The 273,914-nt window shown below is 42.0% G+C and overlaps 5 protein-coding genes and 1 pseudogene across 10 annotated transcripts; 3 read left to right on the top strand and 3 right to left on the bottom strand.

Moving 5' to 3' along the window:
- Positions 1-3,042: 3,042 nt before the first annotated feature.
- rrh (retinal pigment epithelium-derived rhodopsin homolog) lies at positions 3,043-52,040 on the bottom strand. The gene is made up of 6 exons (XM_034195513.1): positions 51,855-52,040; positions 35,072-35,171; positions 27,550-27,703; positions 17,725-17,893; positions 8,899-9,077; positions 3,043-3,196 (listed from the first exon to the last, which is right to left on the bottom strand). Exons 1-6 carry the CDS (start codon positions 52,005-52,007, stop codon positions 3,091-3,093), a joined length of 861 nt encoding a protein of 286 aa, XP_034051404.1. The 5' UTR covers positions 52,008-52,040; the 3' UTR covers positions 3,043-3,090.
- Positions 52,041-83,855: 31,815 nt separating this feature from the next.
- On the bottom strand, positions 83,856-83,974 carry LOC117501231 (annotated as a pseudogene).
- Positions 83,975-85,152: 1,178 nt separating this feature from the next.
- fam241a (family with sequence similarity 241 member A) lies at positions 85,153-91,608 on the top strand. Of its 2 annotated transcripts, XM_034159775.1 has the most exons (3): positions 85,171-85,270; positions 88,643-88,693; positions 89,746-91,608. In XM_034159775.1, the coding sequence occupies exons 1-3, from the start codon at positions 85,193-85,195 to the stop codon at positions 90,025-90,027; spliced, it is 411 nt and encodes a 136-aa protein (XP_034015666.1). In that variant the 5' UTR covers positions 85,171-85,192; the 3' UTR covers positions 90,028-91,608. The 2 variants fall into 2 exon arrangements, with proteins under 2 accessions (XP_034015667.1, XP_034015666.1); XM_034159776.1 differs by lacking the exon at positions 88,643-88,693 and having other exon boundaries at positions 85,153-85,270.
- Positions 91,609-106,491: 14,883 nt separating this feature from the next.
- Positions 106,492-110,658, bottom strand: yipf6 (Yip1 domain family, member 6). The gene is made up of 2 exons (XM_034159555.1): positions 110,133-110,658; positions 106,492-107,185 (listed from the first exon to the last, which is right to left on the bottom strand). Exons 1-2 carry the CDS (start codon positions 110,463-110,465, stop codon positions 106,841-106,843), a joined length of 678 nt encoding a protein of 225 aa, XP_034015446.1. The 5' UTR covers positions 110,466-110,658; the 3' UTR covers positions 106,492-106,840.
- A 9,141-nt stretch (positions 110,659-119,799) lies between these two features.
- Positions 119,800-144,280, top strand: snapc1b (small nuclear RNA activating complex, polypeptide 1b). 3 transcript variants are annotated; one of them, XM_034159711.1, is made up of 10 exons: positions 119,800-119,964; positions 123,582-123,738; positions 124,179-124,319; positions 126,060-126,164; positions 126,313-126,477; positions 132,195-132,248; positions 140,082-140,144; positions 140,412-140,550; positions 140,737-140,808; positions 144,057-144,280. In XM_034159711.1, exons 1-10 carry the CDS (start codon positions 119,834-119,836, stop codon positions 144,062-144,064), a joined length of 1,035 nt encoding a protein of 344 aa, XP_034015602.1. In that variant the 5' UTR covers positions 119,800-119,833; the 3' UTR covers positions 144,065-144,280. The 3 variants fall into 3 exon arrangements, with proteins under 3 accessions (XP_034015602.1, XP_034015601.1, XP_034015600.1); XM_034159710.1 differs by lacking the exon at positions 144,057-144,280 and adding an exon at positions 142,787-143,073 and having other exon boundaries at positions 132,195-132,245; XM_034159709.1 differs by lacking the exon at positions 144,057-144,280 and adding an exon at positions 142,787-143,066.
- Positions 144,281-150,768: 6,488 nt separating this feature from the next.
- syt16 (synaptotagmin XVI) lies at positions 150,769-252,299 on the top strand. 3 transcript variants are annotated; one of them, XM_034159421.1, is made up of 7 exons: positions 150,769-150,969; positions 201,026-201,268; positions 215,779-216,009; positions 231,373-231,599; positions 246,241-246,702; positions 248,551-248,740; positions 251,931-252,299. In XM_034159421.1, the coding sequence occupies exons 1-7, from the start codon at positions 150,957-150,959 to the stop codon at positions 252,242-252,244; spliced, it is 1,680 nt and encodes a 559-aa protein (XP_034015312.1). In that variant the 5' UTR covers positions 150,769-150,956; the 3' UTR covers positions 252,245-252,299. The 3 variants fall into 3 exon arrangements, with proteins under 3 accessions (XP_034015312.1, XP_034015313.1, XP_034015314.1); XM_034159422.1 differs by having other exon boundaries at positions 201,095-201,268; positions 251,931-252,244; XM_034159423.1 differs by lacking the exon at positions 215,779-216,009 and having other exon boundaries at positions 251,931-252,244.
- The last annotated feature ends 21,615 nt before the right edge of the window (positions 252,300-273,914 follow it).

Here is a 273,914-nt window from a genome sequence, read left to right as displayed (position 1 = left end):
TAGTCCAATAATGTTTTTTAAAGTTATCTAAAAAGGTAATCTGAAAATGAAAACATTATCTTCGATAATTATCGGTTAATGGATTATCGGAACTGTGACCACCACTATATATATATATAATATGTATAGTGTAATCCAGGAAATCCTATGCTGAAAAGGGAGAGCGACATAACAGGTGAGTCCCCATGAACAAGTATTGCCGCTGTGTCAAACATGAATTTTGACTTATGCTTATTTTTATTGATCAAATCAGAGTAATCGGCCCTCTTTCTAGTCAGTAGTTTATGCTTATAGTCTAAAATGGCATCACGCCACGTAAGGTGGAATACTTCTAATTTGGAGCTGTGCCATTTCCATTCGAAAGCTCTAGCCTTCTGCCTAAGGTCACGTAAGTGACCCATGAACCAAGGCGACTGCGCACTGGGAGGGTGTGGTTTTAATAGAGGTGGTCCATCTCCCGCAGCCATGTTTCAGTCAGAAGCAAAAACTCCAGGTCCTTGGACAGAATATAATCGTTCAAGACAAAAGTCTTATTTGTAACGGAAAGGTGCATTTATCAGCACCATCCCAAAACTAAATGGTAAATAATTGGACTGCATTTATACAGTGCTTTTCCATCTGCATCAAATGGTCAAAGTGCTTTACAAATAATGCCTTACATTCTGCCATACAAGGCGCTCACTACACACCGGGAGCAATAGGGGATTTTCCAGTCAGGCTGGGATTTGAACCAAGGAGCTTCTGGTCTCAAGCCCAACGCCTTAACCACTAGACCATCACCTCCCCTAAACCCAGCCACTTAATGGTGGTTAAAGTAGCTGGAGCTGGGTTCACCTCAGAGGACAGCTGTGGGCAAGGTGTGCAGGACCCGCGGAGGCGATCCACTGCGCCCAGAGGTTCCCCGTGCCAGTGGGGGGGTCATCATAGCCACGGGAGAGTCAGGAAGATGGAGACAGCAAGTCTGCCCTTGATGATCCAGCAAGGAAAACTGGCCATACATCCACGCGTCTGGAGAAAACAGCTTGATCAGGAAAGAACGATGACATCTTTCCATGACTCCACGCTTCCAGAACAGCATCAGCCTCACCTGGACACCAGCTCTTCTCCTCTTCCTCCGTCTGCGTCCATGGGAGCTCCTGTAGCACTGACTGGCACTAGCATCGCCAGCTAACAGCACAAACGGAGACCACCGAAAGAGCACCTTGCCAAAAGACGAGAAAGAGGCCTCCTTTGTTGAATTCTTTGTGTCGGCCTGTAACTGTCTCCATGGAACCAGAAACTCAGTGTTGATAATTCTCAACTATAAAGCAACAAGTAGCGCACAACACAGTGCTCTTTATGATGGTATGTTTTAAATACTTTCACCTGGGATGAACATACCTGATGTTCACCTGACTGTTGGCACATCTCTTGTTCATTTTTGTTCATTTTCCCTCCACCCAGGTATCTTCTCTTATTCGTGTTTGAGATGGTCACAAACATTTGAAGGCACATAAGAGGCATGTTCCTGGGTATGGGTTTTCCCGCATTATACTAAGTTTGCCCCAAGAGATTTTTTTATTTTTATTATTTGTTTCTAATGTCTATTATCAATTATCAAATGATTACAATTGTGAAAATGAAAGGAGTGTGTGTTGGAATTTTACAAAACAGTATGTTTTTGTGAAGTAGTACATATCTGACATTTGTTAGAAACATTCCTTCAGTATTATCATCAAATTATCAGCAACTGCAACTGATAATTTGAGGAATGGTATATAACTATGTGAGTTCATCCTGCGGAGATAAAACCAGATGTAATACTTGTATTTTCTGCCATTGATTCACTGTTCTAACTTGTACCTTCCCCCCTTGCAAGAAGATATAAAATACACACCACCCCTGTCCTCAGATCCCTCCACTGGCTGCCCATCAAATACAGAATAGAGTGCAAACTCTGCCTCCTGACTTATCAGTGCATGCACGGAACCGCCCCTGCCTACCTCAGTGAACTCCTCACCCCACACACCACCTCAAGATCTCTCCGCTCCACCACCTCCTCACACTGCCTTCACCAACCCAGGACCAGACTCTCCACCATGGGAGACAGGGCCTTCCAGGCAGTGGCCCCTCGGCTCTGGAACTCCCTCCCAGAGACCCTGAGGGCCCCACAAAGTGTGGAGGCCTTTAAAAAAGGCCTAAAGACATTGTTATTTCAAAAGGCCTTTTAGATATCTTATCATTTGAAATGGTTTTTGAAATCTGTTTTAATTCTGTTTTTAAATCCTTGCTGTAGCACTTTGAGATTTCTTTGAAATGTAAGGTGCAATACAAATAAAATGTATTATTATTATTATTATAAATGTATTACAAAGGCATTTTCTGCATTTTTTAACTCATTTTTGATTTACAACCGTCACAGGCTAGATCACCAATTTTTCCACCACACCAAATTGGAAAATAATTGGCGCTTCAAGTACCACCATTATCACTGTCATTATAATACAACAGTACAGGAATTTTGAACTACATATATAGCTGACACAAGAGACAATTTTATTCCTAACATAAATATTTATTATTGACTGTCATTCACAGCGACAGCGGTACTTAACTGAAACACCCATCAACTGATAATATTAACAGCTATATTGCATTTAAACATTCAGAGCAAAGGGAGACATCAATTGTACTGAAAGAGTCCGTAGGTTAGGTTATTAATTGGAATAAGTGGGTATAGAAAATGAATTTAATGAATGAATTTGAGCCATTTAAAACTTTAAAAAGCAGATCAAGCAGAATTTTGCACCATATGCACCCTCAAGTATGTAGATTTGAATTCCAAGCATATAATAAAGCACAGTATTTGGTTGCTATTGAAATCTTGAGACAAATTCAGTGTGACAATGACATTGCAAGTGGGATTTACACAGTGAAAGATTAGAATGCATCATTGTTATTAAATATCTGAGGCAAATAAAATCATTATCATCATCATTGTGGAAGTCTGCTGATTTGTGAGGTTGGCAGAGCCATTTATGCTGATAAGGTTTATTTCTCCACAGTGTTTGTCAGGGTTTCATAATAACACAATGCTGATGCAGACTTCTGTCACTGGGTCAGAAGCTGTTGAGAGATCGTCATGGGCACCTGGGTGTCGACGGAAAAATGGTTTCTTGTTTGGCATAGGATCATTCCTGTGATGGCTCTTCTGAACCTAGAAGATGGTACATTTTATTCCACAAATAAAACAAAATGTCACAGTACAGGCATCATCATAATATTCCAATGAAGTTGGGACATTGTGTAAAATGTAAACAAAAACAGAATACAATAATTTGCAAATCCCTCTTCAACCTATATTCAATTGAATACACCACAAAGACAAGATATTTAATGTTCAAACTGATAAACATTGTTATTGTGCAAATATTTGCACAAAAACTATAAAAAAATATTTTCAAAAAAGCTGGGACAGTGGTATGTTTACCACTGTGTTACATCACCTTTCCTTCTAACAACACTCAAGCATTTGTGAACTGAGGACACTAATTGTTCAAGCTTTGTAGGTGGAATTCTTTCCCATTCTTGCTTGATGTATGACTTCAGTTGTTCAACAGTCCCGGGTCTCCATTGTTGTATTTTACGCTTCATAATGCGCCACACATTTTCAATGGGCGACAGGTCTGGACTGCAGGCAGGTCAGTCTAGTATCTGTACTCTTTTACTATGAAGCCACGTTGTTGTAACACATGCAGAATGTGGCTTGGTATTGTCTTCCTGAAATAAGCAGGGACATCCCTGAAAAAGACATTGCTTGGATGGCAGCATGTGTTGCTCCAAAACCTGGATGTACCTTTCAGCATTTATGGTGCCATCACAGATGTGTAAGTTGCCCATTCCATGACACTAAAACACCCCCATACCATCACAGACGCTGGCTTTTGAACTTAGCGCTGGTAACAATCTGAATGGTCTTTTTCTTCTTTTGTCTAGAGGACACAACGTCCATGATTTCAAACTTATTAACCATAATATGTTCCAACTTCCAACTCTACTTATCAAACCACAGCACACTTTTCCACTTTGTGTCTGTCCATTTTGAATGAGCTCGGGCCCAGAGAAGGTGGCGGCGTTTCTGGATGTTGTTGATGTGTGGCTTTCACTTTGCATGGTTGAATTTTAACTTGGACTTGTAGATGTAGCGACGAACTGCGTTAACTGATATTGGTTTTCTGAAGTGTTCCTGAGCCCATGCCGTAAGATACTTTACACAATGTCAGTTTTAATGCAGTGCCGCCTGAGGGATCGAAGGTCACTGGCATTCAGTGTTGGTTATTGGCCTTGCCACTTACACATAGAAAGATCACCAGATTCTCTGAATCTTCTGATTATATTATGGACTGTAGATTATGGAATCCCTAAATTCCTTGCAATTTAAGGTTGAGAAATATTGTTCTTAAACTGTTGGACTATTTTTCACGCAGTTGTTCACAAAGTGGTGATCCTCGCCCCATCTTTGCTTGTGAACGGCTGAGCCTTTTGGGGATGCTCCCTTTATACCCAATCATGACACTCACTTGTTTCCAATTAGGTGTTGTTTGAGCATTCATCAACTTTCCCAGTCTTTTGTTGACCCGTCCCAACTTTTTTGAAGTTTGTTGCAGGCATCCATTTCAAAATGAGCAAATATTTGAACAAAAAAACAAAGTCTATCAGTTGGAACATTAAATATCTTGTCTTTGTGGTGCATTCAATTGAATATAGGTTGAAGGGGATTTTTAAATCATTGTATTCTGTTTTTATTTACATTTTTTGCAACGTCCTAATGCATTTTAAATTTTTTAATAACAAAAAAACTGACATATTGATTTTAAAAAGTGGGTTCATGTTTGTGTGTGTCACAGCAGTGATTGTGAAGAAATTACCATTCAGGCAATGCAGGAAAGATATTAGAAGAGTCATCGCCATATCATGCTATGGGATGGCCACAGTTCTGCACATATCCAGTAACAGTGGCCTTGTTAACTGGACTCTGTTTATGACCGAGTCCAATTAACAAGAAAATCATTTGCAAGAAAATCCTCGTGTTCCCTGAATACAAGCTTACATCAGTTTTGACCATTTGCAAGGTCCTCTGATGCTAACGCAGCCATTGTTAGAGTCATTTTACGCATCACTTGCGCATGGTTTTATATACACCCATATAATTGCAAACACAGGGGTGTGTTAATTGCTCATCACTGTGTTGCTGATGTTCATTTCAGTCATGCAAGAAGTCAGGTCCTGGCTAACTCTGACCCAGGGACACAAAGTAATCATCAAAGGCTGAACCCTTAGGGTCTGGTGGAAGGAAGTCACCAGACCAAATGCTCTGGACCTCTCTGAATCTGCTAACTTCATCTAGTACATGGGTCCAGATCAGTCCAATGGCCTTAGCTGTCAGTGATGCAAAGTGGTTTAGTCTAAATTTGTCCAAAGTAATCTTTTAATGAATCCTTAACTCATGGCTAAATTCCATACATATTTTGTCCTTGTTCTTTCCTCCTTTCTCTTTGTTTTTCAGCCTCACGTCTCATCAAACCCCAGTAATAAAAACTATGAATTATTATCCATATTCATCAAAATCTCAGTCACCTCTTCATTAACTGTGTATATGTAAATAAATGTTCAAATTTACACCAGTTATCTTGTGTCCAGTTGAAGACAGATAATCAGTTGTATTCAGAACTTGTGACTTTGAAATTTAGACTGATCAATTTTGATACTATTTTCCCACATTGATGTGGATGGTGACCTGAGGTATTTAATTAAAATTAAGATTTAATAAAATATTCTGTTCATTTAAATATGCTACACCTGTCATTTTCTTTTTTAGTTTGCCATCACCAGCTCTACTGATTTCACCTGGCCCTGGCTACTTTGCTCCTGATCTCCCTTCAGATTATTCTGCCTCATCCTCATTTCATGCCTAAGAAGCTTGTGAGCATGCGAATATCAGCAAAACAGTCACTGTAAATAAACCTTTCAGCATTTTTATCCACCTGCTCATGCCACTGAGTCCACCTACTTGGCTCCTCAATCCTGCGTTCCTTATGTGCATTGGTGATGATTGATACATATTTACTGTACATGGTTCTTCCCAGAAATTGATAGTATAGCGGTGCTGTGGGCAACTATAACCTGAACCGGCGCACAACACTTCCACTCGGGGTCCTATCCGACCTTGTGTCCTAAAGCCCTAAGACAAAAATAAAAATCTTTTAGTACGGTTTCTGGTCTGATTGTGTGCTGAATTGTTGATTAGTTAAATTCATCTAAAATGTTTGTGTTTCATGGACACATTGTATGTTACAAATGTGCAATAAACTTATTTGAAAGAAAAAAGAATGTACAGAAAGACAATTTAAAATGTGGGCGATTCTAGACTTTTTTTTTTTTTTTTTTTTTTTACACATTTCCCTTGTATAATTTTCAATTTGAAAAGTTTGAATTCCTAAGTCACAGCATCACCAGGCAGGGGGGCATTCACTTCAAAATGTGAAAATCTCACCTTGTTCTTGTGATTCAGATTTTGGCACCCATCTATATTGTCAAAAAATAAAATAAAAATAGAAGAATAAAGGATTCAGCTTTCCTCCCCGAGTCAGCAGGTGCATTTCTGGAAAACATCTTATTACACTGCATTTTACTCTGCATTTGTCTGCATTTCTCAACATGTGATACACATTTTTGGTAAAGCAGAAACATCCCGACGGATGACAGACAATGAAACGAACAGTGCTTCATCCGATAACGAAGCTTCTGAGCTTTCAAATGAAAGTGAAGGTTCAGATTTAACAGAGGCTGTACAGAGAGACAGGAAGTGACACCCTTTACCCCAAAACTCTTCATTTTTTCAGAGTCTGTCAGATTTTGAATTCTAATATGTGGTGATGCTGCTGTTTGTGTCACTGGATGCTCTTTTAGTCCCACCATGAACCTGCACACAGAATGTCTCCTGGCGCTGTTTTTTACAGGCTGGACACGCACATTGATTTTTTTTTTTTTACATATTACAAAAATTCAGAATACATTATTTTCAGGAGATAATGGACTTTTTAGCTAACTGTGAGAGAACTTTGTGAGGAACACGGCAACACCGGCTGTCTATCGTGCGGGATCCATGCGTGGGGACTCCTTTGGTGAAGCAGACTTTGGAAATCGCAAGTGGATGACTGTTCAGGTTTTTTTTTCTTCTTCTTCTTCTCAGTGGAGCTGGTAATGTTTATTTTTATTTTACCTTGAGTGTCTTGATGTGAGACTGTTCTGTAACTGAGTTTTTGCACAGTGGAAAGCGGCTGTTTTTTACTGTGACTACATCAAAATGAACAGTTATCACTTAAAAACGAGTCATTATAACACGACATCACACTTATGTAAACTTTGTAATTAATCTCTGGTTCCGTTTTTAACATTTGCAGCATTCAAGTGCACGCTGAGACATTTTCCTCTAAGAAACACTTTCGGAAAACTTGGAACTGTTCTGATTTCAGTGTGACATGTCCTTATGAATGCGTGCTGCTATCCAACCCCAAAATATCAAAGTGTGTTTTGGTACCTGAAGAATTTCCAATTCAGTTCTGCTGTTTTCTTCACAAAAGCCTCCCTGTTCACTGTCACAGACCCTACAACGTTCTCAGCCTCTGATCTGAATGATCACACAGCAGACAGCGTTGATCGAGTCAGCTGTGCACCTGCCTCCGTACAATCGGCACCAAGCGTGCCTCCTCCCTAGACGGCCCGGCAATTGCCGTGCTCCGCACAGGCTGTGATCCCCGTCAAGTCGAAACAAAAAATGCAGAGATCATCCTCTGATCCTCTGATTTGTGTAACAGTTGCATTTTGTCATGGCTTGTGTCATCTTGATGTAAACAGAATAAAATAAAGAGCTTAAGTTGTTTATGTGAAACTTCCCACAAAAGTTTGTGCGCCATTAGATTCCCACCAAGTCTACCACTAAACATCATGAGATGACACTAAACTATAGGGGACTACACTTTTCAAATTGAAAATTATACAAGGGAAATGTGTAAAAAAAAAAATGGCATCATTATACTGCTAGATGGCAGTATAACGACACAGTGCCATTGTTCCATTGTCTGGGGAGAATCCCGATTGTATCAATCATTAGTTTAGCATCAGAATATTAAATTAGTTTGTACACGGAGTGCTTGCAGATGCCACTGCAATTCACAAAACCTCCTACATTAGTGGTACACAGTGGAAGATTTTCTAACAGACCGCCTGCTTTTACCACTCAATTATATAAGCATTTCTTACAGACCAGACATGACCCTCATTGCAACAGTAATTACAGTGACAACACCAGGGAGGTGTACATAGATAGACAGGTTTTGCTGTGTTGTTGGCAGTTCTAGTCACTCTGGAAGATTAAAACAACCTACCTTTTTCTCCATGATGCTTGTTGTTGGCAGCTTGTTTGATTATTAAACATACATTTTTTTTAAAAATATAACAGTTTTTTCTCTTTCACAGAGCAGCCAACAACAGTGCACAACCTTCACGATCATGTTCATAGTGTTGCACACTAACCAGGTACGTACATTATTATGGCACCATAGGTGCCTTTGCAATAGGGGTCATGTGACAGCCCAAAACATCTGTATCAGTTGGAGGTGCCCTGTGACAATGGTAGTGATATCATTCTCCCTTTAATGAGTTGGGTTACAATCAAAATGATTTTGAAGGCATTATTTAAAGGAAAAAAGCTTATATACTGTTACTTTGGCAGAGCACACTTGACTTAATGAGCAGTGGGTGGAGCAGAGAGAGTTGGAAAACATGCACGGTATGTGCCGTTCAGGAGCAGAGTTTGTGACGTGTTATAGATGATACTGTGAAAATAAAGAAACTTACTTTTTGTTGGCAATGACATAAATGCAGGGGTTGTAAAAAGTGGATGATTTGGCAAACAGTGGAGCAATTATTGCCATTGAAGCAGGAATCATCTTTGGGTCACTAAATGATGCCCAGAGACACACAACGGAGTAAGGAGACCAGGCCACCAGGAACATGAGAATCATCACGATGGACATCTACAAAGAAATGAAACTGCTTTCACATGAAGGTGAATCACCTTATATAAAGCATTTTAATATCATCTGTTATGTGCAGACGCAGGTTGAGGAGCGGACCAACGTCTGACCGAACCCAGCACTAAATAACCAGAAAGCGGTTCCACAAACAAAACAATTTTATTTCCCCTCAAGTGCAATAATTAGTGTACAACATAAATATTTGGTTTGTCTGGTGGAGTGAAAGACGGCGTGCTCTCCAGCGCCCAAAAGGATCGAAGCCTCGGCGCTTCTGGACTCAGATTCACCGCCAAACACCCCCCAGGTGGACACGACAAACTGACTTTGTGAAGGATGGAAAAGGTGAGGTAAGTCAACAGAGCTACAGCAAATATCTTTCAGAGGCACACACTATCAGCAACATATTCAGGTCTGTATTTAAGCTTTATGTAAATGAGCAGCTTCTCACAACAGGTGGAGGATCATCAGTCCGTACGCAACAGCAGTGAGAAGCAAACTGCACAATTCTCATCATTGTTCAAATATACTGCGTAACAAAATGCCAAATTACTATTAACGATCATTCAGACAATAATCACCTCTGATGTGTGCTGACAGCATGTGTCCCTCACCCGTCCTCCTTCACAGGCACGATGTGTCAAACCCTGGCGCGGTCCTCAGCGTCTCACAAACGAACGTCACAAGGTCGAATTCACGGCAATTCTGCTTGAACCACTCATGGCTTAAATGCAGAACGCCATCTCATTATCTGCTTCAGCTGAAAGTCTTTAAGTTTACATGTGAGCATCATCCACAGGTGCTGTGAGTCAGTAGGCCTGCACATGAACATCCTCCACAGGTGCAGCTAATAATGCTGATGAGGGTGAAGGACTCTTCTGCCAGCACCTTCTCCACAGACAAAAAACAGTTTGCATACCACCTGGAGAGCAAAGAAAAGAAAACAACACAAAAACATCCAGCCAAACCCCCCAACACAACAACAATCATCCACAAAGCCAGGATTTCTAAATCAAGGTGATGTCAGCAGCACCTAGAACACATCCTGGCTCAAAACTACACTGATGTCATCAAGACTTACTTATACTGTATAAACAGTGTGTGTTTAAATAATTACTATTATTATATGCAACACTACATGCGCTCTGATTGGCTGATTACCGGTCAGATAGTTTGCCAAACTGGTCCGCAATGTCTCCATCAGCAGCATATTTGCCCATCACTAGCATATTCGGGCAATAAATAATAATAAACAAATTATTAACCTCGCTTACTCAGTATGTATGGTGATATCAGACCTCTATGTTTTTTTCACGGACCTCACTCACGGTAGGTCCATACTGTCACCACCTCAGTCAAATATTTCTCCATACAGACCTCTCACTCAGTTATTAATCCATTAATAATCCTTTAACTAACAAAAAGAAGTTCCCATAATGTTATAAGAATTTTTGTCAAATGTTATGAGAATGGCAGCTGTAATGTTCTCAGAACATTTTTAAGGAAAGTTTCTTTTTGGTTCCCAGAACATTTGATAGTAACGTTAGCACAAACGTTTTGAGAACATCAGGCCAAACATTCTGCGAAGATTTGTAAGGAAAGTTTCTTTTTGGTTCCCAGAACCTTTGACAACAATGTTTGGGCTTGGACTATATAAGAGTAAAGTTAGTCCCTTCGACTGCTCACTGGTTTTCATTCAGGGTCTCCACAGCAGATCCAAGGTGGGTCTGCATGTGGATTTGACACAACTTTTACACCAGATGCCCTTCATTATGCAAGTCCACATTACATGGAGAAATGTGGTAGGGGTGGGATTTGAATTGGGAACCTTTCACACTGAAAACAAGTGCACTAAACACTTGGCCACCACTCCTGCTTATTTCTACAACCCCAATTCCAATGAAGTTGGGACGTTGTGTAAAATGTAAATAAAAACAGAATACAATGATTTGCAAGTCCTCTTCAACCTATATTCAATAAAATACACCACAAAGACAAGATATTTAGTCTTCAAACTAATAAACTTTATTGTTTTGTGCAAATATTTGCTCATTTTGAAATGGATGCCTGCAACACATTTCAAAAAAGCTTGGGCAAGTGGTATGTTTACCCAACCTGGTTTTTGTCACGGCAGCACAAATTCATTCCAATTCATTCCGTGATGGCTGCACAAAATTAAAAGTGAAGGGGGGGGAGTTGGGGTGGTTATGATTAGGGTGGGGGGAAAGAGTAAGATTAGGTTATGGTTAAGGTTAGGGTCGGGGGTAGGAGTAGGGTTAGGAATAGTGAGTTAAAAAACACCCCGTCACGAAAGTTTTACTCATTTCGTCACAGGAGCACAAAAAAAAAAAAAGACAGACTGGGCTGGTTTACCGCTGTGTTACATCGCCTTTCCTTCGAACAACACTCAATAAGCATTTGGGAACTGAGGACACTAATTGTTGAAGCTTTGTAGGTGGAATTCTTTCCCATTCTTGCTTGATGTAACCAGACATCAAGGTGCTTCAATGAAGAAACTGGGCTAAAATGAATTTGGGCCTTAGATCCAAATAATGGTAATTATATGTATCTGATCATGTAGTCATTCCATTTTTAAGAGAATGTAGTAAGACTGTTTATTGATTGCAGCATTGACTGAGCCAATGTATCTATTCCTGGCTAAATTACTAGGGAGGTAGTTCAATTCACTTTCAATGATCCTACAAATTTAATGATCCGTGAAAATTTAAACTGTTTTGATATGACACCTCAAATAGTTGTTTCCCCTCACACCTTGGTGCCTCAATTTGTCGGTATCCTTTCTCAGGTGAGTATGGAAGGATGATTAGCCCATGACGGGTAAGATCCCATCTTATACCCCAGGACAACCTAACGCAGGCACAGTCATGATTACCCTACCTTGTCTCTGTGGGAGTCTGACTCACTAAAACTGGCTATGAGGGCATGGCATCGGAATACTGCGGTGGGGTAAAAAGATGCTTGCTCAAATGCCTACATGTTTGGCAGTATATTGATTTGATTGGGGCATTCGATCGTTGTCAGGAATTGAATTATCATGTTGTGATTAATTGTTGACATCATTAAATCATGTCAATGGGAGGAGCTGTTAATAAATACCTTAGAAATATTATTGATTCCAAATGATCAAACCCATTCCTGCTAAGGTTACACCAGGAGCAATGACGGTCAGCAAGTTTGCAGGTCAATATGTTCTTGTTGGAAATCATATCTGCACAGTGACACACTTATTTTTAAAGTCTTTTTTATCTTCACAGAAAAATACAACTAAAAACGTTAGCATCTTGTTATCCTGAAAGACGTAACAGCAAGCAGGATTACCAGTCAGCCACCAACACAAGGTCTTGGTTTTTACATTTTTCAAGTTTGGTCCAAGTTAGCCACATTGCCAAAGCATGACATGACATTTTTTGATCACGTAAGCACACACGGGAGGACCACTTCTTTATTGTGAATGATGTTATCCCTCTGAAGTCGATTGACGCACCTCTGCGTCAAAAGTCACATGACCTAATAAACTGGACATAGCACACAATCTGCTCCACTCTGAGTGTCTGTTTAAATGCATATTGAAGCCCACTGAAGCGTGTTGTGTGTGCATTTTGTGAACAGGACTTTTCTTCCATGTCTCTCTGTCTGCACAGCAAACAAGTAAAAAAAGTAGACAAATTTTTCTTCATCGGTGTTGTCAAATATATTTCCTAATAAACAATGATCCCCAATCCACATACAATGGTTGCTGAGAGAAGAAAATTGTGGTTTCATGCAGAGCAAAAAGCAGACGGCAATCAGTTTTGAAAGTTGTGTGATATTTGCCATGCTTGGAGTGTGTTTTAGTGTGAGTGGTGAAGTGTTTTAGTGTGTATGGTATAGTTATTTTATTTATTTAGTGCGTCAAAATAATCAGGCATTTGGAAGAGCGCGTCAATTCTCTTTTTTTAACTGCATAAAGATGATCGAAGTGCGGCACGCATCATCAGAGGATGAATCAGACTGATCACACTCTGGTTCAGCCTCTGATAATGTATGCCGCATTTCGACTAGGGAGATCTTTGCACACAGTTCGGTGAATGAGAGCAGGTGGATTCACCAAACTGTGCGCACAGATCTCCGCAGTGGATTGGATCGTGTGCTTCTTGTTCCAGCTTCTCCAGGACTCTGCACTGCAGAACTCTGCTCCAGTGCCAAATCCTGAAACACAGAGTAGGCTCCAGGCATGGAGAACACAGGAGTTCAGGTAGAGAGACACCCCCCCCCCCCCACCACCACCAAAAGACCAAAACACCTTTTTCTATTGTTTTTTGTTTGTTTGTTTGTTTGTTTGTTTTATTTTGGCCACTAACACAGTCAGGACAGTCTGTGCCAACACCAATAAAAATGCTACAAAAACAAGGAATTGGGGAAAATACATGGAGGTGGAAAATTATTGAGGTGGAATATCTATAATTTTGGGGGTTTCTGATGTGCATTGGACAGGAATTGTTTGTCTGAGTGGCACAAATATAATTTGTGTGACATCTTATTGCATGTAAATAGCCACAGTGCACACCTGAAGCATTTCCTGCATTTTAGTGTGAACTGTCGTATATAACTTTGTTTATGCTACATTTTTACATATATTTTTGAAATTTACAATTCATATTTGCATTCTAAGTTATAAAAATGGTTTGCTAAACATATTTCTGGTTTTCACAGTAAAAAAGAAACCTAACTTTTCTTTTTTAGGGTGAATTTAGGAGTCACTGTTTTAATGCAGTATGTCAGAATGAAAGAAAACTGTAAAGTCACACAGATGAAATTGTCCTGAAAAAAAAAGGACAACAAACAAGGCAAGGTAAACAGTTTTTGTTTTTAAGTAAATTAGGAAGGTAAAACCAAAAGTCGTCAAAAATCAATCAATCAATCAATCAATCAATCAACATTTATTTATAAAGCGCTTTACAGCACCGACTGGTGTCCAAAGTGCTTAACATTAAAAACACAAATTTACAAAATAAAACACATATAAAATAAAATTTTAAAACAACACATAAAAAAAGAACATAAAAATAACAGAACATGTCACCTCCCCACTAAGTGTTAAAAGCCAGTTTAAATAAATAAGTCTTTAACTTAGATTTAAAAAGTGCTAGGTCAGGAATAGCACGTAACTCAAGAGGTAGCTCATTCCACAGTCTGGGGCCAGCTACCGCGAAAGCATGATCACCCCAGCGTTTATATCTTGACCTTGGAACATCTAAGTAAAGTTGGCCAGACGCCCTTAACGTCCTACTGTAGGTGCGCAAAGTTAAAATTTCAGACAAGTAGGGAGGTGCAAGGCCATAAATAGCTTTAAAAACAAACATTAAAATTTTAAAATCAATTCTAAAACGAACTGGAAGCCAGTGGAGTGAGTATAGGATGGGCGCAATATGCTCACGTCTAGAAGTGTTTGTCAAAAGACGAGCAGCAGCATTCTGCACCAACTGGAGACGCACAAGAGACGACTGATTAATGCCCGCATAAAGTGCATTACAATAATCAAGTCTGGAGCTAATGAAAGCATGAATGGCCGTCTCAAGATCACGTCTACTGAGAAAGTGCTTTATTTTAGCCAAGAGGCGAAGTTGGAAAAAACTAGCTTTGACAACAGAATTTATCTGTTGATCGAACCTCAAACAGCTGTCAAATATCACTCCCAAATTCTTGACAGCTGGTTTTACATAGTTAGCCAAAGCACCAAAATTTGGTGTTACCACATTTGGTATGCCAGTGCGCTCAAACACCATGATCTCAGTTTTACCATCATTCAGGTAAAGGAAGTTTCGGGACAGCCACTGCTTTACATCACAAATACAATTAAATAATGATGACAAAGCATCACTCCCATTCGTCCTCACAGGCAGATAGATTTGCAGATCATCTGCATAACAATGAAAGGACAAATTGTGCTGGGTTATAATTGACCCCAATGGCAGAATGTACAAAGAAAATAGAATCGGCCCAAGGACAGATCCCTGCGGCACTCCACAGCACAGAGGAGCAGTTGATGAGGAAAGGTCCCCAATCATGACAGAAAAGCTCCTTTCAGCCAAATATGATCTAAACCACTCAAGTGCAGTACCATGAATGCCAATAAAATGTTCCAACCGGGAAACAAGTACTGTGTGATCCACAGTATGAAAGGCTGCTGTGAGGTCCAACAGAACCAGCACAGCAGGATTCCCTGCATCCACCGACAGAGTAATATCATTATGAACTTTTAAAAGTGCTGACTCAGTGCTGTGTCGCGATCTAAACCCAGACTGGAATTTTTCAAGGATGAGATTGTCTTCTAAAAATGATTGTAACTGTAAAAAGACAACCTTTTCTAAAACCTTAGATAGAAATGGCAGATGAGACACAGGTCTAAAATTGGATAAAACTGATGAGTCCAGGTGAGGTTTTTTAAGAAGAGGTCGAACCACAGCATGTTTAAAAGCAGCTGGAACAGACCCTGATCTAAGACAAACATTAATAAAAGTTAGGAGACCCGCCCCAACAGTATTAAAAACCTCCTTCAGCACCTTAGCTGGAACAACATCAAAAGGACAACTTGTAGATTTTATGTGTTTTACAACATCAGCGAGAGATGCAAAAGAAATGGGCTCAAACTGTTCAAGCACAGCAGAATGTGCACGAGGAGCAGACAACTCAACATTACAGTTCTGATCAGCGTTCTGTCTGACTGATGAAACCTTATCAATAAAAAACTGAAGAAACTCCTCACAGGTTGTGGTTGTAGCGTCCAACAAAACAGAGGTGTGTGGATTTACAACTGAGTTTATAGTCTGAAATAACACACTGGGACGATGACAACTGCTCGAAATAATATGAGACAGATATTGTGCTTTTGCCTCCTTCACAGCCTTCTGATAGTCAGTGAGACTGTCCCTCAGAAAACCCAGAGACACCTGTAGTTTGTCCTTTTTCCATTTTCTCTCCGCCCGTCTGCAGCGTTGCCTGAGGGCACGGGTCGTGGCATTTAACCAGGGGTCGGATTTTGATTTCCTGGATTTGCAGCGCATCGGTGCAACAGAGTCCAAAATTACTGTGCATGTAGAGTGGAAAGAAGAGAGGATGTTATCTGGGAGTAATGGAGAAACCAGTCCATTCATGGCATAAAACTGAGAGTCCATGAAGGCAGCAGCAAAGTCCCCCGCTGTCGAGGAGGTGACCAAACGGCAGCGAGAGACAGGAACAAGTGGCTTACTAGCAGATGGAGGAGCAATAAATTCAAAAATAACAGGACAGTGATCTGAAATAGCAATGTCTGATATGTCCTTAAGTGAAACTGAGAGCCCAAAAGAAATAACCAGGTCCAAGGTGTGTCCAAGATTATGTGTTGGTCCATCCACAACTTGTGTTAGACCAAAAGAGTTCAGGAGGCTTTTAAAATCATCAGCCAGCTGATTAGAAGGACAACAGATATGAATATTAAAATCACCACAGACCAAAAATTTGTCATATTTTGGGATAAAATCTGCCAGAAACTCAGAAAACTCCTGAATAAAACCCTTATTAAATTTTGGTGGACGATAAACAACAGCACAGAGCACAGGACAGTCGAACTCCATCACAAACAACTGAAGTTCAAAAGTGGAGTAGACATTAGAAGATAAAAATCGGCATTTAAAACTGTCTTTAAAAATCGTGGCCACACCACCGCCTCGACCTGATGCTCGTGGGGAGCTGAAAAACGAGCAGCCGGGGGGGGAGGAGCTCAGAAAAGGCGCTATTTTCACCTGGTTTCAACCAGGTCTCCGTTAACAGGAGAAAGTCCAGATCACGACTGGAGAAAAAGTCATTCAAAATGAAAGTCTTACTTGTGAGTGACCTTGTGTTGACGAGTGCCACACGGACTGAGCGCACGTCAGTCTGCTGGGAGACACGACTGAGCGGGCGCAGGTTCTCCTGCACGCAGCCACGACTGCAGCTCCTCACAGGACGGCGACGCGGAAGTGGAGACCCGGCACCCCGGACAACCGGCCGGAGCCACCGATAGCGAAAAGTCAGGGAACCCCGCACGTCGTAGCCGTCATATGGTGTGAAGAATCCGGCTATGAATTGTCGTGGAGCATGTTTGCAGGAAACAGCCAGGCACACTCTGAGCCAAACACGGACTCCTCCTCTCTTCCCACGTCCTCTGCGACGCAGACGCCGAGGCAACACGCCAAGCGGCCGGCGTAGAAAGTCTGGTACGGATGCTAAGACAGGCGGCGGGGGCAGCCGCGTCCCTGGCCGTCCGCCCGAGCCAGGAACAGCGAAATTCTCCAGCGAAGCCCGAACACTGATAAGAGTCTGGCGATCATACACCAGGAGCGGTGACACATTCCATGCAACAAAGTGTAAAAACAATAAAAACGACACTAAAAGAAGCGAGTACCGACGGCAGGCCACATACAACGGCGCCATCTTGGAAAACAAAAATGCCCCAAAATAGCCAAGACTCCATAGGGTAATGGATGTCTATAAAAACCTTACTGTAAACTATGTTCAGGGCCTTTCTCAGATGGAGCTCCAATGAGATGCTGCATAACAAAGTTTAATTCAAAACTGATTCACTACATCAATGCCAAGTAAACAACTATTGAGTCAGTGATTCAATTTTTACCTTAGTGACATCCATCTGGTCTGACCATTCAGTGTTCATGCTGTCAAGAGATTTCCTGGTTTTGTACCTTCGCACAGTGACTGATACATTGTAGTAGCAGTAAAACATGACAGACAGAGGTAGTACAAAGTTCACAGCAATCACTGCCATAGTGTAAGAAATGAAGGACCTGTGAAAGACAAGCAGAATTTGTTATTCCAGTTGGTCTCAAAACAAATGTCATCTTTGATTTAATAGATGGACTACATAATGCATTATAACATCAGCACATATTTGAAAATAATGGGTAGTCTTAGTTTGCAGAGTTTCAGAAAGCATGAGAAAATATTGTTTGAGAATACTCAAGATTGCAATAAAACTTTAAGAAAAACAATGTAGATGATCACAGTTGTTACTGAAAACTCCCCACCCCCTGTCAAGCATAGTTTCCTTCATGTAAGACCAGTTCTCACATTCTTTCATATGTATTCTGGAAGGACACAGTCTATCACAATGACACACCAGTGTAAGATCAGTGTTGCCCATGAATGACATAATGTACAAGAACTGGACTGTCATCTGCAAAGACAATCAAAGCCTAACCATAGAATAGGCACAACACAACCTTGGAACTTCCAGGAAACGTCTTGGTGATGTGAAGATTTCCAAAATTTGTCACAGTTTACACATGAAAAAAGGAAATTCTAAACATCTTGAAAATCCTGCCAAAGTTAAAAACAGGCCCACAGCAACTGGACTATACTGGTTCAACACAGACATTCTGTGCGATGTATTGATAATTGTGTAATCATGACTTTCAAGATGGGGGAGCCATCCAGGTTAAGGAAGCATGTGTGTTCAGGAGAGGCAACCTTTTATTCTTTTTACTTTTTATGGTTTTGCTCTTATTATGTTTTTAATCTTTTAATCTATTTTGTGTTGTTTTTTTTTTTAATTATGTCATGTGACGTGCCTTGAGGTGACCTTGTTGTGATTTGGCGCTATGTAAATTAATGAATTTGAATTTCAACCTGCTGATGCTGTTGGAGGATGAAGAGAGAGAGGTCAACGTCTTTAAACTGAGTTTCACAACACAAGGGAGAACTGCCCCTAGCATGGCAGGGCTTGCTATGTATGATAAACTGCTGGAGATTCTGACAGCTCACTTCTGTCTAAAGCCCATGATCATCGCAAAAATATTCATCCATCCATCCATCCATTTTCTTCCGCTTAATCCGGAGTCGGGTCGCGGGGGCAGCAGCTCAAGCAAAGCCGCCCAGACCTCCCGATCCACACACACCTCCCCCAGCTCCTCCAAGGGAACCCCAAGGCGTTCCCAAGCCAGCCGAGAGATGTAGTCCCTCCAGCATGTCCTGGGTCTTCCCCGGGGCCTCCTCCCAATGGGACGTGCCCGGAACACCTCTCCAGCGAGGCGTCCAGGGGGCATCCGGAAAAGATGCCCGAGCCACCTCAACTGACTCCTTTCGACGTAGAGGAGCAGCGGCTCGACTCCGAGCTCCTCCCGAGTGACCAAGCTCCTCACCCTATCTCTAAGGGAGCACCCAGCCACCCTGCGGAGGAAACTCATCTCGGCCGCTTGTACCCGCGACCTTGTTCTTTCGGCCATGAGCCAAATCTCATGACCATAGGTGAGGATCGGAACGTAGATCGATCGGTAAATCGAGAGCTTTGCCCCCCTACTCAGCTCTCTCTTCACCACGACGGTCCGATACAGCGACCGCATCACTGCAGACGCTGCACCAATCCGTCTATCGATCTCACGCTCCATCCGTCCCTCACTTGTGAATAAGACCCCGAGATACTTAAACTCCTCCACTTGAGGCAAGGACACTCCACCGACCTGAAGAGGGCAAAGCACCTTTTTCCCGGTCGAGAACCATGGCCTCGGATTTGGAGGTGCTGATTTTCATCCCGGACGCCTCACACTCGGCTGCAAACCGCCCCAGTGCACGCTGAAGGTCCTGATTTGACGAAGCCAACAGAACCACATCGTCCGCAAACAGCAGAGATGAGATTCTGTGGTTCCCAAACCAGACCCCCTCTACACCCTGGCTGCGCCTAGAAATTCTGTCCATAAAAATAATGAACAGAACCGGTGACAAAAGGTAGGCCTGGCGGAGGCCAACATGCACTGGAAACAGGTTTGACTTACTACCGGCAATGCGAACCAAGCTCCTGCTGCAGTCGTACAGGGACCGGATAGCCCTTAGCAAAGGACCCCGGACCCCATACTCCCGGAGCACTCCCTACAGGGTGCCCCGAGGGACATGGTCGAACGCCTTCTCCAGATCCACAAAACACATGTGGACTGGTTGGGCGAACTCCCATGAACCCTCAAGCACCCGATGGAGCGTGTAGAGCTGGTCCACTGTGCTGCGACCAGGACGAAAACCACACTGCTCCTCCTGAATCCGAGGTTCGACCATCAGTCGAATTCTCCTCTCCAGTACTCTGGAATAGACCTTACCGGGGAGGTAAGGTCTTACCTATAGTTGGAACACACCCTCCGGTCCCCCGTCTTAAACAGAGGGACCACCACCCCGGTCTGCCAATCCAGAGGCACTGTCCCCGATTGCCACGCAATGTTGCAGAGGCATGTCAGCCAAGACAGTCCCACAACATCCAGAGACTTAAGGTACTCAGGACGGATTTCATCCACCCCAGGAGCCTTGCCACCGAGGAGCTTTCCAGGAGCAAAAATATTCTATTTTCAAAAATGTAACCACGACGAAGGGGAGAGCATGGCACAGTACGTGGTGTTTAAAAAAAGCTGTTAGAGTTATGTGAATTTGGTGCGGATTTGAAAGATGACCTGCAAGACAGACGGGTATTCAAGACTCAAGATTCAATTTATTATTACACCCTTGGGTAAATTTGGTTTACAGTGAGTGAGTCATCTCATTTTGTAAACACACAGAGCAACACAGAACAAAACAAAGTGACAGCAGTGCTAACGTTAAAAGAACAACAAGGATGGACCCAAGATTAAATAAAAAGCAAGATGAGTTAAAACATCAATAGATTAAAAAGTCTAAAAACATGTCATACCAAGCCAAGGGATAAAACATAAATAAATACATAAATAAGAACATTCATTAAAAACAAGGTAAAAGAAACTATACAAAAACTAAATACATAAGTTATATTGAAGTTTCTCTTCCTTGTTAACAGCACTGATGGCTGCTGGTTTTTGTCGTGTTTGGTTTTAAGGTTGGTACCCCAAACCTCCGACCTGAAGGGAGCAGCTGAAACTCACCATTAAGAGGGTGGGAGTTGTCTCTCAGAATTGAACCAGCTATCCTCTGTACCTGTTTAGAATACAGGGATTCTGGATGAAGCTGAGACTCTCCAATCACCTTGCGTGACCATTTCACGATTTGGTTTATACAATTTTTGTTTTTGAGAGACATGCTTCCAAACCATGGAACAAGACAAAAGGATGAAACTGATTCTATAAAAGCCCAATAAAACAAGGTCAGCATGGTCAATGTTAAAAGTGGACAGTTTTCAGACAATACAGGTGCTGGTGTCCCTTTTTGTCCACAGCATCACAGTGTGTCTCAAAGTTCAATTTGTCATCAATGACCGTTCCAAGATGTACAGTATATGTACGAGGTCTGTGAGAAAAATATCCGACCTTTTTATTTTATGCAAAAAATATATGGATTTGATTCATATGTTTTTACGTCAGCCAACCTTGAACCTTCGTGCCGTTTGTGAAACTAATTGCCCCTGGTGGGATGAATAAAGTTGTCTAAGTCTAAGTCTAAGCATGCGTGAGTTTTTCCACGCCTGTCGGTTGCGACATTCGCCTGTGAGCAGGCTTTGAGTGAGCACTGCTCCACCCCTCTCGTCGTTCTTTCATTGCAAGGAAATGGCGGAATAATTCGGGCTTTTTATCCATCAGAATTTTTTCAGAAACTGTTAGAGACAGGCAGCTGGAAACCATTCGAAAAATTTATCGGTGAAACTTTTACGGGCTTCACAGAGAATAAGGAGTGTTACTACAGCTTTAAGGACTGCCCACAATGGCGCACGGCTCGCCGCTCTCCGAGCCGCCATCGAGAGGCAGAAACCACCACATCATTTCTAAATGGATGGCTGTGTGGAGCTGGGACCGCCGTGTGCAATTTCTCTGGTTATCACAAGAGCTGGACATCAGCCATTTTCCAGCAGATTTCACTTTTAACAAGACATTTTGTCATGGAAAGCCGCGCAGAGGCTTCGTGCATCACGACCGATTTGCTGATGAAGCGAGACAAAGGAACACCTCTGTTTCGGAGTGTCAGAGGACAAGCCCAGCTCTCCACAATTTCTCTTATACTCACTCGACTGGTAAGCACTGAAAGCCGAGATAGGCATGTCCCAACTTGTCCTTTAACACTCCGAAACGGAGGTGTTCCTTTGTCTCGCTTCATCAGCGAATCGGTCGTGACGCACGAAGCCTCTGCGCGGCTTTCCATGACAAAATCTCCACACAGCGATCCGTTTAGAAATGATGTGGTGGTTTCTGCCTCTCGATGGTGGCTCGAAGCGTGGCAAGCCGTGCGCCATTGTGGACCATCCTTAAAGCTGTAGTAACACTTCTTATTCTCTGTGAAGCCCGTGAAATTTTCATTGAAAGCTAGATACATTTTTCGAATGGTTTCCAGTTGCCTGTCTCTAACAGTTTCTGAAAAAATTCTAATGGAAAAAAAAGCCCAAATCATTCCGCCATTTCCTCGCAATGAAAAAACGACATGAGGGGTGGACCAGTGCTCACTCAAAGCATGCCCACAGGCGAATGACGCAACCGACAGGCGTGGAAAAACTCACGCGTGCACACGAAGGTTCAAGCTTGGCTGACGTAAAAACATATGAATCAAATCCATATATTTTTTGCATAAAATAAAAAGGTCAGATACTTTTCTCACAGACCTCGTATATGTGTTGACACACTCCGCTGTCTGACCTTTTAAAACTGTTACCTCAAAAGTCAGTGATCATGTCTTTTGTTTTAGAAATGGTCATCTCAAGAAAAGACTTACCGCACCAGTCAAGGAAATCAGACTTACATCACACTTCAGCCACATGTTGAGTTCCATTCTGGTGTTGTCTTTGAGCCACTGTCTTTAACAGAGACTGACGGACGCCCCCCCCTCCCACCCATACCACCCCCCCTTGTGTTTCTGACCCTACCACGCCACCCACCCAGGCCTCCGCTCTGTCCCTACCCCCCCACCCCATCCCGGCCTCCACGCTGCTATTCCCGGGAGGCCGCATAAATGATCATCTCTCTCTTATGTTTTTGTTCATGATTGCTTTTGTCACAGCTTGTTGCTTTCGGTTCACTACACCTCAGCCACATGTTGAGTTCCTTTCTTTAGTTTAGTTTTGATCTTCTGTTTCTGATTGTTTCATGATTGTGTATGTCACTTGTTTGATTTGTCAGGTTTGTCACATTAGTCTTCGGTTGTTTTATTCATGTCAGTTCTGTTCTAGTTCCAGCCTTTGATTTTCTTGTTGCCTTCTTTTCTATTCATGGTCTAGTATTAATCTTTTCTTGTCACGATTCCATGCATCCTTTGTTCATTACTTCTTTTTGGCCTTGATATTTTAGTATTGCCTGTTTATGGTTATTAGTTGTTATTATATGTTGTCACTGCACTCCCTTGTCTACACTCATCTCTGTTCTCATGTATTCACACCCAGTTTCCTTTTGTGTCACTGTCTCCTGATCACTGCACCTGCACTTCCTCATCTCTGTTGGCCACACCCCATTTTGTCTGTTATCTCTTCACCCACTTGTCACTGCACCGTCTTGCCTCACAGAGTGTCTCTCATCTTCGTGCTCCTCCTGCCAGCTCACCACACCTGTTTCACATCACTGCCTAATTATCCTCTCTGCATTTAAACCCTTTGAGATCTGTGTTCTTTGCTTGTTTGTTGATGATACAATCTCCGTTCCAGGTCTCGTATCTGTGTTCCTAGCCGTAGTTCCTTGTTGCCGACCGTACCTGTTTTTCTCAACCTCGTCTTTTGTCTCAGCCCTTGTAACTCTGATTGCCGTGCTCTGACTTCAGTCTGTATTTTTGCAACGCCACTGTGTAACACCTGCCTGTACTTTTGCCTCACTGACTGTCTTTCTGTGTACCAGACCCTCTGCCAGAATTATCGATAAAGCCATTTATATCCTACCACCTGCTTGTGAGTCTGCATTGTGTCTCCTACCTCCTCCTGTACACAGCTCCTCTGAGAATTATGACAGTGCAATATCCACTGTCACTGAAATATCCTCAGTTTTGTACATACTTTTATCTCTTTTTTATATACAATCTCTCTTTCGTTACTACATTTTTTTTTCTTTTTTAATTTGGGCGCTGGACATACCTCTTCATTAGGTTCAATTTTATGCTTTTTTTTTTCTTCCCCAGACCTTCCTTTCAAGTCTGCGTGTGGGTTTACTCAGGCTTATATTTGCACTAAAAGGTTTGCATCTTGCCTTTAATTTTACTTGTTATAATGACAATAAAGTCAAATCTGTATCTGGACTTATACTGAGCATACACAGAGGGAAAGATGGACAGATAGACACAAGGCCTTTGCAATAGCCGATGGCCATATTTTGGCCTCAGGTAAAAACTGACAGTAGGATTGGGAATTGATTTAAGACCATCTGTAACCCAAAATGGTGTGACTACCGTTATCCTTAATTATAGCAGCCCATACCAGTCCATACCACTATCCTGCTGGTGTCTGACTTAAAAGAAACATTGGGGTTCACAATTTGGCTCAAGTCAGATTTGATCTGAATATGGATGGATTGTTTTTTTCTGACTCTGAACTGCACTATTTGGTTTAAGCACGATTCTTTTGTATTTGAGCCGGACTCACAGAGGTCTGAATACCAATTTGGCTTGAATCAGGCTACCTCTCTGATTCTGACATAATTCTTCTGGGTTCATGGGGTTAACATTCAAGTTACATGCAACAGCAATTCTGAAGTTAACTTTGCCCCAACTGTGTATTGTGGCTTGTTTGTCCTTAGTAGTAGATGGTGCTGGCCACAAAAGAATCCAGAGACAAGGAAACAAAAAACAAGTTGGGAAAAATGTATCGGAATCTGTATGTATTTGAGGACATCACTGCCACATCAGCAACATATGGTTATGAGAAGATGGCAAGCCATTGTTGTGACAAGATAAATAACCACAAGGCCAAGTACAAAAAGATCACAATGCTAGTAGTGGAAGAATATGACTCGAGTCAGATTGAGTTTGGACACGTGTATAGGGTGAGCTGTACAAGTATTTGAAAAACAGGTCTGAATACCATCTGAACAGAATGCAATCCAGACTGAATCTGAGAGAGATGGGTTGCCAGCCCCAAACAGTCTTTGTGGTGCTGCGTGTCCTATTCTGGTCCAGCCACAAGCCTTTCTGGCCCATCAAGTGTCACTCTCATTTCATCTGTCCATAAAACCTTTGAAAAATCTGTCTTCAGACTTTTCTTTGCTCAATCTTGATGTTTAAAGTTCTAAGAGTTGTTCAGTTGTGGTCGTGTTTCAGGTTTTCTTACCTTGCCTCTGTCTCTGAACTCTTAGTACTTTGTACTTCTGAATATTCCAGGTGGATTGGGAGGAGGCCCCGGGGAAGACCCAGGACACGCTGGAAGGATTACATCTCTCGGCTGGCTTAGGAACGCCTTGGGGTTCCCCCGGAGGAGCTGGGGGAGGTGTGTGTGGATCGGGAGGTCTGGGTGGCTTTGCTTGAGCTGCTGCCCCCGCGACCCGACTCCAGATAAAGCGGAAGAAAATGGATGGATGGATGGATGGAACATTCCAGGTGGCTCTGGAATATGGTGGCAATGGAAGATTATGGAGTCTTCCAAAGTCTCTTTAATTAGTTAATTCCTGTTTTTCTTCCTCACATGTTTCTTGAGACACCGTTGAGTATTTGCAACAAAATGTGTGATTGTTCTGTGATCACACCTTAATAGCTTAGCCATTAAAAGAATGTTCTGCTGAAAGGCATTTTACAACTTTCTTGGCTATTTAGTGTCTACTATCTCTGTTTTTATATCATTTTACCTGAAGTAAAACTCTCTCTCATTGTAAAATACACATCATCCGAGAATGATTAAGTCCAATATGCAATCAGGTTTATATGAGGTCTGTTAGAAAAGTATCCGACCTTTTTATTTTTTGCAAAAACCATATGGATTTGAATCACGTGTGATTGCATCAGCCAAGTTTGAACCTTCGTGCGCATGCGTGAGTTTTTTCACGCCTGTCGGTCGCGTCATTCACCTGTGAGCACTCTTTGAGTGAGCAGTGGTCCACCCCCCTCGTCAAATTTTTATTGCGAGTAAAATGTCTGAACGATTTGGAGCTTTGCTGCATCAAATTTTTTCCAGAAACTGTGAGAGACAGCCAGGTGGACACCATTCGGAAGATTCAGATGGCTTTCAGGGACGATTCTATGGGGATCACACAGATTAAGGAGTGTTACAGCCGGTTTAAAGACCGCCCACAGCGGCTGAGAGCACACCGCACTCCGAGCGGCGATCGACAGGCTGAAACGACCAGATCATTTCCAAAGTGAAGGCTGTGTTGATCCGGGACGTCGTCTGACTACCACAGAAATGGCAGAAGACGTGGACATCAGCACTTTTTCGGCACATTGAGACAGATGTGCGGATGAATTCATGCATCGGGACGGAGCCGCATGGCGCAAAGCAACGCCATGATGAAGCCTCACAGGACATGTTCTGGCATGTCCAGCTCATCCACAATTTCTCGGATAGTCACACGACTGAAAAGCCACCGAAAGCCATCTGAAAACCGTCCTGTGAGACCAACATGGAGGTACTTTTGTCCCGCGCCATTAGCGGCTCTGTGGCACATTCCTCCGCTCCACTTTCCATGACAAAAACTCCTGTAACAGCGGAATGTGCTGAAAAAGTGCTGATGTCCACGTCTTCTGCCATTTCTGTGGTAGTCCTGGATCAACACAGCCTTCACTTTGGAAATGATCTGGTCGTTTCAGCCTGTCAATCGTCGCACAGAGTGCGGTGCGCTCTCAGCCGCTGTGGGCAGTCTTTAAACCGGCTGTAACACTCCTTAATCTGTGTGATCCCCATAAAATCATCCCTGAAAGCCATCTGAATTTTCCGAATGGTGTCCACCTGGCTGTCTCTCACAGTTTCTGGAAAAATTTGATGCAGCAAAGCTACAAATCGTTCAGACATTTTACTCGTAATAAAAATCCGACGAGGGGGGTGGACCACTGCTCACTCAAAGCGTGCTCACAGGCGAATGACGCAACCAACAGGCGTGAAAAAACTCACGCATGCGCACGAAGGTTCAAGCTTGGCTGATGCAAGCGCACATCATTCAAATCCATATAGTTTTTGCAAAAAATAAAAAGGTCGGATAGTTTTCTAACAGACCTCGTATAACTTGGAGTTGGAAAATATGCATAAAAATGATGACAAAGTCAAAATAAAAACATTGTGCTCAAAGTGTAAGTTGACCACAAAATATCTTACGTTCTTACTGTCTGCAGTAAAATCAAAGTCAAATCAAGTGTAAAAATCAGTGTTTTTTCTTTTTTATTTTAATTTGCATTTCCTTACAATCTCAACTTGTTTGCTGATTAAGGGTTGTAGCATGACAGTCATCCTTTGCAAGACATCTTTGAGAGGACCCCAATGGGATTCAACATGGCACATTGAGACTACCCTGTTGTCTTTGTTGAACTCTAGCTCAGATTAATTTCTATTGTTTATTTATTGTGGTGTATGATATGTACATCTATTGAAAACTGAGAAATATGCACAACTCACCCATCATTTTGTCTCCAGTTAATGGTGCATATAGCTCCAGTTGGGTCAGGAGCATAGCTTGCCCAGCCCACTATTGGCATAGAGGACCAAAATACAGCATTAAGCCATGCTCCCATGATAAGAAGGTTGTATGTGCAGACTGTCATTTTCTGTCCTGTGGACAGAATAAAAGTGAAACTTTAAGTCTTGGCATGATAATACGCTGAAGAATCACAACAACAACGGGCATGTAAATGAAAAAATGTGCACAGATACTCTTTCGCCAGTTATTAATATATGTGAATGCATAGACCATGAGGTCATGAGCTTTTGCATGAAGCGAGATGTTCTCATGCAAAGGTCACCAGCAAAAAGACTCTGTCCGGTGACCATGTGTCTCTATAAACACTTATCAAGTGTCTCTAAACCTATTAGGCAGAAGACCTAGAGACATGCGTGTCACCACCAAGTGAATGCCTATAAGTTCAACACATTCACTGCATATACACTTCTGATGGCTGGGCCCATGATGACACTGAGAGTGTATCTATGTCTTGAAGAAAGACAATTGTAAGTCCAGACTTTTTTTAAGATTTCCTACTCTTCTTTCAGCTTCTCAAATGCTGCAATCAGGGTATCCACAACACCACAACACATACTTGAACCACACCAGTTTCCAAATGGAAAAGTCTGGGATTCTGTCCAAATCTACAAAGGACTCACAGTACCTGTGAACAGGCCAGCTGTGATGTCCATCTTGGGGATTCCAAGATGGACATTCCAAGCTGGAACTTAATGGGGATTTGAAACATTTTCATAGAAAAAGCAAGGTCAACTGAATCATATGAAGGACTGCCTATATCCACAGTTACATTCAATGAATACTCACGGTCAGTGATGCCGGTAACGCGTTACTCTAATCTAACCACTTTTTTTTGTAACGAGTAATCTAACGCGTTAATCTTTCCAAATGAGTAATCAGATTAAAGTTACTTCTCCAAGTCACTGTGCGTTACTATTATTTTTGCATTGTGGGTCGACAGCAGCATTAAACTTGGTCCGTGGGCAGGAGGTCGGGGTTCGGCTGAACTGCCCACTTTAGGCGAGCTGTGAGCTTTTCATCAGCTCCGACTCGTCCTCACCTCTTAAAGCGCGGTGAAAACAGCACACCTGCACTGAGCTTTACAAAGACATTTTTATGCTTTATTTTTCTCCTTTATTTAGAATTCTGAGCTGAGCCGCTCCGTATCGTCTTGTTAAAAACAGCTGATCCTCTGCGACGTGTCAACAACTAACACTATTTTCCACTCAAATGCACCTAAACTCTATGAGGACCACATGATGTGAAAACACAATAAAACTTTCTTACCTGTAAATCTGGTCCTGTTTTCTGCATAAATAAATGTTATCCATTCTTTGTGCTCAAACGCCAAAGCAGGGGCGAATCCAGATGGAATGGGGGCATGGGGCAAGGATGTGCCCCCCTCACAACACCCCTAGATTAAAGGTCCAGTTTTGAAGCCGTTTTTTTACTACAACTACTAATACTACTTAAAATAATAATAATTTTGACAAGTAAAATGTTTATAGAGAATTTAAATGTTAGAAAAATGTTAGAATTTAATAGTTACATTTACAAACAATGTAGGTTAGAAATTGCAAGTTTTACTGTTACAGTGCTGTCAACAGTTAAATATGAGGTCAAGAAAGATTATTTTACTTTTTATAAAACAAGTATTTATTTTCATTGAAGTCAAGAAAGGGTGACTATAAAGTGAGTTTTGGCAAAACAGGTATCATTGTCATGTTGAGGTGGCAGAGGGTTGTTGTCGGCAGCTGGGGAAAGTAACTAAAAAAGTAACTAGTAATCTAACTTAGTTACTTTTACAATTGAGTAATCAGTAAAGTAACTAAGTTACTTTTTCAAGGAGTAATCAGTAATTGGATTACTTTATCAAAGTAACTGTGGCAACACTGCTCACGGTCAGGACAAGGTCATCCCCTAAATCAGATTTGTGTTCACTATGTCCACTTCAGCCTCTGATACTTAGTTTTATTGATATTAGATCATTAGCTTCTAAATCATCTTTGAATAATCTTGTAATTGAAGAACATCAATTAGATATGATTAATTTGGGTGAAACTGAGTCACATTCCATTGTACATCTGCCATAACATGATACCTGTACTGATTACAAAAAATGTGATCAGGAGGACACAAAGAGAAGTGTGGTCACATTGTTTGTGATTATTTTCTAATCATTTTAGTGTCTTGTATGGATGCTAAATTTAAACTCCAATTCCTTGCTCAGGCAATGCTAAATATACAGTTATCATTTGACCATTGGTTTTGTTTCTTGCTATGTTGTATTGCTGTACAGGACCCTGGGTCACAGTCTAAATATTTAGATGATTATGCCCTTTTAGCAGATTTTGCAGGATCCTTCAAATTTGGTGACGGACACCAACTGAATCTTGATTGTTGGAGACTTAGACCATGTCCGCTGTGAAGTGTTGACTACAAAGGAAAATGGCACATGGTTGTACCAAAAAAACATCTCTGTCCATACTAAACCCTGTAAAACTATTCTCCATGTGTAGCAGTCTTTAGTACAGAACAAGCTATGAACCCATTGTAACTGCCACATTCATTTCTACCTGTATATATTTTTGTTGTTTTTTGGTTGAGCGCCACCAGAGGGCGCTGTGGCACAAAAGTAGGCTTTTGTATGCAGGTTAACTACTTTAGAAGAAGCGATCTGTAGAGAGATGGTAGCATGAGGAGGGGACATACATGCACACTAAGGTTTAAGAAGAAATAAGTAAACCAGAAAGAAGAAGAAACCGGAAGCTAATGCCTTTCTTGGTACTCAACCAACGAGGTGTTTGTCTGTTTTATTCTGTAGAAGTAGTTTTATTTGCCAAGTGTCTTTATATATCTTTAAGCTAATTATTGTTCTGTGTTTTAGTTTTCACGAGTCTATACCAGGGGTAGGCAACCTGTTCCAGAAAGAGCCATGAGGGTGCAGGTTTTCTTTGCAGCCACTGACTCCACCAGGTGATTTCACTGATTAACTGATTCCATCTGCTCAAAGTGATATTAATCAGTAAAATCACCTGGTGGAGTCAGTGGCTGCAAAGAAAACCTGCACCCTCATGGCTCTTTCTGGAACAGGTTGCCTACCCCTGGTCTATACCAAGATGGATTCAATAAATTCATCAGTTGAGAAAGCAACTTGTGTCTGATGGTACCTGGAGGATTTATTCTGATGTTGAACAAGCTAAAGTAGTATTGATCATGGCATCATGTCACATCCCAGAATGCCTCACTGTCTTAGTGATGTCTGTGTTTGAAGCTGTTTATGGACACTGTATTTCATGCTCATATGAGTCAGCTAATGGTGCAGGCATTTTTCATCACTATCATGATGACAGTTACAGCTCATCTTACATGTTTGGGTTTAGGACTGTATGTGATGCAGTACTTGACATTCTGCACATCTGAAAGGAACAATAGTAGCACAAAATGCAGCATAGTGTTTTAATACTTCACCGTAACAACTGCTTCTTAAAGGCTATGAAATATCACAAATTTAGAAGTATATAAATAACAAGAGCAATCACAGATTTCTGACGTCTGCCAATCCGGATCCAGATCACCTCCAAAATTCAGTGGCGTCTTCCATGACCTACTATGTATCTGTGGTGCAAATTGGTGAGAATCCATGCAGTAGTTTTGACATAATCCTTCAAAGGCTATATAAAGTGAAATCTTGATCTAGTATCTGGATCCAGATCCAGATCACTTCAAAATTTCAGTGGAGTCTTCCAATGCCCCAATATCTATCTATGGTACAAATTTGGTACTAAGCCATAAAGTACGTAGTTTTGACATAGTCCTTCAAAGTCTATATAAAGTGAAACTTCATCCAGAATCTGGATCACCTCCAAGATTTAATAGAGTCTTCCATGGCCTAATATGTATCTGTGGTGCAAATTTGGTGAGAATCTGCAAAGTAGTTTTGATGTAATCCTATTGAATCTTAATTTAATCCAGATCAAGATCACCTCCAAAAATTAATGTTTCATCAAAATCCATGCAGTAGTTTTAATGTAATCTTGCCAACAGTCAAACAGACGGACAGACAGACAAATAAATAAATGCCAATTATTTTATTACATCTTTGTTGGGTGTAATAATGATTAGTAATAAGTAGGAATATCACAATACATGTATTTTAATTGAACCATAATTATATATGACTGTTCAGTACACAGAACTGTACACAGAATACATGGCTCTGCATAGTGTGATTTTACAAGTGTATTTGTTTCCGTAGGTCACAAACATTTCAGCAAGCTATGACGCTCCTGTCTACAGATTGTATCCCTCCAGTCTCATGCCCTGTGCAGGAGGCATGGCCTGCCCCCTCAGCCTGCAGTCTGTGATTTCTAGAAGAGGGAACAGTGAACCGGCCATTGGAAGCAAGCGTCCACATTATTTCACCCACAAACTTAGGTAGCATGAATGGTTAATTTAACTTTGTCTTCTGAATTATAAACCTAAAACCAAAATCTTACAGATTCAAATTTGTGTTGAGACAATGTTCCCCATATGACATCACTCCACTGCAACACCACCACCTTATGACAAAAACTGCCATTTTATATGGATTACTGTCAAATTTCACGGATGAGATGGCTGCCAAATAGCAACACTGTGCACAGTGACTGAGATGCCATCATTTGAACAAATATCAAACAAACTTAAAATTGACAAAATATTGAAGGTCTGGCTCATTGTGTGACATAAAAACTGAGAAACAAACAAAAAAACAAACCAAACACTAAATCCACTGCACAGTAAATCTGTCCAACACAAATGTTATCCAATTTGTAAGCATTTAATGAAAAGGTTTTCCTTTACACCTAAACTTGCAGTGCTACATTGGAAGACAGCAGCTCCCTGTTACTCACAGATTAAACTTGTAACAAAACGTGATGTGTGAACCGAACCGTGACTTCTGCAACTTCGGCAACTTTGTGTGTTGTGGTGCTGTATAAATAAAATAAAAAAAATCGAATTGTTTTCCATCACACCCCTACTAATGTGGTCAACCCTTCACTGGAATAAAAAGGTTTACAAAATAGATGGGTGTTAGAATGATAACGTACAAAGAACAGCATAGCGTACCACTAACCCTCACCCTGCATTTTTAAGTGAAAAAGCAAACAAACATGGAAATCAATAAAACATTAAATTATGTTTTTGCCAAAAAAAAAATCATAACTTTTAAATAGTTATTGTAAATTATTCAATGATATTTAAGTCTAAATACACAGGAAAATATCCACTGCAGTGTCTTCTTCTTCTGTGTTGCTTCACATCAACAACACTTAAATGCTTCCCCCCACTGGCATTTGGTGTTACTGCACCATGTGCCAAAACAGTTTTATTGTCCACACACACACACACACACACACGAGCCTCCATCAATTTCTAGTTCATATGGAGGGCATTATTGAAAAGTGCCATTGTCTGTGGCAACATCACAGTTGGGAAATTGCATTGAAAATTATGTACTGTGATGTTTTCATTGTTTTGACATCTTCTATTGTCAGACAACAATCTTCATCCAAGAATTGTGTTATGTGATTTTCTCTTGAAGCAGCTTTCTGTGCTAGAGTGGAAGATCCTGGTCATCACAAAGTTATATTTGTTCAGCAATCACGGTTTCATTCATTGTAATGCAACTGGTCATTGGTCTGTTCATTATCATTGTTATTTTCTGTCAGATATGACGGGGACCTTCATCTTTATAGAAAATATTCATGTGGTGGAGAGCAGCATAATGTTCACCAGGAACACATGAACCAACCTGCCAGCCTTGGATTTAAAGTGGACATGAAAATGTAAATGAATCCACACACAGAGACCAATATTTGGAAACTGATTGACACAATTTAGTATATCGTTGTACATGGGCTGTCTTTCTTGGGTTACATTGGCCTGCATCTGTGTGCACTTTCTATTTATTACCAAATTCAAATTTATTAATTATATAGCACCAATTCACGATAAAATCGTCTCAAGGCGCTTCACACAAAAAACAATTAAAAAAGTTAAAACACAATAAAAAAAACCAACCATAAAAGAATACAAGAATAAAAACACTTCATAACACTAATGATAAAACAGAGAACACAAATGAGTCTTTAAACGTGACTTAAACATTTCCACAGTATCCGACTGCCGAATGTGTGCTGGGAGATCGTTCCACAGAGCTGGGGCACGGTAGGAGAAAGCTCTGTGACCGGCAGACTTTTTATTCACAATGGGAACACACAGAAGTCCTGCACCCTGAGAACGCAGGGCCCGAGCTGGTACATAAGGGCTTACCAGGTCAGCCAGATAGGGAGGTGCAAGTCCATGAACGATTTTATAAACTAATAACAGTACTTTAAAATCCGATCTTGCAGGAACAGGAAGCCAGTGCAGGGACGCCAAAACAGGTTTAATGTGGTCAAACTTTCTGCTATGTGTCAAGAGTCTGGCAGCAGCGCTTTGAACCAGTTGAAGACCCCTAATCCTGGACTGTGGTAAGTCAGAAACTACAGAATTACAATAGTCCAATCTAGAAGAGACAAATGCATGAATCAAAGTCTCAGCATCAGCCATAGACAGGATGGGACGAATCTTCGCTATATTTCGCAAATGGAAGAAAGCAGTCCTCGTAAGTCTCTAATGTGGAGATCAAAGGACAACGTAGGATCAAAAATTACTCCAAGGTTCCTCACTTTATCTGTATGATGCATAACACACGGACCTAAGCAAGTGCTAGCTGATCAGATTTATGCCGATACCTCGCTGGACCAAGAACCATAACTTCAGTCTTATCAGAATTTAAAAGTAGGAAGTTATTAGACATCCAACTTCTTACTGATGCAAGGCAGTGTTCCAAACATTTTCTGTGAGTGAGATTACCAGCAGTTATTGGCATGTACAAGTGAGTGTCATCAGCATAGCAATGAAAGGAAATCCCAAAGCGCCGCAGGATATTCCCAAGAGGTGCTACATAAAGGGAAAAGCAGGGGGCCTAAAACGGATCCCTGAGGAATTGTCATCATTTATGCATACCCTATACATATTAGCTCAATGGCACTTTATATATGACTTGCACGATTGGTCAGATGTTAAATTGTTTTGTATTTTTGGACTGGTGTTTTACTTGTGCAATGACAAAGTTGAATCTTTTCCATTGGTGCAGTCTTAGCACTACATCACAATGATAAAAATGCTGGGATACTATGAAGAATGAAAGGGGAAAAGAAACAGGAGCAGGAATGACAATCCAATCATGCAAAAATATTTGCACATTTTCAAACTACATGAGGATGGAGGTTCATGTGGTGTCAAAGTCACAATCCCACCATATGATGCACAAACAAGCCACTCATTCTCATCACTCACGGGAAAGGAAAACGTAAAATTTCAGCTTTGTCACTTTAGTTTTACACACACTGCAGAGCAGAGAATACATACCTGTATTTGGTCTGCAGATGGTGAGGTAGCGGTCGATGGCCACAACAGTCAGCAGACCGATACTGGCCATACCAAAGAATATGTTTAGAGCTGCATATATCTAGAGATAACAAAAGACAGGTTTTATTTTTATAAACAATGCTAGCAGTGTATGCAAGACACACCCGGGTGTAGGATTACTTAGACTTTTGAGATACACACCAAGCTGGAACATGGGAAAGTGTGAATATTCTGTAAAATGCACAACAAAACATATTGCAAACATGTCCATATACAGTGGGGTAAAAAAGTATTTAGTCAGTCCCTGATTGTGCAAGTTCTCCTACTTAGAAAGATGAGAGAGGTCTAATTTTCATCATAGGTACACTTCAACTATGAGAGACAAAATGAGAAAAAAAAAAAAAAAAATCCAGGAAATCACATTGTAGGATTTTAAAGAATTTATTTGTAAATTGTGGTGGAAAATAAGTATTTGGTCACCCACAAACAAGCAAGATTTCTGGCTCACACAGAGCTGTAACGTCTTCTTGAAGAAGTTCTTCTGTCCTCCACCTGTTACCTGTACTAATGGCATCTGTTGGATCTCATCTGTATAAAAGACACCTGCCCACAGCCTCAAACAGTCAGACGGAACCATGGCCAAGACCAAAGAGCTGTCGAAGGACACCAGGAAGACAATTGTAGATGTGCACCAGGCTGTGGTCTACAATAGTCAAGCAGGTTGGTGTGAATACATCAACTGTGGGAACAATTGTAAGAAAATGGAAGACATACAAGACCATTGATAATCTCCCTCAATATGGGACTCCATGCAAGATCTCATCCCGTGGGGTCAAAATGATCATGAGAACGGTGAACAAAAATCCCAGAACTACACGGAGGGACCTGATGAATGACCTGTAGAGAGCTGGGACCAAAGTAACAAAGGCGACACACTATGCAGAGAGGGACTCAAATCCTGCAGTGCCAGGCATGTCCCCCTGCTTAAGCCAGTACATGTCCAGGCCCATCTGAAGTTTGCCAGAGAGCATATGGATGATCCAGAAGAGAGAGAATTCAAAATTTACAATTCACCTAACATGCATGTCTTTGGAAGAGGGAGGAAGCCAGAGCACCTGGCAGGAACCCATGGGGGCAAGGAAGAAGATGCAAACTCCACATAGAAATGCCTCAGGTGGGAAGGAATCCCACAACCTTCTTGCTGTGAGGCAACAGTGCTAAGCCACCTTGCAGCCCTATATGTTTTTGATATTACATCCTTATTCCAAAATGGAGGAAATTATTTTTTCCTCAAACTTCTACACACAATACCCCATAATGACAAGGTGAAAACAGTTATGAGATTTTTCTAAATTTAATAAAAATTAAAAAATAAGAAATCTCATGTACAGTAAGGCAAATAATTATTTGATCCACTGACGATTTTGTACATTTTCCCACCTACTGGAGAGTTCTGTAATTTTGATTACAGGTATACTTCAAATGTGAGAAACAATATCTAAAAATAAATTCAGAAAATCACATTGTATGTTTTTTAGCATTTTATTGCATAAAATACAGTGGTGTGAAAAACTGTTTTCCCCTTTGAGCTTTTACATGTTAGAATTTTTTTATGACATCAAAAACAGAAAAAAATGTTGACAATTGAAGAAATTGTGTATCGTGCAAGTTTTGAATTTTGCAGCACCAGTTATACAATTTCATGATGAAGTAGGTAGAGAAGGTTTTTCTATTAAAAAAAAAAACAAGACTTGAAAGTTCAACTACAGTTTTCCAGGAGGCACATCGGAGATTCAAGCACATAATTGTTTATAGCACCCCTTGGGAACATATTGCAGCATTTTAGTGTTGCTTTTCATCGCTATGCTGATGACACTCAATTTTACATGCCGATAACTGCTGGAAAGCTTGTCCACATAAACTCTTTAGAAGACTGCCTTGCAGCAGTGACAAGTTGGATGTCTGGTAACTTTCTACTTTTGAACTCTGATAAGACTGAAATGATGGTTCGTGGTCCAGCAAGACATCGGCATCAATTTCATCAGCTAGCGCTTAGCCTAGGTTCGTGTGTCATACATCATAGTGACAAAGTGAGGAACCTTGGGGTAATTTTTGATCCTACGTTGTCCTTTGACCTCCACATTAGGGACATTATGAGGACTGCTTTCTTCCATCTAAGAAATATACAGTGAGGAAAATAAGTATGTGAACACCCAGCGGTTTTGCAAGTTCTCCCACTTAGAAATCATGGAGGGGTCTGAAATTTTCATCTTAGGTGCATGTCCACTGTGAGAGACATAATCTAAAAAAAAAAAAAAAATTTTGGAAATCAAAATGCATGTTTTTAATAATTTATTTGTATGTTACTGTTGCAAATAAGTATTTGAACACCTGCCAACCAGCAAGAATTCTGGCTCACACAGAAGCTCTTTAAGAAGCCCTCTTATTCTGCACTCTTTACCTGTATTAATTGCACCTGTTTGAACTTGTTACCTGTATAAAAGACACCTGTTTACACACTCAGTCACACTCCAATCTGTCCACAATATACAAGACCAAAGAGCTGTCTAAGGACACCAGGGACAAAACTGTAGACCTGCACACGGCTGGGATGGACTACAGGTCATCAGGCAAGCAGCTTGGTAGAAGACAACTGTTATGATTATTTATTAGAAAGTGGAAGAAACACAAGATGACTGTCAATCTCCCTCGGTCTGGGATTCCATGCAAGATCTTACTTTGTGGGGTAAGGATGATTCTGAGAAAGCTCAGAACTACACAGGAGGACCTGGTCAATGACCTGAAGAAAGCTGGGACCACAGTCACAAAGATTACATTAGTAAAACATGATGCTGTCATGGTTTAAAATCCTGCAGGGCAGCAAGGTCCCCCTGCTCAAGCCAGCACATGTCCAGACCCGTTTGAAGGTCACCAGTGAACATCTGGATGATCCAGAGGAGGCATGGGAGAAGGTCATGTGGTTAGATGAGACCAGAATAGAGCTTTTTGGAATCAACTCCACTTCCCATGTTTAGAGGATGAGAACAACCCCAAGAAAACCATCCCAACTGTGAAGCATGGGGGTGGAAACATCATACTCTGGAGGTGCCCTTCTGCAAAGGGGACAGGACGACTGCACCGTATTGAAGGGAGGATGGATGGGGTCATGTATTGTGAGATTTTGGCAAACAACCTCCTTCCCTCAGTAAGAGCATTGAAGATGGGTCATGGCTGGGTCTTCCAGCATGACAATGACCCAAAACACACAGCCAGGGCAACTAAGGAGGGGCTCCATAAGAAGCATGTCAAGGTCCTGGAGTGGCCTGGCCAGTCTCCAGACCTGAACTCAATAGAAAATCTTTGGAGGGAGCTTAAACGCCAAACCTGAAAGATCTAGAGAAGATCTGTATGGAAGAATGGACCAAAATCCCTGCTGCAGTGTGTGAAAACCTGGTGAAAATCTACAGGAAACGTTTGACCTCTGTAATTGCAAACAAAGGCTACTGTACCAAATATTAACATTGATTTTCACAGGTGTTCAAATACTTATTTGCAGCAGTAACATACAAATAAATTATTTTTAAAAAATCATACATTGTGATTTCCGGATTTTGTTTTATAGATTATGTCTCTCACAGTGGACAGGCACCTAAGATGAAAATTTCAGACCCCTCCATGATTTCTAAATGGGAGAACTTGCAAAACCGCAGGGTGTTCAAATACGTACTTATTTTCCTCACTGTAGCTAAGATTTGTCCCATCCTGTCTATGATGCTGAGACTGATTCATGCTTTTACTTCTTCCAGATTGGACTATTGTAATGCTTTGTTTTCTGGTTTACCGCAGTCAAGCATCAGGGGTCTTCAACTGGTTCGAAATGCTGCTGCCAGACTTCTGACACGAAGCAGGTTTGACCACATTATGCCGGTTCTGGCATCCCTTCACTGGCTTCCGGTCTCTTTGAGATCGGATTTTAAAGTGTTATTATTGGCCTATAAATTGTTCACGGACTGGCACCCCCCCGACCTGGCCGGCCTGGTTGAGCCCTATCTGCCAGCTCAGGCCCTGCATTCACAGGCTTGCTGTGCCACCCTAGGGTGAATAAAAAGTCAGCGGGTTACAGACCCTTTTCCCACCACGCCCCAGCTCTGTGGAATGATCTGCCTATGCAGATCCGACAATCAAACTCTGTGGAGACTTTTAAGGCTAGTCTGAAGACACACTTTTTTCTTTGTTTTATCGTTAGCATTTTATATGATTGTGTGTCTTCTTGTATTCCATTTATGTATTTTATTCCTTTTACTTATTTATGTTTTTTTTAATTTTTTATTATGTTTTTAAATATTTGTGAAGTGCCTTGTCATGATTTGGCGCTATATAAATTAATACATTTTGATTTGATTTGTTGATAGAAAATTCTTCTCTGTGCAACTCCACTATGAAGCCATGAGTGGTGACGCAAAATGCAAAACTTGCACTATGCACAATTTCTTCTGTCACAGCCACAGAAGTCCATAACTTCTTCAGGGTTGTCTGGGGGTCTTTGTGGCTTTCCTCTCTAATCTCCTTCTTATGCAGTCACTCAGTGTTTGAGAACTGTCTACTCCACACAGATTTACCATGGAGTACCATACTGTTTGTATTTCTTCACAATTCATGTAAATAAACTCCAAGACATAATCGGTGTCTTGGGAAAGTTCACATATCCATCCCCTGACCTGTTCGAAGAAAACTCGATGTAAAAGTGATGGTTTACATGTGCTATACTAAAGGAGGCACTTATTTATTCACACCAGCATTTTGTCTTTTAGACTTATTTCTTTTACGTCATAATTTATGATGTAGAGATTACTTTTCACCGTGAGTTTAAAGGTCATAATTGTAGAAATTTTAATATACAAAGACTGATTTTTTTGTTGTTTTGTTTTTTTGTTTTGTTTTTTTTGTTGTTTTTTGGGTTTTTTTGATGTCCTATAAAATTTCTAACATGTAAAAGCTCAAGGGGCAAAGACTTTTTCACACCACTGTAAGTATTTTATACAATAACAGTAAAAAAAAAAAAAAAAAGACCTTAATATTTGGTACAGAAACCTTTGTTTGCAATTACAGAGGTCAGACGTTTGTTGTAGTTCTTGGCCAAGTTTGCACACTGCAACAGGGATTTTGGTCCACTCCTCCATACACATCTTCTCCAGATCTTTCAGGTTTCACGTTTCAGCTCCCTCCAAAGATTTTCCATTGAGTTCAGGTCTGGAGACTGACTAGGCAACTCCAAGACCCTGAAATGCTTCTTATGGAGCCCCTCCTTGTTGCCCTGGCTGTGTGGTTTGGGTCATTGTCATGCTGGGAGGCACAGCCATGACCTATATTCAGTGCTGTTATTGAGGGAAGCAGGTTGTTTGCCAAAATCTCGATACATGACCCCATCCAGCCTCCCTTCAATACGGTGCAGTCGACCTCTCCTCTGTTGCAGAAAAGCATCCCCAAAAATGATGTTTCCACCCCCATGCTTCAACATTGGGATAGTGTTCTTGGGGTTGTTCTCATCTTCCAAACACAGTGAGTGGAGTTGATACCCAAAAGCTCTGTTTTGGGCTCATTTGACTACCTGACCTTGTTCCATGCCTTCTCTGGGTCAACCACAAATGTCGTTGGTGAACTTCAAATGGGCCTGGACATGTGCTGGCTTGAACAGGGGGACCTTGCGTGCCGTGCAGGATTTTAAACAATGACGGCATAGTGTGTTACTAAAGTAATCTTTGTGACTGTGGTCCCAGCTCTCTTCAGGTCATTCACAAGGGTGTCCCGTGTACTTCTCAGAATCATCCTTTCCCCACGAGGTGAGATCTTGCATGGAGCCTCAGATTGAGGAAGACTGATAGTCATCTTGTTTTTCTTCAATTTTCTAATAATTAGACCAACAGCAGTTGCCTTCTCACCAAGCTGCTTGCCTATTGTCCTGTAGCCTATCCCTGCCTTGTGGTGGTCTACAATTTCATCCTTGGTGTCCTGAGACATCTCTTTGGTCTTGGCCGTGGTGGATAGGTTGGAGTGTGATTGACTGAGTGTGTGGACAGGTGTCTTTTGTACAGGTAATGAGTTCAACAGGTGCAATTAATAAGGGTGCAGAATAGGAGTGTCATGCTTGGCCTCGGCTCGGAGTTTAGGTCTTAGATCTCTGCTTTATTTCTTCTGTTGTTTCTCGGTTTTGCTCTTCATATGTTTATACTTTATCATGTTAGTCTTAGTTTGGTTCTGTTTGTTGCATTGCCACCTTGTTTCTTTGTTGCTTTCTTTTTTCTTTAGCCATGGTTTTGTTCAGTCAGTCTGTGTTTTCATTATCATTAGTTTATCACTTGTTTATGTTGTTCGTCTTATTTGCGCTATCATCTGTTACGCTTTAGTATCGGGTTTTGTTTGCTGTTATCATGTAGTCTCTGTTTGGGTATACAGTGGAAATTCTGTACACCCGAAAACAAAAACCGAGCACTGTTGTTGATTACAACCATTTCAAATGCGGTGTTGACATCATAGACCAGAAATTACGCAACTACTCCGTGCGTGCAAGAACACAGATGACCCATGGATGTGTTTTTTAAAACCTGTTGGACATGGCTGCCACAAATGCACATGTTTTATACACAGCATGTACAGGATCAAAAGAAAGTCTGCAATTGTTCATGCTGGAGCTTACCGAGGAACTTCAAAACAGTTGCAGGAAATGGCACAAGGGGAAGAGTGCAAACAGCAGCCTTGTGAGATGAGAGTTTCTCAGAATAAAAAGACACAGTGCCAGTTGCACATACTCTGCAATAATAACAGAAGCACTGAATGTTGTGTGCACTGACGAAAATACACCTGTGGCAAATGTAGGAAAGACGCACCTTGGGATTGTGGAAACTGCAAGTTATGACAACTGTATGCTATATTTGTGTGCTTTGTATAGTAACAATTTTGTTTTCTTCCTGATGTTATACCTTCTGTTTATTATTCCAAGATGACATGTTTTTTTTTGGGGGGGGGGGGTTGCTAATCCCAGTTCTATGACCACTAATGCTTAGCCTAGGCTCGTGTGTCATACATCACACTGACAAAGTGAGGAACCTTGGGGTAATTTTTGATCCTACATTGTCCTTTGACCTCCACATTAGAAATATTACGAGGATTGCTTTCTTCCACCTGCGAAATATAGCGAGGATTTGTCCCATCCTGTCTATGGCTGATGCTGAGACCCTGATCCATGTGTTTATCTCTTCTAGATTGGACTACTGCAATGTTCTATTTTCTTGTTTACCACAGTCTAGTATTAGAGCTCTCCAATTGGTTCTAAATACTGCAGCCAGACTTTTGACACGAAGCAGAAAGTTTGACCACATTACACCCATTTTGGCATCTCTTCACTGGCTTCCTGTCCCAGTGAGATCAGATTTTAAGGTTCTGCTTCTAGTCTATAAAATTGTTCATGGACTGGCACTTCCCTACCTAGCTGACCTAATTAAACCTTACATACCAGCCCGGGCTTTGCTTTCTCTGGGTGCAGGAGTACTTTGTGTCCCTAGGGTAAATAAGAAGTCTGCAGGTCATAGAGCCTTTTCTCTTATCGTGCCCCTGTTCTGTGGAGACTTTCATGTCGAGACTTAAGATGCACTTAGTTTCCCTTTCGTATGACTAGGATACTGGTATCGTTTTGTTTTACGCTTTTTACTCTTAATTTTATTCGGAAATGGAGCATGCCACAGCCTCAACTTTACCTAAATTCTGGGTCTTTTAGTGAAGCTTAGGGCTAGTGGCCGGCGATCACCTTAGTATTTCTTCTGTTTTCTTGTTGTTTAATGCTGGCAAGTTATACAGTATTTCTTGTCTTTCTGATACCTGATTCTGTTTTTTTCTCTCTGTTTAAGGTGCAGCTCCATCCAGAGATGTGCTGGCCACCCTCCTGTCCTGTGCACCAACAGCATTTCCTGTATATTTGTTTATTTTGTTTTGTGAATTGTTCTGTAATTTATGTCTGTAGCATGGCCCAAACAGAGGGTCACCACTTTGAGTCTGGTTTGCTTGAGGTTTCTCCCTCAGAGGGAGTTTTTCCTTACCACTGTTACTCTGGGGGTTGGTAAGGTTTGACCTTACTTGTGTGAAGTGCCTTGTGGCAACTCTGTTGTGATTTGGCGCTATATAAATAAATGAAATCTAAAAAAAAAAAAAAAAAAACTGGCATTGTGAGCTTAGTACATTACATTGCTATTGTAATTGGTGTTTAGCCTATAACCAGATTACCATTCATGAAGGATTTTCAACAGAACTACTGCCCTTCTTAAAATGACAGGCAATTATTACCTCTGCCAAGGAGGTATGTTTTCGGTCGCGTTTGTTTGTTTGTCTGTCTGTCAGCAAGATAACACAAAAAGTTTTGAACGGATTTTGATGAAATTTTGTGGAGTGGTTGGAAATGACAAGAGGAATAAGTGATTAAATTTTAGTGGTGATCCGGATCACGATCCGGATCCCAATGCTAACACGTTAGCATGTCTATGGCATTTTCAATGTTAAAAGTTAGCATTAAGCAGTTGCAGCTGTCATCACGTTCAGGTGCATTTGTTTTCAAATTGTAATATTTCTTAAATTTATTTGTTTATATATTAATAATCTAATGATTATTATATACCATTTTAGAGAAAGAGACAAAAATAAATAGATCACTGTGCCAAGGAGGGAATCTCTTTAAGGTCAGTGACCCTATGGCCTTGTTTAGAGAAGTGTTTCATAAATGTTAAAAAAAATTCATATATTTGCAGTTTAGTTGAATAATAAATTGAATTTTGTCTCTTATTTGTTTTTGTCTATAAGCACATGCCATATCAATATCAGTGCTCAGATGACAGTAGCTTCTGGGAAAGGTGCAAGTTGCAATAAACTGTGATGCCAAGCGCTAAGGATACATGCTATCCAGTCACAGCAGATGAAACTTTTTTTACTACTGAGCAAACATCATTGTTAGACTTTTAGGTTCAATGATTCCATGGCGTGTAGATGTTATGGCGTCAGTGACCCCATGGCCTTGGCGGAGGTTTGCACTCTGAGTGCTTCTAGTTACAATAAGTGTTTTTTTTTATTACAAATAGAAAACGTATCTTGGATCAAATAATAAAAATAGGGTGAAACTTTGTTGGCTAAATAAAATATAAAATGAAAAATGGTTACTCTTACTACATGAAATAAGCTATGACCTCAATGAAATTTACTGCAAAATGAATAATGTTGCAGGGGCAGTGGAGGCAGACTCCAGCTGAAATAATACTTTTGCAGTCAGGCTCGATGAGACACGACAGAGGAATGTGGCCTATTGTTTCTGTGGAATGTGCCCAGACAGATTCACTTGAGCTGCATGTTAATTCCTCTCCAAATGTTAGCATATGGAGAGGAATTAACATGTTTTGCAAAGAGGAGGGTTCAGGCAGCACAAACAAAAATCTCTGGGCCTGCCAGTGTTAAAAAAAGACATGAAAGTTTAGCTACAACTAGCAAGAAGGTATATCTGCCATGCAAACCTTGATATGATGTTTTGGTGAAAGCAAATAATTGTCTATTCCACTTCATCACAAATCTGTATAACTGGGGATACAAAATGCAAAGCATGCACTATGCAAATTTTCTCCAATGCCCTATGTATAGGGCACTGCATATATATACACATATACAGTGCCCTACAAAAATATTGGAACACTTGGTATTTCACACATTTTAATTTGTTTATGCCTTTTCACATGCAAAATATACAAAACATAAAAATTTCTAACATGTGTGTGTGTGTGTGTGTGTGTATGAGCAAGAGACATAAATAAAGCCATACCGGCTCGGACGTTACCTGGGTTAACAAGGCCAGCGGAACCAGGACACATACAGACACTTGAATCTGCCCAAAGACATCTTTACAGAACCAAATGTTGGTTTCAAAAATTTGAATTTCTTTTCCTGTGTTATTATACTTAACCAAAAACAAAATTTACTTTCCAATTTAATATTTTATGTTTCTTTCATGTGATATTAAGAGTTTTTGGGTTAGGGTTAGCGTTATCTGTTGGTGTATGCTTTCATGCTATTTGTTGATTATCAATGAATTGACATGGTGTACACAGTGTTTTTGTGAAACCAAAATGCATCTCTTAATTAAAACTTGGTTCTTTCCTTTTTCCATCTCATATCCACAGGAATCATTGTCCATATTGTCAAATTCTGTCACGTGTTTGTGACCTGTAAATAAAATGTGCAAAATATTACACCATTTGCTTGTCTTGTGTACAGTTGAAGGCAGATATTTAAATCAATCATTCAGAACTTATGAGTTTCAAATCAAAGATATCAAGCTTAACATTATTTTATTCTGGCAGGTCGTGCCCCTTTCGAAGCATTTAACCCTCCTGTCACGTTCACTGCCCCTGCTTTTGTTTTATTTAACACTCTTTTTAGCTGTGAACAATGTCTGTGTAGTGGTTAACATGAATAGCTGCAGTGAAAATACAAACAGGCACTGAGAATGTATTCCAAAAGGAACATGTAATGTAAAAAACGAAATGGAAAACCAGAGACAAAACTCCCCAACATGAAATTGTGTGTGTGTGTGTGTGTGTGAATTCATGTACGAGTGGCATATGACACTTGTTTGACTCATTGTTTGAGCGATATACTCCTGCTAGAATCAACAGACCCATTCGGGCTCGGAGGTCTAATTCTTTCCAGATGTCCCGAAACTTCATTTTCGGGATTTGGATTATTGGAGTCGTTCTTGTATAACTGCCAACTTTTGGAATCATTAAATGCCTTTGCTTATTCCCTACTTGCCTGCGTTTTGGCAGCCTGCATCTTGGGGTCCGATCTTGTCTCCCTTAGATGTATCAACCGTAACAAATAGACTTGCATCAGACTGACCAGGTATGTAAGAAAGCTCACCAGCGCATGTGTTTTTATCGTAAACTCAGGCATTTCCATGTGGACAGCACTTTTATGAAGATTCTTTATTGCTGTTTAATTGAATCTGGTCTTACATTTTCTTTTATCTGCTGGTATGGGTTGTTAACATAAAAAAAAATCTGCATGGTATTGTGAATGAGTGTAGCAAAATTTGGGATGCTACCTTCAGTGACCATCCATATGTAAAAACAGAGCCATTAAGAAGGCTTGATTGAACCTGGTTGATTCCAGCACTCCTTGTACCCAGAGGTCATTCATAATGTTGGCTATCAAGATCATACTCACATACTCTTCTTAAAATCAAAACTATTAAAATTAACAGACATAGTAAAATTCCATACAGCATAGATCTTGTACAAGGCAAAAAAAAAAAAAATGACCTTTTACGTTATATCAGTTACAAGGGAAATACAATTTCAAAATGAAAAAAAATCCACATACACAAGAAACGATTCTGCATTTCATTCTGTGAGGTGAGACTGTGGAACAGTATGAATGAGGAGTTAAAGCAGTGTCCAAACATTCAACAGTTTAAAACAAAATATAAGGAATGTGTTTTCATGGGATACAGAGATGAAGTGTGAGAGTCACTAGGTGTTCACGGGAAACTGTTATTGATTATTTATTTCTATATTTGTTTATGGATTTATATATGTTCATTGTTAGTTGGGTCTATTTTTTTCTGGTGTGTTTTGTTGGGTTCCTTATGTCTGACTTTTTTTAAAAATTGTATTGTATCATTATTACTCTTAGTTGTTGCTATTATTATTATTATTATTAAGGAAACAGGGATTGATATGTAAATAATTATACAGGGAGAAGGGGTGGGATTAGATAAGTTTCGACTTCTCACTCCTTTTTGAAGTAACTTTAATTTTATGTTATGTTTTATTTTTTCTTTTGTTATGTTCAAAAGAAATCTTCAATTCAAGAGTTCAAACTGGTTCCTTCTGACCGTAGATTTGTGCCAAAGAGATGTAAGACCAACTTGTTATTTAAACACTATCACATGAGTGTTTTTAACTACGTCTATTTATTAAGTCCAGTGACCTTTCATGTCATATTTGTGAAGGCTTTTCGTATGTCTGTCCATCCGGCTGTCTGTGCTCAGCGTACGAGGTCTGTCAAAGTATAGGTCCTTTTTATTTTATTTCAAAAACTATATGGATTTCATTCATATGTTTTTACGTCAGACATGCATGAACCCTCGTGCACATGCGTGAGTTTTTCCACGCCTGTCGGTGACGTCATTCGCCTGTGAGCACTCCTTGTGGGAGGAATCGTCCAGCCCCTCGTCAGAATTCCTTTGTCTGAGAAGTTGCTGAGAGACTGGTGCTTTGTTTGATCAAAATTTTTTCTAAACCTGTGAGGCACATCGAAGTGGACACGGTTTGAAAAATTAAGCTGGTTTTCGGTGAAAGTTTTAACGGCTGATGAGAGATTTTGAGGTGATACTGTCACTTTAAGGACTTCCAACACAGCGGGACGTCGTGCAGCGCTCCCAGGCGCCGTCGTCAGCCTGTTTCAAGCTGAAAACCTCCACATTTCAGGCTCTATTGATCCAGGACGTCGTGAGAGAACAGAGAAGTTTCAGAAGAAGTCGGTTTCAGCATTTTATCCGGATATTCCACTGTTAAAGGAGATTTTTTTTAATGAAAGACGTGCAGACGGGTCCGCGCATCGGGACGCAGCCGGCGCGGTGCGGCGGCACAGGAAAAACACCTCCGTGTTGATAACCATTTGTAAAATCCAGGCGGCTTTTGATGGCTTTCAGTGGAGTGAGTATACGAGAAATTGTTTAACAGCTGGACATGTTCCAACTTGTCCTTAAGGCTTCCAACGGAGGTGTTTTTCCTGTGGCGGAGCATCGCAGCGGCTGTGTCCCAACGCGCGGACCCGTCTGCACGTCTTTCATTAAAAAAAATCTCCTTTAACAGTGGAATATCCGGATAAAATGCTGAAACCGACTTCTTCTGAAACTTCTCTGTTCTCTCACGACGTCCTGGATCAATAGAGCCTGAAATGTGGAGGTTTTCAGCTTGAAACAGGCTGACGACGGCGCCTGGGAGCGCTGCGCGACATCTCGCTCCGTGGGAAGTCCTTAAAGCGACAGTATCGCCTCAAAATCTTTCATCAGCTGTTAAAATTTTCACCGAAAACCAGCTTAATTTTTCGAACCGTGTCCACTTCGATGTGTCTCACAGGTTTAGAAAAAATTTTGATCAAACAAAGCGCCAGTCTCTCAGCAACTTCTCAGACAAAGGAATTCCGACGAGGGGCTGGACGACTCCTCCCACAAGGAGTGCTCACAGGCGAATGACGTCACAGACAGGCGTGGAAAAACTCACGCATGCGCACGAGGGTTCAAGCATGTCTGACGTAAAAACATATGAATGAAATCCATATAGTTTTGAAAAAAATAAAAAGGACCTATACTTTATTGACAGACCTCGTATTCCAGTACCGTTACTGTCAGGATCTGTCAAACTGACAAAGAACATTCTTGGGGGACAGGCATTGGACAAGTTCAAAGATGGGTAACCTTGATCTATTTGAGGAGGTATTTAAGAGGTTAAATAGTCACATTCTGTTTCAGTCTGTTCAGTTTTGTTTTCGAGTTGCAAACGTGACAGCCAATCAGAGCAGAGCTGCACCGTAACATAAGTGGCTGGTCTCTCCATAATCGATTAATTTTGTGTGCTTATATACACATACAGTGAGGCAAATAAGTATTTGATCCATTGTAAAAGTCTTCCCACCTACAAAGAATGGAGAGGGCTGTAATTTTTATTGTATGGACAGGTCAACTGTGAGAGACATAATCTAAAAAAAAAAAAAAAAAAAAAATCAGAAAACCTGTATAAATATAATTTTAGAGCAGAAATAAATATGTTTGCAGCCTGGAACCAAAAATGATCTTGGTCTCTATAGATAGTTTCTACCATCAAAACTGTACAGGGGTGACGTTTTTACAAATTTCTTAGTTTAAAATGTTTTAATGAATTTAATTCTGTATACCTGTGGGCATGGTTGCTTTGAGTGACACCAGCTGGGTCCTGCAAATCTTCTCACCTTCCAACCATAATGGAGTCACTCGCTGTTGTGTTGTTGCAATGTCTGTTTGGAGTAATTTATTAAAAACACCCAGAATTATATGGCTTGTTTTGTGAAATGTCCTAATGGATCATCTAAGACATCTCTCTTGCAAAAGTTACACTGAGTGAAACGCTTATCTTATTGTGTTGTTAATGTTGTATACTGATGATGTTAGCACTTTTAGCAGCTGTCAGTAGGTCCACTTAATGCACAATTGCTGAGGAAATACGCGGCTGATGAATTTTACTGTCTATTCTAAAGCATACCATTAGGAAAACCACCATGCAGTTTCCAACATATGAATTAATAAACGCATGAACCGAGATTAGCATGTTAGCTAGTGCTTCAGACTTGGGAGAGGGGGCATTTAAGGAATTTTTCATCACATACTGAGCCAGCCATGCTACACCCATTCATGCTTTAATGGGTTTATTGTGAATCAGTGTGGGTGGGGCTCTTAACATAGAGATGCCCAGAAAAGGGGGTAATTTCGGCTGTTCCGGTGTTCTGTTGAGATGAGCTGCCCTGTCAAATTGAAATCCTTGTAGCGCAAATTGACAGTTATGTGTGCTGAGTTGAGCTCCCCCATTGAGCTGAGTTCCTCACCATCTAACGACAATATTCTGCTTTAAAGACAGAGTGTACATGCAAGTTTTTATTTTTTTGAAATCAAAACAACACTTATTACTGTATTTTTATGTAAAGACAAAAGTTATGTGGGTATTCTTCTGTAGTGGAGATCATCTCCACCACTGACTATGTCCCTTCGAGCTGAGTTTGAGTTCCACCCCACACCTGTGCATGTGTAGCTTACCCACCGAAGAAATGTAGAAAACCCACGTAAGTTTTGTCTTAACATAAAAATACAGTAATGTGTCTTTTCAGTTTTAATAAAGTAAAGATTAGCATGTACACATGCTGTCTTTAAAGCCAAATATTGTCGTTAGATGACGGGAATCTCATCACAACAGGAAAATACAGAGTTGTGCGGTAAAGACAGGTAGATAAACTTGACGAGGGAGGTGTTCAAGTCTGGGGTAGAGAGAACTGTGCATGCATGCACAGACAAGGTTACACCTTACCCATGTGAAAAACCTTGGGGCAGCTTTGTTGTGATGTGGTGCCATATAAATAAAATTAATTGAATTGAATAGACTTTGTGACTGTTGTTTAGTACAAGATGCAGGGATGGCAGACTCAGGGGGCCATTGCTCTAGCTTAAATCACAGAGGTAGTCAAAAAAACTCATTAGTGACAAGTTGCCAGGGGGGTGACAACATTTGTCCTGCAATGTCATGGCTGACAGTGTTATACATTGTTGCATGGAAGTTGGGGGAAGTAACTCTGGCTTGGCAAACTGGTGGTGGTCCCTGTCTTTTCAAAAGGGAATCAGAGAGTGTGCTCCAATTACAGAGGATCACACTTCTCAGCCTCCCTGGGAAAGCCTATGCCAGGGTATTAGGAGGAACAATATGGTTCCCTCTTGGTCATGGAATGGTGACAAACTCTTTACCCTTGCATGGACATTAGAAGGGTGTTGGGAGTATGACCAACTAGCCTACATGTGTTTTGTGGACTGGGAAAAAGGTGTATGACCAGGTCCCTTGAGGTGTCCTGTGGGGGCCCTGCTGTAGTATGGGGTACAAGAACCCCTGCAATGCATGATCCAGTCTCTATGACCAAAGTAAGAGCTGTGCTGTAAGTGATGTTAATAGATGCGATTTCAAGGGGCAGTCGGGGACTGGAGGATGTCCAATTTGGTGAACTCAGAGTTGCATATCATCTTTGTGCAGATGATGTGATTCTGTTGGCTTCATCAGGCAGCAATCTCCAATGTACACTGAGCAGGATTAAGGCCAAATGTGAAACAACTGTGATGGGATTCAGTGCCTCCAAATCTGAGACCAAAAGTGGTTGCTCCAAGTGAAGGAGTCTATCTTGGGGTCATGTGTATGAGTGGGGGTACGTTGGAGATCAATAGATGGATTGAGGGGAATGATGTTTCACAGATGCTGCAGAGGTAGGTGAACCACAACACCAGCTGACCAGTTGATTTGCACTCCCAATTCTCACCAATGGTCATAAATTTTATGCAATGACCAAAAAAATAAGCTCATGGATACAAGCAGCAGAAATCAGATTCTGGGCCTAAGCTCCTGGACAGAGACACCTCAGGATCTCAGGGAGGAGTTACAGGACATGTTCAAGGAGAGGAAATGGTGTGTTGAGTTGCTTGGTCTGCTGCAATCACAACCCGGACACAAATAAATGGTAAGTAAATTAATTAATATATTTATTTTCTTCCTCCCTAGTTTTATGGTTTATGAATTCTTGATATAGTGTATTATTTTATTGCCGGCATATTGTAGCCTGTCTATGTCTGTTAGCACTGTGACAGACTGGTGGCTTGTCCAGGGTTTCCCCCTCCTCTTGCCCAATGGCCACTGTGATAGGCATGTGTGCATTAGCGTGTGAAGGTGCCTGCAATAAATTGATGGCCTCTCCAGCATGTAACCCCCTCTCACCTTCCATGACCCTTAACTGGAATAATCAGATTTAGAAAATGTGTGGATATTATATACAAAGGTGACACAGTTCTGTAATTATTTTCTTAATAAATAATACCAGTGCTCTGACCTGCACACAGCCAATGCCATTCCATGGGATTTTCATGTTAATGGAGACTGTAAAGGTGATAGTATGTGTTAAAAATTCCACCCACCTGGCAACCTGCATATCCAAATTTCCAGCTTCCATGAATGTCAGAGGCAGCAGACATGGGATAGCCAATACCAGCCACTCCAATATCAGTAAATGCCAGGTTGATTATGATGGAATTGGTTGCTGTGCGCAGCTCCTTAAATTTGACAAACATCAGCAGCACCAAAATGTTGCTAGCTAAACTGATGACACCTGTGAAAAAGAAAAGTAAGGTATAAGCATAATCTAAATATGGATATTTAAAACAAATAAACTGTTCAAGAAATAAATCCAAAACAATGATACTTCAGATGAAATAACTAATGCAGCCATAAAACTGCATAGACAGATTACGTAGCTCAGTATCCTGCTCATTCTCCTCTTCTCTGTTGTTTGTTCACATTTTTTTTTTTAAGATTCCACTCAATTGTGGAGATTCCACTCAATTGTGGATCAATGCTTGCCAGCTGGCTGTTCACCTGTGTGTTCTTCCAGTAAATGGAGCGGTTCTTGATGTCTGCTTGAGGAGGTACTTGTAGCCCTTCTGTCTTGCTCTGAACTGTTTTCCTTCACTCACCTGAGAGCAGAAGATCTTTTTGTGAAGTTGGGTGTCATTCATTTTAACAATGTCAACCACCGACCAAGGCTGGTTCTTGATGAAGACACACTAGATGCTTTGTAGTTTGGCTCCAGCTCGGATGCTGATGTTGGTACGGTAGTCCTCCAAACTGATGCAGAGGATACTCTCCAGGCAATGTTGGTGGAATTGTTCGAGGGTCTTCAGGTGGCAGCGGTAGGCAGTCCAGGTCTCTGATCTGTACAGCAGGGTTGGCATGACAGTGGATTTGAAGACAAGGAGTTTTGTCTCTTGTCAAAGGTCTCTGTTATTGAAAACATAGTTGCATAGCAGGCCAAAGGCACTTTGTGCACACTTGAGTTGGTGTTGGATCTCGTCACCGATGTCAGCATTTAATGACATGGAAAGTGGGCCATGTTCTCCAGGACCTGTTTATGCAGTTTCACAGCAGGGAGGTTTGGATTTACCATATTGGGTGGACGCGTGTACAGGCTCTGTGCCTTCTTCAGGTTGATGTGAAGACTAAGCTTGGTGTAGGCGTCATCAAGTGTTTCAAGGATTTTCTAAAGTCCTTTTTCGATAAAGGATGACACACTGCTGTTGTCGGCATACTAGAAGTCTAGGAGCAAAGTGATGTTGACTTTCGTCTTGCCTCTGTCTGCTAAGGTTGAAGAGCTTTCCATACATTCTGTACCTGCTGTCAATTAATGGTGGCACCTTGTCCTTGATCAAGTGGAGGATTGTTGCTACAAAGATGATGAAGAGTGTAGGGCAGCCCTGCTTTACTCTTGATTGAACATTGAAGGCTTCACTATTTGTGCCATTTACCAGAACATGTTATAATGGAGAAGCCTCAGGATCTTGATGATTTTCTCTGGCCAGCGTGTTTTGCTCAAACTTCCACAGACGTGCCCATGGCACGGTGCCAAATACCTTTGTCAAATAAGTTAAGGCAAGGTACAATGGTTGGTGTTCTCTACACTTTTCTTGCAAATGGTGCACAGTGAAGATAACATCTGTTGTACCGCTTGTTGGTCAGAAGCCACTCTAGATTTCAGGAAGGATGTACTATGCTTCTGGCCTCAGACGGTTCTTGGCAATCCATGCAAGAACTTTACCTACCGTATAGAGCAGGGAAATTCCACGACAGAATCAAAAGTCAGACTTGTCTCCTTTCCACTTGGAGATGGGGATAATGATTTAGTGTTTCAGGTCTGCAGGCATTTCTTCTTGAGTCCAGATTTTTGACCATGAGTTGATGCAGTCGGTGTTGAAGAAAGGAACCCCCTTCTTTAAATCCCTCAACAGGAGTAAATGCTGTCTTCCCTGGTTGATTTGTTGTTTTTCATGCCTTTAAGCATGACTAACATTTCTTCAGTAGGTGGGATTCGGCTGAGTTCTTCAGTGATGTCCTGTGTTAGTAAATGTCTGACCACTTCCATGATTGGGTTGTTCATCAAGAAGTCTTCAAAGTGTTCTTTCCACCAGGCACTGATACCATTTCTGTTCTTCAGCAGGAAAAGGCCATCCTTGCTTAGAAGAGGTGTTTGTCCTTGGGTGGAGGGGATATAGATTGCTTTGGTGGCATTGAAACAAGCTCTGGTGTCATTCCTGTCAGTGAGGGCTTGGATTTCAATAGCCTTGGTGATCAACCACTGATTTATGAGATTGCAAGTTTCACCTTGCAGAGTCACCTTACTTTAGTCAAGACTTTGCATTGCAAGGTCAGATCTTTCTGAAGGTCGAGGTCAGTTGTTTAATTGGCTGTTATGACAGTCTTCAGCTCGTTCCAATGCTTAGGAGATGTTATGGAGTACTTCATGAGGAGTTCTTTCATCAGCCACTGTTGAAACTCTGCTTTTGTTTCTGAGTCTTCAAGCTTGGTGATGTTGATGACAAGGTCATGTTTGTCGCACTTTGTGACAGCCAAGGCACCGATGATGTACTTGCATACACCGTTTCTCCTGATGGTTCTGTTCCAAAGCTGGTGGTCCTTTCAGACCCAGGATTTGAAGTCACCAAGGAAGATGATCTTGTCAGATGCCGGGATCACAAATAGAATCATGTTCAACCTGGCGGAGAAGGTTTGCTTCTGGTCATGGCCAGCGTCAAGTGTTCATACATAAGCACTGATGATGGCAGCATGGTGTTTGCTTACAAGTTTGAGACCAAGTGTCATCAGTCCTTCACTGGCACCCACTGGAAGTTCAGTCAGTTTTGGAAGGAGAGCGTTCTTGATGTGAAACCAAAGTCACAGATTTGTTGTTTCTCCTCAGGAAGCCCTTTCCAGTACAGAGTGTACCCCCCTTGCTGTCCTTTGCCTACACCTCTTGTGTCACTCATGGCGATGATGGTCAAGTTTCTGGAGTTCGCAAGAGATAAGAGCTGTTGGTCTTTGTGGTTTTTGTTGTCCATCAAAGTTATGTTCCGTATACCAAAGTTCATCACTGCTGTAGAGCTGGTGACCCTCTGGGTGTGGTAAATCAGACAGGTTAAATTGAAGTTGACTATGTTTAGGGGACCATTTCTAGCCACCCCTCTTTGTTCAGGCTGAGCAGAGCGGATCCTAAATAGAGCTGCTCAGTAGCAGATGCAGCTGCTGAAAATCCTCCTGCTTCTTCCAAGGTTCTGATGAATGAATTAGACATCTGTCGCATCCATGCTGGGAGTAGGCTTCGTCGAAGGTCACTCTTTGCTGATTGCTAAAAGAGTTGTGGCTGTGCAATGCAGCATGGAAAATTTACATCCAGGGCTGATATAGAGACACCTGTGTTTGCATTTGTTTAATGTGGGAATGCCGTTGCACTCTGAAAACAGTCCTTGACAGATCCTCAGCCTTGTCTCATGGCTGGGAAATCCATATTCATAGCTGTTAGGTGACAAAGCCATCATGTCCTCTGCCTGATCTGTCACTGAGGAATTCTTGTTTCACCAGAGCCCCCTTAGACATCTCCTGTTTTGAAGGCCCTTCATAGCTAATGTACTGGAACCATGGGCCACACAAAATCTAAAGTTTTGATCCTATCAACATCAAATTTGTTGTGCTTATGGCTTGAGTCACTGGGCTCTATTTGGTCAGATTTAAACCATGTTTTATTGTACATTTAACAGAATATTCACATTTGCTGGTCACTTTATTACTAATCACTGGGGAGCTGCTTACTTTTCCATTTCATGGCCAACCCATATAGTGGGCAGGGCAAATGAATTCTAAACATGTCCCAATCATAGGTTAAGTTGTTAGCTTTAGCTTGTTAGTGTGTTTATTACAGCATAATTTTGTGGAATTCGCTGTAGTTTTCATGAGTCCAGGTATTAAAAATTAATTGTTGGGTGTTTGTTTTAGTGTAGTCAACTAAGGTAAGATACCTGCTAACATACTGCTAATAGCCTTAAAGGACAATTTTATGTAGTTAGAAAGTGAAGTAACATGATTTAAGTGAAATGTTTGTCAATAAAAGCAAAGCTAATGACATTGGGAGCAGTTACAGTCAAAACGTAAGGAAGAGCTGATGAATATTCATATCTGTACTTGTATCAATGAGTACCAAAATGTATGTACTTGTACTAGGTATGAAAAAAAACTGGTATCGGTGCATCCTGAGTTTTCAAATTGCCTTTTTTTACAAATGAAAAAAATGACATATTTACAAATACAGATTTAATTGTAAAACCCACCACACATTTCAGTATATGGTTATACCATTCAACCAACCACTGACGGCAGGAAACTAATGTTCCCATAATGCATTGCAGCATGTATGTCTAAATGCTAAAACCTTCAAAATTAGTGCATTACTTTAAAACTAAAACATATAGCTGATATTTTCACTTTGTAAAATAACAGACATGACATTAATTTCAATAACTTGTCTGGAATTAGTTTGTTGAAAATTATAACCATAAGTCAAAACTTTCTGCCTGTGCATGACTCCAGTGATATGCCAGCGGGTCTGTATGGTGTGAAGAGAAATTAGCTTTTTATCTTCCCTCCTTTCTCTGTGGTCACCAGGTCTTTTTTGCTGAGAGAAGGCTGATCTGAGACAGAAGTGCTGTACACGTTATGTCAGTAGCTGCCAGTGCAGTGAATTCAATACTGAAAGTTATCCGTTTAGCTTTTATCTGTAACTTCCACTAAATTTTTAAGGATTTATTGGTTTAGCTTTTAAAAAGTTAACTTTTCAGTTAGCGGATTAACGGTTATGGAAGCTGACTTTTTGGTTAGCTGTGCCCACCACTGATAATTTCCATGTAATAAACAAATTAGTAACCTGGCTTGTTTGGTTAGTAGTCCTTTGTTATTATTGTAAAGAAAAATTAAAATAATTATTGCCAGTATTATTATTTTATTATTGCTTCTATTTTGTCATTTGATTTTTAACAATAGGCCGCAATAAGCCTGTTCAGCATCTCCGACTGATGGGAAGGCATCGGGACAAACAAATGTATGTGCTTGACGGCGGACGTGTAATCAAGGTAATATCCCTCACTACTGCGTGCAGTAAATGGCATTTCTCATCAAAAGTAAGCATAATAAATTTAATAAAAATAATAAAAAGCACTGACAACTGTGCACATGGGTTTGTCCTGATAGCCGCCGACCGGAAGCGCGTGCTGCGCATGCGTACTTGTAATGCTGAACAGGCTTATAGTGGGCCACAATGGAAATACGTGTATTCACTTTCCTGTGTCATCCATCTATTTTTGATGTATTTGGCGATCGTCATCCTTGACTCAAAACACATAAGCTTTAACAGTATCGACTTCGAAGAAGGCAGGTTTGGACCCCAAATGCAGGTAGTCAAAGCACAAGAGGTGAGGGTGAAAATACAGTAATTTATTGGACTCCAAAAGTATAGTGAACATCAAATCCAAAATCTCAAAAATAGGACAAACTCCATAAGACAAAACTGTTCATCAAATGTCATAAACCCAAAGTGACTGAGATGCAAAAGCAAACAGGAAGATAAGGAGCAACACAATGCGACTATCAAAAAGGGAGACAGTGAGGATGAAAATAAAACTCATCTGAGAGACAAAATCCAAACAGCTGTAAAGACTGACTAAGTGACAAACAAATAAGAATAAATCAACTGTCAACAAAGGATAGTTTGAATGACTTACAAACAGTTGCAGCTCAAAGGAGATTGGAAACAGGATGTGTGGAGGAAAACCTGGGTAAAACATTTAATCAGCTGCCAGTGAGGGAGTGAAGTGGAAAGACTTAAATCCCAACCATAACTAACCATAACGAGGGGCAGGTGTGAAGAACAACCAGAACAGACGAGGCACATGGGAGGAGAAAAATAAGTGTGCAACAATGAAAATAAATTGACAACCTGAGAAGAACAAAACAAAACCCAATCATAAAGCAGCAGGGAAAAGATAGACAAAATGCTGAGAAGAAAATCAAACACAATAATAATCTGACAAAACTCCACAATGTCAATGAGGGGGCAAAGATGGGGTGAGGATCACCACTTTGTGAACAACTGCATGAAAAAATAGTCCAACAGTTTAAGAACAATGTTTCTCAACATTCAGTTGCAAGGAATTGAGGGATCCCCTCATCTACAGTCCATAATATAATCAGAAGATTCAGAGAACCTGGAGCACTTTCTACACGTAAGCGGCAAGGCTGAAAACCAACATTGATTGCCCGTGACCTTCGATCCCTCAGGCGGCACTGCATTAAAAAACCAACATCATTGTGTTAAAACTCTACCATGCAAAGCGAAAGCCATACATCAACAACATCCAGAAACACAGCCTCCTTCTCTGGGCCCGAGCACATTTAAAATTGACAGATGCAAAACGGAAAAGTGTGCTGTGGTCGGATGAGTCCACATTTAAAATTGTTTTTGGAAATCATGGACATCGTGTCCTCTGGACAAAAGAGGAAAATGACCATCCACAATGTTATCAGCACAAAGTTCAAAAGCCAGCATCTGTGATGGTATGGGGGTGTGTTAGTGCCCATGGCATGAACATCTGTGATGGCACCATCAATGCTGAAAGGTACATCCAGGTTTTGGAGCAACACATGCTGCCATCCAAGCAACGTCTTTTTCAGGGACATCCCTGCTTTTGTCAGCAAGACAATGCCAAGCCACATTCTGCACCTGTTACAACAGCGTGGCTTCGTAGTAAAAGAGTGCAGGTACTAGACTGGCCTGCCTGCAGTCCAGACGTGTCGCCCATTGAAAATGAGTGGTGCATTAAGAAGCACAAAATACGACAAAGGAGACCCCGGACTGTTGAACAACTGAAGTTGTACATCAAGCAAGAATGGGAAAAAATTCCACCTACAAATCTTCAACAATTTGTGTCCTCAGTTCAGGGCCGCTGCTAAGGTTTTGGAGGCCCTAAGCATAACTGGTCAGGGAGGCCCACCCACCCCCATACAAGAGAACCCCCCCACACACACACACACACACACACACACACACACACACAAAAGTTCTACTCAAATATTACTATTTATTAAAGCGTTTAAATTTAGCGTTTAAAGCTACATCAAATCAGCAAAGCCAACGCAACCTAGCTTAAGCAGCACCACTGAACATTAAGTAATCAAAACAATTTAAACCTTTAACACGTACTTACCAGCAAGGGATGCACGGGCATCATCTTTTTGTTTCTTTTTCCTCCGTTTTTCAGCTCCAGACTCCTGCTGTCGCTTCATTGTTTAATTGTGGCATAGTGGCAACTTGTCATCTCATGTCAGAATCGAATGTGGGCGAGCAGTGCTACTTCAGTTAGGCACAGGGTTGCCAGATTGAGTGTTTTCCCATCCAGTTGGTTTGTTTAGGGTAAAAATATGGCACTAGACGAGTTTTTTGTATAGAATTGCCACACACATTTTAAAAATCAGTTCAAATTGTGCAGGATTTAGTGACTCCATGCATTTTTGAGCATTTATTGGACTGGAAATCGTCACATCTGGCAACCCTGGTTAGGCAACACAGCGAACAGAGAAAGAGGCAAACAGGGCTGTACCATTTCAGGGAATCGGGGCGGGGGTGGATGGGGGCTTTATATTAGGCAAAAAAAACTGTTAATTTGCCCCAATTAAGTAATGGGGTAGGGGCCGACACAATGTTTAAAGACAAAAACGATGGGCCTATTCATAAATAATTCATATTGATTTTGAAATGTAATAATCAGCGTTGCCACAGTTACTTTGATAAAGTAATCTAATTACTGATTACTCCTTGAAAAAGTAACTTAGTTACTTTACTGATTACTCAATTGTAAAAGTAACTAAGTTAGATTACTAGTTACTTTTTTAGTTACTTTCCCCAGCTGCCGACAACAACCCTCTGCCACCTCAACATGACAATGATACCTGTTTTGCCAAAACTCACTTTATAGTCACCCTTTCTTGACTTCAATGAAAATAAATACTTGTTTTATAAAAAGTAAAATAATCTTTCTTGACCTCATATTTAACTGTTGACAGCACTGTAACAGTAAAACTTGCAATTTCTAACCTACATTGTTTGTAAATGTAACTATTAAATTCTAACATTTTTCTAACATTTAAATTCTCTATAAACATTTTACTTGTCAAAATTATTATTATTATAAGTAGTATTAGTAGTTGTAGTAAAAAAAAACGGCTTCAAAACTGGACCTTTAATCTAGGGGTGCTGTGGGGGAGGGGGGCACATCCCTGCCCCACGCCCCCATTCCACCTGGATTCGCCCCTGCTTTGGCGTTTGAGCACAAAGAATGGATAACATTTATTTATGCAGAAAACATGACCAGATTTACATGTAAGAAAGTTTTTATTGTGTTTTCACATCATGTGGTCCTCAGAAAGAGAGTTTAGGTGCATTTGAGTGGAAAATAGTGTTAGTTGTTGACACGTCGCAGAGGATCAGCTGTTTTTAACGAGACGATATGGAGCATTTCAGCTCAGAATTCTAAATAAAGGAGAAAAATAAAGCATAAAAATGACTTTGAAAAGCTCAGTGCAGGTGTGCTGTTTTCACCGTGCTTTAAGAGGTGAGGACGAGTCGGAGCTGATGAAAAGCTCACAGCTCGCTTAAAGTGGGCAGTTCAGTCCACCCACAATGCAAAAATAATAGTAACGCACAGTGACTTGGAGAAGTACACTCAACAAAAATATAAACGCAACACTTTTGGTTTTGCTCCCATTTTGTGTTATGTGTCGGACGCAGCTCGGAGAACCGACCAGCGTTTGAAGGACCCAGTATGAAATAAGCAGAGCACGGTACAAAGGCTAACTGAATTTAATACATAACAGTGATGTGATACAAAACAACGGTCTGGCGTGGTGGTGATACGGTGCGCTCCCAGCAGCGCTAACGGTCCGGAGCCAGAAGCCGTTCGGACCCAAGGACCCCGCCGACACCCCCCAGGTGGCCGCAACAAACCGAGTCTGTGAAAGAAGGAACCATTATGTGAGTCCACACTCTACACACAGAGAGACCACTCAAAGGTGTACATAAATAGCAAACACTTCCTGGCTTAATTACTAATCAGCTTCCCAACCTGCAGGCATGGAACATCCAGTTCACAAAACTCCACTGCAGTGGAAGCCGATACATGACTAACGTACAGCTCAATATAATAAGGTGTGAGGGACACCACATTTACTGACTGTATAAACGTTAGTCACAAAATCTAACGTACCTCAGGAAGTGTGCTGACGAGCGTGAGACCTCACCCCCTCCTCTTTCACAGACCGTGCATCAAACCCTGGACGTTCTCTGCATCCACTGATGATGAGATGTCTCCCGAGATGACGATCTCACCCGTCTGGTCACAAGGTCGAGTCTCTGGCAAATACACACTGTACACTCCAGTCTTAAATGCCACCATGTTCCAATCCATATAGATGCACCACAGCTGTGAGTCCTGACGAGCCGCAGGTGATCAGGGTGAGGTCCTGATAACCTCAGCAACACAGCCACTCAGTCCCAAATGCAAGCCACCTGGAAGGAAAAACAAAAGACAGAAACAAAAAGGCAGCCAGGCCCCCCAGCCATACAACAGTACCCCACCCTCACGGGAAGCCTCCCGGCGACCACACAAACCTGGCCCAGGAGAAACACCCCCCTCCAGGGACCATGGCTGGAAACCGCATCTGCATTCGTCTTCCAACAGAATGGTTGATGTCTTCTCCTCTGGCTGCATCCTTGCCTTTGTTTCAGTCAGTCACTTAGCACAGGTGTGGCCAGGAGTTCTTAAACCTGTGCGGTCAGCCTTTATCCAACCATGTGCGGTCATTAGTCATAAAACAAAAAAGACAAACACAAACAACCAAACCACCCCCCCCCCCCCCCTCCCCAGGGGACCGTCCTATCAAACCCCGGGAAGAGGAGAAAAGAAAAACCCCAAACTTAAACTTACAAGTAAAAGCGCTAAAACACCCCCCCCCCCCCCCCCCAAACGACATGTAGGGACCAACACCCCCCAGAGGACTTCCCGCCAGCTCCAGGAGTAATAACCACAGCCGAGGTCCCTCTGGGATCCAACGTCACCCACGGGGACTCCCAGCGCCTCCCAGAGGACCACTCGTCAACCCCAGGAGACGCCTCCTCTCATGACCAACAGACCCAGCCCCGGCCGTCTATGGCTAGATGGACCCACAGCCCTTTCCCCCCCAGAGGACACCACAGTCAAACCCTGAGGGCGGAAACTGGGGGGAAAAACAAGAAGAGAGAAAAAAAAAAAACATACAAACAAAACAACCCCAACCTTACCCCCTTGGCGCAGTGGAAACTGGAAGCACGTCCAGTGTCACCAACCGTGACTATACCCCAGAAGCCAACCGGGAGGAGTGGAACAGCGGTTATGGCAAACGGCACAAAACGGCGCCACTCCTCCGACTTCTACACCAGCCACTAGCTGCGGGTATATCCCACTGCCCCAAACCTCAGCCACGCCGATGGCAGACGGCCAAAGGCGTGCTGAAGCCGGAGGTGGAACAGGGAATCAAAAAACACCCCCCCCCCCCCCCCAGGTGCAGAGGTTACCCGGGAAATGCCCAGTATAACCAAACTGCACCACTCCAGCAACGCCGACACTACGGCTCACCCGGCTGGAGCCAGAGGAGAAGAGAGGGAAGAAAAAGAAAATACCCCAACCCCCCCCCCCCCCCTCCCGGGTGCAGAGGCTACCTGGGAAATGCCCAGCACAACCAAACTGCACCCCTCCAGCAACGCCGACACTACGGCTCACCCGGCTGGAGTCAGAGGAGAAGAGAGGGCATAACAAAAACAAACAAAAAAAAAGAAAAAAAACCCAAGTACCACCCCATCACCCCCCAGGGGACCGTCCCATCAAACCCTGGGGAGGTGAAACAAAAAGAAATAAAAAGAAAGACTAACAGACCAACATACAGTTGTTTGGGTCCTTTTTTTTTTTTCTTCTTAGACAGGCTGCAGGGTCACAACCCCAGACACAAACAGTGGAAAAAAAAAATAAATCCCACACAAAAACCAACTCAAAAACCACCCACACGAAATGAACTAACACAAAACAAATCAGTGACGTATACCGTTAAGCTCAAACAAATCGAACACACCTGTTCTAACTTAAGAGCTTAACGGTAATGTGACTAAGTCACCAAAAGAGGGAGCCAAAGTGCTAAAAATGAAAAAAAACCCTTTGGTGACAGAAAACAAACGAGCTGCATCTCCGTGCGCAGCTGTGTGCAACACACAACCAAAATGTGCTCAACTAAATAACGCCGGAGCTGATACAACAGACGCAGTAGTTATCTTTATCCGGGGAAACGGGGCTACAACTGTAACACAGGAAGCTCAGCGACCCATGCCACAGAGCTCCGCCGTGCGCGTGCACCCATTACAGACACACTCTTGCAGCTCCTGTTTAAACCTCTTATCCGGTCGGAGCGTGACGAGAAGCCGTCGCCAGTCACACTCCACCACGACCCACGGATAAGGCACAAACACAGGAACACGGCTGCAAGAGAGCACAAATCAGTATTCAGTAATGGGTCTCAAACACGCACCATCCGGGCGGAGAGCACCCGCAACTGATCCGGATAACTACTGAACGTCTGCTGCCGCCTTCCCGGCGCGTTACCGTCTCTGCTACCGCTGGGTCCGTGATGTTTGGCCAGAGACTACTGTTATGTGTCGGACGCAGCTCGGAGAACCGACCAGCGTTTGAAGGACCCAGTATGAAATAAGCAGAGCACGGTACAAAGGCTAACTGAATTTAATACATAACAGTGATGTGATACAAAACAACAAAAGAGTGTGCGGTCTGGCGTGGTGGTGATACGGTGCGCTCCCAGCAGCGCTAACGGTCCGGAGCCAGAAGCCGTTCGGACCCAAGGACCCCGCCGACACCCCCCAGGTGGCCGCAACAAACCGAGTCTGTGAAAGAAGGAACCATTATGTGAGTCCACACTCTACACACAGAGAGACCACTCAAAGGTGTACGTAAACAGCAAACACTTCCTGGCTTAATTACTAATCAGCTTCCCAACCTGCAGGCATGGAACATCCAGTTCACAAAACTCCACTGCAGTGGAAGCCGATACATGACTAACGTACAGCTCAATATAATAAGGTGTGAGGGACACCACATTTACTGACTGTATAAACGTTAGTCACAAAATCTAACGTACCTCAGGAAGTGTGCTGACGAGCGTGAGACCTCACCCCCTCCTCTTTCACAGACCGTGCATCAAACCCTGGACGTTCTCTGCATCCACTGATGATGAGATGGCTCCCGAGACGACGATCTCACCCGTCTGGTCACAAGGTCGAGTCTCTGGCAAATACACACTGTACACTCCAGTCTTAAATGCCACCATGTTCCAATCCATATAGATGCACCACAGCTGTGAGTCCTGACGAGCCGCAGGTGATCAGGGTGAGGTCCTGATAACCTCAGCAACACAGCCACTCAGTCCCAAATGCAAGCCACCTGGAAGGAAAAACAAAAGACAGAAACAAAAAGGCAGCCAGGCCCCCCAGCCATACAACAATTTTGTATGAGATGAACTCAAAGATCTAAAACTTTTTCCACATACACAATATCACCATTTCCCTCAAATATTGTTCACAAACCAGTCTAAATCTGTGATAGTGAGCACTTCTCCTTTGCTGAGATAATCCATCCCACCTCACAGGTGTGCCATACCAAGATGCTGATTAGACACCATGATTAGTGCACAGGTGTGCCTTAGACTGTCCACAATAAAAGGCCACTCTGAAAGGTGCAGTTTTATCACACAGCACAATGCCACAGATGTCGCAAGATTTGAGGGAGAGTGCAATTGGCATGCTGACAGCAGGAATGTCAACCAGAGCTGTTGCTCGTGTATTGAATGTTCATTTCTCTACCATAAGCCGTCTCCAAAGGCGTTTCAGAGAATTTGGCAGTACATCCAACCAGCCTCACAACCGCAGACCACGTGTAACCACACCAGCCCAGGACCTCCACATCCAGCATGTTCACCTCCAAGATCGTCTGAGACCAGCCACTCGGACAGCTGCTGAAACAATCGGTTTGCATAACCAAAGAATTTCTGCACAAACTGTCAGAAACCGTCTCAGGGAAGCTCATCTGCATGCTCGTCGTCCTCATCGGGGTCTCGACCTGACTCCAGTTCGTCGTCGTAACAGACTTGAGTGGGCAAATGCTCACATTCGCTGGTGTTTGGCACGTTGGAGAGGTGTTCTCTTCACAGATGATGCGAAGGAGATGTGTTGCACTGCATGAGGCAGATGGTGGTCACACCAGATACTGACTGGTATCCCCCCCCAATAAAACAAAACTACACCTTTCAGAGTGGCCTTTTATTGTGGACAGTCTAAGGCACACCTGTGCACTAATCATGGTGTCTAATCGGCATCTTGATATGGCACACCTGTGAGGTGGGATGGATTATCTCAGCAAAGGAGAAGTGCTCACTATCACAGATTTCGACTGGTTTGTGAACAATATTTGAGGGAAATGGTGATATTGTGTATGTGGAAAAAGTTTTAGATCTTTGAGTTCATCTCATACAAAATGGGAGCAAAACCAAAAGTGTTGCGTTTATATTTTTGTTGAGTATATGTTGAAGAGGATTTGCAAATCATTGTATTCTGTTTTAATTTACATTTTACACAACGTCCCAGCTTCATCAGAATTGGGGTTGTATTTCTGTGTTTAAGTGCTTCATTTCTGGAGGTATGCTGGCTGTTTGAGTTTGCTGCAAGTTTTTATTAAAACACTTGCAGGTGGAGTCAGCTGGTTTCAGTTTAGTAAGGATCACGTGGATGAATTGTGTACCAGCAGCACTTTTATTTCACACTCTTTGAACACTGCGGCTTAAACAATGATGCGGCAAATTTAGGGATTTTTATAGGCTAATGTCAGCCCCATTTCCACCGAGTGGTTTGGGTCGGTGCTGCACGGTAATATACATATCTGTTGTGAAAGTGTTGGAACACGGACCCACAACAGGGGGCGCAATGAACGGACAATGGAGAAAGTAAATAACAAGATTTACTACTGAACAAGCAAGAGTAATACAACAAACACAATTTAGGGTCGAATCCGCTGGTGTCGTGTGGGCAGGCTCGAAGGTAGGAGACGTCCGTCTCAGTCGAACCGGAACCACCCAGATCTCCTCTGCCACCGAACCCTGGAAATACTGGAACCGCCAAGTCCCGACTTCCCAGGTGGCCACTGCCTCCGCTCGTCGGATCCGGTACTGCTGGCAGGAGAGAGCAACAACACACAGGAGTGGATGAACGCACCCAGTTACAGAGAGGGGAGAAGCCGCCTCCACCTCTTGACAAAGTTCAGCAGGAAGGTGAGTACTTATCCAAGGAATAAGGTTCTTAGTAGTCACCAGTCCTGAAAAACGGTTTTGACAGTCTTAGTTAATAATGCAAAGTATACCTGCAGAGAATACTACCTTGGTCTTAGGTGATATCTCGGCACTGAGGTGGAGACGCCGTCCTCCTGATATACCTCGGTGCTGAGTGGAAACAGCTGTGTTTGGTGATGGGTGACAGCTGTCACCCAGATTACTCCCATGATGCGGCAGCGCCCTCTGGTGCCTGGAGCCCGCACTCCAGGCAGGGCGCCCTCTGGTGGTGGTGGGCCAGCAGTACCTCCTCTTCAGCGGCCCACACAACAGGACCCCCCCCTCAACGGGCGCCTCCTGGCGCACAACCGGGCTTATCCGGATGGCGACGGTAGAAGTCGGCCAGGAGGGCCGGGTCCAGGATGAAGCCCTTCTTCACCCAGGAGCGCTCCTCGGGGCCGTACCCCTCCCAGTCCACCAGATACTGAAAACCCCGGCCCATCCGACGGACGTCAAGGAGCCGGCGGACAGTCCAAGCCGGTGCTCCGTCGATGATCCGGGCAGGAGGCGGTGCCGGACCCGGGGTGCAGAGGGGTGAGGTGCGAAGAGGCTTGATCCGGGAAACATGGAAAACTGGATGGATCCGCAGTGAGGCCGGAAGCTGGAGCCTCACTGCGGCGGGGTTGATGACTTTGAGGATTTTATATGGTCCGATGTATCGTTCTTGCAGTTTAGGAGAGGTAACCTGTAGGGGAATGTCCTTGGTGGATAACCAGACCTCCTGCCCAGGACGATACTTGGGAGCCGGGGCCCGTCGCCGGTCTGCATGTTTCTTCGCCCTCGTCTGGGCCTGCAACAAAGCAGAGCGGGCGGCCCGCCACACCCGACGGCACTTCCGTAGGTGGGCCTGGACCGAGGGCACACCGACCTCTCCCTCAATCACCGGAAACAAGGGGGGCTGATACCCCAAGCACGCCTCAAACGGGGAGAGGCCGGTGGCTGATGACACTTGGCTGTTGTGGGCGTACTCGATCCAGGCCAGATGGGTACTCCAGGCCGTCGGGTGCGCGGCTGTCACACAGCGAAGTGTCTGCTCCAGTTCTTGATTCGCCCGCTCTGCCTGCCCGTTGGTCTGGGGGTGGTACCCAGACGAGAGGCTGACCGTGGCCCCCAGTTCCCGGCAGAAACTCCTCCAGACATGTGAGGTGAACTGGGGACCGCGATCGGAGACGATGTCTGATGGTATGCCATGCAGACGGACGACGTGGTGGACCAGGAGGTCCGCTGTCTCCTGGGCCGTAGGGAGCTTTGGGAGGGCCACGAAGTGGGCCGCCTTGGAGAAACGGTCCACTATCGTGAAGATGACAGTGTTTCCCTGGGACGGCGGGAGACCCGTGACGAAGTCCAGGCCGATGTGGGACCAGGGGCGATGAGGCACGGGCAATGGCTGTAGTTGCCCTGAGGTTTTTCTATGATCTGCCTTGCCCCTGGCACAGGTGGTACAGGCCTGGATGTAGTCCCGGACGTCGGTCTCCAGGGATGCCCACCAGAAGCGTTGCCGGACGACTGCCACGGTCCTTCGCACCCCTGGGTGACAGGAGAGCTTAGAACCGTGACAGAAGTCCAGGACTGCAGCCCTAGCTTCTGGTGGGACGTATAGTCTGTTTTTTGGTCCGTTTCCGGGGTCCGGGACACGGGTCAGGGCCTCCCGGACGGTCTTCTCCACGTCCCAGGTGAGGGCGGCCACGATAGCGGACTCCGGGATGATGGGATCCGGGGGATCCGACGGTTCCGTTTTGACCTCATCTTCGTGCACCCGGGACAATGCATCCGATCTCTGATTCTTGGTCCCGGGGCGGTAGGTAATCCGGAAGTCAAAACGGCCAAAGAACAGTGACCAGCGGGCTTGCCTGGGGTTCAGACGCTTGGCGGTTCTGATGTACTCCAGGTTCCGATGGTCAGTGAAAACCGTGAATGGCACGGCTGTTCCCTCCAACAGATGTCTCCACTCTTCGAGGGCCTCTTTCACAGCAAGGAGTTCCCGATTGCCGACGTCATAATTCCGCTCAGCGGGGGTCAACCTGCGAGAAAAATAGGCACACGGGTGAAGGACCTTATCGGTCTTCCCGCTCTGGGAGAGCACCGCTCCTATCCCTGAGTCCGAGGCATCCACTTCAACCACCAACTGGCGGCTAGGATCGGGCTGCACCAGAACTGGTGCAGACGAGAAGCGCCGTTTCAACTCCTTGAACGCGGCCTCGCACCGGTCCGACCAGGTGAAGGGAACTTTTGGAGAGGTCAGGGCTGTCAGGGGGCTAACTACCTGACTGTAGCCCTTAATGAACCTCCTGTAGAAATTTGCAAAGCCGAGGAACTGTTGCAGCTTCCTACGGCTTGTAGGTTGGGGCCAATCTCTCACCGCCGCAACCTTGGCCGGGTCCGGGGCGACGGAGTTAGAGGAGATGATAAACCCCAGGAAGGACAAAGAAGTGCGGTGGAACTCACACTTCTCGCCCTTCACAAACAGCCGGTTCTCCAACAACCGCTGCAGAACCTGACGGACATGCCGGACATGAGTCTCAGGATCCGGGGAAAAGATGAGTATATCGTCCAGATATACGAAGACGAACCGGTGCAGGAAGTCCCGCAAGACATCGTTTACCAACGCTTGGAAAGTCGCGGGAGCGTTAGTGAGACCGAACGGCATGACCAGGTACTCAAAATGACCTAAGGGGGTGTTAAATGCCGTCTTCCATTCGTCTCCCTTCCGAATCCGAACCAAATGATACGCATTCCTAAGATCCAGCTTGGTGAACATTTTGGCTCCATGCAAGGGAGTGAACACTGAATCCAACAAGGGCAACGGGTATCGGTTGCGAACCGTGATCTCGTTCAACCCCCTGTAATCAATGCATGGACGAAGCCCGCCATCTTTTTTACCCACAAAAAAGAAACCTGCGCCCATCGGTGAGGTGGAATTCCGGATCAATCCGGCAGCTAATGAGTCCCGGATGTAGGTCTCCATTGATTCGCGTTCCGGCCGTGAGAGGTTGTACAGCCTACTGGACGGGAACTCACTGCCTGGAACCAAATCGATGGCACAATCATACGGGCGGTGGGGAGGAAGCGTGAGAGCCAGATCCTTGCTGAACACGTCAGCGAGGTCATGGTACTCCGCTGGCACCGCCTTCAGATTGGGCGGGACTCGGACCTCCTCTTTAGCTTGGGAGCCGGGAGGAACCGAGGAACCGAGACACTCCCGATGGCAGGTTTCGCTCCACTGAACCACTACCCCGGACGGCCAATCAATCCGGGGATTGTGTTTAAGCATCCATGGAAACCCTAAAACCACACGGGAGGTGGCCTTAGTCACGAAGAACTCGATCACCTCCCGGTGGTTACCTGACACCACCAGAGTTACTGGAGGTGTCTTGTGCGTAATTGGTGGGAGTAGGGAGCCATCTAGTGCCCGAACCTGCACAGGCGAGGTAAGAGCCACCAGAGGGAGCCCTATCTCCCTGGCCCATCTACTGTCAAGCAGATTCCCCTCAGAGCCCGTGTCCACCAGTGCTGGGGCCTTCAGGGTTGAATCCTCAAACAGGATCGTGACTGGGAGTCGTGTAGCAATGTGGGTGTGTCCCACGTGAATGTTTTGACCCACCCCTGGCCCAGTCTCTAGGGGCGGGCATTTGGCGTTTGACCGCTCGGGGCAGTCTCTCACATGGTGCTCTATTGAACCACAAACAAGACACGCTCCGTGGGTCCATCTCCTCTGTGCATCTGGTGCCCTAAATGTTGCCCTACTCGTGTCCCTAGCTTCGTCAGTAGGGGGAGCTGTGACCCCACGGAGCGCAGGGGCTGTGGAGCGTGGGGAAGGCGGTGCTCGATCGGAACCGGAAGGGAGAGGGACGACGCGTGCCTGGCCACGCCCTTCGCCTCGTTCCCGACGGCGTTCTTCTAACCGGTTGTCGAGTCGTATGACTAGATCGATGAGCCCGTCTAAGTCCCGCGGTTCGTCCTTCGCCACCAGATGCTCTTTTAGGACCAGTGACAGTCCGTTTACAAAGGCGGCGCGGAGGGCAGTGCTATTCCAGCCGGATCTCGCCGCCGCGATGCGGAAGGCGACTGCATAGGCAGCTGCGCTCCGACGCCCCTGTCTCATTGACAGTAGCGCGGTTGAAGCGGACTCTCCTCTGTTGGGATGGTCGAACACCGTTCTGAGCTCCCGTACAAACCCAACGTACGTATGAAGGAGCCGTGAGTTCTGCTCCCAGAGCGCTGTAGCCCAAGCGCGTGCCTCCCCGCGAAGCAGATTTATTACATAAGCTACTTTGCTAGCATCAGTCGCGTACATTACGGGACGCTGTGCGAAGACGAGCGAACACTGCATCAGAAAAGCCGCGCACGTCTCCACACAGCCTCCGTACGGTTCTGGAGGGCTTATGTATGCTTCTGGGGACGGAGGAAGGGACCGTTGAACGACCAGTGGAACGTCACTTTCACGCGCAGGGTCCTCGGGAGGGAGAGCCGCAGCGGCGCCCGAAGGGCGCGCCTCCACTTGTGCGGCGAGAGCCTCCACCCTGCGGTTTAGGAGAACGTATTGCTCGGTCATTGAATCGATCCGAGAGGTGAAAGCGGTGAGGATCCGCTGCAACTCGCCGATTACCCCTCCCGAAGCCTCCGCCGCGTCTTGGTCTTCCATTGGCCGTTCAACAGCCGGTTGACGCCCCTCGGGGTCCATGACGCTGGCCGAGATATCCTGTTGTGAAAGTGTTGGAACACGGACCCACAACAGGGGGCGCAATGAACGGACAATGGAGAAAGTAAATAACAAGATTTACTACTGAACAAGCAAGAGTAATACAACAAACACAATTTAGGGTCGAATCCGCTGGTGTCGTGTGGGCAGGCTCGAAGGTAGGAGACGTCCGTCTCAGTCGAACCGGAACCACCCAGATCTCCTCTGCCACCGAACCCTGGAAATACTGGAACCGCCAAGTCCCGACTTCCCAGGTGGCCACTGCCTCCGCTCGTCGGATCCGGTACTGCTGGCAGGAGAGAGCAACAACACACAGGAGTGGATGAACGCACCCAGTTACAGAGAGGGGAGAAGCCGCCTCCACCTCTTGACAAAGTTCAGCAGGAAGGTGAGTACTTATCCAAGGAATAAGGTTCTTAGTAGTCACCAGTCCTGAAAAACGGTTTTGACAGTCTTAGTTAATAATGCAAAGTATACCTGCAGAGAATACTACCTTGGTCTTAGGTGATATCTCGGCACTGAGGTGGAGACGCCGTCCTCCTGATATACCTCGGTGCTGAGTGGAAACAGCTGTGTTTGGTGATGGGTGACAGCTGTCACCCAGATTACTCCCATGATGCGGCAGCGCCCTCTGGTGCCTGGAGCCCGCACTCCAGGCAGGGCGCCCTCTGGTGGTGGTGGGCCAGCAGTACCTCCTCTTCAGCGGCCCACACAACACATATCAGAACGATTAAGTCTGGTTGGCAGAACCCTTTTGATTGGCAGGTGGAACACTTATATTGACGAGCACATGTGCACGGTGTCGTGCGTCATTTCCACTCCACACAGAGGCAAAACTGAGTAGTTTCACATTATTTTATTTTATTTTTTGTGACTCATTGGATAATTTCATTGCATGCAGCAGATGAGGTGCTGCAAGTCTTGTAACTTGTGGCACAGAGAGGCCCGGTGGAAGAAGAGGAGGCTGCGTTCACAGCAAAGACTCAAACTATCAGCCGCAGACAACATTAATGCATAACACCTGTGCCGGTGCTGTAACCTGGCACCAAACTGCAGTGTGACAAAGGAACTTTTCTTCAGCCAGAACTAAGAATTAAATTATTTTCAGATGTCATTTTCCAGAATCAGGCTTTATTTGAAAACTTTTTCATCAGTCTGTGAAGATGATCTCACTGAAACGGACAGGTAAGACTTTATTATTTATTCCTTGTGTGAGTAGTTTTAATATTTAATAATAACATGTTACACTACTAACGTACAGTACACTAATTGTATTCAAGAAGGAAACAAGATTTATTTTAAAAATAGTTGATATTTTCAGTCTGTTGCAGATGTTGTCATTTTTCAGATTTGAAATGTACGAGGTCTGTCAATAAAGTATAGGTCTTTTTTATTTCTTTCAAAAACTATATGGATTTCATTCATATGTTTTTACGTCAGACATGCTTGAACACTCGTGCGCATGCGTGAGTTTTTCCACGCCTGTCGGTGACGTCATTCGCCTGTGAGGATTCCTTGTGGGAGGAGTCGTCCAGCCCCTCGTCGGAATTCCTTTGTCTGAGAAGTTGCTGAGAGACTGGCACTTTGTTTGATCAAAATTTTTTCTAAACCTGTGAGACACATCGAAGTGGACACGGTTAGAAAAATTAAGCTGGTTTTCGGTGAAACTTTTAACGGCTGATGAGAGATTTTGAGGTGATACTGTCGCTTTAAGGACTTCCCACGGAGCGAGACGTCGTGCAGCGCTCTCAGGCGCCGTCGTCAGCCTGTTTCAAGCTGAAAACCTCCACATTTCAGGCTCTATTGATCCAGGACGTCGTGAGAGAACAGAGAAGTTTCAGAAGAAGTCGGTTTCAGCATTTTATCCGGATAATCCACTGTTAAAGGAGATTTTTTTTTAATGAAAGACGTGCGGATGGATTGCAGCGTCGGCTCGTAGCCGCCGCGACGCTCCGCCACAGGAAAAACACCTCCGTTGGAAGCCTTAAGGACAAGTTGGAACATGTCCAGCTGTTAAACAATTTCTCATATACTCACTCCACTGAAAGCCATCAAAAGCCGCCTGGATTTTACAAATGGTTATCAACACGGAGGTGTTTTTCCTGTGCCGCCGCACCGCGCCGGCTGCATCCCGACACGCGGACCCGTCCGCACGTCTTTCATTAAAAAAATCTCCTTTAACAGTGGAATATCCGAATAAAATGCTGAAACCGACTTGTTCTGAAACTTCTCTGTTCTCTCACGACGTCCTGGATCAATAGAGCCTGAAATGTGGAGGTTTTCAGCTTGAAACAGGCTGACGACGGCGCCTGGGACCGCTGTGCAACGTCTTGCACCGTGGGAAGTCCTTAAAGCGACAGTATCACCTCAAAATCTCTCATCAGCCGTTAAAATTTTCACTGAAAACCAACTTAATTTTTCGAACCGTGTCCACTTCGATGTGTCTCACAGGTTTAGAAAAAATTTTGATCAAACAAAGCGCCAGTCTCTCAGCAACTTCTCAGACAAAGGAATTCCGACAAGGGGCTGGACGACTCCTCCCACAAGGAGTGCTCACAGGCGAATGACGTCACCGACAGGCGTGGGAAAAACTCACGCATGCGCACGAGGGTTCAAGCATGTCTGACGTAAAAACATATGAATGAAATCCATATAGTTTTTGAAAAAAATAAAAAGGACCTATACTTCATTGACAGCCCTCGTATGTACCACTTTCGAAGAAAAAAAAAACACCTAAAAAACTTTTTTCTGATGTCAAGGATAGTAAAGCAAACTTAAAAAAATATATCAGTCGATTATGACCACAGATCTGGGGAAAAAAAAGTTATCATCTCCACCCACATGCCAAAATCACCTGCATTATTTATTTATTTAATTTTTATAATCACTATTCTATGTTCTGAATTCTGCCAATATCATCACTGTTGTCAGACTGAAGTTCTTCCTCCAAGGTTTCGTCTCCCTCATCGTGGTCTAAATAAGGCTCAAAACCATAAAGCCTTATCCCCACAGCTTCTTCAGAATCACCTTCACGCTGGACTCCACACAAGAAAATAAAAGTCGTTTGAAATCATCTCAACCTCTGCTGTGTTTGCAATTGATTTGGGCCTGAATCAGCTGGTCCTGTTCTCCCGATGACGTAGCAACAATATGGCCGTGGCTGAGGGCTGACATAGAACGCAGGCTTCAGGCAGCTGTTGTTACAATTTTTCTCAATTGCTAAGACATATTTCTCTAAAGCACTTCTTTTCCCTAATCTGTGAACACAAAAACCCAATTTCCAACCTACATTCACAAAACAAAAAATTTGTGCTCAAAACTGAACTATGTTGTCAAATTGTGCCCGAGTCAATACAAATTTAAAACACTGCTGAGCAGTCTCTAAACACTAGAAAATATAATGTTCAGGACATGAAGCTGTAGAAATAAATTCTTATTGTTCACTGTAGGCTAAATGTATGTTGCAAAAAAAAACAAACTGTGGATTTAGCACTTGGACATAGTAAAAAAAAGTACATAAAACAGATGTCCTGTGCATTTCAGGTTCTTTGTCATCGCTGACCACCTCAATCACCTCTCACATAAACTCCTCCTCTCACAAATGTGATCTATTTTGAGTTGTGTTCAACCGGTGATACCAGTGCTTTACAGTTTGTCTCAATTGCTAAAACACTAAACCCTATTGTCTGAACCAAATGCTCAGTTGCTTGAACCCACTGATTGAATCAGTCACTCTTTTGGCAAAACCATAAGCACTTTTCATCTGTTTAGACACAACTTGCAACACATTTTCATTGCGAATACTCACAGATGAGCTGGGACATGCAGCAGAGAGCTGTCCTTCACACACCCACAGATGATCCCAAAAACATGCACGCACATGCACACGCTGGATTCACCCACATTTTCACCCACACATGCAAGACATGGGGCAGGAGGAACAGAGGCGCATGAGACAGTATAGACCACACACTCATTTCCACACATACACTGGGGAGCACATGATGGAGAGAGGACAGGACAGGTGAACTGAAACATAAACTGATATGGGGACAATGAATTAATAAAAGAACACCCAAAAATAACCCAACCATATTAAACCCTAACATAAACCTACCAAGTGGCAAATGTCAGCTCTCCCCAGTTTGTCCATCATCAAAATTATACGCACGCATGCACAGCTTTGAGGCTCTTCTGCATTCTGCTGCAAGCAGGTGTTTGTATTTTTACTCACCCAAAAACAGAGATGGTGAAGGAAGACATCCATCGCACTACAGTTCTCACTAACAGTAACAGCAACATGAGAATTAATTAAAATGCCAAAACCAATGGAACTATGAAAACACAATAAATTAATAACACTACTAGTGTTAAACCAACATGAACCACAATAACAACATTTAAAACTCAAAACCTGGAACTCCCATGGTGCATTGCAGCATAATGCCCATTGTTCACTTTGTTAGATAATATCCCTAATTTTTAGAGCTATCAACTTTCCATTTTTGCAGCATTCATCCTTAACCCAAAATACATAAGCATACCAAACTGCAAATGTCAGCTCTACCCTGTTTCTCTGTGATCAAACCCATACAAATGCACGCATACGTGCACACAGAGGCCACTTGGTTACTATAATATAGATAAGTCAACGACAATGTATTGAAACATTGTAAAACCAGCATTACTATTGTGCTCAGAAAAGAATTTCATTGAATTCAAATACATTTGTTACCTGCTGTAATAAGATATCCAGCCACAATGTTGTGCTCCAGTTGTGTAAATGCACTTCTCACCACATTAGATGGAAGATAGCCTGAATTGTTGACTTCCAAAATAAACTCCATTTTCTGGTCTGTCTTAAAACAAAGACCAAAAAAAAAATTAAACAAACCAAAAATGAAATAAAATGAAAAAAAAATAGAATTGATATAAAAGATGAGATTAAAAACTGGGGAAAAAAAATCATTCAGGTAAACCACATTCAAAGAAATCTAGCAATGTTACTGATGAATATGTCTTGCATTACTAAATTTTACCCCCACATCAGATTTGTAAGGCACTTTTGAAGTCTCAGTAGATGTGGACGGCATAAGAGGATTATTTCACACAACTGTTTCTCTGTTAGCTTAGACATAACATGAGCAGCACAGAAAGGATTAACACTCACATGGAATTGCTTGCAAGTTGCTCAAAATACGAAAATCTTGCTGTGTGTGTGTGTGTGTGTGTGTGTGTGTGTGTGTGTGTGTGTGTGTGTGTGTGTGTGTGTGTGTGTGTGTGTGTGTGTGTGTGTGTGTGTGTGTGTGTGTGTGTGTGTGTGTGTGTGTGTGTGTGTGTGTGTGTGAAATTAAGACTTTTTTTATTTTACAACATGACCAATGTTTTGCCAGGTCTTCTATTTTAAATTGCTGTTGAGGTGTTTTTGTTGTTATTTAAAAATGTAATGAGATCAGTGTAAAATAACACAGTTGTCTGAAAACACCTAACGTGTTGTGTGGGCCGCTGAAGAGGAGGTACTGCTGGCCCACCACCACCAGATGGCGCCCTGCTTGGAGTGCGGGCTTCAAGCACGAGAGGGCGCCGGAGCCACTGGGAGTGACAGCTGTCACTCATCCTCAGCACCAGCTGTCACTCATTCATCATCATCACCATCACCATAAAGGCCGGACTGCAACTCCACCTCCTCGCCAAGAAATCAGCTACCATTCAGGTAATTTTCTCTGCTGACTCAAAACGTTGAGTAATAATCTGAACTTCTTTTGCAGACGTTATCCTGTGGTGTTTGCCTTATCTGTGGGATTGGCGTTTGGTGTGATCAGCGACGGCTTCGCTTCACACTCCAATCAGATAAGTGGTTAGACAGGAGCTGCACAAGTGTGTGATTGGAGGTGGAGGTTCTCCCTCCTTTACTGAACACTGACTGTGGGATTACTGAGTGTGCGAACTCACACTCATCTGGACTGTCTCTGTTCTCTGCCAGCAGTACCGGGTCTGACTGCTGAAGACAGCGGCCACCTGGGGCACAGGGCTTGGCGGCTCCGGTGTTCTTCAGCTCCATTGGTGGTGGAAGCTGTGTGGGGATCCAGCTCTTCTCTCGCCAGGCGTCTTCTATCGTCAAGCCTGCCCACACGTCACCTGGTGTATGATTGACAGTCCACCATATTGTTATTGTCTGTACGTCGTTGTGCGATTCACAACATTAAATTGTTACTTTTGGCTTATCCATTGTCCGTTCATTACCGCCCCCTGTTGTGGGTCCGTGTCACGACACTTTCACAACAGGATTTCTCAGCCAGCGTCATGGATCCCGAGGGGCGTCAACCATCGCTTGAACAGCCAATGGAAGAGCGAGGTGCACAGGCGCCAGCAGGAGGCGTGTTGAGTGAGCTGCAGCACATCTTAACCGCCTTTACCGCTCGGTTGGACTTAGTTACCGAGCAGAGCAGTGTTCTCAATCGTAGGATGGAGGCTCTCACCGCCCAGGTGGAAGCGCATGCTCAGGGCGCTGCTGCAGCACCTCCTCCTGCTGACCGTGTGCCAGAAACAGACATTCCGCTGGTCGTTCAACGAACCCCCCCACCGTCCCCTGAAGCATACATAAGCCCTCCGGAGCCGTACGGAGGCTGTCTGGAGACGTGCGTGGACTTCTTGATGCAGTGCTCGCTCGTCTTTTCACAGCGTCCCATCATGTATGCATCAGACGCTAGCCGGGTGGCTTACGTTATGAATTTGCTTCGAGGAGAGGCACGCGCCTGGGCTACGGCGCTTTGGGAGCAGAATTCACGGCTCCTAACGGTTTATACTGAGTTTGTGAGGGAGTTCCGACAGGTGTTCGACCACCCTCATAGAGGCGAGACCGCTTCAAGTGTGCTGCTGTCGATACGGCAGGGTCGTCGGAGCGCAGCGAAGTATGCAGTCGACTTCCGCATCGCGGCAGCGCGAGCCGGCTGGAATGCTGTTGCGCTCCGCGCCACCTTTGTAAACGGACTGTCTCTGGTCCTTAAGGAGCACCTGGTGGCGAAGGACGAGCCGCGGGATTTAGATGGGCTTATCGACCTGGTTATACGGTTAGACAACCGATTAACGGAACACCGACGGCAGCGAGACGAGGGGCGTGGTCAGGTACAAGCCGTCCCTCTTCCTCCCGGGTCTGAAAGGAAGCCGACTTCCCCACGCTCCACTGCCAGGGCTCTCCACGTGACAACAGCTCCCCCTGCTGACGTTGCTATGGAAACGAGCAGGGCCAAAAAACGATCAGATCAGAGACAAAGGAGGCTGATCCGTGGAGAGTGTTTTCTCTGCAGCTCTACCGAGCACACACAGAGAGAATGCCCCAAACGGTCAAAACAGCAGCACTCGTCCTTAGAGACTGGGCTAAGGGTGGGTCACAACACCCACGTGGGGAAACCCCGATGATCTGCACGAATCCCAGTCACGATCCTGAGTGGGGATCTAACCCTTCATGCCCCAGCACTGGTGGACACGGGGTCGGAGGGGAATCTGCTGGATAGCAGATGGGCAAAGGAGGTTGGGCTCCCTCTAGTGGCCTTACCGTCACCATTGTCAGTGCGGGCACTAGATGGCACCCTTCTTCCACTAATCACACACCAGACACAGCCAGTGACATTGGTGGTGTCTGGGAATCACAGGGAGGAGATTGTGTTTTATGTAACACCTTCTACCTCCCGAGTGATTTTGGGTTTTCCATGGGTGTTAAAACACAATCCCCAGATTGACTGGCCGTCTGGGGTTGTGGTTCAGTGGAGCGAAACCTGCCACCGGGAGTGTTTAGGATCCTCGGTTCCACCCGGTGTGACAGCTAAGGAGGAGGTTTTAGTCCCCCCCAATCTGGCGGCGGTGCTGGCTGAGTACCACGACCTTGCTGACGTCTTCAGCAAGGATCTGGCACTCACGCTGCCCCCACACCGTCCGTACAATTGTGCCATTGATTTGATACCGGGTGCTGAGTACCCGTCCAGCAGGCTGTACAACCTCTCACGTCCGGAACGCGAATCAATGGAGACCTACATCCGGGACTCGTTAGCTGCCGGGTTGATCCGGAACTCCGCCTCCCCGATGGGTGCTGGTTTCTTTTTTGTGGGCAAGAAGGACGGCGGACTCCGTCCATGCATTGATTACAGAGGGCTGAACGAGATCACGGTTCGCAACCGATACCCGTTACCTCTGTTGGATTCAGTGTTCACGCCCCTGCATGGAGCCCAAATTTTCACGAAATTGGATCTTAGGAATGCTTATCACCTGGTTCGGATCCAGGAGGGAGACGAGTGGAAGACGGCATTTAACACCCCGTTAGGTCACTTTGAGTACCTGGTCATGCCGTTCGGCCTCACCAATGCGCCCGCGACGTTCCAAGCATTGGTTAATGACATCTTGCGGGACTTCCTGCATCGGTTTGTCTTCGTATATCTAGACGATATACTCATCTTTTCTCCGGATCCTGAGACCCATGTCAAGCATGTACGTCAGGTCCTACAGCGGTTGTTGGAGAACTGGCTGTTTGTGAAGGGCGAGAAGTGTGAGTTCCACTGCACTTCTTTGTCCTTCTTGGGGTTCATAATCTCCTCCTACTCCATCGCCCCTGATCCGGCCAAGGTTGCGGCGGTGAGAGATTGGCCCCAACCAACAAACCGTAGGAAACTACAACAGTTCCTCGGTTTTGCAAATTTCTACCGGAGGTTCATCAAGGGCTACAGTCAGGTAGTTAGCCCCTTGACAGCCCTGACCTCCACAAAAGTCCCCTTCACCCGGTCGGATCGGTGCGAAGCCGCGTTTAGGGAGTTGAAGCGCCGGTTCTCGACTGCACCGGTTCTGGTGCAGCCCGATCCCAAGCGACAGTTTGTTGTTGAAGTGGATGCCTCTGACTCAGGGATAGGAGCCGTGCTATCCCAGAGCGGGGAGTCCGATAAGGTTCTCCATCCATGTGCCTACTTTTCCTGCAGGTTGACCCCAGCTGAACGGAACTATGACGTCGGCAATTGGGAACTTCTTGCGGTGAAGGAGGCTCTTGAGGAGTGGAGACACCTGTTGGAGGGAGCATCGGTACCATTTACGGTTTTCACGGACCATCGGAGCCTGGAGTACATCCGAACCGTGAAGCGTCTGAACCCCAGGCAAGCCCGCTGGTCGCTGTTCTTCGGGCGTTTTGACTTCCGGATCACCTACCGCCCCGGGACTAAGAACCAACAATCTGACGCCCTGTCCCGGGTGCATGAAGAGGAGGTCAAGACCGAGCTGTCAGACCCCCCTGAAACCATCATCCCCGAGTCCACTGTCGTGGCCCCCCTTACCTGGGACGTGGAGAAGACCGTCCGGGAGGCCCTGACACAGAGCCCGGACCCGGGGACAGGTCCGAAGGACAAACTGTACGTCCCACCAGAGGCCAGGGCTGCGGTCCTTGACTTCTGTCATGGTTCCAAGCTCTCCTGTCACCCAGGGGTGCGAAGGACCGTGGCAGTGGTCCGGCAGCGCTTCTGGTGGGCGTCTATGGAAGCCGACATCCGGGAGTATGTCCAGGCCTGCACCACCTGTGCCAGGGGCAAAGCCGACCATCACAAGGCCCAAGGCCTCCTCCAGCCTCTGCCTGTGCCTCGTCGCCCCTGGTCTCATATCGGCCTGGACTTTGTCACGGGCCTCCCGCCGTCCCAGGGCAACACCACCATCTTAACGATAGTGGACCGGTTCTCCAAGGCGGCCCACTTCGTGGCCCTCCCGAAGCTCCCGACGGCCCAGGAGACTGCAGACCTCCTGGTCCACCACGTCATGCGTCTGCATGGGATTCCAGCAGACATTGTCTCAGATCGTGGTCCTCAGTTCTCCTCCCAGGTCTGGAGGAGTTTCTGCAGGGAACTGGGGGCCACCGTCAGTCTCTCGTCTGGGTACCACCCCCAGACGAACGGGCAGGCAGAGCGGACGAACCAGGAACTGGAGCAGGCCCTCCGCTGCGTAACCTCTGCGCACCCGACGGCCTGGAGTGACCATCTGGCCTGGATCGAGTACGCTCATAATAGCTAAGTTTCATCTGCCACCGGCCTCTCCCCGTTTGAGGTGTGTTTGGGGTACCAGCCCCCATTGTTTCCGCTAGTGGAGGGAGAGGTCGGGTGCCCTCGATCCAGGCCCATCTGAGGAAGTGCCGTCGGGTGTGGCGTACCGCCCGCTCTGCCCTGCTCAGAGCCCGGACGAGGGCTAAGGCCCATGCAGACCGCCGGCGTTCCCCGGCAGGCGGTTTGGTTATCCACAAAGGACATACCTCTGCAAACGGAATCCCAAAAGCTGAAGGACAGATTTATAGGACCTTTCACCATCGTGAAGGTCCTCAGTCCAGCCGCAGTGAAGCTGGCAGCTTCAGCTTCACTGCGGATACATCCGGTATTCCATGTCTCCAGACTCAAACCCTGCCACACCTCTCCCCTCTGTGCCCCCGGACCGGCGCCGCCGCCTGCCCGGATCATCGACGGGGAGCCGGCTTGGACTGTGCGCCGACTCCTGGACGTTCGTCGAAAGGGCCGGGGGTTCCAGTATTTGATGGACTGGGAAGGATATGGACCCGAACCCTGGGTGAAGAGGAGCGTCATCCTGGACCCGGCCCTCCTGGCCGAATTCTACGCCCGGCACCCGGACAAGCCTGGTCGGGTGCCAGGAGGCGCCCGTTGAGGGGGGGGGTCCTGTTGTGTGGGCCGCTGAAGAGGAGGTACTTCTGGCCCACCACCACCAGATGGCGCCCTGCTTGGAGTGCGGGCTTCAAGCACGAGAGGGCGCCGGAGCCACTGGGAGTGACAGCTGTCACTCATCCTCAGCACCAGCTGTCACTCATTCATCATCATCACCATCACCATAAAGGCCGGACTGCAACTCCACCTCCTCGCCGAGAAATCAGCTACCATTCAGGTAATTTTCTCTGCTGACTCAAAACGTTGAGTAATAATCTGAACTTCTTTTGCAGACGTTATCCTGTGGTGTTTGCCTTATCTGTGAGATTGGCGTTTGGTGTGATCAGCGACGGCTTCGCTTCACACTCCAATCAGATAAGTGGTTAGACAGGAGCTGCACGAGTGTGTGATTGGAGGTGGAGGTTCTCCCTCCTTTACTGAACACTGACTGTGGGATTACTGAGTGTGCGAACTCACACTCATCTGGACTGTCTCTGTTTTCTGCCAGCAGTACCGGGTCTGACTGCTGAAGACAGCGGCCACCTGGGGCACAGGGCTTGGCGGCTCCGGTGTTCTTCAGCTCCGTTGGTGGTGGAAGCTGTGTGGGGATCCAGCTCTTCTCTCGCCAGGCGTCTTCTATCGTCGAGCCTGCCCACACGTCACCTGGTGTATGATTGACAGTCCACCATATTGTTATTGTCTGTACGTCGTTGTGCGATTCACAACATTAAATTGTTACTTTTGGCTTATCCATTGTCCGTTCATTACCGCCCCCTGTTGTGGGTCCGTGTCACGACACTTTCACAACATAACGTCTTGAAAGAGAGATGTCTTTCACAGAGAGGGTCAGTTATTTCTACTTGCTTGCATTTGCTGGAAGGTCTGTACCACATGGGAGCCCAGCTTAACTCTTTTGGCCTTTTTTTTTTTCTTTTTTTTTTTTCAAAATTTATGTCTGATTGTGTTTTTTTTTTTTTTGGTGCAAAATAATTAAATCAATGTTCTTGTTTCATACAGTTTTATTCAAGTTTGAACACCCTGGCAGAATTTTTGATTTATTGGCCATTTCTTTCAGAATATGAATGATGACACAAAAACTTTTATTTTTTTCACTCATGGTTAGTGGTTGTGTGAAGCCATTTATTGGCAAATAACTGTGTTTACTCTTTTTAAATCATAATGACAACAGAAACTAACCAAATGCCTCTGATCAAAAGTTTACATATGCTGGTGATTTTGGCCTGATAACATGCACTCAAGTTGACAGAAGCAAGTGTGAATCGCAACTTAAGGTAATCATCTTCAAGGATGATCTGTTTGTGTGTAATCAGTGTTTGTGTTTAAAAGGTCACTTAATTTCTGGGTTCCTGACAGACCATTATATCTTTCAGCCAGTGCTGCACTGACATTTCTGGTTTCTGAGTCATGGGCAAAGCAAAACAAGTGACCAGTGATCTGTGGGAAAAGGTAATTGAGATGTATAAAAAAAGAAATGGATATAAAGAGATATCAAGCACCAAAGAAAGTCAATCAGCAGTGTTCAAACTTGAATCAAGAAGTGGGAACAGGGACTATCATTGCTTCCATGATGTCCACTCACTGTGACCATCATGTCCTGAAAACCTTGCATGACCTGCCCTCAGGCCGTCGTTTTAGGGCTCCTATGAGGAGGACTAAAAGATTTCAGGTCTCGTTTATTCCTAGTGCAATTTTATTACTCAATGGCAATTAGCCTTTGATGTTGTTTATTTTGCACTACTATTGCTTATTTGCTCATCCACATATTGCATTTTTGCAATACTTTTTGTTTTTGGCATGGACTCTGGATTGAATATTTGACATTGTATGGGTATTGTTTTTATTGTTTTTATTTTATTTTATTATTATTATTATTATTAAGTTTTACTTTTATTACTAAGTTTAGTGATAAAGGTTACTTAGTTAGTTATTATTATTAAGTTTATTCCTTTGTTTCCTTCCTTGTTTGATTTTAGACTTTTAATTGGGTCTTATTTTCACTGTTGATATTATCTTTGTGTACCTTGTCCTTTGTGTGCTCCTGCTGCAACATTAATTTCCCTTTACGGGACAATAAAGAAATTCTGATTCTGATTCTGACACGTGGAAGTAGACATTTCGTCCGTCAGTCAAGACTAAACATCCACAGAATTACCACCTTTCTTCCCCCTAGGCAAAAAAAAAAGAAAAGGTTAAGGCACCTGGCATTCCAAGGCAGCCTCCCATTCACGTACTAAACAGGCCCAACTCTGATTAGCTTCAGAGATCAGATGAGATCAGGCGTATTCAAAGTGGTATGGCCTTAAGTATCGGTGGCACGAGGTAGTTGTGCTTTCATAGCTGCTGCAACAATGAATGTCGAGATTTTTGTTACATCTCTCTCTCTCTCTCTCTCTCTCTGCATATTTTGTTATTCAACCTTAAGTCACTTTCTTATGTGCAAAGGCAATGGAAATCTCATGTGGAACACAGTGCTAATGGTGACATCAGATGAGCACAACGTTTTCAGGACATGATGGTCACAGTGAGTGGACATCATGGAAGCAGTGATAGTCCCTGTTACCCTCAAATGTTTTGCATTATGCACAGAACTAGACATTTGGTCATTCAATAGTTAACATCCACAGAATTCTCACATTTCTTCCATCTCAGCAAAAAAAAAAAAAAAAAGCTTAAGGCACCTGGTATTCCGAGGCGGTCTCCCATCTACATACTAACCAGGCCCGGTTAGGAGTCCAAGGCATTTATTTTCAACAGCTAATAAAGTGACAAATCCAGGAAATAGTTATGGAAAAAAGGATGGACAAGGAGGAAGTCACTATTATTAGACTGACAATTGGGCATACATTCTTGAATAGTACTCTCTCTTCCTCTTCGGGAAAGACCAGGATCACCTGTGTTTGGAATGTCACTAGCCAGAGACAATGGAGCATGTCCTCATGTATTGTGAGAAATATTCCACGGAAAGGCAAGAACTTCTGTCAGAATTTGGAAGGATAGTTCTGATTATAGGTTCTCTGTGCAGTATTTTGGACATGGGGTCAAGTGGGAGGAAGAAGTTGTCTTTTTTTTCTTTCTTTTTTTTAATAGCTGAAAGACAGACTCTGGACTCATCAAGAGGATTTAATGCAACTTTAATGGACTGATGCAGCAGGTGGCAGTAATGCACCAAAAAAGATACCGGCTGCCGAGGAGGAGAAGCAGAAGAAGAAGAAGGAGGAGACTGAGAAGAAGAAGAAGAAGAAGAAGAAGAAGACAGACTCTGGACTCATCAAGAGGATTTAATGCAACTTTAATGGACTGATACAGCAGGTGGCAGTAATGCACCAAAAAAGATACCGGCGGCCGAGGAGGAGAAGCAGAAGAAGAAGAAGGAGGAGACTAAGAAGAAGAAGAAGAAGAAATTTTCAAGCAGGAGGTGGACAGTTATGGAATTTCCGAGTTACAAAGAATGCACCACGAAATTAACTGCACTTCCTGGTTTCGGCAGCGGTGTAACGGACAGACGTTCAGCCTTTGGTGGAGAATGTCCGTTGGCTTGTCGTCTGTGAAAGAGAAATGTGCTTCTGTGCCGTTACAGGAAAGAGGACGGCACCGGCACCAGGTGAGGGAAAAAAAGAAACAAACAAACGAAACACTAGATTCCTGAATCGTGACACAGGAACCGGGACCCATCCGTTGCTGTTGTTCCGTGAGGAACAGCTTGTCCTTTTCTCCTTGAATGGGATGAAAAACCCTAAACTCTTCCCTTTAGAGCTGCCAAACCTTGATGAATTTGCTTCTAATTTTTGTAATATGTTTCTGATGGCCAGTGTCTAACATGAGCCCCGGTGCTGTTGTGTGTCTGTGCACCGGCCGTGTTACCATTTAATCATTTTCAGCAAGTAAATGTAGAAACTAAAGTGGAAATCTGAGAGTTTATAAATTAATGCTGATAATCGAAATTGTGAATGTATTTCACAGTAAAAGCTTTTTAATGTTGAAACAACTATTAAAGAGTTTTGTTGTGACAGTACTAACGCTGTGTTCATTTGTATTCTGAACTCGGGGAAAGAAACAAAATCCGAGTCATTTGGCAAAATATTGGTTCCAACTGCGCTGAACTACTGAATGAACCTTTTTACGTTTTCAACATGTTTTTAAATAATTTAACCACATACAGCAACACATCCAGGTACAGGTACTATCAAAATAAATATTAAAAATAGTTAAGATATCAAATTTACATAAATTTATAATTTATGCTGATTTATTTAATTCATTTAAAGCGTGATTTATGCTTCTGCAGCTGTGTAACTCCATGTCATGCAATAAAGTTCTCCATTGCTGGGTTATGCTTTATTATGGATTAATTTGACCCTCAACAAGCTTTTCTTTCTACAATCATAATATCTATAATATCTGTGATTTTTTTTTTTTTTTTTTTTTTTTGAGGGGGGGCAACAATTTGGTGCTACTTGTTGCTTCTCAGACTAAAAATTTTATGAATGGTTAAGGGGTCTGCAACCTTTACTGTCAAAAGAGACATTTTTGTCCCGTCTTCCACAACTACATTTTTTCGAGAGCCACAAAACATGTTTGACCTGTAAAATGAATGAAGATAACACAGCTTATAATGTTTTTCTATATACAGTTTAACTATATGTTTATAATTGATCTTTTTGTTTTGTTTTTATAACTCCAACTCAGGAAATTTTGGATGATATGAAATTTGTGGTTGGGGGGAGACCCCATAATCATCCTGACATTTACTTTGACTTCTATTTACTGCAGACTGTGTGAAACCAACATATTTTGTGTTTTGTGTGGTCAGCTTTATTTTATTTGTTAACATATGTCCATTCCTACATTTAAGGCCTGCAGCATATTCCAAGGGAAAAAAGGTTGGGACATGGCAGTTTATTCTAAATGTAAAAATTAATACATTTTTCCAGACAGTTTTCTTGAAAAATGTCAGGGGATAAATACATGAACGTTTCCAAGTCACTGAATATTTCTTAGACTGCATTTACATCATTCATTCAGAAATACAATCCCAATTCCAATGAAGTTGGGATGTTGTGTAAAATGAAAATAAAAACAGAATAACAGAGACAAGATATTAAATGATATTTATGATATTTAATGTTAAAACTGATAACCTTATAGTTTTTCTGCAAATATTTGCTAATTTTGAAATGGATGTCTGCAACACGTTTCCAAAAAGCTGGGACAGTGGTATGTTTACCACTTTGTTACATCACCTTTCCTTCTAAAAACACTCAGTAAGCATTTGGGAACTGAGGACACTAATTGTTGAAGCTTTGTAGGTGGAATTCTTTCCCGTTCTTGCTTGATGTACGACTTCAGTTGTTCAACAGTCCAGGGTCTCCGTTGTCATATTTTGCGCTTCGTAATGCGCCACACATTTTCAATGGGTGACAGGTCTGGACTGCAGGCAGGCCAGTCTAGTACCCACACTCTTTTACTACGAAGCCACACTGTTGTAACACGTGCAGAATGTGGCTTGGCATCGTCTTGCTGAAATAAGCAGGGACGTTGCTTGGATGGCAGCATGTGTTGCTCCAAAACCTGGATGCACCTTTCAGCATTGATGGTGCCATCACAGATGTGTAAGTTGCCCGTGCCATCGGCACTAACACGCCCCCATACCATCACAGATGCTGGCTTTTGAACTTTACGCTGGTAACAATCTGGGTGGTCTTTTTTCCTCTTGTAGGGGGACACGACATCCAGGTTTATTGCTGAAGCAATGTGTGAAACTAAAAAAGAAATAAACTGTAATCACATTTTGAATTTTATATGCCCAATAAATGTACAAGGCATTTTGTGAAATCATTTTGTTTCTGTGTGTAAAGTAAAATAATTTCAAAACTGAAACTTAAACTAGAATGTTTAGCTATGTTAAAAATTCCTTTCTCTGTCAAAAAGAAAACGTTAAATTTTGTAGGGGGTTGATAATTTTATATGTGTATCTCGGTTAGCTGTCCCATCTATGAGAGAGTATAGTGTGGCTTTCAGGGGTTGGAGGTGCTGGTCTAACTACACCTTTGGGAGTGGGTGTTGGTCATAAGGTCTACAAACCAAAACGTCCACAAACCAAAACATCCACATTTATTTGCCCAAACATCTACAGTTTACTGGTAATAGAATGTAATAAATATAATATTATGTGTATGTATTTGTTAAATTATTTATTACCTTATCACATAAGGCATGAAGAAATTATAGAAATTTGAGAAAATAGTGACCTGTGGAAATACATGAAATAAAACAGACAACCATTATTTTCAGTCAAAAATTCCTTTATTTGTGCTTTCAAGCATCACAGAACAGCAATATATACTGGGGATGTGAATCTTACAACAACTCACGATTCAATTCGATTCCGATTCTTGGGGTGACGATTCGATTCAGGATTGATTTTCAATTGAAAGAGCTCTGAGAAATAGTTATATTACTTAAAAAATGTCTATGTTTAAGAAAATGGAGCTTCACAAGGTTAATCAAGTGATTCTAAAGATGTAAATTTACTTATCTGCTTTGCTCGTTCAGAGTTGGCTGGCAGTTTAGCGAAGCGCTGGTTAGTTGTCGGCAGATATCGCTGCTCCGCTTCTTTTAGCTCTGAGTGATGGCGTAGCATGTGGGCTTGCTGATTTCAAGTGTTTCCGAAGTACTTGACTTTCATTTTGCAGATTTTGCACACTGCATAAGTCATGTCAAGCTCCTTCTTACGTAGCAAATAATAAAATCCAAAATGCACCCAAACATTTGCCTTCAGCAAAGACGGTGCTGGCTGAATTTGCTCTTTGTCCGCCATGCTAAGCTGCAGCTCACGAATGTCTAGTTACATCCTCCGGGATACTGTCTCATAACTGTAAATAATATCCAAACATGTTTCCTTTTGATCCTGCTCGTTACCAAACCATCCCCACCCCTAGATGTCTCAGATATATTATTCTATTGCTTTTTTCAGATCCTTGAAGGATTTCTGGGTCCTGCTGTGGTCAAACCTCAGGACAGCCAGGTATAGTAGGGCGAACTTCATGTTGCGCTCTCGCAGAGCTTTTTTGCATTTCCTGAATGTATCCCATTTCATCTGTGTGGCTTTTGAGAATAAAGGGAAAATCATGATGGGGTTACCTTCCCAGATTAGCTCAGATTCATTCCGCGTGGTGCGTAGACTCAGCTCCCTGTCAGCTGAACATAGAAGGTGAACCAGGATTGTACACGGTCTCTCCCCTGCATTTTGTGGCACTATCGGGGCTCCGTGCCTGGTCTGTCTCCGGTGTTTGTGCCGTTTCCTTCCAGCCAAGGATTGATGTCAGTTGTTTCTGCATAAACACCGCCATATCCCTGTTCTCTTTACCTTTGGGGACTCCCACAAATCATAGATTATTCCTTCTGTTGCAGTTCAGGTTATCATGGAGGACTTCAAGCTCTACTTTGGTAGCTAGCAGGCTAGCTTCCAGCGAGGCTGTAAATTTTTTTTTATCAGTCCTCCAGCCACTCTACCCTTTTCTCCACCTCCACCACTCACGACATAAGTGAAGACAGTTTCCCTTTGACTGAAGTTGTGGTTCGGCGTATATCTTCAAGGCTGGCAAGATAGCTGCACATTTTTTGCAGCGTAGCAGAGATGTTAGCAGTGCCCTGGCTGAAGCGTGCTTCATCTGGGGTCTCCGAGCTGTTGTTGTCGCCATTGTGGTGTGCACCATGATGCTACAAATGCTTCTTAATATCCCCGCTTTTGAGTTGTTTTACCATCCTATTTGTTCAAGAAACTTTTAAAATATGAGACACATTCATAAAGTTATTAGGAACTAGTTGTTGGATTAATTTAACGATCCCAGTCGGAGCTTCGGTTCAGGCAGCCATCTTTACCAACCGCGTCACGTGACCCTTGTGTGTGTGTGTGTGTGTGTGTGTGTGTGTGTGTGTGTGTGTGTGTGTGTGTGTGTGTGTGTGTGTGTGTGTGTGTGTGTGTGTGTGTGTGTGTGTGTGTGTGTGTGTATATATATTTCTTGATTTATCTCTGTGTAAATTTCTGCAGGCTAATTATGATCTTTTGCTCCACAGGGTGATGGCAGCAGTACCCGAGGTGAACTTTCCACAAAGCCCGTGGACACCTGGAGCGCCCGCACGGAGCCTGAGCTGGATGACTGTGAGAGGCTGGGAACTCTGTTTGGAATGATGAACAAGTGCCTGCGTGGTTTGGGCTTCAGCCAAATGTACTTTGGGGACAAGACTGTGGAGCCGATACTGATTGTATTCTTCTGGGTGCTGCTGTGGTTCCTGGGGATCCAAGCCCTGGTATTGGTAGGAACTCTGTGTATCATCATTATTTATATGCAGAAGTAACAGCAGTCGTTTGTGCTTCCACGTGCAGTGTCAGGATGGAATCAGGATCTAGTGGATCTGTGCTGTTAAACTGGAAGCCATCAGAAGGGCTAGACCTCAGTGATAATTCTTGCTTTTAAAAATTTAAAATAAATCCGGCGCTGGACTGTATGACTGGATTTTCTCCAGCCACATCAGGAGCAGTGCTGTTTCTGGCAGCTGATGTTAATTCAGCTAGAACAAGGAAGCCAGAACGGGTCTACAGCATGCAAAATGTTGTCTTAGCCAGTGTGGTGGGTTTGTGACACTAAAACTCCTTCAGTGTGTGCTACACTCAGGTGTTCTATTGCTTTACAACTTTTAAAGAATGTATCAAAGTTCATCCGCATCCCTCATTTATTGTCATAAGACCAACACATCAATCATTGTGTTTAAAACTTTTGTTTGTCCTTCTCTGTGTAAACTACTGAACAAAAGCCAAGTCACTTGCAAGGAATTAGACTAGAATTGTGTTGTAATGTTAGATATTTGAATGTGATAGGCTTGGCAGGGCAGCTGAATGTCCTTCACAATAAAAGCACTTTACCATCAGAGCAGCTGCACTCACAGTGCAGCAAAAGCTTTACTCCAGACGGCAGCAACACAAGAGAATACTGTTTAAAATCTAACTACATTTAATAAGTAGTAATCAGTGATCTAATAGGTTACTGACTTATTTTGTTTCACAATGGCAAAGATTAATTCAGGTGTATGGTAATAAAAATGCCCTTTGGATTTGAGTCAGTATCACTACACTAAGGTAGTAATGGAACGTGGTGCCACTGGCACCGTGCTGTTCAGCCCGTTATAAATAAATGCTGCAGTGACTGTGTCGCTTCGGCCAGTGGCATGTTTAGTCAACATTCATACAAATCACTGGAAAATGTCAGAGGCTGAGACACACCTGCATTTCTAACAACCAGATGTGAAAATGTCAGCAAATGGATCAATTTTACAGTGAAAGAAAGCAATACAATTTTGACATTGAAGAAGCAAGAGTCAAAGTTGCACTTCTTCAACAGACACACACAGAGCGCAGGCTTGTTGGTCTGGGATTGGTGCCATTTTGGTTTCTATTTGTGTACACAGATGAGTCTACTCCTTGTTACAGTTGGTAACAGGTGTGTGCCATGTAAAGCTCCTATGTGCCTTCTTAAAAACTCTTCTTTCGTCAAATATTGTTGCGTCATATCAGGTAGAGATCGGGCTGTGTTTTTGGTGTGCTGCTGCTCACTCTTTCCCCGTCATTTGTTTGTGATTGTGAATTTTATTCCCCACTGTAATGTTTACAGTGCGCATTCAGATTGGGCTTTTCCTTCATCTGAATTTTCTTTTTTCTTCTTCCTCTTCATTTTTTACTGGCTCAGCAGTTAAAGCCAGTTATTTTAGTCAGTTATAGTTTAAAAAAAAAAAAACTTTATAGTTTTCATGGCAGTGAGTTCTTTCCAAGTTCATAGAATGTCCAGTAAAAGTTGTTGTTGTTTCTTCTATGATGTCAAAATGCCTGTCTACAAATCATTTCTCTGTCTGTTTAGTTGGGTGCCAATCATGGCACCCGTGGGGGGGGGGATGGCGGCTAGGTCTGTTTCTCTAGAGGAGCGCAGTACACATGTTTGGGACACATTGCTCGTGTCGCTTGTCGGGTTTGCTCTGTTATCATGGACGCGTAATACACAAATAATGAATGTTTATGAATTCAATGGTATGAATATTTAATTTGGTGAAAAGCTGGAACATACATATATGGTATGTTCCAGCTTTTCACCAAATTAAATATTCATACCATTGAAAGAATGTAAAAACATTCATTATTTGTTTTATATAACGGCTAAAATAGATCCTTGTCATTTGATATTTTATTAATTTATAAACAACAGAAAAGGGACATACATTTTGGTGTTCCACTGCTGCTAAAGTCCAAATTGTGATGTGTAATCCAGTAATGCTGTGCACGGACTTCGGACTTCCATTAAAAAAAAAAGAAGAAAAAAAAGACTTTGTGTAGTTCCTCATTTCAGCCAAAAATCACCTCAGATTTTCATCTGAACAGCTCTTCATGCATCCAGAAGGCTTACAGCAGAGTGGATTCTGTGTGTGCATTACAAGAATTAGCAACGTCAGTTAGGTCAGTGAAATCAGCGTGTTGTTGTCCCCCGCGCGCGCGCACACACACTCGCCACCGGGTCGGCACTTGTGCGCGCGTGTACTACCAAAAAAAGGCTGTGTACATCGCCAGTGCAGTGATAAAAAAAATCACATCAGAAATTAGTCCAGCTTTTCATTCTTTCTTCCTGCTAACAGCCTCCAGACAGCACAGTGGATTTGTTTTTTGTGTGTGCGTGCGTATGCACGAGCGAGTGTGCGCTCATGGGTGCGTGTGCAGAGTGGAATGGTGCCAAATGTATGCAACCAAATTTGCACTCTAAATGGAACCAAACAGCACTCTAAATGTAATGCAACACAAATGGGACAAATTAATCCATGTCATGTGACATACAAAGCACCAATCAAATGACAAGGATCCACTCAACCGTTATATAAAACAAAATCAGTACATAACGTGAGTGTGACACAGGCCGTGTGTCCCACTCCACCAAGAACCTGTGACGACAGGAAACACACCAAACATTTACATGCACAGTTTCCGCACTCATGGCCACAGGTGTTTTTACCTCATTGTCATCATGGGTGTGTATTTCACTTTTTGGATGGTGACAGTATTATGGGATTACTAGTTTTACACCGTATGACTGCTTTAACAATTATCTTATTTGAGCAAAAATTAACTCTTTTTCACCGTTGAGCTCCTCTGTCTTTTTTTAATTGCTCTAAACATGAATGGAACAATTACAGCTACCGATTATGACACGACACATGCGGTCTGCACTCAGCTAATTTAGACAAAATATTTTTAAAAAAAGCCCTCATCTGTAATAGCACCACACGCTTTGAGTGCTTTATCACTGTGTGCATTATAATAGTCATTACCTGTTTGTAAGGAACATTGCATGAGGAACACATTTGTCTTTGAAAGACAACACAACACGCATACTGCACAGCTGAGTCATGCATGTCCTCGTGAGTTGTGCATAGCTCCTTGACAGTGTATGTGTAATTCCACATACCAGAATAATGGTTGACTCTGAAAGCAAAGAAAAAGGGAGATTTGTTTCTCAAAGAGGGCGAAAAAGGATCAAAGCAATCATTGCAAATATCACTCTGGTTTGGAATAACTCACCTTCCTGAAAAGATGAGGGTTTGCCAGATTGAGTGGTTTTAAATTTTACTTTTCATTTAATCATTCATTTTCTATACCATCTTACTTCCAGTTGAGGGGAGGGAGCATTTTAAATGGCGTCTTTAGTAAAGAAAAAAAAAAAAACGGTTTATCCGGAAAGTATTCATAGCATTTCACTTTTTCCACATTTTATATTACACCCTCATTCCAAAATGGAGTAAATTTATTTTTTTCCTCAAAATTCTACTCGTAACACCCCATAATGACAACATGAAAAGCACTGCACATTTCAGTGGCCTTTTACTGTGGCCAGCCTAAGGCACACGTGTGAAATAATCAAGCTGTCTAATCAGCATCTTGATATGCTACACCTGTGAGGTCAGATGAGTTATCTTGGCAAAGAAGTCCTCACTAACACAGATTTAGTCAGATTTGTGAAAAATATTAGAGAGAAATAGGTACGTTGTGTATATAGAAAATGTTTTAGATCTTTGAGTTCAGTTCATGAAAGAAGGGAGCAGAACAAAATTGTGTTTATTTTTGTTGCATGTATTTTATTTTAGAATTTAATTTAACACACCATTTTAACTCATTAATTGCTTTGTTCCCTGTGAGATGATCTTTTGTGAGTCACTTCAATTTTTTGTGTGTTGTATATTTTGCAGACAGTAATCTCTAGTCAGGGTCATAAATAATTGCAATGTGATCCTATTCTTTGTAATGTTTCTTCTTTGTAGCACCACAGTGGAGTTGAAATAAAACAATGTGTTTGTGCCCATAACACTTTCACAGGTGTCTTGGTGACTTCCCTCTTTTGTATCTTTATTGTACAGTCAGATTTATCATACAGTACCACACTGTTTCTTAATGATTAATGGAAATGAAAACTTAATGTTCATGTGTCCATCCCATGAATTGTCTCAAGAAAATGCCTGTCAAAGTGATGATTTTCTATTAAAATAAATAATGTTGATTTATTTTGTCTAGTTACTTATGGGCTATAAAAATTGAAGCAGCCAGTAATCAAAAGGCTGTAATTTGTAAATCGTGTTGCTTTTGTTAAACTCCTGGGCCCGTATCCACGAAGCAGGCTGCTAACATCGCTTACTTTGATATTAATAATTGTATGAATGTTGAGTTTAGAATAGAATAGAATGCCCTTTATTATCACTATACAAAATGTACAGTGAGGGTGGAGAAATCTTTTCCTGTGTCAGTACCGTCAGGGATAATGTTTAATGGGATAATGGAAGCGTGTTCATGAATCATTGTCATTCTGCATACAGACAAAGCAACTCAAAGTCCTCAGCCTAAAATTTCCTGGCAAGGAATCTTAGCCTGAGAGTGAGCCAACAGGTGTCTGAGAGCACCTCTGAGCAAGAAGGGGGCAGAAACTCCTGTCTTTGTGAGGAGGCAGGATTGCCCCGGTTACTAGGTATGACAGTCCTCTAAGAGCTGTGTTTGGTTGTCACGGAAAGGGGAGGAGAAATTAAAAAAAGAAAAAACAAACATGTTCCGCCCTCCTAGTCATGAATGGACAGTGAAATCAATCGATCATATAACCTGAACTGCATTAAGACGTATAATTGTGAGGATAACTTTGTGATGAAACCCAGCAAAATTTAATGAATTGTTACAAAGCTTGAATTGTTTGAACGTACTTAATTCACATGCCAATTATCTATAAAGTGCATGCCTGCATGAGTTTATTTAGTACGTTCATTGTGAGTACATACTATAATTGTAAATATGTTAAAAATACATGCATGACACAAGAAAGTGAAAACATTTCTATTGTGGTCCATTAAATATTAAATGACAAAAAAGAAGTAATAATAAAAGAAAAAAATATTAATAATAATATAAATGATGATATATTAATAGTGTGTATATAACTAAAACCTAAAAACATTTATAGCTACATTAAGACAATAAATTAAAATAATTCCATAGATCAAGCCGGTAGCGTGTTACTGTCTCACCGTCCTCCTACAAACGGAGAATATCTCTGCTTCCTCTGTCTTTTCTGCCATCTCCTCTGCTTAAGACATTCTTTGGCTTCTTAAAAGTACTCCTCTCTCCTTTTACCAGTTTGGCACCTTAGGAGCCCTCCCGAAGCCTACAGTGCTTTATGGACAACTTTCATCTTACCAAGGGAAAATTCTAAGAAATTCAAGAATTTGAAGAATTCCAAGATGTTTCTTAGAATAACATCACTAGGAGCCATTTTCAAGCGTTAGGCTAAACTCACCAGTCTTTGCTTGTGTGCTGCAATCTCTGCTCTCGCTTTGGATTAGAGCACGTTCCAGCGCTTCTCACACTCACCGCTTGTGCAAAATTACCAGGATGGGGGGTAAATATAACAATAAAATGATCAATATAACTAGCGTGTTGAGCCTGTGGGGATCCACTGGCTCTAGAGTGAGAAAAATAGTTTAGAAAATAGGTTGCCGACATTTTTCATGGGTGGTAATTAAGCAAAGTTTCTATGAGTTGGAATGGTGTGTGAGTCTAGATTGTTTTTAGAACCTCAAACCTCAACAGTTTATAGAACAGCTCAAACCTCTTTTCCTATTAAATACGTAATGTTTTTGTTAATTTACTGTCTTAATGTATTTATAAATTGTTTAGGTTCTTATATACACACTATTAATATTATCCTTTTTCTTATCAGTTTTAATAATTTATTATTACTTCTATTTTGTCATTTGATTTTTAAATTGACCACAATGGAAATAAGTGTGTTCACTTTCTTGTGTCATGCATGCATTTTTAATGTATTTACAATTATGTACTTACAATGAACTTACTAAATGAACTTATGCACGCTTTCAATATATAGATAATCGCTTGTGATTGAGGTGCTTTTAATTTTTTTTTTTCAAGCTGTGTAACAGTTTTGCTGATTTTCATCATCATGACATTATTTTCACGATTACACATCTTAATGGAGTTTAGGTTATATGACATTTGGTTATTTATTTCTCCTTCCTTTTCTGTGACAACCAATCACAGCTCTTAAGAGGACTGTGTCATACATAGCAATGGGGTCAACCCTGCCGCCTCACAAACATAGGAGTTTCGGTCCCCTCCTTGCTCAGACTTGCTCTCAGACACCTCTTGTATATCTCTTAGGCTAAGATTCCTTACCAGGAAATTTTAGGCTAAGGTAGGAGCTCTTTGAGAGGACTTTGAGTTGCTTTGTGGATACGGGCCCTGATATTCAACCTGAACATTCTACCCAGCGAACACTTTTCCATGTTGATTGTTTCATTTCAACTCCAAAATTACAAATTACTGTACAGGGCATTGTTATTACTGAAGCTAAACTCTTTGAACATGATGGAATACAGGAAGTGTACTGCATTTCTGATATGCCTCTTATTTTAAACCAAGGTTGTCTAAGATTTGCACTTGTACTTATGTGTTCAAAAATATGTTGTACTACTGCATGTGTGATTAAAGTACATGTTCCTGCAAATGTTTGGCTGTGAGTTCTTCAGCAGGCGGTATCAACACCACAAGAGTTCTTTGGACATCTCATTGAAATGCAACTCATTGAATATTGAGTTATTTCTCTCTGTGAAGTACAGCTGCAGACGTGCTGTTGCAGCACATCAGTGTATTCAGTGTTCTGTGTGTTTGCAGTCTGCCAGCTGCATAAAGCCGGATTCAGTCACACACTGGAATCAGATCCTGTAATCACAGTTGTGATTTGTCCTGGTGCCGTCTGTTTCAGACAAGATGGAAATCGGTGGAAAGACGTCCTGCGGTTGGGAGCACAAAACAAGGTTACACGGATGTGCCACAACAGCACAATGTCTGCAGCTGTAATAAACTTTTTTCTGTAGTCTTTTGTTTCTGACTTAAGAATTCTGAATTCATATAATAGGAGCTCCTGACAACATTGATATTTCCCATGTGGTGACAAAGCAGGGTATTGTAATCTGCCGCGTGTGTGAGACCAACGTAACTAGAAAACACAGATGGAAAGACTTTGAACAACCTTGGTGGGAACATTACTTGTGCAAAAATTTTGAGATTAGCTTTTAGAGATGATCACAGTCCAAGGTTAGTTTTAAAAAATGGTGCCAAAACCTTTGTGCTGTATCTCAGCAACCAATGAGGCTAGGAAGGTGACCTGAAGTTTATCATCAGTTTAAGATTAATGATTGGCATAAGTGGTGTTCATTTCATTTTCTGCTGTTTACCTGGGTCGCAGTGGCAGCAGACCAAGTCGCTCACTCTGCACTTCCTTATCCTCAGCCAAGTCAAGATTCATTTATTAATGACCACACAACAACTTGGTGGAATTTGTTTCCAGTACAGCATGAAATGCTCACATCTCTGTGTCACCACACAACAAACAAACAATAAATAGACAAATACACATAGAAACATCAGTTAATGACTTGGTTTACTGTCCGTACAGCTGTTGCGAAAAACTGTTTTGAATCTGACTGATTTTGTTGGCAGGGACCTGTAGCATCTTGCAAAGGGCAACAGTGTAAACAGGTGATATGCAGGATGTGAGGGGTCAGAGGTCATTTTTACTGCCTGTTGTGTGATACGTCTATGGTAGTGTGTCAATGAAAGGGAGGGTGAGACCTGTCATTTTAGATGATTTGTTGTTGTACGTTGTTGTTTTTTGCATGAATAGGAGTCCAAATTTCCATACCAGACAATTATGGATGAGGTGAGTATGCTTTGAATGATGACGGTGTAAAACTGAAGCGGGATGTTGTGCATGACTGAATTTTTTTTTGAGTTGTCTGAGAAAAAATAATCTTTTATTGGCATTTTTGTAGAATTGGTCCGAATGCAGTTTCCATTTGAGTGTGTTACTGATGTGTGTACCTAGGAATTTGAATGGGTCAGCGATGGAGATGGGCTGAGTAGAAATGGAGATGGGGATTTTGTGAAAGGGTGAGTGTGAGAAGTCGACTATGAGTTCCTGGGTTTTTGATGAGTTAAGCTGTAGTTTACTGTTGTGGCACCAAGTGACTGCTTGGTTGACCTCTTCACGATAATGATGTTCGTTATTGTTAGTGATGAGTCCAATTATTGTAGTGTCATCTGCATATTTGAGAATATGCTCTACGGCTCTAGATGGACTATCACGCTCACTGCTCCGCCTCCACGGTGTCTCCGCTTTGGCAGTCCTTTAGGTTTCAGCAGAGCAGAACCAGAACTCCAGCGAACAAGGCGAGCAGCTAGTTTATTAAATAAAAAGCATTTGAAAGCGGACAGACAGGATGGAACAACGGGTTTGAATCTCACCGGAGAGGACAGGAGCTCCATTAACATTTCTAGCTGAAGTGACTTGAATCTGACCTTTTTTTGTGTGCCTGCAAGTGTGTGTTATCCAATTTTTACAATAATTTTCCATCAGCTGGAAACTCTCTTTTTATTATGTACATTGCCAAAATAACATAATAATAATAACAATAATAATAATAACAGTGAAATTTAAAATGAGTTTTATCATCATAATCAACTGGTTTATTTAATGGAGAAAAAGAATCACATTTGATTTCATTGGCATGGGAACATTTCATTTTAGATTTTCTTCTGACCCACAAATGAAGACAAAAAAATTTGGGAGAAAAAAAAAAAAACATCAAAACATCTGTCAAACCTGAAACTATTGCAGATTAACTAATGCTAAATATTTACACATTTATCCTAATATTTACAAACAACAAGCTAAATATTAAGCTAAATGTTGAGACATATATGCACCTAAATAAAAGAGCTAATTGTTCCTCCCTGAAAGACAAATAAAGCATCTAATGACAGACATTTAGCAGGTAAGGGATGACATTTTGACCCAAAATGCATAGAACAGCGCCATCTACTGGATGGCAGTGTACGAGGTCTGTGAGAAAAGTATCCGACGTTTTTATTTTTTTCAAAAACCATATGGATTTGAATCACGTGTGATTGCATCAGCCAAGCTTGAACCTTCGTGTGCATGCGTGAGTTTTTTCACGCCTGTCGGTTGCGTCATTCGCCTGTGAGCAGGCTTTGTGTGAGCACTGGTCCACCCCTCTCGTTGTTTTTTTATTGTGAATAAATGTCTGAACGATTTGGAGCTTTGCTGCATCAATTTTTTTCCAGAAACTGTGAGAGACCTCCAGGTGGACACCGTTCTGAAAATTAATATGGCTTTCAGGGACCATTTTATGGGGATTATACAGATTAAGGAGCGATCCAGACGGTTTAAAGACCGCCCACAACTGCTGAGAGCGCGGCGCGTGCCAAGCAGGCTCCAACCCCGCTGGAACAACCAGATCATTTCCAAAGTGAAGCTTTGTTGATCCAGGACGTCATCTGTCTTTCACAAAAAAGGCAGAAGGCGTGGACATCAGCACTTTTTCGGCACATTCCACTGTTACAGGAGTTTTTTTCATGGAAAGAAAAGCGGAGGGACGCGCCACGGAGCCATTCATTACACGCGGAACTCCGCTCCTCTTTCCATGACAAAAACTCCTGTAACAGTGGAATGTGCCGTTCATTTCTAAACTGGACGCTGTCTTGATCCGGTATGTCATTTGACTAGCACATGAATTGTGAAAAGACGTGGACATCAGCACTTTTTCGGCACATTGAGACAGACGTGTGGAGGAGTTCCGAGCGTCGCGGTGGAGCCGCATGGCGCAAAGCAACGCCGTGATGAAGCCTCACAGGACATGTTGGGGCATGTCCAGCTCATGCTCAATTTCTCGGATAATCACACGACTGAAAAGCAACCGACAGCCGTCTGAAATCCGTCCTGTGAGACCAACACGGAGGTGGTTTTGTGCCGCGTAATGAACGGCTCCGTGGCGCGTCCCTCCGCTTTTCTTTCCATGAAAAAAACTCCTGTAACAGTGGAATGTGCTGAAAAAGTGCTGATGTCCACGCCTTCTGCCTTTTTGTGAAAGTCAGACGACGTCCCGGATCAACAAAGCCTTCACGTTGGAAATTATCTGGTTGTTCCAGCGGGGTTGGAGCCTGTCGATCGGCGCTCGGAGCGCGGCGCACTCTCAGCAGCTGTGGGCGGTCTTTAAACCGTCTGGATCACTCCTTAATCTGTGTAATCCCCATAAAATCGTCCCTGAAAGTCATATTAATTTTCCGAACGGTGTCCACCTGGAGGTCTCTCACAGTTTCTGGAAAAAAAATGATGCAGCAAAGCTCCAAATCGTTCAGACATTTATTCACAATAAAAAAACGACGAGAGGGGTGGACCAGTGCTCACACAAAGCCTGCTCACAGGCGAATGACGCAACCGACAGGCGTGAAAAAACTCACGCATGCGCACGAAGGTTCAAGCTTGGCTGATGCAATCACACGTGATTCAAATCCATATGGTTTTTGAAAAAAATTAAAAGGTTGGATACTTTTCTCACAGACCTCGTAAGTGTAAATAGTATCCAACTGTCATATGGTCGCCATTCGGTGCGCTGTATCAGTCAGACTTAAACAGAATTTTCAGTTTTCCAAATGACTTTTTTTTTTTTTACAAATGAAAAAAATTACATATTTACAAATACAGATTTATTTGTAAAAACCAGCACACGTTAACTTGTGCATTGTTTTTTTTTTGTTTGTTTGTTTTTTTACAACCATGAGATATCAAAAAGTCAGTAACAGCAGTGGTTGGCCTCCGCAGAAAGCAGGGACAGGAGGACAGCCCGAATGCTGACCCAGGCGCTGGCTGAAAACCCCAGCGGAGGGAGAAGTACAGCCAGTGAGCCGGGTGAAGTGCTGAGACAAAATCGTAGACCGGCTCTTCGGCCGGCAGGAGTCCATCAGGGGAGAAAGTAGACCGCCTCTTTGGCCCACTGAAAGGCACAGTGGTGGCAGAAGTGTGACCATGTGGCCCCCTGGAGTTCTTAGCAGAGTCAGTAGGGCAGCTGCACAGCCCACCAGAGTTATCCACCGGGTCAAAGACAGGGATGTCCAGCCCCGCCTTACCGATGTCTTTGGAAGCGGGAACGTACAGCCCCACCCCATTCTTGTCCTCGGGCGCAGGAACATTCAGGTCTGTGGTGACTGGGGTGCTGTTTGTGTGTGTGGGTGGGTGGGTGCAGTGTGGTGTGTGTTACCACTGTGTTTTAACAGGTGGTAGTTAAATCTGGCAGGGGTGTTAATCCTCCCACTGTTATTTAGATAAACAGTCATGTGGGTTTAATGACTCTGTGACCGAATAACCTAGCAATTTATGAACTGCAAATGTCCTGCAAATGAATTTATAACCTTGAGAATTTTCGCTTTCTAGATGGACTCGGCATTTAATCTTTGCGCCAGACGTCAAAGTGACAGGAACGCAGGGTTTAAAACCCCCTTCAAACCAAACGCTGGCATGAAGCTGACACCATAACCGGTCGTATCCCGATATTACATTTCTGAGATGCCCGTGAATATTACATTGGTGTCTGTCGGACCGGGAGCCCCAAGAAAAGCTTGTCTTCACGTGAGTCATTTGAGTTTACCTTTGCCAGAGGAAGAATTCCCCATGGTGCTAGACTCAGGAGAATGGCTGGGTTACATATTCGACCCGTACAGCTACAACGTGGGTTTTTCACACTCGCTCCAGGGGCTATATGCCTCAACGCAGCACACGAGAGTCATGCTGACATCCACCGACTGGGACATAATGTCTACAGCCGTCGGAGCCTGGGTGAAAGGTGTCCTCTTTCCGGAGCCTCCGGGTGAGTGGACAACAGAGAAGGAGAAAAAACATAAAAACATTTTCACATCTCATGGAGCAGTCACACCGGATCAACGTACAAAGTCACCTTCGACCGCGTTGATTCTGAGACCGGGTGGTGGGTCATATGAGGCTGGAACACGTTAACGGGGATCGCCATACCTCTGTACAGGCCTCCCCAGAGGCCTGGTGTGAAATGTTCATGCTGAGAGGATCAGCTCACTTTTCACAAGGTGCCTGTCTTGGAAAGATGTGCTTCAAGTTCTAAAAAATCTTACTAGGGGAGCTACGACCACTACCTTTGCACACACCCCCCCAGGACTAAACCACACCAACTTTTAGGTTCCTCAGATGAACCCAAAACACAATTAGGATGCTTCCAAAAATAAAAACCGGCCTCAAGCCAGTTATCCAAGATGGCCACCAAAATAGGGTTTTGTTTTGTTTTTTCACTAAAACACCTTTACAAAACATATAAACAATTTAAATATAACAGAGATTTAATGGGAAGACCACTGCAGGTCACAACAAACTCATTTGTGCCTAAACTAAATTCATTCATGGGTTTAAGATTCAAAATGGCGTCCAAAATAGCCACCAATAGACCCTTATCATTAAAATACATAGTACGAACAAACAATAGACTTAATAATGACAGAAATAATTGGTGTTTAAGTGAAAAAACCCTATTTTGGTGGCCATCTTGGATAACTGGCTTGATGCCAGTTTATATTTTTGGGAACATCCTGATTATGTTTTGGGGTCATCTAAGGAACCTAAAAAAGTTGGTTTGGGCAACGGTAGTGGTCGTAGCTCCCCTAGTATCTGCTGCCTTTTTTTTTTTTTTTTACTTAAAATGAACTGCGACTCCTCCCACTCTTTTGTTCCTCTGCTGGGCACCAGACACTTTGGTCCGTTTTGACATTGTTTGTTATTCACGTAATTAATCGCAACCCGACACCAGACAGTTTGGGCCTTTTTTTGAGGAAGAGGAGGGCTTCGCTCATCAGATACTTGGTGGGGAGGTACAAGGAAACTTATCATCTGTCATGACCCTCCTCTGACCTACAGGGGTGGTTTCTCCTGCAGGCAGAGGTGGGGCCATGTTTACTGGAGTCACCTGGGGCTCTTTATACGAGGTCTATTAGAAAAGAAACCGACAGTTTTATAAAAAAAAAAAACTATATGGATTTGAATCACGTGCGATTACACCAGACATGCTTGAACCCTCGTGCGCATGCGTGAGTTTTTTCACGCGTCGGTGACGTCATTCGCCTGTGGGCAGGCTTTGAGTGAGCACTGGTCCAGCCCTCTCGGCTGAAATCATTTGTCTGAGACGCTGCTGGAGACGGCGCGCGTGGCTTTATCAAAATTTTTTCAGTACCTGTGAGGGATATCCGAGTGGACACTATTCGAGAAATTCTGCTGGTTTTCGGTGAAAAGTTTAACGGCTGATGAGAAGTTGTGGAGTTTCTTTCGCTTTAAGGACAGCTCACAAAGCGGATCGGCGCGGTGCGGTCGGAGGTGGTGTCCGTCTGGCTGTTTCGAGCTGAAAACTTCCTAATTTAAGGCTCTGTTGACCCAGGATGTCGTCAGAGAACAGAGAAGTTTCAGAAGAAGTCGGCATGAGGAGTTTATGCGGACATTCCACTGTTAAAGGAGATTTTGTAATGAAAGAACGTGCGCGCAAATTCGCCGAGTCGGTTCCGTGACGACGACGCAAATCTGTCTGCGCCGCGACAGGAAAAACATCTCCATGTTGAAAACCATTTGTAAAATTCAGGCGGCTTTTGATGGCTTTCAACAAGTGAGTATCTGAGAAATTGTTTAACAGCTGGGCATGTTCCAACTTGTCCGTTAAGGTTTCCAATGGAGGTGTTTTTCCTGTCGCGACCCCCCTCGGTCGGGTCCGGCCCGACATGCGAATCTGCCCGCACGTTCTTTCATTGCAAAATCTCCTTTAACAGTGGAATGTCCGCATAAACTCCTCATGCCGACCTCTTCTGAAACTTCTCTGTTCTCTGACGACGACCTAGGTGAACAGAGCCTGAAATGTGGAAGTTTTCAGCTTGAAACAGTGAGACGACGCCGCCTTGGAGTGCAGATCGCCGTCAGGCGCCGTGGGCCGTCCTTAAAGCGACACTTACAGACCAAAATCTCTCATCAGCCGTTAAAATTTTTACCGAAAACCAGCTGAATTTATCGAGTGGTGTCCACTCAGTTGTGCCTTAGTTTTTGAAAAAATTTTGATCAAACAAAGCAGCAGTCTCTGAGCCATTCCTAAACAATGAAAAAAAAAAAAAAACGACGAGAGGGTGGACCAGTCCTCACTCAAAGACTGCCCAGAGGCGAATGATGTAACCGACAGGCGTGAAAAAACTCTCGCATGCCCACGAGGGTTCAAGCATGTCTGATGTAATCACACGTGATTCAAATCCATACGGTTTTTGAAAAAAATAATAAGGTCGGATACTTTTCTAACAGACCTCGTGTAAGCAGGGCTGCAGCGACACACTTTCCGTCCGCTTGCTCCTTCAGGTAACCTTTTTTTGTTTAGTTTGATAAGATTTTGGTTTCACACCCAGTCATATTTGCACATACATGCTCACGCACCCAGGCACTGCATACATTTTACATATTGACGTCACACCCCATTAACCTTATTTTTATTTATTATTTTCAATAAACTTCTTTTGATTGGCCTAAACCCCACCCATGCAGGTGAGAGGGCCATGACAATCATCATTTATCTATAATGTAAGAAACATCTGTGTGAGTGTATGTGGCAGACGTATCTCTCAGACTGTTTGTCAGATTGGCCTCAGCTTTCGGATATGGCTTATGCATGGCACAATGTGCATCCTTTTATTATGAAAATTTGGAGGAATAATTTTCAAAACCTTGATTTTGAAAGTTTTTTCATTACAGGGGTTGGCCTGGTCCAGAACTGCATTGCTTCTCTAAACATGGCCATGATTAAAATCAAGTGCACCCTCTCTTTTTCTATGGTGTTTCATGCACGAGTTTAATCAGCTAACGTTATCTTAGCCTTAGCTGAGCAATCAATGGGTCCTACGATTGATATGAGAAATTAAGTCATTTTAATTATTTGGGGTTTTTGTGGCATTTTGTAAACGTTGAAATGCGCGCCGTTGTCAAAACGTACCCATCAACAAATCAAGCACACCTCTCTTTTTCTATGACATAACGGCAGCTGGTATCCTTATTGTTGCCATCTTCTGCATCAGTCTGTTATAGCAGTACTAAATCCTCTCGATGAGCCGTGTCCTTCAAGTATTTAAAAAAAACAACACTTACCCTTCCACCTGACCTTATGGCTAAAACTGTCTGCAGATCACCTAAACAAATTCATACTTATTACAATATTCCACCATACATACCCTTTATTTCACCTCAAAAAAGAAATCTAACCAGACTGAGCCTTCAAAACGTTCAAAAATTGTGCTGCTGATGTTTTTCGCTTTTCCCCAAAGGCCAAAAAAAAGCAAAAGGCACCAGTAGTTGTACTTTCACATCAGTGGAATGGGGTTCAACTATACCTACAGTGTCCTTGTTAAAAGCCAAAAGATATGAAAACACAACAGTTATCAATAAATCCACACATTCCACAACAAACCAAAATGTCCCTGACTCACATTATCAATAACTACTGTATTCACATCCATGTTTGTACTTCATGTACACTAACTGTGTTTATTCCTTCCTATATCTGTGTATATATGTCTGACCATGTTGGATAAATGTTAGTCCATCCATCCATCTCCTACCGCTTAGTCCATTTAAGGGTCATGGGGGGCTGCAGCCTATCCCAGCAGCCATAGAGCGCGAGGCAGGGTACACTAAATGTTAGTCTTTTTCTTAAAATAACTATTTGCATGTCTCTTTGTATCTTAATGTCAACCATGTCTTAACTAATGTACACTTTGTTAAAATTATGTAAGAGTAAGTACACCTCACCTTCAAACACAGCCTCATATGACCATTCTTGAAAAATCTACATAAGCTGCCAATTTTCTATAAGAATACAAACTTTCTATGGACAATGTACTAGTTATTTGATAGGCTTTGCTATGCAGTTAAATCAATATGGACTTATATTTTATATAAAATGGTATTAACTAGTTGCCCTGCAATAGACTGGCATCCTGTCCAGGGTGTACACCGCCTTGCGCTCTATGACTGCTGGGATAGGCTCCAGCCCCCCGTGACACTGAACTGGACTAAGCGGTTGAAGATGAATGTGTTTTAGCATAAGAATAGTGAAAATTTACTTTATTTTTTCCCCTCATTTGTGGTGCCCCCCGGATGGGCCCTGCCCTTAGCAATCGTCTATACTGCGTATAGGCCCAGGCCGGGTATGTGGGCATTGCAATCAGTTACCAGCGGCTTCAGATTAAACATGTTTTTTAGATGTTCTCCAAATGTCTGAACGGACAATGCAACATAGATTAAAAACATCAGGGTGATAACCATTTCATACAAGCTTTGCATCTATAAGCCACTGTAGTTTATTTTATGCAGTTTATAGTCAAACATAAAAATATAAACAAATCTGTCTCCATTTGCAACACTAGTCAAAACACTAGTCTGATTGCAAGGGCTCACCACCAAGCATCACACCACTCCCACCCAAAAAACAACAAAAAACAAAACTTAATTTTCATGGTGTAATAGTAGTCAAAATTTTATGACCCACGACACATTCAGTCAATTCATTAATTTTTCATATGAGTTCCTAGGAACACAGTGCTCATTAGAGTCCTCCAACTCCAGTCAGTGGTGCTGCTCATCTCTTTCTAGTGAACTCAGACTTAATCCCCACTTTTTATTTGTCTCTACTAGGACGGTGAGAATGTCAGGATTATCCATCCAATCACAAAGTAGAAGAGAAACACCGGATAAACCACCAGGGCCTTGCGGTTGGGTGGCTGACTGTCAGCAAGGAAAGCTGTGGAGGCAAAAGTGGACCAGCCGAAGGACGCCGTGACGACCACCAGCCGCACGGCAAAGCTGACTGTACCCGAGCCGCCGAGCAGGACAAGCCGACACACAACCATCGCCACTGTCAGTGGCATGATGCAGTATCCAAGAACACACAGGCTTTGGAAGAAAGAAATTGTGCCGCCCAACAGCTTGGAGTTGACGGTGATGATGATGGAGCCGAACCAAATGATGACAAACACCTGTGCAGAATATATTCCATGTTAGCACCAAACCCCAAAACAGTGCAGAGATGTTGAAAACCTTTAAGGTCACATGGTTTACTAAAATTTCATAGTTACTGTTTTATCATATGGAACATTACTTGTAAGAAGAGTCCCCAAAATTCTGCAAACTGTTATATATGTTGTTATATATAAAGTAGTTAGTTTATCCACTCCTGCAAATTTAGTTAAAAAAGGTTGATGGCGCAGGCCACCAGGTGACGCTAAACTTCCTCAAAATTGGGCAAATCGAGTACTTTGGCACCCCCTGGTGGCCAGCGCCATTCAGTTGCATTTGCTAGAGTAGAGCTTATATTTGTTGATAACATTGAAATCTGGTTGGGGTCTTTATGGCGCAGAGGGCTTGGGCCTATGCGCCTTTAAATACTGCCAATTTTGCAAAATGACCAGTCTGAAAAATTTCATTCAGGGGTGAAAAATACATTCAGCGCCATCGATCCCCCAACCTAATATGTATGTAAGATGAAATAGTCTGCCTCCATAATCATTTGATAGTTAAACTGGCTTGGGGACTTGATGAAACTGAAATGTTAGACCACTTGAAAGCTGGCAATTTAATGAAATATCAGTTTTTGCGTATTTCTGCCTTGAACTTTGATGATCCCTGGCAAGGTCACCATTTGATTTTCTGTCTAAAAATTTTGTGAAAGTTCATTTCTTGGTAGGTTCCATCTCTGAGCCATGTTTCGTTGAAATCAGAGTCGGCTTGAATCACAGCCTGCCTGATCCTTTAAAAAAAACTGGCTCTTAAAACACTGTTGCAGCCGGCGTTAACAGGTTTCAGTTTCCTAAAGATCATGTGTGTTGGAATGAGTGGATTAGACAGATGAATAGGTCACCCAGTGACTCGTCTGTCCTGTCAGCCCCATTTCCACAGAGTGATTCGGGTCAGTGCTTCACAGTATTATACGGTTAAGTCTGACAGGCAAAATCTTTTTGATTGGCAGGTGGAACAGTTATACTGACAAGCGTGGACACAGTGGCAAAACGGGTGCGACAATTTACCCAGACTGACCCAAACGGACTCCAAATATGAGTGAATTAAGTACCTTTATTTATGTTTTGTGATTTATGCACTTGGTTCTCAATATGGTACATGAAAAGCAAACAGCACAAACTTTCCAAGCGCACAGCGGGACAAACTACTTTCTCATCAGGGCTTGTAACATTAGATTACAGTTATCTGATTAGTAAAAGTTATCTGATTATAACAGTCATGTAAACGTTATGCAGATGTACACATCCTAAATTATTTGTCCCAGTGCAACCACCTGTAATGTCCATGATGTCGCTGGGGGGGAGGACAATCAAGTGCCTGATTGTTTTTCACATATGAAACTTCAGCCACGGCCTTACAGAGCTTTTAAATGCTGAAACAACAAACAAGGGATGTTTCAGTATGCTTGCGAGTCCTGGCAATTCTTTTTTTTTTTGTGACACACGACGACTCTCTGAACTTGCAATCTGATGTTAGGAACCCTGATGAGGCAGCAGTGCACCCCGCTGTGCATTTGGAAAGGTGAGTACTGGGTGCTTTCATGCACTGTTTTGAGAACAGAGTGCATACGTCAGCAAAACATAAATAAAAATACTTAATTTACTCATATTTGGAGTAAATTTGGGTCAGTTTGATTAAATCTTCGCACCCAGGCAAAACTGAGTATTTTCACTTTTTTTGTGTGTGTGTATCATGGGATAATTTCATCGCGTGCAGACAGTGATGCTTTCAACTTGCGGCGCAGAGGCCCAATGGAGGAAGAGGACATTCGGTTCAAAGCAGAGACTCAAACCAGCACCCACAGACACCCAAAAAAACTATTACACCTGTCAGAGACCGTGCGGGTCCCAGATCAGTGCAGGAGCTGCAGCCTGAGGGCACAACTTGCAGCACAAAGTGCCAGTGTCACAAAGGGACTTCTCTTCAGCCAGGACAAGGAATTAAATTATTTTCAGATGTCATTTTCCAAAATCAGGCTTTATGGTGACACATTGTCATCAGTCTGTGAAGATGAGCTCACTCAAATGTACATGTAAGACTTTATATTCACTCCTTGTGTGAATGGTTTTAATATTTAATAACGTTACACTACGAACGTACAGTACACTAACTGTATCGCAAAAGTAAACAAGATTTGAGAAATAGCTGATTTTTTTTTCAGTCCCTCGTAGGTGCTGTGTCATTTTTCAGATTTGAAATGTATGTACCTGTTTCTAAGAGGGAAAAAAAAAAATCCACACTTCGTCACTTTTTTCTGGTGTCAAGGAATGAGATGCTTGTATGGTGTTTTCTGCATAAACAGCTGCTCTCTGGTGCTGCCTGACACCCAATGCCAACACACACAAAAAAAAAGTTAGCTGGTGATGATGAGGCACTACAATCATCTGGGTGCTTTGTTTATCCAGTTATATGTAACTAGGGCTTCAACTAATGATTATTTTCATTTCATTTTGCACAATTAGTCAATTTGTTAAGTCCACAAAACATCAAAAAATTGTGAAAAATGTTTCACTTATCCAGAGCCCAAGATGACATCTTCAAATGTCTTGTTTGTCCACAGCCCAAAAATATTCAGTTTACTACCAGACAGGAATAAAGCAATTAGTAAAAACTAAACAAAAAAGTATTAAGTTGAAATGAAAGAATTTACTCAATATGATTAATCGATTAACAAAGTAGCTGTCAATTTAATAGTCGATTAACAGTTGCAGCTCTATTTGTAAATAGAGTAAATAAAGTTGATGACGCAGTCCGCAGAATTCACCCCTAACGTGTAGGGGACACGAGCCGGCACCAGGGGGCGCCAACGGACTCGAGGTTTTTTCAGAATTGTACACAGTCACTGCCATAATAATAATAATAATAATAATAATAATAATACTAAAGATGATTATGTGCGCTCTGAACCTCAGCGAACTGCGGTCCTCCCTGGTCCTGGATGTCGGCCGAGCCGCCTTGCAGCAGCAGAGCCAGAGTGACGCAGAGCAGGAGCGGCCCCCACAGGTCCCAGTCCCGCAGCAGAGCCGAGCTTCGCTTCGGGTACAGCACATGTACAAACTTGCTCCCCACGGCCCGCAGGTCCCGTAGAATGGTTTCCTTCACCGGCTCGTCTAACGTGGAGAGCTCATCGTCCCGCCGGGAGGACGCGACGGGAACAGAAATGTCCCCCTCTACGGGAATGTCGGCGGAGATGGCGACGTCTGACAGGCCCGCAAACGGCTTGGAGGCCTCCTCCGCCATTCTCCTTCCACAACAAGCTTCTTCGCAGAACTCTGGGTTACTTTCAGAAGGACCCAAACCTAAGCAGCTTAGTGTATATGATTACAAAGAGTTACACACAGTTTGTAGAAGAGTGGAGTCCTGGTATCGAGTGAGCTGGACGCGACAAGCTGCAGCTCCACGTCAGCTGAGTTTGTTTACTTCCGCATCAGGAAGCACATCCGTGTGATGCGTTCAAGTGAAACACCAGAAATAGGTAATTATAATCCCTCAAGTTTTTGTTTCTGTTGACATTGACAAGCATTACCTCTACGACGGCGTTTTAGGGCCACATAGATTTTTTTTTTGTAGACTTCGAGAATAAAGTCGTAATATTACGAGAATAAAGTCGTAATATTATGAGAATAAAGTCGTATTTTTAAGACTTCGAGAATAAAGTCGTAATTTTACGAGAAAAAAAGTTGTAATTTATGAGAATAAAGTCGTAATACTACGAGAAGAAAGTAGTAATTTTATGAGAATAAAATCGTAATATTACGAGAATAAATAATTTTACGAGAATAAAGTCATAATGTTACGAGAATAAAGTCATAATATAATATTTCGACTTTTTTCTTGTAATATTACAACTTTATTCTCGTAAAATTGCGACTTTATTCTCGTAATATTACGACTTTATTCTCATAATATTCCGACTTTTTTCTCGTAAAATTCCGACTTTATTCTCGAAGTCTTAAAATTCCGACTTTATTCTCGTAATATTACGACTTTATTCTCGTAATATTACGACTTTATTCTCGTAATATTACGACTTTTTTCTCAAAATATTACGACTTTATTCTCGAAGTCCAAAAAAAAAAAAAAAAAAAATTCAATGTGGCCCTAACTCCTTGTACTCTGCAAATAGTTGCATTGACGTCACAGATTCAAAACTGTTTAAGTTGTATGTATTTTATTGTCAAATATATAATATCAAATCAAATAAAACTTCCAGAAGTGAATCAATACTGCACAGAACCAATGCCATAATTTGGAAGAGGACTAAATGCTGCACAAGATTTCCATTCAAATGTAAATGGATTTAATGTATTTAGAGAAAATACGAGGTCTATTAGAAAAGTATCCGACCTTATTATTTTTTTCAAAAACCATATGGATTTGAATCACGTGTGATTACATCAGACATGCTTGAACCCTCGTGGGCATGTGAGAGTTTTTTCACGCCTGTCGGTTACGTCATTCGCCTGTGGGCAGTCTTTGAGTGAGGAGTCGCCCACCCTCTCGTCGTTTTTTCATTGTTTAGGAATGGCTCACAGACTGCTGCTTTGTTTGATCAAAATTTTTTCAAAACTGTAAGGCACAACTGAGTGGACACCATTCGATAAATTCAGCTGGTTTTCGGTAAAAATTTTAACGGCTGATGAGAGATTTTGGTCTGGTAGTGTCGCCGTAAGGACGGCCCACGGTGCCTGACGGCGATCTGCGCTTCGAGGCGGCAGCATCTCGCCGTTTCAAGTTGAAAACTTCCACATTTCAGGCTCTGTTGATCCAGGAAGTCGTCAGAGAACAGAGAACTTTCAGAAGAAGTCGGCATAAGGAGTTTATTCGGACATTCCATTGTTAACAGACATTTTGTAATGAAAGAACGTGCGGGCAGAGTCGCATGTCGGGACCGCGGGAGGTCACGACAGGAAAAACACCTCCATTGGAAACCTTAACGGGCAAGTTGGAACATGTCCAAGCTGTTAAACAATTTCTCAGTTACTTACTTGTTGAAAGCCATCAAAAGCCGCCTGAATTTTACAAATGGTTTTCAACACGGAGGTGTTTTTCCTGTCGCGGCGCAGACGGATTTGCCGAGTCGTCACGGAAACGACTCGGCGAATTTGCGCGCACGTCTTTCATTACAAAATGTCCTTAAACAGTGGAATGTCCGCATAAAGTCCTCCCTCATGCCGGCCTCTACTGAATCTTCTTTGTTCTCTCACAACGTCCTGGGTGAATTAAGCCTTAAATTAGGATGATTTCAGGTCGAAACAGGCCGACGACGGCGCCTGGAAGCGCTGTGCGACATCCCGCTCCGTGGGAAGTCCTTACACTGACAGAAACACCCCATAATCTTTCATCAGCCGTTAAACTTTTCACCGAAAACCAGCTCAATTTCTCGAAGAGTGTCCACTCGGATATTCCTCACAGGTCCAGAAAAAATTTTGATAAAGCAACGCGCGCCGTCTCGAGCAGCGTGTGAAACAAAGGAATTCAGCCGAGAGGGCGGGACCACATCTCACTCAAGGCCTGCCCACAGGGAAATGACGTCACCGACACGCATGAAAAAACTCACGCATGCACACGAGGGTTCAAGCATGATTGGTGTAATTGCACGTCATTCAAATCCATATAGTTTAAAAAAAAAAAAAAAAAAAGGTAAGATACTTTTCTGATAGACCTCGTATATCCTAACCCTAAACTATGAATGACAAACTCTTTTAAAAGGTCTCACTGCAACTGAGATAATATAATGAAGTCAAAGCCTTTGTGAACAAGCTGCAATTTTCTCTAACAAACAATATTGTTGTTTGACTGAAATACTGTAAAAATTTGAAGATTCAACTGGGCATTATTATTTTACAAATTTTCTTCAGGGGTTTGTGATTTCATTAAAAAAGTGATGTTTACACAACAAAAGATATTTATTCTCCTGATTTATGTGACACTGACAACATGTAGAGACGGTGCATGCTCCCAGACCACCAATAACCAGTAAAAATCTATTTAAGCATAAAAATTCAAAAAGAAAAAATAATATAGCACCTCAACTGCACCACAGACTAAAACAGTTAAATGTGGTCTATTAAACATTAGGTCTCTCTCTTCTAAGTCCCTGTTAGTAAATGATATAATAATTGATCAACATATTGATTTATTCTGCCTTAGAGAAACCTGGTTACAGCAGGATGAATATGTTAGTTTAAATGAGTCAACACCCCCGAGTCACACTAACTGTCAGAACGCTCGTAGCACGGGCCGAGGCGGAGGATTAGCAGCAATCTTCCACTCCAGCTTATTAATTAATCAAAGACCCAGACAGAGCTTTAATTCATTTGAAAGTTTGACTCTTAGTCTTGTCCATCCAAATTGGAAGTCCCAAAAACCAGTTTTATTTGTTGTTATCTATCGTCCTCCTGGTCGTTACTGTGAGTTTCTCTGTGAATTTTCAGACCTTTTGTCTGACTTAGTGCTTAGCTCAGATAAGATAATTATAGTGGGTGATTTTAACATCCACATAGATGCTGAGAATGACAGCCTCAACACTGCATTTAATCTATTATTAGATTCAGTTGGCTACGCTTAAAATGTAAATGAGCCCACCCACCATTTTAACCGCACTTTAGATCTTGTTCTGACATATGGCATAGAAATTGAAGACTTAACAGTACTCCCTGAAAACCCCCTGTTGTCTGATCATTTCTTAATAACATTTACATTTACTTTAATGGACTACCCAGCAGTGGGGAATAGTGGTTTCATTACAGTAGAAGTCTTTCTGAAAGCGCTGTAGCTAGGTTTAAGGATATGATTCCTTCTTTGTTATGTTCTTCAATGCCATATACCAACACAGTGCAGAGTAGCTACCTAAACTCTGTGAGTGAGATAGATTATCTCGTCGATAGCTTTACATCATCATTGAAGACAACTTTGGATGCTGTAGCTCTGAAAAAGAGAGCCTTAAATCAGAAGTGCCTGACTCCGTGGTATAACTCACAAACTCGCAGCTTAAAGCAGATAACCCGTAAGCTGGAGAGGAAATGGCGTCTCACGAATTTAGAAGCTCTTCATTTAGCCTGGAAAAAGAGTCTGTTGCTCTATAAAAAAGCCCTCTGTAAAGCTAGGACATCTTACTATTCATCACTAATTGAAGAAAATAAGAACAACCCCAGGTTTCTTTTCAGCACTGTAGCCAGGCTGACAAAGAGTCAGAGCTCTATTGAGCCGAGTATTCCTTTAACTTTAACTAGTAATGACTTCATGACTTTCTTTGCAAATAAAATTTTAACTATTAGAGAAAAAATTATTCATAACCATCCCAAAGACATATCTTTATGTTCGGCTGCCTTCAGTAATGCTGGTATTTGGCAAGACTCTTTCTCTCTGATTGTTCTGTCTGAGTTATTTTCATTAGTTACCTCCTCCAAACCATCAACATGTCTATTAGACCCCATTCCTACCAGGCTGCTCAAGGAAGCCCTACCATTAGTTAATGCTTCAAACGTAAATATGATCAGTCTATCTTTATTAGTTGGCTATGTACCACAGGCTTTTAAGGTAGCAGTAATTAAACCATTACTTAAAAAGTCATCACTTGACCCAGCTATCTTAGCTAATTATAGGCCAATCTCCAACCTTCCTTTTCTCTCAAAAATTCTTGGAAGGGTAGTTGTAAAACAGCTAACTGATCATCTGCAGAGGAATGGTCTATTTGAAGAGTTTCAGTCAGGTTTCAGAATTCATCATAGTACAGAAACAGCATTAGTGAAGGGTACAAATGATCTTCTTATGGCCTCAGACAGTGGACTCATCTCTGTGCTTGTCCTTTTAGACCTCAGTGCAGCTTTTGATACTGTTGACCATAAAATTAGAGATTAGAGCATGCCATAGGTATTAAAGGCACTGCGCTGCAGTGGTTTGAATCATATTTATCTAATAGATTACAATTTGTTCATGTAAATAGGGAGTCGTCTTCACAGACTAAGGTTAATTATGGAGTTCCACAAGGTTCTGTGCTAGGACCAATTTTATTCACTTTATACATGCTTCCCTTAGGCAGTATTATTAGAAAGCATTGCTTAAATTTTCATTGTTACGCAGATGATACCCAGCTTTATCTATCCATGAAGCCAGAGGACACACACCAATTAGTTAAACTGCAGGAATGTCTTTCAGACATAAAGACATGGATGACCTCTAATTTCTTGCTTTTAAATTCAGATAAAATTGAAGTTATTGTACTTGGCTCAACAAATCTTAGAAACATGGTGTCTAACCAGATCCCTACTCTGGATGGCATTACCCTGACCTCCAGTAATACTGTGAGAAATCTTGGAGTCATTTTTGATCAGGATATGTCCTTCAATGCGCATATTAAGCAAATATGTAGGACTGCTTTTTTGCATTTGCGCAGTATCTCTAAAATTAGAAAGGTCTTGTCTCAGAGTGATGCTGAAAAGCTAATTCATGCATTTATTTCTTCTAGGCTGGACTACTGTAATTCATTATTATCAGGTTGTCCTAAAAGTTCCCTGAAAAGCCTTCAGTTAATTCAAAATGCTGCAGGTAGAGTGCTGAGGGGGACTAGAAGGAGAGAGCATATTTCACCCATATTGGCCTCTCTTCATTGGCTTCCTGTTAATTCAAGAATAGAATTTAAAATTCTTCTTCTTACTTATAAGGTTTTGAATAATCAGGTCCCATCTTATCTTAGGGACTTCTTAGTACCATATCACCCCAATAGAGTGCTTCGCTCTCAGACTGCAGGTTTACTTGTAGTTCCTAGGGTTTGTAAGAGTAGAATGGGAGGCAGAGCCTTCAGCTTTCAGGCTTCTCTCCTGTGGAACCAGCTCCCAATTCGGATTAAGGAGACAGACACCCTCTCTACTTTTAAGATTAATCTTAAAACTTTCCTTTTTGAAAAAGCTTATAGTTAGGGCTGGATCAGGTGACCCTGAACCATCCCTTAGTTATGCTGCTATAGACTTAGACTGCTGGGGGGTTTCCCATGATGCACCCAGTGTTTCTTTTTATTCACCTCTTTTTGCTCTGTATGCACCACTCTGCTTTTAATCATTGGTGATTGATCTCTGCTCTCTTCCACAACATGTCTTTTTCCTGATTCTCTCCCCTCAGCCCCAACCAGTCCCAACAGAAGACTGCCCCTCCCTGAGCCTGGTTCTGCTGGAGGTTTCTTCCTGTTAAAAGGGAGTTTTTCCTTCCCACTGTCGCCAAGTGCTTGCTCACAGGGGGTCGTTTTACCGTTGGGGTTTTTCTGTAATTATTGTATGGCTTTTGCCTTACAATATAAAGCTCCTTGGGGCAACTGTTTGTTGTGATTTGGCACTATATAAATAAAATTGATTTGATTTGATTTGATGTACAACATGTATTAAAAAAGTCAAATGTCAACCACTTCCTGGTTTGACAATAAACACGATCTCATGGGATCTCACGGGAATTCAATGGCAAGTTGAGACTGAAACAGGAAGTGCCAAATTTTGAGCACACAGTGAAACAGGAAATGTCAAAAGTTGAACACTTCCTGGCATGGGTGCAGCTGGGTTGCACTGGACTCCTCTGAAATCTGATTGCACACCCCAGGTGCCACCCAGATGATTGACATGTTGAAAAGAACCCATTTTGAAATTGGTGATACATATTGATTGCTAGGTCCCTCCTGTACAGTAGTTAGCACTGTGTTCCACAAAAAAGTTCTAATCCACCTTAGTAGAAGAAGGAAAATGTGAGATTTGAAGCTGAGCTCATCGTCTGAACCATGGACTCCCAGTTATATTGGTGAGTAAATTGCGTTTTCTAATTTCTAAAATGAAGCTGAAGTTTTTTAGCCATGCTTATGCTCCCCAGAAGTATTTACCGAAAAAAAGGTGTGAAGGACCTAAATTACATAGTGAGGAGTTTTTCCAGACATATGAGATGCAAATAAAGAAAATGCTTTGGGGGGGTGTTAAGAGGGCTGTAGTTGGGGGGGTTGAGTAACAGCTTAGTTCTGCAAATTTGTCTGAGATGAGAATAATTTAAAAATAAAACGTGACGTTACTGCACTGCTGAAGGTTTAATGCTTGGCTAACGTAAGCTTAGCGGTTTAGCCTTTAGCTGCAGAATCACAGTCGAGCTGAGTGAACATTTTAATGTGTAAATGGTTTGATCTATTTTTATTTTTCTAATCCTTCGCTGTCAAAGCACAGAGAGAAAAAAAAGGAATCAGCCAGAGAGTTGACTGATGACATAAGTTTTCTATTGACAGGAGCCTTTACGCTTCATTCGCAGCCTTATAGGGAGAAACAATCAACAGTTATGATAAATCTGACTTCAGAAATCGAATGTACGTATCTGAATTGACCGAAGCACAGACTTTCATGACTTGAATGTAAATAACCGCGGAGAAGTCGGTCAGAGAATCAACAGTGATTACAAGTGCAGAGCATGCATTTTCCACTGACAGCACGAGACCGCTAGCGCTTCCACCTTCCAAGATGGCGGGGCCACAATCCATTCAGGGCAGGCCTTTTGTACAGCTCCACCCTATCTAGTAAATCTGTGGGTTGAACTCTAACACCTAACATGATTCAAACTTTTTAAAACCTTATAACCCTATTATTCTCATTATTATTAGTAGTAGTATTATTATTATCATCATCATCATTATTATTATCATTAAATCACTGCATTTACCTTATATTGATTCATTTTCCTTTCAAAGTTTTGAGTAAACACAATCATGACCATTTATTTATCAGTATATCACTGTCATTTGATATTTTGATCTCAGTTTGACCGACTCCATCCATTGTGTGCTCAAACTTTACATGTCACACGCAGGTGCAAAGGTATCTAAGATGATTCACTGTGTACTGAATATGACTGATGTCGTTTGAAAAGGGTGATTAACAGTCAAAATTAAGTTTCTTTCACTGTTTCGGAAGTGTTTTGTACCTACATAAGATGGCAGCTCCTTCGACGTCTATGGTTGCGCAACTTGGGCGCAACCATAGACATTATACACGTAGACGCCTCATGGATTGGAGCCGACGTATCAGCGCGGCCGCCATCTAGGACGGGTCCCTGTTGCGCCCCAGTGCGTTTATTTGGTGTATCCCCAACTACATAACTCACGCAGATTTTACCCGATTTTCCCACGGTTTGGTTTGTTAGAAACAGCAGAGATTGATTTACGATAGAGGATGCTGTCACACGTTTAAAATATGTAGTTTCATGGTGAAACACTTTGTCTTATGCTATTTAACAAAGACAATTTTGTTGTGATTTGGCACTTTTGGCAATTTTTCAATTTATTTTCATTTATATAGCGCCAAATCACAACAGAGTTGCCTCAAGGTGCTTCACACAGGTAAGGTCTAACCTTACCAACCCCCAGAGCAAGAGTGGTAAGGAAAAACTCCCTCTGAGGAAGAAACCTCAAGCAGACCAGACTCAAAGAGGTGACCCTCTGCTTGGGCCATGCTACAAACGTAAATTACAGAAATAATTCACAGAACAATTCACATCTGAATATACAAGAATTGCTGATGGCACACAGGACAGGAGGGTCGCCAACACAAACACAACTCCCATCTCTGGATGGAGCTGCACCTTAAACAGAGAAAAAATAGAATCAGGCATCAGAAAGACAAAAAGTACTGTATAATTTGCCAGCATTAATCAACAAGAAAAACAAAAAATACTAAGGTGATCGCCGGCCACTAGCTCTAAGCTTCACTAAAAGACCCAGAATTTAGGTGAAGTTGAGGCCGCGGCCCACTCCAATTACTAACAACATGAATTAAAAGAGTAAAAAGCGTAAAACAAAACTGTACCAGTATGCTAGCCATATGAAAGGGCAAAGAAGTCCGTCTTAAGTCTGGACTTGAAAGTCTCCACAGAATCTGATTGTTTTATTGATGCATGGGGAGACCATTCCACAGAACAGGGGCACAATAAGAGAAAGCTCTGAATCCAAAGACTTCTTATTCACCCTAGGGACACAAAGTAGTCCTGCACCCTGAGAACGTAAAGCCCGGGCCGGTACGTAAGGTTTAATTAGGTCAGCTAGGTAGGGAGGTGCCAGTCCATGAATAATTTTATAGGTTAGTAGCAGAACCTTAAAATCTGATCTCACTGGGACAGGAAGTCAGTGAAGAGATGCCAGAATGGGTTTAATGTGGTTGAACTTTCTGCTTCGTGTCAAAAGTCTGGTTGTAGCATTTTGAACCAATTGGAGAGCCCTAATGCTAGACTGCGGTACTATATAAATGAAAATAAGTTGAATTGAGAAAACTGACATATAGATAAATGTATAATTTAATTAATTTTATAATTTAGTAAAGAAACAAGTTTGGATTGTTCATTTGAATTTAGTACAAATAAAGAAGAAGCGCCCCCAGTACAAATAAATGCACTGGGGGCGCAACAGGGACCCATCCAAGATGGTGACCGGCTGCAGTCCACGAGGCGTCAACGTGTATAATGTCTATGGGCGTGGCGCAACGTTTTCCTTTGTGGGCGGAAAAGGGGAACCGTGTCGTCGGCTGTTGATGACGCACTAAATAGTCGCCAAACGTTTGCAGTTGTCAAAACACAGACTGTAAATAAGCAGCAGGGCGATGGAGCTGTGTGGGAAACAGGTGAAGTCAGACTGTGAGGAGCTCCTGAGTCGCTTCCAGCAGACAGATTCTGTCCGCTTTGAGACTTTCTCCCAAATTTGGAGGGACTTGAAGTTCACAGAGATTTTCTAGTAAGTATCAACGACAATACATTTATATTGATGTCTGATCTAATCTCATCTCATCTATTTTTTTCTAAAATGTGTCGAATAATCTGGACACAAACTGATTTATTGATATCTGAGGGTAGAATGAGGTCCCACAGAGCTGTAAGGAAAATAAAATAAATTTTTTAAAGGTGTTGTATCGTTGTTGTTTTTTCTCATTTTTGCAGACGTAGTTGAGGTTTCATGTTAAACAGAAGCAAAGTCCACCGTTACTTTGCATGTTGCAACTACCAGGTATGAGTGAAATTTAGCCCTGAAATGGCATGTTTTAGACTTCGTTGTTGTATGTCACAGAAATGAGCCACACCTAATGATCTAGTCTGTCCACTTCCACATGGTTTGCAAAAAACAGATGCCACCTTTGTTAGAGTTCTGAAAAATAGTTCATGAGCCGAGCATGTTTTCGGTACCACTTAAGGGGCTTAAACAATATTTTTAATCAATCCTCAGTATAGATGGCTTTCATAAAAATGTATGATGGCCATCCCAGGGTCGACAAGGTAGGAGTCAGTGAAGGATTACACAGGTGCCAACATTTAAAAATGCTCCAATTATGTTGAAAACTATACCACATTCTTTGGCTGATCATATGGATTCAAAAAGGGTATAGTTTATATAGTATAGAGCAGGGGTGGGCAACGAGGGCCCAGACACTGCAGGTTTTCCTTGCAACCAGTTACCTCAGCAGGTGGTTGCTGATGAGCTTCTCCCTTGAACATAAACACCTGATCGTCAATGAAATCACCTGCTGAGGTGATTGGTTAAAAGGAAAACCTGCAGTGTCTCGGCCCTTCATGGCACATGATTGCCCACCCCTGGTATAGAGTATCTGTGACTCAGTGTTATGGAGTTATTGGGTAAAAATCAGCAAAAGCGATAACAAAGGTCTAGTTTGTGTTTGTTCAGGTGTCAAAAGTTAAAGTTTTTCCAATGTTGGTAAAAAGTGAGGCAAATTATTAGTTGAACTAATAGGATAAATAGGTTGAATTGTTTGCTTGGTTTCCAAAGTAAATGTCAAACAAGGTCACTGTCCATCAGATTCTGTGACATGTCGGAAGCTTCAGAGGCGTCACGAATCGGTCTAAAAAGCATTATTTTCAATGAGACGCGTTGCTTTTTAGAGGCGTCAAAAGCTGAGCTAAAGCGATACTTATGACGGGAGCGCACATTGCCGCTTATCGACAGGCTGACACGGTAAAAGTTCAACCCAGTCCAACTTCCGCCACTCTGAGCTGTGACGTAGCTTCGCGCTGTCCAATAGGAACAATGCGTCGGGCCAAAACACGGAAGACTAGCGGCAGAAACTACTGATCTCTACAAAAAATCCTTGCTATTTTTTTTACCTCAAAATTTCTGATTACTATTAAAAAAGTTTAGAACACTTGTAATTAAAATAGCCAAATAAATAAAAAACATGTTCTTTAGAAACCTTTCTTCATCTGTAAATTAAAACCACCTGGAACCTTGGACATGTATTTTTAGACAAATAAAATAACATGGAAATTTTTAAAGTCTGTTAGATTATTCATATCTCATTTCAACCAGAAAAACAGACACTGTGAATAAATACAAATGTTTATTATAAATGCAACAGGAGATCATTTATGAATGACTGCAGTGTGATTGTAAAGTAGGATTTCTGTGACATAAACCTCATGATGAATTCTTTTTTAAATTGAGTCACTTAAACTTGTAATTACATCAAAATTTGTGATTGCCTTTAATGTTGTGATCAGGACAGTCATTTCTAAAATATGAATTTGACGAGTGATTGTGAATGTTTTAAAATTGTGCACAATAAGGGACGAGTTTCAACCTGTGCCAATGTCTTTTGACTTTGACAAACATTGAACTCTTTGGAGTGAATGCCAAGAGTCATGTTTGGAGGAAACAAGGCACCGTCCCTACAATGAAGCCTGGTGGTGGCAGCGTCATGCTGTGGGGATGTTTTTCAGCAGCAGAACTGAGAGACTAGTCAGGATGGAGGAAAAGATGAATGCAGCAATGTACAGAGACATCCTAGATGAAAACCTGCTCCAGACTCAGACCTCAGACTGGGCTGACAGTTCATCTTTCAGCAGGACAATGACCCTAGCACACAGCCAAGATATCAAAGGAGTGTCTTCAGGACAACTCTGTGAATGTTCTTGGCCCAGCCAGAGCCCAAACATGAATCTGATTGAACATCTCTCGAGAGATCTGAAAATGGCTGCACGCCAACGCTCCCCATCCAACGTGATGGAGCTTGAGAGGTGCTGCAAAGAGGAATGGGCAAAACTGCCCAAAGATAGGTGCACCAAGCTTGTAGTATCATATTCAAGAAGATGAGGCTGTAATTGCTGCCAAAGGTGCATCAACAATGTACTGAGCAAAGAGTGTGAATACTTAGGTACATGTGCCGTCTTAGCTTTTATTTCGTCCGCCAAGGACGTAATAAAATCATTGGCATTTATTTATTTGTCTGTCTGTCTGTCTTTTAGCAGGATTACGTCAAAACTACTGCACGGATTTTGACAAATTTTCACCACAGATAGATATTAGCCCATGGAAGACTCCATTAAATTTTGGAGGTGATCTGGATCCGGATTCTGGATCAAGGTTTCACTTTATATAGGCTTTGAAGGATTACTTCAAAACTACTTCATGGATTCTCACTAAATTTGCACCAAATATAGATGTTAGGGCATGGAAGACTCCATAAGATTTTGGAGATGATCCGGATCCAGATTTTGGATCAAGATTTCCCCTTATATAGGCGTTGAAAGATTACTTCAAAACTACTTCACAGATTCTCACCAAATTTGCACCACAGATACATATTGGGGCATGGAAGACTCCATTTAATTTTGGAGGTGATCTGGATTAGTGGACATAAGAAATCTGTGATTGCACTTATTTATTTATTTGTCTCTCTGTTGAAGGATTTCTCTTAGCTGGATTATATCAGAACTACTGTACAGATTTTGATGAAATTTTCACCACAGATATTAGGGCATGGAAGACATGGAAGACTCCACTGAATTTTGGAGGTGATCTGGATTGGCAGATGTCAAAAATCTCTTGATTGCTCTTGTTTTTAATAATAATAATAAAAAAAACTTTTCATGTCATTATGGGGTGTTATGAGTATAATTTTGAGGGGGGAAATTAATTTACTCCATTTTGGAATAAGATGTAACATAACAAAATGGAAAAAGTGAAGGGCTGTGAATACTTTCTGGATGCACTGTATTTGTGGAACAAAAAAAATCGTGGTGCCCATTTCTCACATTTTTAAGTAAAATATGAGTTAAAAAAATAAATCAATAATGAAACGGCGTTGTTGTTTCTGTAAATTTTCCACCATTTTACCTAATTTTTCTCATAATATTTCAATATATTTGGAAAGAACAATCACATTTTTAAGTGATAAAGTAAAATATTGACAAAAATTAAATGAATTGAAAATGTAATGAATGTGTTGTTACTGAATTTTTGTGAGGTTCTCATAATTAAAGCTTCATATTTAATATTTTGGCAATGGAATTTCAAACACACACTTTTTCAGTGTGTTAAATCATTGTTGGCAAAATGTGTTGCAGCGGCACTCCCTGTTTTGAGAAACGAGCGTTCATCCGCCTGATTCTGAGCACCGCCTACTGCTTTTTCCTGCCGCCCTTCAGTTTCCAGATCAGAGTAGGAGGTCTGTACTTACTGTATAGCCTGTTCCACTGCCAGACCACCACACCTTCAGAGCAGGTCAGCGCTGCCTTCACATCTCTCCACATGATGCAGTTTGCCAAATTCACACATCTGAGATGTTAAATTAATTTCCATCCTGACTTCAAGTCTGCACTGAATACACCGACATAACATTGACACTACTCTGCTTAGCCCACTCCAAGAAAGAAATTAATTTGAAATGTTTTGTCAAATGTTGCATTGTTACTTTAAAATGTTTGAATAAGTACTACTAGTATTGGATTTATTCTTGATATTTGGGTGGCTGTGTTATTGTCAGTGTTACCAGTGTTGGGATTGATAATTGTGTATTTACTCCCAATATTGTCCATTTTCTGTAGATGGCTTTGGTGAGTAGTAAAAAAACAGTTTTACACATTTTTCTGTGTGCTCTGTCATTCTTGACACATTGTGTATTCTTAACTTATTTGAAGTTGATGTTGTCCTGCTGACTGCAGATCCGCCTGGCACTGAAGGACTGGGAAGAAGTCAAAAAGTTTGAGAAGGACGCTTTGGATGCCCAGCATCTCGATGTCGTCTTCATCCTGCGTCAGTTGATGTCTGAAAAAGCGTTCTACTTCACTGCCATGCCCACTCCGGTCAGTTGCAGTTATATTTGCATGAAGTGTTACCATTAGAACTTTACGTGAGTACATCTTTCCAATGTAGATGTGTGGCTGATTTGCTTTATGGTTTTGGCTAAGCTTTTTACAGATGCATTTCAGACAAGTTTGGGGTTCAGTATCTTGAAGAACCAACTCCAGATTTACGCAGGTTGCCTTAGTCAAGGGCAGAGAAAGGAACAGACTCCAATCTGTATGTTTTTGATAGTGGGTGGGAGCCGGAGTGACCAGATGAAACCCACATAGACATGGGGGAACATGTAAACTCCACACAGAAGGAACTTATCATGGGTGGAATCAAACCCAAGATCTTGCCTTGCAGAAATTATGGTAACCACTGATCAACTGTGGAGAAAATGTAGCAACATAAAAAAATGGTCATAACAAGTGACAAAAAGTGGTGATGGATAAAGTAAGCAATGGAACCAGACCATGGATGACGGGGTGGCAAAAGAGGATCATTTGAAGAACAGGTTCAGTCAGAAAATATTGAACAAGAGCAATCAGAAGATGTCCGCCAATCTGGATGTGGATCATCTCCAAAATTCAGCGGCGTCTTCCTTGCCCTAATATCTATCTGTGGTGCAAATGTGGTGAAAATCTGTCAAGTAGTTTTTAAGTAATCCTTCAAAGCCTATATGAAGTGAATCTTGATCCAGAATTGGAATCCAGATCAACTCCAAAATTCATTGGAGTCTTCCATCCCCTAATATCTATCTGTGGTGCAAATTTGGTGAGAATCAGTGAAGTAGTTTTGATGTAATCCTTCAAAGTGTATATAAAGTGATATCCAGATTCGGATCCGGATCACCTCCAAAATTTAATGGACTCTTCCATGGCCTAATGTGTATCCGTGGTGAAAATTTGGTGAGAATCCGTGAAGTAGTTTTGACGGTAATCCTTCAAAGCTTATATAAAGTGAAACTTGATCCAGAATCCAGATCCAGATCAACTCCAAAATTTAAGGGGTTCTTCCATGGCCTAATATCTATCTGTGGTGAATATGTTGTCAAAATCCATGTAGTAGTTTTGACATAATTCTGCTGACAGACAGACAAATAAATAAATGCAGATGATTTTATCACGTCCTTGACGGATATAATTAAGTGTAGTCACTTGAGAATAGAGACTGCTGGGACACACTGGTTTAAGAGCATTGGTTTAGTCAATTAAATCAGATTAAAGATGACCACGGTGTGGTTTTTGGTGAGTGGTAGGGTGAAAAGAAAGTGGAAGGGATACTTTGGAAAAGCTGCTGGATGAAGCAATCCAAAAATGTTGTTTTGAAGGCTAGGGAGGAAGGTAGCAAAAGAGACATTGAAGTGGACACTGAGAAGTCATCTGGACCAGATGAAATCCCAGTGGAAGTGTGAAAGAGTTTAGGAGAAAAAAATTGAGAAGAGAATATACTATGAAATCTGACACAAGATCTATGAGAAGTACAAAATGCCAGAGACATGGAGGAATAATAAATATTAAACAAGGTAATGCGAAAGTATACTGGGGGAAACCCAGCAATTGTTACCCATAAGGGGCTCTGAATTTTTTGCACAACATGGTATGGGATGTTTTCCCAGTAGGAAAATCCACTTGTGGTTTATTTGTGTCCATCTGATCTTATCTACCTAATATAGTTTTCTTTCTTTTTTTTTCTGTAACACTGCGTCTTGTTATAAGTATTTGAAAATTCCATTCCATGTTCTTCTCAATCTCTAGCTGGTTTACAAGAAAAAGAGGAAGGTTGAAAAATCTACACTAATGGAAGAATTCATGGAACCAGCTTCTCGTCCACAGGAGCTGATCAACCCGGATGTGCTGGAGGTGAGCAGGCGGTGGAGCGGAATCTGTGTAGGGGGGCGGGGGGGAGCCAAGCAACACTAAGTGATGCATGTGCACACAACTAAAAATAACTTGTCCACATGGTTTAATACTTGGGTTTGCATGGTTGCGATGTGTTATTTACCTACAGGAGTTATCCAGCGTGCACCGACTTTACAAAAAGCTGAAGACGTCTATCTCTTCCACATCAGAAATACCAGATTTATCTCTCCAACTGATTCACAAAGATTTTGTCCCTGAGCTACGCAACACAGTGATGGATTTCTACAAGTGGCAGCAAAGCATGGAAAAACAGGTTATTACTGTTGTTGGTGTTATTATTATTATTATTATTCGTAGTATTTTCATTTCATTTATATAGCACCAAATTACAGCAAAGCTTCCTCAAGGCACTTCACACAAGTAAGGTCTAACCTTACCAACCCCTAGAGCAAGTACACAGGTGACAGTGGTAAGGGAAAAACTCCCTCGGATGATATTGAGGAAGAAACCTCAAGCAGACCAGACTCAAAGGGGTGACCCACTGCTTAGGTCATACTAATAAAAAATATTTTTAACAACACAGAGGGTCATCAGATTTTTTGGATCATTAGGTCCACGCAGACATCCAGGATAGCACTAGTTGGTTAGAAATGGGTGGGGGGGGGGGAATTGGGTCTTCAGATCCAGTCTTCGAGCATAGTCCGTTTTGCAACTGCCATACTCGACCTTCATTTGCATTTATGGGTGTAGTCGCACAGGCGTTAGTACCACAGGCAGGGGTCTTCAACACCGTCGGTGGGACCCCACATGAAGACCGCAGCATGCAGCACCAGCCTCAGGTCTTCCACCTCACGGTCCGTGCAGGCTCTTCAGTTCAGATCCATCCGTCGTTTGTACCTCGGACAGAGAAAAAAGAGCAGAATCAGTCGGCGGGAAAAAATTACACCTAAGGTATAATTCATCAGCAGGAAATCAACAGGAAAACGGAGAAATTGCAAAGGTGATCGCAGGCCTAAGCTTCACTCACAGAGCCAAAATTTAGATAAAGTTGAGGCCATGACCTGTTCCATTGCTAATAAAATTACTTTAAAACGATAGGAAGCATAGTACCATACTATGCAAGTATGTTAGCCATACAAGAGGGAGAATAGATGCGTCTTAAGTGTAGACTTAAGTCTCCACAGAAACTGACAGTTTTATTGGCGCAGGGAGATCTGTCCACAAAACAGGTGCATGATAAGAGAAGGCTCTGTGGCCCGCAGACTTTTTATTCACCCTAGGGACTAGGGATGGGTATTGATAAGATTTTATCTATATCGATACCATTATTAATCCGATTTCTTATCGATTCCCTTATCGATACCTGTGAATTTTCTGTTTCCGAAAAGTAGGCTTTACAAGTTTTCTATGTCAACAGCATTTTATTTAGTCTTAAAGTAAACTAGAAGCACCCGGAGAGCGCAAACCTCCACCAAGGCCATAAGGTCACTGACAAGGTTGGGTAGGATTACTTTGAAAGAATACATGTGGATTACATGTACGAGGTCTGTCAGTAAAGTAACGGTCCTTTTTATTTTTTTCAAAAACTATATGGATTTCATTCATATGTTTTTACATCAGACATGCTTGAACCCTCGTGCGCATGCGTGAGTTTTTCCACGCCTGTCGGTGACGTCATTCGCCTGTGAGCACGCCTTGGGAAGGAGTGGTCCCGCCCCCTCGTCGGATTTTCATTGTCTGGAAATGGCGCGGCGCCGAGCGTCCTTAAAGGGGTCCTTAAAGCTGTAGTAACAGGCTTTATTCTCTGTGAAGCCTGTAAAATTTTCACCGAAATCCAGATAAATTTTTCGAATGGTTTCCAGGTGCCAGTCTCTAACAGCTTCTGAAAAAATTCTGATGGAAAAAAAGTCCTTTTCATTCCGCCATTTCCAGACAATGAAAATCCGACGAGGGGGCGGGATCACTCCTTCCCAAGGCGTGCTCACAGGCGAATGACGTCACCGATAGGTGTGGAAAAACTCACGCATGCGCACGAGGGTTCAAGCATGTCTGACGTAAAAACATATGAATGAAATCCATATAGTTTTTGAAAAAAATAAAAAGGACTGTTACTTTATTGACAGACCTCGTATGTATGTACATACATTTGGATTACTTGTAATCTGATTACTTTTGGATTACATTTCAAAGTAATCCTACCCAACCCTGGTCACTGACGTCACATGGAATACCCTTTGGCAAAGAGACTTATTCCACATCGTTTCACGCATCTTCCGTTATGTTTCAGATTCAGTGGTTAACCCTCTAGGGTCCAAGGGCATTTTTGGACAGTTCACTCGCCTGGCATAAATGTTTTATTATTTCTGTTAACAGCTCTCCCTGCATCCCACAGTCAAGTTTTATGTCTCTTTTTTTTCAGGACAACCTGTACTTTCAAAATATATATGCTATAGTTGTGTTTTATAAGTGTAATAAAGGTTTACAATCAGAAATAAGAAAGGAAAAAGTAAAGCGGAAATAATTTTCCACACACATTTATTCAGAACACACAGCAAACTATAATAAATTAGTAACACATCACTCCTAAAAACAATCTTTGGTGTGTCACGTGAGGTGAATCTGCCCTATGATTGGATTTTGGAAAACCATGTGACAGTGAACCAATTCTGATTGGACACTCACATTGCTCACGTCATCACACAACTTCTATGAGGAGTACAGAGATGGTGGATGGTGGCTCGAAAGTCCGTGGAGTTAACTTTTCAGCAAACAAAAAAAGTAAGTTTCTATCTCATATCATTAAAAAGTTATTTATAATTTAGTAAAGCTTGGTCTCAGCCGTCGTATACGACGGCGTCAGCCCAAGTGGGTTACACCCTTAGATCTTCAGCAAATATATTTATAAAGAGAAACTGCATGAACTACACAAGTTTTTTTTATTTTATTTTCTAATAACAAGTTTATTCAATGAGGAGAAACAAATGCTAAATTATTGTTGTGTTGTAACTTAATTTTTGTTCAGCCTTTGTGACCCGTCTTCATGAAGTTAGATGCAAAAATGTTGAAATTGGCCCTATCCTGCAATGATAAAGAATCCTTAAAAAAAATTACTGGATCCGGATCGTGTTCCGGATCATTACCAAAATTTAATGACTTCTAAGTTAGGCCAAGATACACCCCTGGTAAAACTTTCGTTGAAATCCACTGAGGATTTTTTTGAGTAATCCTGCTAAAAAAACCAACCAACAAACAAACGGACGTGACCGAAAACATAACCTCCTTGGCAGACGTAAATATGAAATTGGTCACTGGATCCTTAAACTCTGGACATGATAAACTCTACATGGTGGATCCTTGATCTCTGGACATAAATAGAAATAAACAAAATCTGTAGTTTTTGTCAAAAGCATTTCCTTTCAGACATTATTGGCATGAATGTCATTCCATACATGTGAGCTGAGCTCTTGCAGCTGGCTGTGCTGCACGTCAGGATGTAATTCATAAAAAATACAGGACATCTCATTTTGGGAGGAAAAAAATGTTTTAGTCGATTGTAGTTTGTCTGTATTACGTTTGTAAAGAGGTATCATTCGGGATTCGCTGTGAAGTTATTAATTTCGACCAGACTTTGTCTCAGCAGAGAGTGGCGCAGAGTTTGGACCTGTGCCAATGGAACGGAGGTCAATTCTCGTTTCTTGACTGCAACAAGACAGGAGTCCCAGTTAGTGACTTTAATCCACACAAAAGTGACTAACGATTGACATATTTTAATGGCTTTGAGAGGGGTTAAGAAGCGAACTTTCCACTTCTGAAGAGCAGTGAATCAAAGAACCAACAAAGCAGTGGTTTGAAGCACTGCTTCACTGGTTCAAGCTTCAAAGCGGAGCCGCACTGCAGAAGCGGTTGATTACAGAGCCGCTGCAGGGTCTGCAATCAATGTAGAGAAATGATCATTTTCCCGACAAACACCCTCAAAAACAACGGCTGCTCTGAAGGACCGATAAGGGAATCGTGAAGCAAAAAGGCTATTGATGCCAGTGGATCGAATCATTTCTTAACGATACCCGAAAAGAACTGGTTCTCGATACCCAACCCTACTAAGGACACAAAGTAGTCCTGCGCCCTGAGAACACAGAGCCTGGGCTGGTACATAGGGTTTGATTAGGTCAGCTAAGTGGGGAGGTGCCAGTCTGTGAATAATTTTATAAGTTAATAGCAGAACCTTAAAAGTCGACCTCACAGATACAGGTAGACAGTGAAGAAATGCCAAAATGGGTGTAATGTGGTCGAACGTTCTAATTCCTGTCAAGAGTCTGGCAGCTTTCTGACACTGCTGACCACGCCTCTTTCCCTCCAACTGCATCTGATTATGGTAATATTTGCTGTGTCGGCCTGGTTCCTGCTCATTCGTGGTGAGTGTGATGGGGACGTACGCAAAGCGTTTGATAATCAGTCTTTCAATTTTGAACATGATTCTGAAAAATATGTATGAACACATACAAAAGTCATTTCTAATATTTGATAACAGCTGATAATGAATCTCGATATTTCTCAGACCTTTTGGAAATTCTGAAACTTACCTAAAACATACATTACCCAAATTAATAATTTGATAATAACAATATTGAAAAGAGAATTTACTGTAAGGTTCCCGGGATGTTACAGATGGCCTTGTTAAGTTGCATGAGCTTGCCGGTGACCTGGTCCGGTTCCTGATGATTGCTATTGGGTTGGACATTTTGAACAGTCTTAAACTTTGTTCCCGATCACCACGATGATCGGAACACTCCAGATAGTTTGCCGCGTGCTTGCAGGTAGATTGCGGCGGAGTTGGTGATTATCACGTGAGTTTGTCATTTTTCTTTTTTTTTTTCTATCGGGAATCAAACTGCACCCTAATGAGACGTATGTGGACAGGGGGTTTAAGGCTGCATTTGTCGATCACATACGTCCATAGTGGTGCGGCTGAGCCATCTCATTTCGAAGGCGCCTTGGAATGTGACTGACAAATGCAGCCTTCACTCCCCAAAAAGGAATGATACTCCTTTTCCGCCCAAACAATCCCAAAACTGCATGAATTGAGACAGCCGTGGTTGTCAAACGATTAGAGAAGCAGAGGTGATCCCCATCTGCAGGCATCACACGAAAGTACATTGAGCATTAAGTAGATGGAAAAGTGTTTCTGAAATGCAGCCCAGTTCTTTAGTTAAGTAGTGCCTATCCCAGATACAATCAGGTCCATAAGTATTTGGACAGTGGCACAAACTTTAAACTGTTACCAATATACATCACCACAATGGAGTTGAAATAAAACAGCCAAGATATGCTTCTAGTGTACACTCTTTTTTTTTTTGCTTTAATTCAGAGGGTTTAACAAAAATACCGCATTAACCATTTAGGAATTACAACCACATAAATAATTGGAGGAACTAAATATATGGACTGTTGTGAACACAAATCATGACTTTTACAGTCAGTTTTATTTAGAGAAGTTCGGGATGGATACATGGGTTCAAATCCCACTCCTGCCACATTTCCCCATGCAATGTGAAGTTGTGTCAAGAGGACATCCGCTGTAAAAACCTGTGCCACATCAACATACAGTCCCACTTTGGATCTGCTGTGGCGACCCCGAGTGAAAATAAGGGAGTTGCTGGAGGGACTTACTTGCTAGGTGATGGATACATGAACATTTCCAAGTCCATGAATACGTCTTAGACTTCATTCACATCAATCAATCAGAAATACAATATGGTGCTCTATGGAAAATCTGTGTCGAGTAGGCTGCTCCCAAAAACGGAGTGACAGTGCAAGAGGCATGAGGGAAGCCACCAAGATGCCCATGACAACGCTGAAGGAGTTATAAGCTTTTGTGGCTGTGTTTGGAGAAATTATGCATAGCACAACGTTTGATTTCTTGGAAGAAATTGTCTTAAATCTTTAATACGACTTGCTTTAACTACTTTAATATGTTTTGTATGCCACCTAATGTGTAATACTTGTTGTGACAAGATGCTGTTGTGTTGTCAGGATCCTGGACTTATGGAAGATGACAGTGGTGAGGGAACATCATCTCAGGAGGCAGTGAGTTACAATTTATGTTGTATTGAGTTTCAACTGGGCAGTGTGGATTTTTGTCGTTGTAATTTTATGTTAAAATGGTCTATAATTTCTCGTCATTTTATAGTCATTTTCTGAACATGCTTATTCCAGTTAATGGTAGGGCTGGAGCCTTTTCTTGCAGTCATTGGGCAAGAGGCAGGGTACATCCTGGACAGGTTGCCAGTATTATGAAATTTTAATTGTTTATTATCCCCCCTTAATGGAGCAGTATTAAATTGTTTGCCTGAATTTGTAATTGCATCTCTCTTTTTTCGGGGTGGGGGTGGGGGTTGTAGGGCAGTAGCAAATATGATTTTACCTCCCCAAAAATTGCAACAAAAGGTTTCTCAGAGGTTTTTTTTTTTTTTTTTTTTTTTTTTGAACAACCCCAATTCTAATGAAGTTGGGACCTTGTGTAGAATGTAAATAAAAACAGAATACATTGATTTGCAAATCCTCTTTAACCTATATTCAATTGAATACACCACAAAGACAAGATATTTAATGTTCAAACTGATAGACTTTTTTGTTTTTGTGCAAATATTTGCTCATTTTGAAATGGATGCCTGCGACACATTTCAAAAAAGCTGGGACAGGGGCAACAAAAGACTGGGAAAGTTGATGAATGCTCAAAGAACACCTGTTTGGAACACTTCACAGTTGATGAATGCTCAAAGAACACCTGTTTGGAACACTTCACAGTTTAACAGGTTAATTGGAAACAGGTGAGTGTCATGATTGGGTATAAAAGGAGCATCCCCAAAAGCCTCAGCTGTTCACAAGTAAAGATGGGGTGAGGATCACCACTTTGTGAACAACTGCATGAAAAAATAGTCCAACAGTTTAAGAACAATGTTTCTCAGTGTTCAGTTGCAAGGAATTTAGGGATTCCATCATCTATAGTCCATAATATAATCAGAAAATTCAGAGAATCTGGAGAACTTTCTACACGTAAGCGGCAAGGCTGAAAACCAACATTGAAATTCCCGTGACCTTGAATCCCTCAGGCGGCACTGCATTAAAAACCGACATCATTGTGTAAAGGATCTTACCGCGTGGGCTCAGGAACACTTCAGAAAACCATTGTCAGTTAACACAGTTTGTTGTTAAATCTACAAGTGCATGTTAAAACTCTACCATGCAAAAGAGGAACAAAAGAGGAAAAAGACCATCCAGATTGTTACCAGCGCAAACTGTGATGGTATGGGGTTGTATTAGTGCCCATGGCATGGGTAACTTACACATCTGTGATGGCACCATCAATGCTGAAAGGTACAACCAGGTTTTGGAACAACACATGCTGCCATCCAAGCAACGTCTTCTTCAGGGACGTCCCTGCTTATTTCAGCAAGACAATGCCAAGCCACATTCTGCATGTGTTAAAACAGGGTGGCTTCATAGTAAAAGGGTGCGGGTACTAGACTGGCCTCCCTGCAGTCCAGACCTGTCGCCCATTGAAAATGTGTGGCACATTATGAAGCCCAAAATATGACAACGGAGACCCCGGACTGTTGAACAACTGAAGTCGTACATCAAAGAAGAATGGGAAAGAATTTCACCTACAAAGCTTCAACAGTTAGTGTCCTCAGTTCCCAAACTCGTGTTGTTAGAAGGAAAGGTGATGTAACACAGTGGTAAACATACCAGTGTTCCAGCTTTTTTGAAATGTGTTGCAGGCATCAATTTCAAAATGAACAAATATTTGCAAAAACAATAAAGTCTATCAGTTTGAATCTTAAATATCTTGTCTTTGTGGTGTATTCAGTTGAATATAGGTTGAAGAGGATTTGCAAATCATTGTATTCTGTTTTATTTACATTTTACACAACGTCGCAACTTCATTGGAATTGGGGTGGTATAAAACTTTTCTGATGAGCCTCTAAGCGAGAATTTAATCTTATCCAGTTTTCAATGGCCTATGATGTCATGTAACCAGACTTTATTAAGGATGGTTGAGAAGATTTCCAAAGCAAAATAATTCTCTTACATGCAATGAGAGAGGCAAATGCTATACCATTATTTTGAACAGTCGTGGTACAGAGGTTGTCTGGAGGTTTACCAAAAATTGCAATATGTGGGGTTGGAATTAGGTTCACATGTAATAGCCCTGAAATTATTAAAAAAAAAACTGCTGCCAAGAATCAGATAGTTGGGGTACACCCAAAATTGTGTGAGGTTGAATGGAGTCTGTTGACATCAATTACACTTATCATCAAATTTGTCTGGGAAGAGTTTAGAGAGTATTTCTTTACTGTAGTGTAGTCAGTGGATTACTTTGAACTGAATTACTGAGAGTCTGGCACAACTGGATGAAGAGTTAACTACCCCCTTAGCTCTCTCCCAGTCGACCTTAGAGAAAACAAGTTGCTGTTCTGATTCCCAACATGTCTTGATCTTGCGTAAATTGGTGTCCTCAATTGGCGAGAGCAAATTTGAGAGGTAAGTAATGTGGCCCTTCTTTAAAGTTTTAGCCTTAAGAGCCAGGTCCAGCACACTGGGTGTTGATACATAAGGGAATGACGTGGTGTGCTTTCTTGCAAAGTCTCGAAGTTGAAACTAACGAAAAAAGTCAGACTTAGATAAATTAAATATGGAGATTAATTGGTTAAAGCTTGCAAATATACAGTCAATGTACAGGTCTCCCAAATTATGAAGCCCCTTGCTGTTTAGTATTGAATACTGTGGCACCAGCCAGGCTGGGGGGAAAGAAACGAGGATATTATTTTGTGCACATTGGCAGCCCAATAGTATTTGGTAAGTTTAGGAAGTACAAGTCTCCCAGTTGATTTATCCCTGCATAGAATGGCACGGTTTGCCCTGAGCCTTTTACCAGCCCAGATGAAAGAGGACATAATGTCATTTAAAGTAGAAAAAAAGCTTTTAGAAGGCATTAAAAAAAATACAAGTATCTTGGTAACACATTAATTTTTATAATTTGCAACCTACCCGCTAGGGATAATGGCAGGTAATTACATTTTTGTAAGTCAGACTTGACCGTTGCTGTTAGTGAAGTGATATTTTGTTCACACATTGTTCTTAGGAATCGAGAAATATTCATACCTAGGTATTTAAGTCGATTTTAAAAGGTATAGCAGATGACTGCAGGTCAATGGCTAATTGGTTAATTGGGAAGTATTTGCTTTTTGCAATGTTTAATTTATATGCTGATAACTGACTAAAAGAGTCTTATAACTTGAGAATGTGTGGAATGCTTGTCAGTGTCGCTCACATAGAGGAGCAGATTGTCTGTATATAGTGACACTTGATGTTTAATGCCTGACACTTGATGTTTAATGCCAAACCTTTCAATCCCCATGAAACACCTTTCCATCTTTAGTGCAAGAGAACTATGATACTTGATGAATGATATGCATCATTTCCTGCCATCCAGGGGTATCCTGTTTGAAGTTTAGTGAGAGCTGTCACAGTGCATCTCTTGTCCTTTCAAAGTTCAAACACAATGATGTGGCACACGTTTCACGAAGCGATGTTCAATGATTGAAATTTTACTTTGCACTAAAAAATCCAGGTTGATAACGTTTCTCCTTGGAATGACAACATCCTCTTTCACCCTGGGGCAGTGGTGTCAAAAGTACACACATTTGTTACTTAAGTAGAAGTACAGATACTGCAGTTTAAAAACACTCTGGTAAAAGTTGAAGTATCAACTTGACCTCTTTACTCAAGTAAAAGTGAAAAAGTATGTGCTCCAAAACCTACTTAAAGTATAAAAGTATAAAGTAACCTTTAAAAAAAAAAAAAAAAAAAAAAAAAAAAAAAGGTAGATGCCACTATATGAATTGAAAGCTTAATTTAAAAACTGATTCGTTCTACATGTGGCCCAAGACCCAAAACCCAAAATTACCCCCCAACACCACCTGCATGAAAATGTTTCAATTCTAGAAGCTCTGAAATGCAATCTGGGACTATTCCAGACAATAAACTGCAGTGAGTGCAGCATCCATTTAGTGAGAAAAAAAAAAAAACAACTTTCCTTATTCAGATTCATTCCAGTAGTATTCTGCTCTTACAAGGATGCAGCAGTTTTCTAGTTTGTCAGATAGTTCTGGAGGAAATCACTGAAGAAATTAACACATTGAAAATATGGTTTGACCAAAACAAACTGTCATTAAACTTAAATAAAACAGGGATGAAATGGAGGTGGAAGAGTCACTAGGTGTTCACAGGAAACTTATTTATTTCTGTATGTATGTATGTTCATTGTTAGTTGCTTTTATATTTTCTGTTGTGTTTCTATTCAGGTTCTTTTTGTCTCTTTCTCTGAAATTGTATATAATAATCATTAGATTATTAATATATAAACAAAAATAAATTTAAGAAATATTCCAATTTGAAAACAAATGCACCCGAACGTGAAGACAGCTGGAACTGCTTCATGCTAACTTTTAACATTGAAAATGCCATAGACATGCTAACGCGTTAGCGTCGCTCCGTTTTTAAGTTATAAAATACATCTATCAACTGTTTTAGAAGACCATAACAGGTCGGTTTAACATAGAAAAGGTAAATAATACTCACAGAAGTATGCTCTTTAGGGTTTTAGCGGGGGAAAATTAAGCGAAAGAAAGAAAGAATAAACGAAACAATAGGTCGAAGCATTGCTTCAATCTGCGAACCACTGCTTCGATCGGTTCAAATCCATTCCTTTATCTTCATTGATCCATGTTTCTGATATAGCAATTATGTTAAATTTTTTTTTAAATTGACTTAAATATTCTTTAATGTTGTTAAGGTTTGCATACAGACTTCTGCTGTTGAAATGGATTATTGATAATTTGTTATCCGTTTTAATGATACGATTAAACTGTTCATCTGTATAATAGCAACAACTGTCATTAATATTTGAGAAGAAATTATTGTCCAGGTCTATATCGTGCTCCAAGTCCAGTACATTGTGGTCTGTGTATTTAAATGTTCTCAGTTCTAGTTTTCCATGATCAGCAATCTTGTGAGTTATATCCTTCTTGTCTCCAGATGTAGATGATGTAGTAGATGAATAGGTTCCTCTGGTCTGTGTCATGGTGTTGTGATGTGTTTGTGTCCTCATACCTTATTGATTGTATTTGTCCAGTTCCTCGATGTTCCTGATTACCATAACCTTCGCTTGTTCTGGTGTTCCGTTCAGTTTGATGAATGTTTTGCAGTTGGATGTCCATGTCTGTTGAATTTTTCCCTGCTTTTTTAAGAGACGAGCTTTCCTGGTGATGTCTGCGTCTCTTTTGGTCAGATGTTCATTGATGAATACGTTTGTTCCTTTGAGTTTCCGTCCCTGTTTTAACAATGCCATTTTATGTTTTCTGTTGACAAACCTCATTATAACAGCTCGCTTGTCTCCATCCTGTCTCCTGGGCAGGGGGTGGCACGCTTCAATGTTATTACAGTCCATTTGAATACCTTTAGATTGCAGGAAGTCAGCCACCTGTTGTTCCACTGAGCTGGCCTCCTGCTCGCTGGCCTCCCCTCCGCTGTCTTCTGACACCGCCCGTGCGTAGGATCGAGGTTTAATATGAATTCCTGTAATAATAACGTTGTTCATCCTTGTGTACTGTTCCAACTCCGCAACACGGTTCTCCAGGTACACCAGATGCCGGTCTTTCTCGGCATTCTGGATCCGGAGAGCCTTCACTTCTTCCACCAGCTCCATAATGGATTTCTGCTGCATTTTAACAACAGAGATTTCCTCAGACAAAAAGTCCAGGGACTTCTTGATATCGTCTCCCTCCTCCGCCATCAGTGCCTTCTTCGGACCCATGGTCAGATAACTCCGCGCTGGCACCACGGTAAAGCCGCGCCGGTGGAACTGCGCTGGCGCCTCGGGCTTCAGGTGGAGCCGCGCCGTTGGATGTGCGCTGCACTGCGCACATCCACCGGCGCTGAAGCCAAGAGTAACGAGCCTGTTTGTTTTAAAAATGTAAGGAATAGAAAGTACAGATACTTGTGTGAAAATGTAATAAGTAGAAGTCAGAAGTAGGCAGAAAAATAAGTAATGGAGTAAAGTATAGATACCTAAAAAGTGTACTTAAGTACAGTAACGAAGTATTTGTACTTCGTTACTTGACACCTCTGCCCTGGGGTTAGTGCTGCAAGGATTCCCATTTCATGTAAGGTACCCCTGCCATCCGGTTGTTAAGTGTGATGTAACGCATCATGTGACTTTTTAACTTCCGGCTCCAAACAATAAAGGCGCACTGTCATTAACATTGAGGACTGCACTGAGACGCTCTGATCAGGCTGCACTTAAACCGTTGCACACGGACAACAGCATTAGCATTGCAACATAAAACTCTTTGTATATTGTGCCTAAAACTCTCCTGGATATATTAACTGGGTTTTTAGATGTTGTTATTGCGTTTGTTTTATGTGAAAATGCCAGAAGCTCAGGTCATTTCACCGTCATTTTCAATGGGAGTTGCTGTGAGCCATGATCACTTCCTGTTCATGTCGTTCGGGGGAAAGTGAAGTTTGCACTTTAACATCCTGTTTATTGTAATAAATACATTTTTTTATTAACAGACATACCTGTATATTTTACCTGTGCATAATAAAATATATAAAGTAAAAGAAAAATAGTTTTATTAACTGTTCTTACCTTAGAAACAGACGAATGCAGTTAACGGAGGCGGAGAAGAGAGGGACGGAGGTTTGTGCACACTGTAAACACAAACTAAACTTGAACTGTAGATCCTTAAAAGGATCATACAGATGTGACTTTAATTGTAAACTTTCAGATCTTTGGACCCGGAAACAGATATATCACGTGATGTGTTACGTCAGAGCTTAACAACCGGATTGATAGTAAGGATATTATGGTCAACATTGTTCCCAGTGAAAAGAAGTGCCATGTCCATCAAATCAGTGTCATCTGCTAACATGTGTGGAGTAACTGAATCTTACTGCGTTCTTTTCAAAATGCAAGTCATCTTCATAAGAAGAACTAAATCCCATTTCATGAAGGGTATCCACGAGGAATTGTGACTTATACAAATGATGTGCCTGCACTGCAAGGCCAATTTGTAAGGGAGCTACAACAGCATGTGGTCAAACTGCCTGGACAATTGCATTTCCTATTCCTGCAACCTTTGTCCCATCTCCTAAGCCATAAAAAGTCCAATCAAGAGTGTCTGCATAGTGTCAGGAACAAATGAAAGGGCAAAATCAAGCTTGACCAACTTTGCACTTGGATATGATTTGTAAGTGATATCACTTCTAAAGAGTTGTGCCGCTGTTTCAGTGATCTCCTGTTTCTTTGATTCTTCATCCTTTCATTGGGTATTGAAATAAGATCTTGGTATCTGTGATGTCTTTTCCCTCATGGCTGCAATGTCATGGAGGCCTTCCCCATCTGCCATCTTGGATTTTACAATTGTGATCATTTCATTATAATTTAAAAATATTATTTGGATTACTATATCCCCAAAACATGGGATTTTGGCATCAAAAATGCTTATTTAGGCTGAATAATGATGGGGTAATGGGCATTTTAAGAATTTGGTGACTGGCTTGGTTGCCATTTTGAAAATTACACTTTTCCAGTAGTCAGACTGTGGTAGACATTTGGTATGTTAGTAAGCACACCTAGTACTACCAAACCAATTGGAAAAACCTTTTGTAGCAGTTTTTAGGGTAAGGTGATGTTGTTGTTCCTAAATACACCTATATGTCAGGTGGGATGAGAAACATGAACTGGAAATCCTGCATAACATATGCAGGATTTCAGGATTATTAAAGTAGAGACATATCTTTTCTTTGTACTTTCAGAAAAAAATTGTAACCATGTCTGTTTTGTGTCTGCAGTGCTCCTCAAGAGCTGAGCTTCTTGCTTCCATCAAATCAAAGGCCTATGGACAGGCGGCAGAGGTTTGTGTTTTATGTCACAGTTTGTTGAATCCATTTACGTAAAATCACCATATTAGAACTGTTAACAGGTATTTACTGAGGACTGCACAAAACATTCTGTATTTTTTGAAAATTCAATGTAATGTTAAATAATCATTATTCTGGCATATGTGACAGGATATTTCCTGGTTGCTGCCATCTTATCTCTTTCCTCCTACTTGCTCTTGCTTTCAGTTTAAAAATCCAAACAAGTATCCTTAAACATGTGCATTTGTGTTGCTATGTCAGACCTCCAAGTCACGGCGTCATCGTCAGATTGAGGTGAACGCCGCCTGTCCTGAACCTGGCTTTACTGGAGTGCCAAGAAATTCCAGAATATACAAACCGTCACTCAAAAGCCGGACAAATACATCTGTGCACATTGCAGGTATATCCCTCCTACAATTTGTCTGTGAATCTTGGTGTAAAATAAAAAAAGGAGGAGGAGAGCTGTGGAACACTGGAGATTTGTTGTTTTGCACCCTCATTTTGTATACTGTTGCATAAACTGTATCAGAAAGTTTGATGTACATGTTGTGTGAAATGTTTTTAACTACTCGTAATTCTCTGTTAGGTGACATTTGGAAGGACATGAAAAACCCGACTGACATCTGGCGTCTCTCAGAACTTGAGTCGGTCCCTGAAGGTATGAGGACAAGTAGCCTTCAAATTATGAACAACTTTTACAAATTGGCAGTTTTGCTGTTTTTATTATGCAGGGTTGACAGTTGTGCCCAAAAGTTTACATACCCTGACAGAATTTTTTTTTTTTCTTTTTCAGAAAATATGAATGATAACATAAAAACTTTTTTTTCTCTCATGGTTAGTGGTTGTGTGAAGCTATTTATTGTCAAACAACTATGTGTACTCTTTTTAAATCATAATGAGAACAGAAACTACCTAAATGATCCTGATCATAAGTTTACATACCCCTGTTCTTAACCCTCTGGAGTCAAATGACGCAGCCTTGCGTCAAAAGTCACATGACCTAATTAAGCGGACATAGCACACAATCTGTCCCACTCTGAGTATCTGTTTGAATGCGTGTTGAATGTGGAAACTTCATCCTCCACACCACTTTTTAAATTTTGTTAATAGGCTAGGTATAACTTGAATTATGTTTAATAATTTACGCGAGTTTTTTGGGGATAATATTCTCATATTCAATGCACGTTTTGCAGACAGCTAGAGCAAAATCTTTCAGCTGGAGGAGCGAGAGAGGGCTGGAATGAAACAAGACTCCCTCACCTGTAGCAGGAGAGAGGGGTGTTACCATTGGTGGAAAAAAATCTGAAACTAACCACCCACAATCCCCAACTTCACGTGGGTTTGATGACAACGCACAGACCCCACGTGGGTGGGTGGGTGTGCATTTTGCGAATGGGACTTTTTGTAATGCTGTGAGGGTGCCTGGCACCCAAAGAGGGTGGACCCTTAATGCAGACTCCCAGACCAGGCATTAGTGTAAAATAAGTTGTCTTTATTCCAGGCTTAGGTTTGGTGCACAGGATATCAATCAGCAGAGCAAAGGTACAAACAAGGCTAGGCAAACACGCAGTCATACTCCAGCAGGGTTCAGTGGCATGAGCAAACAGATTTCAGGGAAGAGGCAAAAAGCGCGGTCAAAAATACAAAGCAGGATCAAAAACATGGCAAGGCAAATCAGGACTGTTAAGAGAGCTGGTAAGTGCACGGAGACAACAATCTGGCAGAGGTGTGTTGGCTGGGAGGAGTTTAGATAGACTGGTGTTAATAAGGTGCACATGCAGGTGAATGATCTAGAAAGGGGGCGTGGCAGAAGGACAAAGATGATACTTGGTGCAAGATAGTGAGGAAGGATTACACAAAGTAGAGTGATGAAAAAGACAAAGATGTGTGAGTTAATAGAAACACTAAACAGAAAGAATCAGAGTGAGACACAAAGACACAATTTCAGGTGCAGGGGCGTGGAGTGACAACCAACAAATGGAATGAAGCCTAAATAGAACACATAAATCAAAACCCGAGATCAGAATATAATACAATTATGAACAGGAACAAACTGAGCTTGAACATGAGAACAGAAAAGCAAACCATAAGATAATAAGCACAAAAGAAAAACTACATAAGAAATGGATGATGAGCACAGTATGAAAAGTAACAAAGAGACAAAGCAAAACAGAACAGAGAATAAATGTGACAAAAATAAAACAACTAACAAATCAAAGCCGGGGCAGATGGTGAGTGAAAGAAAGAGTAACAAATAGAATCAAAACCCCGATCAGGGCCCAAAACCTGACACTTTTCTTCCGTGTCTCTCTGTCTGTGACAACAAACAAGTAAAAAAACATATTTTTTTTCTTTATCAGTGGTGTAAAATATATTACCAAATAAACAATGAACCCTAATCCACGTAATTTGCTTGCTGAGGGAAGAAAATTGTGGTTTCATGTGGAGCGAAAAGCAAACGCAAACAGTTTTGAAAGTTATTTGCTGTGCTTGGAGTGCATTTTAGTGTGTGTGGTGGAGTGTTTTAGTGTGTGGTGTAGTTTTTTATTTATTTAGTGCTTAAAAATAATCAGGCATCTTGGAACAGCATGTCAATTCTCTCTCTTTTTTTTTTTTTTTTTTTGAACTGCATGAAGACGGTCAAAGCCCGGAGCACGTTAACAGCATCTGAACCAGAGCGCAATCAATCTGATGATGAAGTGGACTTTATTGTTCTGGTCTGGACGAACGAGAGTAGGTGGATTCACTGATCTGTGTGCACAGATTTGCACAATGGACCAGACAGCGCACTTCTCATTCCATCTTCTCCAGGACTCATGCATTTCTTTTCCAGCGCAGAGCCCTGGAGCGTAGAGGAGGCTCCAGGAGCGGAGAACACAGGGGTTCAGGTAGAGACTTTTCCCAGACCCCCAAATTCCAAAACAACTTTTTCTATTTTTTGTTTTTTTTCTTTTTTTTTTGGCCACTAACACAGTAAGGACAGTCTGCACCAATACCAATAATAATGTTACAAAAACAAGGAATTGGGTGAAATACCTGTACAAATTTTTGGCACTTCTGATGTGCATTGAACAGGAATTGTTTTTCTGAGTGGCACAAATATAATTTGTATGGCATCTTATTGCATGTAAATAGCCACAAAAAAAAAAAAAAAAAACGCCGGAAGCATTTCCTGCATTTTAATGTGAATTGTTACTTTGTTTATGCTACATTTTTACATATATTTTTGAAGTTTACAATTTACATTTACATTCTAAGTTATGAAAAAAAGTTTTTGTGATTCAAATTTTATGTTTTTGGGTGAATATTGGGTCAGTATTTTAATGCAGTATGTCAGAAAGAAAGCAAAACTGTAAAGTCACACAGGTGAGGCTGTGCTGAAAAAAATTACACCAAACAAGGCAAAGTAAACATATTTTTTAAGGTAAATTATGAAGGTAAAACAAAAAAAAGTAAGTCAAAAACGCCCCAAAATAGCCAAGACTCCAGAGGGTTAATACCATGTACTGCCTGCCCCCTTTAACATCAGTGACAGCTTGGTATCTTTTGCGGTCATTGTGGATGAGGCTCTTTGATGGTAAAGTTGCCACGGAATATGTCTTGGACTTTATTTACATCAGTTATGAGGAAATACAAACAGTATGGCACTCTATGGTAAATCTGCATGGAGGAGACAGTTCACAAAAACTGAGTCACTGTGCAAGAAGGAGAAGAGTGAGGAAAGCCACCAAGACAACCCAGAAGAAGTTATAGGCGTATGTGGCTGTAATTGGAGAACTTTGTGCGCAGTGCAAATTTTGTCCAACAACAGTCAAGCTTTTGTGGAGTTTTAAAGGATTGTATTGTTTGTTTATTCACATGCTGTTCCTCTGTTCAGTGATGTCTGTTTCTCTTCCCTTTGTTCAGCACAATAAAAAACGCTGAAGACGACGTAGGGCTTGTCATGTATTCCTGCTGCTGCTGCTCTGGGATTTGTTGGAAGATTTGTTTTAATGATGGCAAATGAGTAAAAGGATGAATATCTTTTAACATGTGAAATGTGACCATTTTTTTTATAATCTTTTGCTAAAGCAGTTTGTAAGCAGTTTGCACTGTTGGTTTGTGCTGCAACTTTCCATTTTAAAGAAAGTTTTGTTTTAAAATGTTTAATAAATATTTTAAAATGCCAACATTAAGAAATTCTGACTCGTCTGTTACACTTTGGTAAAAGTCATGTTAGTTTACAAACTCTACATTATCATAAATATACATTTACTGGAAAAGTCTGCATTTACTTTTTATTTTATTTTATCAGAGGAATGGTCTATTTGAAGAGTTTCAGTCAGGGTTTAGAATTCATCATAGTACAGAAACAGCATTAGTGAAGGTTACAAATGATCTTATGGCCTCAGACAGTGGACTCATCTCTGTACTTGTTCTGTTAGACCTCAGTGCTGCTTTTGATACTGTTGACCATAAAATTTTATTACAGAGATTAGAGCATGCTATAGGTATTAAAGGCACTGTGCTGCAGTGGTTTGAATCATATTTATCTAATAGATTACAATTTGTTCATGTAAATGGGGAATCTTCTTCACAGACTAAGGTTAATTATGGAGTTCCACAAGGTTCTGTGCTAGGACCAATTTTATTCACTTTATACATGCTTCCCTTAGGCAGTATTATTAGACAGCATTGCTTAAATTTTCATTGTTACGCAGATGATACCCAGCTTTATCTATCCATGAAGCCAGAGGACACACACCAATTAGCTAAACTGCAGGATTGTCTTACAGACATAAAGACATGGATGACCTTTAATTTCCTGCTTTTAAACTCAGATAAAACTGAAGTTATTGTACTTGGCCCCACAAATCTTAGAAACATGGTGTCTAACCAGATCCCTACTCTGGATGGCATTACCCTGACCTCTAGTAAAACTGTGAGAAATCTTGGAGTCATTTTTGATCAGGATATGTCATTCAATGCGCATATTAAACAAATATGTAGGATTGCTTTTTTGCATTTGCGCAATATCTCTAAAATTAGAAAGGTCTTGTCTCAGAGTGATGCTGAAAAACTAATTCATGCATTTATTTCCTCTAGGCTGGACTACTGTAATTCATTATTATCAGGTTGTCCTAAAGGTTCCCTGAAAAGCCTTCAGTTAATTCAAAATGCTGCAGCTAGAGTACTGACAGGGACTGGAAGGAGAGAGCATATTTCACCCATATTGGCTTCTCTTCATTGGCTTCCTGTTAATTCTAGAATAGAATTTAAATTTCTTCTTCTTACTTATAAGGTTTTGAATAATCAGGTCCCATCTTATCTTAGGGACCTCATAGTACCATATCACCCCAATAGAGCGCTTCGCTCTCAGACTGCAGGCTTACTTGTTCCTAGGGTTTTTAAGAGTAGAATGGGAGGCAGAGCCTTCAGCTTTCAGGCTCCTCTCCTCTGGAACCAGCTCCCAGTTCCGATCAGGGAGACAGACACCCTCTCTACTTTTAAGACTAGGCTTAAAACTTTCATTTTTGCTAAAGCTTATAGTTAGGGCTGGATCAGGTGACCCTGAACCATCCCTTAGTTATGCTGCTATAGACTTAGACTGCTGGGGGGTTCCCGTGATGCACTGTGTGTTTCTTCTCTTTTTTGCTCTGTATGCACCACTCTGCATTTAATCATTAGTGATTGATCTCTGCTCTCTTCCACAGCATGTCTTTTTCCTGATTCTCTCCCTCAGCCCCAACCAGTCCCAGCAGAAGACTGCCCTCCCTGAGCCTGGTTCTGCTGGAGGTTTCTTCCTGTTAAAAGGGAGTTTTTCCTTCCCACTGTCGCCAAGTGCTTGCTCACAGGGGGTCATTTTGACCGTTGGGGTTTTTTTGTAATTATTGTATGGCTTTGCCTTGCAATATAAAGTGCCTTGGAGCAACTGTTTGTTGTGATTTGGCGCTATATAAATAAAATTGATTTGATTTTATTGTATTGTATTTTTTAATTGTGTCCCCTTTGTTCACTTGAATTAGTTCTGTAAAAATAAATAAATGAATGGATAAATTAATTAATTAATACTGAAGGAAACCTGGTGTCAGCTGAGGGAAATGACCAAAAAACAAAGCTGTACTTTGAAATTGTAAACTCCGTTCACTATTGCAGTTGTGATTTAATTTGCTTTCAGTGTTTAATGGGGGCTTCATTGTTTTATTTAAATACAATTTTTACAGTATTGTCCATTTTTCATGTTGTTTATTCAGTGAAGATGAAGAAGTAAGGCCCATTGGTGCCAGTGCTTATCCCCAGAAACCTTAGGTTATTTCCCCAGTCAAGTGCGTTGTTGCAGACAGAACGGTCCCCCCCTAAAAATTGGTCCGCCCTGCCTTCACTGCTCATGCGTCATTTCGGAGCTTCAGCGGCGATTCACTGATTATCACCTTGTTTCTGCTTAAAACTGCATCTAGCCATCATCTATCTCATTGACAGGTATCTCAAGCTTTTGTACAACAATCATTTCCACATAAATTCAGCATTATTTCATTATAAAAGATGGCAGACCGATCAGAGTGCACAGCTGCTGCGGCGCCTACGTCATTTAAGAGCGTCTGTAACGACTTGCCAATTATTGCCTCGTTTTCTACTTAAAATGGCCTCATTTCTGCTTAAAACTGACTTTAAAATGATTTAAGAGGTTTTACCTTGTCAGCTGATGGTTAATAATCACATTCATCCATTTGATCACTTGATCGTGTAGAGAGTCCGTCTAAGACGTGCTGCTGTGGTCCCAAATGACGCATGCGCAGTGAAGGCAGGGCGGACCACTTTTTAGGGAGACGTTCGGTCTGCGACACCGGTACTCGGTTACAGCTGTGGACTGGAATGATGGAGATGAAATGTCATGTCCAAAGACATGAGTAGCATCACTGAGAATTGAACCCAGATTTCCATATTAGTGATCTATCTGCTATCCCACTGTTCAGCAACAGCAGGTAAAAAATAGTCTACATGAATTTTAATAGCTGGGTAATAAATTTGTTTAGGAAGGATGAATGTCGCATAAAGACCAACTTCCAGGAGGGCAAATGTTATATATGTGATTACCCCTCTCTGATGAAATTTGAAAAACTGAAATTTTGTGGTCCAATAGAGTTGAACAGCTTTTGCGAGTGATATAAAGCTTCCTGAGTATGTTTCATTTGTTTGTTTTTTTGTTTGTTTGTTTTTCTCTTTATCTCCTATCGTGTAATAGGTTGTTATTGTACTATTTTTGTTTAAACTATATTGACCTCCTCTGAACAGATATCACAGATGTTTCAGATTCCTAGTATTTTCTTTTTATTTATTTTATACCTACTGAATATTTAGAAATTGTGAATAAAAAGGCAAACCCACAACTCCCTCAAAAACATCCAAATAACACTGACACCACCATGTTGGTGAGATCAACTGACAGAGATTTTTCATGGGAGCAAAATAATGGTTAATGATTTCTGAGATGAGATATGGCAAAGAGTCCAGTCTTCTTCTTTAGCGTGTGCTTGACATGATCTTGATCAGTTTAAAGTGATACAATGCACTCACCTTTCTAAATTACAGATCTTTGAGATTTATTGGCAAATTAATTGTTTATGACAGATATAAAACTGCTGAAGTGTCACACATAGTTAGTGGTCATGCCCAGGTCTAGAATGTTTCTGAAAGTCCTGATACTGCCCAAAACCCCTGCGTGTCTTGTTTGTGTGGTGTCTGATAGAATGTAACTATCTACATAGGATGACAAGGTTTCACTACCTCCATCATCACGTGTTACTCTGGAGATTCACTAATCTTGGCAGTGATATTTATGTATCTGGGTCTTCAGCCTTTGAGAGCAAGAGGCACCTGATATGGAGTCAAGAGGTTGCTGGACAGAGATGTTTGGCAACACTGATATCTTTAGAGGAGAACGAAAGTCCAAGTCTTATAGGTCCTGGTGCTTCCTGGCTGACTGTATGGTTGTAAGACTTTGATGTAAACCAATGACCTAAGGCAACAACTGGATGTCTTTGGTACCAGGTGAAAATGCTTGGATACTGCCGGTGTAACAGTTTATCTTCCTCCCTGGATATCTTGACAAAACATGCACGCGTACACAGCATCTATAATCATTAACATCTTTAATTTCTTTCTTTGTTTCCAACTGTCATAATAAAATGATTAACTATCACTTGAATCAAATTATCCTAAAATCAATTATATGCTATAAAACTGTATAAAAATATTTTGTACCATACATATTTTTATCTATATAGTAATAACATTTTATGATTACATTAGTACTAGCAGAATATAGTTACATGATTACAAATAGATAAAACTTTAAGTAAAATGTTCATTACAGCAAAATATTGCTATCATAATGGGAGTTGAAAAACTAACATACATGTATTGTGTGTTTATCGTCATACTCTTGGTATAATAACAAGCAATTGATATTTGCAGGGTAGTGAAGGGTCTGTTCCAGGGACTTCGTTCTTTTGAATACATTTGATCTTCACTGATTGTGGGGTCACTTGCCGTGTAGTTCAACACCAGTTGGCACTCTAAAGTTTGACTCAGTCTTCATGCTACTAAAACTTGAAACCACTTTGCTGTAATATTTAGTGGATAAAAATGATTTGAACACATCTTTATTCATTCTTTCCCCTGCCAAGCTGCTCGTCCAGTGAGAATCACACTGTTTCAAATAATCATATTTGTCAATTTCATGCTACATTTATATTATTCTGTTGATTCCCATCTGCCATTCTATATTTATGACCTAGTTTGTGCAAAAGAGATTTGAGAAAGGCAGCAGACGTTATAGGCCCCTCATTTTCATTATGTTTCTTAAACATACTATTGTGTCTGTGTGTTTTGTGTGTGCGTGCGCACACTACTACAGTATGTGTTCTATACATATACCATGGATATTTTATGCAAAACTAAATTGGAGTATTTTCCATCACATCACATATTTCAGGTTGTCAATCAGGTCCATATATTTGTAGAGTATATTTGGAAGGGGGATTTGTAGGGGTGGTGGCCAAGTGATTAATGCACTTGGTTTCAGTGTGGAAGGTTCCCGGTTCAAATCCCACCCCTACCACATTTCTCCATGCAATGTGGAGTTGCATCAGGAAGGGCATCCGGCGTAAAATTTGTGCCAAGTCAACATGCAGATCCACCTTGGATTTGCTGTGGCGATCCCGAGTACAAAACAAGGGAGCAGCCAAAGGGACTTACTTATTTGGAAGGGGGATTTAAAGATACTTCAGAATAGGAAATATTACTATTATAGATAGCTATAGATACATATAGAAAGAATACCAATATTGTTCACCGTCAATCAAACTGCTTCATCTGTGACCATAAAACATCCACAACATATCGAGTTTAAAGGTTACTCTATCCTGATTGGCCCTTATCAAGGTTTGGGTTCATCAGTGCTGCCCTGTGGGATTTTTTTTCAACCTTTATTTAACCAGGATAAAACTTATTGGGATTAAGAATCTCTTTTTCAAGAGTGTCCTGGCCAAGAGGCAGTACATATACAGTTACATTTACATAGAAAACAGACACTTGAACGAGATAATACAATCAGGTAAAAACCTACAGGTTTGTTTCAAGAGCCATCAAGAATGATTTAAAAGTGTTAAGTGGCACTAGCTCTTTCAGTCTAAACTCATTTTGGAGTTGATTCCAAGAGTGGGATGTTGGAATGTTGCCTGTCAGGGGTGGGGGTCCTTGGGGGGCAAGATATCCTCTGGGGAAGTTATATTGTTAGACTAGGGAGTACGTCTGTTGTCTGCAAAATCGCTCTTTTGCGAGCTCACATTCTGCGTGTAAATGCTTGTCTTTAGCAATATAAAACTATATTTGATTTCAAAAGAATGAATTGAAAATCAGGTCTTTGTAGCCCTCCTAATAACTTCAGTAGCTTATCGCCTAAATGTGGAGCTGCACAGTAGGGATCCTAATATCGATAATATCGATACCAAAGCTGGTATTGATATTGAACATCCTCGTGTAAAAAGATCGATACTCAAGCTTTTTTCTCTCCCGCACGCACTGAACACAGAGTAGCGCACCCTTGTATTGTGGTTTGTCAGCCCTCTACCTCAGGAGATTTTGTTTTAAGTTGTGTTGAGTGATATATATTTTTTTTAAAACAAAAATGTTGATTGTGATAATGAAGTATTTTGTTGTCACGTACAGTGTTTGGCGAAATTCTATCCTAGGTCTTTTGGATCCTTTGGATCTATGTAGCTTAAATATGAAAAAGTATCCATATCGGTATCGATATCGGCGATACTGGGCCTGTATTTACTTGGTATCGGATCAATACCAAAATTCCCCGTATTGCCCACCTCTACTGCACAGAGTAAACCAAAGGGGAAAAAAGCATATAGAAGGGGAGTGTTTGTTTTTAATGTGATGAGTTTGAACACAAGGTGAGCTCATGTGAATTATCTCCCACCTGTACTGGACACTTCTGAGAAAAACCAGATGTGATCCTTGAGACAGTTTGTTGATGTATTTGCGCGCTCAAGTCTTAATTCGTTTATCTATCCCTGGGATAGCTGTTTAGCCTTGTCTTATATATTTATATATCTTATAAATGTCTTATATTTTCCAGACGATGGCAGTAAAAGAACGCAAACAAATGGCAGCGGACTTCCGGCTGCGAGGCTGGAGGTCGGCCATGTTTGCGTGTGTCTGCGGCGGCGGTGTGGGGAGGTGAGGAGCGCTGAGGCGGAGGATGCTGCTCTGTCCGCTAAACACGCCAGTCCGCTGAGGGAAACGGACGCGGCCATGGCCTCTGACAGTAAGTGCCAACATCTCCTCCCGTCTAATCCTGACGGGATGATGTTTCTGGTGTCGCTGGTGCGGACAGCTACCGTGGAAACGCTTCCCTCAGGTCTTTTTTTTTTTCTTTCTTTCTTTTTTTCTTAGCTTTGGCTGGCAGGGATTGACAGGCTATGTAGGCCAAGTGTTCCTCCATTTTTTCCTTATAACTGCTTTTGTTGTCCATTTTCTTATGCCAAATTATATTATAATATTCTTTCAGCTGTTCTGATGATAGAGGTAAATGTGACATCACAATCGAGCTCCATTTAGCCTGTTATTGCATACATGTAATAACATATACAGTCTGAATCTCTTTCACACACACATACATACAGTAGTGTTCAGATTAATAGTAGTGCTATGTGAGTAAAAAGATTAATCCATGTTTTGAGTATATATGTTATTGTTACATGGTGAACAAGGTACCAGTAGATTCAATAGATTCTCACAAATCCAACAAGACCAAGCATTCATGATATGCACACTCTTAAGGTTATGAAATTGGGCTGTTAGTAAAAAAGTAGAAAAGGTGTTCTTCACGATAATACTTGCAGTATCATCTGCTGTTGACGCTGCAAACTCTGCTTTTTTAGCAATCCTGAGAATCACTAAACTAGTATTTAGTTGTATAACCACAGTTTCTCATGATTTCTTCACATCTGCGAGGCATGGAGTCAACCAACTTGTGGCACCTTCCAGCTGTTATTCCACTCCAAGATTCTTTAACAACATTCCACAATTCATTCACATTTCTTGGTTTTGCTTCAGGAACAGCTTTTTTGATGTCACCCCACAAGTTCTCAATTAGATTTAGGTCCAGGGATTGGGCAGGCCACTCCAAAACATTAATTTTGTTGGTTTGGAACCAAGATTTTGCTCGTTTACTAGTGTGCTTGGGGTCATTGTCTTGTTGAAACACCCATTTCAAGGCCATGTCCTCTTCAAGTATTTTGACATATCCAAACTGATCCATGATACCTGGTATGCGATATATAGGCCCAACACCATAGTAGGAGAAACATGCCCATATCATGATGCTTACACCACCATGCTTCACTGTCTTCACTGTGAACTGTGGCTTGAATTCAGAGTTTGGGGGTCGTCTCAAAGACTGTTTGTTGCCCTTGGACCCAAAAAGAACAATTTTACTCTCATCAGTCCACAAAATATTCCTCCATTTCTGTTTAGGCCAGTTTGTGTGTTCTTTGGCAAATTGTAACCTCTTCTGCACGTCTTTTATTTAACAGAGGGACTTTGCGGGGGATTCTTGCAAATAAATTAGCTTCACACAGGCATCTCCTAACTGTCACAGCACTTACAGGTAACTCCAGACTGTCTTTGATCATCCTGGAGCTGATCAGTGGGTGAGCCTTTGCCATTCTGGTTATTCTTCTATCCATTTTGATGGTTGTTTTCCGTTTTCTTCCACGCGTCTCTGTTTTTTTTGTCCATTTTAAAGCATTGGAGATCATCGTAGATGAGCAGCCTATAATTATTTGCACCTGCGTATAAGTTTTCCCCTCTCCAATCAACTTTTTAATCAAACTATGCTGTTCTTCTGAACATCCCATTTTCCCCAGGCTTTCAAAGAGAAAAGCATGTTCAACAGGTGCTGGCTTCATCCTTAAATAAGGGACACCTGATTCACACCTGTTTGTTCCACAAAATTGATGAACTCACTGACTGAATGCCACACTACTATTATTGTGAACACCCCCTTTTCTACTTTTTCTTTTTTTACTAATAGCCCAATTTCATAGCCTTAAGAGTGTGCATATCATGAATGCTTGGTCTTGTTGAATTTGTGAGAATCTACTGAATCTACTGGTACCTTGTTTCCCATGTAACAATAAGAAAGATACTCAAAAGCTGGATTAATCTTAGTGACATAGCACCACTATGCCGGACAAATATTAAAGGAGTTATGATGTCTTGAATGCAGTATGTTTGTTTATACAAGTAGTTATACAAGAGTTATGCACATGGCCGCCATGTGAATAGGGTTGGCCTTTTCTCTATGGAAAAATATTGAAGTTGTTTGATTGAAATACTGTAAAAAAAAAAAAATTGAAGATTCAGTTGGACAATATTATTTTAATAATTCTCTTCAGGCGTTGATGATTTCATTACAAAAGTGATGTTTACACAATAAAAGATATTTATTCTCCTAATTTAACTGGCACTGACAACATACAGGGTGAGCCAATAAAATGTTACCACTTTTTGATCGTACACAACCTTTTGAAATGAGAACTTATTCGAAAATTTTATTTACAGACTTGTAACAGAAGCATCAAATTAACATTTGATACCAAAGTTTTCCCACTTTGTCTCTTGTTTTCCGCACAGTTCAATAATTGATGACATGTTTAATCCCACGCTCCTCTTCTTTGGATTACAAAAGTGGTAACATTTTATTGGCCCACCTGTATATTAAATTGCAGTTATTAAAACTTTTTCCCCACTTTCCCATTACACTGAGGCTTGTAAACAGTTTCTAGTTTCTAAACAGCTCCAATGAAAACTATTAACTTTTCATTGTGAAAATGAGTGAAGACCCCCTCCCGCTGTCACCGAGCAAATGGAGCGTTTTGGAAACACGAAGACTTTACCATACATAACCATACGTTTCTGATGAACGGCATCTACGGGACACAAAAAGAAACTGGATTATTCACCTTATTCAGCCCCATCCACTTTTGCAACACATGCTGGAATATCGGGCCAAGACAATTCAGCATGTTGAATATCCACGATTTGCGATCAGAGGGCCCCTGAGGTCCTTCGGAGCAGACGTGAGTGCACTTAATGCATCACACATGGCAGGAATATTTGATAAGATTATCTTTAGAGCTTTCATGATAGTCGGGGCAACCTTAAGATTGTCGGAAGGGGAGGATGGGTCCGAAATCAGCATAATTATCTTGCCGTGTGAACCAGGCATTACTGACATCTTGCAGAGCAGCAGCCTCTTTGAAGTTTTGTGAGATTTTGCAGAATTTGAAACCTCAATAGGGCGAATATCTCTCTCTCTCTCTCTCTCTCTCTCTCTCTCTCTCTCTCTCTCTCTCTCTATCTCTCTCTCTCTCTCTCTCTCTATATATATATACATAGTTTGCATGGGATGTCAGATATGACATATAGCATATAGGAGGGTGTGGACTTTACCCGAGCGCCCTCTGGTGACCATTTTTGGCAGCTGAAAACATCACCTATCTCAATACAAAAACATGTAATTTGGTCACTTTTCAGAGGGATCAGACTCATCAGTTAAGTCAATGTAATGTATGAGCCTTTATTGTCATTGTACATATACATACATACATTGAGTGAATTTGTCCTCTGCATTTAACCCATCATAAATACAGTTAGACACAATCAGGGTCGGACTGGGAACAAATTTCGACCCTGGCATTTTTCCTCTGGACCAGCCCACTATTGGCCCGACGAATCCACTCCCAAACACGCACACCCACCCGTCCATACCGAACCCCCAATGAACAAATACTATACACCTAAAGACCATGAACACACACCTAAACACACACTTTCACTGTCATTTCACCTTGATCATAGTACAAAACACAGACCCAGCGCCACGATGGGGCATCCTGATAACATTAAAGGGCAATTACATATTTGACGAAATTACAAGTTTAAATGACTAAAAAAAATCATGAGGTTTATGTCACAGAAATCCTACTTTACAATCACACTGCAGTCATTGTGAAATTATTTCTTTGCATTTATAATAAACACTTGTATTTATTTAGTGTTTGTTTTCTGGTTGAAAAAAAGATAAATAATCTACCAGACTTAAAAAAATATACAAGTTTCCATGTTATTTTATTTGTCTAAAAATAAATGTCTGAGGTTCCTTATGTTAAACAAGAAATTATCTAATCTGAAATAACAGGTGGTTTTAATACAGATGAAGGTTTCTAAAGAACCATTTATTGATTTATTTACCTATTTAATTACAAGGGTTCTAAACTTTTTTTAACAGTAATCAGAAATTTTGAGTAACAACGTGGTTACGTAAATACACGAGCTTTCCAGGAGCGCACGTCTCCTCCGGTGCGCACCATTTTTTTGGGGGGGGGGGGGGGTGCGAACCCTGCCCCCTGTGATAAACTCATCGCCCCCTTAATTTTTTTTTTCTGGTGCCGGGTCTGACAAAACGGAAGCAATGCACACAAGCGGAAAAAAGTTTTTGTGTCTCCAAAGTGTGTGAGTGAGTGAGTGAGTGAGAGAGAGAGAGAGAGGAGAGAGAGAGAGAGGTAATGTGTAAACCACTGCTAGGATTCACACAGCAGCAAATTAAGGACTGAAGTCCGTAGCTGTTTGCATTAAAGATTAACAAAAGTAAAGCACAGTTAAATAAGATAAAAGAAAACGATTCCACCTTGTATCAGTAGAAGAGCGGAAGAAGTCCAGGCACCGAGGACTCAATCCATTCACAGGGGCGGGAGCGGCCACCTGCTCTTCCTGCAATCTGATTGGCCACCCTGTATGCTTCTCCATTGTCATTGGCTGTTGGTCTGTCAATCATTGTGCCGATGTAAGTCTCCGTTGTATGATCAAACGGAAACAAAACTGAAAACCTAGAATAAGACTGCGCCATGTATGAAACACTACAGAACTTTTATTTTGACACAAATTCAGGAAGTGGCTCTGCAGCTGCGCTGATTAAATGCTGTAGCTTCACCGATCACGGACTTTCCTCGTGTTGACAGCAGCGCGCGGTTCGAGAACACTGTATATTTCCATAATCTCTATAAATATGGGAAGGCCGGCCCCACGCACGTCTAAATGTGCAGCGGCCCACCAGGCAAATGCCCAAAATCACAGATTAATCATCCGAGCCTGGACACAATCCAACCACTAGGAGCATGGGGCAGCCACAGTTCGGTGCAGACCCCAAATAATCAGGCTTTGGTTCATTTGGTTCTATCTAGCTATCTATCTACCTACCTACCTACCTACCTAGCTAGTCTAGTGTCCATGTGGCCGCAGCAAATGCTAGTCTGTGTATCTACCCTTCCAAAAAGTATTAGTACATTGCAAGTATGTTTCAAGTATACTTCCAGTTTACTTTTATATACTTATGAGTACTATTTTTTGGTAAGGGTATATATCTATCGATCTATCTATACATATATATATATATATAACAAAAAATATAAATGCAACACTTTTGGTTTTGCTCCATTTTGTATGAGATGAACTCAAAGATCTAAAACTTTTCCACATACACATATCACCATTTCCCTCAAATATTGTTCACAACCATCTAAATCTTGATAGTGAGGCACTTCTCCTTTGCTGAGATAATCCATCCCACCTCACAGGTGTGCCATACCAGATGCTGATTAGACACCATGATTAGTGCACAGGTGTGCCTTAGACTGTCCACAATAAAAGGCCACTCTGAAAGGTGCAGTTTTGTTTTATTGGGGGGGGGGGGGGGATACCAGTCAGTATCTGGGGGGACCACCATTTGCCTCACGCAGGGCAACACATCTCCTTCGCATAGAGTTGGTCAGGTTGTCAATTGTGGCCTGTGGAATGTTGGGTCCACTCCTCTTCAGTGCTGTGCGAAGTTGCTGGATATTGGCAGGAACTGGTACATGCTGTCGTATACGCCGGTCCAGAGCATCCCAAACATGCTCAATGGGTGACATGTCCGTGAGTATGCTGGCCATGCAAGAACTGGGACATTTTCAGCTTCCAAAGAATTGTGTACAGATCCTTGCAACATGGGGCCGTGCATTATCCTGCTGCAACATGAGGTGATGTTCTTGGATGTATGGCACAACAATGGGCCTCAGGATCTCGTCACGGTATCTCTGTGCATTCACAATGCCATCAATAAAATGCACCTGTGTTCTTCGTCCATAACAGACGCCTGCCCATACCATAACCCCACCACCACCATGGCCACTCGATCCACAACATTGACATCAGAAAACCGCTCACCCACACAACGCCACACACTCTGTCTGCCATCTGCCTGAACAGTGTGAACCAGGATTCATCCGTGAAGAGAACACCTCTCCAAGGTGCCAAACGCCAGCGAATGTGAACATTTGCCCACTCAAGTCGGTTACGACGACGAACTGGAGTCAGGTTGAGACCCCGATGAGGACGACGAGCATGCAGATGAGCTTCCCTGAGACAGTTTCTGACAGTTTGTGCAGAAATTCTTTGGTTATGCAACCGATTGTTTCAGCAGCTGTCCGAGTGGCTGGTCTCAGACGATCTTGGAGGTGAACATGCTGGATGTGGAGGTCCTGGGCTGGTGTGGTTACACGTGGTCTGCGGTTGTGAGGCTGGTTGGATGTACTGCCAATTCTCTGAAAACGCCGTTGGAGACGGCTTATGGTAGAGAAATAACATTCAATACATGAGCAACAGCTCTGGTTGACATTCCTGCTGTCAGCATGCCAATTGCAACGCTCCCTCAAATCTTGCGACATCTGTGGCATTGTGCTGTGTGATAAAACTGCAACCTTTAAGAGTGGCCTTTTATTGTCGGCAGTCTAAGGCACACTTGTGCACTAATCATGGTGTCTAATCAGCAATCTTGATATGGCACACCTGTGAGGTGGGATGGATTATCTCAGCAAAGGAGAAGTGCGCACTATTCACAGATTTAGACTGGTTTGTGAACAATATTTGAGGGAAATGGTAATATTGTGTATGTGGAAAAAGTTTTTAGATCTTTGAGTTCATCTCATACAAAATGGGAGCAAAACCAAAGTGTTGCATTTATATTTTGTTGAGTTGTGTGTGGTGTATATATATTATATGCACACACACTAACGCCTTGCCCGTGGGGAGCCACGTGCTCCTAGATTGGGTAGTGTTTATAAAATAGGTAGCTGAGCTTTTCAAGGGTTGTAATAATTGTGCAAAGTTCTATAATGAGTTGGAATGGTGTGTGATTCCACAATGTTTTACTGTTCTCCGTTGTATGTTTTACACCAAATTACCTGATGCGCTCGTCTCATAAAGAGCTGGCCAGCTCCCGTGTCATGAAGAGCCGGGCGCTCACGTCATGAACACATCAGCAGTGATCTGCTGCAAATGTGGATATGTGTTTTACTTAGTACAATGTGCAGAAATCCGACAGTGGCACCTGCCTTGTGGGGCATCCCGCGGGGTGATTTCCTGCATGGCATATTCAGCGGCTTTGCCGGTGCTCTGACATGATGGTCAGCTGAAGCAATATGTTTTAATTCATTCCCCTGCGAGGACAGCATGCTGACGTCCCGCCTTCCACGCTGTAGTTATGCAACTTCATATCCATAAGCCAGTATAGGTAGTTCCCGAGCTGTGACTTGCGAGCAAAGATATTTAAAACAGCTGCAGGTTGCAGGGAGACATGCCCACCTCTGTCAGTGGACCTCATCAGGTTACAAAAGAAAAAGTTTCATTCTCTGTTATTTTGTTCTTGGATTTTAATTTCATGTATGTATTATGTGTTTGTCCTGCATCTGTCTGATGTCTGTGTTGTAATGTAACACCTTGCGTGCACGGTCACATCTAGCTGTCAGCCAGTCAGCAGTCAGCTGACAGGCGCTGGGTGTCCACAGCAAAGCGTTTGAGCAAAGTGATCACACAAGAATGAGTTCACGCCTTCACCCTTATGTGTTTTATTTCATTTCCACGGTTTTCTCCTGTCATGTAAACACAATTTACGTGGTGGAAGTGACATCAGCTGGCTGCTCAGACGCTGGTAGGTCCTCATGAGGGCGTGAGCGTTCGAACACATGTGCACTGCATGTTCTCCAGCTGAGGTGCATTACACAGCAGTCCAGCTGGTCCAGCAGCTGACTATGGTACCTTCATCCACAGCTGACAATGTAGGATTCATGGTGGGTGTGTTTGTGGTGGTGGGGTGGGTGACACTCCACAAGCCATTTGTGTGTTGTGTTGGGGAGGGGGGTTCAGCACAGTCACACCCATTTATGTTGCTAGGTTACGCGACTTTTGTGTGGCACTAGACACTTTTCACAGACAGTCGAATGTGGTCACCTGTTGTCTACTCCCGTACCAGGAGCGTGAATAGCCCCGCCTTTTCTAAGTGTCCATCGGCGGTGTTTAGATGTTCATGTGTGACACCTGGAATTTGGCCAACACCTGCCGAGCGGGGGATTGAATAGCATGCGCAGGGCATTTGTTGTCTTCGGCCGCTGTGTGTACAAATGGCTCTGGTTTTTCATGAATGGCATGCATTCCTCCTTGTTGTGCACTAGTCGGTTTCAATCATGTTATGTGTGAAGGGGCCCAAAGGTTTACCAGACATTGATCCAAAAAGAGAAGATATCCAATGAGCAGGAGTTGTGTGGAAGAAAATGCCTTGTTGATGAGCAGACCAGTTGAATGGGTGACTGTGTGATGTTGTCATGTCAGTATGAACGACATCGCTGAGGAATGTTTCCAACACCTTGTTGAAAGTCTTCTCCATGAAGAATTAAGGCAGTTCTGAAGGCAAAAGGGGGTCCAATCCTGGGTACTAGCAAGGTGTAACCTAATGAAATATATGTATATAAAGCTGACCCTGTGCCTGTGTCTGTGGTGTGTGTGTTTGCTATGCACAGCCCCAGTAATTAACCCTCTGGGGTCGTGCCGTCGTATACGATGCTAAGACCAAGCTTTACTTTACTGATATGAGATAGAAACTTACTTTTTTTTGCTGAAAAAGTTAACTCCGCGGACTTTGGAACCAGCCATCGGCCATCTTTGTACTCCTCATAGAAGCTGTGTGATGACGTGCGCAATGTAGTGTCCAATCGGAATTGGTTCACACCGTCACATGGTTTTCCAAATCCAATCGTGGGGCAGATTTACCTCACATGACAAGCCAAAGATCGTTTTCAGGAGTGATATGTTACTCGTTGCCTGTTTGAATAGCACCCTGGGTGCTCCAATGAGTACATGCTATTAGTACATACTCAATGTGCCCTGTGCCATTACGCACAGCGATCAGTGAAAGCAGGATCAGACGAGAGCCTCTGATGACAATCTCACGTGCTCAACAAAGAGTGTTTAACGATCAGGATTGCTCCACTAGTTTGCATGTGAATGTTACTGGATAACTCTGTTGCTTTCTCTGTGTAAAGCACTGTTACCATATCAATGGACAACAAAATGCATAGACCATTTTGTATATATTGTTCAAATGTGCATTTGTGTTTATTGTTTGAACCTTTTTGTTCAATCTTTCACACAAGATCTCAAATTACCTTTATAAAGTGTCAAAACAGTTGTTTATTATATTTTGCTGTTTGTTTTGAATAAAAGTGTGTGGAAAATTTTTTCGCTTTATTTGTTTCCTTGCCTATTTTTGATTGTAAACCTTATTACAACTTATAAAACACAACAAAAACATATATATTCTGAAAGCACAGGTTGTCCTGAAAAAAAAAAGAGACATACATCTTGATTATGGGATGCAGGGAGAGCTGTTACAGCAAATAATAAAACATTTATGCCAGGTGAGTGGAACTGTCCCAGAAAATGCCCTCGGGACCCCAGAGGGTTAAGCAGTCAACACCAAATTTGGTAGGTGACTGGGGGGCACCAAGGGGGAAGTCATTGGGGCCCTTAGGTTGAAAGTGTACATTGCGAGCAGACACACACACACACCACTGTCACCTTTTATATTTGTGCATGGCCTGCTCCATTTTGCACGTCCCAGTAATTAAGGAATCAACACCAAAGTTGGTATGGTGATTGGGGGCAGCAAGGGGGAGGTCACTGTGGCCTTTAGGCTGAAAGGATATGTGCGCGAACACACCACACACCCACACACAGAGTCAGCCTTATATATTAGATCATGACCCACTCACTGGAGACCTTATTTTAACAGTTCATCTGGTACTCAGGTCAGGGGAGCAAGCATCACACTTTACTTACTATGTAGTAGTGGCTGGCTAGGGTGCACTTTAATTACATTCCGAATGGGCCAGCGTACCGCGTGCGAGTCAGGCCACAGGTAACTCGGCTAATGTGGGTGGTGTTGTGTGTGTGTGTATCTTGGAGTTGCTGTGCCGACCCCGAGTGCAAACAAGAGAGTAGCCACTGAAGGGACTTACTTTGATGTGTGTGTGTGTGTGTGTGTGTGTGTGTGTGTGTATGTGTATGTATATATATGTATATATATATAAAGGTCTGTCCATAAAGTATCGTACCTTTTTATTTTTTTCAAAAACTATATGGATTTGAATCACGTGTGATTGCATGAGCCAAGCTTGAACCTTCGTACGCATCATTCGCCTGTGGGCAGGCTTTGAGTGAGCAGTGGTCCACCCCTCCCGTCAGATTTCTTTTGTCTGAGAACTTGCTGAGAGACTGCCGCTTTGCTCCATGAAATTTTTTTCAGAAACTGTTAGAGACAGGCAGTTGGAAGCCATTCGATAGATTCAGTTGGATATCGGTGAAGATTCTTTCGGCGTCACGTGGATTATGGACTGTTAAAACCTTTTTAAAGACGGCTCACAGCGGCAGAGGTCGCGCGGCGCGCCGAGCGGCCATCGACAGGGTGGATCGACCAGATCATTTCTAACTGAACGCTGTGTTGATCCGGGACATCATGTGACTACCACAGAAATGGCAGGAGAGCTGGACATAGCAGTTTTGCGGCACATTCCACTGTTACAGGAGATTTGTAATGAAAGACGTGCGGAGGAAATTGTGTAACAGCTGGACATGCCCCAACATGTCCTGTGAGACTTCCAACACGGAGGTGGTTTTTTTTTTGTTGCGCGTCATGAGCTGCTCCGTGCCGACACGCGAATCCTCCGCACGTCACCGATATCCAACTGAATCTATCGAATGGCTTCCACTGCCTGTCTCTAAACAGTTTCTGAAAAAAATTTCATGGAGCAAAGCGGCAGTCTCTCAGCAAGTTCTCAGACAAAAGAAATCCGACAGGAGGGGTGGACCATTGCTCACTGAAAGCCTGCCCACAGCGAATGACGCAACCGACAGGCGTGGAAAAACTCACGCATGCGCACGAAGGTTCAAGCTTGGCTCATGCAGTCACACGTGATTCAAATCCATATAGTTTTGAAAAAATAAAAAGGTACGATACTTTATGGACAGACCTCATATGTATATATATATGTGTACGAGGTCTGTCCAAAAAGTATCAGACCTTTTTATTTTTTCAAAAACCATATGGATTTGAATCATGTGTGCTTGCATGAGCCAACCTTAAACCTCCATGCGCATGCGTGATTTTTTCACGCCCGTCGGTTGCATCATTCGCCGGTGAGCAGGCGTTGTGTGAGCACTGGTCCTCCCCTCTCGTTGGATTTTCATTGCGAGGTGGAACGATTTGGAGCTTTGGCTGCATCAAATTTTTCCAGAAACTGTGAGAGACAGCCAGGTGGAAACCATTCGGAAGATTCAGACGGCTTTCGGTGACAGTCCTATGGGCATCACACAGATTAAGGAGTGGGTACACCAGTTTAAAGACGGCGCACAATGGCGGAGGGTGCGCCGCGCTCCGAGCGGCCATCGACAGGCTGAAACGACCAGATCATTTCCAAAGTGAATGCTGTGTTGATCCGGGATTCGTCTGACTACCAGAGAAATTGCAGAAGAGGTGGACATCAGCACTTTTTTCAGCACATTCCACGGTTACAGGAGATTTTGTAATGAAAGACGTGCGGAAAGTTGGAAGTCTCGCAGGACATGTTGTGACATGTCCAGCTCTTACACAATTCCTCGGATACTCACTCGACTGAAAAAGCCACCGAAAGCCGTTTGAATCTTCCGAATGGTTTCCACTGGCTGTCTCTCACAGTTTCTGGAAAAATTTGATTCAGCGCTGCTCCAATCGTTCAGACATTTTCCTCAAAATGAAAATCCAACGAGGGGGGAGGACCAGTGCTCACTCAAAGCCTGCTCACAGGTGAATGACGCAACCGACAGGCGTGAAAAAACTCACGCATGCACACGAAGGTTCAAGGTTGGCTCATGCAAGCACACGTGATTCAAATCCATAAGGTTTTTGAAAAAAATAAAAAGGTCTGATACTTTTTGGACAGACCTCGTGTATATATATATGTGTGTATATATATATATATATATGTGTGTATATATATATAGATATACAGAATTATGCCCAGAATGCAAGAAGTTGATCATTTCTATAGAAAGAGGCATTCATCTTGATGTATGGAAACCAAAATAATTATCTGACACAGTGAATAAAAACTTAAGAAAGTGTAGCTTGAGACTGTTGTTTTTAAAGTAGACCTGCATTGAAATAAATGTGGTCAGATTTCAGAAAGAAATAGCTGATATGTTTTATAAGACCCTTGTGAATGCAGTAAAGTAAATCTGTAAGCCCAAATTGTAATTCAGCGGAGAAATCTTTGTTTAAAAATGACAAATTTGCAGCTAAAATTTAGCCCTCTGTGAAAAACACTTTGTACAGCCGTATTATTTCCATGACATCAGGGACAAGACGACGCGCTCCCGCCTTCAGGTCCGATCCCGCGTTGAAATTGATTTATCTGTTAGTAATGTTACTTACAACCCCTGGCAAAAATTAGGGAATCACTGGCCTCGGAGGATGTTAATTCAGTTGTTTAATTTTGTAGAAAAAAAAGGCAGATCACAGACATGACACAAACTAAAGTCATTTCAAATGGCAACTTTCTGGCTTTAAGAAACACTATAAGAAATCAGAAAAAAGATTGTGGCAGTCAGTAACGGTTACTTTTTTAGACCAAGCAGAGGAAAAAAATATGGAATCACTCAATTCTGAGGAAAAAATTATGGAATCACCCTGTAGAATTTTTATCCCCAAAACTAACACCTGCATCATATCAGATCTGCTCGTTAGTCTGCATCTAAAAAGGAGTGAACACAACCTTGGAGAGCTGTTGCACCAAGTGGACTGACATGATCATGGCTCCAACACGAGAGATGTCAATTGAAACAAGGAGAGGATTATCAAACTCTAAAAGAGAGTAAATCATCACGCAATGTTGCAAAAGATGTTGGTTGTTCACAGTCAGCTGTGTCTAAACTCTGGACCAAATACAAACAACAGTGGGAAGGTTGTTAAAGGCAACATGCTGGTAGACCAAGGAGACATCAAAGTGTCAAGACAGAAAACGTAAAGCAATATGTCTCAAAATCGAAAAATGTACAACAAAACAAATGAGGAACGAATGGGAGGAAACTGGAGTCAACGGCTGTGACTGAACTGGAAGAAACCGCCTAAAGGAAATGGGATTTACATACAGAAAAGCTAAACGAAAGGCATCATTAACACCTAAACAGAAAAAAACAAGGTTACAATGGGCTAAGGAAAAGCAATTGTGGACTGTGGATGACTGGATGAAAGTCATATTCAGTGATGAATCTCGAATCTGCATTGGGCAAGGTGATGATGCTGGAAGTTTTGTTTGGTGCCATTCCAATGAGATTTATAAAGATGACTGCCTTAAGAGAACACTGTAAATTTCCACAGTCATTGATGATATGGGGCTGCATGTCAGGTAAAGGCACTGGGGAGATGGCTGTCATTACATCATCAATAAATGCCAAGTTTATGTTGATATTTTGGGACAATTGAAAGGATGTTTGGGGATGATGAAATCATTTTTCAAGATGATAATGCATCTTGCCATAGAGCAAAAACTGCAAAAACATTCCTTGCAAAAAGACACATAGGGTCAATGTCATGCATAGGGTCAGTGTCAATGAGCAGATCTGATTTGATGCAGGTGTTAATTTGGGGGATGAAAATTTACAGGGTGATTCCATAATTTTTTCCTCAGAATTGAGTGATTCCATATTTTTTCCTCTGCTTGGTCTAAAAAAGTAACCGTTACTGACTGCCACAATCTTTTTTTCTTGATTTCTTATAGTGTTTCTTAAAGCCAGAAAGTTGCCATTTGAAATGACTTTAGTTTTGTGTCATGTCTGTGATCTGCGTTTTTTTCTACAAAATTAAACAACTGAATGAACATCCTCCGAGGCCGGTGATTCCATAATTTTTGCCAGGGGTTGTATACATGTCCCTGGTTTCACCATCCAAAAGTAGCTGCAATGAATGTGAGATACAGATCTGTGTGCTCAGATCAGCAACGACATCGACAGCGGGCGCCGTTCTTCCTCTCCCGCTCGCTGCCTCCGTTGCACTTATTAAGTCTGCGGGCTCGTTAACGAGCTCGTTAACCGCCGACGGGGCCACTCACACCGCCTGTGTCTTGCTTTGGCAGCTGGTGTTGTGCTAGATTCAGCGCACACACCGGCATCACCCTCTCTGTCTACTGAATGGAGCTGCAGCACACTTGGCACAAGTTCCTGAGATTACGCTTGCTGTTTTAAAAATGCGAAGCGGCCAGTACACCTGTTGCTGCAAGGACAGACTTCTTGCGGCAAAATCCACAGCACCGCACGTCTCGGGAATCGGAGCCCCAGAGCTCCATGGACGCTGAGAGAGGTTTATATATTTTTAATGACTGGGATTCTTTGCGGGTCTCGCCTCCATATCCCGCGATGGTACCGGAGGTGAAAGACAGTAGATTTTCATTGCGACACACCACTCAATCAAACGGGCGTATGAAAAAGTCCCACAAAATAATTTTCAAGCACAAATAAAAGAAATGTGTACTCACCAAACATGCCGCAAGACAATATGAAGTTTTAAAAAAGTAGATCCTTCCGTATAAGACAAGAAAAAGGTGCAGATGCAAACTGACGTAAATCCACAAATTACAGTTGGCGCAATGCATGCTGGGAGAACGGTCTTGTCCGTGACGTCTCGGCAGCGTCCATGATGAGAGGGACAATTTGCGCAGGGCTAAATGTTAGCTGTAAATTTGTCATTTTCAAATGAAGATTTCTCCGTTGAATGACAGATCTGGGCTTGCAGATTTACTTTACTACATTCAGAAGGATCGCATGTGTAAATGTAAGTCATTTTTTGTTCAAAAAATCTGACTGCATTTTTTTCAATGCAGGTCTCCTTTAAATAACATTGTATGTAAATAAAGTAGATGTTTTTAATTTGTTAACTGACAGTTTGGTAAAATGGAACATATGCTGCTGGGGAAAAAAATTGAGTTTGAAAGGAAGGTGTGTGTGTGTGTGTGTGTGAGAACTATGGAGCTGTATATAAGAACTAGAGAGCGCAGTCGCGCTGAGCCATGTGCCGACAAGGAGGCGTGGTTGCCATTTTAATTCTGGGCAAGTTTGTGATTTGCGTGCATAGAATTCACTTAGTCTCATCAAGAACAGATGGAATATGCCGGAAAGCTGCGCATGTTGGCAAAGCCACAAACGGAGGAACAAGGGAGACAATATGTCCTTCCATAAGTAAGTGGTTTTGGTTAGTCTTGTCACTTTGCCCAGGATATTTGGATAGATAAATGGCTGTAGTGTCCTCCTGCCATGTCGCCCGATGACCCGACCATTAACTCTTCACTTATGCTAGTTGATATTTTCCACTGCTAACCAGTGGTCTAGTAAATACTTGTCGTTAGTGATTAAAATTGTTCAACAAGACTGGGATTTTTTTTTAAATTGCACCTTAAAATAATGAGATGATAATGACCCACGCTGTCCCTCTCACAGTCACACCCACACACAGAGATGTGTACCACACCACTGACTTCATGAATGAAACTCGGTCAATAAAGGATAATTGTGTAAAAATATAATATATATAAATGTATTGTAATGGTTTAGGAGCCACGCTTCACTGAACAGCAGCAGCAGCTCAGCCGAGCAGCGCAGCTTAACAGCGCAGATCCGTGTAACTTTCAACACGAATATTTGAGAATGTGTGAGTGTCAGAGTACGTTTAATACTTTCCTGACATAATTTAATATAATTAAATTTTACTGTCTCTATATCCAGGGCAAAATGGCATTTTAAGACATATTTTGCGAGCATTTTTCTGAGTGTGTTCATCGGGTCGCGAATCTCCATTGAAAATGCATTAACATCCGGGTACTTCATCAATATTTTGCCCGGTTAGGAGATGTCATGTCGCTGTCCATGAAGGGACGTTTTCGTTTAGTGTGGAGCATTGGGACTGCGCTCTCTAGTTCTTATATACGGCTCCATGGTGTAAACCTAGCTGTAGTGTGCATATAAACTTGACGTTGTATAGCCATATGGCTAGGCAGAGCTTTCATAGGTCTGGAGCTGAACACACTGTGAATTAAATTTCATTATATAGTTTTTAATTTTATGTAATTAAAAGAATCAGCATTACATACAGTATGTGTTTGACTGACAGATACATTGTAATTAAACATGGTTAACTGTAGCATGACTATAGACAGCATTGTGCTATCAGTGGTATTGAAGCAAATCATCAAGCAGTTTAGTGTCTGAAGTGATTAATATACTCACAAAAATATAAACACAACACTTTTGGTTTTGCTCCCATTTTGTATGAGATGAACTCAAAGATCTAAAACTTTTTCCACATACACAATATCACCATTTCCCTCAAATATTGTTCACAAACCAGTCTCAATCTGTGATAGTGAGCACTTCTCCTTGGCTGAGATAATCCACCCCACCTCACAGGTGTGCCATATCAAGATGCTGATTAGACACCATGATTAGTGCACAGGTGTGCCTTAGACTGCCCACAATAAAAGGCCACTCTGAAAGGTGCAGTTTTGTTTTATTGGGGGGGGATACCAGTCATTATCTGGTGTGACCACCATTTGCCTCATGCAGTGCAACACATCTCCTTCGCATAGAGTTGATCAGTTGTCAATTGTGGCCTGTGGAATGTTGGTCCACTCCTCTTCAATGGCTGTGCGAAGTTGCTGGATATTGGCAGGAACTGGTACACTCTGTCGTATATGCCGGTCCAGAGCATCCCAAACATGCTCAATGGTGACATGTCCGGTGAGTATGCCGGCCATGCAAGAACTGGGACATTTTCACCTTCCAAGAATTGTGTACAGATTCTTGCAACATGGGGCCGTGCATCATCCTGCTGCACATGAGGTGATGTTCTTGGATGTATGGCACAACAATGGGCCTCAGGATCTAGTCATGGTATCTCTGTGCATGTCAAATGCCATCAATAAAATGCACCTGTGTTCTTCGTCCATAACAGACGCTGCCCATACCAGAACCCCACCGCCACAGGGGACCACTCGATCACAACACTTGACATCAGAAAACCGCTCACCCACACGACGCCCCACATATGCTGTCTGCCATCTGCCCTAGACAGTGTGAACCGGGATTCATCCAGTGAAGAGAACAGCTCTCCAACGTGCCAACGCCAGTGAATGTGAGCATTTGCCCACTCAAGTCGGTTTACGACGATGAACTGGAGTCAGGTCAAGACCCCGATGAGGACGACGAGCATGCAGATGAGCTTCCTTGAGACGGTTTCTGACAGTTTGTGCAGAAATTCTTTGGTTATGCAAACCGATTGTTTCAGCAGCTGTCCGAGTGGCTGGTCTCAGACGATCTTGGAGGTGAACATGCTGGATGTGGAGGTCCTGGGCTGGTGTGGTTACACGTGGTCTGCGGTTGTGAGGCTGATTGGATGTACTGCCAAATTCTCTGAAACGCCTTTGGAGACGGATATGGTAGAGAAATGAACATTCAGTACACGAGCAACAGCTCTGGTTGACATTCCTGCTGTCAGCATGCCAATTGCACGCTCCCTTCAAATCTTGCGACATCTGTGGCATTGTGCTGTGTGATAAAACTGCACCTTTCAGAGTGGCCTTTTATTGTGGGCAGTCTAAGGCACACCTGTGCACTAATCATGGTGTCTAATCAGCATGTTGATATGGCACACCTATGAGTTGGGGATGGATTATCTCAGCAAAGGAGAAGTGCTCACTATCACAGATTTAAACTGGTTTGTGAACAATATTTGAGGGAAATGGTGTTATGTGTATGTGGAAAAAGTTTTAGATCTTTCAGTTCATCTCATACAAAATGGGAGCAAAACCAAAAGTGTTGCGTTTATATTTTTGTTGAGTGTATTTACATTTGTATGTCCATTTAGAGGTTGGTTTTGAAAGTTACAGCTGCCAGTGAACAATTTTGTAAATGCTGTTTGTTTCCACTGGTGGATGTTTGTTTACAGCTTGTTCAGCAAGACAAAGCAGCACGAGATGAGCGCACGCTTGTTGACAGTACTGGTTATGATCTAATTCATGTGACTCTTACTATAAAATGTAAAATTTGTATATTAAAAAAGTGGCTCTGTTTATAAAACATTAACACTGAGATAATCCAAAAGTACTGTGCATCCGGAAAATATTCACAGCACTTCACTTTTCCACATTATATGTGACAGCCTTATGCCAAAATGGAGTGAATCCATTTTCCCTCAAACTTATATTCACACACCCCATAATAATATGTAATTTTTTTGTTGTTGTTGTTGCAAGTTTATTAAAAAATCAAAAACCAAAAGAAATCACCTGTACATAAGTATTCACATTCTTTGCTCAGTACTTGGTGATGGACCTTTGGCAGCAATTACAGTCTCAAATCTTCTTGATATGATTGCCACAAGCTTGGTGCACCTATCTTTGAGCAGTTTTGCCCATATCCTTTTTGCAGGACCTCTCAAGCTCCATCAGGTTGGACGGGGAGCGTCGGTGCACAGCCGATTTTCAGATCTCTTCAGAGATGTTTAATCAGCTTTCGGTCTGGCCTGGAGGAAGAATGGCAAACGCCCCAAAATTGGAACCCCTGAGGACCTAAAAATGAAAATTACAGTAGACCAAGTGTAATATATAAATGAAAGCTGTGGTACTCTAGATTTCAGAAATATATACATTTTATCAATCAAAACAAATATTAAAACACTTCTCTTTTTTAGCCAGTAGTGCAAGAGGAATGGCAGTCAGACATGGTGATGAAGCTGCTTCAGTAACCTGGAAATACCAATTTCAAACATATTCGGGTAATATAAACCAAGTAATTTTAATTTCAAACATATTTGGTAATATAAATAATTTGGTAATATTTTTTGTTCAAAAAAACATTTTTAAACATTTCTAATATTTGAATATATTAATATTTGAATATTTTTCTGTGGTCTTGTTTTTGCACTTTGTATACAGTCCCTACACTTCCGTTTCAGTCTCCCGCTCGTTCAGATCGATAGTATATTCCAGCTCAGATAAGGGCTCATATGGAAAAAATAAGGTTGTGGCTCGTTGTCTACCTTCCTGAGGTTAGAAATGAGTGTTTGTTTGTTTTTCTACAAAGTTTCTCTTAAGATTATTGAGCCATTTAACAGAGGGGGAGGTTTCTGTCTCTGGGAGTTTGTTTCCTTCGTTCCCGTTCGACAGGTGGACCGTCCAGTCAAACTCCTCACCAGACACTGTTCCCGGAGACGGGACACTCCCAGCAGGGCCGGGCGCTTTACAAACCATAGTTAGAGGCCCGCTCGGATCACCTCCCCACCTCACTAACTGTAGTGACCCCCGCCAAAATAATAAAAAAAATTCATTTTTGCGGTGATTAGGGTTTGTGATCAAGATTTCCTGCAGTAATTGGATCCATAAAACTCGAAATCCATGAACTACTTAAACTGAAAAAAAACATATATATATATATAATGAATAATATTCACGTTATGCAAGACCCATGTTCACATTTTGTCAGACCTGCGTTCACGTTTTGTGAGATATTTTTTCAGTATTCATGTTTTGCAATTAACGGTTTGTGGATAATTCACGATTGCAGCTGATTCATGTTTTGGGGTTAACACGTCTTGACCTGTACAAGAAGTGCCCGTAAAATAAGCCTTTTGTTCGTGTGTGATTTATGGTATGAAGCCTTGTTGTGAATCACAGTGTCTTATGGTCACTAAGGCCACCATTGCTTGTTTATAGTTATTATGTATGCTTATTCATCAAGAAACTGCAGTGGCCTACGTGGGCCCACACGCACCCCTGCAGTTTCCAACAAGCTTCATGAGCAGCTTGGTAGAACCTTCTGTCTTTTATTTTATGTTAGGTTTAGTTTAAGACAACAGAAAAGACATACAAAGAATGCTTAAGTCTGAGCCTCGTAATGTTCTCATTAGGGCTGAAACGATTAGTCGAGTAACTCGAATAATTCGCTTACAAAAAATGGTTTGAGCAAATTCTGTGCCTCGAAGCTTCGTTTAATGTTGTAGTACATATGGCCAGGCCTGTGTGTGGCGCTGCAACGTCCCCAGAAAAAAAACAAAGAAGACGAGTAGAGCATAACAGCTCATCAAATTAGCGACGATAGCTACCGCTTTCAACACAAAGTAAAATAAAGCATTTTAAGAGAAAGACAGTCCCACTGATCATCTGAAATAGACTTGATGCGCATTTAAAGCGAAACAATGTTTTTTTAAAAAAACACACAACCGCTTTACGTGAGGAGTGACCCGACGGCCGGCTGCTGTCTCTGTCCACTCTTTCTTCTATGTTTCCTCACTACTCGCACTGAGTGTTTCGCTTTCTAATTTTCACTTTTTTGGGCAACACACAACGCTTCACAAACAGTGTAACTTAAATAAAATACAATACCGCAAGGGCTTGCATGTTCAACCTCCAGCTGAAATGCATCTGCTGAATTGCAAGAGAAAGAGGGATAAAAAAAATCATGCAGGGACCCAGTCCACCAACCTTAAAAATAAATAAATAAAAATTGTTACATTTTACAAGTTGGAGAAAACAAAACAAAACAGAAAGCCACATCCCATTGCCATTTCAGCAAAATGTCAACACTTTGGCGCAGCGAAATTGTGCCATTGCTTAGGGAGAGCCCTGGACTATTGATGTTGTTTAAAAAGGCAAAAAATACTTTTTATTCCGATTACTCGATTAATCACCAGAATAATTGATAGAATACTCGATTACTAAAATAATCATTGCTCCAGCCCTAGTTCTCATGAACATGGGAGTGATACTGACACCATTTAGAAAGAGCCACATCCCAAAGCAACTGCCAGTCCCTTTGTATGCTGATCCTGGGGGTAACCAGATGAACATTAGGTGTATACACTCAGTGAGATGTGCTCAATTCACATCCCTGTTTTGCACTGCAGTATGGAAACCTCATCAGCTCCTGTGACAGCGGGGGGAAAACTGGCTGTCAATGCTGAGAGAAAGGATCTTAGGTGTGCACCTGCTTGAGCTTTTCCTCGGTTTGGGTTTGGTGCTGCCTTGCATGACCCCTCAGCCTCGCCCCAGTCACCACCCTCCAAAGAACAGACTCATGTGGCTTCTGTGGTTTTGTCTTTTCCTACGATTTGGCTTCCAAGTAGCTCTTTTCCTCAACCCAGATGGATGGCAGCAGCAGACTTCCCTAACCCTACCTAACCCTACTTCCATGGATTGTGGAAACGAGATCTTCTTCTCGGATGATAACTTTGCAAACTCTTTTTGGGCACCGTAGTCTCATTGAGGGCAGGCGCTAAAGGGGTAAATATGATGCATATGATGTAATTTCTCTCTAATTTCTCTACATAAAATATGGAGCAGATATGAGGTCTGTCCATAAAGTATCATACCTTTTTATTTTTTTCAAAAACTATATGGATTTCATTCATATGTTTTTACGTCAGACATGCTTGAACCCTCGTGGCGCATGCGTGAGTTTTTCCACGCCTGTCGGGTGACGTCATTCGCCTGTGAGCACTCCTTGTGGAAGGAGTGGTCCCGCCCCCATCGTCGGATTTTCATTGTCTGGAAATGGCGGAATGAAAAGGACTTTTTTTCCATCAGAATTTTTTCAGAAGCTGTTAGAGACTGGCACCTGGAAACCATTCGAAAAATTTATCTGGCTTTCAGTGAAAATTTTACGGCTTCACAGAGAATAAGGACTTTAACTACAGGTTAAGGACCCCCTTTAAAGGACAGTCAGCCGCGCCGCGCTGCGAGCTGCGACGATGCGGCACAAACCACTGGATCATTTCTAAGCTGATGGCTCTGTGGATACGAGACCGTCGTGTGCTCTTTCTCTGGTTATCACAAGACCTGGACATCAGCCAATGTTTCCTGCAGCTTTCACTTTTAACAAGAGATTTTGTCATGGAAAAGCCGCGCGGAGGCTTCGGCCGTCACGACCGATTCGCTGATGAATGAGACAAAGGACCACCTCCGTTTCGTGAGTGTTAGAGGACAAGTTGGTGACATGTCTATCTCGGCTTTCAGTGCTTACCAGTCGAGTGAGTATAAAAGAACTTGTGGAGAGCTGGACATAGCAACATTTTATCATAATGCGGATCTTTTCTTTATTATTGCCTAATTGTTGGTCTCAAACTGGTTCCAGAAAGTGCAGAGAGGTTTTGGATTCTGTTCTTCCTGAGGGAGTCTTGGAATGTTTCTGGGCATTGGCCAAATAAAGCCTTTATCAAGGAAAGAATGGACTTTTCTGCTGCCTGCCAATTTTGAGAACAGTTGAGTTCCACAAAGTTTTTTTTTAAGTATAACTTTTATTTTATTGTCATGAAGGTTCATAATGTTTAGCATTTGTTATCACATTAAGACCTTGAGCTATTCAGTACTAGTGTATGTATGACGGCATTTTAGGGCCACATTGCATTTTTTTTTTTTTTAGACTTCAAGAATAAAGTTGTAATATTATGAGAATAAAGTCACAATTTTAAGATTTTGAGAATAAAGTCTTAATTTTACGAGAATAAAGCCGTACTTTATGAGAAAAAAAAACTTGTAATTATTTGAGAATAAGTTGATAATTTTATGAGAATAAAGTCGTATTGTGAGAAAAAAACTGTAATATTACGAGAATAAAGTCGAATTTTACGAGAAAAAGTCATAATATTACGAGAATAAAGACGTCGTTTTATGAGAGGAAAAAGAAGAAGAGAAATTGAAAAAGAGAATTGTCACGGAGGCTGTTTTGTGTGCTGTCAATGTTTCATTTTCGGAATCAAACTTTTTTTCTCTTATTTTCCTCGTAAAATTATGACTTTATTGTAATATTATGAGTTTTTTCTTGTAATATTATGAGTTTTTTCTCGAAGACTTAAAATTACAACTTTATTCTCGTAGTAGTACGACTTTATTCTCGAAGTCTTAAAAAAAAAACTCAACATGGCCCTAAAACGCCGTCGTAGGTATGAATGTTGGATAACTTCCAAAGTTTGAGAGGCAGCCTTTTGACCAGATCACCTGAGGTTTGATTCCCCGTCAGAGAGGAAACTCATTTAGGTGCTCTTCAGCAAGGTGCCTATTAGTCCCCAAGTGGCTCCCCAAGTGGCTTAAGCTTATAGAAGAGCAATCTGTTTATCACATATTGCACAGAGTCAGGATTTATTTGCTGTCTCCCAATAAAGATGAGTCACTCACCCACTTTGTTCTGAGACCTTTTTAATCACACTGGAGAACAAAGTTTTATTTTTGGGCAAATGGAGTACTGAATTCTGCAGCATGCAGTTGTAATACGTCTTGGAAACAGCAGATGGTGCTTCAACATCAGTATTTCCAAGATTGGTTTTGATTACCTGGATCTGAATGTTGCTGCTGTCCTGTTGTACTGCCTTTAAATCTTATTGATACAATGAATGGAACTGATGGGTAATCATTCTGTGATAGCAACACAATTTTGTTTTACTCATGTGAAACCTCATCTTGGAAAACAGCTCAATATTCTGGTAGCATTGTGACAAAGATGATGACATTTTTATGTACTGGCTCTAAATTTGGATTGGGCAGTATTGATGAATGTCATCAACATTTGTCGGAGATTCTTGTTTCGCCTATGCTGTTATGAAATCAAGTATTGATCAGCAAGTTTTCTGCATTCAGTTATCAACATTTTACATATAGGATCCCTCCAAATTTCATTATTAAAGTGTAAAACACACATGTTGATATCTGAAAGGTGAGTAATGATAATTACTATCAAACAATAACTAAAGTAACAACATATATTTAATCATAAAGTTGTTTATTTTTGTGCAAGAGGTGGTGTACACCCTCAATGGGACATACAACAACATATAGACAGGCAAACACTTTCCCCTACGGTCAATTTAAAGTTTCTAATTTACCTAAAGCCTAGTTAACACAGCAAGATGTTTAGGCCAATATCTGATGAGTCTGATGAGTCCACCACAGTGATGCCAGTAATGTGTTACTTAGTAACTTAGTTACTTAGTAACGTGTTACTCTAATCTTATTTTTGTATTGTGGGTCGACCACAGAATTAAAACCGTGCTCAGAAGGGGGAGTGCTGAGCACATCACGTCGGTGTCAGGAGCACAGCATTCGATTGAACTGTCCACTTTGCCCACTTTAAGCGAGCTGCGAGATTTTCCTCAGCTGTGCTCCGAGTTTAAAAACAGTTTTCTCTGAAAGTGCTCAGAGCTATGACTTTACAAAGACATTTTTAGCTTTTTTTTTCTCCTTTATTTAAAACTCTGTGCCACTCTGTGTCTCCTCGCTAAAAACAGCTGATCCGCAACGCGTTATCAACAAATACTAACTCTTTTTTTCCCACCTAAATGCGCCTAATGTCTCTTTCTGAGGATGACATGATGTTAAAAAAAGCTGATAAAACTTTCTTACCTGTCAGTCTGGTCATGTTTTCTCCATAAATAAATGTTACCATTCTTCTGATCAGACAGCAAGTCAGGGGTGAATCCACGTGGGAAGGGGGTTGGGTGGGGGGGATGGCTCCCCACAACAGCCTGAGATTAAAGGTCCACTTTTGAAGACATTTTTTCATACTATTACTGCTAAACAACTAAAATGTTTAGAAAGAATTTAAATGTTGGAAAAATGTTAGAATTTAATAGGTACATTAATAAACAATGAAGATAGAGCTGAGTAGGGGGGCAAAGCTCTCGATTTACCGATCGATCTACGTTCCCATCCTCACCTATGGTCATGAGATTTGGCTTATGACCGAAAGAACGAGATCACCAGTACAAGCGGCCAAGATGAGTTTCCTCCGCAGGGTGGCTGGGCGCTCCCTTAGAGATAGGGTGAGGAGCTCGGAGTCGAGCCACTGCTCCTCCATGTCGAAAGGAGCCAGTTGAGGTGGCTCGGGCATCTTTTCCGGATGCCCCCTGGACGCCTCGCTGGAGAGGTGTTCCGGGCACGTCCCATTGGGAGGAGGCCCCCGGGGAAGACCCAGGACACGCTGGAGGGACTACGTCTCTCAGCTGGCCTGGGAATGCCTTGGGTACCCCTGGAGGAGCTGGGGGAGGTGTGTGGATCGGGAGGTCTGGGCGGCTTTGCTTGAGCTGCTGCCCCTGCGACCCGACTCCGGATAAAGCGGAAGAAAATGGATGGATGGATGGATGGATGGATGGATTAATAAACAATGTTGGTTAGAAATTGTACGTTTTACTGTTGCAGTGCTGTCAACAGTTAGATATGAGATCAAGAATATTGGCGTTATTTTATTTTTTATAAAACAAGTATTTATGTTCATTGAAGTCAAGAAAGAGAGACTATAAAGTGAGTATTTGCAAAACAGGTTACCATTTTCATATTGAGGTGGGGGGGGGGGGTGTTGTCAGCAGGTCCTGAAAGTAACCAATAAAGTAACTAGTAATCTAACTTAGTTACTTTTAAAAGTGAGTAATCAGTAAATGGTAATTAAGTTACTTTTTCATGGAGTAATCACTAATTGGATTACTTTTTCAAAGTAACTGTGGCAACACTCTGCCACCATCACCTCCTGTCTGTCTCTGAAAAGATCCTTGTTCACCATCTTTGACAGAGCCACTTCAGAAATAGAACAGGGATTTTACAAAAAGAATGTAGACCACATAACAGCCATATCTAGTCTTTTACCCAAATCTGGTGCATTTCTGAATTCCACCTTTTTGTGCACTTTGCAAGCTTCCCTCTGAGTGTCAGAGAGAAGCAGCTTCAGATTGATGACTGCACAAAGGTCACGGAACATTTCGTCATGGTGCTTTCAAAGTTACTGTCAAAGTTTTTATATACCATATTGTTTCCTCTGACACTTGAGAATTCATTTTATTTTGTATGAATGTGTTTGGGTAATTGGTGGGCTATAGAAACTTAATTGCTCTTGGGGGATTAATCAAGTTTTCTGTATCTGTCTGTGTGCTTGCTGCCTCTGTGCAGATGATGTGAGTCTGAAAATGAAGCTGTTGTTGCAAAGCCAATGATGCTCAAGATATATACACAAGAAATAGACTTGTCGATTGTGTGTACATATCTACAGGAATATAAGGAAGCATTTCCTAAGATGCATTAATTGTATGTAACAGTATGGTACTTGGGGTGTGTCTTCTGCATCGTGTTAGAGTTTGGATCAAGAATCCTCGCCTCTATTGGTGCACCATGTTACATCAAAGAAAGAGGAGTTTATTGATCTTGATCCATGACAAATCCATAGCAAATACTTTTGACATGGATGAATTTGTAAGGATTTTTGTCAAAAACACGAGACTAGTGGTGGTGGTATCAGATGGATGGACAGAGCAATAGTAAGTTCCTTTGTCTTCTTGCTTTTTCCACTCAGGGTTATAACAGCAGATCCAAGAGTGACTGATTTAACAAGCTGCCGTCTGAGAAAAACACCATGCAAATCACCTTAAGAATCAAAGTTATTTACATTTTTTTGAATGACACTTTGGATTTAGCAGAGCTGATGTCTCAATTGAATAGGATTTAATGGGAAGAAGTTGTGCAAATGAAGAGCGTTTCATGAATTTATGCGGACAGCATCAGGAGCTCGTCAGGCTCTTCTGACTCGACTGACTTTCCATCTGACTGGTTGCCTGAAAAGGTGCTGCAGTAACGATACAGCACCATTCTGAAAAGTTCAACTTAATGCACTTACTGCAGCTATACAAAAAATAATATAAAATAAAAATAAGCAGAGCACTTTGGTAAAATGAACAATTCATGTTGCTAACTTGCAGTCTGTTTTGGGAGTGTAATCAGTAGCCTTGAAATGAAGGCAGAAATTGGTGAATCTGGTTGCCACATCAAACGGTACTGGTAGTCTGGCAATGATTTTTTTTTCCCATTGTTGTCCTTCAAATAGAACATGAATGTACCATTTGGCTCTTGTGTTCAGTCAGTAAGGGCCTTTTCACACATAGTACAAATGTGGTCAAATTGTGCATGAAGTGCGCATGAAGCAGGAATTATATGCAATACGTGTAAAACTGTAGCTGCCTCTAATGCCTCGTACACCTGTTGCGACAACTAGTTGCGCACACCAGCGGTTGAAAGACAGAGTGTGCCCTGTGAGAGCCCATCGATCCCTCTTGCGGCAGTTGTCATCCATATTCCAGCTGACACACATGAACATCTAACACCGCTCACTTGGCACTTAGAAAATGTGTGGCCATTTGCACTGTTAATACGACAACAGTCAGCAGACGATCACTGTCGTGCTGGCAGTGAAATTTGTCTAAATGCCCCACGAGTGTGGCTTTGCAAACAGACACAGTGACACGTTGATGTGTGCGCTGAACGGATGGGGTGTGGCTGCCGACAGGAGGCTGTGGAGATCTGTGGATCTGGATGTCATGGCTGGGGAACATGTACCGAGTTTGGACAGACATGAGCTAACAACTGTCTGCTGTGACGCACGTGTGTCTGCTTGCTGTCTTCCCGTGGTCATACATAAAACATATATCACTGTTGCAATGGGCTGCAGCAGGCGTGCTCATGCAGCGCACATTGTCATACGAGGTCTGTTAGAAAACTATCCGACCTTTTTATTTTTTGCAAAAACCATATGGATTTGAATCACGTGTGGTTGCATCAGCCAAGCTTGAACCTTCGTGCGCATGCGTGAGTTTTTTCACGCCTGTCGGTTGCGTCATTCGCCTGTGAGCAGGCTTTGTGTGAGCAGTGGTCCACCCCTCTCGTCGGATTTTTATTGCGAATAAAATGTCTGAATGATTTGGAGCTTTGCTGCATCAAATTTTTCCAGAAACTGTGAGAGACCTCCAGGTGGACACCATTCGGAAAATTCAGATGGCTTTCAGGGACGATTTTATGGGGATTACACAGATTAAGGAGTGCTTCAGCCGGTTTAAAGACTGCCCACAGCGGCTGAGAGTGCAGCGCACTCCGAGCGCCAATCGACAGGCTGAAACAACCAGATCATTTCCAAAGTGAAGGCTTTGTTGATCCTGGACGTTGTCTGACTTCCACAGAAATGGCAGAAGACGTGGACATCAGCACTTTTTCGGCACATTCCACTGTTACAGGAGTTTCTGTCATGGAAAGAGAAGCGGAGGGATGTGCCACGGAGCCGCTCATGGCCCGGGACAAAAGCACCTCCGTGTTGGTCTCACAGGACGGCTTTCAGGTGGCTTTCAGCCGGCTTTCGGTGGCTTTTCAGTCGTGTGACTATCCGAGAAATTGTGGATGAGCTGGACATGCCAGAACATGTCCTGTGAGGCTTCATCACGGCGTTGCTTTGCGCCATGCGGCTCCGTCCTGACGCGCGAATTTCTCCTCTCCTCTTTCCATGACAAAAACTCCTGTAACAGTGGAATGTGCCGTTTATTTCCAAACTGAACGCTGTGTTGATCCGGGACATCGTCTGACTACCACAGAAATTGCAGAAGACGTGGACATCAGCACTTTTTCGGCACATTGAGATGTGGCTGTGATTGGAGAAATTATGTACATTGCAAGCTTTGCATTTTGTATCACCAGTTATCCATCTTCATGATGAAGTGGTATAGAAGAGGATTTTCTTAAAAAGATCTGAAAGTTTAGCTACAAACTGCCAGAAGGTACATCTGAGAGGTAAGCCTGGATTTGATCTGTTTTGTTGAAAGAAAATCCTTCTCTGCTGTACTCCACTATGAAGCTAAGAGTAGTGATGCAAAATGCAAAGCTTTCACTGTACACAATTTCTCCAATCACAGCCACGTAAGCAGATAACTTCTCCTGAGTTGTCTGGGTGTCTTGGTGGCTTTCCTCACTCTTCTCCTTCTTGCACAGTCACTCAGTTTTTGAGAACTGTCTACTCCATGCAGATTTACCATAAAGTGCCATACTGTTTGTATTTCTTTATAATTAATGTAAGTAAAGTCCAAGACATATTCAGTGGCAACTTTACCATCAGAGAGCCTCATCCACAACTACCACAAAAGACTCCAAGGTGTCAATGATGTTAAAGGGGGCAACACACGGTGTTAAGAAAAGAAGTATGTAAACTTTTGATTGGGGTCATTTGGGTAGTTTGTGTTGTCATTATGACTTCGAAAGAGTAAACACAGTTGTTTGACAATAAATGGCTTCACCCAACCACTAACCATGAGTGAAACAGTTTTTGTGTTATCATTCATACTCTCTGAAAAATGGCCAAAAAAAAAAAAAAACCCTAAACTTCTGCCAGGGTATGTAAACGTTTGAGCACAACTGTATAACTGAGTATCATCAGCATAGCAATAAAAGACCATCCCAAAACACTGCAATATGTGCCCATGGGAGAAAAGCAGGGGGCCTAAGGCAGACCACTGTGGAACCCAAAATTTCATGTCATTAAGTTTAGAGGCTGTGTTACTGTACAAAACACAGTGAGAAAGACTGGTCAGGTATGATGTCAACTATGCAAGGGCATTCCCAGGAATCCCAAACTGATTCTCCAGCCTATCGAGCAGAATATGATGATCCACGGTATCAAACACAGCACTAAGATCTAACAGCACCAGAACCGTAGTGGTGTCCGAATCCATTGCAAGCAGATCATTCACCACTTTAGTGAGAGCCGTCTCTGTGGAATGATATTTTCTAAAAGCAGACTGCAGTGGCTTAAAGAGATTATTCTCAGTAAGATAGTCTACGAGCTGCCGTGACACCACTTTTTCCAGAATTTTAGAGAAAAATGATAGATTTGATATCAGCCGATAGTTTTTCAATACACTAGGGTCAAGATTAGGTTTTTTAAGTAATGGTTTAATCACTGCAGATTTGAAACATTTAGGAACAGATCCAGAAGTTAAAGAAAGATTAATAATTTCCAGCACAGTTGGCCCAAGAGTAGGCCACAGGTCCTTAAACAGTTTTGTTGGTATAGGATCAAATAAACAGGTTGTGCTTTTTGTTGACATTACGAGTTTTGTCAGCATGCCTAGTGAGATGCTATCAAATTCTGTAAATCTAGGTAATACCTCAGTAGTGGCACCCACCTCGATAGCAGGGTGTAGTGGCTGGGTTAAGGCATGCTGGGATATGCTTAACCTGATGTCTTCTATTTTCTTCCCAAAAAATCCAGGAAATCTTGTGCTGTAAAAGGAGAGCGAACTACAGGTGGTTGTCCATGCATAAGTGTTGCCACCGTGTTGAACAAGAACTTTGAGTTACTGTATGCTTGTTTTTGTTGATCAAATCAGAGTAGTAGGTCTGCTTTGTAGCCAGTAATGCATGCTTATAATCTAAGATAGCATCACGCCACGCAAGGTGGAATACTTCTAGTTTTGAACGACACCATTTCCATTCTAGACCTCTTGCTTTATGCTTGAGGTCATGTTGGCAAAGTGTAGTGACACGGACCCACAACAGGGGGCGTAAATGAACGGACAATAGAGGGAGTTAAATTAGAACACTTTACTGTTGTGAATGTCACAACCACACACAGCAGATTACAGAATGAATACAAGTCAATTAATGAAGGTGTCGTGTGGGCAGGCTCGACGATAGGAGACGCCCGTCTGGAGATGAACTGGAACCACATGATTTCCACCGCCACCGAACCCGAAGGATACTGGAGCCGCCAAGTCCCGAAGTCCCCAGGTGGCCACCGTCTCAGCGTGTCGGATGTGGTACTGCTGGCGGAGAACAAAGACAGTCAAGTGTGGGTGTGTGTACACCCCGTAACAATAATGGTGGGAATTCCACCTCCACCTTTAACACACACTCGTGCAGCGTCTGTTTAACCACTTATCTGACGAGACGAAGGACGAAACAGTCGTGACCCACGCTGGTCCTCTGGTTGACAGCTGCAACACAAGAGCTCTTGAAACACTGAATGCTGGCAGAGAATATTACCTCTCACAGAAGTCGATATCTCGGCGATGTGGTGGAGGTGTCATCCTGCTTTTATCCCGGGTGAGATGCAGATGATCGGTGACAGCTGTCATAGTTGATGAGTGACAGCTGTCACCTCAGCTGTTCCTGTAGGCGGCAGCGCCCTCTCGTGCCTGAAGCCTGCACTTCAGGCAGGGCGCCCTCTGGTGGTGGGCCAGCAGTACCTCCTCTTCTGGCGGCCCACACAACAGGTCACGCAGATAATCACTGAACCAAAGTGACTGTGATTTGGGGAGCGCGGTTTTAACACAGGTGGTGCAATCATGTCGAGTGTAGTTTTGAGCACTGAGTTTAAACTATCCACAAGTCTGTCTACTGACTGGGTATTTGTCAGTAGACAGACTGACAAATATTGGACCACACACCATATAGGAAACTATATGTTGTGTGGTTTTATTTTTCTTTAAATACGTCCATGTCCTTCTTCATATCAGGCAGTTTCCCACACCTTTTACAGGACAGCGATGGTAGCTCAGTGGTAAAATTTCTGGCTGGCAATCAGAGCTTTTGGAAAGTGCATGTTCTAATCCAGTGGGGGGGCACATGATGCAGCTGCTCGCACTGTGTTCCCGCGTGCACGAAACCGTTGCAGCGGCATCGTGCACACCTGCCCTTCGGCTCGATGTTTCGTGATTCGCTCATATGAGCTGATCCGCCGTGATTCGCCCTGATTTGTACTTAGTTGTACTATGTGTGAAGGGGCCTTTAATGTGGTTTGTTTCCCAGGTTGCTGACACTTTTGTTCCTGACACTTTATACTTTTGGCTCTACTATAAATTGATTTTTTTCACACTTTGTTTTTATAATTCTCGTTCATATTCTCTCCGTGTCAACCGTGAGATACTCTCATCCTTCAGAACAAACAGACAGACAGCACCGTGGTAACATAAGACCTTATATGTGGGTGGGAAAAGGAACATTCATTACATCTTAATAGAGCCACTGGCCTGTTTCCAAGGAAACTATCATTCTCAGGTGTATGTGTGTTTGTGTATTTGCCTTGCGGTCAGCATGTTTGAATCATTGGAAATATAATGTGCTGATGCTTCTGGGTTCACCCTTCCGCCCTAACAATAACAAGTTGGCTATTTAGGTGTAAGTGTCGTTGGGATGGTGAATGACAGAAAATGGTTCAGTGCTCCCTGTTTTAAGAGCTATTCAGACCCTTGCTTTTTCCTTTAAAGGGGTGTCTTTTCTGATGATGGTTTTGGATCTCACCCATTACTTGTTTGTTTTCCAGAGCAAATAAAAACAAAAGGCCATATGTATAGCAACAAAAATACATTTATTCTTTGAAAACTGCAGTGTGCAAGATTTAGTGGTATCGATTGGTGAGGTTGCAGATTGCATTATGCCATTACTGATTTTAATTTTGTTTAACTTTACATTTTTGCTTTTTTGGTAAGAGAGATTCATGTTCCTGTGCCTTCTTTTGTGACAAACAATGCCTATGATCCTTCATTTCACGGAATTGAGCATTCTCAAACTTGTTGAGGAGTAGCAATTGATCCTTTTCTTTGTGCTTCAGTTTCCTGGCCGCACTGCAACATGCAATAGATGGAATGTGTGTCTGTCCCTTTTGGGCTAATGTATCAACATGGTGGTGTGACCCCTTCATGAGGGGGCATGCTCCCATGTGATGCGGACCAGGGGAATCCAACTGTTTATTAAAACAAAGCAGAAATGTTCATTTTCTTCCACAAATGACCTTTTCATAATCTCATTCTGAGATTATGATAAGTTCATTTATTGTTTTTGGTAAATTATGCACTAACTAGAGCACCACACTCATAGAGCGCAAACCTCTACCAAGACGAGTTTCCAGTTCCACAAATTTTAACTGTGGAAAAATTTTTTACTGTCAAAGTCCTGTTAGAAGTGGCTTTTCATAAGATAAATTAGATACATGCATATTCTATTTCTACCTCATTTCTTATGTCTCGTACTGTTACAAGTATTATTATTATTATTGCTTATCCTTGCACATGCTGTTTGATAAACATTTTCCTCTACTTGCACCCATCTTGTGTGTTTTTTAAGAGCTGACGTAGCATGAATTTCTCCTCTGAGATCAATAAAGTTTATCTTTATCTTTATGTGATCAAATGTAGTATGTATTTAGGTCATTCACTTGAATCAAAGTTTTTTTGTGGTGTTGTCAGGATTTTTTTTCCAACTTTGTCAGTTTCTGAATTCTTTTTTCAGATAATTTCCACAGTACATTAGTTATCTCTGCTATGCACAAAATGTTCATTGCTTTTTGGCACTTGGTTTCCAACTGACTGCTGGATAGGCAAACAGGCATAAAATTGGAACCTCCACCCAATTTTGGAGGTGTAGGTAAATGCATAACAGAAAAATGAGAGTTACTGAAGCACTTTTGATTGAGATATAATGCAAAATGTACATCAAATGAGCTTTTCAATATTAAACTCAACTGTCCACAAAATCCACAATCCAGAACAAACTGTCAGGCGATAGGGAGTGCCAGTCTGCAACTCACTTTCAAATATGAGAGTGATTTGGGCATGTTTGATTAAGGTATAATGTAAAATATACATTAAATGGGGTTTTAAATGGTGAATATAAATGGCCGCAGAATCTGTAATCTGGGTCAGATCCAGATTAAACTTTGTCAATCAATAAAGTATACCATCGTACATAATGGTCTCAGATAGGAAAGGCATTCGATCTTTTTTGAGAGAATTATGAATTTTTGAAAATTTGTTCAGTGTTAAAGGATAGGGAGTTTTCCAATTTTCCAACATTCTTCCCAACTTATGACGTATAACCTTGAACATTTAAATGAAATTATTGAAAATTTAAATGAAAATATTGACATAGTTAATAAACTAAAAGGAAAAAAATCAACTGACAGTTACAACTTTGATATGTTTGTGATAAAGAATATTATTGATTTTATTATTAAACCTTTAACTTATATTTGTAATTTGTCATTGACTGGGAAATTTCCTTCCAAAATGAAAATACAGTAGCTAAAGTTCAACTGTTCAAATTTGCCAACAAACATGTCTTTTCAAACTACAGGCCAATCTCATTGTTACCACAATTTAAAAACAATTCTGGAAAAGATATTTGTAAAGAGGTTGAACGATTTCATAACTAACCATCATATATTCAGTGAAGAGTAGGGATGGGTATTGATAAGATTTTATCGATATCGATGCCATTATTGATTCTGCTTATCGATCCGATTCCTTATCGATTCCCTTATCGATACCTCGTGAATTTTGTACTAAAAGTAGGCTTTACAGGTTTTCTATGTATTTCATTGAGTCTTAAAGTAAATTAAAGTAAATAAATATGAAATTGGTCACTGTATCCTTGATCTCTGGACATAAATAAAAATAAACAAAACGGTGTTTTTCGCTTTGAAGTTATTAATTCAGACTGGATTCTATCATTCTAACTTGACTCGTCAGAAAGCCGCGCAACGTTTGGAGCTGTGTGAACAGAACGGAGGACGATTCCTGATTCTTTCTCGCAACAAGACAGGAGTCCCAGTTAGTAACTTTAATCTGCACAAAAGTGACTCACGATTGACATATTCAGGGATGAAAGTGGTGAAAAACAAAAAAGCTGAAACCCAAAATTACCCCCAACACCACGTGCATGAAAATGTTTCATTTCTAGAAGCTCTGAAATGCAATCTGGGACTATTCCAGATGATAAACTGGAGTGAGTGCAGCATCCATTTAGGTGAGGAAAAAAAAACTTTCCTTATTCAAATTCATTCCAGTAGTATTCTGCTCTTACTAGGATGCAGCAGTTTTCTACCTTGGCAGATAGTTCTGGAGGAAATCACTGAAGAAATTAACAAATTGAAAATATGGTTTGACCGGTTTTAGCGGGGGAAAATTAAGCGAAAGAAAGAAAGAATAAACGAAGCAATAGATCGAAGCATTGCTTCAATCTGCGAACCACTGCTTCGATTGGTTCAAGGTTCAGAGCAAAGCCGCGCTGCAGAAAAGTTGATTACGGACCCGCTGCAGGGTCTGTAATCAATGTAGAGAAATGATCATTTTCCTGACAAACACCCCCCAAAACAACGGCCACTCTGAAGGACCGATAGCAGAATCGTTAAGCACAAAGCTTATTGATGTCAGTGGATCGAATAATTTCTTAACGATACCCGAAAGGAACCGGTTCTCGATACCCATCCCTAGTGAAGAGCAGTATGGATTTAGAAAAAAATCATACTACTTCACTGGCTATAATTGATTTTGTTGAACAAATTACAAATGCAATTGAGAAGAAGCAATACATTGTAGGGGTTTTCTTTGATTTGCAGACAGCATTTGATACTATTGATCACACTTTACTCTTGGATAAATTACAGAAGTACAGTATTAGAGGACTGGCACATGATTGGACAACTAGCTCTTTACACAACAGGTATCAGTATGTCCATATTGGTGGGATAAATTCAGAATTTTTGAGGATTACATGTGGGGTTCCCGAGGGTTCAGTCCTTGGGCCGTTGCTGTTTCTGTTGTATATTAATGGTAAAGGTTTGGTTTCCAAGTCTGTGAGTTATATTTTGTTTGGCGATGATATAACTGTGTTTTGTAGTGGGGATCATTTGGGATAGCTCTTGGACATGATGGAGAGGGAACTACTAAATTTCAAACAGTGGTTTGATTCAAACAAATTATCGCTTCAATTTGGTAAAAAAAAGTATATTATATTTGGAAATAAGCCCAGGAACGTAAGTAGAAATGCATTATTGAATGATGCTGAAATTGAAATTGTAACCGAAACCAAATTTCTTGGAGTTTTTATTGATGATAAATTATGATGGAAAACTCATATAAATTATGTTAAATCTAAAATCTCAAAAGCCATCACGATTCTGTATAAAGCACAAGACTTCCTCTCCCAGCATTCGTTTGTTACACTATATCATTCATTACTTGTCCCATGGATGACCTATTGCATTGAGATTTGGGGAAACACATATAAAACAAATACAAATCCAATATTTTTATTACAAACGAAAGCTATAAGAGTTATAAGTCATAAACCATATCGTGAGCCAACAAACCCACCATTTGTCTGTTTACACATTTTGAAATTCTGTGACTTAGTTGATTATATTTACAAATCATGTATAAAGTTAAAAATATGTCATTTTGCCTTGACATGTACAGGATCTGTTTAAAATGAGGGAGTCCAGCTATAATTTGAGAGGAACATTAGTATTTGATAAATTAATGATTCAGACTACTGTAAAAAGTCAATGGGCCTCATGTATCAACGTTGCGCACTTGTGGCGTAAATTTACGAATGGAGAAAACAAAACCTGATTGCAGCACGGGCGAAGGGAATGACAACACTACAGTTGTAATTATCAATTTCATTGTCTAAAACAATCACACCACATAAAGTTAAGCTCAGCGCTGCTCTGGCTCCAGGCTCTGGAGAAAAAGGCGCGCAGCGCTTTCTTTGCGGTCAGCGCTGTGCCCACGGATCGTACTCGATAGACCAGCAATCCCGCAAAAGTGGGATTTGTACTGATTATTATGTAGTATAATCAGGAAAGTGTTATTTATGTAACATATGCATTGATTTGTATAATGGCACTGTTTATCATGTTGATCATTTTCATTTTTATGTGGATTCCAGCGCTGGTTCATTTTGGTGTATAATTTACGCCACCTCTCGACCTGGTGTATATTTTCAGCGCAGCGTACGCCAACGACCACATTGATAAATGCCAAGTAGCGCAGCTGTTTTGGCGTACACCCCATATACGCTCAAATATCGCCGTATGCACATTGATACATGAGTCCCATTGTGTTTGTGTAAAAGGTGTAAAAATCTAGAATAACTGTTCTGATAGCATTAAATTGTCTGGTACTTTAGTTGGCTTAAAAGACTAGAAAAAGAATATAATTACTTATTATAGTATGATGAATCAGGTTAACTGAGTTTGTTAGTTTTTTATTGTGCATTGCACTATTGTTTGTTCTGTTGTGTTGAGATATTTTAGTTCACTGATTAATCTATATTGTCTCTGCTTGTTTTTTTCTTTTTTGGTATTTGTTGATATGAGTGGACATATATATGTATATATGTGTATATAGCAAATGGTAAAAGGGGTGGTGTTTATAAGCTTTTGGTTAAGCCTACATCCTTTCGGCCACACAAAACTGGGAAATTGCCTACAAGTTTTTTTGTTTTGTTTTTGTTTTCCAAGAGATATTTTGTGAAGTGTGTGTGTGCCGAATAAAATTCATTCATTCATACTGATCATAGCTTTTGAACATGGTTGTGCAGTGAATGATGACTCTTCAAATGATGTGCAAACAATGTTTAGCAGGAAGGTATGACCCAGAAGTAGGGATGGGTATTGATAAGATTTTATCGATACCGTTATCGATTCCGCTTATCAATCCGATTCCCTTATCGATGCCTCTTGTGAATTTTCTGTGTACTAAAAGTAGGTTTTACAGGTTTTGTTGTGAACAACATTTTATTGAGTCTTAAAGTAAATAAATTTGAAAACTGGTCACTGGATCCTTAAACTCTGGACATAATAAACTATACATGGTGGATCCTTGATCTCTGGACATACTGTAAATAGAAATAAGCAAAATCTGTAGTTTTTGTCAAAAGCATTTCCTTTCAGTCATTATTGGCATGAATGTCTTTCCATACATCTGAGCTAAGCTCTTACAGCTGGCTGTGCTGCATTTCAGGATGTAATTTATAAAGAATGCAGGACGTCTGATTTTGGGAGGAAAAAAAATGTTTTAGTTGATTGTAGTTTATTATCTGTATTACAGTGTTTGGAAAGAGGTGTCATTTTATTTAAAGCAGCAATTTGTTTTGAAGTTATTAATTCCGAGTGGACTCTGTTTCGGCAGAGAGCCGCGCAGCATTTGGAGCTGTGCCAATGGAATGGAGGACGATTCTCGTTTCTTGGCTGCAACAAGACAATAGTCCCAGTTAGTGACTTTAATCCACACAAAAGTGACTCACGATTGATATATTTTAATGGATTTGAGAGGGATTAAGAAGCGGAGTTTCCGCTTCTGAAGAGCAGCAAATCAAAGAACCAACGAGCCAGCGGATCAAAGCATTGCTTCATTGGTTCACGCTTCAAAGTGGATTCATGCTGCAGAAGCAATTGATTACAGAGCCGCTGCAGGGTCTGTAATCAACGTAGAGAAATGATCATTTTCCCGACAAACACCCTCAAAAACAACAGCCGCTCTGAAGGACCGATAAGGAAATCATTAAGCAAAAAGGCTATTGATGTCAGTGGATCGAATCAATTCTTAACAATACTCAAAAAGAACCGGTTCTGTATACCCAGCCCTACCCAGAAGTCACTGAAACTACTGAGATTCTTCTGATGAGGCAGAGATGTCAAATAAACATTTCAAAACCACTTGATCTGTGGCAGTGAATATTAAGTCCTTATCCTCTGTTTGCTGTGTGACTCCTGACTTTTCCACCCCAGTTTTGAAGTCAGTAGCTCGAGAGAAGGAAAAAACAAGACTTTGATGTTGGCAATAAACAATTGGCGGGAGGGGGGGGGGTTATTGTTCATGCTCATTACTGAGCGAGCCAAAGTATCCTGAAGAGGGTAAACACAGCATTTTGATTTTCATGCTTCTGTTGGTCAGATGATTAAAATGAGTGCTTGTTGTGTCTCTCATTAACATGGGCATGTCCTTGCCCGTAGTCTCCAGAGTATCATGAAAGCACTTTGATGATCAATCCTAATTCTTACTGGAGTAAACTAGTGGCTCCATGTTGACAAATCCTGTTCAGCAATAAGGCGTAGTCAGTTTGGATATCATGTCTTCATGGGATGACGACTTGAGGTTTTACTTGTACTCTGCCAAAAGCTGTGGTAGTTTGAGTACAAGGTTAGTGTGTGTGTATGTGTGTGTTGAGAGAAGCCCATGTGTGTGTCCTGTGTGTGCGTCCAGCAGGTGCGAGTCCAGACATTGACCCAGGGTTTCTTCCTGTCCATCTGGATGCAGACAGTGGGAGGCTCTGAGGCTCAAACACTGCCTTCTGTGTCTGTCAGCAGCTGAGAGGGAACTCTCCAAAAAGCAGTACTAACATTTATTATAATACGCTGTCATTTTTCAAGCTTTGGATGTTTTAAAAAATTTATTTTAATTTTCTTTAAATGTGCTTCTGCTGGAAGTACAGCCAGCTCTTAGGTTTGGAAGGCATCAGAGCCTCACATTAATTATAGATGGCAAAGAATGACAAATACAGCAGTTTGCATCTTTCAGTGAAAATTTCTGTTTGTTCTGCCGGCATTTAGAATTTTAGGCCCAAGTTCACTATTGCATCAAACTTAAAAGACATTCTGATTAAGAGTTTTCTACAGTGTATCTTTTTTTTTTTTTTTTTTTGACATACTGTCAAGTTCACAAGTTTTTAGACAGTGACACAATTTTGTCCCCACCAGTTACATGGGGACAAATGGTATAGAATCTCGTTCCATTTGTGCAGTGCATCTGTCTATCATATTTTTCTTTCAACATTATAACATACAATTTAGAGATAGGCTGATCCACACTTTTCCAGATTGATCTGATTCAGTACATAACTGCCGATCGCGACAGATTCCGATAACAGAGCTCTTTTTAACTGGGAAAAACGTATGTGCCTTCTCGTGCCTTGTGATCACAGGACGTGCTCTGTGTTCACAGGCTTAAGTACATTAGAAGTGAGCAGGTTTTACAGTCTTTGCCTACGGTGGTCCTACATTATGAAACAGTTTTCCTGTTCATATTAAGGCATATCCTAAAAAAATAAAAATAAAAAATTCTGTTTACCATTGGTTAAATTGTTTTTTGTCTTAGCTTAACTATTTTTGCTATTTTTGTGTTTGTATTTGACATTTAATATTAATTGTGATAATGGACAAAGTCAAGAGAGGCAAGATTGAGATGGTTTGGACTTGTGCAGAGGAGGGACCCGGGGTATATAAGGAGAAGGATGCTGAGGATGGAGCCACCAGGCAGGAGGAGAAAAGGGAGGCCAAAGAGGAGGTTTATGGATGTGCTGAGGGAGGACATGCAGGTGGTTGGTGTGACAGAAGAAGATACAGAGGACATGGCGAGATGGAAACAATTGATCTGCTGTGGCGACTCCGAACGGGAACAGCCGAAAGAAAAAGAAAAATTGTGATAATGGGAATGCTCAGGCATAAACAAAGGCTGATTAATGAAATCTGCTGCAGGCATAATTAGTTATTGCAGTGTACAGCTTGGCACATTTGACTGAAGTCACTGTCCTCAGACAACATCCCACTACAGATGTGACAGAGGATGGTTCAGTCCTGACAGATGTCTCTGGTGTACTGTTATGTTGGACCAGTTACTTTGAGCAGTTATATATGGCTGATCTTCCTACTGGGATGTTATACATTTCTGGCGCCATGTTTCTTGGAGTTGTTTCTCCAGGGCAATTCTATGGTAACGGAATTACAACAGCAGCAAAATCTGGACATATGGCATCTAACCATGACAGATTAGCTCAGATTTTAATTCCGTTACCGTAGAATTGCCCTCTAGTCAATTGTGAACCACCAAATCTTGGTGAGATCGTACAGCCTTTGGAACAACTGAGGGCAGGGAAGGCTCCACAGATTTGTGGCATTGGACCTGAGCTTCTCCAGGTGGGTAGAAGTGCTGTTCTCCTGCCATTGCAAGCCATTCTTTTTTTTCAATCTGGGAGACAGATGTCATACCTAAATATTGGAGGAGAGGACTTGTTGTCCCGATCTGGAAAGGAAAGGTGAGCATATGAATTGTAACAACTATAGGGGTATCATATTGCTCTCTGTGCCAGGGAAGCTGCTTGCAAGGATTGTTATATCCACCAAGAACATAATAAAATCATCGGCACTTATTTATTTATAATGTTACTCAGTATGTATGATGTTTAATGTTGTTGTTTGTAATCACTGCGGCAGCATGGTGCTTAGTGGTTGTGCTGTTGCCTCACAGCGAGAAGGTCGTAGGATCGATTCCCACCTGTGGCCTTTCTGTGTGGAGTTTGCATATTCACCCGGTGTTTGTGTGGGTTCTCTCCGGTTGCTCCGGCTTCCTCCCACATCCAAAAACATGCAGGTTAGGTGGATTGGAAACTTTAAATTGTGCGTAGGTGTGCCTGCAGGTGTGACTGTGTGTTTGTCTATACGAGGTCTGTGAGAAAAGTATCGGACCTTTTTATTTTTTTCAAAAACTATATGGATTTGAATGACATGCGATTACATCAGACAAGCTTGAACCCTCGTGGGCATGCGAGAGTTTTTTCACGCCTGTCGGTTACGTCATTCGCCTGTGGGCAGGCTTTGAGTGAGCACTGGTCCACCCCTCTCGTCAGAATTCCTTTGTCTAACAACTTGCTGAGAGACTGACGCTTTGCTTTATCAAAATTTTTTCAGAACCTGTGAGGCAGATCGAAGTGGACACCATTCGAGAAATTCAGCTGGTTTTCGGTGAAAATTTTAACGGCTGATGAGAGATTATGGAGTGTTACTGTCGCTTTAAGGACTTCCCACGGAGCGGGATGTCGCGCCGCGCTCTGAGGCACCGTCGTCAGCCTGTTTCAAGCTGAAAACCTCCAAATTTAAGCCTCTGTTGACCCAGGACGTCATGAGAGAACAGAGAACTTTCAGAAGAGGTCGGGATCAGCAGTTTATCCGGACATTCCACTGTTAAAGGAGATTTTGTAATGAAAGACGTGCGGACGGATTGGCGCGTTGGCAGGCAGCCGGCGCAGCGCGCCGCCACAGGAAAAACACCTCCGTTGAAAGCCTTAAGGACAAGTTGGAACATGTCCAGCTGTTAAACAATTTCTCAGATGCTCACTCTACTGAAAGCCATCAAAAGCCGCCTGGTTTTTACAAATGGTTATCAACACGGAGGTGTTTTCCTGTGGCGCCGCACCACGCTGGCTGCCTGCAGACGCGCACGTCTTTCATTACAAAATCTCCTTTAACAGTGGAATGTCCGGATAAACTGCTGATCCCGACCTCTTCTGAAAGTTCTCTGTCTCACAATGTCCTGGGTCAACAGAGGCTTAAATTTGGAGGTTTTCAGCTCGAAACAGGCTGACGAAGGCGCCTCAGAGCGCGGCCAGTCTCTCAGCAAGTTGTTAGACAAAGGAATTCCGACGAGGGGGGTGGACCAGTGCTCACTCAAAGCCTGCCCACAGGCGAATGACGTAACCGACAGGCGTGAAAAAACTCACGCATGCGCACGAGGGTTCAAGGTTGGCTGATGTAATCGCACGTGATTCAAATCCATATAGTTTTTGAAAAAAATAAAAAGGTACATTATTTTTCTCGCAGACCTCGTATGTGGCACTGCAACAGACTGGCGTCCTGTCCAGGGTGTACCCCACCTCACGCTCTATGACTCTGTGTGTGTGTGTGTGTGTGTGTGTGTGTGTGTGTGTGTGTGTGTGTGTGTGTGTGTGTGTGAGATCATTGCAGTTTTCACCTTTAAGTCGCTGTGCAGCACACAGTTTACATCGCAGACTCTTGCAACTTCACATATAGCATAAAAGGATCAAGCTCAAGGTCAAACACTAAATTCAGTGAAACAACTTTCCTGGTCACAATTTTTGAAATTTTGCCTCCAAATTTGGCATGAACATAGTGATAGGACTTGCCCATAAGCCACTACCTGGGATAAGAAATTGACCTTGACCTTCGGGGTTTCGCTTGAGGTCAAATGTCACCTAAATTATGTCAAACGTGAGATTACAGTAAAGCATGTCGTGTTATACACCAAATTAAAGATCTTGATGAGAGGATCCACAATATAGTAAAGGGTTTAAGTTCTGAAGTCATTTGGTGACGTCATCATGAGAAAACATTCAAAATTTTGAGTTTTTAAGGGTGTGACAAAGGCTGTAAATCATCAGTGCAGTCTCTTGTAAGTTACATATAGCCATCATAAGGAGGTACCTTTCAGCACACAAAAGGAGCAAGCTCAAGGTCAAAGGTCAAGGTCACAGGTAGGTCAAACACTAAATTCAACAAAACTTTCCTGGTCCCAATTTATGAAATTTTGCCTCCATAGTGATCGACCTTGACGTTCAGGGTTTACCTTGAGGTCAAATATGATCTACAATTAGCTCAAATTTCAGATTACACTAAAGCATGTCTTGTAATATGCTACATTAAAGTGCTTGATCCGGAATATATCAAAAGTTTAAAATTGCTGTTATTTGATGACGTTATCACAAAAACCTGCAAAATTTTGATTTTTTTAAAGGGTCTGACAAAGCGTGTAAATCATCATTGCAGACTCTTGTATAAATCGCATATAGTAGTCCTACGAACATACCTTTCAGCACACAAAAAGGTCAGTGTCAAGGTTGCAGGAAGGTTAAACACTAAAACCACCAAAAAACTTTGCTGATCACAGTTTGTGCTTTTATCTCAAAATTTGCATGAATATAGCATATTGCCCTTGCCCCTCAGTCCCTCTTCATGGTCGTTGTTCCTCGTGGTCGTCTCTTATGTTCACCTTTTGGCAAGATACCGAAGAATTAAAAAGAATTACTTTTAGCAGGGTTATGTCAAAACTACTTCACAGATTCTCACCAAACCCACCAGAGCTAGATATTAAGGCATGGAAGACTCCACTGAATTTTGGAGGTGATCCAGATCCGAATCCAAATCTGAATCCGAATGCACTTAATATTGGCTTTGAAGGATTACGTCAAAACTACTTCACGGATTCTCACCAAATTTCCACCACGGATAGATATTGGGGCATGGAAGACTCCACTGAAACTTTGGAGGTGATCCGGATCTGGATTCTGGATCATGATTTTACTTTATATAGGATTTGAACGATTACTTCAAATCTACACAGATTCTCACCAAATTTGCACCACAGATAGAATAAATGAATGAATTGAATGAATTTATTCAGCACACAGACTCAACAACAACAAAAAACTGATAAATAAGAATTCAGTAGATAGATATTAGGGTATGGAAGGCTCCACTGATGTTTGGCCAGTTTGGCGGCTCCAGGTAACTCAGCTGGTCTATATACAGTGGCGTGGAAAACGTTTGGGCACCCCTGATGATTTCCATGATTTTCCTTTAGAAATCATTGGCTCTTTGGATCAGCAATTTCAATTAAATATATCATAGCGCAGACAAACTCAGTGATATTTGAGAAGTGAAATTAAGTTTATAGGATTTACAGAAAGTGTGCAGTAATTCTTTAAACAAAATTAGGCAGGTGCATAAATTTGTGCACCCCAACAGAAAAAAGTACATCAATATTTAGTAGATCCTCCTTTTGCAGAAATAACAGCCTCTAAACGCTTCCTATAGCTTCCAGTGAGAGTCTGGATTTGGTTGAAGGGTATTTTGGACCATTCTTCTTTACAAAACATCTCAGGTTTGTTGGTTTCCGAGCATGGACACTCTGATTAAGATCACACCACAGATTTTCAATCATATTCAGGTCTGGGGACTGAGATGGCCATTCCAGAATGTTGTACTTGTTCCTCTGCATGAATGCCTTAGTAGATTTTGAGCAGTGTTTATGGTTGTTGTCTTGTTGAAAGATCCAGCCCCGGTGCAACTTCAACTTTGTCACTGATTCATGAACATTGTTCTCAAGAATCTGCTGATATTGACTGGAATCCATGTGACCCTCAACTTTAACAAGATTCCCAGTACCTGCACTGGCCACACAGCCCCACAGCATGATGGAACCACCTCCAAATTTTACTTTGGGTAGCAAATATTTTTTCTTGGGATGCTGTGTTCTTTTTCAACCATGCATACCGCCCCTTGTTATGTCCAAATAACTCAATTTTTGTTTCATCAGTCCACAGCACCTTATTCCAAAATGAAGCTGGCTTGTCCAAATGTGCTTTAGCATACCTCAAGCAACTCTGTTTGTGGCGTGTACACAGAAAAGGCTTCCTCTACATTACTCTCTCATCCAGCATCTGCTTGTGCAAAGTGCGCTGTATAGTTGAACAATGCACAGAGACACTATCTGCAGCAAGATCATGTTGTAGGTCTTTGGAGCAGGTCTGTGGGTTGACTATGACTGTTCTCACCATCCTTTGCTTCAGCTTATCTGAGATTTTTCTTGGCCTGCCACTTCAGGCCTTAACTAGTACTGTGCCTGTGGTCTCCCATTTCCTTACTATGTTCTTCACAGTGGAAACTGACAGCTGAAATCTCTGAGATAGCTTTTTCTATCCTTCCCCTAAACCATGATGTTGAACAGTCTTTGTTTTCAGGTCATTTGAGAGTTGTTTAGAGGCTTCCATGTTGCCACTCATTAAAAGCAATGCAAAGAGGGGAAACATTTGCAGATGGCCACATTAATACCCTTTCTTATAATTGGATTCATCCGTGCAAGGAGGTCAAGGGTCAGTGAGCTTACCAAACCAATTTTGTGTTCCAGTATTTAGTGCTACATGTATTCAAATCAATAAAATCACAAGGGTGGCCAAATTTATGCACCTGCCTCATTTTGTTTAAATAATTATTACACACTTTCTGTTAATACTAGAAACTTCATTTCACTTCTCAAATATCAGTGTGTTTGTCTGCTATATGATATATTTAACTGAAATTTCTGTTCCAGACAACCAATGATTTATAAAGGAAAATCATGAAAATTAGGGGTGCCCAAACTTACAGTTTTGTTTTGTTTTTTTACTTAAAATGTACCTGCTGTGTACAGCATGCAGACTGTCGATATGCCTCCCAAGAAGTAAGGACCATTACGTCATAAAACCCCAGGTGCCTCACAGATGAAAGGTAATCGTACTGGGGAAACCTTTGCAGAGACACTAAGAACATTTTATATCCCACAGCATTGCCTTGATATGACATGCTATCATCTTTTAATCATCATTCACTTGAGTCTCTTGAATGTCACAAATTGCTCTATGAAATTAATGATGAGAACATACACACAATGCAATGCAACTTACTACTCTTTATACCATGGTCAGTGAGAATTCCATATCTAACTGGCGTGCATTATTTTCGTGTATACGCACACATAGTTCGGCGAGTTAAGTCACTGTTATCACTCCGCTCTGGTCGTCACCATAGCAACATGCAAATCAGTTGGCGCAGATCAGCTGTGTTTTGACAGGTGAATGACAGAAACGCGATAAAACATGGATTTCCAAGTGAATTTTAATATTTTTGGCCAAAATAAAACGTTTGAGGAATGGAAAGAGGAGGAGAGCAAACGAGAAGAACAGCAAAAGCAACGGCGTAAAGATTTAACATCAGATGAACTGGACAAGATTGAAGACGGGAAAGAAGAAGAAGAGAATGGTTCTATCCTTGCCGGCTGCCGAGCGCTCCGCATCAAAACAGCGAGCATAGTTTCTGGACCTGTTGCCAGAGTTTGCCACAGCTCCACACAGCAGAGAGGGGGGCGGTGTGAGTGGCCGGCTGCGGCGTGAGCCAGCAGACTCGGTAAGCACATCGGAGACAAAACATAAAATAGTCCCAAATACTCACACATTTTTATCAAGTTCTGTTAACTTAAATAAATATTTGTGTGTTAGCTCACTGTGTGGGACCATGGTATAAGCGGATTAAACAATGAGAAGCCGTGCATTATACTGTTTGAATGCACGTCGTGGTGTTTTAGACTCCGCGTCGTGCATTCAAACCGTATAATGCACGGCTTCTCGTTGTTTAATCCTTACTTAACTACAGTGACATGAAATATACAATGACATGGGTAAAACCCTTCTCTGTTACCCATGTGTAGAACATGTGACTCAGCTACTTACATATAAGGAAGTGTAGCATCTTAGCAACATCCAGCTCATTACTTTGACACCAACAAATGTGTGTGTGAGAGAGCCTGGGTGTTTTGGATGTAAATTAATCAGTAGCACATTGGGAGCTTAGATTCCTCAAAATGACAGAGATACATCAGTGTGATGGGGGCAAAAAACAAGCCACGGCGTGTGAATAAATAATAGTGAATGTTGTAGCCTCATACACCCACCTACGCAGAGTCTTTTCTTTGACATCAGCTCTCGGCGGGATTGGTACTTATCTCAGTTTGCTCTCATTGATTGGATGCTGCTCTGAAATGTTGTCATGGAAACGAAAGACTGCGACTCTTGTTATGCATTTTTATTCATCTCTCCTGCCTCATTGTGAACAATGTAGTATGACTCATCTTGTTTTCGCTCCCTTTCCAACAAGTACTTTGGAAAGGGAGAGAAAACTACAAAAGTACTACTTTTGTCTCACTTCTCTTTCTTTCTTTCTTTATGTAGTTTCTATATTTTTACAATCGATTTCTGCTTCTCTTTTTTAATTTCCATGTTTCCTCATCCATTTGTCTCTTCTCTCACGTCAACATTTCATTTTCGGTTAACAATAATGAAAATGTTCTTTACTCAGGTGTTAGGACACCAGTAAGAAGTATGTTCTGTGTACAAGGCCTGAGGCCTGTTGGTGCCTGTGCTTATCCCAGTATTCCGTGTCAGGAAGCGGATGGCAGTCTATGACTTCCCATGGACGGGGCGCCAGTCTGTCACAGGTTACTTCCCCAGCCAAGGTCTGTACCCATCGACAGCTGGTTGAATTGGGGCAGTGCAGACGGAGTGTGTTGGCCAGTGACCCACAACCAAACCCAACACTACACATTGAACTGAGTTTGGCCTAAAATTCATATTGTGGCACAATCTGAAGCATAGATGATAATGATATCAATTGCGATATACACTGCTCAAAATGTTGGGAATGAGAGGAACAGTAGCAGCCAGTAAACCAGTATTGATCACTATGTCTGGTATTTATATTGTGTACAGTGGTCCCTTGTTTATTGCGGGAGTTACGTTCTAAAAATAACCCGCAATAGGCGAAATCCGCGAAGTAGTCAGCGTTAGTTTTTACAATTATTATAGATGTTTTAATGCTGTAAAACCCCTCACTACACATTTTTATCAAACAGGCATTAACATTTTCTCACTCTTCTCTTCTGTGTAAACACTCTCAAAGTTCAAACCTTAGTAGACAAATAAGTCCAGTATTATAGAATGAAACCAAAGATCAAAACCTGTTTTCAGGCCCAAACATTTGTTTGAGAAATAAAAATAGAACGTTTTCCTATAAATAATTATGATGGCTTTTAGAATTAACAAATTTAGTTTTAACGATCAACCTACGAGGTTGGACACATAAGAAATTGTTATTTCACAGTTCCTCTGATCGCGCCTCTGCGTCCTGGCACAGCTCCGCTGTAGCATCTTTTTCCACTGAGTGACACCTCAGTGCAGGTGAAGAACACAGTTATGGGTAGTTGTTGGCGCTCTTTTTTCTTCTGGGTGAGAAGATTATAAACAGACACAAGCAGAACACAGTACGCGTGCTCTCCCTTCGCTCACTGCCTCCGGTGTTACCGTTGCGGGGTACGGATGCAAGACCCGCAAAGAATCCAAGTCATTATACAAACCTCTCTCAGTGGCCACGGAGCTCTGTGGCTGCGGTTACCGAGACCATGCAGCGCTGCAGATTTTTCTGCAAGAAGTCTATCCTTGCGGGCTGCCGGAGTGCTCCGCATCAAAACAGTGAGCGTAATCTCTGGACCTGTTGCTGGAGTTGGCCGCAGCTCTATACACCAGACAGGGGGGCAATGTTAGTGGCCCGCTGCGGCGCTTACCAAGCCCGCAGACTTGGTAAGAGTTGTGAGAGCAATCGCGGCACCTAAACAAGACAGGGCTTTATTCAAGGGCAGTGATTATTGGACAAAATTGCTTGTTGCCTGCACTGAACCAAAGAAAACCTCTTTAGATCAGAGCCCTCTGTGTGGCTGCGAACCCTCTCCATCACCCGGTTAAAACAACTGAGACCATAGGGGCTGTGATTGGTTACTTTTCTGGTTTCATTCCTTCCTTTCCCATCATATTTTAAAAGTTTTTGCAGTGTGCAGGATGATTGCATTTGGATCATGGATCAAATAGAGGAACGTTTGACCGAGAAGTCTGCAAATATGACCAACTTTACAACACAGTCTAACAACTACAAAGACACTCAAATGACCTGTAGTTCATAGAGGGAAATTGCACATACTGTACTGTTGGTTTGGAGGTTGATGGTTGTATAAAGAAGTGGAGCTTGTTGAGGGACAAATTAATCTAGAAAAAGCCACTGTTCTGGCAGTAATTTGCAGACACCCACCAACATGACAGAGAACTTTAAAAGGGTCACACACACATCAACGTCATTGCTGACAAGCACTGTTGATCTGAGATGGGCTTGTTACATATTTAAGACAGAATGTTAAATTGTTTTTAAAATGCACTCTGTCCCGAAGCAGCAGCTGCCATGAGTGTTGGTCCACTAGACATTAGCCAGTGTGCATGCATTTAATTGATTATTCGGATTGGATTTATCTGATGCTCATCAATCAAGAAATGCTTTGATCTGACCATTTATCCAAACAAATTGATAACACCATCAGGCGCTTTCATGGTTACCTGGCGTCATTAAATCCCCTACCACTGTGTAAATTTATATTGTCTATATCGTCTGTCATTTATACCATCCACCCTTATCTATATGTTGGTAGTCCAACTCCTATTCTGCTGATCTACCTGCTCTGCTAGGAAGTAAACTGATTGAAAATATGTTTTCAATCATATTTACTTTTAGTTGAGTACATAATAGCCTGCCCACTATGTGCCCTTGAGCAAGGCCCAAAGTTACAACATTAACTCCTGTAAATAGACTAGGAGACAGTCTAAATTGCAGATGTACAATTGCCGTTTTCACATTGATGCTGTTGAGCAAGGCACTGCAGGTACTGAAATACTAAAGTGTCACTCATTCTGTCTGTGTGTATCACATGTGCCATGCGTACTGTGTGTGTGTGTGTGTGTGTGTGTGTGTGTGTGTGTGTGTGTGTGTGTGTGTGTGTGTGTGTGTGTGTGTGTGTGTGTGTGTGTGTGTGTGTGTGTGTCCAGGCTGTTTGTTTGTGTGGTCTGATCAGTGTGTCATTGTCTGTCCCCTCTCCCTCTCTCTCCTCCTGCCAGTCACCCCAGAGGCCATCGGCTTCCTATCGGCTGTGGGGGTCTTCATTGTGGCGCTGGCCGTCTTCTTCCTCTTCATTAACAAGAAACTGTGTTTCTCCCGTGTTGGCGGATTGCCCTGCCTGGAGCACAATATCCACGGGAAGAAAGGACGAATGGGTGTCCACCAAGGTCTCGGTGAGTGCCTGAAACATGTAGTAAGATGTAGAAATGACATGCTGGACTTCAATCAGTGCAGGCTTCACACGGTGCAACATTCACACAAATTATATGAAAACTGTTTCAGAGAAATCTAACATGAAATCAACACACTGCAGCATGTGTACAAATGTCAAAGTGAGAACCATGTTTTCTGGTAGTTTTGTTTCAAGGGACCAAAGGCTGCAGTAGTGCTGGGCGGTATGACCAGTAATTTGTATCCCCATATTTTTAAAGATTCTGACTGTTACTTCGTCTGTCACTTTTTTTCATGACTGAGCATTAATACAGATTTTTGGTTATCCTGCTGTCGGTCTCAGGGTGAACATAAAGTATTAATTTCATCATGCATCATCTCCAGTTTCAGTTTCTTAATTCTCCATCGCTGCTTGTTCTTTCACCTATAGTAGCAAAATAATAACTTTAACTAATAATATATTGTGCTACTACCTGGTTAAGGGCCCCTTCATACATAGTACGAATAAGTACAAATCAGGGGGAATCACGGCAGAACAGCTCATATGAGCGAACTACAAAAACATTGAGACGACAGCAGGCGTGAATGATCCCGCTGGGATGGTTTCGCGCACAAAACTGTTGCAGCGGTAACACAGTGCGAACAGCTGGAGCATGTGTATCCACATCGCACAGCTGCTGTGAAAAAAATTTTTAGAAATACATGCCACCCACAGGATTCAAACCTGCACTTTCCAAAAGCTCTGATTGTCAGTCAGAAACTTTACCACTGAGCTACCATCACTGTCCTGTAAAAGATGCGGTAAAATGCCTGAAATCAAGAAGGACATTGACGTATTTTAAAAAACACACACACCATATAAAAACACAGCATTTTATTGAATCCCTCTTATCAAGCAGACAATACAAGTATGAACCGTCTGTTCCTCTGTAGATGACTCATGGTCACAGATGCACAGTCATGAAATGACATGAATGAATCAGTGCACTCTTATCATGTCTACATCTGCTGGGCGAGCCCACAGCTTGCCGAGGTGCGCTGTGTGCGGCCGCCACATGTGTTTCTGGGGGGCAGCGGGGGGAGGGGGTTGCAATACGTGCGCACACATGCGATACACATGCCCACCACATGTATGTTGCTTTTGCAAAGCCACATTCGTGGGGGCACTTAGACAAATTTCACATCCAGCTGGAATGTGATTGTCTGCTGACTGTTTCCAATTTGATCATTCAGGTGCATAGCCAATCAACTCTTAACAGACACCTGAATTATCAAATCAGCTTGTGGCCTAGCAGGGGGAGATGGAAAATGTGCAGGTTCGGGGGTCCTTGAGGACCGGATTGAGAACCCCTGTTTTAGACTGTAGAATGATGTAATTGTACATATGATTTAAAGTATAATTAAATAACAAACTAAAATAGAGAATTTTTTAAAGTCCTAATAATTATGAAATGACTGACTCTGTAGTGTAATGAAAATGGATGTAACTTTAAATTTTTTCTGATTATGTTATGAAGTTGTCAGTAAAATTTATCTGGCAGTAAAATACATTTTCAGCAGTAACAGTGCCACCTAGTGTATAGTGAAGTTTGATCAGAATGACAGATTATAACAAATTATGAGTGTGCTAAACTTTCAGGTCGTCTTTTGAAGAAAATCCTCCTCTATACCACTTCATCATGAAGCTGCATAACTGGTGATACAAAATGCAAAATTTGCACTGTGCACACTTTCTCTTGTGTAGGAGCACAAGGAGCTGTTGGAAGGACTTTTTCATTATTATTTGCTGGTTCGATTGACTTGCACATTGTGAAAGTGTCGATAGTTTACTTTTTGTGCTCTGACCAACTGAGACCATACAAAGATTCTGCTGTTTGAAGAAAAGTGAGGACAGAAAGTGATGTCAGTTAATCACAGTAAAGTTTGATGTAGCCATGTGTATTATAGATATTTTTGCCACTTTCTGTGAAGATTGTAATGATCTTGCATAAATAGAGATGATTTTTGACCATTTTCAAAATAATCAGTATGTAACTTGTATTCCATCTGAACAAGTACTGTTCTTGTCATTGACAAGGTAGAACATTCAACATTTACTTGGTATCTGCAGATACAGAGATATTGCACAGAGCACATTCCAAGCATGTTAAAGTCAATCCAGTGTGTATATGTTTGGCAGTTTAACAGCTCTCCCATGCAGTAAGAAAAAGAACACCTTCAATCCAAGCTGCTGCTTGATGTAATATTTATTTACTAGCTGAGTTACAGGTTCTACGCACGGGGAATAAGGGTAGAATTTTAGCCATGTCATTGTATATTTCATGTCACTTTAGTTAAGGTGTAGTAAGTTGCATTGTATGTATGTTGTCATCATTAATTTGCATAGAGCAATAATGACATTCATGAGACTCAAGTGAATGATGAAAAAAAGGTGATAGCATGTCATATCACTGCAATGCCATTGCATGCCGTACACAGCAGGTACAGTTTTAATTGAAAAAAACGTGTGCTTTAACTCACACACGGTGTGTGCTGGCCTGTTTGAATTATAATTAAAGTGCACCCTAGCCAGCCACTACGTAGTAGTAAGTAAAGTGTGTTGCTTGCTACCTGACATGAGTACCACGTGAACTGTGAAAATAAGGGCTCCAGTGAGAGGATTGTGAGCTAATATATAAGGCTGACCGTGTGTGTGTGTGTTTGTGCACATACGCTTTCAGTCATTATGGCCCAGTCACATGGCATACGATGATTCCTGAAGGAAAGAAAAAAATCACAGTTCGTTGAGAAAAAGTGGACAAACGAGTTTTATCATCGAATAAATAGCCTGCGAATCAAGAGGGTAAAAGGGACAAAAGAGGAACGAAACAAAACCGAAGCTAATGTTAATCTCGATGCTTTAAACAACACATGCCTGGAGCAACTGCTGGAGCAGTGTGTGTCTGCATCTCTGCGTTCCAGCACTCGGTGCAGGGATGGAACTGCAGCTCCTTCATAAAAGCGCTCAAAACCGGCCTTTGTACTGTGTGAAAACATTCAGCTGGTTGAACAAAGTCAAACGATAGGCTGACGTTACAAAAACTAAGCAAACAATAAGAAACCGTCAAGAATGACAGGTAAGATGTTGACCTACAAAGGCTATGTGGATTCTTGAACTTGGCACAAGTTAAAGCTTGTTTTCCAGTCAATGTTCATTGATTATACAACCTGAAAAATTTCTACAAGGGAGAGGAGTGAGCTTGCATGACTCCCATCCCATATGACGCTTCAATAAGAGCAACACACTGTAAGAATAAGAGAGAGTGTAGGTGGATTTATATTTGCAGTCATTTGTGCAAATGTGTGTATTGGAGAAAGAGAGTTTGAGTGATTCAAACCTGAAACGTGATAATAAAAATATTAAGATTTTAAAACCTTGGAAAATTCAGCAATGAGAAGAATATATATAATATATATAACAGTAAGAACAGAAAATGTTTTATCTTCAGACTTTTTCTTCAGACTTAGTATCAGCTCATTCTTTCCTATCCCACTTGTCAAACACTGTTAACACCCACAGTCAGGTTTACCAAAGGTTAAATAAATTGAAGTTGAATGGGCTGTTGTAGTGTTCTTGTTAAGTGTGGTCTCATTATGACTCATTATCTTCAAAATATATTCTTGCTTTTTATGTTTTCAATGCCAGATATCCAGTTTAGAATGTAAGTGTATGTAGCAGGTTGCTATCTTGGATTCCCAAGTTTTATCATGTTATTTAGTAACTTTTTAAAGTCATTAATTAATTGTGTGTGTGTTGTTATTCCAAAATTTAGATTCATAATAGATCAAGGATCTATTATAGATCCTTGAAGAGATTATAGATCCATAAACCTTTTCTTGCTACTGCAGGTGTTATTTTTACCTTGGGGTGCCTCCCAAACCCTGAGAGGCACCCCAAGGATCCAGATCCCAATGTGGTAGCATGGTTAGTTCTGCAACACAGCTGATTGTTTATTTCCAAATACAGAACACAAAAGACAAGCTTCAGTGAATATCTCCCAATTTAGCTCCCAAAGTCATCAAGCTAACACTTGAACCAACACTTGACCACTTAAGGGCCCCTTCAGGCATAGTGCGAATAAGTACAAATCAGGGTGACTCACGGTGGAACAGCTCCTATGAGTGAACCACGCAAACATCAAGCTCATGGGCAGGGGTGGATGTTCCCGGTGCGATGATGTCATGCATGCCCGAACACAGTGCGAGCAGCTGTGCGATGTGGTTACACATCGCGCAGCTACTGTGAAAAAAATAAAAAATACATACTGCGATGGTTTCGTTCACACGGAACACACTGTGCTGTGAAAAAAAATACATGCTACCCACGGGATTCAAACCTGCACTTTCCAAAAGCTCTGATTGCCACTCAGAAACTTTACCATTGTGCTACAATCACTGTCCTGTAAAAGATGCGGGAAAATGCCTGAAATCAAGAAGGACATTGACGTATTAAAAAAAATAAACACACATACCATATAAAAACACCGCATTTTAGTGAATCCCTCCTATCAAGCGGACAATACAAGTATGATCTGTCTGTTCCTCTGTAGATGACCCATGGTCACAGATGTACAGTCATGAAATGACATGAATGAGAAGCAGGGCACTCTTGTCATGTCCACATCTGCTGGCGGCGTATCCAGCTGGCCCTACTCTTGTGTCTTTTGGATGGCGCACCACAGGACTGGCACCCATCATGTGGAGCAGAGCTCACATGAGTCAAATGACATTCATATCGCCTGCTGCATGCTATGATCTGGCGGTCCGGATCACCAGGGGTAGCCTGTCAGTGTGCGCGGCGTGCACTCACTTGCTCGGTGCAGCCCATTGCAACAGCGATATATGTTTTTATGTATGTCCACGTGAGGACAGCAAGCACACATGCGCATCACAGTGGGCAGTTGTTAGTCCATATCCGTCCAAACACAGTATGTGTTCCCCAGCCGTGACGTCCAGATCCACAGACCTCCACAGCCTCCTGTCAGCGGCCACACCCCCTGTCAGTTCAGCGCACACACCAACGTGTCACTATGTCTGTTTGCAAAGCCACACTCGTGGGGACACTTAGACAGATTTCACATCTAGCTCGAAAGTGTTCGTCTGCTGACTGTTTTCGTAATGATAGTGCAAATGGCCACACATTTTCTAAGTGTCAAGCGAGTGGTGTTAGATGTTCGTGTGTGTTAACTGGAATTTGGCCAACACCTGCTGCGAGCGGGTTTGATGGGCACTCACAGGGCACACTCTGTATTTCAGCCGCTGGTGTGCGCAAATATTTATAGCAACAGGTGTACGAGGCGTTGGAAGCAGCTACGATTTTACACTTATTGCATACGATTCCTACTTCATGCCAGTTCAACCAAATTCTATCTGTGAAGTGGCCCTAAAGGACTTGGTAGCTTTATTGCATGAAGCTGCATACCAAAATATCTCTATGAGTGGGCCACAAGCGTAAACACTACTTGTGTTCTTCTTTTGTAACTGTCAAACATTTAAATGTAATACAAATAAATATAAATAACTGTCATGCAATTTCAATGTATAGACTCAATTTTACACTCGACATGATTGCACCACCTATATTAAAACCACGCCCCCCCCAAACACAGTCACCTTGGTTCAGTGATTACTTGCGTGACCTCAAGCATAAGGCTATATAGGACTACAACGGAAATGGCTTAGTTCAAAATCGGACGTATTCCACCTCACGTGGTGTGATGCCATCTTAGACTATAAGCAGGCACTACTGGCTACAAAGCGGACCTGTTACTCTGATTTGATCAACAAAAACAAGCATAACTCAGAAGTTCTTGTTCGACACGGTGGCAACACTTTTTCATGGACAATCACCTGTAAGTCGCTTTCCTTTTACAGCACACAATTTCTTGGATTACCTCGGAAAAAAAATAGACGACATTAGGTTGAACATATCCCAGCATGCCTTAACCCAGCCACTACACCCTGCTGTTGAGGTGGGTGCCATTACTGAGGTATTACCTAGATTTACAGAATTTGATAGTATCTCACTAGGCGTGCTGACAAAACGCGTAATGTCTACAAAAAGCACAACCTGCTTATTTTGGTCCCACACCAACAAAACTGTTTAAGGACCTGTGGCCCATTCTTGGGCCGACTCCTGGAAATGATTCATCTTTCATTAACCTCTGGATCTGTTCCTAAATGTTTCAAAACTGCAGTGATTAAACCATTACTTAAATCTAATCTTGACACTCGTGTATTGAAAAACTATAGGCTGATATCAAATCTATCATTTTGCTCTAAAATTCTAGCTCATGGACTGTCTTACTGAGAAGAATCTTTTCAAGCCACTGCAGTCTGCTTTTGGAAAATATCTTTCCACAGAGACAGCTCTCACTAATGTGGTGAATGATCTGCTTGCAATGGATTCGGACACCACTACGGTTCTGGTGCTGTTAGATCTTAGTGCTGCGTTTGATACCGTGGATCATCATATTCTGCTCGATAGGCTGGAGAATCATTTTGGGATTCCTGGGAATGCCCTTGCATAGTTGACATCATACCTGACCAGTCTTTCTCACTGTGTTTTGTACAGTAACACAACCTCTAAACTTAGTGACATGAAACTTTGGCTTCCACAGTGGTCTGTCTTAGGCCCCCTGCTTTTCTCCCTTGGGCACATATTGCAGCGTTTTGGGATGGTCTTTCATTGCTATGCTGATGATACTCAGTTATACAGTTGTGCTCAAAAGTTTACATACCCTGGCAGAAGTTTAGCTTGGTTTTTTTTTTTTTGGCTATTTTTCAGAGAGTATGAATGATAACACAAAAACTGTTTCACTCATGGTTAGTGGTTGGGTGAAGCCATTTATTGTCAAACAACTGTGTTTACTCTTTCGAAGTCATAATGACAACACAAACTACCCAAATGACCCTGATCAAAAGTTTACATACTCCTTAATACCGTCTGTTGCCACCTTTAACATCAGTGACAGCTTGGAGTCTTTTGTGGTAGTTGTGGACGAGGCTGCCACTGAATATGTCTTGGACTTTACTTACATTAATTACAAAGAAATACAAACAGTATGGCACTTTATGGTAAATCTGCATGGAATAGACAGTTCTCAAAAACTGAGTGACTGTGCAAGAAGGAGAAGAGTGAGGAAAGCCACCAAGACACCCAGACAACTCAGGAGAAGTTATCTGCTTATGTGGCTGTGATTGGAGAAATTGTGCACAGTGCAAGCTTTGCATTTCGCATCACTACTCTTAGCTTCATAGTGGAGTAGAGCAGAGAAGGATTTTCTTTCACCAAAACAGATCAAATCCAGGCTTGCATCTCAGATGTACCTTCTGGCAATTTGTAGCTTAACTTTCAGATCTTCTTTTTAAGAAAATCCTCCTCTATACCACTTCATCATGAAGATGTATAACTGGTGATACAAAATGCAAAACTTGCCCTGTGCATAATTTCTCTAATCACAGCCACGTAAGCCTACAACTTTTTCTGGGTTGTCTGGGTGTCTTGGTGGCTTTCCTCACTCTTCTCCTTCTTGCACAGTGACTCAGTTTTTGAGAACTGTCTACTCCATGCAGATTTACCATAGAGTGCCATATTGTTTGTATTTCTTCATAATTGATGTAAATAAAGTCCAAAACATATTCAGTGGCAGCTTTACCATCAGAGAGCCTCGTCCACAACCACCACAAAAGACTCAAAGCTGTCGTTGATGTTAAAGGGGGCAATACGCAGTATTAAGGACAGGGGTATGTAAACTTTGATCAGGTTCATTTGGGTAGTTTCGGTTGTCATTATGATTTGAAAAGAGTAAACACTGTTGTTTGCCAATAAATGGCTTCACCCAATTTGGCTTCTCTTCACTGGCTTTCTGTCCCTGTGAGATCAGATTTTATGATTCTGCTACTAACCTATAAAATTGTTCATGGACTGGCAGCTCCCTACTTAGCTGTCCTAATTAAACCCTACGTACTGTCCCGGGCTCTGAATGAAAAGTCTGCGGATCACATAGCTTTCTCTTATCGTGCCCCTGTTCTGTGGAATGATCTCCCTGCATCAATAAAACAGCCAGATTCTGTAGAGCAGGGGTGGCCAATTTCGGTCCTCGAGAGCCACATTCCTGACACCTCCCTGCTCCAACACACCTGAATCCAATGAAAGGCTTGTTAGCAGACTTTTAATGAGCCTTTCATTGGATTCAGGTGTGTTGGAGCAGGGAGACAACTAAGAGTGTCAGGAATGTGGCTCTTGAGGACCGAACTTGGCCACCCCTGCTGTAGAGACTTTCAAGTCCAGACTTAAGACGCACTTATTTTCCTTTTCGTATGACTAGCAAACTGGCATAGTATGTTACGATGCTTTTTACTCTTTTAATTCATTTTATTAGGAAATGGAGCAGGCCACAGCCTCAACTTTATCTAAAGTCTGGGTCTTTTAGTCAAGCTTAGGGCTTGTGGCCGGCGATCACCTTAGTATTTCTTCTGTTTTTCTTGGTTAATGCTAACAGATTATACTGTATTTGTTGTCTTTCCAATGCCTGATTCTGTTTTTTCTCTGTTTGAGGTGCAACTCCATCCAGAGATGGGAATGATATCTGCGTCTGCAACCCTCCCGTCCTGTACACCGGCAAAATTTCCTGTATATTCATTTTGTAAAGTGTTTTGTCAATTGTTTTGTCATTTGTGTCCGTAGCATGGCCCAAGCAGAGGGTCACCGCTTTGAGTCTGGTCTGCTTGAGGTTTCTTCCTGAAATCATCACAGGGCGTTTTTCCTTACCACTGTTGCCTGTGTGCTTGCTGTGGTGGTTGGTAAGGTTAATCCTTACTTGTGTGAAACGCCTAAATAAGGTAACTTCGTTGTGATTTAGCACTATATAAATTAAAATAAATTAATTAAATGTATGCATATGAGTGTAGTTCCAACATAGTAAAAAATACTTAATTTAATTTAATACACTAGAGTGACACAACTTTGAACTTTACCTCTGAAATCAAATGTATTTCTCAAATTGAGTTCAAAAACATATGGCAAAGGGGAAAAACATGCTGTAAGAGAAAAAGAACAACAATAAAAGTGACATTTCCATAAGCGCTGCTGAGTAAACACGGTGCTGACTGGTTGGTTCCACACCTGCAGCAGGTGGAACAGCCAGTGTTCCGCCTTCTGCATTTCCAGTCGGTTTCCTCAGCAAATAGCACATCCTGTTTGGAGTCTCTCACTCAAAAGGTTTTGTAACTCAGAATCCTCTGCACTTTTACAAGTCACGGTAGGTGCTCTTACAGTTTTTTATTCACTGGTTTAGTTATCTGTATGTGGAAATGTAGTTTATGTGGTTTTATAAGAGCAAATAAACACATCAGTACAGCTAGTATTGAATTTCAAATCTACAAAATGTGTTTTCATGACTAATTAAAATGTTCTTGTCTTTCAATTCTTGTTTTTATTATGGTTTGAATAATTTAGTTCACTGTTGACAGCTTTGTTTTGGAGGAACTGACTTCTTCTTACTTTTTAGTAAGCTGAATATGGACAAGCAGTGTCCATATTCAGGCGCTCGGATGACCAGGAAAGGTTTCTGTGTCTCCATTTGTGGCCCTAAAATATGGAATAAACTAACGGAGGAACTCAAGTGATGTCCAAATATTATTCAGTTTAAATATCAATATAAAGAAATTATGTTCTCTAGATATGTGACTGATGGAAAAAAAAATGAGTTTATGCTCTATGAGTTGCTGAATTGTGAATGTAGTTTGTTCGGTTTGTTCTTTGTGTCCTATGAGTTGCAGTGATTAAGTGGTTGAAATGGGAAGTGGGAATAAATGTTTTTTTTTTGTTTTTGTTTTTTTTGCTTCCCCCCATTCCTTTTCGGACTGGATTTAACTGGATGGATGCATAAGTTTTTTTTTTGTTGTTGTTGTTTTTTAATATATATACATATGTACAATTTTTATTTCTTTGGTTAATGGGGTAGGCATCTACAAGCTTTGCTTCTGCCTAACCCCTTTCGGCCGTATGGGTGCGCTGTTGGACTATTTTCTCTTTTTCTTTGTTGGACTATTTTTTTGGACTTTGTGTGTTTTGTTAATTGCTTGGTTCTTTTTGTGCCGAAATGAATTCAAAATCAAAAAAAGAAAACCCATTGTTATGTTCGAAAAAGAATAGGCAGAACTATCTAATGGTGCGTTTACACATAGGCGGGACATGTTACGAATTTCATATTTGCATCATTCTTGGCATATTTCTGACATTCTTAACGTGACTTAACACATCTGAATAGGTTTCTTAATAATGCGTGTTGGTGAGTGATATTCGTGATTTTCGTGGAGCATGTTTTTGGCTGTCAAAACATCTTCCACGAATGTCACGCGCCATCCTCATTTTGCCTCATGCCGTGGAGGTCGCAACTGAGCGTGTTGATCCGTCTTGATTAGTGGTGATCCTTAATAGAGTGTGACAACGTTCTTCTCTGACGTGCACACAGTTAAACCCTGCTGCACCGCATTCAGTTTTATTGCTGCAGTATGCTGAAGGACAGTGATGCCAAGTCAGCTAAAAGTTTTGTTCCAATGCTCATCAGTGCAGTCCTGCAGGTGTTCCACATGCTGCATGTGCCTGATGTTTGGGTAAACACGCAAGATGAGAGCCGTGTGGAGCCACACATCCGGCTTTCTCCGTCTCCTCTTCCTCTCTGTGCCACTCCATGGTACATAGCCCAACTAAGCATGCAGTCACAAAGTTCTTTTGTTGTGGATTTTGAGAAGCAAACTGAAGCGATCTGAATTGTTCAGCAGCTGATGGTGTGATGAATGTGTGTGTGTGTGTGTGTGTGTGTGTGTGTGTGTGTGTGTGTGTGTGTGTGTGTGTGTGTGTGTGTGTGTGTGTGTGTGTGTGTGTGTGTGTGTGTGTGTGTGTGTGTGTGTAAACAATTCCCCTCATTCACAACGTGACAGAATGTAATGATACGCTGTTACGCGCAATATCGCGGAACATTATTATTGACCATGTGTAATGGTTCCTGATAATTCGCCAGCAACATGTGCCATTAATTGTAACGTGTGGTAACAGGTTGCAGCAGTTCCTGAGGACACCTGACGCCTCTGCCCTGAATGATCACATTCGTGATCAGCACCCAAGAATGTATACTTCATGGCATTCGTGACTTGTCATCATTATGTGTAAACGCAACATAATATATAAAGCTGACCGCATGTGTGTATGTGTTCACTATGCACAGCCACAGCAATTAAGCAATCAACACCAAACTTGCAATGGTGACTGGCGGAGGTGGAGTTCACTGGGGCCCTTATGCCTGGTTCACATGGCAAGATAATTATGCCGATTTCGGACCCGATCTTCCCCTTCCGACAATCTTAAGGATGCTCCGATTATCGTGATGATGCTGAAGATATTCTTTTCAGATATTCCTGCCATGTGGTGCATTAAGAGCGCTCTAGTCTGCTTGGAAGGACATCGGGAGTGCTTAGACCGCAAATCGTGGATAGTCAACATGTTGGATTGTCTTGACCCGATACCCCAGCGGGTGTGGTGTCCCCTGACCGCAAAAGAGCATGCAGCCTGCTGAATGTGACGTGCAGCCAATCACAAAGTGAGGTGATGGACGCACAGGGCGGAATCCAAAATCAAAATGGCTGTTATGTCGCGCAAGAAAGTCCGGTGGTCGTGCTGTCTCCACTCCTTAAACCAATGCCTTTTCTTTTTCTTTTTGTACCATTTTTTTCTCTGTTAGAAATAGTCCACAGACTATCTCCATTGCTTCTTCCTCATCCACCATGTTTGTTTACTCTGAAGTTACATTTAATCTCAAGAGATTTTGCGAGATTTCCTGTCTGACCTGGGAATGTTTGTGTGTGAAATCTGTTCATGTGTGGTCTGTTGTTTTTACCATGTGGCTGCACACCACACAATGGATGACCAAAACTGTTAGATCTCTAATTTTTTTAGCTCCTTGTGTGTGGTCTCTCAGGTATTGGAAACCTACTGACAATTTGAAAATCTTGCCACATGAACAAGGCATTAGTTTGAAAGCGTACATGCGCAAACACACACAAACACACACACAGCCTTATATACTAGATCACGACCGGGTCACTGGAGCCCTTATTTTTGTAGTTCATGTGCTACTCAGTTCAGGTAGCAAGCATCACATTTAATTTTTTTTTTTTTTTTGGGGGGGGGGGGGGGGGTCCTTTTTTAATGTATATATTTTCACAATTGATACATGCATAATTTCCATTGGTTATTGTAATAGATCTGACTCATGATGATGTTTTTCTTCTCTGCCTTAAATCTAATTTATTAAAAATATTTCATCCAAATAAAAAAATTGTACGGTCTAAAAATGATCCCTTGGGTATTGTACATGTAATACTCTTTAAGCTAGACTTACTCACTTCACTTATTCACTTCATGAATTTGCTTAGTAATTGGGTTAACTTAATCTCTTTTTTGTCATTTATGTTTTTAACAAAATGCAAGTCAAAGCATTGTGAGGTGTTACACCTCATTATGTAACAAGCTGCTTTGACTTTTTCTCTCGTTTTGAGTAGAGATGGCATAATACCACTTTTTCATGTATTATACAATGCTGATGCTGGAACTTTCAGTATCTGCTGATGCCAAGTCCAGTCTGGTACCATTTGTCCTGTCTTAAAATAACTAAACTGTTAGTTAATATATCTTTTGTGGCTGTACTTTCTTAACCTAGCCAGAGTGGTGGCCAAGTGGTTAGTGTGCTTGGTTTTAGTGCCAAAAGTTCCTGGTTAAAACTCCACCCCTGCCACATTTCTCCATGTAATGTGTCAGGAAGGGCATCTAAAAACGTGTGCCAAATCAACACGCAGGTCCGCCTTGGATCTACTGTGGCAGCCCCGAGTGAAAACAAGAGGGCAGCTAAAGAAACTACTTTGTTTACTTGTTAACCTAGGCATTTAACAAAAAGTCATCTCAAACTCTGAACCAAATTTTCTACTTCCCTGAAGGAAAACAGAGTCCTCAACATGTTTCGGATGTGACAAGCAGTATAAGCAGTATAGATGGTCTTCACTGCCATTTGTTGAAATATCCCATAATCCTTTGCACGCCACAGAGTTGCTGCAGTTTAAACAGCACAGAGAATCCACATGACGACAATTGTAAATGAACATTATATAACCAAAATGTACATTTTTATGCTTTTCATCACATTAATAAGAGGCTGCAGCAACTCTCTGGCACGCAAAGGATTATGGGATTATTTCAATAGGGCGAATACTGAATGAACACTGCCATCTACTGGCAGTAGAGACCCTGAAAACCTGCTGAAACAAATATTCCAGATAATCCATGTCTGCTACGTTTAATCCATGTGGAATTTAATGAACGCAAACCAATTTTCAGACATTTTTATATATATATATATATATATATAACTCTGGAACAAAGAGGACAAACAGTGTTGTAAAGGACAATAAGCAGGACATTAAAGAGTAAACTTCACTTTCCCCCAGAAAGACATGAACAGAAAACGATTGCAGCTCACACAACCTGAGTTTCTGAACCTGAACCTGAGCATCTATAAACCCAGAGAATATATTCATGAGAGTTTTAGGCACAATATGCAAAGAGTTTAATGCTGTTGTCCATGTGCAGCAGTTAAAGTACAGCCTGATCAGAGTGTCTCAGTGCATTTCTCCTGTCGTGAAACTTTACCCATAATGCACTGCAGCATGTGTGTCTGTCCAAACACTAAAACCTTCAAAATGTATGCATTTCTTTAAAACTAAAACATACAGACGTGACATTAATTTAAATAACTTGTCTGGAATTAGTTTGGTTAAAATTTTAAACATAAGTTAAAATTGTATGCCTGTTGATGACTTGCATGATATGCTGACGAGTCTGTATAGTGTAAAGAGAAATGATCTTTATTATTCCTCCTCCTCCTCTTTTTCCTTGGTCACCGGGTCTCTTTTGTTGACAGAAAGCTTATCTGACACAGAAGCGCTGGCTCATTGTTGTGTAAAATCGTGTCCTACATAGCTATGCTTTGTACTTATTTAAATTTGGTGCCTGAAAGCAAGTGTTAAGCAATTATACTGCTTCCATGCTTTTAGCTTCATGTCCGTTGTTCCTGTATGTTGTCTTTCTTTGGGCCAACAGTCAGTGTCAGCTACAGAATTGTAAATATTTTAATAAACAATGATGAACATCAAGACCTCTTTCATTGACAGGTGTGTACAGGATAAATAAGTGAACCCAAGTTTGATTGATTCTTGTGACAACACCAACTACAAACTTGTTTCCCTTTTCAATCCCACTTAACTGTTTTTAACACTTTCCTTCCATCTGTTTTTCCCCTCTCTTGTAGATTATGCTTGTCTTTCCCTTTATCTCTTCTCCTCTCTGGTGCTAGAGTGTTCTCCCAGCTTTTCCTCTTTGTCAATCCCTTTGTTTTCCTGTGTTGCTCTCTCCATCTAGTGAACAGTTATGGCAACGATGACGATGCCACCAGCTCCTCCGACAGCGAAGAAGAGATCCTTAAACAGTTTGAGATCTCGCTGTCGCGTTCACAGAGTTTTCGCACTGCGGAAACTAACAGCGGAAAACCTCAGTCCCAGCTGACCCAGCCAGGCCCGGGCCGACACCACAAATTCACTCGGCTGCTGTCGGACAAGGAAGAGGGTAGCACAGAGCCATCAGACTGTGAAGGTGTGGTGCGGCAACTGCTATGTTCTCAACACACAGAATCATAAATACACAGACACTGTTTAGATAAATACACATTTATCATTTTAAATAAGTCGTCCCGATATTGTTGGTAAAATGATAAATACACATTTATCATTTTAAATAAGTCGTCCCGATGTTGGTAAAATCTTACAGCACCACCAACTCTATGAAGCAGTGCAACAGGCCAAAGAATAACACACACACAATGTTAAGAAGATGGCTGATTAAAATCTTTGTTAGTTTGCTGAATCTTGCTTCATCTTTGACCTGTCATTCTTACTATACTACCAACACTTTGTCCCATCTCTCCTTGTGATTTGTAGTTGTTGTCACTGTCCTTTTTGGTATTTGTAATTATTTCTTAACTTCTTGGAGGATAATAAGAAACATATCCAACACAAAGATTCACAAAATAAGATCATCATTGTCTTTAAATATATAATGTGGATAACTGTTTTACATTGAAAAACAAAAATAAATAAATAAATAAATGTAAGTAAACTTTTGAATCACCACATCAGTGCTGTGGTTTGAGGCTATAAATGAACCACAGCACTTACAGACTGCTCTTGTTCATTGTTTTTATAATTGATTGTGGTCAAATCAAACATGCTGTTTTTAAATATTTTGTAGAATAAAATAATTGTGACCTGTGGAATACTGTCCCACTCTTCTGGAGGAGTTGGATATACCGATCCTGAGCTGGGGTGGTAGCATATGGTCTGGGGTGGGGGGGGGGGGGGTGGGGGGTGATAAATCATTGTCCTAAACTGTTGAAACGACGTCTCAAGTGGCTGATGGTAGAGAAGTGGACATTACAGTGTGCAGCAACAACTCTAGTGGACATCCCAGCACTGAGCATGTCAATGGGTGGTCTTTTATGGTCTACTGGTTAAGCATTGGGCTTGAGACCAGAGGATCCTCTGTTTAAATCCCTGCCTCAACGGAAAATCACTAAGGGCCCTTGGGCAAGGTCCTTAATCCCCTAGTTACTCCCGGTGTGTAGTGAGCGCCTTGCATGGCAGCATCCTGACATTGGGATGAATGTGAGGCAATATTGTAAAGTGCTTTGAGCGTCTGATGCAGATGGAAAAGTGCTATATAAATGCAGTCCATTTACCATTTATCATCCCCTTTACAAGAATTGTTTGAGTATTGTCTGAGCTCATGTTCATTCAGAAGCGCTACAACATGCCACACCTGTCTGGAGAGAACAGTGTCTCATAATGTCTAAACACATTTGTGCATGAAACACAATAGGAATCAACCTGTTGTACTAAAGAAAAAAAATAGAAATCTTTTACCACACTTTGTGAAATATTTGAAAATTTTGTGCATTTATAATTTTGTTCAGTGTACATTTATAATATTTAATTTTCATTTTATTGTTTCACATTCGGGCAGCCGGTTGACTTGGTGGTTAGCACTGTTGCCTCACAGCAAGAAGGTAATGGGTTCAATTCCCACCTTTAGCCTTTCTGTGTAGAGTTTCCATGTTCTCCCTGTGTTTGTGTGGGTTCCCTCCAGGTGCTCCAGCTTCCTCCCACATCCAAAGACATGCAGGATAGGTGGATTGGAAACTTTGAAAAAAATTAATTGTAAGTGTGCGTGCGGGGGTGAATCTGTTTGTTTGTCTGTTGGTTGCCTTGTGACAGACTGGCATCCTGTCCAGGGTGTACCCCATTTCACGGCCTATGACTGCTGAGATAGGCTCCAGTGCCCTGTGATCCTTAATTGGAGTAAGAGGTTGAAGATGAGTGAGTGAGGGTTTCACGATCCGTATTGTATTGACAGAACAACTAATTGTTGTGAAAGTGTAGGAACACGGACCCACAACAGGGGGCGCAATGAATGGACAATGGAGGAAGTAAAAAACAAGATTTACTACTGAAACAAGCACGAGTAGTATAACAAACACAATGTTTAGGGTCGAATCCGCTGGTGTCGTGTGGGCAGGCTCGAAGATAGGAGACGTCCGTCTCAGTCGAACCGGAACCACCCAGATCTCCACTGCCACCGAACCCCGGAAATACTGGAACCGCCAAGTCCCGAATTCCCAGGTGGCCACTGCCTCCGCTCGTCGGATCCGGTACTGCTGGCAGGAGAGAGCAAGAACACACAGGAGTGGATGAACGCACCCAGTACAGAGAGGGGAGAAGCCGCCTCCACCTCTTGGCAAAGTTCAGCAGGAAGGTGAGTACTTATCCAAAGAAGGAGGGTCTCAGTAGTCACCAGTCCTGAAAGGTTTAACAAGTTTATCAATCACAGAATATGCTGCAGAGAATGTTACCTTGGTCTTAGGCGATATCTCGGCACTGAGGTGGAGACGCCGTCCTCCTGATATACCTCGGTGCTGAGTAGAAACAGCTGTGTTTGGTGATGGGTGACAGCTGTCACCCAGATTACTCCCATGATGTGGTAGCGCCCTCTGGTGCCTGGAGCCCGCACTCCAGGCAGGGCGCCCTCTGGTGGTGGTGGGCCAGCAGTACCTCCTCTTCAGCGGCCCACACAACACTAATGCCATTATTCCACACAGTTCAATACAGTAGGTGGCGATATGCACCTCTAAAGCTGGTTTGCAGTCTGCTGATAAACACGAAGAAGTAGTTTTAGTTTTGTTATTAATTGATGTATTAAGTGTTTTCAGACAATGAATCTATTTGAATTGTATCCTCTGATAATGTTGCATAATGTATGTTTGTGCAAGTTGCGCCAAGACATATTTCTGAGTTAGCTCTGTCAGGTTATCACGGGAATCACAAATTTTTATATTCAGTAGGCCTGAATAAATCATGAAGCAAGAAATTCTTGGTTACCATGGTAACCAGAGTGCTTAAATTATTTCCACTTGTTCATTCTACATATGTTTGCATACATCAGTTAAATGGAGTCGAACATTAACTTTCTGTAGGCAGTAAATGATATTTATTGTTTTCCTGTAATAATGATATGAAATTTTACAAAATTTGGGAATATATATACTTTCATTTAGAGGCAAGCTTTACATATACAATATGAACATTATTTGAATGATTGCAAACACACTGAAAATTATGCAAACATTCTATATGACCGTTTAACTGCTGTTTGCAAATGTTCGCGTCCATGTTTCCAAATGTTTGCTTTCATGCAAACATTAGACAAACATCAGGAACATTATATGAACATTCACAAACTTGCTGAACAGCAAACAAACATTCATAGAATGTTTGTTTGCTGTTCACAAATGTTTGCTTCCGGGTGGAATTGATGTTCACAATTGTTTGCTTCAGCGTGGCGGTATGCTGAAGAACTCTCCACACGGAGAGAGTTGTCCTAGGATATCTTAACCCTCACCCTGGATATCTTCCCCCCCACCCCCTGCAAAGCAGGTATGCTGTAGTATCACCCATTTCATCCTACCTACATATATAGAAACAGTGGAAAACAACATTTTCATTCTCCTTAAAGAAGTGATTGACCCCTTTGTGTAAATTCTCTCAAGTCACATCTATCATTTCTTCCCTGCTCATGTATTATTTGACCTCCCCACTTATGATTAGGTAGGGGGTAAGATATCCTGACCTGGATATGTTATTGGCATTCACAGTCTCATGTGACAGCTGCATGTGACATTGCATGTCACACGAGTCTGTCTTTAAACGACATGTAAATATCCAAATAGTTGCGTTATTCCTAACAAGTGCGTCAAGAGACATACACACCAGGGAATCAAAACATTAAACCACATGAATCATGTTATTAATGGCCTAAATGCCCACACCCCCCCCCCCCCCCCCGCAAGATGGGAGGAGACACAGAATGAATGCAGCACTATTAGATTACTATATACGCACATATATCCTCAGCGTTTCGCGGGTGCAGCAGGACTGGACAGCCCCATAAAGGGACCGGGTGGAAGTGTAACACACGTTGCGGATATGGTCGGTAACGGTCTGTTATTCAGCGGGGATGTCCGGGAGTCACGCAGGATCTGGTGCTGCTCAGTTTGCCGGCCTCAGGGTGTATGGTTTTCTGAAGGGTGTAAAAAGCCATATTCATTGGTAAAACAACTTGATATCGATTTTATCATATACGAGGTCTGTCCATAAAGTATCGTACCTTTTTATTTTTTTCAAAAACTATATGGATTTCATTCATATATTTTTACGTCAGACATGCTTGAACCCTCGTGCGCATGCGTGAGTTTTTCCACGCCTGTCGGTGACGTCATTCGCCTGTGAGCAAGCCTTGTGGAAGGAGTGGTCCCGCCCCCTCGTCGGATTTTCATTGTCTGGAAATGGTGGAATGAAAAGGACTTTTTTTCCATCAGAATTTTTTCAGAAGCTGTTAGAGACTGGCACCTAGAAACCATTAAAAAAATGTATCTGGCTTTCAGTGAAAATTTTACGGGCTTCACAGAGAATAAGGACTTTAACTACAGGTTTAAGGACCCCTTTAAGGACGGTCGTGCGCCGCGCTGCGAGCTGCGACGATGCGGCACAAACCACTGGATCATTTCTAAGCTGAAGGCTCTGTGGATACGAGACCGTCGTGTGCTCTTTCTCTAGTTATCACAAGACCTGGACATCAGCCATTTTCCGGCAGATTTCTGTTATGTGTCGGACGCAGCTCGGAGAACCGACCAGCGTTTGAAGGACCCAGTATGAAATAAGCAGAGCACGGTTCAAAGGCTAACTGAATTTAATACATAACAGTGATAATATAATAACAAAAGGTGCGGCCTGGCGTGGTGCGCTCCCAGCAGCGCTAACGGTCCGGAGCCAGAAGCTGTTTCGGACCCAAGGACCCCGCCGACACCCCCCAGGTGGCCGCAACAACCGAGTCTGTGAAAGAAGGAACCATTATGTGAGTCCACACTCTACACACAGAACACTTAAAGGTGTACAAACAGCAAACACTTCCTGGCTTGATTACTGATCAGCTTCCCAACCTGCAGGCATGGAACAATCAGTTCACAAAACTCCACTGCAGTGAAAGCTGATACATGACTAACAAACAGCTCAATACAATAAGGTGTGAGGGACACCACATTTACTGACTGTATAACTGTTAGTCACAAAATCTAACGTACCTCAGGAAGTGTGCTGACGAGCGTGAAACCTCACCCCCTCCTCTTTCACAAACTGTGCATCAAACCTGGACGTTCTCAGCATCCGCTGCTGATGAGATGGCTCCCAAGACGACGATCTCACCCGTCTGGTCACAAGGTCGAGTCTCTGGCAAATACACACTGTGCACTCCAGTCTTAAATGCCAACATGTTCCAATCCATCCAGATGCACCACAGCTGTGAGTCCTGACGAGTCGCAGGTGATCAGGGTGAGGTCCTGACAGCCTCAGCAACACAGCCACTCAGTCCCAAACGCACGCCACCTGGGAGGAAAACCAAAAGACAGAAACAAACCGGCAGCCAGGCCCCCCCAGCCATATAACAATTTCACTATTAACAAGAGATTTTGTCATGGAAAGCCGCGCGGAGGCTTCGCGCGTCACGACCGATTCGCTGATGAAGCGAGACAAAGGAACACCTCCGTTTCGGAGTGTTAGAGGACAAATTTGGACATGTCTGTCTCGGCTTTCAGTGCTTACCAGTCGAGTGAGTATAAAAGAACTTGTGGAGAGCTGGACATGTCCCTGATTGTCCCTAGATTTCTATAGGAGTCCATGTTATAGTGTCCAATTTTAGAGCAGAAATAAACATGTTTATAGCCTGGTACAAAAATGGTTTTGGTCTCTATAGATAGTTTATTCCTTAACTTAATAACTTCTTAGTTGAAGATGTTTTAAAACATAAAGTTCAGTAAATTTGGAGTGACTTTGAGTGACAGCGGTTGGGCTGAGCTGAGCGTCTCCACCTCTCAGTGTGACCATAACTCGGTGTCCGCTCAGTGGGGCTTGGTAGCAGTTATGGAGGCTGTATGTGTTTTGTTCAGAGTATTTTGTTACATCTTGAATAATATGGCGTTTTGTGTGATCAAACACCGTAACGGATCATCTAACATGTCTCTGTTGACATACTTGTGCTGAATGAAACACTTTTTAATGTTTTATGCTAATGGAATTTGCAGGGTTAGCAGCTTCATCCTTTAGGTCAGTGTTGTCCAAAGACATTCCAGAAAGGGCCAAGAGTTTGCGGTCACTGACTCAAGTAAATGATTTCACTGACGAACATCATTTTGAGCAGATGGGATGAGTTCATCATGATTTCACTGATGAACTCATCCCATCTGCTCAAAATGATGTTAGTCAGGGAAATCACCTGGCTGCAAAGAAAATCACTGGATACATTCCCATACAAAATACAGAATTTATAAATTCGATTATATTTATTTGACCATGAGGATTTAAGTCTGTGTTGAAGTCTCCACAAAAAATAAAAGCTTATTATTTTTAATAAAGTTATACATCTCAGTCAGCTTTTCCACAAATTTTTTTATGATTGATCCTGGTGCTCTGTAGACACAGCTTATAATTATATTTTTTGATTTTTCGCGTTTAATATCCACAGTAATACATTCCATGACATTTCCCAAAGAAAAACACATATTCTGAACAACTTCACAGTGATAAGTAGAACTAACATAAAGTGCCACACCACCACCCGTTGAGCTCCTGTGCAGGAGTAAATTGGTAAGAATCACTTGACATAAAAAAAAATTATAATCCCCAAACCAAAGTCTAGCTGCTAGATATAGATACATATACAGTATACGTGTACACACAATTTGCCCCATAACAAAAGAAAGACAAAACAAAGCAACAATCATAACAGAAATCACTCCAAATAAGCAAGAAAGAACCAATAATGAGCCATGTCCACCTTAAGAATCAGTCACTTAAAATTATCCAAATCCGAGAGCTCTGTTTTTTTTTTGTTGTTGTTTTTTTTTGCTTCCTCCGGAGATCCATTTAATTTAGTCCACACTGTACAGTTCGTGGTCCAAGTTGCTTGTATTTTTTTCTGTTTTCCTCGAGCTCTGGCTTGTCTTACAATATCTGCATTTTTCTTTGTCAAATGTTCATTTACATACACTTCATTTCTTCTCAACTTTTTTGATTGCCTTAACAATGTTGTGTGGGCCGCTGAAGAGGATTTTGGGTTTTCCATGGGTGTTGAAACACAATCCCCGGATTGATTGGCCGTCTGGGGTTGTGACGCAGTGGAGTGAAACCTGCCACCGGGAGTGTTTAGGATCCTCGGTTCCACCCGGTGAGATAGCTAAGGAGGAGGTCAAAGTCCCCCCCAATCTGACGGCGGTGCCATGTGAGTACCACGATCTTGCTGACGTCTTCAGCAAAGATCTGGCACTTGCCCTTCCCCCGCACCGACCGTACGATTGTGCCATCGATTTGATTCCGGGCGCTGAGTACCCGTCCAGCAGGCTGTACAACCTCTCACGTCCGGAACGCGAATCAATGGAGACCTACATCCGGGACTCGTTAGCTGCCGGGTTGATCCGGAACTCCACCTCCCCGATGGGTGCGGGTTTCTTTTTTGTGGGCAAGAAGGACGGCGGACTCTGTCCATGCATCGATTACAGAGGGCTGAACGAGATCACGGTTTGCAACCGATACCCGTTACCTCTGTTAGATTCCGTGTTCACCCCCCTGCATGGAGCCCAAATATTCACTAAACTTGATCTTAGGAATGCGTACCACCTGGTTTGGATCCGGAAGGGAGACGAGTGGAAGACGGCATTTAACACCTTCTTAGGTCACTTTGAGTACCTGGTCATGCCGTTCGGCCTCACAAACGCCCCTGCGACGTTCCAAGCATTGGTTAATGACGTCTTGCGGGACTTCCTGCACCGGTTTGTCTTTGTGTATCTAGACGACATCCTCATCTTTTCTCCGGACCCTGAGACTCATGTCAAGCATGTACGTCAGGTCCTACAGCGGTTGTTGGAGAACCGGCTGTTTGTGAAGGGCGAGAAGTGCGAGTTCCACCGCACCTCTTTGTCCTTCCTGGGGTTCATAATCTCCTCTAACTCCGTCGCCCCTGATCCGGCCAAGGTTGCGGCGGTGAGAGATTGGCCCCAACCAACAAGCCGTAGGAAGCTGCAACAGTTCCTCGGTTTTGCGAACTTCTACAGGAGGTTCATTAAGGGCTACAGTCAGGTAGTTAGCCCCCTGACAGCCCTGACCTCCACAAAAGTCCCCTTCACCTGGTCGGATCGGTGCAAAGCCGCGTTTAAGGAGCTGAAACGCCGGTTCTCGACTGCACCAGTTCTGGTGCAGCCCGATCCTACTCGCCAGTTCACAGTGGAAGTGGATGCCTCTGACTCAGGGATAGGAGCCGTGCTGTCCCAGAGCGGGGAGTCAGATAAGGTCCTCCACCCTTGTGCCTATTTTTCCCGCAGGTTGACCCCGGCTGAGAGGAATTATGACGTCGGCAATCGAGAACTCTTGGCGGTGAAGGAGGCTCTTGAGGAGTGGAGACACCTGTTGGAGGGAGCGACGGTGCCCTTCACGGTTTTCACGGACCATCGGAACCTGGAGTACATCCGGACCGCCAAGCGGTTGAACCCCAGGCAAGCCCGCTGGTCACTGTTCTTCGGGCGCTTTGACTTCCAGATTACATACTGCCCCGGGACCAAGAACCAACGGTCGGATGCACTGTCCCGGGTGCATGAAGAGGAAGCCAAGGCCGAGCTGTCAGACCCCCCAGAGACCATCATCCCCGAGTCCACTGTCGTGGCCACTCTCACCTGGGACGTGGAGAAGACCGTCCGGGAGGCCCTGACATGGAACCCGGACCCGGGAACCGGCCCGAAGAACAAGATGTACATCCCACCAGAGGCCAGAGCTGCGGTTTTGGACTCCTGCCATGGGTCCAAACTCTCCTGTCATCCCGGAGTGCGCAGGACCATGGCAGTAGTCCAGCAGCGCTTCTGGTGGGCGTCTATGGAAGCCGACGTCCGGGACTCCGTCCAGGCCTGCACCACCTGTGCCAGGGGCAAGGCGGACCACAAGAGGACCTCAGGACTCCTCCGACCCCTACCAATGCCTCATCGCCCCTGGTCCCACATCGGCCTGGACTTTGTCACGGGCCTCCCACCGTCCCAGGGCCACACCACCATCTTAACGATAGTGGACCAGTTCTCCAAGGCGGCCCACTTCGTGGCCCTCCCGAAGCTCCCTACGGCCCAGGAGACAGCAGACCTCCTGGTCCACCACGTGGTGCGTCTGCATGGGATACCAGCGGACATCGTCTCAGACCGTGGCCCTCAGTTCTCCTCTCAGGTCTGGAGGAGTTTTTGCAAGGAACTGGGGGCCACCGTGAGTCTCTCGTCCGGGTATCACCCTCAGACGAACGGACAGGCAGAGCGGGCCAACCAGGAGTTGGAGCAGGCCCTCCGTTGCGTTACCTCCGCGCACCCGACGGCCTGGAGCACCCATCTGGCCTGGATCGAGTACGCCCACAACAGCCAAGTGTCGTCTGCCACCGGCCTCTCCCCGTTTGAGGTTTGTTTGGGGTACCAGCCCCCATTGTTTCCGCTTGTGGAGGGAGAGGTCGGTGTGCCCTCGGTCCAGGCCCACCTCAGGAGGTGCCGCCGGGTGTGGCGGACCGCCCGTTCTGCCCTGTTGAAGGCCCGGACGAGGGCCAAGGCCCATGCAGACCGCCGGCGTTCCCCGGCCCCTGCATACCAGCCTGGGCAGGAGGTATGGTTGTCGACAAAGGACATCCCGCTCCAAGTGGACTCCCATAAACTGAAAGACAGGTATATCGGACCCTTTCCCATCACCAAGGTCCTCAGCCCGGCCGCAGTGAAGCTACGGCTGCCAGCTTCACTGCGGACCCATCCTGTTTTTCACGTGTCGCGGATCAAGCCATACCACACCTCACCGCTCTGCACCCCTGGACCTGCACCACCTCCTGCCCGGATCATCGACGGGGAGCCGGCGCAGACCGTGCGTCGGCTTCTGGACGTCCGTCGCAAGGGTCGGGGCTTCCAGTATGTGGTGGACTGGGAGGGGTATGGCCCCGAGGAACGCTCCTGGGTGAAAAGGAGCTTCATCCTGGACCCGGCCCTCCTGGCCGACTTCTACGCACGGCACCCGGATAAACCTGGTCGGGCGCCAGGAGGCGCCCGTTGAGGGGGGGTCCTGTTGTGTGGGCCGCTGAAGAGGAGGTACTGCTGGCCCACCACCACCAGATGGCGCCCTGCTTGGAGTGCGGGCTCCAAGCACGAGAGGGCCTCGGAGCCGCTGGAGGTGACAGCTGTCACCTATCAACATCAGCTGTCACCCATCACCATCACTACAAAGACCGGACTGCAACTCCACCTCCTCGCCGAGAAATCTTCTACCATACAGGTAATACTTCTCTGCTGTGATTATTGTTGTCCAAAACATTGTTCTGTGTGCAGCCGTGTTCCTGCGGGCTCTGTCGGAGGCTGGATTGGTGGACAGTGAGAGGACGACGTTCTTCGCCTCTCACTCCATCCAGGAAAGAGACCAACAGGAGCTGCACGGGTGAAATTGTTGCTGGAGGTGGAGGTTCTCCCTCCTCATTGTGTACAGACTGTGGGATTACTGAGTGTGCGAACTCACACTCATCCAGAACTGTTTCTGTTTTCTGCCAGCAGTACCGGGTCTGACTGCTGAAGACAGTGGCCACCTGGGGCGCAGGGCTTGGCGGCTCCAGTGTTCTTCAGGTCCGTTGGTGGTGGGGCCTGTGTGGGATCCAGCTCTTCTCGCACCAGACGTCTCCTATCTTCGAGCCTGCCACACGTCACCTTTTTGTCGGATTGATATAGCGCATATTTGTATCTGTCTGTATTACGTTGTGCACCTTCACAACATTAAATTGTTACTTTTTGGTTATTCCATTGTCCCTTCATTAACGCCCCCTGTTGTGGGTCCGTGTCACGACACTTCCCCAACAAACAAATCATTTTTAAATTTACTGTTTGCAAACCGGGTGATAATATCCGGTTTAGACTTTGTCTTTTTTTTTGGAATTGAGTGGCAATCTGCAATATTATTACTGTTAACGTGGATGTGCTTAGATGAAAAAAAATCAATAACCTGTTGCTCCAGGGAGTGAATTTCACTCAGAGAGTTTTCATCTATACTGGCACCGCTGCCGAGGGCAGCAGCCCTGGCATATGGTCGATGTTTAATATTTAATCCAGATACAACTACCTCTTCCATCCTAATATGCTGCTCCAACTCATCCACATGGTTTTCCAAAATCCGAATTTTGTCTTTGTCCTGCAATATTTTCCTGAGCTGTCAAACCTCCTTCAATAATCCAAGCAGTTATGTTTGGTTTTTACCACTTCACTGAGCTCATCAGACATGAAATTCAAAGACAGTTTAATTTCATCCAAGCCTTCACCACTTCTGGGTTTTTTTTTTTTTTTCAGCATTGCGAACAGTTATGGAGAAAAGTTTTACCTTAGCCCACCGAGCTGCTATTACACCGTCCAACAGGGAGGGGTATGTCCCGATGTTTTGCCACCACTGGCTGGCAGCCGCTGGAGTCGTTAGGCTCAGGCCCCGCCTGGTGATAGCTGGGCACTGCCAGAGCCTGGTGTTAGCTGGTTAGCCGCCGCTAGAGGCCAGTCTCGGCCCGATGCTAGCTGGTTAGCTGCAGCAGGATGCCAGTCTCAGCCCGATATAAGATGGTTAGCTGCCGCTGGAAGCCGGCCACGGCCCGATGTTAGCTGGTAAGCCACCGCTGGAGGTCGGCCTCGGCCCGATGTTTCTTATTTTACAAAAATGTTGATCATGTGCCCCTCCCTTTTTTTCCCTTTCTTTTTTTTTTTTTTTTTTTTTGCAGTTCTGAAAAAATGGTCTGATCCATGACTAAAACACTTAATCTAATCTGAACTATGAATTATGTGATCCGTTTACACCCCCTAACAATCACAATATTATTCTGAATGCAGATTTCAGATTCTAGTAGGAGTGGTGGCCAAGTGGTTAATGCACTTGGTTTTAGTGCGGAAGGTTCCCGGTTCGAATCCCACCCCTACCACATTTCTCCATGTAATGTGGAGTTGCGTCAGGAAGGGCATCCGGTGTAAAATTTGGATTTGCTGTGGCGACCCTGAGTACAAAACAAGGGAGCAGCCGAAGGGACTTACTTTTACAGATTTCAGATTCTGGACTCTATTTTATTGCCTTGGCAGACATAATTTAAATTTTTAAAAACTTTATTTAATCAAGGGTGTCTTCAAGTCTTCAAGTGCTCTTTTGCTTTCACAATGCATTTTTGGGAGGCAAAACAGTGCCAGTATTTGCAAAATACATGTGTTTGATGTGAATTTATAAAATCAGATTTACCCTGACAATCTCACAGTCATATGTGCATTGTGCATTTCTTTCTTTGTGAGGTCCTATAGTCAACAGGAATTATATTATTATTTATGTAGTAGTTAATATATGTTTTGTTTCGCTGAGGTAATTAATAATTAAGAAATAGAAATGCATTGACTACGTGGTGTTGAATAGTGCATACTGGATGCTTAGTACACATTGCAGTAGAAGTAAAGCAGGGCGACAATGTGATAAAGTTGGCACTAAACCATGATCAAAATCACAATCAGATGATGTGATGACACACATCTCAGCGTTGCCAGTGTGTGAGCGCCCGTGGCGTGGGAGGGCGTGGCTTCGATTGAGAGGGGCGTGGAATTGTGAGTGACAGAAGAGCAGTCAGTCCTCACATGATATTGCTTTCAGGAAACGTGGGTACTTTGATAGATAATGACTTAACACTTTCTCTCCACTGTATTGTCTTGATACCTGTAAATAAAGTGATGCTAAAGATGCCTATTACAAGTAATTGTAGGCCACTCTTGGTCATTTTTGATGTTTAAAAGCTGGAAAATATGCAAGATTGTAAAGTTTATACCTAAAAAAACTGTGTCCCAAATCCACACAAGACCGTGAACGCAGCACAGCATCGCCGTATGAAAATGAAGCAGGTCGCTCATTTTACAGGCTGCCAGCAGTTATTGTCCATCAAGCAGTGAAGCAGTGAAGTGACCAGAAATCCACCGAGCTACTGATCCACAAGCTGCCCTTCCAGCACCTGGTGAGAGAAGTCACTCAGGACTTCAAGACCGACCTCCGCTTTCACAGCTCCGCTGTGATGCTCTGCAGGAGGCCGGCGAGGCTGTTCTGGTCAGCAGCTTGTGGATCAGCAGCTCAGTGGATTTCTGGTAGCGGCGGATCTCTCAGAGCCACGGTGCCGCGCCTGTAACGGTGGGGCTTCTAAACACCGCTGGTAGCCAGAGCTCTCTTCCGGGCGGCTTTGGATTTACGGGCAGTCAGCTTTGTTACATCGTCATTAAATTCACTATCCGGTACAACATACGGATCCACTGAACCAACTGCAACACATCGATCACAATAAACAGTTTTATCTCAAGGGTTTAAAGCCTCGTAATAAGCTTTCATTCTCTCTATTTTCTTTCACGCGCTAGCTGTGTAGTAAATAAGTGATACAGACGGGAGCAGACTCATTATCTATCAAAGTACCCACGTTTCCTGAATGCAACATCATGTGAGGACTGATTGCTCTGCTGTCACTCACAATTCCACGCCCCTCTCAATCGAAGCCACGCCCTCCCACGCCAGAACAGGGCCAAAAGCTTGAAACTGAAAAAATAAGATCTGAAAGTGAAAAAAAAGATCTGAAGGTGAAAAAGGAAATATGAATGAAAAAAAAATGATTTGATCAAAAAAATTAGAGCTGAATCAAAAATTTACTGAATTTTCAGTTTCAAAATTAATTTTTTCAATCTTTTTTTTATTTTCAGATTACAAAACTTGTGGCCTTGATTTAGCTCCATATTATTACAGCAGTTAAACACAACACAAATAAATAAAACTAAATATAAACATGTTTGTACAGAAGGATCTTGAACTCATTTTTAAAAGTTTGAACAGTGTCCACAGGTTTGGGATAGAATGGGATTGCATTTCGGGGAGCACGGTGGATTAGTGGTTAGCACTGTTCCCTCACAGCAAGAAGGTCATGGGATCGATTCCCACCTGTGGCCTTTGTGTGGCGTTTGCATGTTCTCCCCGTGTTTGTGTGGGTTCCCTCCATGTCCTCCGGCTTCATCTCACATCCAAAGACATGCAGGTTAGATTATTTGGGAACTTTAAATGTGGGAGCAGGTGTGAATGTGTTTGTTTGTCTGTGTGGCCCTGCAACAGACTGGTGTCATGTCCAGGGTGAACCCTGCCTCACACTCTGTAACTGCTGGGCGATGCTGTTTTAATTAAACAGTTGGATTCCCCTGGTCCCCACCAGTTCCAAGTCAGCTGCTACCCTTAATTGGAGTAAGCAGGTATAGAAAATGGATGGATGGGACTACATTTCACAGTTACGGAACCACAACCTCAAAAGCACAGTGTCCTTTGATTTTCAACCTCGTTGAGGAACCACCAACAGACTTTGGTTGGAGGACCTCAGAGACCTGCTCGTGATATAGCGATGCAAAGGTTTGCTGATATCGGGAGGCATTTGACCTCACAGAGGTCAAAGAGTGATCACCAAGCTCTTAAACTGAAGTCTGAACTTTCTGGGGAGCTCGTTAAAAGACAACAAAATAGGTGTCACTTGAAACCTCTGAGAGGACCCTGTAAGGAGATTCACAGCTTCATTTTGGACTGTTTGTTGATTTAGAGATGGCTTGGTGAGGCAGAAGAATAATGAATTACAATAATCTAACCATGACAAAATGAATGACTGAATGATCATTTTCAATTTCATTCACATTACAATATGGCTGAGGCAGACAAGGTTCTGGTCAAATGCACTGCCCAGCTTTCTAACTTTGTGATAAACTAATGATGACAAGAGTCTGTTTCCATGGAATCCATCCAAGGACAGTTATGTATTCTTTTTCACGGATGGGAGAGTTTCATCTCCGCGGAATGCAGTTTTTGATGTTTTGGAAATTTAGACAATGTTGAAAGGTCAAGATAACATTTGGATGGATTGCCTGTAAAATAAATTTGTGATCCTGATGGATTTGAGTTCTTTGCAGATCCTCAGAAATGATTTTTTTTTTTTTTTAGCAGTAGGTCAATAATTTTCACCAGTACAGTGAAATTTAAGAGCAGTGTTGCAGATGTGCAAGTTTCTTAAATAGTGATTTGCACAAATAATGAGTTGACGTCAGGCTTAATACTGCAGTACAATCTAAATGCAGTAAATTTGTGTCACGTTTTGTTGCTTGATACTGCCTATGTGCAATCAAATTCCCTCACACACACACACACACAAAAAAATATCTATCCTGTCAGATTTTGACACAACCATCAGTAGCTGCAGTCATCATGTTGACCTTCCATGTCTGTTCTCTCTCTTCAGCTGGCATGGAGAATCAAAACCAACCAGATTCTGAAGATCCACTCTCTGCAGCAGTAAAAAAGAACGACCAGACATCTCCGGACACACCCATTGGGGCTGATGCCAATCCAACCCCCAGTATGAGTCGAGAGGTTGCAGATGGCGGTGTGGACATGGACACGGCTGTTGCTCAGCAGAACTCTGACAACAATGACCCCACAGACAGCTCCTCTACCTGGACACCTGAGGTACACCTGAGTGTTTTTCTTATGTTACTACCAAGTACTTTGAACTTCGGGCAAACCGCAATTAAAAAAAAAATGTGTCTGCACAGACTATTTTCATGAGGGTGGGTTGAGTGCTTTTGCTTGTCCTGAAATGATCCATGCACACATCATCAAATACAAAACCACAGAATTCCACCTGATAGCTGTAACAATTCTGAGCTCATCAGGAACAGAACCCAAGAAGAGTTAACCTATCCAATCCAGAGCTAATGCAACACTATAAAGAAGCCATCTTGACATATATTTCCTAGTGGTCAAATATGGTAGTTCACCTAAAAAGAATTCTCTGTGTAGAACATTTTAAAAGAGACAGAAAACCACACAAAATGACTAATACCCTTTGTTTTTTGAATGTTTGAAGCATGAAGATTAGTGCCAACAAAGTATATATATATATGACAAGTGGGGGTGGCCACTTATTATTTTGTGGACTGCATTTATATAGCGCTTTTCCATCTGCATCAGACACACAAAGTGCTTTACAATGATCCCTCACAAACACACTCACACACCGATGTCAAGGTGCTGCCATGCAAGGTGCTCACTACACACCGGGAGCAACTTGGGGATTAAGGACCTTGCCAAAGGGCCCTTAGTGATTTTCCAGTTAGGCTGGGATTTGAACCAAGCATCCTCTGGTCTCGAGCCCAACGCTGAACCACTAGACCATCACCTCCCTATACAAAAATACATAAGAAAATTAAAGGAGTGAAAACAGCCAATTGTTAGTAAATGCAAACCTTTTGCAGCTCTGTCACTTGGCTTACACGTGATGACAGGAAGCCAGAGCAGGGCTTATATAATCACGCCACACGACCTGGTTGGCTGAACAAGACCCTGTGACTTGAGTCACATGACGGTGATACATTCAGTGGTTGGGAAAGTGGGGGGAAAACACTAAATTGCCCATAAAGAGCAGATTTTACCCTGTATTACACCATTCTATGACCTCCCCTCTTAGCAAGTCCACAACAAACAGTCTACCCCGTGGGCACTCCCTAGGAGGTGTGATGTCCTTAGCAGCTGCTTCAACTTTGGCTTCTATGTCTAGGCTGAGAACCGAGGCAAAACAGCTAGCGGGTGAAATCGACTTGGGTTCCTTGGAGTTCAAAACAAAGTCCAATGAGCGGGAAAGTGAATCGGGTTGGTGTTTTTTGAGCCAGGCCGATAAGACCATACAAAGTTGAAACAGTTATAAAACAAAGACCAACGGACCTACCTGGCATTTAGACATTTAGCAGTACGTAAATGTTAGTAAATAGTTTTTATGATCGGCCCAGACCAGAAAAGGTGATTGGGCTCCTTCCAGCAAATGGCGCCACTACTTCGACCACGATCTGGGAGGAGCAGCACCGGGGCTGACAAGAAATGCTTTTTAAGAGCCTGAAATGCCACCTCAGAATCTGATGACCGGACAAACGACCTGTGTGGGTAAGTGAGGTTATGTAAAGAATTGAAAATAAATTTTCTATAAACATTTGCAAACCCCAGGAACCTCTCTGCACGTCCCTGTGAGTGCATGGTGGGGCCCATTCAGCCACAGCTGTAGCCTTGGCGGGATCCATCCTGACCTCCCCCTCCGACAGCACAAACCCCAGAAAAGAAACTCAGGATTTATGGAACACACATTTCTCCGCCTTCATATATAGCTGCTTTTGAAGTAACCACTGAAGGACTAAGTGAACAAGCTGTGTGTGAGACTCTTCATTGGGGAGATCAAGATTTCATCTAGATACACAAAAACAAAACAATTAAGCATATCATGGAGTACATCATTGACCAAATTCTGAAAGGTTGCAGGTCCATTGGTAAGGCTAAATACTCATAATGACCGGTGGGTGTATTAAACACAGTTTTCCATTCATCCCCCTCCCTTATTTTGACCAAATGGTATGTATTTTGAAGGTCTAGCTTGGTAAACACTTTGGCTCCCTCTAGAGCCTTGAAAGCTGAAGCAAGCAACCAGAGGGGGTATCTGTTCTTTACAGTAATGTTGCTCAGCCCTCTATAATTGATACAAGGGCCATGGTCTCCATGGGATGGCGCCCCGCTCTCGCTCAGGCGGTCTCCTGGTCTTGGGCTTTGGTGTTTGGGGTGGGGCCCAGGGTAGGGGGTGGGTTGGAGGCTGGGGGGGGGAGTTTGGAGGGGTCCTTTTGGCTGCGCTGGGGGGGCTTGGGTGTCTTGGGGGCCCCGTGTTTCCTGCCTCGGGGGGTTGGGCCTTGCCTCTTGTCTGGGGGCCGGGCCCCGCCCTCGTATGGCTCGGTGGTCCTTGCCCGTGTTTAGGATTTGGTTGCGGTGGCTCCTTTGCCCCCTGCCCTTGCCGCCGCTTGCTCCCGCCTTCGTGGTCCTGATGGTGTGCTTCTGGGGTCCCCCCCCCCCCCCCATTGCTGGGCTCTGCCGGCGCCCTGTGTGCTTCCCTTCGGTATGAGTGGGTGTGTGTGGCAAGGTTCCGTCTGGATTGTTCTTCTGGTGGTCCTTATGTCCTTAATCCCCAAGTTGCTCCCGGTGTGTAGTGAGCGCCTTGCATGGCAGCACCTTGACATTGGTGTGTGAGTGTGTTAGTGTAAATGGGTGAATGTGTGCCATCATTGAAAAGTGTTTTGAGTGTCTGATGCAGATGGAAAAGCGCTATATAAGTGCAGCCCATAAATGCAGTCCATTTTTCCCACCCTGGCCACTCTCTGTTTGAACTACTGCCATCAGGCAGATGGTACAGAGCCATTAATGCAAGTACAAATAGACTGAAAAACAGTTTCTACCCAACTGCCGTTAGAGCTATGAATGCCACTGGAACCAAATAGCCATGTCACATGCCATACTTGAGTCCAATATTTGTTTTTGTGCAATATCCACAATTTTGTACATACTTTCTCTTTTTTTATATGCAATTTCTTTTTTGCTACTACACTCTTAGAATTTTGTTTTTGTGCAATATCCACAATTTTGTACATACTTTCTCTTTTTTATATGCAATTTCTTTTTTGCTACTACACTCTTAGAATTTTTAATTTGTGCTCAAAACTTACCTCTTCAGTTAAATTTTATGTTTATTTTTCTTTTCTTCTCCAGACCCTTAAAGCCTGTGTGTGGTTTACTCAGGTTTACATTTGCACTGAAAGGCTTGCATCTTACCTTTCGTTGTACTTTGTTACAATGACAAATAAAGTATCTGCATGTTGTTTTGGTGGTCAGCCCTTCCTGATAGAAATTATCTGTTAGCTTTAAATAATACGTTATAGGCTGATCAGGAGGGGCACTTGAAGGTCACACACGCACATCACGTTCACTCATGCACTATATGCTGTCTGTCTTGCAAGAAGTAATTATATACACTCAACAAAAATATAAACGCAACACTTTTGGTTTTGCTCCCATTTCGTATGAGATGAACTCAAAGATCTAAAACTTTTTCTACATACACAACATTACCATTTCCCTCAAATATTGTTCACAAACCAGTCTAAATCTGTGATAGTGAGCAGTTCTCCTTTGCTGAGATAATCCATCCCACCTCACAGCTGTGCCATACCAAGATGCTGATTAGACACCATGATTAGTGCACAGGTGTGCCTTAGACTGCCCACAATAAAAGGCCACTCTGAAAGGTGCAGTTTTATCACACAGCACAATGCCACAGATGTCGCAAGATTTGAGGGAGCGTGCAATTGGCATGCTGACAGCAGGAATGTCAACCAGAGCTGTTGCTCGTGTATTGAATGTTCATTTCTCTACCATAAGCCGTCTCCAAAGGCGTTTCAGAGAATTTGGCAGTACATCCAACCAGCCTCACAACCGCAGACCACGTGTAACCACACCAGCCCAGGACCTCCACATCCAGCATGTTCACCTCCAAGATCGTCTGAGACCAGCCACTTGGACTGCTGCTGAAACAATCGGTTTTCATAACCAAAGAATTTCTGCACAAACTGTCAGAAACGTCTCAGGGAAGCTCATCTGCATGCTCGTCGTCCTCATCGGGGTCTTGACCTGACTCCAGTTCGTCGTCTTAACCGACTTGAGTGGGCAAATGCTCACATTCGCTGGCGTTTGGCACGTTGGAGAGGTGTTCTCTTCACGGATGAATCCCGGTTCACACTGTTCAGGGCAGATGGCAGACAGCATGTGTGGCGTTGTGTGGGTGAGCAGTTTTCTGATGTCAATGTTGTGGATCGGGTGGCCCATGGTGGCGGTGGGGTTATGGTATGGGCAGGCGTCTGTTATGGACGAAGAACACAGGTGCATTTTATTGATGGCATTTTGAATGCACAGAGATACCGTGACGAGATCCTGAGGCCCATTGTTGTGCCATACATCCAAGAACATCACCTCATGTTGCAGCAGGATAATGCACGGCCCCATGTTGCAAGGATCTGTACACAATTCTTGGAAGCTGAAAATGTCCCAGTTCTTGCATGGCCGGCATACTCACCGGACATGTCACCCATTGAGCATGTTTGGGATGCTCTGGACCGGCGTATACGACAGCGTGTACCAGTTCCTGCCAATATCCAGCAACTTCGCACAGCCATTGAAGAGGAGTGGACCAACATTCCACAGGCCACAATTGACAACCTGATCAACTCTATGCGAAGGAGATGTGTTGCACTGCATGAGGCAAATGGTGGTCACACCAGATACTGACTGGTATCCCCCCCCCCCCCCCAATAAAACAAAACTGCACCTTTCAGAGTGGCCTTTTATTGTGGACAGTCTAAGGCACACCTGTGCACTAATCATGGTGTCTAATCAGCATCTTGATATGGCACACGTGTGAGGTGGGATGGATTATCTCAGCAAAGAAGTGCTCACTATCACAGATTTAGACTGGTTTGTGAACAATATTTGAGGGAAATGGTGATATTGTGTATGTGGAAAAAATTTTAGATCTTTGAGTTCATCTCATACAAAATGGGAGCAAAACCAAAAGTGTCGCGTTTATATTTTTGTTGAGTATATATATATATATTAGGGCTGGGCAAGTTATTATTAAACTCACCGAAAGTGGAGACGTTTAGCAGAAAAATAATTCACTTTTTTGTTACCAGCAGCTAAATTTTTGGAAGCTACTTCTTTAGCACCACATGCTTTTCAAAATACGTGTGGATGTGTCCGTCCATAAAAACAACATTTGAATAACTAAATTTTTGCTCAGAGCACAACAGAAGTTCCCTTTGGACTTTAAATTACACATTTAAATGTGGGTAGAAATAACAAAACTTTTAACTGGAAAAAACACAGTTTTATTTTGGTATCTTTGGGTCAGTGGTTTAATTTCTGGAACAGTCGCAGAAAAAAATAAACTTGAAACTGGACAAAAAGTAATTATGTGAAAAAGTCACACGATAAATTTTCATCAAAGACCTTAATAAATTTGCATGCATTAAATGATATCAATAAATGCTTAATTCATTCATAAAAATTTAAAGTTCATGGCTTTGTTTCATTCAGAAAAATAGGAGTTTAGGAATGTCTCATGAGGATTTATTTTGTGTCAGTCCAAAACAGATGGTCAATTCTAAATCAGCCTCACACGGGGCACCATGAAATATGTAGCAAAATTAAGGAGTTATATAATTTAACCTGATGTGTTATTGGCCTCATGTTGGGGACCAAAAGATGTAGTGAAATTAAATCATTTAATTTAATAATTTGGGATTAATGACACCTCACACGGAAGACACCAAAAGATGTAACAAATGTTAAATGTGGTTTAAGATTATTTACATTTGTTCAGCTTTAAGCTTTGGCCACACACATGGCGTGTGTGCTTTGGCGGCAACAATGGAGTGTGGACTGGACCTAATTCAGTGGGTCACCAAAATAATTAACAATTTTAAGATTTAATAATTATTTGGAATAAATTTTATTTGAATGATAATTAATTACCCTGGAGCACCACCCAGTTTTTTAAAAGACTAGGAACTTTAATTTAAACATTATTAATTAATCAGTCTCAAATGTGAAAGTTGTAAATTCTATAATACGACTGGCCAATGTCACAGCAGGAATATTTACATTTTATTTACACATATACAAGGAAAATTAACAGTTTACTGGCATTTTGATTATATGACTGTGGTTAAATAAGTTTATTATGAACACATTTGTTACTCAGACGTTGAAAGAAAGCAGTGAAATAAAGCTTAAGGAATTAAGTAAATCAATCTGATTTGAATTCAGTGATGAATTTTGAAGCCAGTTATTGTTTAAAAAGCTATCAAACAAATATATAAATATGTTTAAAGCCACTTTTCACCCATTGACAACAAAACCCCTTGCTGAAACCTTTAACAATCTCTTAGCTGGTCAGTTGAAGAGGTGGAACGATCCAGTCGGCATCGGTCGTTGATGGGCTAGGTTTGGCCTGAGCTCGCCTGGTTCTGAGGTGAACCGTGAGTTTTCCCCAGTGACACCAGGAGCAATTTTGGCTGGGTTTGGCAGCAGGACAACTCATCCTTTTTCCAGCAGGTTTGTCGCAGCTTACTTTACCCAAGAGGTGAAAGTGTTTGTTGAAAAGGGTTTCTGATAGCTTTAAAAAAATGTGGAACCAGATTAAAAGTCTTTGTGAATTTAGAAGAAAATTAAAGTTTTGAGTGTAACGTGCTAAGGTTACAAAATGGAAAAGTTGCTTTTCTGTAAATTCGCTCTTATTCTGAAAAGTTCCACTAGGAGGTTTATAAAAATTAACAACTTGATGAGTCTTAAAAAGAGTTATCAGCCTGGAAAATTGTTGTCAAAGTTACGAAACACTGAATGAACAAGGAACCACGTGGTAGCTTTTAACTATGTGAAGCTAGGCTGCTTGGCTTTGTTAGCCACAAAAGTAAGATTAAGCATTTGCGAAAAGAGGACAAGGGGAGTGCCAAAGGGGCTTGCTGAAGGGGCCAGAAGGAGGCAAAAGAAGCTTCGTTCTGGAACTTTTACAGGGCCTTATGTCATTAAACTCCACCCACTTTGTGTGTAATTTCAACTTCAAAACATTTCATGTGTGGAAAGGGAGACATGAGTCAACTATTTAAAAAGATTAACTGTGTTGTCATACACTTTGTTCTAAAATACTTTTGAATGAATGTAACCTTATTAAAGTTACTTAAACACATCCTAACAAACCCTTGATTAGAAACAACATATTTCACCATCAAAATATTAATCAATTAAGTCAAAAATCAGATTTAACACAACAGCAGCTAAAAGGAAGACATGTCAGATAGACTTTAGAATTTTTTATATGTAGACAAAATTGTTCTTTTGCATTTAAACAAAAGTCATTTCTTCAAACTGAGTCCTGTGGAGAAATTTTGTCCAGGCTGTGAGTTTATGGGTGCCTTATCTTGGAAGAGACACTCTCTGGTCTGGAACACTTCAAACTTGACGTGAGGCATATAGTTTCCATTGACCGAAATTTCACCAGTAAACAAGTTTCAAGGACCCTTTGAAGAGCTTTTAAATTAGAGTATCGAAACCTAATACTTGACTAAGTTGGTAGACTGTTTTGGCAAGTGACAGGGCCGGTACCATAATTTCTATTTTATTTAAATCAAGTTGACTGTAGCAGTACTTGTTCTGGTCCTTTGTATAAGACATTTGTCTCTCAAATGCGTCACCACTGGCTTTGACACCGAATTAGGCGTACCTACCCCTTATTAAATGTTACATCACTCTCTTAATGAAACCATACCTTTAATCTTCCTTCCTGCTGCAATAGATCATGAAGACCTGGAAGAAGATGAGAATGAAGACCAATGTGTTTTTATTGCCTAATTAAAATGTTGTGCTGCTGAGTGTTAACTGTTAAGATGAATTCTGTGGGGGGGGGGGGGGGGGGGGTTGTTTTGTTTTTTTTACTTTTTCTTTTATCAATTTTATTATTAACTTTGATTCACTGATACACCATGTAGATTCTTTCCATGATACACTGAGCAATGACAAATGTTTGCTACTCTTAATCTGGCAATTACTCAGTCTTGTTTCAGTGTGGCCTTGACTTCGCCTGTCTACATGGGCACCATAAGGGAGCATCAGGATGGGGTCACTTGATGGTTGCCTATGTGCCTACATGTTTGGCAGTATATTGACTTGATTGGACTATTGGATCATACATGAGAATTGAATTATTATGCCAAAATGAGCTTAATTGTTGACATGACAGTCATGTCAAGGGAGGGAGTTGTTACATAATATCTGTGTTAATTCCTTATTTTGTTATTTTACATTAGTCAAATATTTGCTTTTCTTATCTGTTTAGAAGTGCCCGGAACCTGGTTTTAACTGGTTCAAAGTCTCAACAGGCAGAGTTAAGTTTCACTTCCGTTACGCATGTGGAGCCTTCAGATATAAGGAGGGTTTCCCTCTGTCTGTGGGGAGCCAGTAAGATTAGGTTTGTGAGCCTACAACCCACCCACTGTACCGCCTACATTGTTTTTATAAAAACCACTTATTGGTTTAGTTCAGGGTCTCTCACAAGATGGAGCCCCTGTGTGCCACACATCTCTGGGGACCCAAGCCTGTTTTTCATGATGACTTTGAATAAATATAAAATTGAGAAATAGTTCAACTTTGTACTTTGTGAGGGACAGCATTACAATAAGAACCGGGTTGGACTAACACCATGGTGATGTTTATGTGGCACTGCTAAATTATGAAAGAGTGACAGAAAATCTCCAGATGCAACCAAGAGATGTTGCTGCCAACTATGATGATGAGTTTGAGGTGTTCTATATTGGTCCTACTGTTTGATCATTGTGATTAAAATGTGACGAGTGTGCAGAAAATCTCCATGAAGTTGTACAATTCTGATGTGGGAAATTATAATGGTTAAACAGGAGGGAAATGTTATAAAAGTTAATCTTAATGTTCGGTCAAATATATTTACCATTTTAATTGTCTTTATAATTGATTGTTACTAATACTAGATTGCCATTCTATTACTGCTATACTACTAAGTTTGCTATGATAGCATTTAACACTCAGTGTATTGAAATGTTTTATGTGTCAAAGTTTGTATTGCAGAACAATGCCATGGAAGAGGGAATATACTAAGAGCACAGATAAGATTGATGAGGCGAGACATTCTTTCATCAGTGCATTATGAAGGAAGACCAGGAATAGACTATGAGGCTGACTGTCTTATGCTATGTGATGAGGCGAGACATTCTTTCATCAGTACATGATGAAGGCTCGGGAACGGACTTTGAGACTGAATGTCTTATGTTATCAAATTATTTTATTCAATGAACTTTGGCACACCTTGGGACTGTATATAATTGGCATGAAACTCTATGTACTAGTATTTGTCTTCAGACCTATACTCTGTATGACATGTACCTTTAAAGCTTTAAATAGCAAAATATCTTAAAAACTGAAACCTGTTTTCCCTCGTGTCTCATTTTTTGTCTGTGTCAGAGAGTTTTTAGGTAGTTTTTTTCCAAACAAAGAGAAAATTGATTTCAGAGAGAATGTCCTTGACTGTGACAATGTCCAGATTCATGGCAGGATGGACACCTCCAGGCATGACTCGGTGTGATTCTGCGGTACTACCAGTTTGTTCTGTCAAGAAGTGTGCAAGCGTGGCTCAGAAAGCAGTTGGACACACATGCAGACTCAGAAACGAAGGTGTTGGAGTAAGAAAAAGGCTTTATATAGCAATCAGGCAGAGGTTTGGTACACGGTCTGCCAGGTGGAGGTAACAGGCAGCCATGAGATAGGGCCATAGTCCAAAAAATGAGCAAAGTTCAAAAACACAGAGAGACAAAGTTCAAAGGCTGAGGCAAGAGTAAGGTCCAAAAAGCTCGCAAGTCCAGCATAATTGGATCAGCATTGCCTCAATGCTCTTTGACTCTGCCCTCTCAAGAATCTCCAGGTTGGAAACTCTCTCCTGGCAGTGGATGCACATGATTGCACGGAGCGACCTTGTGTGGAACTGTTCAAGTTATTTGATGTGTTGCCAGTATAAAGTCCATGTTTCGCATTCATACAGGAGTGTCGACAGGATGACACCTTTGTAAATCTTCAGCTTGGTAGTCAGCCGAATGCCCTTCTGCTGGAGTACCTTCACTCTAAGACGACCTAGTGCTTGGCTTGCTGTCCGAATCCTGGAGGTGATTTCTTTGTCCAGTGAACCATTGTGCTAACCAAACTTCTCAACACATTTTAGTTCTGCTCCATCAATGGTGATTGCTGGTTGGGGGTTGGTGGTGTTTGGGGCTGGCCAAAGCAAAACCTCTGTCTTCCAGGCTGATGATCAGGCTGAGGAGTCTGGATGCCTTGGCCTTGTTTTATTGCAAGTAGTAAAACAAAGCAGAAAATATTCACATTTAAGAACCTGAAATCAGAGAATTTTGATTTTTTTTTTTTCTTCTTTTGACTGCTTCCATTTGGATTCACCATAGCAAATCATCCATTTCCATCTCAGCCTGCCCTCTGCATCTTCCTCTCTCACACAAACCACCTGCGTGTCCTCCCTTAGTACATCCAGAAACCTCCTCTTTGGGCCTACTCTTCTCCTCCTGCCGGGTGGCTCCATCCTCAGCGTCCTTCTCTCTGTATTTGTTTGTCAGTTTTGGTGTTGCACATAATTTGTCATCACAGCAGAATCAGCAAACAAATTCAACCTATAACAACATCAACATTTCACTTTTCTGTGGTCCAAATAAAAACTAAAAAAAAAAATAGCAAGCCAGAATACGAAATGGAGTCAGTGAGCTGCACAAATCTGTGCTGTTACCCAGCATGCTTGGCTGCAGTGTCGCTATTCATCTCTGAGGGGATTATCACAATGCAGTGTTATGCTCTCATGTTCATTTTGGAGGAAACAAACCAAATACTGCTTACAAGGCTGCGAGGTGTTGTAAAAAAGGTAGTTGTTTTTTTGTTGTTTTTTTTTGCTTTCCACACAGCATTGGCGAATAACACACATACAGAAACTCATAAATATTTGTGACTCTGTCTGTATGTGCATGTAACTGTGTTTTTCACTGTATGTTTATATCTGCATCTGTTTTGGTCAAAGGGTTTGTGTGTGTGTGTGTGTGTGTGTGTGTGGGTGGGTGAGAGTAGGAATGTAGAATCTAACAACCTCTCAGTCACTGAATCACACTTTGAAATTGGGAGCAATCTGTGCAGTAAACACCACCCACACACGCACACACACGCCCATCCAAATGCACACAGAAAAGCTTCATAAATAAGGTGGAACTCGTAGAGCTGCAGAAAACATGGTGAAGGCATTTTGTAACACTTTATTTATACCTTATGTAACAGCACAGTGACAGTGTGTACTACATTCTGTGTATACCACTGGTTCTTACCTGCATCATCGATTGCAAAGTAGGCCCAAGAACTGTTTGAATCTGTGTGTGCCTTGTGCCTTCATGTATGGGTGATTCTTTAAATACGGGCACTATTGGTCTTGTAAATGTAATTTCCACCACACCATTGCCTTACAATATAAAGCGCCTTGGGGCAACTGTTTGTTGTGATTTGGCGCTATATACATGTGCTCTGATGTCACTGTTTATCTCCATAGAAACTACCCAAACAATCTTTCATACAAACTGTTTAAAGGGACATTAAAAATCACAACAGTTGTATGACATTGAATACCCCAATTATGTTTTGATTATTTTACTGATATTTTATTCAGAGATATTTTAAAACATTAGAAAAAACTTTTCTTTACCATTCATTTTTATCAATGAAGATCAAAAGTCTGGGTGTGGGACAAGCACAAAACGGCAATATTTGCATATAATGATGCTGAAAAAAGGTGAAAAAGTCATCATAGACTACTAGAACAAATTTCTTAACACACTTTCATTGTAAAGATAACTATAAAAGTGTGAAATTTCCCCTTTTTTCTGTTTTTCATACAATATGATCAAAGGACATAATAAGTGCCCGTAGGCTAAGAATCACCCGTATGTGTGTGTGTCCCCATCTGATCAATGTGATATCTTGACAAAGTCTGCGTATCAAAGTGAAATTTGATACTCAAGCTCATCTTGAGACCTTTTTGGGGGTATTTTGGGGGGCCATTTTTCTCCTCATTACCTTTTCACAATTAACCCTTGTTGTAGTTTTTCAGTGTTCTTCTGTGTGAGAGCTCGACCAATCAGCATCAAGCCCCACCCACGCCATTTAAGGGCCACTCAAAGTACATATTCCACAGCAGGGACTAGCTTCACACTCAAGAATTTTTAGGAATATCACTTTTCACTGGTGGTCCCTGCAGTAGAGACACATGTAAAGATGTCAGACCTCCTAAAACGGGCGGCAAATTGCTGCAGTAGAAATGAACCTAAAGTCATTGTGCATCAGTGCATTTTGGGCACACAAGGTCACCTCATTAAGACCTCAGAAAACCTTTGCATGGGGCTCATTTTGATTCTAATTCTTTCCACCAGGGGACCAAGTCTCTGAAACCTTGTGTAGGTGCTATCTTAGGCCCCTTCACACATAGTACAAACGTGGCCAAATTGTGCACGAAGCAGGAATCGTATGTAATACGTGTAAAATCATAGCTGCCTCCAGCGCCTCGTACACCTGTTGCTACAGTTATTTGTGCACACCAGCAGCTGAAAGACAAAGCGTGCCCTGTGAAGGCCCATTCGATCCCTCTCGCGGCAGGTGTCGGCCAAATTCCAAGTGACACACACGAACATCTAACACTGCCCGCTTAACACTTTGAAAATGTGTGGCCATTCACGCTGTTAGCATGAAAACAGTCAGCAGATGTTCACTTTGGAGCTGGATGTGAAATTTGTCTAAGTGCCCCACGAGTGTGGCGTTGTAAACAGCAACACACATGTGGTGCATGTGTCTCGCACGTTTGCGCGTATCACGCCCCCGCTCCCCCCCCCAAACACATGTGGCATATGTGTGTTTCACGCCCCCCCCGCTCCCCCTACACATGTGGGGGGGGGCACACTTGCATAAAATGTTTATATGTATATACAGACATGAACACATGCGTGGCCAGACTGCCAGGTCAGAGCGCACACAGCATGGCGAGCTGCCTGTCAGCTGCTGACCAGTGACACAAATGACTGCTCAGTGCACAGGATGTGTCACAGAACAAACACAGAGACCACAGCCAGGACAGGCATATTAATAAGTACTACACTACCTACATACACAATTACATAACAAATAACTAAAAAATAATGCTCACATAACAGAGTGACACATTGGTGTGTGCACTGAACTGACGGGGTGTGGCCACCGACAGCAGCAGCTGTTGAGATCTCTAGTTCTGGATGTCCCAACTGGGGAACACATGCTGTGTTTTGACGCACATGAACTTACAACAGTCCACTGTGACTCGTGTGTGTCTGCTTGTTGTCCTCACGTGGGCATACATAAAAATATATATCACTGTTGCGATGGGTTGCAGTGAGTGAGTGCACAGCGCACACATTGACAGGTTGTTCCAGGTGAAACGGACCTTCAGATCAAAACACGCAACGGGCGATCTAAATATCACGTCACCCACGTGTGCTCTGTTCGACATGACGCGGTGTCTGTCCTGTGGTGTGACATCCAAAGGACATGCGTGTTTGGCCAGACATGCGTGCAGGGCCGGCTGGACACGCCGGACCAGCAGATGTGGACATGATTCATTCATGTCATTTTATGACTGTACGTCTGTGACCATGGGCCATCCACAGAGGAACAGATGGTTCATACTTGTATTGTCCGCTCGATAAGAGGGATTCAATAAAATGCAGTGTTTTTATATGGTGTGTGGTTTTATTTTTTAAATACGTCAATGTCCTTCTTGATTTCAGGCATTTTTCCACACCTTTTATAGGACAGCGATGATAATGCAGTGGTAAAGTTGGCAGTCAGATCTTTTGTAAATTGCGGGTTTGAATCTCATGGGTGGCATGTATTTTTTTTTTCACAGCAGCTGCGTGATGTGTTTACACATGCTCCAGCTGCTTGTGCGGTGTTCCCACTGCAATGGTTTCGTGCACGGTGCATGCTGGTGCATGTAATTCACCCTGATTTGTGCTCATTCGTACTATGTGTGAAGGGGCCCTTAAAGGCTTTGTATGTCAAGGTGAAACTTCACATGCAAGGTCACCTTCTGACAACTTCAACACTGGGCTTGGTAACTTAAGTGAGGGTACGTATCGAGGCTGTGACTTGTGATTTTCGATTAATCTGGTGATTATTTTCTCAATTGATCAGTTAGGTGTTTGGTCCATAAAATGTAAGAAAATAACAAAAATTCTGCAAATGTCTTATTTTGTCCACAACACAAAGATATTCCGTTTACTGTCAAAGAAGAATAAAGACACCTTAAAGTATATTGATTAAATTTATTTATTTCAAATTTAAGAAGTTGAAATGTTTGTTTATACTTGTTTGTTATTAATTTACAAACTAATGTGATATTTGGAATGAGTGATCTTTGGACGAGTAGAAATCCTATCTAATCCCAACGCACATAAATTGGAGCCAAATCCCATGGTAATCTGATCTCCTCAAATGAGCAGCACCAAAGCAGGATGGAATGAAATATGACTAATGTAGTTCAATTGGTTCTGTTTGATCATCCTCATGTCAAGTTATCACCTCTTAGTTGTTTTTTACTTGGCAGCAAGAGCAACCTTCTCATGATGAGGACCCATCTCAGGCTGTTGGTTCTTCACCCCAAACCCCGATATCTAAATGTGGTGACCTGGCTTTGTCCCTGGAGTACCATCCTGACACAGAGAAGCTGGTGGTCTGTGTGATCACAGCGCGGGATGTTCCAGACAAGGCACGGAGTGGTATGGACTCCTGGCAGGTTCATATGGTCTTACTGCCCTCTAAGAAGCAACGCCACAAGACCTCGGTACAAAAAGGATCGCTGCCGCACTTCAACGAGACGTTTCGCTTCTCACGTCTGGAGCCATCTGACCTGCCGATGTCAGCCATCAGGTTTCGGCTGTACGCCCTCAGTGGCAGGATGTGTCGTGAACGCATGATGGGCGAGAAGGTTCTGTGGCTCAGTGGGCTCAACCCAAATGGAGGAACAGTGGAAATGACACTGGTTATGGAGCCGCGCAGTAATCTGAAGGTACGTTTCTTGAAGTCAAGTTTGAGATGTTGAGTTGCTTCTTAAGGTGCTTTTTAAGCAGTAGCATCATCAAAAATATGTATGAATGCAAGACAGTAGTTTTAATTATGCATTTACAAATTACACAGGCATATCGCATTACACCAGTTTATTGCCCAGAAGTCATGGAAAAAGTGACAAGAATAACCAAAACTGTTTAATTATGGATGGAAATGTTGTCTTCCTTCTTCCTCCGTTTGTGGCTTTGCCAACATGCGCAGCTTTCCAGCATTTCCCACCTGTTTCTTGACAAAACTCTTTGAGCATTAGTGCACACTGCCTACTGAGTTGCCCTGATCTGTAAAATGGCGACCACGCCTCCTTGCCGGGACCCATCTCAGTACGACTGCAGACTCTAGTTCTCATATATACGGCTCTATGGACACACCATATGTGCGTGGTGCTGGGGGGGAGGGAACATGACACACTGACCGTTTAGCTGTTGCCACCTTGACCGCACCTCGACAGTGTTTTCCTGGGCGCGACATTCATGCTGGCTGCGCAAATGGGCCCACATTTTTGTAGTGCCCAGCTACACTGTTGGAAGTTCATGGGTGGCACCTCGACCTTGGACAAATGTGGCTCGAATGGGCATTTGTCCACCATTCGCCCTCATTCGGACGCTTGGCCAGGGTCCGATATGGCCGATCATGTTGTGCAGCCCCTCGACCGCAGTCCAAATGGCCCAACTTGTGTATGACTTGCCGAAAGAATGTTGCTTAGACTAAGTTAGGAGCTCTTTGAGGGCTTTGTAATTCTCACCTTTTCATCAATAAAAAATGGTCTAGCTTTGAACCATTTGGCACGCTGAAACATATTTTTGAATCATATATTTTCCTAATTTTTTAACCACCTCCAGTAATTTGGTGGATATGGATGGTGCATAAAACAATCAGTTATACATCGTACATAACCAATTTAAATTTTTCAATTTTTTTCATTTATATAGCGCCAAATCACAACAAAGTTGCCTCAAGGCGCTTCACACAAGTCAGGTCTAACCTTACCAAATTATTAAAGAATTAGAAAATGATTTATAAAAAATATTTTCTGATGTTCCAAATGGTACCATTCTACAGTAAATTAAGTAAATTACTTGATATCCATATTTTTTTTTATCATATCAGAGTTGCAAAAATAATGAATAATAAAGAATTAAAAAACCAACACTTGGATGTAAAATTACTTTATTTTATGATGAATTCCTTATTGTAATAGATTATAACAAATTTCCACTGTATCATGCGCCATACAATCAATTGTAAAGTATTATCAATTGTGCAGTATTACATTTCACTGAGTGACTTGAATCATTGTTGAATTCTACATGCATAAACTAAAAATTTGAACAAATATACGGCAGGTTCCGCTGATTAGCAACATTCCGTGGACGCTGCAATCTGGGATCTCACAGCAATAGTACGGCGATCGTGATTGGTCTGCTACACCATTGCATCTATTACAATATCGCTGATTGGTTGGACGATAGGATTGGCCACAAATTTTAAAGTGAAAATAATTGCCGAAATTATTAGTTTTCATGCTTTTGTGAGCAGCTTTTTGATGTGGGGATAAACATTTTCCGAACAACAATAATATTTTTCGAATTTCCGTTCAAAGTTGCCCCCCTATGTGTTGCACGAAACGGAGCTTTAGATGATCATGTTACTGTGGCCTAACAGAGATATTCTGCAGGACTCAAACTTTAAAACTTTGCTTCCAGTTTTGCAGATTTAGCGATACTCACTTGTGTCCATAAATGACCACAAAGCTGTAGTGAAAGCACACAAACTGTCACTGTTTTGTCAGGCTGTGGACTCTCAGCTGAGCCTGTCTGCAGTGTCTCAGAGTGACAGTGCCTCATCCACCCAGTCTCTGACCCATGGCGGCGTCCCCGAGCTGCTGGTGGGCCTCACCTACAACGCCACCACAGGACGCATGTCTGTGGAGCTCATTAAGGGCAGCCACTTCAGAAACCTGGCGATCAACAGGCCACCAGGTCTGTGAGCCGTGCACACACACACACACACACACACACCTGAAACGTGCACACCTAAAAAATGCAAGACAAAAATGTGTCTAGGATTTAAGGGTGTTTATTATCAGAAATGCAATATAGCATTCATAACTATCTGTGGGCGGCACGGTGGATAAGTGGTTAACACTGTAGAAGGTCCTGGAATCTTTGTGTGTCAAATTTGCATGTTCTCCCTGTATTTGCGTGGGTTCCTTCCTGGTGCTCCGGCTTCCTCCCACTTCCAAAGACATGCAGGTTTAATGAATTGGGAACTTTAAACTGACCGTAGCTGTGTGTGAATGCATTTGTTGATATGTGGCCCTGTGTTAGACTGGTGTCCTATCCGCAGCGGACCCTGCCTCTCACCCTATGACTGTTGGGTTAGGCTCCCCCCTGTGATCCTTGTTTGGAGTAAGCAGGTATAGAAAATGAATGATTGACTGTTCATTAGTGTGCACTGCATAAACATTATCAGGAAAGTTTATTCCTGAGGATTCATTTTATTGTTGATCAAATGCAGTGATCTCAATCAATATATAATGTTACTAAACATCAAACATGAATGTTTAACAAAGAAGGGTGAATTTTGCTTGAAATAGAAACGCTGAATCTGTCTGGAGTCGGCTGTTCTCAGAGACTGAGAGACCAGGCAAGAAGGCGACGTGATGCCACTCAGACACCCATGGAAACTCTGAAGGAGTTACACACTTCTGTGGCTATGATTCGGGAAAATGTGCATAGTGCAACTTTTGTTGTTGCCTCACTAATTACACGGCTTCATCACGGAGTGGAACACAGAACAACTGTATTAAAAAGAAGACTTCAAATTTCAGCTACAATTTGTGAGAAGGCACATTAGAGAATCGAGCCTAGATTTTGGGTTTTTTGTTTTAACGTCCTTGGTAATACTTTACATAGGCTGCGTTAATTGACATTAGTTAATGGAGTAAGTAAGTATTACCTTTATGCAGTAAGTATTAACTAACAATTGAAGTGAGTTAACTTATTTAGTAGTCATTTATTAATGGTGTTCAGTAGTTTTCTAAATTATTCAATAGCATGACAATTAATATTTTAATAAACATGAACAACATTAATAAATGATCATTAAACACACTTAAGTCTTATTTTGTTGTTTGAGAGTACCTATTATTGCATTAGTTAATGAGGAGCCTGTGCCTGATCCCGTCAGATCACAGAAGCTGAGCAGGGTGGGTTCCTGGTTAGTACTTGGATGGGAAACCTCTTCAGAAGACCAGGGGCTGAGTTTGTTTCTCCTGGTAAAACTCGACTTGCATCAGGAAGGGTATCCGACGTAAAACGTGCCAAATCCCAGTGCGGATCTGTGCTGGAGCCGCTGTGGCGACCCTGGACAAAGCACAGCTGAGTGACATACATGTCTCTGGTTTTTGGTTTTTGAGATTAAGCGACACTTGGAAAGGGCGTGTGGAGTCATGAGGTCACTGGACAAAGATGTTTGGCGATGCTGATATCTTTGCAGGCGAATGAAGATCCAAGTCTTAAGGTACTGGTGCTGCTTGTCTTGCTGTATGGTTGTGAGTAGGGATGGGTATTGATAAGATTTTAATCGATATCGATACCATTATCGATTCCTTATCGATACCTTGTGAATTTTCTGTGTACTAAAAGTAGGCTTTACAGGTTTTCTATGTCAACAACATTTTATTGAGTCTTAAAGTAAATAATATGAAATTGGTCACTGGATCGTTAAACTCTGGACATAATAAATACATGGTGGATCCTTGATCTCTGTACATAAATAGAAATAAACAAAATCTGTAGTTTTTGTCAAAAGCATTTCCTTTCAAATATTATTGGCATGAATGCCTTTCCATACATCTGAGCTGAGCTATTGCAGCTGGCTGTGCTGCACGTCAGGATGTAATTCATAAAGAATGCAGGACGTCTCATTTTGGGAGGGAAAAAAAAAATGTTTTAGTCGATTGTAGTTTATTGTCTGTATTCCAGAGTTTGGAATGAGGTGTCATTTTATTTAAAGCAGCGATTCGTTTTGAAGTTATTAATTCTGACCAGACTCTGTCTTGGCAGAGAGCCGCGCAGTGTTTGGAGCCGTGCCAATAGAACAGAAGACTATTCTCGATTCTTGACTACAAAAAGACAAGAGTCCCAGTTAGTGAGTTTAATCCACACAAAAGTGACTCACGATTGACATATTTCAATGGCTTTGAGAGGGGTTAAGAAGTGAACTTGCCGCTTCTGAAGAGCAGCGAATCAAAGAACCAACGAGCCAGCGGATCGAAGCACTGCTTCATTGGTTCATGGTTCAAAGTGGAGACGTGCTGCAGAAGCAGTTGATTACAGACCTGCTGCAGGGTCTGTAATCAACGTAGAGAAATGATCATTTTCCCGACAAACACCCTCAAAAACAACGGCCACTCTGAAGGACCGATAAGGGAATCGTTAAGCAAAAAGGCTATTGATATCGGTGGATTGAATCATTTCTTAACGATACCCGAAAATAACTGGTTCCTGATATCCAACCCTAGTTGCAAGACATGGACGCTAACCAGTGAGCTAAGGTGACGACTGGATATCTTTGCTATTAGGTCTCTTTGGAGGATTCTTGGGTACCCCTGGAATGACCTTGAATCAAACGAGCAGTTACTAAGAGAGACTAGAATGAGGAGTGTCAGTGACAATGTTTTGGCCATGTGCCTGCCCTGTTTCAAGGCCAAGGGAACACCCATGTTTCACCTAGCTGAGACAGATAGATAGTTATTTTAGAAATGTGGGAATGGACCCGTTGCCTGTCTGGGTCATTGCCATCCAGGACCCAAGGTGATTCTGTGGTGTGCAGCATCATCACATGCTCCCAGACATGACTTGATTATTTTGGATTTAAAATGCAGACCTGTTGGAAGGTGGCACCCCTAATACCTCAGTGCCAGTAATTCTGTCTTATACTGTCTGTAGGTGTTCTGGGGGCTTGTAAGACTTTTTTTGGTCTGCAATGTTGATGTTTGCTTTGTTGCAGTTTTGTATTTGATCTTTCTTAACGGCAGCAGTAAGGCCTCTGTGTCATCATATAACATTTGTGACTTAGACCTCACCGTTTCAGTCACGTTGCTACAGTAGTTTTAAGTAAATGTGTTAAACCCTCATGCTTGACTTTAGTCCGTCTGTTTTTCAGACACCTACGGGCGACTCGCACTACTTAACTCAGTCGGTCAGGAGATTTCACGTTGCAAGACATCAGTGCGGCGCGGCCAGCCCAACCCTGTCTACAAGGAGACCTTCGTCTTTCAGGTCGCACTGTTCCAGCTGTCGGATGTGACGCTTCTCGTTTCCATCTACAACCGGCGCAGCATGAAGCGCAAGGAGATGGTGGGCTGGATCTCTCTGGGCCAGAACAGCAGTGGTGAGGAGGAGCAGCTCCACTGGCAGGACATGAAGGAGAGTCAAGGCCAGCAGGTCTGCCGCTGGCATGTCCTGCTGGAAGCGTAACACTGCATGTGGCTGCAGGATAGCAGAGCTGAGCTCAGGAATGCTTCTGACTGGCATGTTTTTCTTTTTTGGTTTGTTTGTTTTGGTCTATTAGAAGAAATAGCAGGGACCAAATTTTTGAGGAGGAAACCTGTCTATGTGATTTAAGAAGTGATGGATATGAGCATTTCCGTCAATTATCTTCCATCCCTAGGCCACATAAACGTCAGACAGCCGTTTTTGTTGATGTTAAATAAATCTGCTCTTGGAGGCCAGCGGTGATTTGAAGTAAAACAGTTTGGTTGATACAGGAATTAACAAGGAGAGAAATCTTAGGACACAAAGAACGGCTTCACCAAGGTTACATACACCTGTTTTTTTGAAAGTCACTCTTTTCTTTATTTCATTTTGGAATTGAAATCCTCTAAAGTGGCATTTTTCAAAGAAAAGTTGTATCTTTGTTACATGATCTTTACACTTTGGTACAGAAAATCACTTTACAGGTTGAAAAAAATCAAGGCTTTAAAGAGCATCAGCCTGAAAGCCGAACGTCGAACCTTCATTTCTACTTTTGTTTTGTTCGCACATTTCAGTTCGGAGGTGAAGGTGCTCCAGTTATTGAATGCTGTCAGAAGAGAAATTGTGCTAAGATTTTTTTTTCTTCATTTTTTTTTTTTTTTTTTCTTTTTTCTTCTGCTGTCTGGTGAATCAGCAGAGATGCAGAGCTGATCGGCTCAGCAGATCTGTTCCTTTCACACGGTCCAAAGCAAATCAAACAGGAACAAAAAGTCTTGGAAATGGAATTTTGAAAAGTGCTATTCCTGTGTCGCAGAAACTCGGCAAGAATTAAATATAAACAAACAAAAAAACATTTTAAACTGTGCTGAGACAGATGATTTTGGAACTCTGGTAAACGGGCTGAAGATGCTGATTCTGTGCATTAATCTTTGTGTGCAGTTAATACAAAAAAAGCTACAAACACAAATCTACATTACTTTTCCTTTCATTACTAAACACTATTATTAATTTTTTTAAAGTATTTCTGAATGTTAAACATTATTACAATTGTTGAGGTTCCATAATTGTTTAGGATTTGAAACTCTTGAGAGTTCTTTGCCAAGACGTCACACAAATGAATTAGTGTTTTTTTGTTTTTGTCAGTCGTCTGCAGTACCACTCAAATCTTGTTGCATTACACCAGATGGCAGGTCGCGTCCACACACGGAATTGTACGTAGAGCACAGAACAAGAAATTAGCACAAGACAATGACAGCAGCAACAAACAATAAGCCTCATTTTGGTCAGCAGGTGCGTTTTAAAAGCAGTTATTGATTTAAGCATCAAGCAGCCCGTCTGGGTCCTGGTTAGTACTCGGATGGGAAATCTCTTCGGTAGACCAGGAGCTGTGTGTGTGTTTCTTCAGGTACAACTGGAGATGTGTCAGGAAGAGACTCCAATGTAAAACTTGTGCAAAATTCCAGCATGGCTCTGTGCTCGGTTCACTGCAGCGATCCTGTACAAAAACGGGAGCAGCCGGCAAGATGATGGCATTTATTTAAGCATCAAGTACCTCGCAGACATTGACGTGAACCCCCCATGACATCACTCATAGGTTTTATGAAACTCAGTGACACTAGAAGTGCCATGTCTTCATTAGAAAATAAAGTGGGACGAAGTCACCATCAAGTCACTCTCAAGTCATCAATCAGCAAGTCCCAGGTCAAGTCTCAAGTCATAATTACCACCAGTTGTTTGCAAGCTGACTTGAGACTTGGCTTTTGGCCAGTCTGTGAACAATTTTTATGGGCTATTAGCAGAACCTTAAAATCGGATCAGGGAGAGGAAGCCAGTGAAGATATGCTAAAATGGGTGTAATGTGGTCACACTTTCAAGTCTGACAGCAACATTTTGAAGCAGTTGGAGACCCCTAATGCTGAACTGCGGTAAACCAGAAAATAGAACATTGCAGTAGTCGAATCGAGAAGAGATAAATGCATGAATTAGGGTCTCAGCATCAAACAGCTTTGTAAAGTGGACTTTTTTCAGTCAACACTTTAAGTTAAAAATTGAAGTGCTGATGCCACAAGATATAATTAATTCAGTTTATTTAGTGCCAAACCACAACATAACGTACCTCAAACAATATTTACTCCAACAACAGGGATTGAAGTTCTCCCTCACTGCAACAGATTTCTGTCAATTGGGCGCCAAAACGCAAAAATCAAGGCTGGACACAAGATAGAAAATTTACCAGGTCCAAAAATTGACTTTTTAGAATAAAGCCTGTGTTTTTTTGTTTTTTTTGGGTGGGGGGGGTGCTTTCTTTCTGCTCACAGCGAGTTCTCGCGCGTGTTTCTTTATGTTCTATGTGCAGTCTATTGGAGGGGGAGGGACCGGTGGGTCAGCCTGCTGTGTGTTTGTGTTACAGCGTGGTGACGACACAGTGAGCAAACAGCAGAGTGCAGAGTTTTACAAACATATTTTTAAACTTTTCTTTTCTTTCAAAGTCTGCTTGTGTCTGTGAGTGTCCTTGCTGTAGTTAAACTAAAAACTAGTTGCAGACCTGTGACTCATTAACAACAAACACTAATGCTTTTTTTCCCCCACCCAAAATATACCTGAAATCCTTTCTGAGGATGGCATGATGTAAAATATGCACATAAAATCTTCTTACCTCTCAATCAGGTCACACTTTCCACATAAATTAAAGGGAAATTCATCTTGGACTCATATACTGCATACAGTGCACGATAAAAACAAAAGAAAAAAAACACAAATATAAATATGACACAAGAACCAACCATATATATATATATATATATATATATATATATATATATATATATATACAGCTTTTCATCTGCAAAGATGGTCATAACATTTGTACTCATGTCAAAATTACCACCAAAATTAAATTTTTTGGTATAAGGTGTCGTTTTTTTTTAGACATGTTTAACGTAGGCTCCATGTTGTCCAATTACTGTCTGCAAACATGTTGTCATGTTCTGCAACCTTTTGGAAAATGTTCTGAATTCCTCGGCGGATACCTTCCTTCAGCTAAACAAGAGTCCGAGGCCTAGGGTTTCCATAGATCCTGTTCTTGAGATGGTGCCAAAGTTCAATAATTTTTGTCCATTGTTGTATGGTTAGTTTTGGCATTTTCCTGGTGCTTGCAATAAGAAATGAAGCATTAGTGACAAAATGACTGCGTTTTAAGGATCAAACAAAGCATTTTAAAAGTTGGACATTTTTTGGGACACCCTATATTATCTTTTTGGCAGAACAATTTGCCATTTTCTTAGCTGTCTCCACCCAAAGGTTTCTTTCTTTATTTATTTATTTTTTATTTTTGCTTTGCTTTGCTTTCTTCCCTGCAACAAGCACAGTGGTAACGGGAAAACTCATTCAGGTGTTTTATTTTTTTCTCCGAAGGAACTTCAAGCTGATGACCAATCTAACGAGACAAAACAAAAAGCCTAACAGGATGAAAAGAACATGCAATGACATAAATGTTGCAGTAAAACAACCACATATAGTAAGTACACTGTTAACGCAGATGGGATAGTTGAATAGACAACAATGTGGCATTGAGCAGAATCCCACAGAGATCGACTGCATTAGTGAGTCAGTACTGATGTCAGATCAGTCACTGGGGTAGATTTTCCATCAACCCAGACATACCTCCAAACGCTCCCCAAGATGCCCCTTCCTCCAGCAAAGCAAGTTCCCAGGTTCAAACGTTCCACAGCCTGCACACTCATACACAAGACCACATTTATCAACACATATGATGCAACAGACAAAGTAATCCTTAATGTCAAGAATGTCCTTAATGTCCATTGTTATTTCAGGAAAAACTGGATTTATTATAATTATTGTACAGTCACACCTCATTAACAGAGTGCACGAGTCAGTTATTGTATATGACACATTAATGGCATCATTACAAATTACAAAAAAAAATGATCATCTAAACTGAACTGACACTATAGATTTTGTCCACTGAGAACATTGTGTTACAGCTGATTGCGGGAAGCAGAAAAAAGGTAATTTTAATTCATCGGGTAAATATGGTGTCTGGACTCGTTCTGTGTCAGTTACTGTAAATGGCTCTTTGCTGCTTGTGTACACATTCTTAATGACTGCAGCGTTTACACGGTGACTAACGGAGCTCTGACACGAGGTGCTTTGTTTTGCATAATTAAACAGACACTTTTCACAGAGAAATATTTTTTAGTTAACATATGGGAAAATATAATCTAGCAGAAACCAAAAGTTGCATTCTGTTCGCTTGAAGTTGACTTGCATTCATCACACATTAATTCATATCTTTTATTTGTCTGTTTAAAAAATATGAACTATGTTAGAATAGAACAGAACAGTCTGCATTGTCATTGTACTGGGGTAGGGGGTTAGTGAAATTGGGGATGCTCCTGCCGAGCTACTGTACACTGTACGAAAAAAATGTTTTTTGCATATTCAGAGCTGAAAATATATCCACTAGAATCATTTTTTGTTTTTTTTAATCCAGGATATATATATATATATATACACGAGGTCTGTCAATAAAGTATAGGTCCTTTTATTTTTTTCAAAAACTATATGGATTTCATTCATATGTTTTTACGTCAGACATGCTTGAACCCTCGTGCGCATGCGTGAGTTTTTCCACGCCTGTCGGTGACGTCATTCGCCTGTGAGCACTCCTTGTGGGAGGAGTCATCCAGCCCCTCGTCGGAATTCCTTTGTCTGAGAAGTTGCTGAGAGACTGGCGCTTTGTTTGATCAAACTTTTTTCTAAACCTGTGAGACACATCGAAGTGGACATGGTTCGAAAAATTAAGCTGGTTTTCGGTGAAAATTTTAACGGCTGATGAGAGATTTTGAGGTGATACTGTCGCTTTAAGGACTTCCCACGGAGCGAGATGTGCAGCGGTCCCAGGCGCCATCGTCAGCCTGTTTCAAGCTGAAAACCTCCACATTTCAGGCTCTATTGATCCAGGACGTCGTGAGAGAACAGAGAAGTTTCAGAAGAAGTCGGTTTCAGCATTTTATCCGGATATTCCACTGTTAAAGGAGATTTTTTTAATGAAAGACGTGCGGGCGGATTGCAGCGTCCGTTGGAAGCCTTAAGGACAAGTTGGAACATGTCCAGCTGTTAAACAATTTCTCATATACTCACTCCACTGAAAGTCATCAAAAGCCGCCTGGATTTTACAAATGGTTATCAACACGGAGGTGTTTTTCCTGTGCCGCCGCACCGCGCCGGTTGCGTCCCGACGCACGGACCCGTCCGCACGTCTTTCATTAAAAAAATCTCCTTTAACAGTGGAATATCCAGATAAAATGCTGAAACCGACTTCTTCTGAAACTTCTCTGTTCTCTCACGACATCCTGGATCAATAGAGCCTGAAATGTGGAGGTTTTCAGCTTGAAACAGGCTGACGACGGCGCCTGGGACCACTGCACGACGTCTCGCTCCGTGGGAAGTCCTTAAAGCGACAGTATCACCTCAAAATCTCTCATCAGCCGTTAAAATTTTCACCGAAAACCATCTTAATTTTTCGAACCGTGTCCACTTCGATGTGTCTCACGCGTTTAGAAAAAATTTTGATCAAACAAAGCGCCGGTCTCTCAGCAACTTCTCAGACAAAGGAATTCCGACGAGGGGCTGGACAACTCCTCCCACAAGGACTGCTCAGAGGCGAATGACGTCACCGACAGGCGTGGAAAAACTCACGCATGCGCACGAGGGTTCAAGCATGTCTGACGTAAAAACATATGAATGAAATCCATATAGTTTTTGAAAAAAATAAAAAGGACCTATACTTTATTGACAGCCCTCGTATATATATATAGATATAGATTAAAACCTCATACAAGCATTTTTAAATGTTAGCATCCAACGGCTCTGTTTTTCCCTGGCTTTTAGCTATCTTATTAAAAATATATTTATTTGATTAAATTTGTAACTAAAGTTGAGAGGTGAGTAAACTAATCATGTAGTGCAGAAAATTGGCACTGTGTACGGAGCCTTAAATTTAACTCGACAAGTCTTTAAAAGTGTGCAACGCGCAACGGCAGAAATTCACAAAATGACATTTTGCAAGAGGTTTTAACTCCATAATTTTTTTTTTTTTTTTTTTTTAAAGAAAAGGAAAAGCTGAGAAAAAACAAAACTGAAGCTGATGAAACAAGCTTTAACGGCTTCGCTAATTGATTTTTGATGGAGCGCCACTGATCTGAAAATATCAGTTCTTGCAGATTATTGGGTCCACAACCAACATCACTTTTTTTTTTAACTTACCTTTGTGAAATAGCAATTATATTCAGGCCTCTTCAGGACATGTCGGTGTCATTTAAACCCATTCTGTAGCTCAACATGCTGCTAAAACACAGATGTACACTTTTAAACTGCTATGCGTTACAAAGTGGTATTTCTTCCTCTGGGTTTATGTTGAGGATTTGTGTTGATGACCTCTGATTATTAAATAAATTCATAGGGCGGATGAGTCATGCACAGCAGTTGTATGTTATTGGGAATAGTGATGTCAGGTGTGTGTGTGTGTGTGTATATATATATATATATATGCACCTATAATTACTGCACAGACTGATATATTTTATGCATGTGGACTTGTACAGAATCTATAATGCCTACTATTTATTTTTTTAAATGTTAAATGTTTGATGTTACTTCTTATGGTGTTACTCAGCTGCATGCTCACTTTGAAACCCAAGTTGTATTACAGATGTAAGACAATCACATTGTGATGCAGATGTAATACAGTCGTCACACTGTATTAATAAAGTGCCTGTAACATTTAATGATTCATATTCACTCTTGCTATGAGGTAATTTACTTTTGCATGAAGCCTTCTGGTTGCAGATTGTGGATGCGGCTGAAGGACTGCATGCACGGAAAGCATTTTCACCCCGCCGCGCTACATCTAGGCTTGGACGTCGACCTAGTCTGCAGCGCCAGGGATGACAAACCAGGTCCAAATGAATTGTAAACAGTCTTTCCAAATGTGCAGAAACTTTAAATGAATAAATTATTGAACTGAAGTTCTTGAAATCTTGTCTGTCATTACTGTCGCAACATGGCAACAATGAGCAGACTGACAGATTTAGAACATATCAGGATAAACACTGTTGCATCTGGTGAGCTTTGATGCATCACACTGACCAAAAGAACAGCTTTGCTTTGCTTTTGTACAGATTGGTGTCATGAAACATTCGTAGTAAAATGTATTAAAAGTAATGCACAAAAATTTGTGCGCATCCCACAAACTCAAAAGCCAGCAGGTGCTGATGACATCACTGAAAACAAGATTGTGGATTTTTCATTCCAAAAAAAAATTCTGAAATTCCTCTCATTGTTAAACCCCCATCACAGAATGACACATCTGGCCACAGTCGGGAAGTACTGAGGTGCGGTCTGAAGACAGATGGATGGCAGTCTCTGAACAGTCTACACAGTTTAAAACACTTGGCGCTATCGAGATGGGACGCACATCTGATGGCGGTCTATGTGCAGTTTCTGCGTCATCTGATCGCAGTCGTCATAACATTTGAAATGATCTGATCGTGGTTGGTTGAGCTCTGAGATCAATCACGGCAAAGCCTGCCAGCATGTTGTGCCACGTACAGTAGTGTTCAGAATAATAGTGCTATGTGACTAAAAAGATTAATCCAGGTTTTGAGTACATTTCTTATTGTTACATGGGAAACAAGGTACCAGTAGATTCAGTAGATTCTCACAAATCCAACAAGACCAAGCATTCATGATATGCACACTCTCAAGGCTATGAAATTGGGCTATTAGTAAAAAAAGTAGAAAAGGGGGTGTTCACAATAATAGTAGTGGAATCCACAGCTCCAATTAGGTTTACATATTTCCTTGATTTCAGGTGTTTAACCTGACCTTGAATAGGCGCCTGTCTCATTTAATGACCGTGTCAGAACTTCATCTGAAAAAAAAGCATTATGTGCATTAAGAAGATTACATTTGGGTGAGTCACTCTTTTTCTAAGTCTGCTGCAGAAGTGGTACCTTAAAATCCTAAAACCTGATTAATGCTTCTCCAGCTCTGTAACTCTGTGGCCATGCAATGATGTCGTTGTGCACAACCCTTTAAAGTTCTCTGTTGTGTCTTTACGCAATTTACAGCAGGAACAGTGGCTTTTTCTGGATTAATATGTCCCTCAACGAGCTCCACTTCTTTATACAATCATCAATCTTCAAACCATTGTTACAATATGTGCAATTTTCCTACATGAATTGCAGGTCATTTAAGCAGAGGTGGAAAACTTCAGAAAGTAAAAGTCCTACTATGTATTGCTTCTATCTGTCCACCTAAAACAGGTGATCTCAATAATTAGCTCATCCACCTGCCTGAAGAGTTGAACTAATAACAGTCAGCTGGTCTATTAGGAAGATGGAACAAATTTGTGGCTGGACTTTTACTTTCTGAAGCTGGACTTTTCCACCTCTGCATTTAAGCTTCTTTTTCAGACTTTGTATTGTAAAGTTGGTCTTATTTGTGGACTTCTCTGTCAAACATATTTAATCCATGATCAAAATGTAATCGGTGTGTGCACTGTAAAAACATTTAGAATATGATGGGAAAGGAAGGAGTGAAAATGTAAAAATGACAAATCACAGCCTTCTGTGGTGTCCATCATTTAGCAGGTGCATGTCAGGCTCTGGAGAGGGTTTGCAGCCATGCAGAGGGCTCTGATCTAAACCAGTAGTAAAACTTAACACCATATTATAGCAAGCAGTATTTTGTTAATAATCGCCGGCCTTGAATTAGGTGCCGGGTCTGAGCACAGTTTGAAAAATGAATGCCGAAGCTTTTAATCAAGAAAATACAGTACCCACTTGGCTGAAGGAAAAGTCCATGATGGTTCGAGTCTCTGCTGTACTGATCTGCAATTGGCGTAGTCAACTACAGGTGTAATCCGTTCATTATGTCTGTGGCTGATGGATCGAGTCCTATTTGCGCTGCAAGTTAAAAAACTGTGGAGAAGCCACCGACGCTGCGTGAGCATGCTTGTCAATATAAGTGCTCCACCTGCCAATCAAAAGGATTCTGTCGGTGAAAATTAAGCATTCTGACACACATAAAAAACGTGCATCACCGACCCGAACCACTCGGTGGAAACGGGGCTGTCAGTAGCCTGTAAAAATCCATAGATTAACGGGACCATTAAGATAATGGTTCCGCCACTGATGACACTTCCTGCTTCTTCTCCAATGTTGGGAGTTGCCAGGATTTTTAGCGGCACGCAGTTCCAAATCCGAATATTTATCTCTTCAGTAACTGCACTCCAGGAAAGGCTACATTTCAAACTGTTGTTTAATTTTAGTCTTAAATACTACAAAAAAAAAAAAAAAAAATCATTAAATATTGTGTCACCTACACGTTAAGTGACCTGAGTGAAAACATAAAAGATAATACAATAAATGAAGACAACATGACACAACTAACTACTGGTAAAGCAGGACCTAAGACAGAACTAAACACATGGCTAAAGTATAAATGTAAATGCAATGAAGGACAACACAAAATAAATTATAAACAGAAAATGCAATAAATAACTAATGGAAGATAACCAGATTACAAAACACAAGGTAATAATAATAATAATAAATTTTATTTGTGATGCACTTTACATTTGACACCAAATCCCAAAGTGCTACAGTATAAAACAGAAGAACACAGAAGACTATAAATCAATGTAAAAGCAATAAAACAGTAACAATAAAATCAAAATAAGAATGATAAAACAGCAGCAGTTATTTAGCTAAAGGCCAGAGTTAAAAGGTAGGTTTTGAGTCCTTTTTTAAAAACATCCACGGTCTGTGGAGCCCTGAGGTGGTCTGGAAGGGCGTTCCATAGACGGGGAGCAGCCACTGAGAAGGCCCTGTCACCCATGGTCTTGAGCCGTGTCCTGGGCACGGCTAGACAGTGCTGTTGGCCTGATCGGGTCCTAGTGGAAGTGTGTGGTATGAGCAGTTCAGTGAGGTCAGTGGGGGCCACACCGTGGAGACAGTGATGAGTGTGCAGGAGGACTTTGTACTGAATATGGCAGTGAATGGGGAGCCAGTGGAGGGAGTGAAGAATGGGGGTGATGTGCTCGTGCCTGCGCACCCTCATCAGGACCCTGGCAGTGCTGTTTTGGACATACTGGAGCTTTTGAATGCTCCTGCCAGAGATCCCGAAGAGGATCGCATTACAGTAGTCCAGCCTGGAGGAGACAAAGGCATGGATGAGCTTCTCTGCAGCAGGGAGGGAAAGAGAAGAGCGAAGTTTGGAGATATTAGAGGTGAAAGAAGGCAGTTTTACAGATGGAGGTGACATGATTGTCAAAGCAGAGGTGGGGGTCAAATTTGACCCCCAGGTTTATCACAGAGGGAGAGAGGGGAATGTTGTGTCCAAAAAATGAAACAGAGGTGATTGGGGAGGAGCGGAGTTGATGGGGGGTACCAGTATGGATGGCTTCTGTTTTGGAGCCATTTAGCTGCAGGAAGTTTTGAGGTAAATTAAACAAGACCAGAAACTACAAAATCACAAACAGAAAACTGCAAGAAAATGAACGATGAACAGCAACCAAAACCAGTGAGAGGAGCATGATCAGAATAACTCAAAAGCTCAGAGCACAGGAGTCGATACGAGTCCAGAACTATGACAGATGGCCCCAAAGGGCTGGATCATGACAATTTTATCTTAATATAATGTCTTAATGTATTTATAAATTGTTTAGGTTCTTGTTATCATATACACACTATTGTTGTGTGGGCCGCCGAAGAGGAGGTACTGCTGGCCCACCACCAGATGGCACCCTGCCAGGCTGGCACCTTTGGGCCTCTGGAGGGCGCACTAGCCCTTTTTTGGTACTCCTGGAGGCTGTCATCAGCTGTTGTTCATCATCATCATCACACACACCATAAAAGCCTGGGAAGGACACCACAACTCTGTTGAGTTATCACCTTACCCGACAGGTAAATTATCTCAGCCGTTTTGTGCAGTTCGCGCATTCATTGTAACTGAAGTCTTTGTAGTTGTGACTTATACTTGCAGCTTGTAGCCGAGTTTGTGGAAGTTGGAGGCGTTGGCGTCTCCACTCCTCACTTCTGACTTACTGAGTATAACCTTCTGCACTCTGGGAGTATCTGGATTTATTCCTCCAAGAGGGAACTGTTTTTGCTGACTGTTTGCTGGGTGTACCCACACCCACGTTTAACCTTTCTCTGTTACTGCCAGCAGTACCGGTCCGACAGCCTCGGGCGATGGCCACCAGGAGAACCAGGACTTGGCGGTTTTGGGGTGCTGCAGACCTCCGGCTGGCAGTGGAACCTCGTGGGTCCCGGCTCTTCTCTGGATAGGCGTCTCCTACCCTCGGGTCTGCCCACGTGTCACCATTTTGTTGAGAATTGGACTAAGCATATTTTGACCTTTGTTTCCACTTTGCATAATAAATTGTTATTTATTGGATATTCTATTGACCGTTCATTTTACTCCCCCCCTAACGTGGGTCTGTTTCATTCACTTTCCTAACAACTATTATTATTATCATTATTTTTATTATTATTATCATCAGTATAGTTAATATTGTTATTTTATTTTAGTATTACTTCTATTTTGTCATTTGATTTTTAAATGCAGCACAATGGAAATAAGTGTTTTCACTTTCTTGTGTCATGCATGTATTTTTAATGTATTTTGAATTATATTATGTACTGACATTGAATTTACTAAATAAATTCACTCACACATTTAACATACACTGTAGATATTTGGCATGTGAGTGAAGTACATTCAAATATTTTCAAGCTGTGTAACAGTTCATTGAATTTTGCTGAGTTTCATCATCATGACATTAAATTATTTTCACAGTTACACATTTCTTAGGGCCCCTTCACACATAGTGTGAATTTGGTTGATTTACCCATAAAGTGCACATGAAACAGGAATTGTGTAAAATTGTAGCTGCTTCCAACACCTCATACACCTGTTGCTATATTTGTGCAAACCAGTGGCTGAAAGACAGAGTGTGTGTTGTGCGAACCCATCAAATCCTCTCACGGCAGGTGTCAGCCAAATTCCAGGTGATACGCACAAACATCTAACACCGCACGCATGGCACTTAGAAAATGCGTGGCCATTCATACTATTAACAATAGCCTGCAGACAATCACTGTCAAGCTGGCAGTGAAATTTGTCTAAGTACCCCACGAGCGCACATGTGGTGCCAGAGTGTCGGCTCCCCCCACAACACGTGTGTGTATTTTGCACACTCCCCCCCACCCAACATGTGTACGTGTGGTTTGCACCCCCCCCCCCCGCCCACCCACCCCGCAGGCGAGGCTTCTCTCATCTGATCACAGAGTGACATCATGGCCTGTGCGCTGACAGGACAGGGGGCGTGGCTGGTTGCCCCACAGCTGTTGAAACATCTCCGGTTCTGGACATCACAGCTGCAGCACACGTCCTGTGTTTTGATGGCCATGCGCATGTGTGCCTGTGTGGAAATACATAAAAATGTGTCAGGCTGTGAGGGCTGTGAGCGGCATGCCGCAGGACCAGGACAACCCTACAGTGCGACAAATACGCTACTTTCAGTCACATATCAGCAGAAATACACCATACCAAACACCATTTGGTCAGTTATCACAGCGCTTTTTTCTTTTTTTATAAAATACATTTATCTGCTTGTTGATTTTAGCCATTTTGCACTCCTGTTACAAGACAGTGATTGTAGCACAGTGGTAAAGTTTCTGTCTGGTAATCAGAGCATGTGGGTTTGAATCCTGTGTTTTTTTATTTAACCAGGGTTATTTAACCACGGGCTTCTGTATTGTGTCCCCTTTTATGTATTATTTATATTAACCCAGTGATATTCTCTAATTATACAGCTGGTTTTTATTTTATTGTCCTCCACATCAGCGGTGTGGTGCACCTCATCTCATGGAACACAGTGTGAGCTGCTGCTAACGTTAGTCATGCTGTATATTATCCATAAACAAAATATGTGCATATTCAGTAAAAATTACACCATAAAAGTAGTATACTGAATAATTTCATTACAGGAATTTACATTTATTTTAATTTATGTATTTACATATTTGTTACCAGTCCATTTATGTTTGCCAGCAATATGGTAGGTTACACTGGTAAGCAGCTCTATGAGCTTGTCTGGTTTGGCATCACACTGATGTGCACTGAACCACATATGATTGATGATGCTTTGTGTCCATGGAGCAAGTGTAGAATGGCTTTTTTGTTTTGTTAGCTTCTGCAGTTTTTTCTTTAAGCTATTAGCCATGTGATAAACATCAAATTGATGATTGATGCCGAATTTTGGAGCATACTTCCTTTTCATTTGTGCTCTAATACCTGCATGTCTGTCTGTCACAATGGTTTCTACACTAATACCCTGATCAAGGAGGCGGTCTAATGATTTGCAGAATCGCAGATACAAGCACCAAATCCAGCATATATATATATATATATATATATATATATATATATATATATATATATATATATATATATATATATATATATATATATATATATATATATATATATATATAATTTATTTATATGTATATGTATATGTATATGTATATATTTATTTATATGTATATAATTTTTTTTCTGGTTTTTCAGGCTGTAATTTATTTTTTCCAAAATAGAGCTTATTTATGTTTGAGAGGTCACTCTCACATTTTTGAGGTGCAAATATGTAGATATGACTCAGCTGTACATGTACATGGAGCGAATAATAGAAGTACATTGAAATTTTATAAATTCACCATTGATATGTCTTGTAGGTAATCATATGTGCCAACAACATAAATATTTTATGATTTCACCATTAATGTATCCTTTAAGTTCCGTTATCAAAAATATCAACACATATACTCTAAGAAATAAAACATCGAATTTAATTGATAAAGTTAAGGTAACTTTTTCCACATAACATTGTCAATTAAGTGCAAAACAATATTGTAGTTGAAATTAATTAAATCAAATGAAACATTATTACTTAAATCCCTAAAATTAACAACTGCAATATTGAAAATAATAGTATTAATTACATTTAAAACCCTTGTGTTTCATTTCTTTGTATAATTCATCATCAATGTATGTCTTCAGCAGTTATAAAATGTTAATATCACAAAAATGTTATATTTTACCATGAGTATACACTGTATGTAATCTTAAGATCAAAAATAATATGTCAATTACACAGAGAAATGTTATAATTTCACCATCAATGTATGTTGTAAGTAAACACATGTGTCAATAGCACATAGAAATTTTATGACTTCAGCCTAAATGTATGCTGTAAATAAACATCAAATGCTTGTCATTTGATGTGTCAATAACAGAAATTTTATAATTTCTCTGTTGTAACTAATATATATTGGCATATATTTTTTATGGTTAGAGTTCTTTTTGGACTTCCCTGTTGATAATCCCATTTATTTTTCAGCAGTTTGCAGGAAAAGATTTCCTCTCCTACAACACTTTTTATGACGAAGTTTTATTACTAAAAATATTGTAATACGACTAAGATTATAAAACGTGACTTTGTCCTTTGAATCTTCGATTCATTTATTATTAGCACGCTGTTTTTACTGTTTTGGGATGATGATTTTGGCTTTAAACGTGGAAAAAAGTTTTTGTTCTTCTACAAATAGTTCACTTTGAGTTTATATCCTTTATATGTGAAATAAAAATATCCATTTACGTAGTTCTGTGTGTGTGTCTGTCTGTGTGTGTGTGTGTGTAAATGTAGACAGATGTTAGCGGCGCGACATCGCGCCGTCGCTTGGCAACAGGCAGCATCTGCCTCCGCTCGGACCAATGAGGAGACTCGCTGAGGGACGTGCGCGTGTTTGTGCTGCGATGGGGATATTTTAGGAGGCTGCGGGAGCTCGAGAGGAGCCGGAGCTGCAGGGACCGACTCGGGCTCACACTTCAGGCGGGGCTGGAGCGTCCACACACCGGAGTGCACACGGTGAGAGTAAAGAGCAGCAGCATGCATCAATTCTGTCCTTTAATCCTTTTCTAGTCCAGCGCACTTTAACGTTTCTTTCTGTCTTTTATTCTGCTTTTAATTTATAAGTACGTGCAAAAAAAAAAAAGAAAAAAAAAAAAAGAAAGAGAAACGTTCATTGTGACAATGAAGTTTGCTCCGTGCACATTTTGTGGAAGTATTTGGTAGCCTACATTTCGTGCGCGCGCGCGCGCGTGCACCACTATGGTGCCCAGATGAAATATTTAGGCTGCAGCTTGGGTGTATTTTTTTTTAAGTAACTCGATGTGCTGCAGCTTCTGTGTTATATGACTGATTGTGCACGCACTCGCCGCTCACCCAAAATGAAAAGAATCTCAAATTGACGGAGATTTTACACGCAGATGCTTAAAAAAAATGTAAGGAAATAATAACTGATGTATGAACTCAAATGCTGTTGCAGCAGTTATATTAAAATACCAAATCAGGGGCGTACCTAGTGGAGCCTGGCGGAGCTGTAACCCCCCCCCCCAAGAATTTCAATAGCATCACCCGAAATTTGACATTTACCATTTAAAATACGTTTTCTGCTTAATTTTATGAACACCACCACATTCTGACTGATGCTGTCTTATTCGCCCTATTGATGTTTCAAATCCTGCAAAACCTCTGAGAGGTCGCCGCGCTGCGAGATCTCAGTAACATTGAGAACTGCATTGAGACGCTCTGATCACGCTGCACTTTAACCACTGCACACGGACAACACCATTAACATCGCAACATAAAACTATTTTTATATTGTGCCTAAAACTCTCATGAATATATTCTCTGGGTTTTTAGACGCTGTTATTGCATTTGTTTTATGTAAACATGCGAGAATCACAGGTTGTCTCTCCGTTATTTTCAATGGGAGCTGCTGTGAGCTACACTCGCTTCCTGATCATGTCGTTCTGGGGGAAAGTGAAGTTTGCTCTTTAACGTCTTGATTATTGTTTTTTACAACACTGTTTGTCCTCTTTGTTCCACACTAATATATATAATATGTCTGAAATTCGGTTTGCTTTTATTAAATTCCACGCTGATTAAACGTAGCAGACACGGATTATTTGTTATGTGTCGGACGCAGCCCGGAGAACCGACCAGCGTTTGAAGGACCCAGTATGGAATAAGCAGAGCACGGTACAAAGGATAACTAAATTTAATACATAACAGTGATGTGATAAAAAACACAATAAAAGAGTGCGCGGTCTGGCGTGGTAGAAAAGCGGTGCGCTCCTAGCAGCACAAACGGTCCGGAGCCAGAAACTGTTCGGACCCAAGGACCCCGCCGACACCCCCCAGGTGGCCGCGACAAACCGAGTCTGTGAAAGAAGAAATCATTATGTGAGTCCACACTCCACACACAGAGAGACCGCTCAAAGGTGTACAAACAGCAAACACTTCCTGGCTTAATTGTAAATCAGCTTCCCACCCTGCAGGCATGGAACACCCTGTTCACAAACTCAACTGCAGTGGAAGCTGATTAAACGACTAACATACAGCTCAATATAATAAGGTGTGAGGGACACCACATTTACTGACTGTATACATGTTAGTCACAAAACCAAACGTACCTCAGGAAGTGTGCTGACGAGCGTGAGACCTCACCCCCTCTTCTTTCACAGACCATGCATCAAACCTGGACGTTCTCTGCATCCACTGATGGGAGATGGCTCTAGAGACGACGATCTCACCCGTCTGGTCACAAGGTCGAGTCTCTGGCAAATACACACTGTGTACTCCAGACTTAAATGCTACCATGTTCCAATCCGTGTAGATGCACCACAGCTGTGAGTCCTGAACGAGCTGCACCTGATCAGCCTCAGGTGATCAGGGTGAGGTCCTGGTAACTCAGCCACACAGCCACTCAGTCCCAAATGCGCACCACCTGGAAGGAAAACCAAAAGACAGAAACAGAGGACAAACAAAAGCCAGCCAGGCACGCCAGCCACAACATTATTTGTTATAATTGTTTTAGCAAGTTTTCAGGGTATCATGCAGCAGTCTCTTATTAACGTGATGAAAAGCATAAAAAAAAATTACATTTTTGTAGTATAATATTCATTTACAATTGCCATCATGTGGATTCTCTATATGATGTTTGCCTGCAGCAACTCTCTGGCATGCAAGGGATTATGGGATATGTCAACAGGGCGAATAGTGCTCCCATTTTCCATACCACCTATGAGATTGCTTATATGCTATCCAGTGAGAATACCTTAGCTACAAGACATATATATTATTTTAAATATTCATTTTGCTTTGATATGCAATCATGTTAAAAAAAAAGAAAAGTAGATTGTTGTAAAACTGCTTCTGGGAAACTGGTGATATTAAGAAGCAGGAGGACGACAGTCCAACATGCAGAAAGAGTGAAAGAGAATCGTTTCACCTCAAGTAGCTCAGCCTCCATTCTCAGCCCAATCTCACACTTTGTTTCGTGCTCCCGTCACGAAATGAATCACATTTTCGTGACATGTTTTTTAATTCTACTATTTCCAACCTTCTCCCTTCCCCTAACCATAACCCCCACAGACCCCCTCTGCCTGCATCCAGCCCAGTCTCACGGCAGTTTGTGATGGCATTACAAAAAGTTAATTGATCTATGGTTTGGGGCACTTTTCATGACAGGGGTACAAATTCATTTCATGATGGGGGCACAAAATGTGGGCACAAATTGTATGGTTGTGGTTAGAGTTAGGAAAAGGGAGAGGATTATAAATACTAAAATAAATAAAAACGCATGTTGACTAATTGTAGCACAGTAGCAGAAAAGTACAAGAAGAAAAGTTTGTTCCCAGCATTGTTCTCTGATCAGTGTGAGGACATGATGATGCGTTAAACATTGTGAATGGGGAAAAAAATGCTAAAGCTATCTGCTTGTAATCAATATAATGCAATGCTAAAATACACTTGGCCGTATGTGCATTGTCCTATTTATAATATGTAGTTATTTAAGTGGTATCCTATTGGTATCTTATTGTTGTGGCAACCAGGAACTGGAGGCAGACTCAAATGCCAAATGAGGCAGGCAGGAGTGGAGAAAAACAATGGTATCAATTTATTGTAATCATGTGCAATGAAATAGAGCAGCCAGAGTGGAGACCAGGGAGACGGAGCCACTGGGAAGAGGGTTCCAGAAGATGGTCAGGTGGGCCAGCCGAGCGTTTTGGTGGCTGCAGACTGTGAAAAAAAAGAAGAAAGTACAATTGAGTAGGTCAACACAAGCACCAGGAGTAAACCTGGAAAAAAATGACACAGAATCTGGAAACACTTAGGAGGCCAGGATACCACTTCCAGGGATAGAAAGATCTGGTGGCATCCTTCAGTTCAGCCCAGACTGATATAGCACGCCGCTGATTGAAGCAGGTGTGATGCAGCCGCAGGTGTAAATAATCAGCTCCGCTGAGAGGAAGACACCGAAGGGCAGGGAGAGACCGGCTTCTCAGATCACAACAGGACCCTCCCCCCAGGCGACCCACCCAACCTGCCAAGATGGGCGCGATGAAAAGCCTGAATGAGCACCGGGTCGAAGATAAGAGAGCGGGACACCCAGGAGTGCTCCTCAGGCCCATAACCCTCGCAGTCCACCAGATACTGAAGACCCTGGCCCTGACGGCGCACGCCCAGAAGGCACTGCACGGATGGCCATCCACAACCCGGGCGACAGGAGGGGGTCCGGCCACAGTTATTTACATGAATTAAGATCCTATTGTCTTATGTACACTTTGTACATGTTCAATCAAGCCCCTCATTGATATATCACATGATAATTTCACAAGGAGCACAATAGAAATAAGCATTTATGCTTTATTGTGTTATCTGTGTATCACTGATACATTCTCCTCTGTATGTTTATATTGATGTTATAGAATAAAGTCAATCAATTAATCAATCAATCATAAACAATACTTTATGTTTTAATGGTTTTAATCTCATGTGCAGGAGGGCGTGTGTGTGCGTATACATGAGCTTTTGGTAAGAGAAGAAACTGGCTTTGAGTTAGCGAAAGTTAGCATGCGTGCTGATATCCACAAGATGTCTTGTAAATCACTCCAGAGGTGTCATCAGCGTTTTCATTTTTAGAAGTGTTTATTTGTCAGTAACTTTTACATAATATATGAGAAAGATGTTATATATATACACAAAGGAAACAGAGTTAGCAGCTAACTAGACCAGCCAGTGACTTCACCGCGCTAACATCTACGAAATTACTTGAAAATCGCCCCAGAGGTGTTATCAGGTTCCAAAATCAACATTTTCAGTTTTTGAAGTGTTTATTTATCGCTAGCTATTTCATAATATATGAAAAAAAAACTTGTTATATTTACACATAAACAAAGCAGTTTTGGAGCTCCAGAGTATGACCAGCCAGTGACGTCACGGTGCTGATCTACTCTGATTGGCTGTCACCCTCAAAAAAAGAGAAAAAAATGGATTTGCATGATTCATAGCATAAAAATATGAAACAGAATGTGACTTTTTTACCTCTTAAAATAGGTAAAGGTTAGCCATCTTTGAACTTGCGTCCCAAGAATGTTCCCTTTGAATTTGAGGTGGGGTGATGTTCTAGTGGTTAAGCGTTGGGCGTGAGACCAGAGGATCCTTGGTTCAAATCCCAGCCTGACAAGAAAATCACTAAAGGCCATTGGCAAGGTCCTTAATCCCCTAGTTGCTCCCAGTGTGTAGTGAGTGCCTTGCATGGCAGCACCCTGACATTGGGGTGAATGTGAGGCACTATTGTAAAGGGCTTTGATGCAGATGGAAAGCAAAGCCTTCGCAATACCCGATGGCCTTGGGTAAAAATCACTTCAACTAGCTGGTAGGCTATTTATAGACATTGCCACCAGAGGTTGAAGACTGCAGTAGACTTGGACGTCACTGGCAGAGGTGGAAAACTCCGGCTTCAGAAAGTAAAAGCCCAACCACAAATTTGTTCCATCTTCCTAATAACCCAGCCGACTGTAATTAGTTTAACTCTTCAGGCAAGTGGATGAGCTAATTATTAAGATCACCTGTTTCAGGTGCACAGGTAGAAGCAATATATGGTAGGGCTGCTCGAATGTGGAGATAGATTCATTTATCTCTACACTGACATTCGTGTTGGGTGTTCCCCTGTGTGTCCACCACAGAGGTGCCATAGTGGTAAGGTATTTTATTCAATTAATGCAAATGCAAAGGTCTGGCTTTAGAGACATTTTTCTATTCACAGATTGTATTTTTCATTCTTCAGAATTTAAATATTGTCTATGTGGAAAAGCAGTGCCATATATATAAATATACAGTTGTACGTAAAAGTTTGGACACCCCTGATGATTTCAATTATTTTCCTTTATAAATCATTGGTTGTTTGGATCAGCAATTTCAGTTAAATATATCATATAGCAGACAAACACAGTGATATTTGAGAATTGAAATTAAGTTTATAGGATTTACAGAAAGTGTGCAATAATTCTTTAAACAAAATTAGGCAGGTGCAAAAATTTGGGCACCCCAATAGAAAAAATACATCAATATTTTGTAGATCCTCCTTTTGCAGAAATAACAGTCTCTAAACGCTTCCTATAGCTTCCAATGAGTGTCTGGATTCTCGTTGAAGGTATTTTGGACCATTCTTCTCTATAAAACATCTCAGGTTTGTTGGTTTCTGAGCATGGACAGCCCTCTTAAAATCACACCACAGATTTTCAGTAATATTCAGGTCTGGGGGCTGAGGTGGCCATTCCAGAAAGTTGTATTTGTTCCTCTGCATGAATACCTTAGTAGAGTTTGAGCATTGTTTAGGGTCATTGTCTTGTTGAAAGATCCAGCCCCAGTGCAACTTCACCTTTGTCACTGATTCATGAATATTGTTCTCAAGAATCTGCTGATGTTGACTGGAATCCATGTGACCCTCACCTTTAACAAGAATCCCAGTACCTGGACTGGCCACACAGCACCACAGCATGATGGAACCACCTCCAAATTGTACTGTAGGTAGCAAGCATTTTTCTTGGAATGCTGTGTTCTTTTTCAGACATGCATACCGCCCCTTGTTATGTCCAAATAACTCAATTTTAGGTTCATCAGTCCACAGCACCTTATTCCAAAATGAAGCTGGCTTGTCCAAATGTGCTTTAACATACCTCAAGCGACTCTGTTTGTGGCGTGTATGCAGAAAAGGCTTCCTCTGCATTACAGCATCTCCTTGTGGAAAGTGCACTGTATAGTTGAATGATGCACAGAGACACTATCTGCAGCAAGATCATGTTGTAGGTCTTTGGAGCAGGTCTGTGGGTTCTCACTATTCTTCACTTCATCTTATCTGAGATTTTTCTTGGCCTGCCACTTCGAGCCTTAACTAGTACTGTACCTGCAGCCTTCATTTCCTCACTATGTTCCTTACAGTGGAAACTGACAGCTGAAATCTCTGAGATAGCTTTTTGTATCCTTCCCCTAAACCATGATGTTGAACAATCTTTGTTTTCAGATCATTTGAGAGTTGTTTAGAGGCTCCCATGTTGCCACTCATTTGAAGAGATGCAAAGAGGGGAAACATTTGCAAATGGCCATATTAAATACCCTTTCTCGTGACTGTATTCACCTGTGTAAGGAGGTCAAGGGTCAATGAGCTTCCCA

Source organism: Thalassophryne amazonica, chromosome 19 (genome assembly GCF_902500255.1).
Source record: "Thalassophryne amazonica chromosome 19, fThaAma1.1, whole genome shotgun sequence".
Lineage (NCBI taxonomy): Eukaryota > Metazoa > Chordata > Actinopteri > Batrachoidiformes > Batrachoididae > Thalassophryne > Thalassophryne amazonica.
The sequence above is the reverse complement of the archived record's forward strand: the minus strand, read 5'-3'. Positions and strand labels throughout refer to the sequence as shown.

Bases quoted from the DNA above. Each gene is read 5' to 3' on its own strand.
- yipf6 (XM_034159555.1), bottom strand. From the start codon at position 110,465: ATGGCGGAGGAGGCCTCCAAGCCGTTTGCGGGCCTGTCAGACGTCGCC. The intron at 107,186-110,132 runs GTTCAGAGCGCA...TATTCTGCACAG, and splicing joins GAGGACCGCAGTTCGCTGAG to GTGTTTGTCATCATTTGGTT.
- snapc1b (XM_034159709.1), top strand. From the start codon at position 119,834: ATGGAGCTGTGTGGGAAACAGGTGAAGTCAGACTGTGAGGAGCTCCTG. The intron at 124,320-126,059 runs GTCAGTTGCAGT...CTCAATCTCTAG, and splicing joins TCACTGCCATGCCCACTCCG to CTGGTTTACAAGAAAAAGAG. The intron at 140,809-142,786 runs GTATGAGGACAA...AACTGCATGAAG, and splicing joins ACTTGAGTCGGTCCCTGAAG to ACGGTCAAAGCCCGGAGCAC.
- fam241a (XM_034159775.1), top strand. From the start codon at position 85,193: ATGTCCGTTGGCTTGTCGTCTGTGAAAGAGAAATGTGCTTCTGTGCCG. The intron at 85,271-88,642 runs GTGAGGGAAAAA...TGCTTTTTTCAG, and splicing joins GAGGACGGCACCGGCACCAG to ATCCTTGAAGGATTTCTGGG. The intron at 88,694-89,745 runs GTATAGTAGGGC...TTTGCTCCACAG, and splicing joins TCAAACCTCAGGACAGCCAG to GGTGATGGCAGCAGTACCCG.
- rrh (XM_034195513.1), bottom strand. From the start codon at position 52,007: ATGTTTGTCAAATTTAAGGAGCTGCGCACAGCAACCAATTCCATCATA. The intron at 35,172-51,854 runs GTGGGTGGAATT...TGTTATCTCTAG, and splicing joins TTGGATATGCAGGTTGCCAG to ATATATGCAGCTCTAAACAT. The intron at 3,197-8,898 runs GTAAGTTTCTTT...ACCATCTTCTAG, and splicing joins TATGTCATTGCCAACAAAAA to GTTCAGAAGAGCCATCACAG.
- syt16 (XM_034159421.1), top strand. The intron at 216,010-231,372 runs GTGTGGTGCGGC...CTCTCTCTTCAG, and splicing joins AGAGCCATCAGACTGTGAAG to CTGGCATGGAGAATCAAAAC. The intron at 246,703-248,550 runs GTACGTTTCTTG...CTGTTTTGTCAG, and splicing joins AGCCGCGCAGTAATCTGAAG to GCTGTGGACTCTCAGCTGAG.